The sequence below is a fragment of the Phyllostomus hastatus genome, unplaced genomic scaffold (genome assembly GCF_019186645.2).
Source record: "Phyllostomus hastatus isolate PE091 unplaced genomic scaffold, TTU_PhHast_1.1 phas_contig_40, whole genome shotgun sequence".
NCBI classification, from domain to species: Eukaryota; Metazoa; Chordata; class Mammalia; order Chiroptera; family Phyllostomidae; genus Phyllostomus; species Phyllostomus hastatus.
Genome location: NW_025333872.1, coordinates 49,915,302 through 50,203,659, shown reverse-complemented (window position 1 = coordinate 50,203,659; position 288,358 = coordinate 49,915,302). Strand labels below are relative to the sequence as shown.

Here is a 288,358-nt window from a genome sequence, read left to right as displayed (position 1 = left end):
ACGTAAGGAAGGGGCAGAACCTGGGAGAAAGTTCCCTCTGTGATGCAGAGTGGTAGAAAGCTAAAGAATAAAGAAGAAACACTGATTAAAAAAAAAAAAAAACGAACCAGTCCCCAATCTGGGCACAAAGAAGCAGCTGCCAAACACTGGAGGAATTTAAGCTTGTGGTACACTGAAGGAGAATATAGCCACAACAAAACCCAAACCCATCTCAACTCCAGACTAGAGTAATTCAACCCCATACTAACAGCATGACAGAATAGACGTGTCCACTTTTTGGCAAAATGCCATTTACTAGCGTAAATGCATGTTCATACACAATGTCTAGCAATCATACACCAAAACAAATATAAAATCAAGGAAAAACCATGTATTGTCAGAAACAAAGCAATCAACAGCACCAGACTCAAGGATGATCCCGATGTTGAAATACTTCCAAATAATAATAAATAATATGTTAAAGGCTCTAGTGGAAAAAGTGAACACATGCATAAAGAGATGGAAATTTTAGCAGACAGGTGAAAGCAATAAGAAAAAATCAAATGGGAAGGATAGAAATAAAAACATGGCATCCAAGATAAAAAAATACTCTTTAATAAACTAATCACCAAAAGAAACTAAGCAAACAACTAGAACAGGAACAGAACCACAGAAATGGAGATCACATGGTGGGTTAGCAACAGGGGAGTGGGAGGAGGAGAGGGGGGAAAAGGTACAGAGAATAAGTAGCATAGAATGTAGGTTAAAAATAGATAGGGGGAGGGCAAGAATAGTATGGGAAATGTAGAAGCTAAAGAACTCATAAGTATGACACATGGAATTGAACTAAAAGGGGGGATATGGGTGGGAGAGGGTGTACAGGGTGGAGGGGAGTGAAGGGGGGAAAATGGGACAACTGTAATAGCATAATCAATAAAATATATTTTTAAAAAAACTAATCACCAAACCAAACAGCTAAAGGAACAAAAGAATTGGTGAACTGAAATATAGAGTAATAGAAATTATTCAAACTGGAGAGAGAGAAAGAAGCAACAAAATACTGTGGGACAATATTAAATGCTCTGACATGTGTTACTGAGGATCACAAAAGGAGAAGAGAAAAAATAGGGAAGAAAAAATATGTGAGAAGATAATGACTGAAAGGGTAGCATGATGGATTTTCTATTTGGTGATGAAATAGTTCCATATCCTGATTGTAATGTCGATTACACAAATCTACATATGTCATTAAATGTCTTAGAAATATACATCAAAAAATGTTAAACTATCAGAATCCAAATAAAATCTGTAGCTTATTTAAGAGTATTACACTAATGTCAATTTCCTGGTTTTCATAGTACTGACTATTCAGGATGCTATCATTGGAGGAAGCTGTGTGACTGATATGTGGAAAAGCACCAATATTTTGCAACTCCTTGTGAGTCTAAAATTATTTCAAAATAAAAATTTCTTTAAATAGAATGGCCAAATTTTTCCAAAAATAATTAAAACAAATGGCCAATACAATAAACCCAGAGAACTTCAGACACAATGAATAACAACTACACTCACACACACCCCTAGATCCATCATAATCAAACTGCTGAAAACAAAAGATAGCTCTGGCCAGGTGGCTCATTTGGTTGGAGCATCATTCCATACACCAAAATGTTGCGGGTTTGATCCCCAGTCAGGACACATTGCTTATGTTGTAGGTTTGATCCCTGGTTGGGGCACATACCGGAGGCAACAGATCAATGTTTCTGTCTCATATGGATATTTCTCCTTCTTTCTCTCCCTTCCTTTGTTTAAAATTAATAAATATATCCTCTGGTGAGGATTAAAAATTTTTTAAAAAGATAAAAAGAAAAATATGTTCAACGAATAGAACAACAAATCAATGTTTCTCTCTCTCTCTTTGTCTCTCCCTCCCTCTCTCTCTAAAATCAATAAATTTAAAAAATTTAAATAAAGTAACATAAAAATAAGGACACCAAGTACTGACAAGAATGTTAAAGAACTAGAACACTCACACACTTTTGGTGGAAATACAAAATCATACAACCACTTTAGAAAATATTTTGATAAAGTTAAATATACACTTACCATATGACCCAATAACAATATGAATCCAAAATATGTACCTAAGATAAATAAAAACATACATTCACAGAAGCACCATATGCAAATTTCTATAGGAGCTTCATAACTGCCAAAACCTGGAAATAATCCAAATGTCTATCAACTACCTAATGGATAAATAAATTGTACTATATCCATGAAATAAAATACTTCTCAAAATTAATAATTAACTTCTGATACATGAGTGATTCTCAAAAGTATTATGTTAAATGAACAAAGCCAGGCTCAAAACATTTAACCCTATTTACGAGGCCTGTCCAGAAAAAGTCTAGCCATTGATAATATAATAACAGTTTGTGTGACATCTATGTAACCTGGAAGCCAAGAAGAGTGGGCTGGAATGAGCGTGCGTGAATAATTACAATGTCACTGTACTAGTCAGTGGGGGCATTAGACACCACTGAATGAGCATGTGTACTGTGTGGCCATCATACTCAAAATGACTAAGCAAGTAGAGCAACAAAACTACATCAAATTTTGCCTTAAGCTAGAACATTCCTCTGCGGAAACTATTCAGACAATTCAGAAGGCCAAAGTTATTGGCAACTGGTGACTGGCACCTTCGTTACAACAATGTGCCTGCTCATGTGTCATGCTCATGCAGAGTTCTTTAGTGAAACATCAAATCATCCAGATGACTCAGTCCCCCTACAGCCCATATTTGGTGCCCTGAGACTTCTGGCTTTTCCCAAAACTAAAATCACCTTTGAAAGAGAGGAGATTTCAGACCATCGATGAGATTCAGGAAAATACAATGGGGCAGTTGATGGTGACTGGGAGAACTGAGTGAGGTCCCCATGTGCCTACTTTGAAAGGAACTGAGGCACCATTGTCCTATGTACAATGTTTCATGTATCTCCTATCTTCTTCAATAAATGTCCTTATTTTTATTACATGGCTGGATACTTTCTGGACAGGCCTCATATGTAACATCCTTGAAAAAGCAAAATCACAGGACAGAGATCAGTTGCCAGAGCCCAGGGTGTATTGGAAGAGGACTGACTACAAAAAGGCACAAAGAAACTTTTAAGAATGATGGAAATATTCCATATTTTAAATACATTATATGACTGTTAAAACTCATCAAACTGTACATCTAAGGGTGAATTTTACTGTATTCTCCCTAAATTCATAGGTATGTTTACATTTCCATAACAAAAAAATGTAAATGAAATCAATATTTTGCAAATGCTTTTCAGCTTTTATTTGTAACAAGCCATTACTTAGATTGAAAAGGGAAGAAGACAATGCAAAACAAGGCACAGACTGGAAGCCAATGTCTGCAGAACACATTCTGATAAAGGACTTGTGCCAAAATATATGAAAAAGTTTACTATTCTACTATACTTATCAGGGTGATCACTTCATAAGTTATATAAATGGCAAATCACTATGTTGTGCAACTGAAACTAATACTATATGTTGACGGTAATTTAAAATTTTTTTTAATTTAATGCAACATCTGTGAAATGCAATAAAGTGCAATAAAATGAAAAAAACTTACCACTTAGTTATGACATCTTAATATATATATATATATATATATATATATATATGTTTTGTGTATATATGTGTGTGTGTGTGTGTGTGTGTGTGTGTGTGTGTGTGTGTGTGTTTGTGTGTGTGTGTATCTTGGATGTAGGAAAATTTTGCCCTACTGAAGTTTCATGGAGTAAGAAGTCTAGCAGAAAGCTTTTGCTATACTGAGAATATTTTAGTATCAATATCCTTCCCGCTAACAATGATTTATGATATCCCAAGTAATTTTAAGAGCTATTAGAAAGATAAACATTTTTTAATTTTATAAAATTTATTGGAATACCAAGGCATCTTGAATGATGGTGAACAATTAGGGAAATTTATGATACAAAGTTCATGAATTCCCATCTGCCCCCAACTTTCCACATCTAGTACAATTCTTTACATACAAGAGCTACTTGAGGATTACCTGAACTATTTTAAAAACATGAATATTATTTATAAAGAGAAAGTCTTAAGACAAATCTAAGAAATTAGACACTGTTATTCTTGTGCTTTAAAGAATGAAGTCTCTTTTTTTAAAATGCATCTATTGAGTGCCATTGGTTAATAAAATTAGATAAGTTTCAGGTATATAATTTTATAATACATCAACTGTACATTGTATTGTGTGTTTACCACCCCAAGTCAAGTCTCTTTCCATCACCATTTTATCTCTCATTTAGCCCCTTCTATATCCCCCAAACCCTTTCCTTCTGGTAATCACCATGCTGTTGTCTCTGTCTATGAGGGTGTTTTGTTTTGTTTTGTTTTTTACTTAATCCCTTCACCTTTTCACCTAGACCCTCAACCCCCTTCCCTTCTGACAGCTGTCCGTCTGTTCTCTGAGTCTGCTTCTATTTTATTTGTTAGTTTATTTTGTTCATTAGATTTCACATATGAGTGAAGTCATATGGTACTTGTCTTTCTCTAACTTATTTCACTTAGCATAATGCTCTCTGGGTCTATTCATGCTATTGCAAAGGGTGAGATTTCCTTCTTTTTTTATCACCAACTAGTATTTATTGTGTAAGGCATGCCTGCACCAAAAGGTGCCCACTTTCTTGAAGACTTGTAGTACCTGTAATGTTATCTCAGTGTGAAATCATATAACTGTTTCAGTATAAACAAAACCATGCCCTGTTGTAATCTTATTGAGTTGTCTGCAGGATTACCAGGGCCATCAGGTATGGTCCTATCTTCAACAAAGGCATGTAGCCCAGGTGGTTTGGATGTGCTTGGAAATCCAGCCCTCGCTCTGTGGCAAACCTTGTGTCATGGCTGATGGGAAGTGCCACCTTTTTTTCTAATGATTCTACTAAACAAGGACCTTCATGTAATTTGTGACCTCAGAGGTTGCACCTTTTTTTAACACACACAGTTAATCTGAATGCTACAAGTGGCCTGAAGTATAATTACCCCTTCTTTAAAAAACAATCTCAGAATAACCACCAATGTTAAGAATGAATTACTCCAAGTTTTTCTCCATTCTTTGAATATATCACATACAGTGTATCTCTGATAAATACAGGTAGAAGAGAAGTGGGGTCAGTGCTGACATGGCTGTCCCACCACCTGTTTGGGAATGGATTGTAACTCCCTCCTTATCTCCTTTCAGAAGCAGCTCCTTGTCCTATGATTGCTTCTTGGCCTTTTCTTTCTGCACGTACACACTGAGGTATTGTAGTTTAGAGTCACCCATAGAACATGTGCCTCTTTTGTCTGGGATCCCTTATAATGAGCCTCAGACAGGAGGAGGTACGGTCTCTCTTGCACCAACCTGCTGCCGCCATTGGTGCCCTCCCCTATAAGTGAGAAATAAACAGCATGTTAATATCGGCTAGTCCTCTGGGTGGCTTTTTTCCAGAATATCATGAACACTTAAACAGCTCCCTAGTTTTGAGCTCCTGCATAACAAGAGAATATTAACTTTGCATAAGAAACGGTTGACTTGATCTTTAAATTTCAATATAATCTGTATCATCCCCATCATTATTTAACAAACAAATAAAAACCTTTCCATATGCATACAAAATTCACTCCAGAGAAACCTGATGCAAGATTTTCCCATCATCCTGAAGGATGGTCAAGTTCTCATTGCTTTCACTGAGCTGTGAAAAGTAGCTCATCCTGTGTATATAGCAAAGAAATGTCTGAAAATTGTGGCAAAATGAGATTGTATAGAGAATTTGCAGTCAATTGTAACTGACAGTATACCAAGCTTACGAATACCAGATAAAAGCATCACAAGTGTATGCCACCACTCTCATCCTGCCTTCAGCAACCACAACAATAACTTCCAAAATCTTCTTTTCCTATTGCATCCATAAATAATTAACACCTCTTTGTTAAAGTCTAATTGCTCTGCTTACACAGCTGTGCCACTGCACAGCCCAAGAAAGAGGGCCCAAGTGTGAAGACAGTTATTAATAAAGTGATGCCATAACAAACTGAAAGGGCTTGGGGAGTTCAAGAAAAACCAGTCTCCCCCATAGCCTTTCTGAAAACCATACCATGGACTGTATTGCAAATGCGGATACTTGTACATATAAATTCATTTTGGGAGGCCCAAGTATATAGAGGTTGAGAACATGGCCTCTTGAGCTATACTGCATGGGTTTGAATTCCAGCTGTTCCACCAAAAGCTGGGCAACTGAGGAATGTTACCCAAACTCTCTATGATTCACGTTTCCTCATCTATAAAATAGGGCTAGTAAAAATTCATAGTTCTGTGAGAATTACACTTACAATGTTCTGAGGCTCAACACTTATAAAGAGCTTAGAAAAGTACCTTATATATATTAAATGCTCAGTATTAGAAAAACAATACGCATTGCTTATTTATTTTGTATACTTTTTTTTTACCAGTTTGTTCATTTTGTTTTTACAATTTTACCTCACACCTGTAATCTACCCACATCTTCAGTAGCTGGCAAAGCTGGGGAGTAGTATTCAACTCTGCACAAACTATCCACTAGAACTCCAACATCACTATGGCTAAAGCACCAAAAAAAAAGGAAAGAAAAGATTTTATTTTCTGGGAAATAGTTGCAAAGTGCTGGCAATATTCATTGAAAATTTCAAGTCATTTCTAAATCTTAGAGTTTTTCACTCTTCGAAGTGATACAATATAGAATGACAACATTCCTATCGCTTTCTACTTGAGAAACTCCAAAAACTGTTTGTCCCAGAAAGATCTTGACATGTTGGAAGTTTTCAGCTTCAGGAAATAAAATGTTCTTCAGGGGAAGAATGAGATATCTACAAATTTGACATGAAATTACTTCACTTCATATGCAAGAGAAATACCCTTCAAGAAAAAAAGCCTTAGGTAAAAGAGGCCCTATATATTTTAACCCAGATTTGGTCTCTATCTGGATGCCACACATACAACATATTTAGCAAATCCAGTAATCAACAATATGGTTTCCACACTGAATTGTTAAGCTACCTCTGTGTGCTAGTAATTGAATCCTTGAAAGACAGTGGATTAACAATAAACACATTTCATTTTTCACAAAAAGGGTGTGATTAGATGGCTTACTCCTTCCTCACTGTCTGTGATCCTCAGCAGGCATTTCTGACCTCATGGCCACAAAATGGCTGCCTCAGCTCCAAATTATGAACTCATAGCATATTCCAAACAAGGAGGGAAGGGAAAGAATCAAACTGGAAAACTCTTGATTAACCTTTAAGACACAGCAGATCTGTTATTCCCTTGGCAAACTCCCCTGGCCCGGCCCAAGGCAGTGTTGGGGTTCACGTTCCTAAGTGATCTGACATTTCTGTGTGCACATGCACATAAATGTGTCCCATTTTGCACTGCAATTGTCATTAATACTCGTCTCCCCACTACAGAGTGAACCTCTGAAATAGGAAACATACATCTTAACCACTATAACCCAAATGTCTATAGCAATACGGTTGGAAAAATCATTAGACCCAATTGTCTAAGCTATGATGATAAAACTATTCCCAGTTGATCACATATATTGTGCTAGATTAAACAGCCTATGAATCACCAAATAATTCTCTGAAAGAAATGAAGTACACTAGATGTAAGGGTAAATTAATTGTGTTGATGATCACCCAAGTAACTAGAGTCACTCTTTTTCAACAGTATTGTTTCTGGAATAACAGATGAAAGAGAACATCTAGCACCAGCCCTAACTCTACCACAGAAACAGGGTTCTCAGAACTTCAGGATGTGGCCCACATGACCTTCAGAATGCCTGGATACATAATACAAATTTCTGTCACTGATGTCTTGGAGAGGGAATACTAAACACCCCTAGAGCCCTAAAAACAATGATCAACCCAGTACCACAAAGAATCCAGATCCAGGGCAGGAAAAAAGCAAAGATGAGCCTGGGATCTCTTGGCCTACTAGATAGAACAGAAGCTACCAAAGATTACTAGGGTCTTGTCCGAAGAACTCAGGATCCAATTTGAAATGACTCACAGTCTAAAGATGGGTCAATTTCAACATCAATAAGAATAATAATTACAATGGATTGAAACATATCAAATGTGTTTAAAATCATAAATTCCTAATAATTATTTAAATAGGTTATCTGCTGGGGATACTAGGGTATCGCTTTATTATTGGGAAACTTGATTGGAAAAGAATCAAGCATTTATCCTGCCCTTCTTATAATAACTTCTTGACCACTGAGTACCAAATAGTAGATGAAGAGATGTTTCTTGTTATAGAAATATTCTAGTTAATTAGTAAAAAAGAACAGATAAGATTGGAACATTACCACTTTGCAATCCCGAATTAATTAATTGTCTAAGTATCAATCACCCGTAGCTGTTAACATTAAAAAAGGAAAAATTAAACATTAAGTGCATTCTAATGAAAGAACACCTCTATAAAGTAGTCTTGTCAAAAAGAAAAAAAAAGTGAAAATGAATCTGATCAAACCTCTAGATATATCTACAAAATTTACAAGAAATAATGGAAACAGACAAGATATTTAACACCTTAAAGATACAACCAGCAAAATACAGACCATGGGAAACTCTGTAGGAGAAACAGTTCAGGTTTTTTCAACCAATAAATTAAAGGAAGAAAAAGATTAAAGAGAAAACCTCTAGGTTAAAAATGAATTAAAAGATATATCTACAGGTTTTCTGGCTAAGATGGAGGCACAGTTGGATAAACTTTGCTTCCTTGCACAACCAAAAGAAAGATAACAACAAATTAAAAAATAAATAAATAACCGGAAGTGCCAGAAAATCTAACTGTATCAAAGTACAATAACCAAGGTGTTAAGGAAGACACTTCTGCCTCTCCTACTGGTAGTCATCCATACTGGTAGAGGGGCAGAAACGGGCAGCCAGGGCAGAGAAGACTCCTGGCCCAGCAGTAGCTGGAGGACCAGGGCAGGCAAGGCAGCAGTTGGCGGAGCAGGTGGTCCCAGACTTGTGTGCAGATAAACAGGGAGGAACAACTGGTGAGTGAGACAGGCCTCGCAACCCAGGGTTCCAGTGCAGGGAAATAAAGCCTTAAAACCTCAGACTAAAAAATCTGTGGGGGTTGAAGCAGCAGGAGAAACTCCCAGCATCACAGGAGAGTTTACTGGAGAAACCCACAAGGTCCTAGAACTTACACAAACCCACCCACCCAGGAATCAGCACCATAAGGGCCCAATTTGCTTTTGGGTAGCAGAGGAAGTAACTGAAAGATAGCCGAGAGGTGAGGAAGCAACATTGTTCCCTCTTGGACCCCTCCCCCACAGACAGTGTCACAGCAAAGCCCTGTGGGTTGCCCCACCCTGGTGAATAGCTAAGGCTCCTCCCCTTACTACCTAACAGTCACACCAAGAAAAAAAAATATGGCCCAAATGAAAGAACAGATGAAAGCTCCTGAAAAAATACAACTAAGTGATGAAGAGATAGCCAACCTATCAGATGCAGAGTTCAAAATACTGGTAATCAGGATGCTCACAGAAATGGTTGAGTACCGTCACAAAATAGAGGAAGAAGTGAAGGCTATGAAAAGTGAAATACAGAGAAATGTACAGGGAACCAACAGTGAAGGGAAGGGAACTGGGATTTAAATCAACAGTTTGGAGCAGAAGGAAGAAATAATCATTCAAACAGAACAGAATGAAGAAACAAGAATCCAAAAAAAATGAGGAGAGGCTTATGAACTTCCAGGACAACTTTAAATGTTCCAACGCCCGAATCATAGGGGTGCCAGAAGGAGAAGAGGAAGAGCAAGAAATGGAAAACTTATTTGAAAACATAATGAAGGAGAACTTCCCCAGTCTGGCAAAGGAAATAGACTTCCAGAAAGTCCAGGAAGGACAGAGAGTCCCAAAAAAGTTGGACCCGAAGAAGCACACATCAAAGCACATCATAATTACATTACCCAAGATTAAAGATAAGGAGAGAATCTTAAAAACAGGAAGAGAAAAGGAGAGAGTTACCTACAAAGGAGTTCCCATAAGATGGTCGGCTGATTTCTCAAAAGAAGCCTGTAGGCAAGAAGGGGCTGGAAAGAAGTATTCCACATCATGAAAGGCAAGGATCTACATCCAAGATTACTCTCTCCAGAAAAGCTTTCATTTAGAATAAAAGGGCAGATAAAGTGCTTCTCAGATAAGGTCAAGTTAAAGGAGTTCATCATCACCACACCCTTCTTATATGAAATGTTAAAGGGACTTATCTAAGAAAAAGAAGAACATCAAAAACTATGAACAATAAAATGACAACAAACACAACTTTCAACAGCTGAACCTAAAAAAAAACAAAAACAAAAATGAACTAAGCAAACAACTAGAACAGGAACAGATTCATGGAAATAGAGATCACATGGAGGGTTATCAGCAGGGAGGCTGAAGGTAGAGAATGGGGGAATAGGTACAGGGATAAGAAGCATAATTGGTAGGCATAAAATAGATAGGGGGAGGTTAAGAATAGTATGGGAAATTGAGAAGCCAAAGAATTTGTATGTACAACCCATGGACATGAACTAAGGTGGGGGAATGATGGTGGTAGGTGGTGTTCAGGGCAGAGGGGAATAAAGGGGAGAAAAAAATGGGAACTCTATAATTTAATAGCATAATCAATAAAATGTATTTTTTAAAAAGATACATGTACAAATTGCAATGTGTGGGTCTTATGTGGATGCTGGTTCAAAGAAATGAACTCTTCTTTAATGATTACATTTATGAGACAATTGAAATACATTTTAAATACTAACTAGATGTTTCTCGTATTGCAGAATTGTTTTTAAAATGTTAGCTGTTGATAATAGTATTTTTTTAAAGTTCTTGTCTTTCGTAGATACATACTGAGATGTCTGCTGATGAGGAGGTATCATGTTTGGGATTTGCTTTAGGGTGATCTGAGGAGGAGGGATGCATGGGTAGATGGAGCAGATTGGCTGTGATGTGTGGGTTGTTGGGGCTGAGTAGTGAACACAGAGGATTCATGATGTTAAAATAAAAAATGGAGACCAACCTTGAAAATTTCCTGAGCAGACAAAACCAGTTCAGTCATACAAAGCTTAATTTAGCTTATTTTATGAGATTAACTTGACCTGGGTCATTTCTTGCTTATGCCTCTGAAAATCATAAGCAAAACTGAACTGTTTCCAAGGTTGATATGAGGTAACCACTGAAAATGCTAATGTTATAAGCAATCGCTGTGAAGAATAAATAGTCACTGCTTTCTCACCAATATACCCCTGAGCCTCATTCCATGTTTTGGCTGAAGTGCTCCTTGCAAACTGTCTCTTTGGTGTATGCACAATAAACAGTTACTAATTGTTTCTGTTATTTCTGAATTTTTGACAGTTACAATGTTCTATCTTCTTTTGTATGTTTGAAATTTTCTACAATGAGACATTTTCTTTTTTATTGATTTGAGAGCGAGAGAGAGGAAGGGAAGGAGAGAGGGAAATAATTTGTTGTTCCACATAATTTACACACTCATTGGTTATTCTTGCATGTTAGCTGACTGGGGATCAAACCCACAGTCTTGGTAAACCAGGACAATGCTCTAACAAAATGAGCTACTCAGGGCTTAAATGTTTTGCTAACTCAAAATATCAGTAAACTGAAAAATAATTTAACTAGCTGCTTTAGTTCACCAAGGTAACAGGAATGAACAAAATTGGTTAGTCAAGGCGTTAAAATGGAATTTGGCCAACAGCTTATAAGGACATGACTCCTCTTTAAAGGTGGGAAAGAATCAATATAAGCTATTTGTTAAGGCTGCCACAGCAAAGTATCACAGACTGGATGGCTTAAACAACAGAAATGTATTTCATTATAGTACTAGGGGTAGGACTCCAAAGTCAAATTGTCAGCTAGTTTGACTTCTCCTGAGGCCTCTCCATGGCTCGCATGATGGCCCCCTTCTTGCTGTGTCCCAACATGGTCTTTCCTCTGCACACACATTCCCAGTGACCTTTCATGTGACCAAATCTCATCATTTTACAAGGACAACAGTCAGATTGAATTAAGGCCCACCCTAATGACTTCATTTTAACTTAATCACATCTTTGAAGACCCTATCTCCAAATACTGTCACAGTCTAAGATATCAGGGATTAGGACTTCAATGTTTGCATTTGAAGAGGACACAATTCAGCCCATAACAGCTGCCATACTTAGCAATCTGATGTTGTAAGCTATAACATTCTGGGAATTCAGACAAGTCAATCTCCCTCCACAAACCTGAAAAAAAAAAGCCAGGAAATAGGTCAAAGGTAGTTGGGGTGCATTATTTCATTTAGCTCCCAATGGATTCTAGGGTTCCAAGGAGTTAAAGCAGGCCTAAAAATTATTCTGCTTTGAAGAAAATAAGAATTTTATATAGAGAAAGATTTTAAAAAGTCTCACAGAGTGGAGTGTCCCATTTCCCATCTAAACCTATTGAGCCTGTCAAAGCTTAGATAACCAATGTCTTTCTGACTTTGCTTGAGGCACCTTATCCCATGCAGAGAATAGATGTGTGCAGAAAAAAACATCTCTTTGCCTGCACAAAGGCTGCAAAGAGTCGGCACGAACCCCTCTGTGTACCATCTGCATTAACAGGGAGAGACACAGGAAACACACTGCCATGAGCAACAACAGAGCTTACCCTCCAGCCCCTACAATCCCTCAAATGGTCCACCCACATGTTCTGTCTACCTGGATTCCCTGCCAACATCTTGTTCAAGGGTTCAGCCAGAACAAGCAGGGCATTCTCTTCACAGGTGGTTTGGTTTTTCCTGTTCCAAATTTTCCAGGCACCTAAACAAATCACAGCAATCTTTCCTCCCTTACCCTCTCTCTCCCATCAGTCTGCCAATGAGATACAAAATTGTGGTGGTTTAATTAGGCATTGTTTTTCCATCTTAAATGAGGTTACATTTCCAGCCATGCACAGCTCCCTCAACTGCCTCCCTTCCCCATCCTTGATGAAAGCTTCCTTTACTCCAAGGTCTTATTTAATCAAATGTGTTGGCTAAGCCAGCATCTCTGTCAACCCCACACCAACCACTGAAGCCTGTGAGACCCACCTGCACCGTGCTGTACATTCTCACATCCGCTGATGTGAGAAGGAAGATTACTTTCCAAAACAGCTGTGCACAAGTTTGTATATTTATGTAAGAACTTGAGCAATGTTGTGTGAACCCTGCTTTCAGATACACTAATTTCTAGATCTTATCATCACTTATTGATACAAAAGAGTCCTTAGTCCTTAACTGATCAGACATAATAAGTAACATAAGTTAGACATTCTCATTTTATAAGTCCACTGGCATTCCTGCAGCCAACAATCCTGTATTCCTGGGTTCCCCCAAATTTCTAGTCTAAAACAACCCCACCAAGTAATATGCACCAGAAAGGGGATATGGTAGGGTCTAATGAACCAAGCCACAGAAAAAGGGAAAAGAACTGAAGACTGCAGTATTGGAGAGAGCCACACATAGCCCAGTAGTAGCGATGGAGTGAGCAAAGGAAGGGATTGTACAGGCGAGACCGGGGGGTGGGGGGGTTGGGGGGGCAGTGAAAAGCCTGGGGACCCTCCCTAAATGTGTGGTATCAGAAGGTATCCTTGTCTCCACCTTTCCCAGCCATGCTCTGTGCTAGAGACCTTTCCTCTCATGCTGTCCAGATTGTGAGCATGAAATCTTAAAAATCAGTTATCTGGGCTTTGTTTGGGGCACCCATCAGCTACAGCAAAGGACACTGCGGGAGACCCTTATAAACTTTCCTGCTGCGTATAGCAAAAGGATGGGAAAAATCTGCATTCTGGGGTCAGGCAGGCTTGGTTTCCAACCCAGACTCTTCTATTTGCTATCTTTATAACTTTGGGCAAATTACCTAACTTTTCCAAACCTCCATGTTCTTAAATGTAAAATGTGATAATGCCATCAAAAAATTATTTAGAAGGTTATACAAGATATTGTAGGTAAAGTATCTGTCACTTTGTTTGGCTCAATAAATGTTTCTCCTTCCAGAACTCCTGAGAGCCAAGACGGAAGGGAACCAGGACCCGCACCTTTTCCGCTAACAACAGGAACTCATCAACAACTCAGAGACAAACTTTTCCTGAGATAAACAATCAGGCAAAATGGATTAAATTACAATGAAACATGGATTTTACATTTAGATCTTCCATCTGCCACATTCCAATGGAAAGATTTTCTGTAATTGTGGAATGTAACCAAAAGCTCCCCGTTTGGGGAAAATACAACCATTTACCTTGTGCAGCCCTGTTGAGATTCTAAATTGTGGCTCTGATCCATAGCTCCACACCCCACCCCAGATCAAATAAATCAGAATTTCTGGGCTTAGAACCTAAGCATTAGTCTATTTTAAATCTCCCTAGATAATTATAATGTGCTGCCAGACTTGAGACCGTCTGGTGTACAGTATCTGCAAAAAGGTGGTCCTGAGAGACAGACCCTGGAGAGCAAAGACTGGCAGTCTTCTTTGGGACTGAGAGTGTTACCAGGTTCACATCAGAAGTCTCCAGATGACCTGAGTGAGCAAAAGGAGATTTACTGTGAAGTCAACTTATCTGCAAAAATGCCTTCTTAGTTTAATAAGGCACTCTGTTTAATGCTAAAAGGCATAGCAATTTAGCTAGTGAGAAAGTGGAACAATCTAAACATCTTTCAGTAAAGAAATTGATAAATATATTGTGGTGTTCTATAGCATTTAAAAATGAATTAGATCTACATGTGGTAACATGGATAGACCTTGAAAATATATGCTGAGTTAAAAAAAATTAAATGATACATATAGTACAATACCACTTAACTAAAATTTTAAGCACAAAACAATATTTTATATTATTTTAGATATGTAACAAATGTAGCAAAAGCATAAAAATATAGATCTGACAGGTTTAAAAAAAGTAGGATAATGGTTGCTTATAGGTTGGAAAAAGAAAAGATAGATACAATAATTAATTGTAATGCATTAGTGGGAAAATTTTAATATGAACTAGAAATCAGATAATTTTATCAAGTTACTGTTAAGTTTTTAGAGATGTCATTACAATTTATGTAGAAAATAAACCATATCTTAGTTAAAAATAAACCTTATTCTTAGAGAAGACATACTAAAGTCTAATGATGTCTACAACTTACATTCAAATGGTAAAACAAAATATACCTGTTGTATGTAAACACACACACTCCAAACACATGAAATCACCCTAGAGCTGGGTAAACCAGAAAGAGTAGAGGAGTCCCTCAGTAGCACCTGAGATAACTACCATCATGGTTGTTTTCAGAACTGCAAGTGAAGGTTGATGTTTCCAAGCCCAAAATACTCAGCAGGAGAGTGAAAGCCAGAAACCCCAGGCTATTTCCTCTGGTCTAGCCTACGCATGGATGGTTTCTGCTACCTGCAGGACCAATCTGTCCTCTCAGTGCACTCTGCTGTCTGCCATAGCTCCAATTAACACAGAGAGCAATTTTCTGTGTATCTGTCTCCATCCTCACCAGTCCATGAGTTTCATAAGGACAGGAACTATGTATGCCCTTTTGCTGTTGCCCTTCCAGTGCCTAATCTAATACCTGACACAAAGCAGGTACTTAACAAATATTTGTTTAAATGATTGCCATGGCCATATTCCAAGAGGAAGACCACTCTCCTCTTCTCATCCACCCATCCACGCCACAAGACACAACAGACTCCCATAAACATGCCCCTTAGAGTTCATTTCTGATGAACATATTGTTTAAGTGCTGGGTACATTGAAGTCAGAGTTGAAGCTGCCGCAATCCCTGTGCCTGCCCAACAGTTACTTTATTTTTTTAAAGCTTTTATGTATTTGTTTGTAGAGAGAGGAGACGGTAGGGAGAAAGAGAGGGAGAGAAACACCGATGTGAGAGAAAAACATCAACGGGTTTCCTCTCACACGCACCCAGCCCACTGAGCCACACCAGCCAGGGCCCAAAAGTTATTTTAAAATGTGTTTGTTTGCAGCTATAGAAAAGATTTGCATGCTATGATTTGATTGACCTAAATATTCTTTACTTTCCTGCTCATGAAAAAGCATTTATTATCTCTCTGAAGCTCTAAGGACAATGCTAGGCAGATACACTCACCATCCTCTGTGCACTGGCACAGGTAAATTATTAACTAGAACTCTTTATTCCACAGTCAGATTCTTATCAATTTATTTTGTTGGAAATCCAGAACATCTGTAATTTCACTATTCCTTCTGAATTTGTTACCAAAATATCAAAATCTTCATCCCAGAAATCCTGAAATTTTATTTTGTTCACTTGGCATAAAGAAACTGATACTATTTAATTCATTTCTTAAACCACTAAATTGCAAACGAATCCTCTTAAAAGTTAGATATACATAATGTTTTTATTTAAAAATATAAATAATACTGCCCAGTTAACATAAATAGTAAATATAACCTATAATATCCAATAAATATTCATGGAAATACCTTTCCTGTATGTTTATTAGTATCATCTTCTGAAAATAGTCCTTTATTCCAAATGTTTTTAAATAGTATTATGTTCTACTTCCCTTAGAAAATAACTTTTAAAATATAAAAAGAACTATATCCCCTAGATTAAAACAAGAATGGATATTTTTTATTTTAAAATCAAGCTTTTGAGTATGAGCTACAACAGCAGTAACCTTTGTCAAAAAAAAAATCCTCATAAATATTAGCCTTCAGGAAAGTTCCTCTATAACAACCTGTGGCCTGCCCACAAACCTTAATTAGTTTGAGGATCATGATATAGAACCTCTTCAAACTGGATAGGAGTGGTTGCTCTCTGTGGAGAAATAGAGCAAGCTTTTGTACCAGGTAATTTAAGGAGCAGCAACAGGCTAATATGCAGACAAGAGAGGGTGTAGCATGTGGTGTGGTTCTCAGCGGAGCAGCAGGCCTCTAATGAGGCCCAGTAGTGGATAGCAGCTGGTAAACTTGGGGCTCAAAATAGGAGGCTCCGAGGGCCTTTATTTGCTAACAAAAGACTGCAAATTGCTCAAAGGCCTGAGTAGGCAATGAGAACATGTTCATATGGTGAGCCAGTACATAAATTTTCAAAACAAATATTACAATATATGAATTTACATTGCAATGAGAATCAGAAGAGTTCCATGATTGTAGGCATTTTGGTAAGAATAGGTATAAAAATTGATGATTAAATTTTGTGTAAGAAAATCACCACCTGCTCCTCTGTTTGCTCTGGAACACCCAGACTACACTGTGTACAGTGTGTATGGTAACTATTTGTGTGACCATGCTATACACTCTGTCTGCAACCCCAGACAAATGATGGCAAAAAGCATGATATGTTTTATAGCATATTACAAAATTAATAGAATTCATCATGATGGAATTAATGCCCAGTTACCCAATAATAAATTAATATCATAACAAATCATATAAACTGCAAGAAAAAGATCAAATCTCTTGTGATAAGAACCAGATCTTAAGGACTGACCCTAAAGAGTCTCTTGTATGTCATTTGCACCGTTTGTTTTTGAATAGCAATCGTTAATTTCAGTAGTTCCGCTGCCTAGGAGGATCCCCAAAGGAAAACCAGCTGTATGAATACTAAATATACTATTGGATTAAATACTGAACTTTTTCACTGATCATTTTCTGGCACTCTGAGAAATCCCAGAAGTTTGTTTCTACAATTCTCTATCTCTGGAGAAAACATTTTTAAATTACAAAGAAAAGCAACAGTTTACGTAATAATTATCTTGTGTGTGCTCTTTTAAATAAAAGGAGAATACTTCTCACATTCATTATAGATCCAAAGTTAAAAATAAACACTCAGACATAAAAACACATATTGCAAGACAAGTTTCTCCCCTTTTTTTAATAATCTGAATCACTATTTAATTGCCAAGAAATCACCTTACCAATTCCAAATACAGGTCCTAATTGAAAGAATGTATTATTCTGTTGACTTTTTTGAACCACTATAATTGTACCTCCATGATTTATAACTGGAGGTTATTTTTGACTCACATTTTTCCCACCCTCTGCACATCTAATTCTTCACTGCATTTTTCCTGCCCTTCATCTAAAACATGTATGGCTTTCAAAGCCATACTCCAGTATCTCATCTCTGTGTCAGTGCCGAGACAACAAGCTATACCCCACCTGGTGTACCCATTTTGTCAGTGTCTTTCAGTTCTCAAATGACTCAAACGGTGGGCTCTCTACTACGTCTCTCCTTGACTGAAAGCATGCAGTGTCTCCTCATTTCCTCATTTGCTGAAGGATCTGTCTAACGTTCAAGGCTTCCACCTACTGTCTGCAAGCTGGCACCTGCCATTTCCTGGCAAGCACTACTTCCCCTAACAACCATCTGCTTCCTTTGGTTCACCCCTACCTCATCCCATCTCCACACCCTGACTCATCCCATCTCCATGGGTCTTCTTATACATACGTCTTGGTCCTTATACTAGATTATATTTTTTTGCTGGTGCTCAAGTAATTTAACAATCAAGTGTGCTGTTAGCTCCCAGTTATCCAGATGTGCACATTTGAAATGCAAGTTACAACCCACATCCTATATCAAATATAATTTTTAAAGTTCCTTCCTCCCTTTGAGATGATGTAGGCCACATCCACTGACCAAACTGGCAGATTCTTTCACATCACACAATACACATGTATTTGTTCAATTGCTCTGTTTCCCTTCCCACTCAATTCTGCAATTACTAAACCTTATTCATTGTTCGAAATATTGCATGTAACAGCCTCATTGGAAACTGTCTCATCATTCATTGATGAATAGAGTAAGTATTCGTAAGTAGAAAATATAATAAATAATTAGCTTAGGGAAGAGAATAAAGACATGTAGTTCACCCTTTTCCTGCTCACACCCTACCCAGACTGAGACTGGCTCCATTTCAGACAGATCTCCATGCCCAGAACAGACCATGAGAAAGAGTCCTGAGATGCAAGGACAGTTTACTACTATAAGAGTAGACACAGCAAGCTGGTTTTTCCACCAAGGCATTTGTTCCTATTCTCATTCAGCATTGGTACTACAGACACAAATTTTTGTTCCTATTTCAAGCCATAGTGAACTGATAAGACCCCTTGTTTCTGATTTGCTTCAGCAAATGGCTGCAGAAGCCGAGCAGAGTAGCAAGCAAGCGTGTCCCCTGGCTGCCATCTCAGACCCAGGCCTCCACCCTCCCCTCTCTCTCACATAGTCCTCTTCAAAGCCTGATGAGCTGAGCCCATCAAAAGTCTCCAATGTATGGTGCTCATTCAGTTACAACGTCCTTTCAACGTTATTATAGATCATAATGAAAATACCTACCTCAGGCTAGAGGAGTGGTCCAGTTGGAAGTGAGAGAATAGGAGCCACTCAGCAGGGGCCAAGCAGAGCACCAGACAGCCAGGGTTGGTGGCCCTAAGGGTCAGTCATTTGTTACAAGCCACAGTCAGTGAGCTCCTGGTGACATTACCTAACCTCCTAGATGCCACACTGAAGCCCTGCTGACAGATGTAGCCTTTGGTTAAACTATTCCCAGACTTTTGGTAAAAAAGAGTTATATTTGGTTTTCAAATTAGCAACTTGCTTTAACCATAAAATGATCATTTCTAAGGCTGATTTTGATCAACAATAGTCTTCCTTTATATGCCAAATTTTACTAGGAAATCCCAACACTAATGAGTGTGACCACAGAGTTATTAGCTCTTACTCCAGTGGTAAGAGTCACACTCTTTACAGACTTCTTCTCTGGTGTGCATGAATGCTCAGACCACCATTCACATTTGATGAGCATTGTTGAGCATACTCTTAACTCATATACTAGTTAGAATTCCCCATTGTGCACAACACAGTTATAATTACTTTTTAAACTTCTTTCTTCCTTACTGGATAAGGAGCTTCAAGGGGGAAGGGGGATAAGAATCTTCTCTGTTTTATTCATCAACATATGCCCAGCCCCTAACAATGCCTATTCATGAAAAAGGATATTTGTTGAATGATGTATTTGTATAAATGACATAGTAATTTTGATCTTAATTGGTATCATCAGGATATCTATGTCCAGAGTTTGGATATGAGACAATGCCTTCCAGGTGTTCCTCAGCTTAGTATCTGGTATGACCAATTATCACCGAGAAATATACCCTCTTCAAATATAGAGTAGAGAAAATCAGGAAAAACACAAAAGAATGGAGAATCTCACCTATACCTCCTCAGCTTTCTGTGCTGGAACTTTTTTGAAGTTCCAGGATCATTTGACAGGATCATTTTCTTCCTTGCTACCCTTGCATAAATTGTTCATTGCTCTGGTCATCCTTCAGGAAGTCATCCAGCCTGAGTTGAGTTTCCTCTACTAGAAAAACTCACTCAATACCCTGACCTCTTCATCTACTTATTTTCTACTTGTCTTTTAAATCTCAGTTCAGTTCACTTCCTCCAGGAAGCCTTCTCTGATTGCTTTAGGCTGGGTATGACAACCCTTCCTGTACCTCCAACAGAATACTCTGCTATCTCCATAATCACACATCACATTATATTAAAATGTTTCTTTTTTTCTTTTTTCTTTTCTTTTTTTTTTTTTTTTGCTGGTGTCTCCTTAGATTTTTCACTCTGAGACTGCAGGAGTCATGCCTTATGCTTCTTTGTTTCTCTATCTCCTAACACAATGCTGGACAAAGAGTGAATGTTTGAGAAATGTGTAATAAGCAGATCAGAACCAACAGCCCTTGCTTGGAAAGGGACAGAGATGGTAAGGCAGGGGCACAGCCACAGACAGTCACGCACTGGAGAAGCAGCAGGGCATGAGGAACAGTGAAACTGTGGCGAGGCAGGGCAAGACCAGCAGGTCCTGCAGGCCCCACACAGGCAGTGAGATTCTGAAGAAGGCGGGGTAGAGAAACAGAGGAAAATGGCCTAACTCTCACCCACTGAAGGTATGAGTTTAGCACAGCATGTTAAGAAATTAAACAGACTGAAAATATAAACCAATTCAGAGAAATGCATGAATAATAAGAGGTTACTAAGGGACAAAGTTGTCACTCAGATTATGTAACGAACTGAACTTGTCAAAAAGCACATTTAGTCTTGCCCAGAAGGGTCGCTGGACTAGATGGACCACAACAAAGTACTGTGGGATCTGAATCCTGAAGCAGCTTTTTGTTACTAACTGGGTGACTTATCCTTTGAAAGGCCTGGCTTAGCAGAAGAGGTAGAGAATATCTCATTTGCAGCTTATCCACCAATAAATACCTTTATTTGCTGACATAGTCACATTCTTACTTCTGTCTAAGAGGGGCAGAAAAAATTTGAAAAGGGCTCAAAGCATTGAGCATCAAGATCTCTACTGAGACAACCTCAAAAGAAATAGTATAAAATTTACACTTCTCTTGAACCTCCACAACTATGAAATTCTTTTTACTGATTATTAGTACCGAGTACATGAGGTTCATCATAATAGTAGAGAGAAATTTCTTCTCAAAACGTATCCTAAAGTCATTTTTAAATGTCATGAAAAGAACTAGCCTAAATAAGAATTCCTCCCCCCCAACATGTATTCCTTTGAATATAAATTCCATAAGATGTTCATTAATAAGGGTGACTTATAAGATTGTGAAGTCAAAAAATTCAGAAATACTGAATAAAATACAGATGGGCTTATTGACTACAGGACTTCTTGGAGCCTTTATTATATAAATATGCATTCTAAATCTCTAAGAAGGTACTATCTTATGCAGCATATTTGAAAGCCCTTATTCCATGGCACATACCTGGGGAAGCCTCGGTTAAGTCTCTTGAAGGGTGACTGGATATTCCTGAATTAGCTGGTTACTAGCTAGCAGCTCATGACAGAAAAGGTAAGTCCTACTCCCTGAAACTGTAAGCGAGCTCCATAGCTATCCATCCCCTTACCATACACAATAACCCTGGACATGATCTGCTCCCAACCTCCCAGAAGCCCCACAAAGAAGAGGTAGATGCTAAAATGAATCAGTTATAAACAAACAACCTGCATACCTGGGCAGCAAAAATTGGAAATTAAGTAGTTCAAGTCAAACACTGATGTGTCAGAAAATGCCAAGGAAATCATAACAAATACCTATTATTTGGGCACCCATCTTTTGACAAGATTGAAGTCGCAAAAGAAAGCAAATTGCACCAGAATTTTAAATAGTTCATCTAGTCTTAATCCAAGCTGAATTAAATTGAAATTCTGAATCAAAAATGCCCTAAGGAGAACCTTCTGAAAATTATCGGCATAAAAATTAATATGGAAGAAAAGGAAAAATAAAGAAAAAGCAGCAGCACAATCTGTGGAAATCTGTGGAAAATCCAATCTGTGGAAAAATCACAACAAATTGCAGTGTAGTCTGAAAGTGGGCAGAGAGGAACTGAAAGTAAAAGTGTGAGAGACAAAAGACAGTGCACTCTCTGTGATGTTCCAGCTCCTGCCTCACACAGAGGTCCCCTGTAAGAAAAGCAGCTACTGGTGACTGATTGCTCAGAAGTAACTTCACACTACAGGGCAAGTGACCTACCACACAGGTCACAGCTAAATGGACTGGGGACAAAGCTAAACTCAAAGGAGCCTTCTATAGGTCAGACACAGTGAAGAGGCTTGTTCCCCTTGCATTCTCACCTTTCCAGTGGGAAATTCCACTTGCCTAGGGAAATGCCTCTGACTGTAAGAAGCTACAGGGGCTGTAAGAATGTAAGTGTGAATGTACAGAGATTTACCTACTTATTCTATTCCAGTCTATTTCTCTTCAAAGTCTAAAATTTTCAATCACATCTATTTATTTCCTCTATTCAAAACATTGGCAAAATTCAGGCAATGCTATTTTTAACCACTAAACTCCCAGTTATCCCATTTTCCCTAATGAGGGCTTAGTATCTTAAAAATGGGAGTTTTGTGGAAAGAGATACATTTAACAGCTACTTAACAGCTACTATTCATCAGGGAGGGGGACATTCTTACATCATATTATTTCTTATTTATTCTAAAAACAAATAAATTTTTCTACCTCAATTTTTTCAAAATTTCAGATCCAACCATCATTTTCAATCTCCCTCTATTTTTTACCTAGCTTAAAAGCAGAACCTGTTCTGCCCCGCCTTTGTTTAGGTGAAAAATGGGTAGACAAAAGGAATTGCAGCCATGGTAACCCAGAGTTATAGGTATCCTCTCCTTTTCCTAAAACTTGAATTGTTCTTGAAGCCATGCTCCAGGCTAATCTGACCACTGACACATGAGGTGAGATGGTTACAATACTGCATCAGTAGACGCCAAAATTAAACTCCACATAATTTAAAATAGAACATTGTTTGTAAGACATTAACCTATATGTTTTTTTACATTTCATCAGTAGTATGATAATATATAAGCCAATACTCATTTTGTTAAGTGCCTTTTCCAAATTTTTGAAACCATTTTCAAATCACATTTTTAACTAGGCCTTCATTTAAAAATCAGCCATTATCCTCAAGGAGACTTTGTCTTTATTGCTAATTTATTTCAAAAGACTACGTAAAAATGGATATATTACCCAAAAATACTGCAAAATATTGGCAATCTCGATGTATAAACAGCACACACTTGCAGTTCTACTATGCCTCCTCCTGTTCTGGCCGTGGACCTGTTTCTAGTGTTGGAAGTCAGCCCCAAGCAGCCTTTGTTTATTTGCTTGCATCTGCCAGAAGCAAGGCCAGTGGGCCTGGATATATAAAAGTATCTCACACTCAGAAGGAGGCCCTCAGGCCTTTGAGCTAGTAGATGTGCAAAGAAGCTTAAGTAAGTGTGGGAAAACAGCACCTGTGGATCAGAATTTGCCATAAGGCAAGACCTAACATGGTTTTTTTCTGGTTTGCCACAGACAGATGGAATAAGAGAATAAAAGGCTTGGGCAAAGGGTCTCCTGAGCTATTTTCCCCACTGTACACACACAACAGTGACAGTAATGACACAAAGAGACAGTACTTAGGGTGGAAGTGTACCCTTAAGAGCAAAGCCCTCTACTGTTATTATTTTCAACAAAGAAACGGGAAAGAGGATGGATAGAAAACACTCCTACGCTTCCTCTTCACAGATCAGTACATTTGTTTCTCAGGGTCAGACTTGCCGCACGGGTGTCAGACTTCACTCTTCCAGCAAAGACAGGCAGCTCGGGAGAGGGCGGCGGGAACGGTTGTAATGCCAGTGTCCTAGCTCAGCGCCACCTAAAGACCGAAATCACGCCCTTTGAAAAAGAGCTAGCTGCGAGCCGCTGGTCATCACCAAAGCAAAGGACAACCAAAAGGGCCACGGGAATCATTTCAGCCACACCCAGGCAGCTGTGCCATTATCTTTACAAGACACAAAACTGAACTGTCACCTGAAATAAATGAGAACAAGAAGGGCAGAAATGTTTCTAAATATTCTCTATCACTGCCTCACCAATCACATTATTTAAAACCGCTGTTAAATTGTGACTGGTGAACAATTAAAGAAAAAAAGACTGCATAGCAGAAAAAGGCGACTGTTCTCAAAATGATTTAAGTGAATGAATGTCATTATTGAAGCCAGGAGAGGGGTGCATGGGGCTTCATTATTCTATTCTGTCCAGTTTCTTGTATATGTTTGAAATTTTCTATAATAAAAAGTTTTGAATTACTTTATATCTGTACAATTTTTGGTGTTTCAAACAAAATATAGATTATATTATAAATAGTATAATGCTAATGGAAAATTTTTTATCTGAGACTAGGAATATGATCTCACCTTTAACAGGAACCTAAACAACAAAACAAACAAACAAGCAAAATATAACCAAAGACACTGAAATAGAGAACAGGCTGACAGTGACCAGAGGGGAGAGGGGAGGGAATTTCGGGGGAAAAGGGGAAGGGTTTGCAGGAATAAGTATAAAGGACACATGGACAAAAACAAGGCGGGGTGGAAACGGGAGGGAGGTGGGGAGGGCTGGGGGATGGACTGGAATGGGGGTAAAAGGCAGAAAACTGTACTTGAACAACTAAAAATTAAAAATAAAAACTTATTTAAAGTTAAAAAATATATAGCCTGATTAAAATAAGAATCTGCTCTCATAAAATAAGACGCCTGCAGACATGTAAGAGGGAATAATGTAACTATATTATCCTTTCAGAGAAGTTTAAAGGGGATTTTTTAAAAAATTTCCCAAACTTTTCTAAGTTCATCTAAGGAATATGACCTTGAATTGAAATTTGTGAAATGGAGACTAAAAATCACTATATGCTCCTCTCCCCTAAGAAGCTCTACCCAAAACCAAATGTCTCTTAAAAAGTCACCCTACTCTCTAGTGTCTACTAATGTACATTGATTAATACATTTATGCTGACACATTTCAGCATAATTTCAATCTGTGCTCAGCATATATTTAAGTTCAACAAGAGAAAACATATTTTATAACCTACCTCTTATGTACATAATGTGAGTATTGCATATGTGAAACTTCTTTGAAATTAAATTTTTTTCTAGCTTTATTGAGGTATAATTGACAAGAAATTTTCACATTTTTGCCCTGACCATGTGGCTCAGTTAGTTGAGCATCATCCTACAAAGTGAAATGTTGTCAGTTCCCGGTCAGGGAAGTTGCAGGTTCAGTCCCTGGTCGGGGCACATAAGAGAGGCAACTGATCAGTGTTCCTCTGTCACATCAACGTTTCTCTCCACCTCTTCTTCTCTCCCTTCCCCTCTCTCTAAAAACAAATAAATAAAATCTTTTAAAATTGCATTTTTATTGTATATGTCTTGGGTTTTTTTATCTGTATACACTATGATATAATCACAATCAAGCTCATTTTGAAGGTTATACAGCAGTAACATTTGAGCATGAAAGATCTATTTTAAAGACTTTGAGTGGGTTTTCAAACAGGTTCCATTTATGTTATTCAACAAAAGAAAAGTTTTATGATTTAATACTAACAACATATGGTAATGTCTTTGAGCCAAGAACCAAAATAACATGACTTAAACAGAACTAATGAGACAAGACTTCCAGTTAAGACTAAATTTGATATTTAGAAATAAATACTAATAGTTCAGAATAACAGCTGGATCACTTTTGTCTATGTAATTTAAGGTAATGAAATAAAATATTTTCAGGAGCTGACTATGGCAAATTTTATTACATCAACTTAAAACATAATTAAGAGATATCTAACAGTTCACTCTGTTAAGAAAAAGAGGTAAGCCCTAGCTGGTGTAGCTCAGTGAATTGAGTGCCAGACTGCAAGTCAAAGGGTTACCAGTTCGATTCCCAGTCAGGGCACATGCCTGGGTTGCAGGCCAGGTCCCCAGTAGGGGGCGAGTGAAAGGCAACCACACATTGATGTTTCTCTCCCTTTCTCCCTCACTTCCCCTCTCTCTAAAAATAAATAAGTAAAATCTTTTTTAAAAATAAGAGGAGGTGAAAGTAAAAACTGTTATTAGAAATCTCATCAAATACATTACAGAAAATGAAAACTGTTACTATTTACAATCATCAATACGGCAAACACAATGTGTCCAGCAGGGTGCTAGGTACCAAGTATACAGAAATCAGAAAGACACAATCCTTGTTCTCTGGGCAAGTACATTTGACAGTGAGTCATATGTAGACAGACATTAGTAATCAGTGCTCTTTTCATTCAAGATAAAAAGGTAGGAGAAGATTGGAATATAGTTTCCCTGACAAGCTCTCTATTCATTAATATTAATTCTTCTTGCATTTTTTGCTACAAAATTAATTCTCAACTTCTCTAGTTTAACTATAGATTATTAAAGTATAAATATGTATATTGTTTAATACAAAGGTTATTTTCATAAAATGAGCTTAATTTGATTTCTTAATTGCAATTGTATTTACACAGGACTAGGTTTTTATTCTTTTCCTGTAAAACCTAATATGACCACACAGTACTATTACCCAACATTTATTATTATTCTTTAAAGAAACATTCCAAACTGAAATGGGTGTTATATGGATCATTAATATTCCCTAAACTGTAAGAGATGTTCTGGAAAAAAATGGCTTCATGCCCCCCAAAATGGAAAATGCTGTTTTTCCAGCCTTCTTCTCAGAAAGTCAAATTTCAGTTAAGATATCTATTTAACTCTGCTTAATTCAATGTTTCCCAAAGTATGTGACCATGGAAACATTTTTTCAAATAATATCTCTTAATAACCCATGGAACCTTGGACAATCAGGGCTAAAACAACCCCTACCCTCCTTTACTAAACAACAAAGGTCATTCAGAACATCCAAATTAAGTTTGTGAGGCATAATTGAAGTCAAGTGCCATGAGTAAATGATTGAGTTACCAGAGCCAGGGGGGAAAAAAACTATAGACCTAACCCAAAATCTATAAACAAGGTCCAGGCACCCAGAGAAATCAGCGTAGCTACTGGATAGGCCGGTGAAGCACCGTGTCTAATTCTGAGAGGTAGAAGGTGATCTAGACCCCAAGTGACACTGTGAAAAGAGAAATGGACAGCTAACACCTCAGCGGAATCTTCTTGCACACGGGACAACAATAATTAGCTTAGGATACCAAGGAAGGATTAAGGCCTGAAGAACAACAGGACAAGGCAAAGAACAACAGGTTCCCTGTCACCAGGCTAAGGTTTAGGGCTGAGGTCCAGTTCTACAAGGAAAGCCATGACACTCATCAGAGAATATGACCAAAACTGGGTAGGAAACAACTTCATCTAAAAAAGGCAAAATTTGCTCTCAAAGGTTGTGCCTGAGACACCAAGTTCTTGGCAAGATTAGCTAAAGTAACTCTGGAATTGGTAAAGATGATCAGCAAAGTAGTCACAGAATCCAAAATCCAAGAAAGCAGCTAGATTCTAAGGTGCATGAAATGGCAGAGTCCACACTGTTGACAGACACTCCTTGTCTCTGAAAGAGCAGGTTCATGTGCTTAAGGCTCAGCATAAGAGCTTGAGGCATCAGTGATTCTATCTCTGAGAATAGCAAAAGGCAGAAGCAGGAAAAGTAAAGTAGAGGCTGACATTTTGATATTGCGAACATTTCTCAGAAAGAAATGGAAAAAAAAGTTGTTACGTTACAGGAAAGACTGGCAGCCTTTTTCATTTTTTCTTTCCAAGCCTTTTCAACTCTCCCATGTCTATTGTTCCCATTCTGCTTTTAAAAGACAATGAAAACAAGAGAATTAAAACATAGCCTTCTCCCAAATTATTTATACAAAGGAAGGGGACATCTAAAAAGCAGCCTGGTGCATGCCATCCCAGCAGAAAGCCCTCTTCTGTGGAATCACTGGCGTGTCGTGCTTAGCAGGCCACCTGCTTCTGCCATCCTTCATTTAATTTAGCATTCATTTATTGCCTGCCTACTCTGACCCCAGCACTGTAAAGGCACAAAAGGAGAACCAAAGCAAACGCATGGTTCCAGGAAACTTAAGAGTCTAGTTAAAGAGGCAAGAACTTACGAAAGAACTTAAAATTCTGGGGTATGGGCTGGGGGAGGTGGAGGAGGGAATAGAAGGGATAAATGGTGATGGACAGAGACTTGATTTGGCATGGTGAACAAAGAAAATGTTTTTTAATTTTTTTTAATTACAATTAAGTGCTAAATAGTTTCATCGGTATTAATTGTAAAGAGGTGAGGGACTCCTTCATAAGAAGTAAATATAGAAACCATAGCAATTACGGTAGAAATCCACTTATCCTCTGCAAGTACCTCTACTTTTATGAAAACATTGAAATGTTTCCCCATGTTCTATAATTCAGATTACAAATGTGGAAGAAATAAGAAAATGAAACAATCAGTTTAGGCCAGAACAGTAGGAAAGAGCTTCATGAAGATTAATATTGGAGGGTAATATTGCCTTGTAGGATGAGTAGGAGACATTCCAGGAGCAGGAGACCGAAAGAGCATGGTTATGGGCAAGGGACAGGCAGATATTAACAGATGTTTCATTTGTGGGATTATGGAGACAGCAACAGATGAAACCAAATCAGGGAGAACTGTACATAGAAGAATAGGGAGTTGGGGATTGAAAAATGACACGACTGTAAATTCTTAAGGATAAACTCACAGAACCATTGAATCAGAGAACCTCGGGGTTATAAAGGAACTCAGAAATTATCTAACACAATTTTCAACTCAGTGAAATAATAATAATATCCACATGTGGTCATACAGCCACTGCCAGAAAATTTCTGATGAGAAAGAGAAGTTGCCATCTCTCAAGAGAAAGAGAGTTCAAACTGTTAGAAACGTCTTCTTTGCAGAGTTACCATTGTCCTCCTAAATTGATCTATGGAGATATAGAAATATTTTTAAATGTGCCATTCCATTTCACATGTAAGTGCCAAGAAATAATAATAATAAGTGTGTGTTTTGGCACTGCTTAGCAAAATATATTACAATGGTGACTCTCAATTCAAAGAAAATCCTAACCCACAGCTCCAGATCCACTTCAGTCCAAAAGCCCCCTAGGGACTGAGTCTGTTCAAACAAGCTCTTTACTGTCATGAGATAAATTCATATCCAAACATCTCCAAATTGCTTGGTTTAAACTGGGTTTGTAATCATATGAGACTACATCATTAGGGTTTTCCCCAAATGGAGCCTAATCTCAAGAAGTGAAAGAAACAAGCTGCCTTTGGCCAAAACATTTCTGGTTACAATATTCATGGACCTTGAAATTTCTCTCTGCTAGTGAAAGAATGTGGTTCTGCTAAGGAATCTGCTGGTGACTCTGAAGCATGTCAGAGTTTAGCATATGGCTTCTATTATACTTCTTTACCAGTAGAGAAAAACAAATTTCTACTTTGATTAAAAGAAGGGTTTTTTTTCCCATTTTTATTTCTTATCTCTTGTCCATAAAAAGTCCCCATGACATGGCATAGAAAATTCACTCATTTGCAATTCCAATTTTCTTACTGAATCAGGTGTTCCCCAAACCATGTAAATAACTGACCGTTGAGGAGGAAGAGTACCAAATACGCCACAGCGGTCCCTTCATAATCATATAAAGCAGGGCTTCTCAACCTTGGCACTGATGACATTTGGGGCCAGATAATTCTTTATTGCAAAGGCTGTCCTGTACATTGTGGGATGTTTAGCAGCACCCCTGACCTCTACCTACTGGATGCCAATAGCAACTTCCTATCTAGTCATGAAAATCACAAATATCACCAGACATTTCTAATCCCGATTCCTGGTTGAGAACCACCTATATAAAGGTAGAGTCTTGGTTAAAACCCACTCTGGGCTCTGCATTCCAGGCGCATTTCTAAAGTGGTGATGGCTACCATTTCTGGCTTACACCCACATAAAACCTGCTGTTTAGTCCAATCTCTTCAGAGAAAAGTGGGAACACCCTATTTCTTGACAAATGACTTTGATTATTAGATTGTACCACAATATGCATCAAAGTACAAGGACAGAGCTTTAGCTCTGCTGTCAAGACAACCGCTGCCTTTTCAAGCAAAAGGAAAATCAAAGATTTGTAGGATTCCAGTTGAGTTGGAACCTTAAGCTAAAGGCAAGTGCTGTGGCCACGACTGAGCACCTGGCACTTCCCTGTGAGAGCTGGATACTCAAGAAAATTGAGACTTCAAATGAGCTTCCACCTAACAAGCTGCAATTTTGTTTCATTGGGGGTAGAGTAGGGGATGAGTTACAGGAAGAAACCAGAGGAAAATTCAGCATGACAATCTATTTGCTAATTCAGTGAGGAGAATTTCAAGACAGTCTTCAGAATGAGGCAAGACAAAGGCATCATTATCTATAATTACTGCTTACCAGTAGCACGGATTGATAACAAGCTTTCTCCGCCAATCTTACCCTGCCATTATGAGAAGAGGTGATTAAACTAATTAACAAATCAACTTTTCTGTGCAACATTGAATTCAATAGCAGAAAATAATGAGAAAAAGCTAGTTATTTGACAGGATGAAATGAAACAGAAATCTGAAGTTAACAACAATATGGGTAGGAAGCTAGAATAATCAACAAATGTATATACATTTTGACATAAGAATATCTGATTACACATTGACAAATACTGGGCTATTTGTTTAAAGCTACAGTTTAAATAGAAGTTGCTTTATTTCATTTATGAAAAGCATATACAAGTATAACAGGCATGCACAACCCTGTGTATGTGACACATACAAATATAAAATAATGCCTCATTATTGAGAAGTCAGACTATCAAAAACCTCAATGATCTCAGTAATGGATACTAACTCAACAGGAATCAGAAAATGTCCTTTGACCCATAAAGTCACATTCAATAGGAAAAAGCAAAGAATTACTCTCAAAACACTGCTGTATTTTGTATTTCTTTCAATTCCCCTACTTTGGGGCTGGGGACAGTGGGTCAGAGGAGAGCACCATATCTTTTTTTTTAAAGATTTTATTTATTTATTTTTAGAGAGGGAAGGGGGGGAGATAGAGACAGAGAGACAGAGAAACTTCAATGTGCGGTTGCTGGGGGTTATGGCCTGCAACCCAGGCATGTACCCTGGCTGGGAATCGAACCTGGGACACTTTGGTTCCCAGCCCGCGCTCAATCCACTGAGCTACGCCAGCCAGAGCTGAGAGCACCATATCTTAAAAGCTGCCTCTAACCTGGCACATTTCATTCATCACAGGTGCCCAGTGACCTCGAGTTCAGTGCCTCAGCACCCATGCAGTGCTGACGGCCACATGGGGTTATTGAGCATTTGGCTAGTGCAACTGAGGTACCAAATTTTCAATTTTATTTAATTATAACTAATTTTAATTTTAAAACTGATATTCAGTTGCTCATTGGGGAACTTTTAAGTATGTTTAGAACAACTTGCACATGTAAATCTACTCTTTCCACTGTAAATCTTATGAAATCTAAATAAAGAACAAGTATCTAATAAAATGTAGCAATGGAATTGAGATGTGCTAAGAGAGTAAAAGAAGAATACAATATTTCAAATACTTGGTATAAAATTAATGTAAAATATATCACAATATTTGTACATTGGTTACATGTTGAAATAATTTTGACATATTGGGTTAAATAAAATAAATCACTAAAGATCATTTCACCTGATTCTCTTTGTTGAATGTGACTACTAGAAAACTTTAAATAATGCATTTGATTATTAGGTCAAACTGGTCTATAAAGTGAATGAATGACTGCAACATACAGCAGCAAATCAGAAGCAACAAGAGAATACTGACAGCAACCAAAAATGGCATCTACAACTAAACTCAACAAAGCACAATAACCTGGAGACATTTAAAGTAGTGTGAATATACATGTCTACCTATTTCAGAGGTGTGAAGGGTATCATGGTTATTATGTATTATAACTCTTTACCAAAAAAAAGGGGGGGAATCTTTTCTGCCTACCCTGTTTAAGAAGATATGATGGTGAGTCTTAGGTTTTAATAGTTAATAATAAGTTCCATTCATTGAAATGTTTTGCTAATATTTAAAAATATTTAATTTCCACAACTATATAGATATAGATATTATTATCTATCACGGTTTTGAGGTAAAGAAACTCAGGCTTATAGAAGTTAAGTAATTTGTCAGGGCTACACATATTTACTACAGTATTCTATTACCTCTGTCAAAATTATTTTCCAATAGTCATATATATATGTGCTTGACTAAAGTGTTGCTCTCCTCCATTTTGGAATATTGTCCTTAATGGAGCTGTTGCCCTGGAGAGGTTAAGCCACATTAACCCTGGGGATGAAAGTTCTGTGAAATATCACGTAAAGAGCTCCATCACATTCTTGAACTTTAGTAAATAAAGTTCTGCTGGTGGAGGGTCTATGAAAAAGCTGGTTTATAAAGTCTCTCTCTTAATTTCTGGTTAAAAGTTGTTATAATGTCTAAAATTCTCTATGGTTCTGCAACATGGTGAATAATATCCTAGCAAGGACTTAATAATAATACATGAAACAGTGAACAAGACAATGTTTGCATGGCATTACACATGGTGATATACCAAGAGGAAAGGTAAATATTGTGATTTTTTTAGGTAAATAGAAATTATCCTTAATCTCTGTGGTTTCATTCAGTATGTAAAAGGTTTCATGCAAGGTCAGGATAGCAGTATAGGTAAACACAGCTTGCCTCCTTGCACAACCACATCAAAATTACAACTAAACTACAGAGCAGCCATCATTCAGAGCCATCATAAATTGAGCTGAATTGAAGTCATACAACTATGGAATTAAAGAAACTGAGACTACATTGAGACTGGTAGGAGGGGCGGAGATGTAAAACAGGCTGAAACCACACCCACATATGATAGATAAAAATTGGGAGGGATATCTCAAGATCAAAGAGTCCCTGTCCCACACCAGCCCCCCCCCCAGCCCAGGGTTCCAGTCACAGGAAAATAAGTTGCCATAACTTCTGGCTATAAACGCCAGTGCAGATTGAGACTGTAGAAGACAGAAGCTGCTGGACTCCCTAGCAGTGCCTCTTAAAAGGCCTGAACACAGACACTCAGACTTACTCCCTGAAAGCTCCAGCATGGGGGCAGCAGATTGAAAAGCACCAGAGCCATATGAGTAGGGAGTGAATTGTCTGGCACCAGGGCAAGAGCTGGGGCCAGCTTTCTCCCAGACAGAAGTGCAGCAGAGGCTGCTATTCTTTTTCTGAGCCCTCCCTCCACAGAGCCACAGAGTTAGCAGATGGGCACCGTATCTGAGATTCCATCAACCTGGCTCACACTGTTTGCTTCACCTTGGTGATTCCCTGAGGCCCCACCTCACCCAACTTTCAGGTCAGGCCCACCCAAGCTGTTTCCAGTGGCTTTTCCATACAAATGACTTGTCTTGGCCCATACTTCAGATTTTTCTAAATTATCTCAAATAAGCAACATCTGACTTCAGTGAGCCTCATACCTCTTGCTAAGTTGCCCCAAGCCAGGCATCAGTAGCAGCCAGCCTTGGTTCATAGCATGGCCTCACTTGGGCACCTCCAAGCCCAGTACAAGTAGCAGCCATCAGCAGATCACTTTGTAGCTTATGCTGTGTGACCCTGGAAAGAATACAGGCAGTAGCTGACCTTGGGTATGCCAATAGCAATCAAGGCTCAACTATAACAAGAGAGGTACAGAGCCACACAGTGGGCATACCTCAAGTACCCAGGTTGAGTGATAGGGGAGGTTGTGCCACTGGACCCTATAGGACACCTATTACATTAGGCCATGCTACCAAGTCTGAGAGATGTAAAAGTTCTATCTAATACATAGAAACAAACACAGGGCAGCTGACAAAATGAGCAGACAAATAAACATAACCCAAATGAAAGAACAGAACAGAACTCCAGGAAAAGAACTAAACAAAATGGACAAAGCCAGCTACTAACTTCAGAGTTCAAAACACTGATTATAAAGATGCTCAAGGAACTTAGTAAGAACCTCAACAGCATAAAAACAATCCAGTCAGAAACAAAGGATACACTAATTAAAATAAAGAACAATTTACAGGGAATCAACAGTAGAGTGGATGAAACTAAGAATCAAATCAGCAATTTGGAATATAAGTAACAAACAACCAATCAGAACAGCGAGAAAAAAAAAGAATTCAAAAACTCAAGGATAGTGTAAAGGAGCCTCTGGGACAACTTCAAGCATATCAACATTTGCATCATGGGGGTGCCAAAAAAAGAGAGAGAGCAAGAGATTGGAAACCTATTTTAAAAAATAATGACAGAAAACTTCCCTAACTTGGTGAAGAAATAGCCATACAAGTCCAGGAAGCACAGAGAGTCCCAAACAAGATGAACCTAAAGAGACCCACACCGAGACACGTAATAATTAAAATGCAAAAGGTTAAAGATAAAAAGAGAATCTTAAAAGTGGCAAAAGAAAACCAGTTAGTTACCTACAAGGGAGCTCGCATAAGACTTCCAGCTGATTTTTCTAAAGAAACTTTGCAAGCTAGAAGGGACTGACAAGAAATATTAAAAGTGATGAACAGCAAGGACCTAAAACCAAGACCACTCTACCCAGCAGAGCTATCATTTACAATAGAAGGACATATAAAGAGCTCCCCAGAAAAGAAAAAGCTAAAGGAGTTCATCACCACCAATTACATGAAATGTTAAAGGGTCTTCTTTAAGAAGAAGATGATAAAAAATATGAATAAATTTTATTTATTGCCAATAAAATGGCAATAAATACACACTATCAGCAAATGAATCTAAAAAAAAAAACAAAATAAACAAACAAGCAAAACAGAAAGAGAATCAAAGATACAAAGAACGTTTTGATGGTTGCCAGGTAGAAGGAGGGGCCAAAGAGATGGGTGAAAAAGTTAAAGGGATTAAGAAGTATAAGTTGGTAGTTACAGAATAGTCATGGGGATTTAAAGTACAACATAACAAATAGAGTAGCCAAAGAACATATATGCATAACCCATGGACATGGACAATGATGTAGGTAATGCCTGAGGGATAGGGAAGAAGGTCGGTTGGAGGAGGGGAAAGGGGGGAAAATTCAGACAACATAATAGCATAACCAATAAAATATAATTTTTTAAAAAACTAGTGTCACAGGTTCGATTCCCAGACAGGGCACATCCCTAAGTTGCAGGCCACGACCCCCAGCAACCACACATTGATGTTTTTCTCTCTCTCTCTTTCTCCCTCCCTTCCCTCTCTAAAAAAGAAAAGAAAAGAAAAGAAAAGAAAAACTGTGCCCACTACACAGTTCCAGAAAAAAAAAGAAAAAAAATAGGTTTCATGCAATGAAAGTTTAGGGAAAAGAATAAGTAAGGTGTGCTAGGATATTTAACAAAAGGTTGCAAATTAAGAAAGCTAAATAATAAAGCAAACAGTTTGAAGAGAGGTAAGGGATCAGAAGGCAAAAAGCTATAGAAAGATCAAAAGACTTAACCCCCATGTGAAATATAAGGGAAGTAAAATGAGCAGTTTAATAAGGAATTCATTGAGAGGAGTAATAGCTGCATGCATTTGAGAAAATGAGCCACTTTTTGAGTATAAACATTAACCAACATAACTTAATAGCACAGAATGTTTCATGTGCTATGTATCAAGCTATTCAAGTTTCTCTATTTTCTATTCATTGCCTTGTTTTTGTTTTTTTTTTACTTTTGGTGATTGTTTTCTCTTTCTAAACAAAAATTAATATATTCAGTCTAGGCATTATTATTTCAAGACATGGAAAATTAAGCATATAGAATTAAGATTCTTAGTTTTCTTAAAAGGAAAAATCAGAGCATTATCTATTATTCAACCATCAGTTTTTAACCTATTTGGTAATAGAAATGAGGATACTAAAAAGTTTTGTGAACTACAGAATGCCCAAGATGATGTAAAGATGACCACTGTTCTACCTTTTTCTGTGAGTGCCTTGGGAAACATCACCCTACATGCCTATAATTTTCTTCTGGTACCTTCAGGATCAGTTCTGCCTTGTCAGGAAGGAGAAAGGAATCAAGTTTTTCTTTAATCTCATTAGGGCTCCACTGTGCAGACAGACTATTTCATAAGGTGTGTAGTGATTTTTACTTGCTGCATTTTCTTCAAACAGGAGGTGCAAAGGAAAGAAGCACTGGTGGCCTGTCAATTCTGGACACTCCATGAAAAGACTTGGCTGTCATCACGAAGTTTACCCAACTTGCTTTGCAGGGCTCCTATCCTGACCACAGTCACTCAGTTACCAATTCCTGGGAACCTGGCAAACCTGGGCAAGAGTTGGTACAGTCAACAGCACATGTGGCCACTGGAGCCTTTAACAGAAAAGGCTGGAATCAGAAAGGATTACTTTATGGAAAATTTAACATAAAGAACATTTAAATCTTTAACAGAAATTTTCTTAACCTTGATATGGTATCTTCACAAGATTATTTTTATCACATAACTTTCACAAATCTCCTTATGCTTTAGTCCCTTGAGAAACAATGTGTACTGTGTCTCTATATTATTTTTAAAATCCATTGCATTTAAATCCTAAGAACAAGTTATTAAAAAGTCATGATAGCAACTGCCATTCAAAACAACCTTAACAAAAAGAATTCACATGTAGAGACATGTTTGTATTTATTTTTTAGTGTTTATAAATATTCTAACTCCTTTTCATCTTATTTCTTTTAAATAAGCTTTTGAGCCTTCGAAAAGAATATACATTTTTTTTGCATTCATTTGAATGTCTTTTCTGGTTTAGAACTTGTCTCAAGGGAAAACCTTGAAAGAAAATTAAAACTTCTTTTTAAAGCCCACAGCAATTTATTAATATTTTAAAGCTTTTCAATACAGTTGTACTGACAAATTGAATTTTCACTGTTTGATATAAAACAATTGTTTTATTCCTACTTCAAGTGCTTCACTGTTTTCAAGCTTGTTAATTAAATGTTTTATTTTTAAAAATACCGCCCAAGTTTCTCAAAACTTCATCTGCACCTGCTCCACAAATGAAAAGATGTCCTTGAAACAACTCCAGTTTATTCTGTGGAAAGCCATTTATTTCACATGAGAATTCAGTCTTTTACCTGTAAGCTTTAACATGAGTTATGATGCATTGTATTCTTTCACCTTTTATCTGCTGTCAATTAATACAAGCACTTTTAGTGTGCACAAGGGGAAAAAAGACGTTGTTTGGAATGTCACTTCCATTGTCTAATGCTCCCGTGTGTGTGTTCAACTGACATCTCTGTAAAGCTATTTGGTGGTTTTATCTTTCAGTCTAGACCTTTCAGTCTTTCCCCATCATCTGTTTCCCTACAAGTTTGTGTAGTGTGATCTGATGAGATATAGGGATTGTATGGAACAGTAAAACTACTACAACTTCTCAGAAATTTCCATAGCAACTTAGTAAAACACTTTCTGGCATGGAAATGAGACACACCAAATCTTTTTGGACCACAGAGACCTTATTCGTTCTTGCCAGAAGCATTTGAAATTAGTAAGATTAAACACCTGGGGACAGGTCTTCAGTAAATGAATTTTAGTCACAGATTAATTTAAGGTGTTCAAATATCAAAATGACAGTGCCCATTATCCTTACTTAGCTAACAAAGCTCATAACTTCTGCTAAAAGAACTTCTGAGACTCAAAATTGTCAATGGTATTTTAAGTTTTTCAAAAGCAGATTGCAAAATCATGTGAGGTACATTTTCATACATGTAAAAACCACATACTCCATATATAGACATGACAGAAGAGGGTCTGGAGGTGACAGACCAAGACATTAATGCTGTTTTTTACCAGGTAGGGGATACTGTGAACATATTTAAATTGTCTTCTTTCAGTTAGTTTGGAATTTCTGGGATTTTTGCAATAAATATGTACTTGTTTTCTGATTTAAAAAGATGAGTTTTATAAAATTATTTTCAAAAGATGTGTCGGGCTGCATTATATCAAATACAAGAAGTGACAGTAGACTTTAATCATCAACTGAATCACTGAAATAAATCAAAATTTCATTTGGGAAAGAGATGAAGTTATTTAATAACTTTAAAGATATTTTGAAAATTATAAGAAATTTTTTGTTGAAAAAACTATAAAATAAAATTGTCTATATAACCAGCTTTTACTGAACCATTCAGTAGGGTTAAGTATGTCCTCATTGTTATGCAATAGATCTCCAAGACTTTTCCATCTTGCAAAACAGAACTCTATAGAGAAACTCTCTGTTTTTTCTCCCCCCAGCCATTGGTAACCACCATTCATTCTACCTTTTCTTCCTGATTTTGATTATTTTACATAAGACACTTAAGTGGAATCATAAATAATTTTCCTTTTGTGACTGGCTTATTTTACTTAGCATATTGTCCTCAACATTCTTCCATGTTGTTGCACAGGACAGTACTCCCTTCCTTTGAAAAGTGAATAATACCCCATTATGTATACATACTGTATTTTGTTTATTCATTCATCAGAAAATCAACATTTATGTTGCTTCCATCTCTTTGGTATTATGAGTAAGATTGCTATAACCACGGGTTTGTAAATATCTATTTTAGACTCTGCTTTCTTTACTTTGAATGCACCTAGAATTTGGTTTACTAGGTCATATGACAGTTCTATTTTCAATTTTTTTGCAGAACTGCTACATGGATTTCCATAGCAGTTGCTCCATTACATAACCTCAGCAACAGTGCACAAGGGTTTGAATTTCTCCACGTCCCCACCCACAGTTACTTTCAGGGCAGGGAGTGGTAGTGGCTATCAGAATGTATGCAAGGTAATATCTCATTTTGGTTTTGATTTGCATTTCCCTGAAGATTAGTGATGTTGAGTATCTTTTCATATATTTGTTGGCCATTTGTATGCTACCTTTAGAAAAATACCTATTCAAGTCTTTGTTGATTTCCTGATCAAGTTATTTGTTTTTCTGTTGTTAAACTGTAGCAGTTACTCATATATTTTAGATATTAACATCTTGTCAGATAATATAATTTGCAAATGTTTTCCCCTATTTTGTAAGTTATCTTTTCACAACTGTTGATTGCATCCTTTGACACACAACAATGTTTATGTTTGATTTGTCCATTTTTATTTTTGTTGTCTATGCTTTTCATGTCATATCCAAGAAATCATTGTCAAATCCAAACTCAAGATTTTTTCACCTGTGTTTTCCTCAAGGAGTTTTATAGTTTGAGTCTTATTTTTAATATATTTTGAGAAAATTGTCATACATGCTGTAACATGTCTGATTTTTTCCCCTTTGTATGCAGATATCCAGTTGGCCTAATGCTATTTGTTGAAGAGACGGTCTGTCACTATTGAGAAGTTTTGATACTCCTGTTGAAAATCATTTGATCATATACATGATGGTTTATTTATGGGCTCTCTATTCTTCTCCATTAGTCTATACGTCTGTCTTTATGCCAGTACCACACTGTTTTGATTAGAATAATAATTTTTGTAGTAAATTTTGAAATCATGAAGTGGAATACCTCCAACTTTGTTCTTTTGTTTCCAAGGTTATTTTGAGTATTTAGGTGTCCCTTGAAATTCCTTATGAATTTTAGGAAGACTTTTCTATTTCTGAAAAAAGTGTATCATCAGGACTTCTTAAAACATTTTTTTAATGGTTTTCATCGATGTTTTCTAATTCTCAAAGCACAAATCTTTCACTTGCTTGATTAGGTTTATTTCTCTGTATTTTTATGATATTATAAAGACCATGTTAGTTTCCTTTATAAATTTTTTATTTAACCTAAGTTTTCTTAACTTAAGCTTTTATTTCTTTAAAAAGCTTTATTGTCTCATCAATTTGTAAAAGGCATTCTCATTTCAAATCCTCCTACTTCAGCGATAGTTCTGGAGGCTGGGAAGTCCAGGATTCTATCACCAGCAGATTGGGTGTTTGATAAGGGCCCTCTTCCTCATTCATAGATGGTACTTTCTCATATCTTTACATGGAAGAACAGAGAGAGAGATTTTAAGACACTTTTTATACTACCCCCAATTCCACTCTCCCTTTAGCCACAACTTACACCAACTCACTCTGGAACACTCTCTCCTCTTGTTAAGAGCAGAAGCAGAGCATACGTTTTGTGAATTAGTGGCATTCCACTTGGCAAGGATGGCAGAAAGTGAGGGGCCAGGATAATGTATCTCATGGCATTAATCCCACCACATTGCCTGTGGACTCCTATCCGAGAGATACCATGAGTAGTAGAGATGTATGGAAAGAAAGAAAAATGTCCATTTAAAGAAGCTCTCATTTTCATTCCCAGTGAAGTATTTTGAAATGACCAATTAACACTGATTTACCCAAATAGCAAAATATCTTTTCTTCAGATAGGATGAGGATGACTTCCTGGATGTAAAGCAAGGCATGTTGTGTCATTAAGTTGGTCATAATGACTGGTTATTGATCTAACCATAGACTGTACTAACCCTCAGAGACTGATATTGTTCTATAGTTGGTTTTAATATCATTCTTAAAATAATTTTTATTTAAATATTATTTAACAATTCTTTTTAATGTAATTCTTGAGATGTTTTTCACTGATCACATAGTAAAGTTCAATCTATAAACTGAAAGCATTTGCTTTATCTATTTTAAGATTTGCTTTCTCTAAATATAAAGATATAAAGATAGGTATTAATACATTATACAGAGATATAAAATATAGATATTACAGGCATGTAGATATTGCTAAACCATTTGAGAGTCAACTGCATACAACACTTCACCTCTAAACACTTTAGTATACATCTCCTAAGAAAAGGACATTCTCCTTTATAATCTTAATGCAATTAACACACTTAGATAATTAAACATTAATCTAACACTACTGTCTTATATATAATTCATATTCACATTTCCCTAATTGTCCCAATGATGTCCCTTAGAACTAGATTTGGGGGATTTTTGGTGTATGTGTGTTTGTTTCCAACTCAGGATCCAATCAAAGGTCACACATTGCATTTAATTGTTTAATCATTTAGTATTTTAATGCCCTTTAATCTAAAACAGTTCTTCAGCTTTTTAGTGCTTTTTAGTCCTTCATAACATTAACATTTGGGAAAAATTTAAACCAGTTGTTTTTGAAAAATGCCCATCAGTTTTAATTGGCCAGTTCCTCAAGATTAGATTCAGGTTAAATATTTTAGGCAGGAGTACTACATGGTTGCTATTAGGTCATTTTAAGTGCATTTCATCGAGGAACACAAGTCACTTTGTCCCATTACTGGCATCTTAAATTCGGTATGTAGGTTACCAGGTTTCTGATAGATTGGAGAGGGTACCTTAATAAGTAATCTGTGGTGCGAAACTAGGATTTTAATATTGCCAAGTTGTAAGAAACAACTTTGCTTCAAAGTTGTATAGTCTTGTGCAGAAATGGTTATTACTGTCACAACAGAAAGTCTCTCTCTGGCAGTCTACCTTCTCCCCACCCCATTCTGATCCTCTTCCTACAGCCTTTTTTCCACCCTTCCAATCCTATCTCACAGCTTATTCCTCTTCTGCCTGCTCACATCTCAGGCTTTCAGCCCACATTTCCTCATCAGCAAGTCCTCCTGCACCCTGAACCTGTCACAGACTGTTCCCTATACCTCTAGAGTTAACTGAAACTTAGGCTTCCCACCATTCCAGGGCCCAGCACCCTGAGTGCTCTCTTTTTTGAAGAAGTATCCCTTGGCACTTCCAAAGGATCTGGGGATGGCATTCTCCTACCCTCTCCAGCATCCAGACAGCTCCACTTCCACACAAGTCTTTGAAAGCCATGCCATGCCTCTGTACCACCATCTAAATATCCTTATAAGTGTCATCTGCCAACCTTCAGATCTTTCCTCCCCTAATATTGGCACCTAGTTACTTTCTTTCCTCTGCCTTGGCTCCTTTCGTCATTCTTTGGGACTTCAACACCATTTTTTAAAACTTTCCCAATAGTACCACATAACCTTAACATTTTAAACTCTAAAGATGTTACCTCCACTGTGCTTCACAAGTCCATATCCATGACTGTATCCTGGATCTTATCATCACCCATAAAAGTTTCACACCTAAAATCTCGAACTCCAAAATCCCCTCACCCTGCAAGCTTCACCCTACCTAAGTGCGCATGCCATCTTGGTTGCATCATGCTGAGAGACACCTCAGATCTTTTTTCTTCTCCAATTGCATAACCTCTAAGAACCCCTTTCCCATGCAAATCCTCAACTCCCTTTGCCAAGACTAAACTAGTAAGATCCACTCACTCATATTCTCTTAATCTTGTACGGTTGCTAAACCCTTCAGGAAAAAATCATAATCACTGAGAACACCTTCTTTCCTATTTTCCCCAGCTGCTTCTCCCCAAGCCTTGTCCATTTCAGTCACAGCACCAACCACCCTAGGTTGCACACTTAAAATCTAAAAGTTAACATTGATTCATCTTCTTCTTTCACCTTCAACATGAAATCCATCTGCACATGCTTTGACCCTGTTTCCAAAACATACGCCAACATCCAACTAGTTATCACCACCTTGTAGGGTAAACAGAGTCAGTCTGGCTCCCTCACCCAGATGTCTGGGGAACTAAGATAAGCTGTGTTCTTATAGCCTTGAGACTGGGTCTGATAAATGGTTCCCATAGTCTAGAGTGGGCCCACATGCACAGAAACCACTGTGTTATAACAGTGAATTCTGTTAAGGGTTAAGAGACACCCAGCCAGCTTTGTGCGCATGTAGTATAGTATATATAAAGGAGTTAGGACTTCCCACTGAGGGACAGGTGACATGTAGAGACACACAGGGACATGCAGTGCAACAAGCAGGGGGACAGGCAGCTTGCAGTGTGTATGCATCACCACCCTTGAATAAAAGCATGTCAAGCATCCCCATGGCTCCATGCATTTTCTTCTGTCTGCCTGCATCCTGGAACCTGTCTAGCCTTGAAACACACACAACCACTTCTAACACTAGAGGCAAAGCCAGCAGCATCTCTCCCTTGAAATGCTCCCATCACTTCCCAGATAGCCTTTCTGATTCCATTCTTGCCTCGCTCTGCAATACCTTCTCCACCCAGCAGCCAACAAGATCTTTTTAAATCACTGCCCTACCTAAAACATTCTAATGGCTTCCCACCACAGTCAGAACTAAAATTGCGTCCTTGTCTTGACTTATACAGCCCTAACTGACCTCACCTCTGCCTACATTAGGTGTCTCAGCTCCTCCCAGCCTTTCCTTCATCACACTGGCCTTTCTATCTGGAGAGCGCCAGACTCATTGCCGGCATAACACACTTGCATTAGTTTTGCCCTTTGCCCCAAAGGATTTTCCCTTGATATCCACTGTCTAGCTCCTCTGGTCATTCAGGGGATAAATGTTACTTCTTCAGAAAAGCCCCTCTGACCATCTGATACATAGAAGTTCCCCAGTCTCTCCAGGTCACATTGTCTAATTTTACCTGCATAGCACTTGGCCAGTATGTCTTGTTTATTTACTTATTTCTCCCTGTTTTTCTTCTGCCACTAGAATTTAACCTTCATGAGAATAAGGATTTTGTTCACCACTGTACTTACTAGCACCTAAAATGTTGCCTGGCAAAAAGTAGGCACTCAAAAACCATTTTGTGAATGAATGCCAACTGGAAACAAATATAAATTTATGACTTACAATTTTTTATCATCAGTAAAGTGGAGAATAATAATATTATCTAACTCATAGGATAATTATAAAGATAAAAGTAGTTAATATGTATTAAGGGCTTAGGGCAGCATCTGGCACACTGCTTGCTATATTATTATTATTATTATTATTATTATTATTATTATTATTATTTGTAAAATGAATGAAATAACAAAAACAAAATGGGTTGCTATCCAGTAGAAGAAAACCTTGCCAGCCCAATCATATACTGACTCATTAATTTCATTTCTTTTAAGATTTTTATTTTTATTTTTTGAGAAATGGGAAGGGAGGGAGAAAAGAACACAAACATTGATGTGTGAGAGAAACATTGATTAGTTGCCTCTCGCACATCCCCAAGTGAGGACCTGACCTGCAACCCAGGCATGTGCCCTGACCTAAGAATTGAATCAGCAAACTGTCCATTGCAGTCTGGTGTTCAATCCACTGAGCCATACCAGCCAGGGCTAATTTCATTTTTTAAATATGTATTAATTGTTTACTGTCTTCCTGTTACTATAAGTAGCACTATAGAGAGAAAAAAATGATATATAGTTTCAGTCCTAGCAAAACTCACATTTTAGTAAAGAGGACAGATTCATAAGCAAAGATTTAAGATGTGTTATAAATATGATAATATTACATATACAAAATGCCTTGAGAACAATTACTACTACTGCTAAAAAAATCCAGGAAGGCTTTGCCAAACATGTAACATTTGAGCTGGTCCTCTCCACCATACCAAGAGAAAAAAAGCATTCTAAACAGAGGTTACAGCATAGTAAACATCAGTCCATGCCTAGTTCTCCTGCACCCCCATCAGCCCTATTCATCTTCTCACCTTTAAATCCAGTCCTACCCCTGCTCCAGTGATGAGGTGGCTCAGTGACATCATAATGTGTTCAAGGTCACAAGAGACCAAGTGAAGCTAAGGCTCCTCTCTCTGAGTCACCTACTCATTTCATGCTGAATCAGATGTATAAGGTCTATCTAAAAAAAAAGTCCAACCACTATTAATATAAAAAGAACGGTTTGCACAATATCGATGTAACATGGCAGCCAAGGAGAGTGGACTGGAATGCACATGCATGAACAATGATGACTTCACTATACTAGTCAGTGGGGGTGATAGATGCCATTGAGTGAACATGTGTACGGTGTGGCCATGGCATTCAAAATGACTGAGAAGAGCAATAAATCTGCATCAAATTTTGTATTGAGCTTCAACATTCCTCTGCAGAAACTATTCAGATGATTCAGAAGGCCACAGTTATGGGCAACTTGTGACTGGCAGCTTCATCATGACAATGCACTTGCTAATACATCATGTCTCATGCAGAATTTTTTTGCAAAACATCAAATCACCCAGGTGACTCAGCCTCCCTACAGCCCAGATTTGGCACCCTGTGACATCTGGCTTTTCCTAAAACTAAAATCACCTTTGAAAGGGAAGAGATTTCAGGCCATTGATGAGATTCAGGAAAATCCAATGGGGCAGCTGACAGCCACTGAGAACTGTGAGGACCCAAAGTACCTACTTTGAAAGGGGCTGAGGCATCATTGTCCTATGTACAATGTTTCTTATATTTTATATCTTCCTCAATAAATGTCTCTTTTTCATAGTACATGGCCAATACCTCTGGACAGGTCTTGCAGGTGTGCCTATCCTGGCTCCCAAGCACTACACAAGCATGCTGAACTACTGAGATCCATCTGTCCTGCCATCTCACACATGTGGGGCAAATGAAAATCTCCCTCATCACTGAGTTGTAAATTGGTTACTCACTCCTTCTTTTGCACTTCAATGTGATTTTGAAATCCTTGTTTACCTGCCAGGGTCTTCTCCAAACTGTGTACCCCTTAACAACCCCAAGATAGCCTTTCTCATTCCTCTCTTGCCTTACTCCACAATACCTTCTCCACTCAGCAGCCAATGTAGTCTTTTGACCACCCATCTTTGTAGCTTTTATAACTGCACAGTGCCTGGTGCTCAACACATTTCACAAACAATTGAGTGAATGAACAAAAGAACGCACAAATGAATGAATGTAAGACTTCATATGTTCACATCCTTTGTATTATTATAAGTATTACTGCATATACATAAGCAAAAATATTGTAGTTTATATTATTCCACATATCAATATTTTTCATGTGAAAGGTTAGGAAATATTAGAAAGAATTTTATGGTATAATATATTTTTAACTTATCCATTTATTTATTTTTAGACAGAGGGAGAGGGAGAGAAACCTCAGTATGTGGTTGCCTCTCACATGTCCCCTACAGGGGACCTGGCCTGCAATCTAGTCATGTGCCCTGACTGGGAATCAAACCAGTGACCCTTTGATTCATAGGCCAGCACTCAATCCATTGAGCCACACCAGCCAGAGCCAGAATGAATTTTAAAAAGACACTATGGTATATGATACTTGTGCCTAATAAATATAAAAAACAAAATGGTAGCTATATGGCTATAGAAAGGAAATAAATTCTAAAAATAGAAAAGACCAAAAATTTATTTATAATTAAAAGAAAATTTATTCTATCATTGCTCTTGCCATGCATAAATAGCAGACATACAATCACTGACGCTATCACTAAAAAGGAAAAGAAAGCCGTTTTATTTTGTTCTCTTCATTTCCCTTCCTTTGTTGAAAAGATGGCTCATAAAAGAGGAAATAACTAATAAAGCCAAAGTTAATGGGAAAAAAACATACATGTTTATATATAGTATGTGTTATTATCTACCAATCAGAAGAGTTGCAGGTAATTAGAAACTGTTGGCTTAAAGTGACCATGTTTTCTGATCAAGAGCCACTTCTCCCTGTACTGGCAGATTTCCACTGGTTTGTCTGAATTCTGTTTGCTCGCACTGGGTCTGACAGGTGACGAAAACGGCCAGCTGGTTTCCAGAGCAATACTCTCCCTGGTCTGAGAAAGGCCTGTGAGACATGCCCTAAAACAGCTGCCTCTGTCTCCCCAACCAGCCAGAAATAAGCTGAGCAGAACAAAACCTTGAATTAAAAACCTCGACTTTTCATGCAAGGACAAAAGGTGGTTATTAGGCATACCAGGAAGGTTCTTTTATAGCTGGTAATTACATATAAATTGGGGACATATAATAAGAAAAAATCATTTCCCTCTTCATTTACTTAAAAATGTGATTTCCACAGTCATTATATAATTACTAGTATTTTTCAGTAACACTATTAGGAATAAATGGGCTACTGTTTCTGAAATTATCAAAGATAAAAATACTGAAACTTCCTTATTAGAATGGGCTGTTGAGTAGGTAGAAAGGGAAAAAGCCCCGTTTCTCTACAACGCCAAACTGAACTTTCTTCTATGGCCAAAGAGAGCGATCTGGCATTTTTTTTCACCTTTAAAAAAATGATTCCTCCCATTTCTCACATATTCTTTCAAACTCTCCATCATGCTTAAATTCCACTTCCCAACTTCTTGTTCTTTATTAATGCTGACCTGTTCGGAAAATTCCCCTAGAACCTACCTTCCCACTGTTTCAGGCTTCCCAGCCAACATGAGAGTAAAAGAAAAGAGTAGGAAACAGAGTCCTGTTTTCACTTTCTAGGCTACTTAGAGGGCTTAGTAGAGTCACCCTCAACAAAAGTACAAAACACTAATTTGCTTTCCAACCACTTTCAACATTTTTCTTCCTCTCAACAGCCTCCTCCACAGCCTTTATTCTTAGAGATCCCCACAGAAAAACCTGAACCAAGTCCCAGGTATGCACATCACCTGGACCCATGGAAATCTCCTTCCCTCATCCAAGCTAATAATCCTGTGTTCCATTCCCAGCTACCTGTTCCAGAGACAGCAATGAAGACAATGGGTGAGAAGCAGCTAACAATAATATAAAAACTCCTGCTAATATGTTCATTAATGTACTGGTTGGTCTTGGCTCCTCTCATTTTTGCACCCAGATAACATCATGTCTTAGCCTGGTTACAAGTCTCGAGTCTACATAAGGCCCTTAAGGGAGAATACCACTGTTAGGGTGTCAAACACTATAGCAGGAGAGGAGGAAAATATTCTCATCAGGCCGACATTTCAGCTCCCCTCAAATCATACCACACAAATATCAAAACTATACATAAAGCTGACACTGTTTATAATTGTCACTACCTCAAAAGTTTATGGCTTAGGAAGGAGAAATCTCCCTCTGAAATTCTGGTTCCAGGCTATTTCTCAAAGCAGCATCAGAATCAGAGCAGGCAAGTCACAGCAGTGCCAAGAATTTAGCCATAGCTCACTCCTAGGGAAAGTGTAAGTGAACTAAGCTAAGGCAACCATCTACAGAGACCTAATGTTTAAAAGGTAACAAAAGAAATAACAAATGCAAAGGAATGGCAGAATTTGAAAAAATACTATTTTCCACACCTAATGAAAGAATGGATCTAAACAAGTTTCATCAATAACTGCCAAAAAACACAGCTTGGCAAGATAATGACTATACCTGAATCCAATAATCAACCTTAACATAACTAAAAGTAGGGCATGCACACCTTACAAGCCTCCTGATGTGATACAATAAGAAGTACATAGCATCACCTATGTAGTATTCTTTTCCCCTCTCCCAAATAAAAACACTGAACCCTGATCTAATCAACTCTGTAGATATGATTACTAGTTTCCAGAAAACATGGCAGGGGATTAGAGGAAATGTGTTAAACAACACAATGGGAACACAATCAGGCAAAAGGCAGATTCAGAATGCAGGAAATTATAAAGAATAAATGACCTATTTTCAACAAATAAAAGTAATGAAGGGTGGAGAGGGTGGAAGAAGGAAAACCACTATAAATGTGAAAGGACTTTAGAAATACCTATCAAAGCATTGGGTGGACCTTGTTTAGATCCCAATTCAAACAAATTTAACTGTAAAAACATATTTTTAAGACAACTGGAGAAATTTCAAAATGGAATGGGCATTAGAGGATGTTAGAGAATAACTCTCTATTCTTTTGGGTGTAAAGTTTTAAGATGAGAATTAACACAATGCTTAAAACTTAAAATACTTAAGCAAAAGCAAATGACATAAGATTGGTAAAACATCAGGAGGCTCATTTTACCATTCTCTCTACTTTGGGGAATTTTAGAAAACTAAAACTACCATAGTAAACATTCTTTGATGATTTGGTTTGGTTTTTACAGAAGTTGCAAGACAGCCTTGATAACTTCATGAGGAAGTCATATCCCTCACCACCAATTTGTTTAAGGCCTGGTTTAATTGAGAAGATCCAGCTAACCAAAGGAAGAGACAGTTCTTTGCACAAATGGTAGAGAAGGGGAATTGGCAACTCTGTCAGGTGTTTAGGAGCTGGCAGCACCAAACAGAGTAGGGGGGGTTGTGTGAAATCTAGAGACCTTCCACAGCTGGCCTGACAAAGACAACGAGCCAAAGTCCCTCACCCAGAGCACAGACCTGCTGGCTGGTTTCCCACTCCTCCTTGCCAGCTGACTCCAAGGGTCTAAGAGCCTGTGCCCCCAGCTCTTCAGGAGCAGAGGGCAGGAGAAAAGAGGCAGCTCCACTTGCAGATGGAGCCAACCATCTCTGGGCCAGCTGTCCTCCTTCTCCTAGGGCTCCACGCAAGAGGCCCAGAGGGCTGACAGCACATCACATGCAGGCCAGCCTGGGAACATTCCCAGGCACGGCACCAGTTACTCTCCACCCAGCAATGAACAATCACACTGGACTGGGCAGATTTATCAAATTGTTTCATTTTTGAAAAGACCATGTAAATTGGGAAAATATAAATGTGGGGTGGGTGCTAGATACTAAGAAATTGTTAACTATGCATGATATAATTATGATACTATGGTTGTGGAGGAAAATATTCTTGATTTTAAACTATTAAGGGGTAACATGTCATGATAACTGTAATGTACTTTAAAATACTTCAGCAATGAAAATAGCAAAATGTTAGCAATTACTAAATAATGTCGGAATTAGACTTGCTTAATTAAAATTTTTTAAAAACAATGTAGTGCACATGAGAATATGCATAAGTCCTGCACAACTACTTCCATGTTTTGCATATGACCTTCTAGTCTTTATCTAAGTGAACACATATTCTTAAGAAACTGCAGTCGTAATGGATAATTATTTTTTTCAGCTGTTCTCATTTAATATTTTCATAAAGTGTTTTCTACTGTTTTATCTTAATAATACTTTATAATATACTATACTTTATAATAAACTTTATCTTATACCTTATAATACTTTATAATGTACCATAACATTGATGCTCCCTAAATAATAACCACAATTTTGATATTTAAGTTGCTTTTTTCCTTTTTCTTTTGCTATAGGATTTAATGCTGCAGTGAAAAACAATGTACTTATAGGTTTATGCTTTTGTTAAACTGCTAAATTGTTTCTCCAGAATAAATCCTCAGAAATATGACATCTGTGCACAGATATATCAATTTCAGAACATTACTAGCATTTTTCTAAATGTTTATCTAATTTTTATATTTAAGAGTATTTTAATGTTAAAATACCCTCTGGTTATATTTTGCTTGCTTGTTTGTTTTGTTGACTAGGTTCCACTTATTGGTGAGATCATATGGTAAATGTCTTTCACCGCCTAGCTTATTTCAATTGCCATAATGCTCTCCAGTTTCATCCATACTGTCGCAAAGGGTAGGAGCTCCTTCCTTCTTTCTGCTGTGTAGTATTCCATTGTGTAATTGTACCATAGTTTTTTTTATCTACTCATTTACTGGTAGGCACTTAGGTTGCTTCTAGTACTTGGCTATTGTAAATTGTGCTGCTATGAACATTGGGGTGCATAGGTTATTTTGAATTAGCATTTCAGGGTTCTTAGAACAAGATATAACCAGAGACACTGAAATAAAGAACAAACTGACAGTAACCAGAGGAAAGTGGGAAAGGGGATAACAGGGAAAAGAAGGGGAAGGGTTGTCAAGAAAAATTTATAAAGGACCTATAAACAAAGCCAAAGGGAGGAAGAATTGAGGGCGGGAGGTGAGGGTGGGTGGGGAAGGGAAAAGTGGTGGTGGGAAAATGGAGACAACTGTATTTGAACAACAACAAAAAATTAAAATTATAAAAAGAATATTTTAATATACATATCTTCCTTTTCTATGAAAAAGAACATGTTTGCACATCTTTGTTTACCAGCAAATTAAGTAATTCTTATTATTTACCATTTAATTACTGCAATCACAAAGCTTTTCTTTGATTTTAATAAGCTATCTGTATACTGCTCTTACTTTCTGCCATATGATTGTTATTTTTTAGTTTACCTGAGTTTTGTTCCTGGGAAGGGATAACATAGTTTTTGTTATGAATATGTTCAAATGCAACAGGGTTTTTTTTTTCCTTTTTTAGGCTGTATTTCTCAATGAAACAGAACACCTCTAAGAACATCTTGACTGAAAGTGCATTTGCAAATAACCCATGGACACAGTGTGATACTACTTAACACTTTGTAACCATCCTATCATTAATTCACTTGACTCCTTACTCTCAGTTACAAAATCCTATCAAAGTTACTTCACAGATATTTAACTCTATCCTCCCCTCTCCATCCCTATTATTACTGTCCCTCATCATCTTTCAACTGAAATGTTGAATGCAACTGCCTCCTAAGAGATCTCCCTGCCTCCAAAACTCAGTCCTCTGGCCAGGCAGACTGCCTAGCAATGCCAGCTTACACCTTCCAGAGGCCCCCCTCTTATGGCCCCTGCACAGCTTTCCAGTCCCTCAAAAACAATTAGCCAAGATGCTCTGTATGTTTGTGCTAAGCACTTTGCAAATATTACTTAAATTAATACCCATAAGAACCCTTTAAATACAATGCTATTGTTTCCATTTTGCAGATAAGGCGACTGAGATATATAGAGGTTAAGCTATTCGACCAAGTTCCTATAGCTAGGAAAAGGCAGAGCCAGGATGCAAACTTAGCTCTGCCTAACTCCAAAGCCCCCTTAACCACTGCATAACTCTTCCTCAGAGATGGACCCTCATCTCTCAGCAATACCTCCTGCCTACCACTCTGTCCCCCACCCCACCCTCAGCAAGGCTGCACTGCCTGGAATTTCTTACATCCATCCATATTGCTTCTCCACTCAGTCTCTTCACTCATATTATCCTGCCTCTTGGAAATGTCCTTTCATCTCTCTTTACCTTAGACCCAGGTGATTCCTACCTATTTTTTAATACTCAGCACAACTGTCACCTCCTCTGGGAAGTCTTTTTCTATTTAACTCCTTCCCCCCACACTCACTCTCTTCTCTCTCTGACTGAGCAGGTGCCCTTCTTCTATACTTATCCCCATCACTATTCCTAGCACACTGTGTTATCCATTTTGGTCCTCTGTTTGCCTTTTCCACTGGGCCATGAGTAGCTTGAGGCAATCTTAACCAACCTGTGTTCCCAGCCACCGCAGTGGCAGGCTCTTGGTGCTTCATCATAGATTTCAGAGGAATGGAAAACTCAAAGAGTGCTTAATTGATTGATTAATTCTGAAATACTTGTTGAATATCTATATCTAAAATATTATGCCAGGGATATTTTTTAAAGCTTGGACTAGGACACTCAGAGAAGGCTACAGAAAAGAGGGGAAATTTTAAATGGGGGTTGAAAGATGAATAAGGCTCAGAAATCTCAATGTTTGGGACTTCCAGCGAGATAGAGGCATAGATGGATGCACCGTACCTCCACGCACAACCAAGATTGGAACAACAACAATTTAGAAGCAGAATAACACCCAGAACTGATAGAGAATTTATCTGAATGGAAGTCGGACAGCCAAGAAGTTGAAGTAGACCCGTTCATCCAGACGGGTAGGAGGGGCGGAGACGAGCAGCCGGGCGCTTGGAGTACAGGGAGAACTGGGCACTTAAGGCAACCAGGAGTGTGTAAGCCATCCAGGGCATGCAAGATCGCAGCGGGTGCACCCTGAGTACACAAGTGGCAACTGGCGGACCCAGTGAGGCTGTGATTGTGAATCAGGGCAGAGCGCGAGGCCCAGGATCCCAGGGAAGGGACTGAGATCCCAGGAGAATGGAGCTACAACCATTGTTCCCTCCCACCCCTGCCCCCACATACAATGTCACAATCTAGCGACTGGGGTGCCCAGCCCAAGTGAACACCTAAGGCTCCGCCCCTCACCGTAACAGGAGCGACCAGACCAAAAACAAAAGAGAGAGACATGTCTCAAACAGAAAAACAGATCAATGCCCCAAGGCTCATCCTTTTGAGCGATCAAGAGATTGCCAATCTATCAGATGCACAGTTCAAAACACTGGTGATCAGGAAGCTCACAGAATTGGTGATTTGGGGCCCAAATTACATGAAAAAAAGCAGATTACCATAAAAGAGATGAAGGAAGATGCACGGAGAACCAATAGGGATGGAAAGGAAACTGAGACTCAAAACAATAGAGTGGACCAGAAGGAAGAAAAAAAAAACAAACAGGAAAGAATGAAGAAATAAGAATTCAAAAAAAATGAGGAGAAGCTTAGGAACCTCCAGGACACCTTTAAACATTCCAACATCTGAATTATAGGGATACCAGAAGGGGAAGAGGAAGAGCAACAGATTGAGCACGTATTTGAACAAATAATAAAGGAGAACTTCCCCACTCTGGCAAAGGAAATAGACTTCCAGGAAATCCAGGAAGATCAGAGAGCCCCAAAGAGGTTGGACCCAAGGAGAAGCACACCAAGGCACATCATAATTACATTAGCCAAGGTAAACATGAAGGAGAGAATCCTAGAAGCAGCAAGAGATAAGGGGACAGTCACCTACAAAGGAGTTCCCATCAGACTGTCAGCTGATTTCTCAAAAGACACCTTACAGGCAAGAAGGGGCTGGAAAGAAACATTCCAAGTCATGAAAGACAAGGACCTATATCCCAGATTGCCCTATCCAGCAAAGCTCTCATTTAGAATGGAAGGGCAGATAAAGTGCTTCTCAGATAAGGTCAAGTTAAAGGAGTTCATCATCACCAAGCCCTTATTTTATGAAATATTAAAGGGACTTATCTAAGAAAAGAAGATAAAGAAAAAATGTGTATAGTAAAAGGACAGCAAACTCACAATTATTAACAATCACACCTAAAGCAAAACCAAAAGAAACTAAGCAAACAACTAGAACAGGAACAGAACCACAGAAATGGAGATCACGTGGAGGGTTAGCAACAGGGGAGTGGGAGGAGGAGAGAGGGGGAAAAGGTACAGAGAATAAGTAGCATAGATTGTAGGTTGAAAATAGATAGGGGGAGGGTAAGAATAGTATGGGAAATGTAGAAGCTAAAGAGCTTATAAGTATGACACATGGACATGACTAAAGGGGGGATATGGGTGGGAGAGGGTGTACAGGATGGAGGGGAGTGAAGGAGGGAAAATGGGACAACTGTAATAGCATAATCAATAAAATATATTTTAAAAAAAGAAACCTCAATTTTTGAGCAAATATCTAGGCTGGGGACGGTGGCTAGCGATGAAAGGCAAAGTTGAGAAGTTAATCTCCTTCCTCATGATCCTGAGCTCTATCTGATCAGCTGTTTCCTTATCTGAGTTCAAGGTGCCAAATCCAAGTTTTATTCCAGGGCATTTAATCTTTCAGTGGAGCATCTTATCTTAACTCTCAGGCCATCTCTAGGGCAGAAAATCATGGAAATGCTTCTAAATCAGTTAAAAACCTACAGACTGTTAGATCATGAGATATACTAATAATGACAAAATGTCAGAAACATGTGCAGCCCCATGTAATGAATTCAACAACTCTCCTAAGGTCATAGAGGTCACCCCACAAAATACGTGTCATTCTGTTTACATCAAACACAGAAAACTCATTTACAAGTGAATGTCATTTTCATCTTTGTTCCATGGCCAAGTGCATCTCATTTGCATTCGTTTGTTCCCCTATTGGAGTGCTTGCCACTCTTCTACAGCTGGTATGGGTTATGCTCGGTACCTGCTATTCACCATAGGCCCACACTCCACTCATCCAGTTACAAGCTGAATCATAATCCCAAAGATAGATTTAGGTAGGTACTTTTAACACATCATAAGAAAATCAAAATTTGATGCTAGTGTTAATAGGAGAGAACTTTAAAAGTTCAAAAATCTACACATACAAACATATGTTTTCCATGTTAGGCTAACATTAGGATTTTCATGTTGCTTGGCCTGGAGAAGTACAGGTCTATAGCTAAGGTCTCGCATGGATTCTTCGCCAAATTCCCAAAAGAACAAAAAGAATGGGGTGGAGATTCCATTTCTGTCTTCCTATTGTAGAATATGTTCAAGAGCTAATGACTTGACTCTGAGACTTCTAGCCACAGAGAGAAAGAGCAGTTAGTCAATTTTCCATCTTTTAGAGGTTGGTCTGGTTCTGACACTATCGTGGCCAGTTTAGAGTTTTCACTAACCACCTTCCCACTATAATCAGAACAATGACACTTTTGAAAATATCTGCATCCCACCTACAAAATCACTTTGCACAAGTTACTCATTGCAATATTCTTTAGAGAAAACAACACAAATATCCACCAATAGAAAAATTGGTTAAATAATCTGTGAATGTCTGCACAGTAGAATATACTATGCAGCAGTACAAGAAAATAAAAATAAGGAAGCTCTCTTTGGACTGTTCGAATATTATATTACATATATAATCTCCATTCCTGGGTATTTATCCTTACAAAAAGAGACACAAGAAAATAAAACAAGTGGATACCAAGTACAGATGCAGATTTTGTAGGTTCTGACACTCACAAAATATGAGAAGACCATTTTAAGAAAAAGAAGGCAAAATTAGGTACAAGTCTTGGAACAAACTCATGCCAGTGAGCATAATAATAAATCTATCTCTGGTAATTACCTCTGGCTGGACTGGAGTGTACAAAAATGAGATTGAGTCAATACTCCTAAGTATAAACTTTATATAGTTATCTTTGAACATGTGATCATATTACCTACTTAAAAAGCAAAATTAACTTTTCTGAAAAATGCCAGGCTCTAGCTGTTCAAGATGTCTCCACCTCCTTTCGTTCTGTCCCAACTTTCTTGTTCTAGTTTGGTTTCATTCTGCTGCCTGGTATGTACTGGGATTCTGCCTCAGCCTGGCTCTTTCCACGTGATAATGTGCCTGGCATTCTGTTTTGATTTTGTTTCTGTATTTCTTTCATTCTTATCACCCTCAGCTCTATCATAAGCAGAGCAGCTTTAGGCCAACCCAGCCCCACCCCTGTACCTTGCCGGGGCCCAGGCTCCCAGGAATCCAGCCAGCTACATGTGGAAAAAAGTTTGAAAATTGACTGAAGACTGGGAAATTTTTTAGGTCCTAATTTGGGAATTTGAGGATTCTCTGTCAGGGCATAGTTAGTCTTGAAATTCTCAACAGAATCTTGCTATCATCCTTTTCTTTCTAGGATCATTAGGACCACAGGTGAGCCACTCTGTACTCACCCTTATACACACGTCTTTTGTTTATTAAGACCAAGCCAGGCTAGACTGAACTGGCCAACTTAGCCTTATAGGGATTTACCAGAATTCAAATAATTTCAAGTACATAACAAGCCAAGATGATCATTAATTTAAGTCTGGTTCAACTGAAAAAGCCTTGGAACCTATTGGTCTTTCAGCTCACCTTATCTTTATCCTTTAAAACAGTCACTGGATCTAGTTATAAAAGATGCAAACTAAATTTCTGAACATTTCTAACATTAGATGACAGTGTTTTAAAGAGGACATATAGCAGCATTTTGAGAGTGAGGCTGTGAAGTGGACAGGGCTAGGAATAAATCTTGGGGACGTTTCTAGCTGTTTGTGCAACGTAAACCTCATTTCCTTTACCTATAAAATAGGTTGTTATACAGACTGAACAGATAATAGAGATTTAATTAAATGAGTGCTGCCAAGAAAACCTCAAGGCAAAGCTATTTTTTTCTCACTTTATGAGAAGAATATTGGTCAATATGAGTATCATGAAGTCTAAAACTACCAATTTAAGACAATAATAATAAACAAATTGATTTTGGAAACAACATCAGTGCACAATATATGTACGAACACCTATCAATGGCAAGGCCAGTACTCTGAGATCACATATCAGCATGTTAGCCTTAAATAATTCAGAAAGTGTGTGTATGTATGCATATATGTGTGTATATATACATATATATATAATATCTTAATGTATTTTCTTTTCTCTACATCTTCTTGATTGCTAAGGCATTTATTTCTCCAGCCTTCTGAAAATTACAAATAGACTTATAAAACGTGACGCCCTACATAAATTCATTTCTCATTGAATTGACTTGTTGCATACCTGAAAGCATCTTTTTCCTCACAGATGTATTCTGCTACAGTTCAATGCACTCAAGTGAGCTTAAACCTGACCAGGTCACATCTCCATTTACCTTAAGGTGATAATTCAAAAATCAACTGCTCAGTGTCAAGTATAAAAGCTTATCTTTCTGCCGGTTGTCATGGATTTTTTTTAATGATTAAAACTGTCTTTGACCTTCACTATCTTCTTATGCAAAGCCATCTGTCATTGCATCTCTCTTCACTGTATCTCCTGTCATATTAGACATTTCCACCTATCGCTTTCTACAAAAATCACTGGAATTGAGTGCTTCCTGTTCAAATACAGCTTGTAATGGAACATTGTAATTTAAATCATTCTCTACTTAAAGTAGCTTCTGAGAGCATTACTATACTGCTAACATTAAGAACAGGAAATGGGTGTTTGCAGCCATTTCCCATGATACTGAATTATGCAAAAGCATATGTGGATAGGAGAAAAGTAGAGAATACTCATGAATTTGGATATCTAATATATTTTTTAATAAAGGTTCCTGATTCTACATGAAAACGACCCTGTTAATCCTTTTGTGACTACCAGAAATCTGTCTTTATACTATCACTTTTATATTCTTTAATAACTTGCACTTTTGTTTTTATCAACTTACATAAAAGCTTAAATTTAAACAATTAAAACAAATTGTACTTGAAATAAAATCATTGTCTCCAAAGGGTTCACACCCACATATACAAGTCCACCCAATCTCCATCCCTTTTTGAAGGGAATGGGGATAGTTTGCAAGCCAAAAGCATTAACAAGTTGTCTATCCCCAACCAGTTACACCCAATTTGAATTAAACTACAGTCGCAGATGACAGAAGCACTCCTTTCATCTTTTGTAGGAAGGTCACCCACCCCAGAGCGAGCGCCACGCTCCTTCTGGAACTAAATACCGTGGCCGCCGCCTTCTGTTGAGTACTCCCCTTCACAACTCACACCTGGGTGGCCAAGGGTCAAGTCTGACCCATCGATGGCGCCAGTGCCTCTGTCCCTTTCCCTTTGGGGAAACAGCAGATGGTGAGGGCGCTCTGCACTGGTGCCGCAGCTCCTCGCCAGAGCCCGGCAAAGGCACTTAAACAAGGACTAGCTGGGCGCGCTGCCGTAGGGGTTGGGGGGGCGGGGCGAGGAGTAGTTCCCGGTTTCCGGCTCCCGCCTTTCTGGGTCTCCTGACTGTACACCTAAACGTGGGGAGACTCCCAAATCTCTGCCCCAACCGGAACCCGAAAACTCTTGTTGCCAAGGAGAGCAAAGCTGTGAGCCACAACAGCGCTACACGCACTGGCTGACACTGTAGCACCTACCCAAGCGGCGACACCGCCACTGGGCTAGGGGTTCCCAGGAGGCAGTGCTTGTCCAGACCTTCGCGCTCCGCCAGCTCGCTATCACTCGCAACCCTAGGTCCAAAAGATGAGCAAATTAGCTCGCTCGGACTAAAGAATCTCGGCCAATCACCGCCCACTCTGGTCTGGAACCCCAGCATCAGCACCACGAATGCAACTGACTGGAGTCGCGTTTCTAACCTGGAGCTCCACCTCTACTCACCTCCTTGCCTTGGAGTCTATACAGTCAATAAACTTTCCCTAGAGTAGAACCTTGAGGAATTGCAGCACTAGCCATTTGCTCCTCTCTGTCAGTCTTAGGAGAGGAGATGTACCTCCGCTGCATTCTTCTGCTGAAATCTCACAGCAGACCATTCAAAAAATTAGTGGAAACAGACAAAGAGTATTCTTCCTATTCATTTAACCGCTGTGAACCATTCGAACCCGTGTCTGTCTTCAAAATAGGAAGATGGCTTGACAAGGGAGTCTGAAAAAGTTACTCTTTAGTGAAAATGTGAAAGAGCTTTATTTAATGGAACTTGAGCTTATTGGGGACTAAAAGGGAACCAAGAAGACAGGGATCCATCGAGTGCCCTTGTAAGAAGGTGCTAATGCTTATATAAAAGAGCAGCAGCCCTTAGCTGGTCCCTTGATGTCTTCAAGATGAAATCACAGAGTTGGTAGAGTTTTTTAAATACAGTTATGCAGGCATAAAGGGTTTCCGTGATTGACAGACTGCATATAGTGTTTGGCTTGTGGGTCTATAAGATTATAATGGATTATAATCAAAAAATTTGTTTAAATGTTGAAGGGGGGGGAAGGCTGGACCCTGCCAGATGTTGAATTAACTGCAAGCTCTGAGTGGTTTAAACAGGGAGGAAAGAAGCCAAAGAGACCACCCCTTATACACAAACACACACACACACCCAACTCCTGTACACAAACTCACTTCTCTTCCTTGCATTTCTCTTCTCTTCTCCTCTCTTCTCTTCTCTTCTCTTCTCTTCTCTTCTCTTCTTTCTCTTCCCTTCCCTTCCCTTCCCTTCCCTTCCTTTCCTTTCCTTTCCCTTCCCTCTCTTCTCCTCTCTCTCTCCTCCTCCCTCTTCATTTTATAAAGTTTATCTCTGAGTCTCTTTCTATCGCTGCTCTCTTTCTCACTTCTTCTCTTCCTTCCTTCTCTCCTTTTCCCCCTTCCTCCTCCTGCAGTCTACTCTCACAGCATTGTTTGAGAACTTAATATTCATCGTGTTTGATTCTAAGCAGGTAAACTGCTTAGAATCTTTACAACTTTACAATCTTTAAAACTACCTTGTTGTTTATTTCACCCTGTTTTACAGGTTAGGAACTTAAGGCAATGAAGAAATTGGCCTGAGATGTCAAATGAGTAAGTAATGGAGGCAAGCCTGTAACTCACCTCTATCTGGTTTATTTAGGTTAGCAAAGCATTTTAATATCCAAATTAGCTAGGCACAAACTATCTAGTGTCTTTCACTTCTAAAAGGCATGAATCCTCCTTTAAAAAAATCCTTTGGCACAAAATATTCAGTTAAAATCTCAGAAACTTCCAGTGGCTTTAGCACAACCCTCAAAGTTAGTTGTGGTCATCAGGATGAGAAGGATTGAGGGTTGAGAGTGAGGGTGGGGGAAAGAAGATAGGAGATTGAAAGAAATAATCTGAGAAACACTAATTCAACTGTTCATCTGAGCCACTTGAAATAAGTGATATTGTTGCTTATATCACTTGTATTGATTGTATATCACTGATTTGACTTTGCCATTGAAATAAATAATTGTATTAATTAAGTATGAGGATGTGCACATCGATGGACATGTACACGTTATATGATGCAACCTGTGGGGAACCACAAATGACCTGCAATTAAGAGTCTTTTAGATCTGTGTTCAATTTTCGTTTTTTATATCATACAGGTATCAATTTACAAAGAGGAAAACAGAAGACTGGGGGCTGTTGTTTTTGTTTGTTTTATAAAGTCTTTGTCAATTTTAAGTGTATTTCCTTTTACTAAACTATTTTTAACTTATTTCTTTAGAGTCTATTTTCACACAACAACAAGAGTTAGAGGACTTAGTGCTGAGTTAGGAAATGGGAGACAAAAATATGACTTTTAAAGCTGATAAAAACTTTCACTGTGCTCACTTCAGCAGTGCGTATACTGAAATTGGAACAGTACAGGGAAGATTAGCATGGCTTCTGCACAAGGATGACACACAAACTCATGAAGCATTAAAAAATAAAATAAAATATTTTAATTTTTCCCACGTTTCAAATGTGGACAGCCCTTCCTACTTTCCTTGTGTTTTACACTATCTGATTCCAGAAAAAGTTTTCCAATCTGTAAGAGTAGATTTGGTTTTAAGCAATAATTGCTTCAAATGGCAGAACCATGATACTAAGCAGTTAGTGAGGAGCCCTGGGCCCCTGGAGGCCAGGCTGAACTGGCAGATGCTTGGGTTCACTTCCAGTTCTGTGTGGCAAAGCTATCTGAACCTGATGGTGCAAGCCCACAATCATCTGTAGAGAAGAAAAGAATCGCAAATAGCATAAGGATCTGGAACAAAGTAGGTCCTGAATAAATGTATTATTAGCCCTGGCTCAGTGGATTGAGTGCTGGCCTGTGAAACAAAAGGTTGAGGGTTGGATTCCCAGTCAGGGCACATGAGTGGAATGCAGACCAGGTCCCCAGTTGGGAGTGTGTGAGAGGTAACCAACCAATGTTTCTCTCACGCATCAATTTTTCTCTCCCTTTCTCCCTCCCTCTCCCTCTCTCTAAAAATAAGTGAGGTCTTTAAAAATAAAAAATAAATGTAGTATTATTGTCACCATATGTACATGTTAATCCACATATTTTTAATTCTCTTTAGGCTTCCTTTTGCAAAGCAAAACATCTTCTGGTCAATTAACATTTAAAATAACTAAATATAAATAAGAAACCAATTATTCCCAGCAAAAGTTTTCTCATAGAAGAAATCATTTTACTGATCACCACTAAAACAGATGCCCTCCCTCCCAATCATGCCTCCTGCCATGATGAGTCAGAAAGACCCCTGCCAGCCACCCAGTGGTTGAGGCCATGTTCCCAACTGGGAGCCAGCATGGTGAAGATGGCTGCAGTGCTCAGAGAGTCCAAAAATACAGGGCATTTAACTGACGAAATCATCAGAAGCATATCCAGAACCTTCACTGACTTATTAGAATCTCCCCACCATCTTCTGGGAAGAGCCCTGGCTGCAGTGCTCTTACGGTACCTGTCCTTAGCTGAGGAAATGACTACTACTCCGCTTTCAGTAAAACTGCAGAGTAATCCTCCCCAGAGTGTGTGTGTGTGGGGGGGGGGTGAAGGTGGGGGGGGAGGGGAGAAAGGGGAAAGAGTACTTTCCAATTTTAACCCACAAAATTATATCTTCCATTAGCTAGCATTAATTTTAATATCCTTAGATAAAGTCACTGCTTCTAATATTGCTGTTCTAACTATGGGCCTTCCAGTGACCTTGAAGAGTATATTTATTTTCTTCTGTAAAATAGGACCCATACCACAGCATGAGGTTGTTCTTCCAAGAAGGAGAAAAAGCCTATGTAGAGTGAATAGATCAGCACCTCCAATAAAAATAGATCCTCATTTAGTATTTGTTGTATGAATGTTAAAAAGTGTGTATATCACAAAAGGTACTGAGCAAGTTTCCCTGGTTTTTCAGTTCTGTCAAACGGGCACATAACAAGAAATAGTGATTCTACAGTTCCATAATTCTTTTTGACAAGAAATGTGTGATTTTTCTTGAAGGTCATTAGCTTATTTCCAGAAACATGAAGACACTTAGTATGATTAACAATGGTTCCAGAAAATAATTTTCCTGCCTGCTATCTAGGAGCCCATGAAATGCACATATTGAAAATGGTATATTTCCTTATCACAACACTACTTAACATTTATTTTATGAAAAATCAAATAATTCAAGTGTCCTATGATTTATGGCATCTCCTCTCACATTGTGTTCATACTAAACTATTTCTGTAAAGAATCTGTTTAAATCATTAAGTAAACAAGTCTCATTTGTATCTTAATCTTTATTAAAGATTGCACAAACTGGAACCAAGACCAAAATACTGAATCCACTGTACATCATTATTATAAAACAGACATCACATTTGTACTCTACCAAATAGGACATTTTCTTTAAAATTATATATTGTGTGTTCTTAAATTCATGCTTTAGATATTTTACATTTGTCATTATTCTCTTATAAATAATTGCAACTTGACCAATTTGTACACCTGCTACCACTATATATTCAATGCGGCAAGGCGCAGTCTTTGAACAGATGAAACTGAGACAAGTGTGTGGATGCCACATCTATCCAATTGTGACTACTGTTTTGCCTACGCAGTGAAATGCTAATGTAAAAGACACCCACAAAACATCGTTTCAAAAGGCACAATTTCCTCCACAGAAAAGAACAATTTTAAAATACGTGACAGTTAAAGTGGACACCCTCCAGGGCGCCAGCAACGTTCACGTTAATGTGATCCTAACCTCGAGAGCAGACGGCCTGGGCGTTCGTGGGGAAGCCTATCCGCAGCGTCCTCGAGCGCGAGGACCCAGGCCCGCAGGCTCCCCGGGATGCCAGGTTTCTTTAAGCCACCTCTGAACCTTTGCTCTGCGTTTCAGCACCGGTCCCGGCACCTTTCACTGTCGCAAAGTCTGGCGCCCCGCCAAAATAAAAACGACTTTGTCAACAGGGTCCTTCTCACCACCAAGAGCTTCTCTACTTCCAGTACAGAACCCCCAGTTCTGTGTCCACGCGCCCCACACACACCCCTTCTCGGCAAGAATGGTTAGGAGACGCGCTCTCCTCCACCCCCGGCTTCAGGGCCGCTCTGGTCGTCGGTGAAGCAGACGTCCACGTCACTGTCGTTGTCGCTCTTGGGCTCCCCGGGGTCCCGGGGGTAGTCAGGCTCTGTGCCTGGACCGTTGCCTGCCTTGGCGAGCAGGTTCTGGCCTGGGTGGCGGGACTTAACGTGGCGCTCCAGGTCTCGGCGCCGCACCAGCACCTTGCCGCAGTACTCGCAGCGGTAGGGCGTGTTGCCCTCTGCGTGCAGCCGGATGTGCTTGTTGAGATTGCTGGGGTCGCCAAAGGGCCGCAGGCACACTTTGCACTTGAGCGGCTTGTAGCCCGTGTGCGTCCGCATGTGGATCTTGAGCCCGTACTTGCGTGAGTACAGCTTGCCGCAGTAGAGGCACAGGTGGCCGGTCTTGGGCTTGCCGGCGCTGCCGCCCCCGCTGCCGCCACTCCCCCCGCCACCCGAAGCCACGACGGCGGGTGGCAGTGTCCCTGCGTCCAGGCGGCCGCGGCCTTTCCCAGCCGCCATCTCGGAGAGCTGCTGAGTGTGCATGGCAATCTCCCGGTCGATGCTGGTCAGGGAGCCTAGCTCCACGGGGCTCAGCGTGGCCGCCGCCGCCGCAGCCGCCGCGGGCCCGCTGAAATAGGAGATGGACTCCGGATATTTAAGCAGCCCACCGAAGTGCAGTTTGAGCGGGTAATAGGCGGCGGCGGCCGTTGAGCCATACAGTAGCTCCCCGTTATAGACAGTAAAGGCCGGCATCACGGCGGGCAGGTGGCTGCACTCGCTACCCGGATAGGCTTTGAGCCCACTTGCGTCGAGGCCCGGCAGCGCGCATCGCTCGAGGTGCAGGCCAGTCGCCGGAGGGAGCTGTGCGAAACGCGCTCCAGGCGGTGTGGCAGCGGCGGGCGGGGCGCGTTCCACGTGCTTGAAGGCAGACGCCTCTTCCGGGGGGCCAGGGAGCAGAGGGAAGCCGCGCAGCGCCCCAGAGCAGGGCAAACCAGGCGGAGGAGGCAGAGGCGGATTCCCCGCGAGCAGGCACTTCGGGTGGTGGTGGTGGTGGTGGTGGTGGTGAGCGTGGTGGTGCTGGTGTTGGCCCGCGCCTCCCGCCGCCGCGTTCTCCCTGCTTCCGGGGCGCCCTCCCGCCCGACCCCCTCCCAGTAGGCCGGTCCCCGATTTGCCACCGCCCTCCTCCCGGTAGGCGTCGCCCTGCGCTGTCGCCGCCGTCCTAGCCAAACCCGCGGGCTTGAAAGCCGAGCGCACACCGGGATATAAGGCCAGGCCGCCTCCCCCTGCTGGGGAGCCACCTACGATGCCCAGAAAGTGGCCGTTTCCCCGGGCGGCCCCGCTCACGTCCAGGGCGCGGTCAAGATGTTCCTTGCTCTTCTTGGACAGCCCCCACTTGGAGAAGGGCGGCGAGGTGGCCGAGGGCGCAGAAGAGGCCTCGCGCTTGATGCTCTCCCTGGATCCGCAGGCCTGGACAGGCAGTGGGGCCTGCAGGTGGGGCCGCAGAGTGCCCGCCGGGGTGGCCGCGGCGAAGTCCGGCACCTGGGGTTTCGGAGAGAGGCCAAGGCCATCCGCGGCAGCGGCAGCGGCAGCGCCAGCGCCTTGGCGAGACCCGTGCTCTTGGTGCAGGTAGGCGCGCCCCGCGCCGCTGCTGAGCACGCAGTGGAAACGTAGATGCGCCTTAAGGCTGTTGGGGTATCTAAACGTCCTCCAGCAGTACCAGCAAATGTAGCGCTCCTCCCCTGAGCGAGAAAAGAGTAGAAAAGCGACCCCGTGAAAGGTGAACATGCAAGAAAGAAAGCGTCAGTGCCACTAAGGCAAAACACAGGTTTTGACCAGAGGTATGGGAAGAAGCAGTATTCTTGGTTCCCGGGAATAACTGAGTTCGGTAGCCTCACTATAGCAAGAACCCCGAGAAGTCCCCAAATGATCAACTTTATCACCATCTGCATCATCTGGGGTTACTTAGAAGCTAAGAGGGGTGATCTGGCCTTTCCAACGAAGACTTCCTCCGGGCCTTCGGGCCTTCGGAGCAGATCTTCGCTGGGAGAGCAGAGCTCAGGCAGGCTGGCCAGGGAAGAGACAGAGCAGAGAGCAGCTGTTGCTTTAAATCAAGTGTTGAGCCTGTGCTGGGCCTGGGCCCATCTGTTGGCGTTTGCAGAATAAGTGGCTGGCGTATGTCAAGGAGTTTGGATAAACTGAACAAAGGCCAATCTAATAGTCGTGAGCTCCTCATTACCCGGCGAGACAATATCCTGTATGTATGGGCCATATGTAATCATTCCTTTTCATAGAACAATGTCTTTTATGTCCACTATCCACCCTTCCCACCCCCTCCCAGCCTTGAACACTTTGCCTGAGTTTTTCCTGGACTGTGACCAACTGAAGGACCACATAGGGACTATGATTTGGTATTCTTCAAAATTATTTGTATCTTTATTTCCTCTTTAACCCTATTTAATTTGATGGGAGGAAATAAAAATGCCTGTGTCCTGATATTCTAAAAACTAAAGAATGATATTGCATTATGTTGTCAGTTTTTAATTAATTAATTCTTAGATAGCTACACAAATCCAACCTTAGTAAAGTCTTTGGGAAAGATATATAGTTTATTTTTATTACATGAATATATTGAAGTGATGTAGATATAGATAATCAACTTGTAATAAGTGAACAATTCTCTACCGGAATCTGTATAAGTATTGTGTGTGTCAAACATTTTTTGTTTGTGTGTAATATTATTAACATTAGTTGTTTCTCATTTTGCCAGGATCTGTGAACTCAATCAAAGAGAAATGTGTATGAAACAGTTTCACATTGTGGAAGTTAATATTCACTCAAAAAGGTTGTATTACAGAGAACAGCGATTTGCAATTGGGTGTTTTTTTTTAATGTTGTGGTTTGTTGATAATAGTGAAGGGAAGGATTTCTGTAAAAAAAAAGAAACCAAGTTAGTTGAGCCATAATGAAGTATTCAAAGTAAGTGTCAGTCTCATTAAATTTAATGGAGAAGCTAAATTTTCCCTCCATGCACACAAGCAGCTCAAACTTCTAAACACTACTACAGAGCAACAGTGGGGCAACAGAGCAAAATTGCAGCTCTTCCTCCCTTTGTGTATTCTACTTCTAGCTTTACATAAAGCAAGTAGTAGCCCCCAGGTAACTAAAGTGAAAATTCAAGTAGGAAGTAGTTTATTCCAGCTGAAGCCACAGGGAAAGCAGACAGAAAAAAAGGAGGGGAAGGTTTTGCCTATTAGGTCCCATCCTAATTGTTTATAGAAGACTTGGATAAAATTATTTCAATATTTTTGTTACCTTGTATTGAACATTTATGTAAAATAAATCTTAAAGAAAAGAGGGAAGAGGCCTGGATTCTCTTGGTGAGTATACTGATTTAATATTTTAAATAATAACCTCCCTTCTCCTAAGTTCAGTGCCCCTTCTCATCACCACTTTTTAAAAAAGAAGTTTTCAGAGGCTGCTCCAGAATGACTCAGCTCAGTGCAAAGCCAGGTAGGCTTTGTTCCTAAAACAATGGGTCAGCACTTTCTTCGGTCTCACTCTGGAATTGAAATCCACTGAAATTAGTGAATACTGGAAGAATAGCAGTCATCCCTACTTATTTCTTCTTCTTTTTAAGATTCAAGCAGATGTGTTTTCAGTTTCAATGTGTCTTTTTCAGTTTATCCTAACCAACTGACATGTTGTCTGGACTGAAATCCAACCAATGCCCAATGTCTCAAACACATGTCATAAGTGACCTCGCCTCCTTTCCTTCAAGTAACCCTAAGGTCGTCAAGATTTCAAGCATCTCAAATGTGGGAAAGTCAGGGTTCAAAATAACCCATATGTTCCACAAAAGGAAAATGGTGTCAATTTTGACATCTGTTACCATATGATGTTTTAAGTTCAGTTGACTGAAATGAAAACATGAAGGCTATCACTCAAACAAGTTGCCTGTATACTAGTTGAGAGTGCCTAAGTGAGAGTGTTCTGTGCGGAGATGACTGGCCCCTTAAAGGCCAGTAGTTCTAAGAATCGTTCTTCGCTATGGGGCTTTTGGCATGTTTCTCTTTTGCTAGAAAAAATTGACACAAGTATTTACTATAATGTAATGCAAGTAACAAATTACTTTAGGATACTTTTTATAAATACTGTGCATATAAATCTACCCAAAAAGTCAATAAAATTAATTTACAGAAGACAGTGGTACTTTGCAGTGATTCATTGTTCTAAATAAACTTATTCTGCCTTGTTCATGAAGTGTTTCTTAATTCCCACATTTGTATTACTTTCTTTAACCCTATTTGTAAAGCAATGAGACTGAGCAGGCAATTCAGGAGGAAAGCATACTAAAATATTTCACAGCACTTATAATATTGACTTTAAATATTAACTATCTTTAGGGGAAATTACAGATAAACAAACAATTGGCAAGGCAAAAAGTCATGGAGGCATTAAATGGGAGTCTGAGGATCTCAACTACTTTAGCACTTCCCAGCTTTATTCCACAGGAAGTGTTCTTCAGTGTTTTGGGAAGGTTTTGAAAATGTTTTTCTCTTTAGTTACTGCACCTTAATTTGCATAAATCCTCTCTTGGCTTTGGAAGGGATCAAATAAATCTGAGAAGAAACTGGGATACATACCAAATTCAATTTAAGTAGGGAAGAGGAAGTGCATAAATACCATTTAAATGGAAGGGACTCAGGACTTGCCAACTGACCAGCTGTAAGTACCGTAATGCTTCTAAAATGCTGTAGAAGTACATTACTCTCCTTCCAACCAGCTCAGAAGAGATGCCCCCCCCCCACACCTTCTGAAAGCATTCCAAGTTTGTTATGCTTCCTGGAGCTCATGATGTGATTACTCTAATAATAAGTCACGGCTTCTTTATTGATTCTTAATTGGATATGCAATAGGAAAGGATGACTCCCATGAAGTTCATAAAGAGTATTTTCCTCCTGCCATAGACAGCCTGATTATTATTGTTGCTGTTATCATTTACTGTTGACTTTAAGGAGGTAGTGGGTGACATCACCTCTCTGCCCACACAGACGGGAACAGTGAATTCAATTTTACACAGAGCAACAGAAAGGCTTTTTAAGTCTGGGGCCCTAAAAGAGTAGAGGTGAGCTGCAGGCTTGCCCACCCACTGTGGTCCAAAGGCCCTCTAAGTGGGGATACCTTTCTCGTCGTGCGTCGGAGTTGCAATTGTGGGGATGTCAAACCACTGAGCCAAGGAGTTGGAATACCACACAGTCAGCTCCTCCCCTGGCTGGACATCTCGCAGTGCTCGGTAGAAGATCTGGGACGCAAGAAACAGGACAGCTTGCTGTCATTCCCTGGGTAATTGATCAAAAAAAAAAAAAACTAAGAGGGAAAGTTTCGAATCCCTGCACTGATGCTGTGTGACCTTGGAAAACCTATTGGACTTCTCTGAGCCTCACTTCCCTCGTTATCCAGGCAGGGGAAATAATGATATGTACATTATAGGGTTGCTGGGACGTTTAAGTGAGAGTTGGAACTAAAGCGCTTTGCTTTTAGTATTGGTGGTCACCTCGGTGAAGGTCAGGTAGATGGAACTGGCAGCGGGAAACCCATAGTACCTGTCCTCCGGGTAAGTCTGCAATAGCTTCCAGAGTCTGTTCCTGGGGGTTCCTGGCTGCCCGGATTAACCCTATCCACTCCAGAGGGGAGCCCCCCGACTCGTCCACAAGCTCCCCTCTCACCATGCGCACCTGCAACACAAGCAGTGGTCGTTCTTCCCTGCGCCACAGCCAGGCCCACAACCCAGAGGAAATTACCCACCCCCCTCCCACCCGACCGACTCAAGAAAATGGTTGTGTTAGCTTAGACCAGACCGCTGCGGGCTGCTGGGAGCAGGGTAATTACTTGAAACCCTTTCTTGGGAGGGGAAGGAAGAGGAGAGGCTGTCTAACAAAACAGTACCCCAGCTCGCCCCACCTGGCAACAGGAGGGGTGGGGGCACCTCCCACCGCCCCCCCTCATCTGGGCGCACCTTGTACCAACACATCCCCTACCCCCACTCCAGTTCTCTCTCTTGCGGATCTGAGAGCAGCACAGTTACCAAGGTAGTGACGTTTTGAAGTCAGTGCCAGAACCCAAAGTGTCCCCCAACCCCTCTCGTGTCCCCCACCCCCAATCTCCCTACACCTCATGGAGGTGCTGAAGACCCCGGCAGCGAAAACGTTTGAACAAAGCGGCCGCAAGCTGACCATTTTAAAGCAATTAAAGCGCATTTAAAGGAGTAGTGCGCGGCGAACCCGGCTTTTAAACCGCAGATGAGATGACGCTTGCGTGAGCAGCCAGATGCCGATACTCCTGACTGAGCACCGGAACAATTTCTTACAAGAAAGGTCCAGCCAACGGCAAGCCAAAACTAGGGTCCTTTCCCAGCCTACACCCCCACACCACCTTCATTTCCCTGTGGCTGTTCGCCCAACTGTGCGAGTTGGGGAGCTTGAGGGCGGGCGGGAACCTTGAAAACCCTCTCGGGTCTGGTGTCACAAAGCTGTTTGGGTAGTCAGAGCTGGCGGGTTTGCCGCTGACGTCCCCCAGGTGCGACCCTGGGCACTCAGAGCCCTGCTGCAGGAGCCCGAATCCTCGCCCACGGAGCCCACGTCCAAGTCACTACCTATCTCACCACCCTCTATCCATTTACCCCAAACCCACAAGCAGACATCCGCGGAAAGAGAAATCTGGGAAGGTTCTAGGAACTGAGAGTTTCCCAAGGGTTATTTATTTCGGAGTTAATATTAAATTATGTTAAGGTAATTTAAGCCTCAAATTAGCATATTGAAAAATGGAAATAAGAAAAGCCCTCAACGGCTTGACCATTGTAAAACAGTGGAAAGCAGCCTTTGCAGAGGCCAGAGCCAGGCGCGCCTCTGCTGAGACCTCAGAGCTGCGGGGAGACCGCGAGTTCCGAGTGGTCACGGCACGCAAAGAGCCCCGTGCACCCCTACTGGGTGATGTCCCCTCTCAGCTGCGTCCTCTTCCCTCAGCCCGGTCCAGTTCAGCTCTCAATTAATGCTACTCGTGGGAAATAATCAGAGTCCCTTTCCACCTGGCACAGTCAGCAGGTAACGAAAGACTCAATCACACCTCTCCTATCTACCCTATCTAACCCTTTCCTGAGCCAGGTAACAGGGAGGCGAACGACCGGGGTCGAAGGTCGGGATGGCTAATACCTTTTTCTTGGGCCCGGGTTCCCTGCGGTCTGACAGGTACTTGCCCAGCCTGAAGGTTCCGGGCACCGGCCCGAGGCGCAGGCCTGCCGGGATGCAGCAATCGGCACTCACGCTGGTGGCCGGAGCTCGGGAGGCTCCATTCATTGCTGCCGCGGTGCCGGGCAGGCGCTTGGACGCGCAGGGTCCTCTGCAGGGCGCAAGCGACAGAGCTCTAGTCGCGCGCGAGCCAGGGAGCAGTGCCCCGACGTGCGTCCTCCGCCCGCGGAGTGACGCGGCCGGGCATGCAGTGCGCCTTTTCAATCCGGGCGGGCGCCTTTTGGCACCGCCAGCGCAAGGGCGCGGAGTTTGGTGAGAGAGTTGTGCTGCGAAGCAGCTGCAGAGTCCCACCCGAGAGGGTCACATGGAGTGGTTCCCTCAGCCCCCTGCATAATCGAGGCCTCTGAATGGCTGGCGCACAATGGTCCAGGCGACCTTCCCATTCCTAAAAATCCAATTTGTCAAGGGCGAAGAAAAGGCGCTGCTGAATCAAAGGTCCGGCGGGACCATTAATCCTCAGCATGGGGTATTGTCCTCGAGACAGTTACGATATTTTAAGTGACAAATCCACTGTATAATTTCTCCATAAATTTTACTTCCTTTTATTGTTAGCCGACAAACCAGTTTTGGGAAATAAGTGACTACTTTAAGTCTACTTGGCTGATTCCTTTGAGCTTTGGTCTACTTCAAAGATTTTTAATTCTCTCCCCTTGGCTTTATTGTAAAGGAGATTAAACAAAGAGATGGAGACTGTTTGGAGGACTTGTTAACTTCTATTGATTTCTGGCGTGTGCCATACAGAAATTAGGCAGGTACTTGATGGGAAAACACCAGAAAATACCTACACTTTTTAAATAACGACCATATTACCATTTCAGGGGATTGGGTTCAGGCCAGTCGTCTATTTAGTACAGCTTTATCGTTCCCTCTGTCCAGTTTCGCCCTGAAATATGAAGCATTCTGGACCACTTTTGGGAGACGAGGTCAGCTGTGTATAAGTGGTCTTGGATACTCCCAGGCCACACTACTCTGGAGAATGGGAAGCAGCTGCAGGTTCCCGGCTTTGCCGGGTATGCCACACCCTGACCACACCCAAGGGGGAAGAGGGGTTCTGCCCACTGGGTTTTTAATCAAGTCTCCCACACATGCCAACCAACTGCCCCTAACCCTGATTTGCGTTTAAGTTTAAAACGGTGAAGCAATCCTTGGGGCTAATTTCCTGAGAACCAATAAGCTAGCCTAAAAAAAAGGAAACAAACAAACAAAAAATCCTCAACAACAACAAAAACCCTTTACCAAAGATGGGGGAAATGAGGCCGAGGTGGGCATTGGAAACCCCTGCCTTTTAGCCCAGTTTACGAACTAGGAGATGGATACTTCAGAGTTAAATCAGAGTGCTTCTCGTTTTCTTTGGGGGAAGTCTCCAATTTGTGTAGGGACATTTATTTTCAAAATATATAGTCAAGTAATCTAGTTAATCAGATATGTGTGACAGTTCTGTTCACACCTGCCTTGCACTGCTAATCTCGGATACTGCTCCCCAAATCCTATGTATTTGGGCGCTAGCCCAAGGCGGAATTACAGGCGAGGCCTGAGTGACTCTGAGTTTCGGACCTGGTGTCTGTGGCCCAACCTCTGTATAAATGGGAGGAGGGCTCCCAGCAGCCCCCAAGTCGAGTTCTCCACTCGGCTCTGCTCTGCCCTAGGAAGGTGCTGTTCTTAGGCTACTGATAGGGTGACTCTGACTAACAACAGCGGCAGGACGCAAGGTGGCGACACCTTTAACTCAGCAGTTTGTCTCACAAGGCCCTCAAAATATTTCCGTGTGGCATGGCTGGATTGAGACCTGAGTTCGCCTTACTGGACACGGTCAGCAGACTCGGGGTCATTCAGTTTGTGCTGTCACTCAAGACTCAAAGGCCCTTCTGTGAATAGCTTCAGAGCCTCAGTCTCCAAACCCTTACACAGGGAATGATAATGCAGACACTTGGCTTCCACCCAACGGTTGCGAAGGTCACCGCAATGATCTATAGAATGAGTGGGTTTGAGGTGCTCCAAAACTCGTGGTTTGCTTACTGGGGCAATCCAAGCAGGTCTACATGATACATGGATGGCCGGCCTCTGTGCTAACTCTAACTCCAAGGTCTGTGCAGACGCGGCTGCTGGGGCAGAGAACAGAGGCGCTCGGAGCGTCTGAGCGGCCGCATGCTGCAGTTCCTCTGACCCTGCAGCCACGCCATGCCCAGGGCCACTTTCTGAAGGAGCTGCCACTGATTTTTCCCCTTATTCCTCCACATGCCCCTCCACGGGCCACGAAAGCTGCCCGCGACTGAGAGAAAGGAGACTTTGATCCGCTGGCCCATGAATGGCGAAAGCCCGGGGAGGGGAGGAGGAGAGGAAGCCATTCCGAAGAGTAGAGGGCAATAAATTTAAGCCATGAACATGTCCCTCTAACCTCTGGCCTGGAGACTCGGGGATGACACCCAGTTTAAATTACCAGGACTATGAGCGGGAAGGGGCGAGCGCGGGGCCTGGTTTCGGGGGCTCCTCCCTGGCCCTCCTTAATGAGTGAAAAAGCGTGAACGACACGCGAACAATTTTATCAATAGGACCATGTAAAGGCCGACTGTGAGGAAAGTTATTTATTAATATAGCCAATTGTGGCTGGTTCCCAGCCCCACGAGAAGAAAGGGACTGCGCCAGAGGCATTCACACCAGCTCGCTGAGTTTTATTCTGTCCTGTGGCTCAGAGTTGAAGTTCCCCAAGTGAAATAAATTGTCCACAAAGGAGGAAAGGAACACATTTTCTTTTATTTTTCCTCCCCTAAAAAGCAAGGGTGAAACCAATCTAATGTGCCCAGTGGAGCAAGATGGGCCGTGAAAAGCTGGGTGTTAAAAGTAAAAGCGGGCTATGCAGCAAATGGGATGGAAAATTAAATGAAATTAAATAGCTTGAACGGCCGTATTGTCCCTTATTAAAAAGACACATTAATTACATGGTCTCAGCCTTATTCAAAGACAATGTTGAGACTCAATCAAAACATTCCACTCGGCTTTTTTATGAACTTAAAATGGGCGTCCAGAGGCCGCATTAAAGCGTAATCCCTTCTGCATCGAGGTGCGGGGAGAGGCGGTTTCGGGCGGCCCCGCTCTCTGCCCACCAGGGACCGCGCGGGCAGGACTCCCGCCCCGTAACAGGTTGCCCCTAACGCAACGGGATTCCCGAAGCAGCAGCCAGCGGAGGGGCCTGCCGCCGGGACTGGCTCTCGCCGCAGCGTTTCCCCAGGCCGACAGCGTTGGGGGCGAACCCCGCCCGCGCAGGATTGCGTCCCAGCTCCGGGCTCCAAAAGCTGCGAGCGATGCGCCCGTGTAACTTACGGCGACTCCGCCACGAGGAAAAGAGCCCCCGCGCGACTTCGAGGCTGCGATCAGCGCCTCCTTTCGGAACACCCTCTTCCAGAGCTGCCGGCGTCCGGGACGCAAAGCTCCTGGGCTTCAGGTGCCGGGGGCCAGGGGCGGGCAGTTGGCTGCCCCCGGTGTCGCTAGATCTTAAGGACCGGGGTGTTGGGGAGTCACCAAAACCCTCCACCCCCACCACCCCGGCGGTGCGCAGAGTCCCGAACCCCGGGATGGAGGGAGCCGCTGGAGTCGGGGGCTGCAGGAGAAGCCGCGAGGGAAACGTGAAGACTCCTCGGAGTCGGGGTCTGAGGTGGCCCGAGCCGCGCCTCCCGAGGGTGTCCGCGCCCGCGAGGCCGCGGGGTCAGCACGGACCAGCTGCGCAGCCCCCGAGGCGCGGGTGGGACATTAAGGCCGGGCTTGAATAGGGCGGCGGCGACGGGCTCTGGGAACGCCAACAGATGACACGCCGGCAACGAGGCCATTTTCCCCTTAATTGCGAGGCCGGTGGGTGCACCGCGGCCGGGGAGGCTCCAATCGCGGGGCTAGGATGCAGCCCGGACGCCGCTGGTGGGTTTTGTGGTGCCTTTTATGTTGTTTTTTAAGTGCTTCATTGGAAGAGGCTCAATAAAAGTATTCAGAGTCCCTCTCAAGTTGCCTTTTAACCGGAGTTTCCCAACTTATTTCTTGGTTCTTTCGGTTGACATGGTGCAAAGAAAAGTCAGCGAGCATGTTGCTGAATTGCAATGTCTCGGGGCACCTCCACATTCAACGCTCCTCTGCCGGCCGCTGCCGAATGAGCCCGCACTCAATTCGATTTTCCTTGCTGTTGGGCACATTTAGGAGCGCCTCTATTTGTGAAGTTCATTTCTAGGCAAATGTATTCAAGAGCTGATGGGAATGAATAGGACCGTGTGTCAGCCGCCCCTAATTGGGATTAAAGCACTCAGGAGCATATGCGGAGAGTGACAAATTCTCAGGTTGCATTGTGTTTAGACTTCCACCCGTTTGAACACTCCTCCTCCAAGGGAAATTTATAAAGCTTGCAGGGAGAAACTGAAGGGGGGAAAAGCGAAACGGAAAAGAACAGGGCTAATGGCTCACGGTGGGGCTGCCGTTTAGCAAGTGGTGGTGACAGATTTAGAGAAAAGATGCTGGGGGATAATTGAACGCGGGCGGGGGAACGGGGCTGAACCCTTTAATCAGAAAGGCGGAGAGTTAAAAGGGGAAATAAAGATGTTCTTGAGATTCCCAGACGGTCTCCCCTCCTTCCCCTTGAAGAGCTGGCTTTCATTCTTTCTTTATCTCTGCCCCTCATCCCCAACCCCAAGAACGTACCCTGTGTTGGGGCAATAATAACAATTTGGAATTTGAATTAGGGTGGGGGAAGTCAAAAGAAACAATAGTATCTTCTTTTGTATGTTAAAGAGAACTTCACAACCAAGTAAGTCAATGAAAATATTTCTTGCTTTGTGTTTGTGTGTATGTGTAAAATATATTCACACTACGTTAAAACACAAGCATAAGGATAAGGATTCATATACATTCAGACTGTGTTTGTAAGATAGATAGTTCCTTGTAAATCTCCACCTCAACATGACAGGTGAAGGTGAGAAGGTCTTTTAAAAGCTGAAAAGTCAGCCTGAAGCTGAGGCTGGGACAGTTGTCTAAGCAGGGGGCAGTGACAGCTTCTTTTAGCCCCTGAGGAGCAGAGAAGCCAGAAATGACAGATGAACACTGAACAAAAGAACAGTGAGGGTGACAGCAGATAGTTCCAAAATTATCTGGATTTCCTTTCGTGTTTCTTAATTTGTTTAAATCCACCTGGAAACAGCCGTTCCCTGAAGGATAGGAGACCTGGCTGTCTAAGCTTGGGATAAGCCCCAGTGGTGAGCCAGGAGTCAAACGTTTTTTTTTATATTTTAATTCCTCATCAGACCTCAGACCCTCCTTTCTCCCCAGGCTGGCCCACATCGTAAAAGAAGTTGTAAATCTATGTTTAGAAGGCACAAAATTTTCCTTTAACCCATGATCCATTTTTCAACTCTTCAGAAAGTGGTGCCTCACAGGAGGAAACTGTCCTGGCAGGTACCTGTATGGCCCTTAGGACAATCTGTGAGTGGCACAGTTCATTAAGTGATAGCAATAGGGGAAAAAAAAACAATAAAAATGTTTAGCTTATGTCACAACTAAAAACTGAATTCAGGTTCATGACTAGCATCTCTGAATAACAAGGAGTAGGTTCACTAGTAGGATCCTGTATATTCTCCTAGTGACACTGCTAATTGTGTGTCTGTCTGTTTTAAAATGTAATGCCATCACTCATGTTATTCCTGTCCATGATCAAATGATGATCCACTTTAGCTTCCTGAAAGCATGTCTGAATCTCATGTATCTTTTATTTTACAGTAAGGATTCACATTCAGATAACCCTTCAAATATATATTTAATTCCAACACAAAAATTAGGTAAGGTTACAAAAGATGAATTCTTATGCCCATAGACAAAAATATTGCTGCTTGCTAAACAGCTTTATTGAGATATAATTCACATGCTATACATTTAAATGTACATACACGGTACATTTAAAGTGTACAATTCAATGTTTGTGGTGGTTATTTTCTTTAGTGTATGTTCAGGATTGTGTAATCATCACACAAGCGATTTTAGAATACTTGAATTTGCCCCTCCCAAAGAAAGCCCACACACATCACTATGACTCCCCATTCATTCCCAAACTCCCCATTTATAGGCAACTACCAATATATTTTCTGTCTACAAAGATTTGCTTATTCTTTATATTTCACATAAGTAGACCCATACAACATGTGGTCTTTTGTGACTGTATTTTTTTTACTTTGCGTAATTCCTCAAGTTTCATCCATGTTGTGGCATGTATTAGGATGTCATTCCTTTTTATGAATGGATAGTATTCCATTATACAGATATATCACATTTTATTTATCTATTCATTAGTTGATAGAGCTTTGGGTTCTTTGTACATTTTTGCTATTATATATAATGTCACTATGAACATTTGCACACAGGTTTTTGTTTGTATATACATGTTTTCATTTCTTTTGGATAAATGTATACCTATGAATGATTTGCTGGGTCTATATTTAACTCTTTGAATAATTTTCATGCTATTTGCATCATTATACATTTTCACAGCAGTGTAGGAAGATCCCAGTTTTTTCATACCCTCCAGTATTGGTTTTTATCTGTCTTTTTTATTATACTATCATAGATGTTAAATAGTATCTCATTGCATTTTCAATTTGCATCTCACGAATGACTAAAAAAACCTAACACTTAGGCATTTTTTATGTGCTTCTTGCATTTGTACATCTTCTTTGGGTAAATGTTTATTCAAATCCTTTTCCCATTTTTATTTGGGTTATTTGTCTTTTTATTATTGAGCATGCATACATTTTTATAATTTTTTAAAGGTCCAACGCAAGACAGCCTGTTAAGTTTAACCACCATAACAACACTGTGAGGCAGATTTCATTATCTTTTACCAATGAGAAAAGTTCAGAGGTAAGAAGATTGTCTAGGGTCACACAGTAAATAATAGAAACAGAATTCCTCCCACATCCTTTAAAGTTAAATGTTCAGGCTATTTTCAATTGACCACACACTTCCAGAAGGTTAATTGGCTTCACATATCTGCTTTTTTCTGTGAGGATCATTAAGTTATTATGTGATATCCTTGTGGTTGAGAGAGTGGACTCCAGGGTCAGGCTGACTGGATTCAAATCCTGCCTCTGCCAAGTACTAAACATGTGTTAGGATAATCTTTCTGTTCTTCAGTTTCTTCATTTGTGAAATATGAGTAATAAGATGAGATTATTTGTTGAGATTATGAGATGTTGATGGAAAGTGCTTAGCACAGCATTCAGGACATAGGATGTACTCAGAAATGTTGGTTATTCATATTTTAATTGCTTTTAGAGAGAGAGAAGAAGGGAGAGGGAGAGACACAGGAGAGAGGATTCACTTTGTTGTTCCACTTATTTGTTCATTCATTGGTTGTTTTTTGTATGTGCCCTGACCAGGGACAACCTTGGTTATGGGGATGGCATTTCAACCAGCTAAGCCAGCTGACCAGGACTCGTATCTTTATAACGATACCTACGCTTACCATTTGCTGAGCCCTATGCTAAGCTTCTGTACTGTTAGGCTGGAAATTGTACATGATAAAGTAAATGGAATAGGACTTCCAACACCAGGGCCCACTTAGGCAGTCATATAAGATGGTCATATATACTTCAGAGCAACAAACAATTGATGAAGGGAAGCCTTGCTTCGTAGACATATTCCAGATAATAGATGCAAAAGGAGTTTGAAAATTTAAGTATGAATGTTTTGGAACCCTTGGTGAAATAATGGGTACAGGAAATGATCATCAATGATAGCTAGCATCATAAAGAGCAAACCACTTATACCATATTTTGCCCCGTATAAAGCATTCTTTGTGCCAAAATTTTTCAGGGAAAAATGAGGATACATATTATACATGGGTAGTACCTGAAATACCTTGTATCTGCTCTTGTGTTTTGTAATTATTTGTTACAAAAATTTATTGTACCATAATATTGTCAAAAATAAATGCTAAAATTCCTTTAGAATACAAAAACCAAGTGTCTAAATATAAATAAATAAAAGTTGAATTTAAAAATTAAAATGAAAGGTTTTTTCCTGAAAGATTGGGCCAAAAATGTGGGTGCATATTATACATGGCAAAATACTGCCCTAGCTGGTGTGACTCAGTGGACTGAACACCAGCCTGCGAACCAAAGGGTCGCTGGTTCAATTCCCAGTCAGGGCACATGCCAGGGCATGACCAGGTTCCCCCATGTGGGGTGCACAAGAGGCAACCACACATTATTGTTTCTCTCTCTTTCTCTTCTCCCCCGCTCTGTCTAAAAATAAAAAATAAATAAAGTCTTTAAAAAAAAACAGAAAAAAAATCCCCAAGTAAAGAAACCATAGTACCTTTAAAAAAAATAAGTATGAGGCCCTGGCTGGTGTAGCTCAGTTGATTGAGCGCAGGCTGTGAACCAAGGCATCGCAGGTTCAATTCCCAGTCAGGGCACATGCCTGGGTTGCAGGCCACAGCCCCCAGCAACCGCACATTGATGTTTCTCTCCCTCTTTCTCCCTCCCTTCCCTCTCTAAAAATAAATAAATAAAATCTTTTTTAAAGGACATGTGAATTTTTAAAGATTTTATTTATTTATTTTTTAGAGAGGGAAGGGAGGGAGAAAGAGCGAGAGAGAGAAGTATCAATGTGTGGTTGCTGGGGGCCGTGGCCTGCAATCCAGGCATGTGCCTTGACTGGGAATCGAACCTGCAATACTTTGGTTCTCAGCCCGCGCTCAATCCACTGAGCTACGCCAGCCAGGGAAAAATCTTTAAAAAAATAAATATGAGTACACAGGGCTGGGAAAAAGTAGATTTATGGTACAGCAGGCAAGATCTGAGACAGGCAGTAGGTGTGTATATACTGCCAATATTTCATTGAAATATGTGAAAAATAGATTCTTTTGTTCTGTGCTTTTTTAACCAATTATACCAAGGAGATACAACTCAGAGGGAATGTACTGAGTTGCAGTCTGTGGTCTAAATGGCCATCTGGAATCCTTATAGTTACAGTGGTGCCCCATCAGGCCTCAGGAACCCACAGGCACAGTGTCCAAAGCTGTCACAATAAAAAATGCTAGACCTGTGGCATTGAACAAAATTCTTTCCTCTTCTCAGCTGAAACAGAAGCCACCAAATGTAGACCATGCTTAAGTCAACTATAAACAGCTTAAATTCAGTGAGTTTGTACAAAGACCTTTCCTTTTAAAAATCAGTAAATTTATTTTACATTATCCTTGACTTTTGGAACCCTGTTGTTTTGCTTTTTGAAACCAATAGGAAAGAGGGAAGGCAGTGGGGAGGAGGACAGTCTTCTGTATTATTACTGAGACTGGGGTTACTTTGTCCCTAATTTTGTGTCCCAAGGTGTAACTGCATCAGTGAGGGTCTTTACATATTGTTATGGGTTAAGTTGTGTCCCCCCCAAATTTATATATTAAAATCTTAACCCCTAGGACTTCAGAATGTAACCTTATTTGGAGATAGTGACTTCACAGAAGTAAGCAAATTACAATGAGGTAATTGGGTGGGATCCTAACCCAATATGGTGTCCTTCTAAGAAGGGACAATCTGAACACAAACATGAATGTAGGAAGACCATCATATGAACATGAAGATGGTCATCTACATGCCAAAAACTGAGGTTTGGAATAGACCCTTTTCTCACAGCCAGGGTAGTTCAGAAAGAACCAACTCTGCCAACACTTTGATTTTGGATTTCTGGCCTCAGTAACTGTGAGACAATAAATTTATGTTGTTTAATTCACATAGTTTGTGGTACTTTGCTACAGAAACCCTAGCAAACTAGCCAGATACAAAACATCAGAAATCCTTTCTTAATAGTTGAAGCAGAAACAGATATGATGTATGCAGTCTTAATTCTAAGCCAATGCCAGAAATCAGAGGCTACTTGGAGGCTACTCCCCCAGGAAAACTGCTCAAGTTAGATCACAGCATGACTCCAATGGACTCACCACAGCCACGGCCCAGGACATAGACCCACAAACTGAGCTGACAAATCTGAGCATGGACCTCTGCCACTAATGCCTCAGGAAGGGTGATGTCTCTGCTGCTACCCTCACAAAAATGGACTCCACACAGGTATTGCCCTTTTCACATTATCTCCAAACCAAGGCCCTGGGGGGTTAGCATCTGACTTAGATCCCAAGCTGCATTCCTATGCCCTAGAAACAAAAAGAAGGCTGAGAAAATGAGCTTTTGCCCTAATAAATAAGGGAAGGATGGAGATATCCACAAAGAGGATATTCCCAGTCATAATTGAAGTCTTCATAGATTCTGGCAGGGAAAAAAATGCACATTTTCACTACATTGCCTTAGTCATTATAGCAAAGTCTTTTTCCTCCCAAGTACCCATTTTCCCCATCATCCAAGAGAACCCTGATTGCACTGCATTACAGCTAAGTACATTGCTGTCTGGAACAAAGATTGTGTGTTCCCCAACCTCTTTGTAGCTAGATATCATTCTGTAAGCTCTGGTTAATGTGATGGAAGCAGAGAGTTGTCTGTGACTAAGAAGATGACTCAGACTCCTTTTGCCTTTTCTGATACCTGCATGCAGACACATGGCTAGGACTATAGAAGCCACCTTAGTTTATGAAATGACCCTGTGTATGGAAGCCATGTGTTGAGAATGCCCAAACAGAAGACAAAGGACGCAGGATCCCAGATGACTTAATGGAACCACCAACTCTGGATTACCTATGTGTAGATTCCTTTTGTATGAAAATGGCCCTGGCCAGTGTGGCTCGGTTAGCTGGGCATCCTCCCACAAACCTAAAGGTCACAGTTCACTGATTTGATTCCAGATCAGGCCACATGCCTGGGTTGCAGGCCTTGAGGCAGCTAACTGGATTCTCTCCCTCTATTTCTCCTTCCTTTTCCCTTTCTCTATAATCAGTAAAAATTGTTTTAATTAAAAAAATAGAGTTGACAAATTGAAGACAATTTTGGGGTTCTGTTTTAATAACGACTTTGGTTTTCACAACACAATGATGCTGGGTAAAATAAAACCAATAAACAGAAAGAAAACAATAGAGACTAAATTGAGATAAAGCTTGGTTGCTTTTGTACACTAAATAAAATATCTAGAAAGATATTTCATTTTTAATCCTGTACCTGATTCTGTTGTCTTCACCCAAACTTGAATTTAGTTTTGGATAATTAATGTATAATTTTTTAAATATATAATAAATCATACATAGCAGAGGTTTTATTCCATAAACTTGGTACTCTCATTTTTACATTTAGTTCAGTCACAGCTTATAGAAGTTGTACAGTATTCCCAAAAGAATGGCTCTTTGATTTTCATGATTCTTCCAGTGATTTTTCTTTTCTCTTCCATGGTTAATCTCTTGTGGTAAACTGTTACATAAGCATCCTCAGTGGCTCAGATGTTGTGGTATCTGTGCTCGTGTATAATGTCCTCTCACAAACACTCTGGGTTTGGCTGTGTGACTTGCTTTGCTCAATGTGACGCCAGCAGAAACTTGATCAATGTTTGTACATTGGGGCTTTTCTTTTAGTACACTGTTGATTACTGTGTGAAAAAACCTGATCTAGCCCTCGCTGGTGTGGTTCAATGGATTGAGTGCAGGCCTGCGAATGGAGAGGTCTAGGGTTTGGTTTGATTCCTGGTTTGGGCATATGCCTGAGTTGTGGCCCAGTCCCGGTGGGGACGCATGAGAGACAACCACGCATTGATGTTTTTCTCCCTCTTTTTCTCCCTTCTCTCTCTCTAATAATAAATAAAAGCTTAAAGAAAATAAATTTTTAAAAATTCATTTTTTAAAAGCCTGATCTAGTCTCCTTAAAAGTAAAAGATCATATGGAGAAAGAGAAACCTGGCCTCCAGCTGCCCACCAAATGACTACAACCCCTTGAATGAGTCCAGGTTATACCAGCAAAAGTTCCATCTAGGAAATTTTGGCCCAAATTGCAGAATTGTGAATAAGTACATAGTTTTTCTCTTTTTTTGTCTTTTAAAAATTTTATTGTATTTTTTTCATTTCCATTTAACCCCCTCATTACCCACCTGCACAATCACCACACTGTTGTCCACGTCCATGAGTCCTTTTTTCCTTTCTGCTCAATCCCTCCACCCTTAACCTCCCCTGCCCCTGTCCCATTGCAGTCATCCTGCTCTCTATCTATAAGTCTGTCTCTATTTTGCTTGTTAGTTCAATTGGTTCATTAGATTCCACATATGAGTGAAACATATAGTATTTGTCTTTCTCTGACTGCCTTATTTCACTCAGCATAACTGTCTCTAGGCCATCCACGCTGTCACAAGGGGTAAAATTTCTTTCTTTTTTACGGCCAAGTAGCTTTCTATTGTATAAGTGTCTCATAGTTGTTTTATTCACTCATCTACTGATGGACACTTGAGCTACCTCCATATCTCAGTGATTGTAAATATTGCTGCAATGAACATAGGGGTTCTTTTGTTCTTTTGAATTAGAGTTTTGGGTTCCTTTGGATATATTCCCAGAAGTAGGATTGCTGGGTCAAAAGGCCCTTTAACATTTCATAAAATAAGGGCTTGGTGATGATGAACTCCTTTAACTTGACCTTATCTGAGAAGCACTTTATCTGCCCTTCCATTCTAAATGAAAGCTTTGCTGGATAGAGCAATCTGGGATATAGGTCTTTGCCTCTCATACTTGGAATACTTCTTTCCAGCCCTTTGTTGCCTGCAAGGTTTCTTTTGAGAAATCAGCTGACAGTCCGATGGGAACTCCTTTGTAGGTGACTGTGCCCTTATCTCTTGCTGCTTCTAGGATTCTCTCCTTCATTTTTACCTTGGCTAATGTAATTATGATGTGCCTTGGTGTGTTCCTCCTTAGGTACAACTTCTTTGAGACTCTCTGAGCTTCCTGGACTTCGTGTAAGTCTATTTCCTTTGCCAGATTGGGAAAGTTCTCCTTTATTATTTGTTCAAATAACTTTTCCACTTTTTGCTCTTCCTCTTCCCCTTCTAGTACCCCTATAATTCAGATGTTGGAACGTTTAAAGATGTCCTGGAGGTTCCTAAGCTTCTCATTTTTTTGAATTCTTATTTCTCCATTCTTTTCTGTTTGGTTGTTCCTTTCTTCCTTCTGGTCCACTCTATTGTTTTGAGTCCCAGTGTCCTTTCCATCACTGTTGGTTCCTTGTGCATTTTCCTTCATTTCTCTTATCGTAGCCTTCATTTTTTCATCTAATTTGCGACCAAATTCAACCAACTCTGTGAGCATCCTGATCACCAGTGCTTTGAACTGTGCATCTAATAGGTTGGCTATCTCTTAGTCACTTAAAAGTATTGACTCTGAGGCTTTGATTTGTACCTCTGTTTGAGCCTTTTTTTTTTTATCTGGTCGCACCTGTTATGTATGAGGGGCAGAGCCTTAAGTGTTCTCCAGGGCAGGGCAACCCAGTTGCTGGGTTGTGATATTGTATGTGGGGGTGGGGTCTGAGAGGAAACAATGACACTTGCTCCTCTCTCTGTCGGATTTCAGTCCCTTCCCCCAAGCTAACTGGGCCTTTCTGGTGCTAATTCCTGTGTGGGTGGGCTTGTGTATGTCCTAGGACCCTGTGGGTCTCTCCAATGCACTTTCCTGTGAGGCTGGAAGTCTCTCCCTGTGCCTCAACTCCCACAGGTGTTTTCAATTAGTGTTTCAAGGTTCTATTTCCTGGTGCTGGGACCCTGGGTTGCATGATCTGTCTTACTGCCCAATTTCGCCTGCTTTATCTGCGAGTGAATGTGGCCCAGACAGCCAGGCACCTTGCTCGCAGTCCCTTGCTTCACAGTCGCCACCTCACAGAGTCTGCCAGCTTCCTGTGCGCCCAGGGTCCACCTGCTGTGGTCTTGCACTCGGGGAGCCTTACGTACTCAGGATGTGTTACACATCCAGTGCTTTTTATGCCATGACCCCTCTCCACCTGGCTGCCTGACTCCGCCCCTTCTACCCGTCTGGATGAATGTATCTATTTTAACTCCTTGGTTGTCTGACTTCCATACAGTCCAATTTTCTGTCAGATCTGGTTGTTATCTTGTTTCTAAATTGTTGCTGACCTTATTTTGGTTGTGTGAGGAGGCACAGTGTGTCTACCTATGCCTCCATCTTGGCCAGAAGTCTCTTTGCCCTCTCTTTTTCCCAATCTTAAAAAGAATGCTTGCAGTTTTTCCCTGTTGAGTATGATGCTGGCAGTGGATTTGTCATATATGGCCTTTATTATGTCTAGGTATGTTCCCCCTATTCCAACTTTGCTGAAAGATTTTTATCATAAATGGAAGCTGGATTTTATCAACTGCTTTTTCATGTGGTTCTTATCCTTCATTTTGTTTATGTGATGAATCACATTTATTGATTTGTGAATGTTATACCAACCTTGGATAAATCTCATTTGATCATGATGTATGAAATTGGTTTTCTATGTCACTAAGTTTCAAGGTTGTTAGGTATTCAGTATCAAATAATACATTTCTTATGAGTGAATACAGTTAAATACAAGAGAGATAAATGGGGAGACTGACTTGATTCAAATGATCAGCTGTAGAAATATGTGAGAGGACAACTTCTTTAGAAAAGAAGTGGCCAACAAAAGTGGGGCTTTGATTAATCATGAGTGTAGAAAACATTATTAAGATGTCTCCACTTCTTTCTTGCTAACATAACCTTTTTTATTTGTGTATGAAAGCAGTGAAGGACCTTGGCAGGGTGGCCCAGTTGGTTGGAGTGTGGTCCCATGCACCAAATGGTTGCGGGTAAAATTCTCAGTTTGGGCACATACAGGAGGCAACCTATCAATGTTTCTACCTCACATAGATCTCTTTTTCTCCACCTCCACACCTTTTTCTCTCTAAAATCAGTCAATATATCATCCAGGGAGGATTATTTTTAAAACTGAGGGTGAGCCCTGGCTGGTGTGGCTCAGTGGATTGAGCATAGTCTTCAAACCAAAGGGTTGCTGGTCCCATTCCCAGTGGGGGCACATGCCTGGGTTGTGGGCCAGGTCCCAGTAGGGGGAATGCTAGAGGCAATCACACATTGATGTTTCTATCTTTTTCCCCTTCCCTTCCCCTTTCTAAAAATAAATAAATAAAATATTTTTAAAAATAAAGTAAGAAAAAAACTTTATCAAGTTTTTAAAATTTCATTAAAAAAAAGTTGTGAAGGGTTTCAGAAAGAGTGCTAAATAACTCCAAATCCCAGAGAATAAATCTTGATTCATTTACATCAATTATGACAGTTCCCTTTCTCTTGCTTTTGAGTGGTTAGGAATTGGCAAGTGAGACAATTCTGGCCAAGAAAGACATAAGGAAATGTCTTCTGGAGATACATGGGAAAGGTTTATCCTGATATTAATAAGGATGTCCGGAGGATAGAGGTCCCATTACTTCTCTTTGAATGTGTGTGAGGATGAATGTTGTGTTTCCTAGAATAATAGCAATCAGTTGTGAGAGAAAAAACATGAGGGCAGAAACCAACATGCTAAGGAGGCCAGAGGCCTGTCATTGTGAGCCATTGAATTAGCCAATTCAATTAACCAATCTTAGAGCAGTTCTGCATTTAGATAATTAAGTAATATCTGAGATGATAAGTGATATGAAAAAGAATAAAGCAGGGTAAATGGTGAAAGACTGATGGAGGAAGGTGCTATTTTGTATGGATGGCTAGAAAAGGTCTCTCTGATAAGATGATGTTTGATACTCAAAGAAAGTAAGGGGGAAGGCTATGTAGGTAGAAGTGTGCCTAGTAAATTCCAGGTATATCAATAAGGCCAATGTGACTGGAACAGAGTATGTGAGGGGAAGAGTGGTAGGAAGTGAGATTAGAGAGAAAAATAACAGGGCCTATTGAAGTAGGGCTCTTTGAGTCATGTTAAAGACTGTGGATTTTATTCTGGTGATATGGGTAATCTTTATAAGGTTTTGAACAAGGGTGTAACACAATTGGAATTTTACTTTAGAAAGATCACACTGACTGCTACAGGACACACAGGTGAAAGCAGAGATTAACTAGGAGACTATAACAACATCCAGGGAAGAGGTGGTGGTGGCTTGGGCCAGGGTGGCAGTTGTGATAAGAAGAGACCAACTTCTGGATATGTTTCTAAGGCAGAGCCACCAAGACTTCCTGATGAATTGGGCTACAATGTTAATAAAAAAGAGGAATCAACTCTTCCCTGAAGCAGCCAGAGGTGATCTCTGAAAATTGTTTGCTATCCACTTGGCACAGAAAACCCCACAAACTCATGCAAATCAAGAGGTTCAAGTCTTTGTGTTCACTCTAAGAACACTCATGAAACTACCCAGGCCCTCAAGGGTATGCATATTAGAAAAGCCACCAAGTATCTGAAGGATGTCACTTTACAGAAGCAATGTGTGACATTCTGTTGTTACAATGGTGGAGTTGGTAGGTGTGCTCAGGCCAAACAGTGGAGCTGGATACAGCATTGGTAGCCCAAAAAGAGTGTTAAATTTTTGGTGCACATGCTTAAAAATGCTGACAGGAATGCTAGATATAAGGTTTTAGATGTAGGTTCTTTAGTCATTGAGCACAACCAAGTGAACAAAGCTCCCAAGATGTGGCATTTATAGAGCTCATGGGCAGATTAACCCATACATGAGCTCTCTGCAACATTGAGATGATCCTTCCTGAAAAAGAGCAGATTGTTCTTAAACCAGAAGAGGAGACTGCATAGAAGAAAAAGATAGCTCAGAAGAAATCGAAGAAACAAAAACTTACGACCCAGGAGTAAATAATTAAAAGTAAAAGCAAAAAAGAAAAGAAAAAAAATTAGGAATCAGAAGTGAATCCTAGGTTTTGACATATGCAAATTGTTAGTGTGAATTTGTTATTTACAAGGATGGAAAGGACTGAAGGAGCAGAAAATTTGACGAGAAACACAAGTTCATATTAAATGTGAGATGGCTATTATTATCAGAAGTAGTGAAGTAGGAAGTTGAAATGTATACATTTAGATTTTAGAGGAGTGTTCAGTCTAGAGATGTAAATTGGGAAGTCATCACTATAGAGTACATATTTAAAGTCATGATAATGGGTGAGATTATTAAAGGACTAAGTGCATACAGAGATAAAAAAAAATCTAAGGACTGAGACCTGGGGCACTTCAACTTTTAGAAGTAAGACAGGTGAGGAGGAACCAGCAGAGAAGACAGAAGGAGCAACCAGTGAAGTAGAACTAAAGGAGTTGTGTCCTTGAAGTGAAGTGAAGTTTATAAAAAACAATAAAAGAATGATGATCTCTGTTAAATGCTGCTGAAAAGTCAAGTAAAATGAAGATATTAGAAGTTAACCATTAGATGGGGCAACATAGCAATCAATACTGACTTTACCAAGAGAAGTTGCTATTGGATTGATGGGAAAAGAAGAAGCAGGGACAGTGACTATAAGCTACTTGGAGTTTTGCTATAAATGGAACCAGAGAAATAGAATATTAACTTGAGAAGGAAATGGGATCGCCCAAGTTCTTCTTAAAAACTGGTACATATTTACCAATAGACTTTTATGATGATAGTAATGATTCTCAAAAGAGGAAAATATTGATAGTGCATGAAAGGGGAGAGGACAACTGCTGAGTTAAGTGAGAGTTCAATCAGGAGGGCTGATAACATCTTTGCAAACTTCTAGTACATTGAGAGAGAGGCTCGATAGTTCAGTCCCTAATACTATTCCTCCTCCTTTCTCATCATATCACAAAACTAAAGACCTTAATGATAATCTAGTCCAAACCCCTTCCTTTTGTAAAAGGAAACTGAGGCATAGAAGGTAGTCACACTTGGCCAAAAGCCATAAAACCTATGAAGGGTGGAGCCTGCCCTTTCCACCTCACCATGTTTCCTCTAATGTAGTTTAAAGGGAAGAAGTGAAAAAAGCAATGTCTGCTTTTCATCTTGGTCCTTTTCTGCCTCCTCTTGGAAATCAGAGGGATTGACCCTGTCCTTTGTACTCTGCTACTACAGGCAGAAGGCTGACCTGCACCACCAGCACTGCCACCAGCTCTCCTGCAAGAAACTGTTGCCCAAGTCAATTGGGTGGCCAGGATCTAAACAAGCTTTTAGATCTGTTCATCTAAAGAGTTTTGATTCTGAAATCCAAGATAGTTTATAGTCTAGTTTAAATTGACTGTTTCCTCAGGGCAACCATTATTTCTTCTCGTAAGCCTGGCTGAACTCCTATCCTTTTACACAGACCTACTAAACACTACCATAGCTTAGTTACTAGGCAGCTCCAAAAAGCCATTTGTATTATACCTCATGGAGCCAAGTATTTCGGAACCAGTGGGACATCTAAAGGATCCAGGTCCCAAACTTCAGATAATTTTTAAAAATCCAACTATACATAGGTATAAGTCAAATAAAATAAATAGAACTCTTCCAGGTTGCTCAATTAAAATAAATCCCATGAGACATTTTAACTTGATTCTTACTGGAACAGGTGACCACCTGAGAGCTATAGGTTCTTAGTCCTGTACCCCTGTTTATTGCTCTACTGTACTTCCATTTGAGTTTCTTTGGCCTCAATATTTATGACAACAAAAGAGAGATAGTTCCTTCCTCATTATAACAGATAAATTAGGAAGAAACTCCCCACAAATTCACTGTAAAGTGATTAAAGAGCAGGCATAAGTTTGGGGCAGTTTATTCTTTCTAATAATGTCCCTCTGTAGAAACACCTCATGATTTTTATGTGATTAAGGGTAAAACAATTTAAAGACTTCACTTGAGAACAACTAAAATAGCTAAAAAGTTATGATAAGTGACAAAATGTTTATTTAGTAATGAGGATACTAAAGATAAGGACTTCATTTTCTTGAATTTTATTCCATTTTAAGGAAACATAGCTACTCAGTCAGGGCTAAATTGTCCATATATCCAATGAAGCAATTCCTAAAATGATTGATATTATTTAAATGCTGGGTAGCATTACCCTTAACATTCTAATTTTGATTATTTTAGGTATGATGATAATGACAATGGAGAAAAACTAGATTCCTCATATTTACAAGGAAAATAAATTCAGTATGTTTTGACCACTAAAACCATTCCTACTTTCTTCATATTGCCTATATAATAAAGAACAGATTTGCAAGGCTTCCTGTTATTAAATTGGGAAATCAAGGAAATAATATATGAGAAAGAAAAATAAATATTGTTTAATCTCAGGAAGAATATCATTCCCTGTTCCAAGTAGAAAAGAATTTGTGAATTAAGGATGGTTGTGATTTATTCAAAGCCATACCTACAGTTTTTCATTCTTGGTAACAAATGTCATAATAAGCATGTGAGAGAAATTAAAATAAGAATATCACCAAGTTTATTAATAAATGTGTTTATTACCATATAAATGTAAGATTCAAGATATTTATTAGATCTGGCTAGCTGAAATATTCATTTTAAAAGAAAATACTTGTATAGAAATGATGTTACCTAAAAGAGGAAAGAAGGCCTTTTATTCTCAACATCATATGTTCCAAAACACATATATTCCTTCCAAAACACATTCTTAATTAAGCAGTACTTTGTCATTTTCTTTGTAGGACTGTTCAATCTGAGGAGATCAAGCAAAAATTGACTTGTTTTTATTTATTTATGTATGTATGTATTTATTTATTAACGGTATTAGGGGTGATATTGGTTAATACAATTACATAGATTTCAGGCTTGAATCTATAAATTGGAAAAAACCAGTACTTCAACTATGAAAAATTCTGTCCTAAAGAAATTTTCTGCCCAACTCTTTAAGCCTAGGCAGACCTGCACATCAAAGAATAAAGAAATTTTGAGTGTTTGAAGAATTGGACAATATCTGTAATCTAAGTGTGAGATGTGGGTATTTGCTTTGCTTCTTTCTCTTGCAAATTGGGATTGAAATAAGGAAAAGAAAGTTACTGAGAGAGAATAAAAAATGGGGAGTTTTAAGTGTTTCAATGAATTTTTAGGTATTATTTTCCCTCCTGTGCTTGCTACTAATTAACATTACAACATTTGTTTGTTCTTTTAAAAACTGGTTACAAATTTGTAACATTTTTAGAAAATAAATTCGAGCAATCGGTTCTACATTCTGGAGATACCAACTATTACAATGAGCACTGAGATCTCCAAATGATTCCTCTTTCTGGAGCAATGCAATCAGCCGGTTTTTCCAATGATTAAATGGGTCATCTCAGACAAGAAAGGATTGTTCAGGGCAAACGTTTCACTCCACTCCAAATTGATGCTCAGGTGCAGAAAGTTCCACACAAAGAGCTCTTCGACAAAAACAGAAGTGAGACAGTATTGCAGTGTGAGACTCCACCAGGTTCCTCATTTGGTTCTTCAGGCCCGGTGGCAAAACTCTTCGACCTTGGGCTCGGAAGAAACGCAGATGCTGGGAAGCCCAGGCAAAGAGCGAACGCCAGGAATCTCTGCGGGTCCGGCCGAAGCCCCCGTCACCTGCTGCGGAAGAGGGACCCTGGGGACTGAGACTGCACGATACTCGGCTCCGGGACCCGCAGAGATTCCTCTGCAGGGAGGCAGAGTTCGGGAGCAGGCCTCCCCCCCGAAGCCCCGCGCCCCGAGAAAGAGGAGAGTTTGGGCCTCCTCTGGAACTTCAAAAGCACCGGGTGCGGGGGCCATTCTGCTCTGCTCCTGGGGTTGGACTCGAAGGCGATCAGACTGTTTTCCTGGGAAGGTGGAGGCCCCCGAGATCTCCGCGCGGACCTTTCTCTCTTCCCTGCGGCAGTCTCCCCGACGCCCCACGCCGCGCTAACGCCTTAAGTGGTTGGCTGGCGTCGGGGTGGCACTGGGACCACGCGCTCGCGGAAAACCGCGCGCTGTGTTCCAGTGCTCTCGGAAATAGGTGTCACAGTGCGTGCAAGGGCCGGTTTCAGGGGCGGCCCCCAGAGGGCGGGCGGAAACTAGCGGCTTCACTGTGCACCTCGCCTGCCCCCTGCCTCGGTCTACCACCTGGCACTTGCTCTCCACACCCTGCTTGGCTTTCCGCATCGCCAGACCCCCTACCTTACTTGCGAAGGCAAAGCGCAGGGAGGTGGGATGAGGGACAAGGCCTGCAGTGACTGTACCAAGCTGGTGTTGCACTCCCAAGACAGGAAGCCTTTTAAAGTAAGTTCATTAAATGCTTTCTACTGATAAAGACAAGCGATAACAAAAGAGAAGCAGGATCTCACATTTGTCGGTAAAATTTGAGTAATGGGCCACTTGCCGTAAGGCCCGCTACTATGTTAATTTACACATCATCGTGGTTTCCACGAACATGCAATGAGCACTTATTATGTAGCAGCTCTACTCGTGCTTGACAACCATCATCTTAGGCCTTCCCAGGCACTTCAGATGTGATCTTCCCCACGTTTTCAGAAGCACTGCAAGGCAACTATTACATAGTTTTCAAAAGATCTGGACAGCTTGGTGGCCCTTGTAAAGAAAGGTACGATGGCCCATGGGAAAGGTTGTCCAATTCACTTGCATGGTCCTAGGGTCAAATATGGGAGTCGAGCCCAGGTTTTGATGCTTGGGAGAAAACAGACCAACATCAAGACCAGGAAGATTCTCAAGCTGATTGTTATCATGATAATTTTTTACTTCATTTTTTTTAAAGGTTTGAATGTGTAAATCTATTCTACTTAGCCAAAGTTACAACTACAGCTGAATAAACCTATAGTCAATGTAAGTCTTCGTTTCCTAAGGAAAAACACAGAGAAGCGATGACTGTCTTTGTAAAAGGTAGTGACTGGTTTCCTGTGTCCATAGTGGGCTATTTAATTCTGTATATCATGAAATCAAAACGAGAAAACATGCTTATCGAGGAGGAGGACTTTATTTTTCTTCTAAATAGAAAACTTTGTACATGAAATGTTGATATTCTCAGTTGAAATATCCGGTGAAGTCTAACATTATTTTTAAATATAACACGAGTAACAGGCGAGCACAGCTGTGATGTTCCTCTGGGAGATTAATTCTTCCTCTGCTAGTCCTCCCTCCACCGCCGAGTTCACCACACAGCAGTGGCAGGGCTGACAGTGTTTGCGGATGTCAGGCTCTGTGCCTAAGTAAAAGATGGTTAGTATGGTCCCCGGGTGCCCGGTGGAGCAGGCCGGCAAGGTTGACTCCGGAAACAGAAACGAGGCGCACACATCGCCCTGCTTGTAGCTTTGGCTGCTGCTACTGCTGCTTCCCTCGCATCCCACGTCCCCAGCTTCAACGCGCAGCGACAGTCCTTCCTCTGGGTCTCTTGTACCTGCTTAGGGTTAAGAGAAGAGAGGAATTTCAAGGTAACTCTGGAATTGCACCCATGAGACTGGCTCCTGGACACGGTGGGTTTCTCCGGCTCCAGCTAAACCTGAAGCTTGGAGAGGTCCCACAGCCGCGATTTGACCCTGCCCGACCTAGGTGCAAGCACCTCGCCAAGGACGTGAGGACACTTGGAGCGAGCATGAGAGTGAAGAAGGGCAGGGCGGTGCTCAGCCGTTCTCTCAGCTGAGCTCCTCGCACTTCTCCGGGCTTCGAACCGAAGTCCACGCCTCAGCCGCAGAGCCGAGTGACTGAAATCCCTGGGAAGAATTATAAGGGCTTTGTTGTTGTTGTCCGTGGCTCCGCGGCTGTTTAAGCTCGCGGCCGGGTATGGGGTGGGGGTGGGGCACGTCGCTCCCAGGAGTCCAGCAGGCCTGAGTCTCAGCTGCGAGGACGAGGTCGACAGGTGTGTGCTGTCGAACTCGGAGCTCCAGGAGGCGTCTGGGAATGAGAGCGGAATGCCTGGGGCGAGTCCGCTGGGAGGAATCATCTGGCGTTCAAGCCGCTCCAGGGTCTGTTGCTGGAGCAGCAGATCCGTCCGCGCCGCAGGGGCCGGAGAAGCATCAACCCAGCCGGAATAGACCGGGCAGACCCGCCCCCCACCCAGCGCGCCTTGCGCTGGTCTCTGGCCCGAGCTCCCTCTGTTAGGCAGGGTACTTAACGCGGAAGTTTTAGCTCTCTAGAACTACAGGACGCGCCGTTTGGTTGTTACTTCCCTGTTTTCAGCTCACAGAGTGGTACCCAGCACAGAGCAGCTCTCAGAAAAGCAATGGTTCATTCGTTTAACGTGTTTGTTGAGCGTCCAGTATGTGCCGGGCACTGGCACAGTCGTGGACAACACAGAGAAGGCATCTGCCCTCAGCAAGTTTATATTTCCCATTAGTTAAATAAGTGAAAAAGACTCAGCTATCAAGAAAAGCTGTAGAAAACAAAGTGTCACCTCTAGGCCACCTTCCCATTAGTAACTTCCAAAAGGACAGGAAGGGGAAACAGCCGGAAAGATAGAATTAGAACCACCTTTGTCCTCTTCCATGTGTCTCTAGGGAGAGGGAATAAAGTAAAGGGTGGTTGGAGGGATCTGCTGTAGTATTAGCTCTGTCTTCTATGGGCATAAGAAAATATTACCTACTTTCCTTACCTACCTATGTTCAGTGTTATGGTCTGAATGTGTCCTCAAAATTTATGTTGAATCCTAATGCCCAATGAGAAAGTAATAGGAGGTGCAGCCTTTAGGAGGTGCTTAGGCCATAAGGGTAGAGTCCTCATGAATGGGGTTAGTGCTCTTACAAAAGAGACACCAGAGAGATCCCTTCTTTTGGAGGCTTGGGAGGGCTGCTATCGGTGAACCTGGAGTGAGCTATCTGCTGGGGGTCCTGATCTTACACTTCTCAGCCTCCAGAACTGGAAGAAATAAGTGTTTGTTGTTATTAAGTCACCTATTTTATGGGTTTTTTTTTACAGCAGCCTGAATGGACTAAGATATTACAGTGCATTTTATATGCTAGGGAAGGAGGTCTATCTTTAAGGTCTGTACATAACCTGCCCGTCTAGACTCATGGAAGAGCACCCAAAGAGAACAAAAGCTGAATAAGTAAGGTAAAAAAAAAAAATAAGAATCAGGAAGTACACAGGCAGTTTTACAATTAAAAACAAAAAATGATGGTGCCCATTTTCCCTTTTCACAAAGAAACATTGTGAGTATATCACAGCAACTCTTCACGGTTTTTAACTTAGATCAAGGATTGCCAATTAAAGAAATTGGAATCATAAAATGAGTACATCTTGACAACCTTGCCCTGAAGTAGAAATCTTGATACTAGTGACTCCACTTCCCCTTAAGCTACTTTGGCTTCTGGCTTTGAAAAGACCTAGCTGGGCCTGTATTCTGTGCCTGGGTCTTAATTTATAAAGGTGACTGAGTGAAAACACAGAAAGGTCAATGCCATTGAAAGAAATGTTTAATGATACAGCTCTCTAGAAACAATGCGAGAATCACCACAGAAGGACAAGGCTGGAACACTAGGTTTTGATAGGAAGCAAAGGCAAGAGCAAGCAATAGGTTTAGGCCAGAGTGCTGAGGCTTCTATAGGAAAGGTAAGACATAAAAGGGTGAACAGTTTAGGCTGGGCTATTATGAATTTCTTTGGATTTGGATATGGGGTGTTTCCTAGTTGCCTAGCATCTGGCCCTGTAATAATTAAGGCAGAAGAATATTGTCTCCTGGGATGTATGGGCCAGAGACAGGAGGTATGGCTCTGGATTGGTTAGTTTGCATATCAAAGACATGCGTTAGGCTGGGCCTTTTGTAATCTCTAAGAATTGTCTATCCCTGGAAAGGTCAGTCTCTCCCCAGCCAGAAACTTTTTTAAGAATCAAAACATCATAATATATAAATACTTAAAATATGATTAATAAAGCTTGGGGTAAGAAAAAGGGCCATAAGATTCCTGTGTTCTTTGAATACAATGCCCCGAGAGTCTAACCTCTGGACAGCATACTTTCTTTTCTTCAGCTATAGAAAATGATTTTGGAAATGAAGCTGATTAGTTTCGGTAGACGGGTGATGACATCAAATGAAGAAGTCAGAAAGGTTCAGAGAAGTAGAATCCAATAAAAGATTCCAGAGTTCTTAGCTAGATTTATGGTAAGATATTGAGATAGGTTTATATCATAATCAGGTCTGTGTGGAGGTTGAACTGGTTTTTGCAAAGGAGTTATCCCCTATCTAATGGGCTTCTTTGAATTTAGAATTTGAGATTGTAAAGCCTTTCATTTGTTCAACAGATCATATATTCATATATGGTCTCAAATTTGGGGAGCAGGCCCAGCAGGCATTGTTATTCTGATTTTAAAAAGAGCCTCAGGCCCTGACTGGTGTGGCTCAATTGCTTGGGTGCCATCCAGGTCAGCGGTTCAATCTCCCATCCTGATGAGGACACATGCCTGGGGTGCGGTCCCAGGACAGAACACACGAGAGGCAACAAATGCATTAGGCAACCCAACTGATGTTTCTCTCACAATGATGTTTCTCTTTCTCCCTTTAAAAAAATAAAATGAAGGCTTAGATAAGTAATTTGTCCAAAGCCACATGGTTAGTTAATAGAAGAGTCCCTGATAGTATCTGGGTTTTTTGCTTAGCTTGGCGCTCTGCCCACCATTCCTAAATAGTAGTTATATTTCAGCAAGGACATTTAAAATTTTTTTCATCAACAAGCATTTATTGAGGAACCACACTAATAACTAAGTGCTCAGGACTGTGAGAGAGCCTGTGGGAGTATATTTGCTACTCCTTAATATGTTTAATGTTCTCACATGGCTGGTTTGTTCTTCCTTGGCACCATGAGTAAAATATGAAGTTATACACACCCCAGACACATAGACTCTTACTGCATTTGGCTTCACCATACTACATATGTAACCTGGGCTCATTATTTAACCTTTGAGCCTAAGTCTTTTTATCCATAAAAGCATAATAATAATGTCTACTTATGAAACTGGAAAAGTTGTCATTTGTGCTTCCTGTCACTACCAGCCCAATAAGCAGAGACAGGGATTGAATCTTTAAGGGTGCTTTATTCAGATGGCTTGTGATCTGAAAAGATGGCAGGTTATATATGCTAACAAACTGTCTTATATTCCATTTTAATTCGACCCTTTTCATAAGAAGAAGAAAGTGTAGGTAAGGGGTTTGGAATTCAAGCAAAAAAGTTAATCAGATAAAGATAATCAGATGATCAGTTAAGCAGCATTCTTTCATCTGTTGACCGGTGATTCTTTATCTGTGTCCTCAGTGGTAGATAACCTCGCTCTGGAGTGTAATGGCTCAGATACCATCTTGATTGCATGCAGTCCTCTGGGGCACAAAGGTGGTGCTGCTTGTGGCCTTCTGGAGTCAGGGTGGATCATACCCTCAGTTTCTGAAATAATAGCTTTTTACATGCATTAGTTATTAAGCTTATTGACTATTGCCTAAAACTAAATTTCTCCTACTCTTGAATCCCCCATCACTTATTAGGCTTGTTAAAGACTAAATAAAATATGTACATGTAACTATTATTAACCATGGTTACATTTCAGGTAGCTAATAGATTTCACACATAAAGAAAATAGAAAACTGATTACCTGGTAGTTGAGTAAAGATTTCTGTATTCAATGACATGAATTAAAACAACTACTCATATTTTTTATAATTATATTTTACTGATTAGGCTATTACAGTTGTTCCAATTTCTCCCCCTTTGCCCCACTCCACCCAGAACCTCCACTCAGGAAATCCCTACACTATTGTTCATGTCCATGGGTCATGCATAGGTTCTTTGGCTACTCCATTTCATATACTGTACTTTACATTCCCATGGCTATTCTGTAGCTACCTGTTTGTACTTCTTTTTTTTTTTTTTTTAAGATTTTATTTATTGCGCTGGCTGGTGTTGTTCAGTGGATTGAGCGCCAGCCTGCAAACCAAAGGATCGCCAGTTTGGTTCCCAGTTAGGGCACATGCCTGGGTTGCAGGCCAGGTCCAGCCCCAGGTAGTGGGTGAGCAAGAGACAACCACACATTAATGATTCTCTCCCTCTTTCTCCTTTCCTTCCCCTCTCTCTAAAAGTAAATAAGTAAAATATTTTTAAAGATTTTATTTATTTATTTTTAGAGGGGAGGAAGGAAGAAAGAGAGGGAGAGAAACATCAATGTGTGGTTGCCTCTCAAGTGCCCACCTATGAGAGACTTGGCCTGAAACCCAGGCATATGCCCTGACTGGGAATCAAACCAACAACCCTTTGGTTTACAGGCCGGCACTCAATCCACTGAGCTACACCAACCTGGTCCCTATTTGTACTTCTTAATCCCCTCACCTCTTCACCCATTCCCCCATCTCCCACTGTATATCTGGCAACCATTACAATGCTCTGGCAACCATCAAAATGCTCTGGCAACCATCAAAATGCTCTCTATATTCATGATTCAATCTCTGTTCTTTCAGTTTGCTTAGTTTGTTTTTTAGATTTGATTGACATGCATTTATTGCCATTTTATTGTTCACAGTTTTGATCTTTTTTTTTCTTAAATAAGTCCCTTTATCATTTCATATAATAATGGGTTGGTGATGATGAGCACTTAGTTTTTTTCTTAAGTGGGAAGCTCTTTATCTGCCCTTCAATTCCAAATGATATCTTTGCTAGATGGAGCAATCTTGGCTGTACGTCCTTGCTTTTCATGACTTTGAATATTTCTTGCCAGCCCCTTCTAGCCTGCAGTTTCTTTTGAGAAATCAGCTGACAGTCTTATGGGATCTCTTTTGTAGGTAACCACCTACTTTTCTCTTGCTGCTTTTAAGCTTCTCTGTTTACCTTTAACCTTTGGCATTTTAATTATAATGTGTCTTGGTGTGGCCCTCTTTGCATCCATTGGTTTGGGACTCTCTATGCTTCCTGGACTTGAATGTCTAGTTCCTTCACCAAATTAGGAAAGATTTCTTTATTTTTTCAAGTAAGTTGCCAATTTCTTGCTCTTTCTCTTGTCCTTCTGGCACCCCTGTGCTGTATATGTTGGACTGCTTGAAGTTGTCTTAGAGGTTGCTTACACTATCCTCATTTTATTGGATTCTTTTTTTCTTCTTGTTGCTCTGATTAGTTGTTTTTTGCTTCCTTACATTCCAAATCATTGATTTGTTTCTTGGCTTCATCCACTCTACTGTTGTTTCCCTGTAAATTGTTTTTTTTTTCCTTCTGTTTTTTAAAATGATTTTATTTACTTTTAGAGAGAGGGGAAGGGAGGGAGGAAGAGAGGGAGAGAAACTTTGGACCTGGCCCACAAACCAGGCATGTGCCCTGACTGGGAATTGAACTGGCAACCTTTTAGTTCACAGGCTGGCACTCAATCCACTGAGCCACACCCACCAGTGGGTTTTTTGTTTTGTTTTTTTTTTTAATTTCAAGCAGTGTATCCTTCATTCCTGACTGGATCTTTTTTATGCTGTTGAGGTCCTCATTAAGTTCTCTGAGCATCCTTATAACCAGTGTTTTGAACTCTGATAGATTGCTTATTTCCATTTTGTTTAGTTCTTTTTCTGGAGTTTCAATCTGTTCTTTCATTTGGGCCATGTTTCTTTACTTCCTCATTCTGGCAGCCTCCTTGTGTTTGTTTCTAATTATTAGGTAGAGCTGCTATGATTCCCTGTCTTGGTAGCATGGCCTAATATAGTAGGTGTCCTGTAAGGTCCAGTGGCACAACCACCCCTATCACTCAAGGTGGGTACTCAAGGTGAACCCTTCATATGGGATGAGTACACCCTCCTGTTTTAGTTGAGCTTTGATTGCTGTTGGCGGGCCAATGGGAGGGACTTACCCAGGCCAGTCAACTGCAAGGATTGACTGTAGCCACTGACCACCAACCTCTACCTTCTGTGGAGGATGAGCTGTGGGAAAGCAGAGTGGTCGCACTCCAATGTGGTCTGTAGCTGTCCACTGAGTGTGCAGGCTCTGGAGTGTCCTGAGTGGTACAGGCCCAGGTCAATCCCTACCTGTGTTTTGCCCACGGCCATCCTGTCAGAGCTATAAAGCAATCTGAGATGGCTGCTACTTGTGCCGGGCTTAAGAGATTCCCAGGCAAAGCCAAGCTGTGAACCTAGGTTGGTTGCTGCTGGTGCTGGGCCTGGGGACTTTGCAAGAGGTTCAGAGGCTGGCTGTTGCTTATTAGAGAGGATTTAAGAAGTTGTGAAGCATGAGTCAAGGTCAGTCATTCATATGGAAAAGCAACTTAGGTAGGCCCAGAAGTTGGGTGGGCCAGAGTCTCTGGAGATCTCCAGGGCAGGGCAGTGTTAGCCAGGTTGATGGAGCCTCAGATATGGCACCAGCCTACCTGCTCTGTGGCTCTGTGGGGGGGAGGGTTCAGAAATGGCCTCTACCTACCTTTAGTCTGGGAGAAAGCTGTCCAACTCTCACCTTGATGTCAGACAGTTCAGTTCCTCCCTGTATGCCACTGGTGCCTTTCAAGCTGCTACCCCAGCGTTGGAGCTCAGAGTGAGTCTGATTAAGTCCATGTGTGGGTTCTGTAAAAGGCACTGCTTGGCACTCCAGAAGTTTCTTCTACCAACTGAATCCCTGCTGGTTTTTGCAGCCAGAAGTTATAGGGGGTTACTTTCCTGGCATTGGAACCCTGGGCTGGGAGTCTGGTATGAGGGTGAGACTCTTTGCTCCCAAGATATTCCTCCTGAATTTTAATCTACCACATGTGGATGTGGGACCAGCCCGTTCTGTGTCTCTGTCCCTCCTCCCAGTCCAGATGGATGTAGTTTCTTTAATTCTGTGGTCGTCTGACTTCCATTCCACTTGATTTCTGATGGTTCTGAGTGGTGGTGGTTATATATTTCAGCTGTAATTTTGATGTGGTTGTGCAGGAGACAAACTGTGTTTATCTGTTAAAGACTACTCATGTTAAATATTTTCTAATTATTAAATTTACTATGTGTAAGGAGAAATACGAGTAGAGTCAAATTAAGATAAAATCCTAGATAAAAGGTTGTGTCATTAGCTCATCAAATTCTGGTATTTTCTATAAGAACTTGACTGAACCATGACATTCAAATTAAAGAAAGCTTTTAAATCAACTTATCCAAGGCACTTTTCTTACTGGCCACTGGTGCCTGATTCTCTTGCCTCCAGTGTTACCACCAATCATCTCTTGTCAACTAGTTCCTATAAGCCCATCTAAAACCTTGCACTATGCTCTGTATTCCTTGGTTTCTCCCCTCCTATCATATCAGAGAGAAAAAAAGAAGAGAGAATATTCTCATTTACCCAGTTTTAACAGTCACATGAAAAATTATTTTCCAAGTGCAGTTCCAAAAACTTTTTTAAAGTTGTGGACTGAAAGAGATCATGCTATTTTTCCTTTCCAGCATTTTAAATGCCTTTGAACAGAAAAGTTTTAGAGTTTTTTCTCCAAGAATATATAAAAAGTATAACATATACTTTGTGAACTAGACTAACAAATTAAATCAGTGCAGTTTGATGTAATGGAAGTGTCCAGCTGAGCATCTCAACAGAAAATTACTGTGTGGGCATTCAAGAGCATGTGGGATTTCAGAGCTGGTAAGTCAGATGACAGAGTTAATTCAGTAATTTTAGACTCTACTCCATTACCATAGAAAAAATTCTAGCTTTCCTCCTTTGATGACTTATAACTTCTTTCTTGACAGTGAGAAACCTGGACTCACTATCTACAATCCATTTACTTATTTGTTCAGGCTCAGCATTCATGTAAAGCAGGTTCAGAATTGTTCATCTACACTCCTGTAAGGAGAAAATTTATAAACCACAGTGCAATGTTTATGCATATTTCTTTATGTCTTTAGCCTTAGAGGTTCCAGTGGAATACAATTTTTAATCAGAATGTTTATGTAGAAAGAGACCCCACAAAATTTTTTTCCCAAGGCCCCACACCCTAGCAGTTGCCCAGTTCAATCTAACTAATCCCATTATTACTTTAATGTCCTAATGCATATTTATCTACATTTTTTCCTTGCTCATACATAAACAAGAACACAGGCATATAAATATCTGTATATGTGTATTTGTTCTACAGAAGACATTTGGTCTGGGAGTAGAGTTTGTGAAACAGAATTTTGTAGAATCAACCCAAGTAATTCTAAAGTAGAGTCAAGATTAAGGACCATGACTCTAAGCCAATCATGTTAATTCTAATCAGAGCTGTGTTTAGGTGTGCAGAGTCCCAGACAAATATTTTGTATGTGTGATCCTGTCTACATAAAGAAAACAAGCAAACAAAAGAAATAAATAGAGAATATAGTACAATGGAAGTGAAACTGAAAGTTCACGGTGTACAGAAAAGCTGAAGAACATACAAATTAAATTAAACTAAGCAGACACTAAGAAGTAAACAGAGTATGGAGATAATATGAAGTAGATGGGGAAAAGAAAACAAGAGAAAACACAGAGAGAAATATGCCTCAATTCTGGACAGTTTTCTAGTTATAATTCTGGTGTTAATCCATGTTTCTTTTTATAGTGAATTGTACATTGCTGAAAGTTACTTAAGCACCAAAAGAGTCTAATTAAAATACAGGCTCAGAGATATTACCGGTTCAGTTCCAGATCACCAAAATAAAGTAGGTATTGCAATAAAGTGAGTCATGATGTTTTGCTGGTGGAGGGTTCTTGCCTTCTATTAGTAAAAACTGAAACACCTACCCTGACCAGTTTGGCTTGGTTTGTTAAACACTGTCCCTCAAGGCAAAAGGTTGCAGTTTGATCTCTGGTTAAGGCACATGCCTGGGCTCTGATTCAGTTCCCAGTTGGGGCACATACAAGTAGCCAACGATCAAGGTTTCTCTCTCACATCAACATTTCTTTCCCTCTCTTTCTCCCTCCCTCCCCCTCTTCCTAAAAATAAATTAATTAAATCTTTAGGAAAAAAAATCTGTGAAGTGCAATAAAAAGAGGTATCCCTGTGTTCAGAATTGAAGTAAAAATAAGAAAGAGAACTGGTCAATATGGATGTCATGGAAGAAATTAGGAGAGCATTCAGTCCATAGTCATATGGTGAAATCCATTCTTTTTCTGTTTCAAGAGAAAAGTATGTCCAAGTCAGCTTTTAGCCCTGACTGGTGTGGCTCAGTGAATTGAGCGCCAGACTGCAAAACAAAGGTTGCTAGTTTGATTCCCAGTCATGGCGCATGCCTGGGTTGCAGGCCAGGTCCCCGGCTGAGGGTGCACAAGAGGCAGCCACACATTAATGTTTCTCTACCCTTCTTTCTCCCTCCCTTCCTTTCTCTAAAAATATATACATAAAATCTTTTTTTAAAAAAGTCAGCTTTTAATCTTTTTAGAAGACCACTGAACAGATGGACTTCACCAGAATCCACATATCTTGTTTTCATTTTTGCAGCTTCAGAAACTTGAGCTGCCAGCTTACTGCGTCTGCACCATCTCTTAGGTCTAGACACACAATAATCAAGCTCACAGAAATTCGTATATTAAAAACCCAGTAGCCTTAGCTGGTGTAGCTCAGTGTATTGAGAGCTGGCCTGTAAACTAAAGGATCCACTGTCTGACTCACAGTTAGACCACATGCCTGGGTTGTGGGCCAGGTCCCAATTAGGGGGCATACAAGAGGCAACCCCACATTCATGTTTCTCTCCCTCTTTCTCCTTCCCTTCTACTCTTTCCTAAAAATAATAATAATAAAAAAAAATATAAATTAATTGATTGAACCCTAGCTTGTGTGGCTCAGTCACCCTGGCTGACTGAGCACCAGCCTGTGAACCAAAGGGTCACCAGTTCAATTTCCAGTCAGGGCACATGCCTGGGTTGCAGGTCAGGTCCCCAGTAGAGGGCGCACAAGAGGCAACCAAACATTGATGTTTCTCTCCCTTTCTTTCTCCCTCCCTTCCATTCTCTCTAAAAATAAATAAATAAAATATTTTTAAAAATAAAAAAATATTTTAAAAAATAATTCATTAATTAAAATAATAATAATGGCCACATTGATCAGATACTTTTATTCATTGCTCAGAGCATTGTATTTCTATAGGCAAATCCATGTGGAAAAATGAATTATTATTGGAAGATTTCTTGGTAAGTATACAATTTAGATCAAAAGCAGTTAGACAGACAGAAGAGCAAGCATCAGAATGATGCTATGTCATAGTCAGTTGGCCATTGTTGGCTTTTAAAATGAAAGGGGGCATGAGCTAAGGTGTGTAGGCAGCCTCTACAAGTTGGAAAAGGCAAGAAACACAGATTCTCCTTTAGATCCTTTAGGAAGGACCACCTTAATTTTTAGCCCAGTAAGACCTACCTGTTTAGGACTTCTGACCTCCAGGACTGCATAATAAATTGTGTTAAGACACTAAGTTTATGGTAATTTGTTACAGCAGCAATAGAAGCCTCATATAGACACCTTGCCAAATTTGACCTTTCTGACTTCCTTTTATGTACTCCATACATTTCCCTTCCTTAAATACCTTCTCTTTATTGCAAAATAATACAATAACTTGGTGTAAATTTTTAGTTGCAATCCAGACAGTCTTCCCAGCTGGATCACCTTGACTGGACTTAAAGTTTTTCCTAATTTTTTTACCTTTGTTGTTGTTGTTGTTGTTATAGGGAATCTTTTTGGGAATGGGACATTTCTTGGTCTTTGGAATCTTTAGACAATAATACTGGGCTTTAGCTCTGAAGTTTCTTATTGATACATTGTATTCTCTCAAAGGTCACTCCAGACTAACTGAAATCAGAAAGTGAATTCCAGAATCCCCCAAACTGGAGATTCCAGATCTAGAAGTGTACAGGGAAAAACAATACCCAATGGCATGAGTATAGTAGCACACTGTAAATCAATATATTTGATTATTGTTCCCTGTGGAGTACAAATGCATTGAAGTATCAAGAGCTAGTGCTAAGTGGTGGAGTGCATCTTTCTTTGTATCAAGGTGGCACTATTTTCCTTATCTGTGAAGACAGAACTCTTGTCCAGGTTGTAGAATCTAAACTTGTGAAAATAATGACTTCCACTCTTAAATAATGGAAGCTAAAATAAAGGAGTTATTGAACTCCTGCCATGTATCAGGTACTATTCTAACTTCATTTGAGGTTTATTTAAACCTCACCAGAACCCTGTGACTTAGGAACTATGATTATCCCTGTTTTACAGTTGAAGAAACTGAGGTTTAAAGTGGCTAAATAGTGCTTTACCGGAAGGTTTAGAGGTTTAGTCATCTTCAATAAACTTAAGTATCTAGGAAATGAAATAAAGGAGGCACAATAAATGGCTAGAAAGAGGAGAGGATATTTTCACAATAATGATTGCTAGTACCAAAGCGAAGTCACATGACAATTTAATTAAAAGTGAGGATATGATCTTCAATAATAGTGTTTGGGAGGAGAAACTTTTACCACAAACCTGGAATAATGAGTTTACAGTAGTTAGTTTTATTGAAGCTGTATAGTTGGGTGAAAATCTTATTGCATTGGGAATCAGAGGAATTGGATTCTAGCTGTTCTTGCCACTAACTAGCTAAGTGGGCTTGATAAAGCCACTAAATTTCCAGCCTTTAGTTTCTGAGAAATGGTATTCATGTTGCTGCGGAAAGCCTTGTAGGAATAGGGATAAATGCTTTTTTTGCCGCAAGAGAACCAACATTAGTAACAAGAATTTATTGATCACATCCCTATTTGAAAAGCACAAGGTAAACGGAAGATTAGAAGGGACAAGACTGATTCCATTAAGTTTAAATTAAATAGGTAGTGAAGACTGAGAAACAATATTCCTAGAACTACTTACTTATTTTTGAACAGTTGTTGTTTTCCTTAAGATTTTATTTATTTATTTTTTTAGAGAGAAGGGAAGGGAGAGAGAAAGAGAGGGAAAGAAACATCAATGTGTGGTTGCCTCTCATGCATCCCCTACGGCAGACCTGGCCTGCAACCCAGGCATGTGCCCTGACTGGGAATCAAACCAGCGACCCTTTGGCCCACAGGCCTGAGCTCAATCCACTGAGCTACACCAGCCAGGGAACAATATTCTTAGAACTATTTAAAGAAAGCTTAAAAAAAAAAAAAAACCCCTAGCAGCAATCTACATGGTCCATCATCTTTTGCATCCAGGTAAGCTGGGCTACCTAGCTTTCCTGGCTAGCCTAGCTTTCCATCTTAACAGCTTTTGTAAATTACTCTGTTCCATCAGATGTCTTCAAATGAAGTTAGCTTTCAGCTCACATCATTCAATTTAACCTACCTTTACAGAGCACCCTCAGAGATAATTTACTCTGGAATTAATGAAGCCTAAGCTTCAGGCCCCTCTTTCTTGGTCACTGGGAGCATGGGGAGCCCCTGGGCATTTGGAGTTCTGGATGAGAAGCAGAAACCGGGTTCGACACGAAAAGCATTTCTATGTAGTATTTCTGGTAAATTGCTTAGAAGAGTTCACAGAAGGGACCTAAATCTCCAAGACTCTAGTAATTTCTGATTTCTTTTTGCATTCTAAATACCTTTCAGCCTAATTTTTCATTCACAACATCATATTGCTCTTCTTTAAGCACTTTGCCCCACAAATACCAGTTCCTGCTATGCCTATGTGTTAAGGCCCTGAACTACTAGTAAAAAAAAGTTCAAGGAGTTCAGTTTTGTGGAAAGAAGAATGCAGAATTAAGTATGAAACAATGCTGGCCTAGTGGTAGAGTGTAGTGGGGGCACACAGAACAAAACATTTATCAATACCAGTTTATCACAGTATCTTTATCTTCAGGATATTGTCAAACTGGCAACCTCTGAGAGTTGAAGAAATTCCCAACCAATGTGAAATAGCCTTGGGCCTGGAATTTCTTAAGCTACTGCCTTTCAAACTTTTTTGACTATAATTTGCAGTGTAGCAGACAATAGTTCATCAAATATACTACAGACTCCCGAACATTTCTCAGCCCCTTTGCAGTTAAATTAGAAGCGTGTGTTTATTTTGGTCAATGGGAAGAGAGGAAGTGACAGTGTTGTTTCTGGTTCAAGTCTCTCACCACTGATTAAGAGCCTGTGAAAGTCCTGAGCACTGTACCTGGAAAGATTTGAAGCCTGGAGGCAAAGAACCAAGATGGAGTAGTTGAAAGATGAAAACATACTAGATTCTCAAAGACCTAGAGAACAACGATCAAGGAAAGCAACTTTATGGGACTTTATGGGAGTAACATGTGATATAAAATACTTTATGTAAGGCTACTACGATGCATTTCACATCCTTTTTGAAATTTAAGTTTTAGCTTTCAATTACAGTTTAATTCAATATTATTTTGTATTAGTTTCAGGTATACTGCACAATGATTAGACAATTATATAATTTACAAAGCATTCCCCTCTGTACCCACCTAGCACCACACAGTTATTACAATATTATTGACCGTAATTCCTATGTCGTACTATCTTAATCCCTTCACCTTTTTCACCCAACCCCCTTCACTGGCAACCATCCAACTGTTCTCTGTATCTAGGACTGTTCTATTGTTGGTTTGTTTATTTTGGTCTTTAGATTCCACATATAAGTGAAATCATATGGCATTTCAAATCTGGACATAATACATACATCCATGTATAACTGAATCAGATATTTTAAGTAACATCCTTATTATTTTTAATATACCTAATTTTTTAAAAAATTTCACTTAGCCCTGGCTGGTGTAGTTCAGTGGATTGAGCGTGGGCTGCAAACCAAAGTGTCGCAGGTTCGATTCCCAGTCAGGGTACGTGCCTGGGTTGCAAGCCATGACCCCCAGCAACCGCACATTGATGATTCTCTCTCTCTCTCCCCCTCCATTCCCTCTCTGAAAATAAATAAATAAAATCTTTAAAAAAATTTCACTTAGGAAAATGCTTTCTTTTTCTTTGGGGGGGGGGAATGCCTATTATACTCAGTTTCAACCACACCCTAACTGGTCTCCACCCACATTGTGAAAAATACTTCGTCAAACTACCTGAGAACACTGGTGAAGAACTTCCAATTGTGTCCCATTTCTGGAAAACTAATGAGAAGTTTTACAATAACTACAGTATCAATAATAGAAATGAAAACTACAGATTACTTCATCTTGTAAAATTAAAGTATTGCATTTTTGGCCATATGTTTCTATTTAGTACATATATGTGAAACTAGTGATTTGCTGGCATTAAAACAGTATCGCTCTAAATGTTTCCGCTTCACTGCAAAAGAACTCTATTTAGAAAGCGTACCGCTTGGTGCCAGTAGGTACTGGTAGGTAGGTCCTTGAGGCCAAAATCTCTATTTCTCTTCCCAATTTGCAGGAGAAAGAACCAAAGGCAGAAAACCTTTAATACAATCCCACCGCGCTGCTTCGGAGGCCTGTAAACTGTAGAATGGAATAACAAAACCCGGAGTGGCAACTCTACTCGGAGAATGATTACGGAAGCCACAAGACCAAGCAGTGCAGGCTTTACGCCCGAACTGGCAAGAAGCTCTCGCGAGAGGCCCTAGACCCCCGCGAGCACCAGTTCCCATTAACTATTTCTGTGCGTCCACAGCCTGTCTCCTCCCAGCCGGCTTCCTCCGCTAAAGCGGGGCGGGTCGGAACTTTTATCCATAGGAACTGGTTTACACAGTAGAGTGTTGCCGGCCGGCGTCAAAAAGAATAGGGTGCCATCCTCTTCCTCTTACCGTCGCCGCCGCGGAGCGGAGCCGGGTAGATCAGATAGAGGAGCGCGGTTACCAGGCGGGCTGGGTCTATGGTCGCTCCGAGAGCCGCTCCGCCGGCTGGTGCTTTTGTATCAGGGCAAGCTGTGTTCCATGGCAGGGAACTTTTGGCAGAGCTCCCATTAGTAAGTTACCTTCTGTCTTCTCTCAGGGCCTGACTCTAGGGGGGGCGATGAGAACGGGGCCTGCGACTCCCCTTGGCCTGGATCCTAGCCCCTGTCCCTGGATCCCAGCCCCTGTCCGGAACACCGTGGAGTCTCCCGCGTTGCGGCTGTGGCCGGAAGCGGGATGCGTCTTTCTCTGGCAACTCCCCTCTCCCCGCCCTTTGGCCGGTTTCGGGCTCGGGGGGAGGGAATGATAAGTGAGCGGGAAGCTTGGGGGAAGAGGAGTCAGTCTGCGAGGTCGGAAGGTTCCAGAGTTTAAAATTCTTGGATTAGCTAGGCCTGGAAGGAGGTTGGGGTGGGATGAGATGGGAAGGGCAAAGGTGTGGGAAGTGTGACAAGGTTCAGGACTGTGAAGCTGGCTATTCAGGACTGTTGTGGTTCACTTTTTGTTTAGGATCTCGTCAGTGGGTCGGTATCGTAGTGTTTTGTTTCTCACCTCCTGTCTTGAGTGGGTTTATATTCCGAGGAGAGGGGGGAGTCAGTCATGTTTCACTAACTGCTTCCTGCCACTACTTCACGTCTGCGTGGGGTTTTATGTTGGTAAGATTAGGGCAGGTGGTCTCAAAATTTATCCATTTCATTAGCCTGTGCCTTAAGTTTTAAGAGTGTATTTTTTCAATAACGTTGCTTATTTCTTTAACCTTTTTCATGATTAAGTTTTTGTTTCTGTCAGTGACCATGGAAGAGCCTGAGTAATATTAAAAACATTTTCCCCTGAATACATTTGTTTAAGCAGTCAGGAAGGTGGTTTGACTAGACTGCGCAGTTGAAAGATAAACACAGCCTGACAAAGGTTATATTTTAGTGTAAGTAATTTTTAATGCCGAGAGCGTTAGTAACTGTGATTTAAATTTTGATTCTGTGAAAAAGGTGGATTCCATTGTTCATTCTTTTTTTTGGCCCTTTGCAGGAAAAAAGAAACGGTGGTTTTCGAAACCTATTTTCAGAAATGCAGATTCTTTTCTTGCTGTGGAGTAATTCTGTGGAGATGAAATGCTATAGAAGTTTTACTTCTGATATTTTTATTTTACACTGTTTGACTCATTGAAATATTTGCTTGGGCAAAATTAAAATAGAGAAAATTTGGGTATTCTGATAAGTTTGAAGGAAGGTGAGAGAATTGACAGCTAGCTAAATGTTTGTCAGAATTTATAGACTTTTTCAACTTAAAGATTATGCCCCTCTTTTGATAAGCATTATGCCATAGTGAGAATGGTTATCAAAACAGGGGCAAGATCTCTTTTATAAAAACAATTGTTTTTTCACTTTTCAAATATAAAATTATTATAATAACATCAAATGTGTTTTTTGAAACTACCCTTGCCTCCCAGTTGAAATGGTCCTGGTAGAAGGGGCACACTTGGCTTTCCTCTGATTCCTTGAGAATCATGGAGTCCCTGATCTGCAAAAGGTAACAATTATGAAAGAGAAGACAGTTCTGAAAAGACACACAAAATAATTACGAAAACCATTGTTTTAGGTGATTTTGGTGAAAAGGAAAGTTGACATGAAATATGCTGTATTTCATGGCTTTAAAGTGCACATTTTAACATTTCAGGATAGCATTTTTTCTTCTTAGTACATGAAATAATGGTGAATCTTAAAAGCAATGTCATCTTAAATTTCATGAAATGTATTTATATCTTCTGAGTTTATACTATGTATTGTGAGGAAAAACTTAAATATTTGTGAAGTTTATTTTTTAAAGATAAAATGACTAGAGATGAAAATAATGATAATCCTGGAACAGCAAATTACAGCATTTTTTCAGAAAATTGTATTAGAACACATTCTTTGATCATGATGCAGTCATACTAGAAGGTCACTAAATACTGACTGGTAGGCTGAATGAATTAATGAACAGGTAATAAAAATTAAAAGGATAGCCCTGGTGTGGCTCAGTGGACTGAGTACCAGCCTGTGAGCCAAAGGGTCGCTGGTTGGATTCCAGTCAGAGCACATGCCTCAGTTGCAGTGCAGGTCCCCAGTAGGGAGCATTCGGGGGGCAACCACACATTGATGTTTCTCTCCCTTTCTCCTTCGTTTCCCCTTTCTAAAAAGAAATAAATTTTTTGAATTAAAAGTGTAAAACCAGCTCTGGATGCTTTATTGTATCAAAGGGGAAATTGAAAATTATGTAATAGTGAGGAAATAATGAGATCAATATATATCCATATATTGTAGCTAAAGCCAAATTTACAAGAAAAATCAATATCCTAAATAATTGAGAGAGAATACAAATAAAATATTCTCCGTAAGAATACTAAAAAGGAAATGCACTGCAGGAAACAAAAGAATGAAAGTACCACTCATACTGCCCAAGCTGATGTGACTCAGTGGATTGAATGCTGGCCTGTGAACCAAAGGGTTGCTGGTTCGATTCCCAGTCTGCGTTGTGGGCCAGGCCTTCAGTAGAGGGCACTCAAGAGGCAACTACACATTGATGTTTCTTCCTTTCTTCCTCCTTTCCCCTCTCTCTAACAGTAAATAAAATTTTTTTAAAAAAGAAAAAAAAACAACACTGATACTTATTAGAAGGAAAAAATAAATTGTTGGAAATTATAAGCATTGATTCTTTGGAAGGTAAAATGAAAACAGACTGAACTGGTGCTAGTTGAATCAAGGTAAAAGGATAATGCAATACTACAAAATTAGGAATAAGATAAGTAAATAAACTCAGATACACATTTGGGTTATCTCCCAAATGTATAAATGTATTTCCATGGTAGTAAATTTGAAAGCTAAAACAAATTTTAAAAGTTACCAAAGAACTCCTTAAAAAATGTTCCAGGCCCAAACTATTTTATGGCTAATTTTTTTCTCAATTTTCAAGAGAATCTGTTACTGAAATTATTTCTGTTCACACTCAAAGAAAGAAAGCTTTTTAGTTTTCTTTATGAAGCTGCAATAACAATGGTAAAATCTGGCAAAAAATAGCACTAAAAAGTCTCACTTTTGAGTATTGATGCAAGCATCATAGAGTATTAACAAATGGAGTCCAACATTACCTTAAAAATTTTTTAAATGACAGCATTTTTGTTATAGAATACAGTTAATATTAGGAAATCTGTTAAACAATGAAGGCATCAAAAAGATACCTAATAAAAGTTCAACACCTATTCTTGATTAATGCTCATACTAGAACAAATAGGATATTATGTCTTTTTAAAAATATATATTTATTTTTAGAGAGAAAGGGAGGGAGAAAAAGGGGGAGAGAAACATGAGTGGGTGGTTGCCTCTTGAGTACCCTCTACTGGGGACCTAGCCTGCAACCCAGGCATGTGCTCTGGGACTGGAACCAGAGACCCTCTGCTTTGCATGTTGGCACTCAGTCCACTGAGCCACACCAGTAAGGGCAGTTAGGATGTTTTCTTAACATGATAAAAACATATCAAAACATCACAAGAGATACTTAATAGTAAAACATTAGGAAAATTATTGTGCCTGTTTAACATTGTTCTGAATCTACTAAACGCAGTTGATAGAATGTGATCTAAAAAGAAGGATAAAATCAGTATGTGGAGATAAAATTAGAAAATTGAGTTAATTGAAAAATTAGAAATAACAAAGGTTTAATAACATCACCAGTTACAAATATAAACATAGAAAGCTTTCTATTAAATGAACAATAGAAATATGGTTTACAGTAGCAACAGAAAATACAAGATACTCAAAAATAAATTTAAGAAACGTACAGGACCTACACAGGAAGAAATTTTTAAAAAGATTTTATTTATTGTTAGAGAGGGGAATGGGAGGAAGAAAGACAGGGAGAAAAACATCAATGTGTAGTCTCTCGTGCACACCCAACTGGGAACTTGGCCTGCAACACCAGGCATGTGCTCTGGCTGGGAATCGAACCGGAGACCCTTTGGTTCGCAGGCCCACACTCAATCTTCTAAGCTACACAAGCCAGGGTAGGAAGGAAAAACTTTTTTAAAGATTTTAATATGTAGAGTTTGAATTCTCACATTGTAAAGGTATCATTTCTCCCTATATTGATCTTTAAATTTAATGCAAGTCCAGACAAAATTTTGAGTGGATTTCCTTTCTTGGGATTTGATATTCAGGTCTTAGAATAATAATTGTAGTAGAGTAGCCAGAAATTTTCTGAATAGTAGCAAGAAAGGGGGTATTTTCCATACTAGATTGTAATTATTTAATTTTATATGTTTTAAAATAGTATGGCATAGAAAAAATAAAAATTAAAAATGGGAAATTATAAAGAAGATTCAAAAACAGTGATAAAATTAAACATTAGGAAATACTTTGGTGACATTTGGATGACCATTTGAGAAACATTTAGCTGGAGCTCTGCACTATCTGTACCAAAATAAATTGTAGATGTATCACAAATTGAAAGAAAAAAGCCTTAAGGGTATTAGAAAATATAAGTAAATGTGTGTGTATACATATTAAAAATTTTGTGTCAGGGGAGGCCTTCTCATGCATGACAAGCATAAAGTCAATAAAATATGGGTAGATTTCGATATATAAGTGATTGAGATTTCTGTATTACATATAACTAAATACTGAGAGATCATGCTAAACTTGAGAAATGTTTGCAGCATATTTGAAAAATATTTATTATCCATAATATAGAAATTTGAGATCAGAAGAATCTCTTAAACACAAAAAATATGACTATCATTAGAAAAATGATCTAATATTAGAATTATAATGTACAAAAGAACTGTATTTGGCCAATAAAGGCATGGGAAATGTTTAACTTCAGATGTACACTTAAAAAATGATAAGATACTAATTTGTCTTTAAATTGTAAATTATTTAAAAGATTGGCAATAACCCATAGGGTTAAATATTTTAAGACATACCCATGTATTCTTAATAGAAATGGAAATTGGTATAACTTTTAATGGAACTTAAATGACCATTTATATCAAAGATACCAGCAAAATTGACCCATCTGATCTAGGAAATTATTCTAAATATGTTATTAATCAAATATATAAGGATAAATGAGAAAGATATTTGTTGAAGTATTACTTGTAATGGTAAAAAAAATAACCTACATACCTATCAATAGGGATTAGCTAAATAATTCATCCATAATGCTGTGCAGCAATTTAAAAGGATGCTGAATAATACATTCATTGACAAAAGAATTTCCATTACATACTGAGTGACAGAAGAAAGTTGCAGAGTAGTTTTTTGGAGGATCATGTCAATTTCATATCTTCGATTAAAAATAGTAGACAGGCAGGAGGAAGGAGGCTATCAGTGAATAAATTCTGAAGGAGCTTTTAAAGTGATTGGAATTGTGAGGTAGGGAAATTAAGTGCTTTAGTTACCCATGAACAACTGAGAAAGATATATCTCAAATTCAGGGCACCATTGATTGGTGCCAAATAATTTCACCGTTATTTTATATATCACTAAGCAAGAAAAAACATGCTGCCAGTTAAAAGGCTAAGGCATCACCGATTGTAAGATGCATGTTAATATCAGAATCTTAGAATCAATGAAATACAGTAAAGCTAGTGACAGACTGAGAATGAAGATAGAAATTATAGTAGATTTTTTTTTCAGGGCAACTTACACTTACTAGTGAGATATTTCTCAGTGTTGGAGTTTCAATAAATGTGGAAAATACTGTCTTTCAAGGTTATGTGTACTTTGTATTTCTCAGAATGTTAATAACTTGTTCAATATTAGAATGCTTTCTATAACTTTGTTATTTGATTTTCTATAACATGTTTTGACATCTTTGCTTCTTCCAGTTTGCAATGGATTTTGGATAAACAAGATCTGTTGAAGGAACGCCAAAAGGATTTAAAGTTTCTCTCAGAAGAAGAATATTGGAAATTACAAATATTTTTTACAAATGGTAAACTTTTTAAAAAATTGGTTGAAATGATACTGTTGATTAACTCTGAACTAAAATATTTTTGTTTGGTAATGTGTGATAAGCTGTTTTAGCCCCTACTTAACATTTTTATTTGTATTATTTTCTTTTAAATTCAAGAACTTTGTTTTAAAATAAACATTGAAGATCTCCTCCTTCCCCAACACCCTACAAAACTTTTGAATGTGAAATGTTCAAAAGCCTATCCATTTTACCTATTTAACATTTTTATTTACACATGTAGTCTTTTTACAACTCATATTCATTTAATCTTTTTAAGTGATCTAAAGTTATTTTTAAATCTTAATGTCAGAGACATTCAAGACAGTTTCAAAATAGTCATTAATATTTATAAGTATCATGCATTATTAAATTCAATTTAAGATTGGCTAAAGAAGATTACTTTGAGGATAAACGACTCTTTGGCTTGACATGCTATATTGAGCAGTGCTATCTTACAAGTTTGCTTTGAGGGAAAGGGGTTTAGAGGCAGAAGATCCTTGTCCTGCCACATGGTGGCTTTGTCACATGGTCTTTCTAACCTTCAGTTTACTCTTCTGCAAACCTACCTCTCTGTTGTTGTGAAAATTCATTAAGGATTTTTAAATAAACTTTATAAATCAGTCAAGTGAATTTGATAGGTGTTAAATATTTTCTTTTTATATTCTAAAGATAATGTGAAAGGCATTGAAAATTCTTAGAAGGTAGAGGAGAAATGCCTATCATTCACCCTCCTTAATACAACAGTAGTGTTTGTTGTGGGGCAATTTCTATTTTTTGTTGTTTATGCATATCTATATTTTAAAACAAATTTGTAAATTCTCGTATTAGTACTGTGATCCAACTAGAGGTCTCTAACATATGTAGGTTTTTCTCTGTGTTAAAAATGAATGTAATTATGATTTAGCCACATGGAACTTATTGTTCAGTGTTTATATTATAATGATACCAGGAGATACATTTAAAACTTTATTTTTCTTTTAGTTATCCAAGCATTAGGTGAACATCTTAAATTAAGACAACAAGTTATTGCCACTGCTACAGTCTATTTCAAGAGATTCTATGCCAGGTAGGACTGTTTTATTTTGGGCATGCTATACTTATTTGAAACTCTTATCTAATTTTGATGAACCTTAGTATAGTTGAATCATGTGCTTGCCATAGAGTTATCTTGATTTTTTTTTCCAGTGTGTGTTTTCTACATTTAACTTTGTTTTATTGTTTCTTAGGTATTCTCTGAAAAGTATAGATCCTGTATTAATGGCTCCTACATGTGTGTTTTTGGCATCCAAAGTAGAGGTATTCAATAATTTTCTGTTTTTCATTAAAGTATAGTCAATGTGAGTTGGCAAATTTGCCCCAGTTTTCAGATTACCTGTGTAAAAATAATAACAGATGGTGATTTATGCAAAATACTGAAATTTGCATGAAATTATTCACATATCTTTTATTCATTTAACAAACACACAGACCTTACTATGTATAAAGTGCTATTTTAAGTACTTTTACAACTATAACTGGCCCTGGCTGGTATGGCTCAGTGGATTGAGCCCTGGCCTGCAAACCAAAAGGTTGAGTCAATTCAATTCTCAGTCAGGGCACATGCCTGGGTTGCAAGCCAATGTTTATCTCCCTCTTTCTCCCTCCCTTCCCTTCTCTCTAAAAATAAATAAATAAAAAATCTTTAAAAAAAACTATAACTGACTTAATTTTCATAACAAAGAGACATATAGATATATAAATGAGGAAAGTGAGCCACAGAGGTTGAGAAACTTCCCTAAGATCATGGAGCTGGTAAGCATCAAATTCAGTATTTGAACCCTATGGGTCTAGCTCCTAATCCCATGCACTTAACTGCTTTGCTGTATTCCTTCTAAGATATTTATTATTTTGGCACTAAGTAGTAGTTTGTAACTGCTACAGATTTTTCCTGTAACTGGACAATGTCCCTCCTCCTCCATTTGCTTTCTATGTCCTATCTTCCCTCCCTACCTCCTGATGATTGGCTGCCTACCCAGCCATAGGGAAAGCAAGAGGGAAGTCAAGGATTGGGGGTGGCCCTACCTATGTAGATTCTAATGAGGAATCATTTTGGCAATAAGAATATAGAAATTAGGTGAGGGAGAGAGATGGCAATTTGCAGCTAAAACCAAATCTCTGTTCACCTTTACCTTTTCAGTATTTTTGAGAGGGCTCAGGTAAAATCCAGGCAATAGTAGCTATATTGACTGGGTTACATAATAATCCACGCAGCCCTGGCTGGTGTGGCTCAGCAGATTGAGCTCTGGCTGCAAACCAAAGTGTTGCTGGTTCAATTCCCAGTCAGGGTACATGCCTGGGTTGCAGGCCAGGTCCCCAGTAGGGGGCGAGTGAGAGGCAACCATACATTGGTGTTGCTCTGCCTCTTCTCCCTCCCTTCCCCTCTGTCTGAAAATAAATAAATAAAAATCTTTACAAAAAATAATCTATGCAGTTTTAGTATTATGATACTTATGTTTCTATTTTTAGCTTGTCTTTAGAATAGTAATTTGTATTCTTGAAAATTGAAGGTAATTTTAATCTAGTAAGTTTACATTCTTTTTGATACTCATTTTGAATTTTGTTTTAGCCATTATCTAGGATTATTTATAACATTTTTCTTACCTATTACCAAAAATAATGAGAGATGACTCTAGAAATTAAGACAAGCTTTCTAGAGGTTTTGGGGTTTTTAATTGTAAGTGATAGTTTAAGGAGGCAGAACCAGCTTTGCTGTTAAGTTCTTTAATAGAAAACAAAATGTTTGTAAAGGTCTTGTATTATGGAGGTGGTTTTTCCAAATATTACCATGTAATTTTATGTATCTGAAGCACAGCCAGTATGGGAACCTAGACAAAATTTTTATAAACTGTTTTAATTATTTATTGGGATGACATTTGGTTCATAGGGTCATATAGGTTTCAGGTGCACATTTCTATGATACATAATTTGTATATTGCATTCTGTGCTCACCACCCAAAGTCACATCATCTTCCATGACCATATAATTGGTTCCTTTTCCAGTTCATATACTTCTCTTACAGATTAACTTGGGGATTTTATTTTATTTTTTAGATTATTTATTTATCTATTTAATTTTAGAGAGAGGGGAAGGAAAGGAGAAGGAGAGGGAGGGAAACATCGATATGTGGTGACCTCTTGCACACTCCCTACTGGGAACTTGACCCACAGCCCAGGCATGTGCCCTGACTGGGAATCAGACGATTGCTTCATAGGCCCGTGCTCAGTCCACTGAGCTATACCAGCTAGGGCAAACTTGGGGATTTTAACTTGTCTAATTTTTTAGTATTTTTTTGTTGTATGATTTTCTAAGTAGAATCCTGTTTTACATTATCATTTATTGGGTGAAAGTTTTCACTTTAAGAATTTTGGATTAAAAATTCTTCCTAGAAAAAAATATATCTTTTCATAGTTGGTTATAGCGCTACTTTTTTATTAACTCTAACTATGACCAAATCTTTCCATTTTATCCAGTGGTGTAGGAATTACGTTTATGGAAATAGTACTATGTCTCAGGTGTTTACTTTTTTTTTTTTTAAGATTTTATTTATTTATTTTGGACAGAGGGCAAGGGAGGGAGAAAGAAAGGGAGAGAAACATCAATGTGTGGATGCCTCTCACACACCACCCGACTGGGGACCTGACCTGGCCTGCAACCCAGGCATGTGCCCTGATTGGGAATTGAACCAGCAACTCTTTGGTTCACAGGCCAGCACTTAATCCACCTGGTCACACCAGCTTGGGCATCAGGTGTTTACTTTTTAGTTTTAGTTTTTATAGTTTGAGGTTTAAATGTGAATATAGATATACAGGATCTGGCAGAACTAAGGCCTGTTTGAGTGTAGTTGGTAGGGTAATAATATGGCTGTAATAATTTATAGTTTTAATTTGAACATTTCACCTAAAATATCATATGGTGTGCTTGAGTGTAATGTTACCTTACAGAATTACATGCTTATGATTTTGTAATAAAAAGAGGGGTGTTATTTGTGCCGGGTCCTATGTATACACACATATGTGCCCCTGCCACCCCTTTCCCCAAGGATAAGGATATAGGTTGAAGGTATTGAGTAGATTATATTTAGCTTAGTTTCTTTTATGGAATAAGGAATGAATTCTTAATTTTTCTGTTTTAAAATGAAATGAAGGCTTTAGTAATCTTGGTAGGTTAATCAGATTAAAAGGAAATTTATGTAAGGTGGATCACCTCGTAAATTTTAGTCATTTTTACACTGGTGGCATATTAAGTTCAAAGAGGAAATGGGAACTGACATTGAAAATTTTATACTATTATATTCTTCTCTTCCTGTTCCGAGAAGAATAATTGTGCAGTATTTTTTAGTTCTTTTGCTGATATTAAAGTTTATCTTCTTTGGAAATTCAGTTGTTTTATTAAATGACATGAGTTATTTCTGTTAGTGTGGGTCCAATTGAACAGACAGCATACTTAATATTCTTGCAGTTAAGTGTAGAATCTAAAAAAATCTCCTTAGAAACTAATTTGAGTGCAGAAAACTATCATGTCACTTTAAGGCTTGGTTTCTAATTTGGTACCTGTCAGTGATGTTAAATTATAACATTATTTAAACACCTGTCTTAACTTGTAGCAGTTTTAAGGAAAAGTAATACATTTAGAGGTTTAAGTACATCATACCTCAAACAGGTAGAAGACTATATAATCACTGGGGGAAATTCAGGAAATTCTGTTTTGAATAGACCTCAGATACCTTTAGGTTCATTGGGTTTCTGTGTACCCGATCTTACCCACTTTTCTTCCTCTAGGAGTTTGGAGTAGTCTCAAATACAAGATTGATTTCTGCTGCTACTTCTGTATGTAAGTGCAAAAAGTGTATCCTACTTAACGGATGTAATTCGAAGGAAAACTCCATGCAGCACAAATGTTTTTCAGTTTAGAAGACCTGCGACAGATTAGTTGGGTTTATTAAATCTCCTGAGGTCAACAGAAGCATAAATACATGGAATAGACTGATAGCTGTTGGGTTGGGGGCTAGAACTGGATGAAAGAGGTTAAAGGGATTAACCAAAGAACATTTTTGCATGGCCCATGGATATGGACAACAACACAGGGATTGACTGAGGTAGGGGAGAGGTGGGAAAAGGGAGAAAAAGAGGGGAAAACTAATAGCGCAAGCAATAAGAAAATAGATAAAAAATAAATCTGAGGTCACATTTATGGCTATGAATTTGACTAAAAAATAAAATACAGAGTTTTTAAAACTACTTATAGTATTAAGACTAAGACTACTTTTAATGTTAAAAAATGGGTAGTGACTAATGGTCCAAAAACATTGACTCAGTGGTTCTTAATTTCATAAGATTAAATTAAAATTATTTCCCAATTTTATTGTATTTTATTGCTTCCTAACGACTAGCCTTTGTGTCATTCTTCTGGGTGGAGTAAACTATTTCTTTAGCTACTGTAATGTATGTCTTTGATGAGAATGATGTATTTTCCCTCCATATTCAAAAACATGGTGCAGGCAAAAAATGCTGACTTTAGTCAAGACAGCTAATTGTTCTGTCACTAAATAGCAGGTACATAACCTTGAACAAGTTGCTTTACATTTTGGCCTTAGTTCTTTTGTAAAAAGATGTGGTTTAGTTGCCTGTGAGTTATGACAATAAAGGAAATGACATTGTAAAGTAACAGTTGTAAAATATTATATACAAAGTCATTAACATTGTATTATGCCCCATCTTCATAGGTTAAACAAAAAGGCATCACTTACCAAAAGCAAATTAGATTATTTATTTATTTGTTTTTATTTCTGTGGTCTTACATAGAAGAGGCAGAAGAATGCTTTTGTGTTTTAAGTTTGTGAGCCAGGATAATTTTATATTTTGGGGCCATTACCCTTTCTGAGAAGAGTGTAAAATCTAATTTAATCTTTACTGTGCCATATCTTATTTTTTTTGAGGACGGAAGAGTAGTTTTGCCCCAGAGTGTAATATACTAATGCCCCAGAACGTAATATAGACATTGATGAAGCATTGAATTCCTCTGGAGAATCAAATTATTTTTTAAGGGCCTTATTTTCTTCTTACATTATTAGTCTCTGCTTTCCAACGTTTTTAGAAGTATGTAAGATACCTATTACCAAGATTTGTTTGTTTCTCATGCAAAAACTTAAAGATATATTCACAAGAGTGTTTGGTTTTCAATGAATAGAGATTTTTATAGTAAACTATTTTCTTTATTTCATAAATTTTATAGTGTATTATATAGGCCCTGACAACTTAGGTTTTAAATTTCAGCTCCAGTGCTATGTGACAAGTTGAGCAAAATATAATCTCTTTGTGTCCCAGTTTCCTCATCTTCCAGATGAGGATGTTAATAATATCTATGTCATAGGGCTTTTGAGAGGATCAAATGAGTGAATAATGATAAAGCTTTTCAAACAGTGCCTTGTTCAGTGAATTAATTTGCTGGGGCGACCATAACAAAATGTCAGAGACTGAGTGGTTTAAACAACAGAAATTTATTTACTCACAGTTCTGGACACTGGAAGTCCAAGATCAAGATATCAAAAAATCGGTTTCTCCTGAAGCCTCTCTCCCTGGCTTGCAGATGGCCACTTTCTTGCTGTGTTCTCACATGGCCCTTTTTCTGTGCACCTGTACCCGTAGTGTCTCTTCTCTTAAATGGACACCAGTACTATTGAATTAGGGCCTCAACCTTATGGCCTCACTTATGCTTAATTACCTCTTTAAAGGCCCTATCCAAATACAATCACATAGCGGGTTAGGGCTTCAATATATGGACTTGTGGGGAGGGGGGACATACAATTTAGCCCATAATACTCATTGAACTTTAGTGACTGCTGTATCATGAACAGCAGCATCATGGTCACTGGAAAATACCATACTGCATGCAGGGGTGGACACAAAGATAAATACCTGGAACTAGAAGGCAAGAGTAAGACATGCTATGTAAATATTAATACAGAAGAAAATAATTGGCACAAGAGACTTACAGAGAATTCAGTGAATGATTTGATTTTGAAAAGATCGTTTTTTAGATGAATCCAGAAAGGCTTAAGTAGAATTTAGTAAAGAAAGATAAAATTTGAACCTGGAAGAATACAGGGGAAAAACAATCTAGAGGCATTGAACAGTTTGGTCAAAAATAGAGAAAACTAATAATTTTCATTCAGTGAATGTTGAATAAGGAAGTAGTAGGGAATGCCTTATCTGGCTAATGCCAGGTAATGGAATACCTTGTTAAGGAATCTGCATTTCATTGTTAGCAGTGGTGGTACCTTTGAAAGCTTTATTTTCCACATGAGGGTGATTCTAGAATTGTGCATCAGGATTGTGAATCTGGCAGAATTATGTCAGATGAATTGAGGGAGAGCAAGAATTGAACTAGACACATAATTGAGGTTTTTCACATGTTACAATGTGGCTTAACTTTGTGGACATTATAAGAGAAATAAACTAATCACAAAAAGATAAATATTATATGAGTCCCCTTTTATTAGGTGCCTAGAATAATCAAATTAGTAGAGATAGAAAGTAGAAGGGTGGTTGCCAGGGGCCAGAGGGAGGGTAAAATGGCAGTAATTGTTTAATGAGTGTAGAGTTGCAGTGTTGCCAGATGAAAAGGGTTCTGGAGATGAACTGTGGTTATGGTTGCACAACAGTGTGAATGTACTTAATACTATTGAACTGTATACTTAAAAATGGTTAAAGATGGTAAATGCTATGTAAGATGCATTTTACCATGAATATATATAAAACTGCAAACTAGTGAATGCTGTCTCTGCCAGGTGCTATGAGAAATAAAAGCTAACAGTTTTAAGGTGGAAAAAGATTATTTTAAGTTATTGAAGTAATCCAGGTGAGCACTAATAAAGGCTTAAAATAACATTTTGACAGTCAGCAAGAACAAGCAAGCAAGATTTGAAGGATAGAGTCAGTACGACTTTTGAAAAGAAAGGATTTAAGAGCAGCAAGAGGAAAACAGAATTACCTACAAAGGAGTTCCCGTAAGACTGTCAGCTGATTTCTCAAAGGAAACTTTGCAGGCAAAAAGGGACTGGCAAGAAGTATTCAAAGTGATGAAAAGCAAGGACCTACAACCAAGATTACACTATCCAGCAGAACTATCATTTAGAATTGAAGGGCAGGCAGATGAAAGTGCTTCCCAGACAAGGTTAAGCTAGAGGAGTTCATCATCACCAAGCCATTATTACATGAAATGTTAAAGGGCCTTATTTAACAAAAAGGTCAAAACCATGAACATTAAAAAAGGCAACAAATTAACTATCAACAACTGAATCTAAAAAAATAAAATAAAAAAAAATAAACTAAGCAAGCAATCAGAACAGGAACAGAATTATAGGTATGGAGGTCATTAGGAGGGTTGGGAGAGGGAAGGGGAAGAATGGGGGAAAAGGTACAGGGATTAAGCAGCCTAAATGGTAGGTACAAAATAGACAGGGCGAGGTTAAGAATAGTGTAGGAAATGGAGAAGCCAAAGAACTTACACTCATGACCAATGGACAGGAACTAAGGGGAGTTCTTCTGGAGAGAAGGGGGGTAGTATGTGGAGGGGGGTGAAGGGGAAAGTGGGACAGCTGTAATAGCATAATCGATAAAATATACTTAAAAAAATAAGGAGGAATCAAAAATTATTTTTGAGGTTTCATGCCTGAGCATTGAGAAGGTAAAGGTAGTACCAGGAGAAGAGAATAAGTGGGTTCTGAAAAGAAGTAAATTTAATCTTAGACATATCAGGTGTAAATGTATCAGTACAATATACTCTTAGAAATGTGAAGCCAGTGATAGAAATTTAGGAGTTGATAAATTTTAAGAAAGAGATAGGGTTGCATAGTGTCTTGTGCTGCATAGATGTGTTCCAAAGAAAAAAGCCAGACCTTTGGATTTGTGATGTTCGAGGGAGAACATGATGTCATTAGACACTATGGGGTGGGGGTAGAAATCAGTTAACAAAGAATTAAGAGGTGAGTTGATTCTGAGAAAAGGAGAATCTAACTATATTATAAATATATGTAAGGACCTCAGTGAAGAGGGTTGGAGAGGGGAGTTGCTTACCTAACTTTGGAAATGAGTCTAGTCTGTAAGACTAAACGCAAAAAGGAAGTGTACATAAGCATTGTAACCTGTTAACAATTCTGATACTGCTACAAATGTATGGTGAAGTTAACAATTCCACTACATGGATATATTCATGGCAAATAGATAGCAGATGTTAAGAGCTAGGTTTCCCATTGCTAGAATGAGAATTTACAGATAAGCAAGGAGAGGAGACCAGAATGATCAATGTGGTCATCAGTTAGGGTTAGAGACATCAGTATGAACTGCATTTACCTTTACATAGATACTTGTAAAATGTATCGATACATAGATTTATGTGTTTGTGAATGAGTGTGTGTGGGGGGGGGGCTTTGTCAGTTAAGAGGTTCTATAAGCAATGAGTTTACCTGGTACTCCAATCTTTGTGTTTAATAACATTCTCTAATAAAAGGAGCTAGAGATCCTTGAAGAGATGGCTGATTCTAGGACTGAGGCAGGAAAAATACAAGATAGACCTAGAGTATCTTATAGTGCCAGTAAGTAAGGAAGTATTTAAAACCAAACTGAAAGCCTACATTAATTGGGATATGTTAAAGAGACACACAATCCAACTGAAAGAGCTCTCAGTGGCCAAAGCTGGAAGAATTTCAGCAACAAAATAAAAAAACTTAATATTGGATTATAACCCAAAGTGCAAAATAAATACCCGTGAGTTTGTACTGATACAAATGATTAAATAAATGGGGGAGAAGAGACAATTCCTCCCATGTAGAATTTAAAATACTTTATGTAGCTAAGTCCACCCTTAAGTATAGGAAGCATAAATATCCATTCCTTAGGTGTTGGCTGTGCATATAGTGACTTCCTTCTAATGCATACATTATGAAAAGTGGGCAGGGCAGGTAATTTTACAATGGAGAAACCTGACAGACACTACCCCAGCTGGATGATTAAAGTCAATATTAATAGTGATAAATCACATTAATGGTGTGTACATTTGATGTATTCTGATGAAATGGCACTTTACCTCTGTGGTCTTCCTTCCAAAAACCCAAAACCCCAGTCTAACCATTAGATAAACATCAGACAGATTCTAGTGGAGGGTAAACCTACAAAATACTTGACTAATATTCTAAAAACTATCAAAGTCATCAAAAACAAGGAAAGTCTGGAAAACTGTCACAGCCAAGTGGAATCTAAGGAGGTATGGAGGTATGGAATGTTGTGTTCTGGATGAGAGCCTGGAACAGAAAAAGGACAGTAGGTTAAAACTAAGAAGATCTGAATAAACTATGGACTTCAGTTAATAATAATGTATATATAGGTTCATTAATGATAACAAGTGTATCATTCTAATGTAAGATGTTAATAACTGGTGAAACTGGGTGATGGGGTGTCTTAGTCTACTTGAGCTGCTATAACAATATACCATAGACTATTTCTTACAGTTCTGGAGGCTGGAAAGTTCAAGATCAAAGTGCCTACCTTGGTCAGTTCTTTGTTCAGACATAATTTGTTTCTTGGCTTGCAGACAGCTACTTCCCATAGTGTTCTTACATGGCAGAGAGAGGAGAAAGCACTGATTTCTCTTCCTCTTCTTATGAGAAGAATCCCATCGTGGGAGTCCCCCCTCATGACCTCACCTCCAAATAACATCACATGGGGTTTAGGGCTTCACATTCCAACTTTTGGGGGACATAGACATTCATTCCTTAACAGGGAGTATATGAGAACTCGTATCTTCTGTTTTTTTTCTATAAATTTAAAACTGTTCTAAAAAAAACAAAGTCCACTTAAGAAAACCAACAGGAGTATAATTTGGTAGGGGTTTTATTTGTCTTTGTTTTTAAGGGAAATTTGAGCATATTTAGTAAGTGATGGGACAGATTTACTGGTGGAGAAATGGTTAGAGGTGCTAAAGGATAAAGGAAAGTAGTGACTATCAATTGAGTAGATAAAAGTAAATTCACAAATGGTATAGGTAGCAAAAGAGAGGAGGATACATTTTCCTCCAGGCTAGAAGAAAATCAAAAGCATCATGTAAATTTAATCTCAGTAAGTCAGGTGTCAAAGTCCAGGGGTGAGAGGTGTAAATTTGTTTTATTTATAGAGATCATTTTACCTCATCAATTAGGTACCACTATGTAAGTACTTGTTTTACTTGTACACTTTACATCTTATTTACATCAAAGAATTTGTAAAAGTCCGAAACCTTAATGGAGAAAGGGAGGAGAGGAAAGGAAAGATTAAGTATAACTTTCCTAGTGTCGAGTTCAAATGGTTTCGGTTTCAAATTTTGGCGGATGTTACCTATCTAAATTAGTGGTTAGGATACTCAATTTACAAAATACAGTACATAAAATAAATGAAAATTTTTTTTGTCTCAATGAGGTCACTTAAGCTGTACAAATGGAAGGGATCACAGAACATCCTCTAAAACCTGTGAATAAACTTGATTGAATAAAATGGTGTATCTGATGATTCGAGCACAGTTATGTCAAATAGTACTTAAAGGTATATACCCATAGCATTTCGAGGAGATGGAAGGTTAATAACTAATAGCTTTCTCATTTGTACTTAGTTATTAAGAATAGTAGTAACTGTGTATGGGTTTATGTGTGGTAAGAAAAAAGTCCTAGAGACCTTTGTACATTTATTCATGCTTTTGTTAAAATATGTCTTTTGATAAACACCTATTTATTATAAAAAGTTTAGAAAGTACAGATTAGTAAAACTCCCTAAATCACAGAGATAAACACTCAAACATTTTTTGGTTTTATTATCCTTTTAATTATATTTATATATATAGTTCACAAATATATGCATATATATGTATATACATATACATATATATTTGTGAACATATTCCTTCTAAGCTAAATTACCAGGTGCAAGTTATTGCTTTAAAAATTTTGTATAAAGAATTATTCCTAAAAAAAATTATATGTTTTATCTTTATGACCAACACTTTCTGTGTTTTGTCCAGTTGTGTGAGAATTGTATGGAAATTGCGATAAAGAAGAGACTGTTCTAGAACTGGGAAGATGTTAGAGATAATAAAACCCAGTGATTTTTTTTCCAATTCTTTTATTTTTTAAGTTGCAGAGTCTTAATATATTAAACATGTAATTAAGGCTCTGTATTGTATGTAAATGGGGGTCTGGGGTTCCAGCCACTCATTCTCCTCACCTGCAAACAAAATAATCTGGATTTCTAAGTATCTCCAGGCACCTTACTAAAAATAAAAATGATTTAGCACTACCTCTAATATTCTACACAGTATTAAAGAAATTTGGGGTTAATTCACTTTCTCATTTTCTCAGTTTAAGTTGTTTTTTGTTTTCTGCAGTAAAAACTAGATTTTCATATGCCTTTCCAAAGGAATTTCCTTATAGGATGAACCATGTAAGTATCTTGTATAAAGTAAAACTATTTGTGAAAGTTGCACATAGATTCGTTCTGTTTTATATTAAATTGAATAGTCTAGAAATGGCAGTTTTGAATACTACAATATAGACTTTAAAGAAATCACAGTTAATTGCTTCTCCTATTTTTAAAGATAAGTGGTTATATGACCTTGGGTGTTCATTAAATCACTTTTGGAACTTGATGATACCATGTCAGGACCTCTACAGACCAACTAAATGAGAATTTTTAGGCTTGAGGCCTGGAGACTGGTATTTTCTAAAAGCTCCCAGGTGATACTGATGTGCAGTTGAAGCTGCTATAATGGAATAGTATGAAAACCATATTTGAAATTTTATATTGTTTTAGAAGATCATCTCTATTGACATTTTATTTTTTAAAGGTTTTATTTATTGAGTTTTAGAGAGAGAAAGGGAGGGAGAAAGGGAGGGAGAGAAACATTAGTGTGTGCTTGCCTCTTGTGCACCCCCAGCTGGGGACCTGACCTGCAACCCAGGCCTGTGCCCTGACTGGGAATTGAACCAGCAACCTTTCAGTTCGCGGGCTAGCACTCGATCCACTGAGCCACACCAGCCAGGGCTCTATTGACTTTTTTTTCCGCCCCCTAAGATTTTTCTTCGCGGACAGTTTTGTTTTTGGGTGTTTTTTTTAAAGATTTTATTTATTTATTTTTATGGAGGGAAAGAGAGAGAGAGAGACATCAATGTGCGGTTGCTGGGGGTTATGGCCTGCAACCCAGGAAAGTACCCTGGCTGGGAATCGAACCTGGGACACTTTGGTTCCCAGCCCGCGCTCAATCCACTGAGCTACGCCAGCCTGGGCCCTCTGTTGACATTTTAATAGACATGTTCTTCCGCCTTGTAAGGGATTTCTTCATTCCATTTAACTTGTAATTTTTGGTTTCATTTTTTAGTATTTCTTTCCTTTTACTGATTTATAATAAGAATAACATTTAAGATAATTGCATTTTTGCGTTTGTTGAGTGGAAAGTATATTGGAAAATCTGAAGTTTATACAGGATGTTTTAAATAAAAATAAGTATGCTTTATATGAGCATTTTTATTGTGAGCAGCCTTATATATGAGCAGCCTTTAAAAAAGGCTGGCCTTTTTAAGGATTAAAATGCTTTATAATCACAGTTTCAATCATTATAGTAATAAAAAGTAATTTTATTGTATATGTTAATTCTGTTATAAATTACTGTTTTTATTTTCTTCATTTTAAAAAGTTTTTAGTAAAAATTTGTGATAAATTACTATGTCTATAAATTGTTAGACTAAATAGACTCATCTAATTTGGTTTCATATTGACATTTATAATCTTTTTAAACAGATATTAGAATGTGAATTCTATCTTTTAGAACTAATGGTAAGTATACGTCTTCTCTGTGATTAATAGAGTAAAACTTATTTTCAAATTTAGTGAAGTCAGAGTTTTTTAAAGAAATTATTTGTAGGGAGGTGCATTTTAAAACCATACAAGTGATACATGGTGGTGAAATCATAGTACCTAGTAGCATCATCATGTGTATCCTCTTGAAAGCCTGTAAAATAATTTGTATATCCTACTTAGGATGGAAATATTTTTCTGTTCTAGTAACTATAATAAAAGGATTACAAGCAAACTAGTCAGGGCATTGAACCACTGTCAATTATTTGCACAATTTGTGTATGTGTGTGGTGTTATTTAAAGGTAGATTATGTCTTTGGCAGAATTCTGCTCCTCCAGTTGGGAATTATGGATTTATAGGCTAATAAGAGGTTTCAGTGTGTTGCAGATGTGACACTTTGAGTCTCTAAGGGAATGGATGCTGACTGACTGCCAACCGATTTACCAAGGTATATTCCCGAGAGAGCAATGCCTTCACTATTATAGTAGAGTTTAGGGCTGCCATACTGCTTTCTTAAGAAAATAAGAGGGAAGCGAGCATGAGTTAGAGAAATACATATGAATATACAATTACAAATCAGTTGGGTAATGATGAGTTTTCTTTGTGTTGTAATAAATCTGTTTTTATACATACACATCTTTTAAACTGTTTCTAGGATTGTTGCTTGATAGTGTATCATCCCTATAGACCTTTGCTCCAGTATGTGCAGGACATGGGCCAAGAAGACATGTTGCTTCCCCTTGCATGGTAATTAGAACAGAAGTTATTCATAGTGTAACTTGTTATTAGCTAGGAAGATTGACAAGTAAATATTAAGTTTAGTATTTTTAAAGTAATTAAAGTAGTGTCCCAAGATATTTGATGTTGAACAAAATATCTACTTGTTGAATTTTAATAACTATATTGGTACAAATGCTAAAATGATAAGGATTTTTAAATTATCTATTTGATGAATATTCCCATTCAAGTTGATTATTATGAAAAACAGACTGTTTACATAAGGAGACAATTTATCTTTATCAGAATACTTTTTGGTGGTATTCAACATACATATTAATCCATTGTATGATTTCTGGTTTCCTATATAATTTTCTAATTTTTGACAAATTAGAAAAAATCTGTTTAAAATTTATGATGAGGTTTTAAATTTTAAAACATTTAGCTGTAATTTTATTCATTAAAATATGCTTATTTATTGAATCATTTATGTATCCATCTTTTTCCTTGATGTTTTCACCTTTATATCTGTGCCTCATTAATATAAGAGAAATGATATGTGCAAAGATGGGAAATACGGCCCTCTCTGGAGCAAAATGTACAATCAGATGAGGTAGTTCTGCTTTCAGTAATAATATGATTTACATTTCTATAGGAGGATAGTGAATGATACCTACAGAACGGACCTTTGCCTACTGTATCCTCCTTTCATGATAGCTTTAGGTATGTAAGTGTGAGTTATCTTTACTAGTGAAATTGTCATAAACCTGTTTAGGTCATCCTAAAAGGAATTTCACCCTGTTGTACTTTATGTTTTTATGTTTCATAAAGTAATAGACTAATCCCTGCATGTAAGCTTTCAATGATATGAGCTGCAACTGTCACAAATCAGAATTATCATACCTCTGTTCCCCTTTTTTGGTACGTTTTTAAAAATTTGTTTAAAATAATAAACACTCTCCAGAGCCTTGGAGAGTGTTTATCTAGAGGAAGAAGTTCAGAATTAAGCCTGCTAGTATTGTAACTTATATGAAATAACTGGGCCCTTCCTTCATGAGTCTAATAAAAGTCCTTAGAGGTTGAGTAAAGGAGCCTCTGAGGTCCTTATTGCCCTTTTTGGGGGAGAGGTTAGCTGCCATTTTTACCTGTGGAAAGCAGTACTATAATGGGTTAGAACACAGTCTTTGGAATCAGATGATCCAAGGTTTAAACTTTGCTTCCTTTATAATTGTGGGGAAGTTATCTAAACTTCCTGAATTTGTTTCCTTGATTCTAAAATGTGGGGGATACTAACAACTCCATACAGAATTGTTACAAAAATTACATGAGATACCTTATAGAGCACCAAATATTTTCTGCCATATATTAGGCACTTAATACTTTGGGGTGGAGGGGCACTTACTACTTTTCATTCCTGTTCTTTTTTTCTGTTGGTATCCATGATTCTATCCTCTTGATCCCTCTCCCCCATACTTTACCAGTCCAGACTTACAGTCTTCTCTTTTTTCAATTAGTCCTTAAATGTTAATATTTCTTATCCTTACATTAGGGGTGGTGCATGAGTTATATTTTTGTAGTACTGGAGGCTCCATGAAAGCACTATATTTGGAAGGATTCTAAAGTGGCATCTAGGTTCAGTGGGAAGGAAAGCTGGGATCTGCATGGATAGAAAAGAGGGAATATCAGGCCATGTGCCACATCTTTGCCATTTCTCCTGTCTTCATTCTTCCTGGGTAGTCTCACTGAGGCCTGTGGCTTCTATTTCTTAGGTTTTGAAACATTTAAATGTCTTCATTTAACCAAGATCTTGCTCCTGAGCAGTTCTATATGTCACTCTGCCTTGGCATCTCACTGGCACCTCAGACTCATGAACAGGACTGGGCACACTATTTTGCCCCCAAATGTGCTCCTTTTAATGTCTATACTAGCTTGGTGCATAGCAGTAGTTAGTTACTTTATTTGGAAACGGAGCAGTTAGCCTCTTTCATCTCCCTCAGTTCCTCCATCTAGTTAGTAACCAATACCTATTGTTGAGTATTGGTAACCAATACCTTTAGTAATCTCATAGCCATCATCCCGTTTCTGTTCAGGTTACCACCATAGTCTACTTCCTGACCAATAGGCCTCCAGTGTCCCTGTTCTTGGAGAGCCAACCTATCCTTTACATTTGAGCTAGGCTAGTGGTTCTCAAGTAGAGATAATTGTTCCTTGGGATATTTGGCAGTGGTTTTGGTTGTCAAAGCAATGGTGGATGCCACTGGCATCTAGTGGGTAGAAGCCAGGGATGCTACTAAGTATCCTATAGTATACTACCCAGTTTCAAAGAGTTGCCCAGCCCACAATGTCGGCAGTGCCAAGGTAGAGAGAAACTGTGATCCATGCATGATTTGTCCCCCAATTAAAACTTTTAAGTGCTTCTGTTAATTTTTGGATAAAGTCTGTAGCTTCTTTTTACCAGTTATGTGCCTACCACTCTCTGTTTCCACTTTTATTTTTTTAATCTTTTAAGACTTGGCTCAGATTTCACCTTTCTAGGAACAGCGTCACCTCAGCAAAACTCCCAATATCATCTCATGCTGGGTTTAGGATGTCTCTTCTATCTCTAATGTACCCTACATAACCCATTATCATGGTGTTTTCCACTGTGTTTTAATTACCTATTACTATAATTTCAGTCTTTTTGCCTCTAAATCCCTCCTGGACATAGGCTGTACTTTATAGCTTTGTTTGACTTGGGGCAGCCACTGTGTCAGTTCACATTTGAATCACTGTTTGCCTAGAATGTCATCCTAAGCAAAGTCATATATGTATGACCACATCAGGAAGCATAACTGAACAAGCTGGTGTGGGATCAGGATAGTCAAGCTGCTCAGTAGGAATTATATTGGGCAAAATTATGATGTAGATTATTGTCTTTGAACATTTTTACTATCTTTGTGAGTTGTATATAGTTAGTATTACATTTTTTAAGCTCTGTTATTACAACACAGTACTAGTGTGCCCAGTTTTCACCTAATTTGATATCCTAATAACTATTTTTTTAAAGATTTTATTTATTTATTTTTAGACAGAGGGGGAAGGGAGGGACAGAGGGAAACATCAATGTGTGGTTGCCTCTCGTGCACTCACTACTGGAGACCTGGCCCACAACCCAGGCATGTGCCCTGACTGGGAATCAAACTGGCGACCTTTTGGTTTGCAGGCTGGCACTCAGTGCAATGAGCCACACCAGCCAGGGTTGACATACTTTAAAAAGCAGAGGAAATTAACACTACTTTTAGTTGAAATATCAAAACATAGTCTGTGCTGTTGAAATTTATCAGTATATCGATTGGCTGGGGTTTTTGTTTTGTTTTTAGTTTTTCCCATTACACTGACTTCTGGTTACTTTTTTTTTTAATCCTTACCCAAGGACATTTTTTCATTGTTTTCAGAGAGAGAGAGAGACAGAGAGAGAGAGAGAGAAACATTGATTGGTTGTCTTCTCCTGTGGGCCCCCCCAACCCCTAACCAGGGATGGAACCCGCTACCTGGGTATGTGCTCTGACTGGGAATTGAACCTGTGACCTTTTGGTCTCTGGGACAATGCTCCAACCAACTGAGCCACACCAGCCAGGGCTCTGGTTATATTTTAACCACTATCTTGTATCACTGTTGAAAGATCACTTCTCAGCTTCCTTATCCTCATTGGATTTTACTTCTTCTCTAATGTGTCCTGATTCTCAAGGCAACTGCACTGTGCCTAGCACACAGTGAGGAGCTAGAGATGGAGATGTCAAAAATTTTAATATAATCTAGTAATTTTTTCTCTCTATATAAGATGGAATAGTCAGTGGTAACTATTATATGAACCTATGCAGTTTTTAAAAAGAATATTGGAAAATACACATGAAAATTTTCAGTGAAAATTTTATCTTTGGTTTGAGTCCACACATTAAATGTTTGTAATTAAATGTGGGCCTTTGTCTCTTTTCTTTCCAGCTTGCCTACATGTAGCCTGTGTTGTACAGCAGAAAGATGCCAGACAGTGGTTTGCTGAGCTTTCTGTGGATATGGAGAAGGTATTCTGTAAAATTCCCTTAGTGGAATATAAACGTGAACATTTAAAAGTTAATGCCATATATTATTTATCATGAGCCTAAAATCTTAAGATGTCTACCAGGCTAAAAAGATTTTTGGTAAAAAAAATAATAATAAAGAAATATGTTTGACAAGAAGAGTTGATGTTGGCTGTTTAGGTACTATTTCTCCTTTTGGTTTAGCTTAAACAGAATGGTAAAATTTTAGTGTGATCAGTTGAAGAGCAGCCTCTAATTTTCAGGGTTATTTTAACACATTGTTTGTGGGTAGTTTTTATCACGCACTCTACTACCAGTCAACGTAAAACGTATAAATACGTTTCCCTCATACAATGTGTTAAAAGCTACCTAGTGATCACTAAATACTACCATAAACTTCTGAGGCACAGCCTGTCTCCTGGCAAAGTGGTTTTTGCCCTTTTTTCTGTCTTTTCTGCTGAAATGTTCTTTTTTTTTTTTTTTAAGATTTTATTTATTTATTTTTGGAGAGGGAAGGGAGGGAGGGAGGGGGAGAGAGAGAGAGAGAGAAACATAAATGTGCTGTTGCTGGGGGTTATGGCCTGCAACCCAGGAATGTACCCTGTCTGGGAGTCGAACCTGCGACACTTTGGTTCACAAGCCCACGCTCAATCCACTGAGCTATGCCAGCCAGGGCCTGCTGAAATGTTCTTGATAGCATTAAAATCAATCCAAGGTTAGGTATATTCACAAGAGGAAGAAAGGGCTAATTTGGAAACTGGATATGACATTTGTAGCTGTAAATTTTTTAGCTCCTTAACCTGTTTACAGTAGTTACCAGAATTAAAACATCTTTTGTGTACTACCTCCCATTAAATTGTTTGAAACAATTGGTTTTAGACGCGCATACTGTATAGTGGTGAACTGCATGATTTAGACCTCTGTTTCTAGAACCTCATTATTTTGCTTTGGTTTAGCTATCAGCAGATAGAAGGAAACCAGCAGCAGAGAGATGAATAAGGATGGACAGGGCATACATGTTAACACAGGAGAGGCTAGAAGGAAAAGCCTAAATAGCAGTGTGGTGAAAATACTGCTTGCACATTTATCAGGATTGTCGAGCCTGAATACTTAAGGACAGAGACTCTGTCTTTTCACTGTTTTCTGAGGGATGCCTAATATATGATGTGTATCTTTGTATATTAAATGCTGCTTGATATTGCCATTGAGAACTTTTCACATATTTTCTTCTAGATTTTGGAAATAATCAGGGTTATTTTAAAACTATATGAACAGTGGAAGAATTTTGATGAGAGAAAAGAGATGGCAACTATTCTTAGTAAGATGCCGAAACCAAAACCTCCTCCAAACAGGTATTTTGTGGACTTTAATTTTCTATTCCATTTAATTATATGTCTCATATGCATTATCACATTTTTCATAGATTACATTATTTTGGGGTTTTTTTGCTTAAAATTTCTTCCAGAACCTCATAATACTTACTAACTTTCTTAAATTTGTGACTTGATAAATTGAAAATATCTCATTTAAAAAAATTAATTGGATTATCTGTATAGTAACTTCCTAATGCAGTGGCAGGTCTATTACAGGTATCCCTCAACATATGGCTATATAGTATACATAAATTTAAACAGAGCAGAATTAGGCCAGTTTATTGGAAATTCAGAGATAAAGAATTCTGTAGTATTCCTGTCACTTGGACTCTGCCATCTTCCAACCCTCACCCACTCCTGGCTATTATCCTGTTTTATAAATTCCAGTAGCAGTTTTCAAAAACTTAGATTATTCATTTGATATTGTAAGGATAAAGAATTTTGTCTTTTGAGTGACCCATATGGTCCATGGCACCCAATAATATAATTTTGCTAAATATGAATCACTTGTGCTTAGGGAGTTTTTGTTGTTTTAGTAGGATCTGTTCATATATAGTTCAGTGGTTAGCTTCCACTGTGCATCAGATCATTTCGGGTAGGGAAACAAGGTCAAAAGGAAAATAAAGAAATATGGCCTATCTTAATTAACTTTACCTTAAGTTATAAAACATTGAGATAGATTTGTAGATCTGATACATTAATGTCACTGTTAGAAAAAATAAATACTTACACAAGGAGCTGTTTTAAAGGAGTCATTCAAACAGCTACCTTGGATGCATTTTTTGCAGAAATTCCCTGAGTGATTCTCCACTAGTGGCAGGGCCTGAAGCTGCAAGATGATGATGGACAAGATAAGGCAATAATCCTATTGCCACAGTTACTGGTATTTTCAGTTTTAGTTACTTTTATTTTAAATATTCAGCATTTTCCAGGAAATTACCATATTTCTGATTTATAAAGATTTGCTATATTTACATAAGATTTTAGTATGCCTTCAAACAATAATTTTTTTTGGAAGAACACTTCTTGATTTTTATAACGGATTAATAGGAATACAATTTTATATGTAAGATTTAATTTTATAGGAAATTTGTTCAGAAGCTCTGATCTATATGTTGAGTGATACCTGTAATGACAATGAAATCCCATACCCTAATTTAAATTTTTTTAGTGTATATGGATACTAACTTTCAAAAAGCTTGTTATGTATGAGGATACTAAGTTACATAAGAATAAAAATATAAAACCAAATATTAGTCTTCTGGATTTTAATTTTTCCATATCTGTGTCTTAAAATTGTGAGTGTCTTTGTTTTGTAAATTTGTACCACAGAAAAACTAACTTTAAAAACTAGTAGGCTTATCAGGGTTTTGAAAATGAATCTTTTAATTGGTATAAAATCTTTTTCTTTCCCACTTACACAGTGAAGGAGAGCAGGGTCCAAATGGAAGTCAGAATTCTAGCTACAGCCAATCTTAAAACATTCCGAAGAATTCCGTAGTGGACCAGTTGGAAATAAACCATTGGACAGATTTCAGTAATGTCTTCAATGGAACACAAATGAAAACGAATAGCTTGTTTCTGTCAAGCATATTGGGAAGTGATTTTATTTTTGCAAAATAAGTTTTTCCTTACCTAATTTGATTCTAGTACATAATTGATTAAAGTATCTTGATTATAAAAGTTTGGAAAGGTTCTAAGGGGACCTATAGACATTTCAAAATTAATAGTTTTTGATTAGTGTCATTTTTCTTAATTTGGATAATAGAAATTGTAGCTTTTTATTAAGCCAGGAAACATGAAGCATAATTTGTTTAAAATTATCTTTGGTCATTGAAGGACCAAAAAAGGACATAAAAAGTGAAATATATGAGGGTTTTTTTTTCCCCTCCTTAAGTTAAACTTTAAAACTGTATTTAAGGAATCAAATCTTACAAAATCCTGGAAGATTTTGGTAATGATGTTGATAATTTCAGGGAAATTAATCAAGTACCTATTGATTTTAAAGTGTATTTTATTCAGTAGTTTTAGTATCTTGCCATGGAAGATACTAGCCCAGCCTAGCAGAAAAGTGCAATATGTATAGCATACTTTGACATTTAAAAAGTTATATTAATTCTGTAACCATTTTGAAATGCTGGGCAAATTTTTTTTAAAATCCTACATGAAGTCATTTGCATTTGATTCACAGTTAAATCAGGCATTTAGAAAGCTAATTGGATAAAACATAGTATGGTTGAAATTTGGTAACATTTTAATGTTAATTTTTACTCTACTGTGAAAAGTTTTTTATATGACATACACACACTAGTTTATTTTTGTGTCTTAGTGTGGATTTACAAATTTATTACAGGTATCCTGAGCCAGGAACACAATCAGGTTTCAGGCCAGTTTGATACTGGCTACTCTTAATTCTCATGAGCGTAGGACTTAAGACTAAATGTTATGTCAGTGGGACTGTGCTGTCTGTGGAACTTAATAAATTAATCATTTTCTTCATACTTGAAGGAGAGTGATAAATAAAATTTGGAGTCATAGGATATTGATGTACAATTTAAGGATTAAAAATTTTACAAGTTAATTGTGAACAATGAATTATAAAATTCAATGTTGATTTCCTAGTATAAAATTGCAAGAATAAAAGTACGTTCTCCAGCCATATTGACCAGTGTCTTGATTATTTATCTTATTAAATCTGCCTTATTTTTTTTGAGAGTCCATCTTCTTTTTGACTAGTATTAAAGCCTTCTATAGTTTGTCAAATGGGTAATTTCAAATGGTTCAAAAGCAGACTTAGAGATCTGCTACCTTGTGGAAAGCAGCAGAGAAACTGGGGAAGGAGATTATGTATAAATTCAGTACCAATGACAATTATTGGTCTCCTAGACTCACAGTGTCAGGATAAAAAATGAGAAAAAAACTTACCTCAGGTCTGAAGGAAGTAAGATTGGGCTTGGGCTGAAAGAACAGAGTAATTATATATCATAATCATTAACTTAACCCTAATTTTTCATTTAAGTTTACCTATATTGTTTTAAAACTTTTACTTTGGAAATTAATACATATGACTTAGAGTTTTATTTCCAGCCTCCTATAGAAATTTTAAATCAGCATATATAGAATAGATAAATGGTGTAATGAACCTCCACATACTGATTACCCAGCTCCAACAGTTATCATTCATGGCCAATTTTATTTCTTCTAAATTCTCACCCATTTCCCCTAACATGCATGTTATTTTGAAGCAAATCAAAGATACCATTTCATCCATACTTATTTCACTATGTATTCTTCAAAGATAATTGCTCTGTAAGAGAAAGCTATAAAAGTATTCTTGTACCTAAACAAGAAATAGTCATCATAATTTTATAATATCAAATACTTGGTGTTAAAGTTTTCTGCTATCTCTTATGAAATATTGTTAAATAATTCTAGTCAGGATCTAAATGAGGACCACACATTGTAATTCACTGATAAATCTTTTAAGTCTTTTAAAATTCATAGATTCCATCATCATCTCACTTTTAAAATTCTTTTAAGTCCTTTTTGGAGAATGTTAAAATTCAACATCATATTCTGAAGCTTTTTCTTTGGGATGGGTCCATTTTTTTTCTAGAGAGGAAGCTTCTAGCTTTCTGTCTGAGGGGGCTGTCAGTTCTTGGAGACAAGTGAAGCCAGGGGGCTAGGTATCATTGTTCAGTATTCAGTTTATCTTCTGTTTCCAGTAAAGGATCTCATTGTCATTCCTGCCCCCTGATGTTCAGCTGCAAGTTTCACCTGCCTTCCTTACCCATTAATGTTAAATGAATGCAAACAGCAACCCAAAATATCGTGTGCCTGTAAACAAGTATATTGTATGTATTCACACAGGAAACTATTATCCCCATCTGGATACACTTCAAGCAGATTCTGCCATTACCATTGTTTATTAAAATTTCTCTCTTTCCCCTTTCCCTTATTTTGCTCCTGGAGAATGTTGAAGCACAGAGAAGAGGTAGTAACAAAATCACCTTTTTTCACTAATAAACTGCTGCCCTTTTAGACAGTGAAAAGTAATTGTTACTAGATGGTAGAAGAAGCATTTAATTTTCCATTTGTCCTTAGTAATACAAATTTCTCACCAATTAGCTGTTGATCCTACCTCCATCCAGTATTTCTATGGTATATACATACTAAATAGCGAAAGGGTGCATTATCACAGAATCCAAGAGACCTCACTAAGATCATGAGGCTGGTAGGCAAGAAATGTAAATGAAGGAAACCCGAGACACTTCAGTTAATGCAGAACTCTTGAAGTTGTCCACTGTTGACACTTTTTCTATGTCACATTTCTAAAACTTTGATAATGCAAAGTTAATCAAAAGTGATATTCTCTCATCATTAAAACAAAACAGCCACTTAAATATGTTAAATAATATGCTATATTTTTTTATGTTTTGAGTTCTCTGATACCACAGACCTTAGTAGTGGTTTTTGCTCTTTAGTTTCATTGTAAAAGTCAGTGCAGTTTCAGATATATAATTTTTAAATTTTTATTTCAGAAAAAGTGACAACTAAAATTTTTTTACCAGTTTAATGTAGCAAATAAATTACTCTAATTAATTTATTAGCCCCTAGTTTTTAAAAAAGATAAGTACAATTATATTTAGGTATAGGAAACCCAAACAGGATACATTATTTATCATAATTTTTTTCTTTAAACAAATACCAGGAATCCAAAGGTATAATTGTACAAACTGGTATGTCTCAGAGTTGAGGATATGTTAACAATATTGGTAAAGCCTATGTTCTCTCTCCAAAGGAAGCCATTATGAATTTTGTATTTATTATTCTAGTAACTTGTTATGCATATATATCCATATGCACATACATATAAATAAATGGCATTTTGCTTGTTTTCAAACTCTTGTATATGTTTCTGAAATTTGCTTTACCTATGAGAGTCATCTATGTTAATATATAGATATCAGTTTTTTCATTTTTAACCCTCAGCTGTGGCTAATCTGTTAAACTTATCTACCATCTACTGGATTTTAAATTCTAGAATTTCTATTTGATACATTTTTATAGTTCCCATTTCTGTAATAAACTTTTCTGTTTTATCATAAGTTATTGAATATATAAACCAAAGTTAAAGTGGCTGTAAACTCCAGTATGTAGGTCTTTTGTGGATGTTTCTATTGTCTTTATTCCTTTATTTTTCAATCATGAGGTCCTATTTGCCGCTGTTTCTAGTAAGATTTGGTAGAATTCTGAACACCAATATGAAAAATTCTATGTATCATTTGTGGTTCTGGCTTAGGGGTGGGCCAAATCTCACCTGCCACTGGTTTGGGGCTGATCTTTGATCTAAGAATGTTTGCTCTATTTTTAATGGTTGAAAAATAAAAGAATATTTGGCAATACATGAAACTTATACAAAATTCAAACCTAAGTAACCATAAATAGTTTTATTGGGATAACAGCGACACTCTTGTTTATGTATGGCCCTATGGCTGCTTTTGTGCCACAGTAGCAGTTGGTTAATAGAGATTATATGGCAATTTAAGGTATTTACTGTTGCCAACTCCTGCTGTAGCTAGACAAATGGTATCTTTGTCCAAAAGAGGATTTACTTCTGGTAGGCCTGTAAGGGTATCAAGAAGATCACCTTAATCCATTCAGACATTTAGTTGATTCAAAGCTGGCCTTACCTTTTTTACAGGGGTTAGTCAGTTTCTGGTTCACCTCCACTCCTACAATAAGCTTTTCAGGGATTCCAACTAAACTATATAAAAGCCTGGTGTATTTAACCCAGATTCGTGTTCCTTGACAGGTTCAGTAATTCAACAGTGGCTCATTCTGTACAGCTTTCCTTCTTGGATCTGCCTTTATAGTTTAATACTAGAGCAAGTATACTAAGGCAGCGAGGACATGAAAAGGCACAATCTCACAGAGAAAGAGAGCTTTAGGGAGGGTGAAGCAACACTGAAGTGTGTGTGCACATTACATATATGGATTTCCCAGCTTTTGTAGTTCTTGTAGGGAGTTTGCTCTGCTAGAAACTTGATTGACATTATCAGAAATAGAAGCTCAATGTGATCACATCACATCCCTACTCCAGATTCTCCAGTGGCTAATATATATCATTTAGGACAAACCAAGTTCTCATAGTCACCGGCTAGGCCTTACAGGATCTGGATGACAAACAGATGGGTCCGAAGAGGTACAGATGGAAGAAAGCACAAATTTGTTTTACTACCCGGGCACTAGTGCACTAACAAGTGTAAGACATTCCAAAGGAATATACTCATGCTAGTGGTTAAGCTTTTTTTTCTGTTTTTTATTAATTTATATAATAGTAGAAAATACATTTTTAAGTGTCCACTTAAATGAGTTTTGATAAATGTTTAGATCTGTGAACCACAGGGCATTTCTATCACACTAGAAATATCCCTCCTTGCCTTTCTAGTTAATCTCCTTCCCTAAACAGAAGCAGTCGCTGTTCTGATTTTGATCCTTACAGATCATACTAATTTTTTTAAAGATCTTATTTATTTATTTTTAGAGAGGGAGAGAAACATCAATGTGTGATTACCCCTCATGCACCCCCAACTAGGGACCTGGTCTGCAACCCAGGCATGTGCCCTGACTGGGAATCAAACCAGCAACCCTTTGGTTCACAGGCCTGTACTCAATCCACAAAGCTACACCAGCCAGGGCCAGATCATAATTTTTAAATTGAAAGTTATATCACTACCATGCTGGTCACAACACTGCCATTAGTCTTTGGATGCTGTTAATGTATTTTCATTATTATTTCATCTACTTAGAAGGACCCCAGATTCTTGGTGTTTTAATGTCAAGTCTGTTTATTAATCTGGCCTAGAACTTATAGCCTCTAGTGGATAGAAGATATACTAACACAAATAGTCACACATGATTAGGACATATAAGTAACCTGGTCTTTTGGAATACTATTAAACTATACTAAATGGTTTAAAAATTAATTCCTGGAATCCCAACCCTTACATATCTATGGGAAGTCACTTACAGTGTCTTGACCTTCAATAGCCTTTACAAGTAAGCAGTTGTATTCTCAATTACAGCTAGGAAAAAGATTCGACAAATAATTGACTTATACAAAATCTTCCCATTAGCCAGTGGTGCCAGGGCTAGGGTTTTATTCTCTTGCTCATTCCATTGTGCTAGGCTGCACATACACAAGGAAAAAGTGAGCTTGAATTCCAAAATTCAGTTTCCTTGTGGCTTCTCTGAATATTCGTAGGATGCCCATTCCATCCATCCTCCAGCATAGTGTTTGGCACTGAAAACATACATCAAACAGTGCTGTAAACATTTTCTCCTGCTTTATAACACAAGGTTGATAGAAACTTTATGAACTTTAGAGATTTAGAGATGTAGTGGCTACTCACCATACTATTTAGAGATTTAAAGATTGTTAGGCTACTATTTAGCCTATTTAAAAGATTGTGTTACATTTGAGTAGTATGAAAAGATAGAGGCTCTTACTCTTACTATACTGCCATTACTAACAGTAATTATAAGTTCTTCAGTATTCCAGCAAAATTGTAGTACATATGAAACCTTGCAATATACATTCTTGAATCCATTTTTATGCTTCATCTATGTACCTGTTAAAGCCCAGAGATACTGCTGTGTCCAGAGCCTTCTTGCTTCTCACTCCCGCTAAACAAGAAAACACTAGACTATCGGATTTGGATGGCTTCACTTCATTATACTTCTCTTTGAAGTCTTCTGGGTGCATCTGTAGAGCTTCACCTACCTCACCCACTGGAAAAAAAAAAATGTAAAGACTCTCCATTAAATTTTATCTACAGTAAATTGGGTGAATCTATATATTTTTCTGTAATGAATCAGTTTAAAACACATACAACTTACATGGTATATTGACAGACCCAGGGATTTTTCCACACTCAATTTCCCATGTCTCTCTAACATCAATTAACATAATTTTTTTGGAATTCAAGAGGTTTTTAAGTTCCTTATAGGTGACATCTTTAAAAATGGCAGTACAAAAATTGTGGCAGTTTCCTTTTATTGAATTCAAACCTAGAAAGAATAAATAATAAAGGCACCTTCAAAATGGTATCACTATTAATATCTGCAAAGAAAAGGTTGAAGGAATGTTCCCCCGGTTCAAGTCAGCTAACTATACTTGTTCTTTCAACTTTACTAAACTGTAGTCTGTGTGTATATTTTGCACAGTCTGAACTGGAGGATGCAGCCCTATCTTCCCGTCCTGCTTGCTTAATGGCTGGCTTTGTGCCAGCTCTATATTCTACCCTCTCCAAGCCCCTTAATTGGAGTGAATTTGTAAATACACATAAAGCATTCATTGAGTGAACTGTGCAAATATGTAAATCTTATCATGATCTAAAGTTGCAATATTAAAAAAATTTTCGAACCAGGCATCACAGATTTGATTCCCAGTCAGGGCACATGCCTTGGTTGTAGGCCATGGCCCCGAGCAACTGCACATTGATGTTTCTCTCTCTCTCTCTCTCCTTCTCTTCCCTTTATAAAAATAAATAAATAAAATCTTAGAAAAAAGAGAAAATTTTAACTTCATTTCCCCTTACAAGCAAAGGTAATAAGCCATATGATATAAGGACCTTGCATTTGAAAGCACTTGTAAGTACTTAATGGTACTGTTTCTGTTAAATAATTGCTAACATAATATAGTAATGAGTAAATAACCATAAAATAAAATTAATCCATACGTCAATACTAAGGATATAATTGAATAAGTGAGTGGGGATTGTTCCAACTGATAAATGTAGAAGGAATGATGGAAATACCATCATCATTAGGTAAACACCACGGTAATAAGTGTTGCAGCAAGAGCCATTGATAGATGCTAGAGTTAGTAGATGAAAGTATGTTGAGAAATGGGATAGTATCCCCTAAGAGATACTAATTATACAAAAGGAGACACCTGAAAGATACCACTAACCAGTTATTCAAAGGTCACTAGTGATTTACAATATGTACCCTATATGATGCATTGAGGAGAGCACACCACTTCTTTTGTATTCTTGCCAAAAATGCATACCCTGAATCTAATCAGAAGAAAATCTGAAACCAACCCATAAAATAACTAGTACTCTTAAAAGTGTCAGTCATGCCATGGCAGGTGTGGCTCAGTGGGTTGAGTGCTGGCCTGTGAACCAAAAGGTTGCTGCTGGTTTGATTCCCAGTCTAGGGCACATGCCTGGGTTGCCAGCCAACTCCCCTGTAGGGGGCATGTGAGAGGCAAGCACACATTGATGTTTCTCTACCTTCCCCTCTCTAAAAATAAATAAAACCTTAAAAAAATAAAGTATATACAATGGAATATTAACTGTTCAAATACCTATGCTTCATAAATAAAGGCTAAAGGTAAATACACTAAAAGAAGTGTCAGTCATGAAAGACAAAGCCTGTGGAACTGGCATAGATTGAAGCAAAGGAGCTGTAACAACTTCATACAAATGTAGGATCTTGGATTGGGTCTGGGACTATAAGAGGCATCAGTGAGAAAGCTGGTGGGTTTTTTTTAAGATTTTATGTATTTTTTTAGACAGGGGTGGGGAAGAAAGAGAGGAAGAGAAACATCGATCGGTTGCCTCTCGCAGGCCCACAACCAGGGACCTGACCTACAACCCAGGCATGTGCCCTGACTGGAATCAAAATGGTGACCTTTTGTTTGCAGGCCAGTGCTCAATCTGCTGAGCCACACCAGCCAGGGCGGAAGACTGGTGGAATTTAAATTAGGTCTCTGGATTGGTTAATAGTATTATGTCAAAATTAATTTTGTTTCCATAATTGTACCAGGTAAGATGTTTATAGGAAGAAATTGGGCAAAAATATTTTACTTCTGTGACTTTTCTATAGGTCCAAAATTATATTTTAAAAAGTTAAAGGCTACACAATTTTTAATTAAAAGCAAAGTTAGTGTTCATATTTCACAACAAAATGACCACTAAGGTAAATAATGCTTCAAATGTTTGAAATATTAAATATAATGTGAACCTGTGTTAAGTAGTGTAAAACTGACATAAGGAGTTTCAAAGGTCTAAGTCCAGAAGCAGACCCACAGTGTACCATCTATGGTAATTCAGTATCTGATAACGGTAATATTTCAAATTTATGGGGAAATGATACAGTTATGTGTCACTTAACAGTGGGATATGTTCTAGGAAATGCATCACTAGGCGATTTCGTCTTTGTGTGAACATGACAGACTGCACTAAACACAAACCTAGATGGTAGTGCCCACTACACACCTAGGCTTCAGGTACAGACTGTTGCTCCCAGGCTGCAGACCTGCGCCTCACATTACCGTACTGAATGCTATTGGCAAGTGTAACACAATGGTGAATATTTGAGTATCTAAACCTAGAAATGGTACTATAAAATTATGGTATAAAAGATAGAACATGGTACACCTGTAGGGCACTTACCATGAATGGAGCTTGCAGGACTGGAAGTTGCTCGGAGTCAGTGAGTGAGGGGTGAGTGGATGTGAAGGCCTGGCACATCACTGTGTACTACTGTAGACTCCATAAACACTGCACACTTAGTCTACACTGAATTTATTTATCTATTTTCCTCCAATAATTAATTAACCTTAGGTTGCTGTATGTAACTTTTTACTTTATCAACTTTTTGATTTTTTACAACGTTTTGACTTTTTTGTAATAACAGCTTAAAACAAGCATTGCACAGCTGTACAAAAATATTTTCATGTCCTTATTGTATAAGCTTTATCTATTTAAAAATACTTTTTATTTTTTACTTATTTTTACTTTTAAAAATTTTTGTTGTTGTTGTTAAAAACTAAGACACGAATACACATTAACCTGGACCTACATAGGGTCAGGATCATCAATATCATTGTCTTCCAGCTTCTCATCTTGTCCTACTTGAAGGTCTTCAGGGACAATAACACGCAGGCAATTGTCATCTCCTGTGATAACAATGCCTTCTTCTGGAACACCTTCCAAAAGACCCACCTGAGGCTTTTCTTGAGGCATCATTTTTTTTTTTTCAGTAATATGCCCATGGTGATTTGCTTGGTGTACTTTTTTCATTGTAGATTTTTTTAAAGCAGATAATGCAATATGAACATTCTTCTCTGTTGATGAAAACCTTTTGGTGTTGGTGTCCATGTTTTCAGACTTTTTAAGGAGTTTGTTGAGGTCTGCAAAGCTTCTGCTAAATTCTTCACTGTGAATTTTTTGGGAGTGGCTATTTTTCTTCTCCTGCAGTCTCCTTTTTTTCTCTTGCCTCTTCAGCTATGCATTCATGTTCTAGTTCCAACAACTCATCAATCCATTCCTCAGCAACCACCTCTAGGAGATTCTCAATGTCATCCTCATCTACACCCAAGTTAAAGTTGTTTGCCATCTCAACCACAGCCTTGTTGGTTTTTGCAACCTTCTTATCCTTGGCAATTCCTTTGAAGTCAGGCACTGAACTGTCACTAGGAGACAGGAATTTTTCAGCTCCATTCTAATCTTATGGGACTCTCATATATGCATATATGCAGGTCTTCATTGACCCAAACATAGCTTGTTATGTAGCAGGGTGTGTACCCAAAAGAATCAAAAACAGGGATTTAGATAGATATTTATATACCAGTGCTCATAGCAGCATTATTTACAATAGCCGAAAGATGGATACAACCTAAGTGTTCATCAACAGATGAATGGATTTAAAAATGTGGCGTGTACCTACAATGGGATATTATTTAGCGATAAAAAGGAATAAAGTTCTGACACATACCACAAGATGAAACTACAACATTGAAAACATGCTGAGTGAAATAAACCAGACACAAAAGGGATAATATTTTGTGATTTCATTTATATGACAAAACTAGAACAGGTTAAATTCATAGAAAGAGAAAATAGGTTAGAAGTTACCAGAGCACTGGAGGGAAGATAGGAAGTTACTGCTTAATAGGTAACAGAGTTTCAGTTGGGGATGAAAATTTTTAGGCATAGTGGTGATGACTGATGACATTGTAAACATAAATAATGCTATTGAATTGTACACTCAAAAATGATCAAAACGATAAATTTTGTTATATTTTACCATAATAAGTACATTTTTAAAATAAAAATACAGACTTTCTCATCCTCTTCAGATTTTAAAAAGTTGGTTCATTTTTTTGTCAAGATTAGATCTTAAAATACATGGAATCAAACTCTTTCTTTCAATTAGCTGTTTTGTGGATTCTCAGAATATAAAGGGCCAGCAGGTTGAATTCACACTTGTTAACTATTCCTTACTATTAGGTACTAGAAAAGTATAGTAGTTTAATAAGTTACGTTAAACTCAAGATTGTGGCATTTAGCCACTGGGAAACATAATCACAGAATGTAGCCTGTGTAACTAAAGAAAAGATAGTTGTATTTTTCTTGTTAAAACTGACATTTAACTTTCTCTAATTCAGCTATACTGTTCTTCCCAGGGATGCTGGGAAGAACAGGGTGTGTAATTAGCAGAGATGATTTCCTTACCTTTCCGTACTGAGCCAAAGCCTGAAGCAAGCATGTTTCCTTAACGACTCCCAGCATCTCCAGGCCTCTCTTGGTATGAGCCTCTACTCCAAACTAATTCTTTCTTTAAAGCTATAGTGTGGTTTTTTGTTTTTGTACAACAAGGCCTCTAACTGTAAATCAACCACTTTATCTGGTACTTAACCAAAGAAACAGTGATCTGTTCCTATACTGAAGAAAAACTGATATTTGGGATTTACTCAAAGATCATGTGTAGTTCTCTTGAGGATTTCAAGAGTAATATACACTGTACCTGATTTTGACCTTTTTCAGCCTAATCTTTCAATAGACTCTAATTTTGCTTCTTCCACACCAGTAAATCTAACCATACCTGGGTTCTCCCTACAGCCTACATTACAGGACAGCCCACATTATATTAGAGTCCAAACTCCTTAGTACAGGATACAGTCCAAGCCTTTCAACACACCTTACCAGCACAATTTATCAAGCCTTACAATCTTCCTCATTCTTCCTCTCCCTCAATTACCCTACCCTCCAGCTACATCAAAAGTATGTTAAGTCCTGATTTCGGTGATTGCCACCAAGGGTACACCTCCAGACTGTATGGCTCTGGTGGCCAGTGGGGCTTACACTTTCAATCCCATAGGACTGTATACATTTGCACATTTTAAAAGCTGATGGTCTAGCATGCAGTCAGCCTGAGATCCACCCCTGTGGGACACTGACAGGCCTTGGCATATCCTCAACTACTGGGAGCTATTAAAGACATAATAGGTGGCTTGGGCAAGCACAAAGGTTTGAGAGACAACCAAGAGCTAAGGCAGTGTTTAATGACAAGGTTGAATGACAAAGCCACTCCTTCCAGCTTGAAGAGGGACTGTTTCATCTACTGTAGTCAGCACTTCCATTCTGAGTATTTATCCAAAGAAAACAAAGACACTAATTCAAAGATATATTCGCCTGCATTTCACTGCAGCAATACTTAAAATAGCCAAGAAGTGTCCATCAATATATAAATGAATAAAGAAATTGTGGTACATATATATAATGGAATATTACCCAGTCGTAAAAAAGGAATAAAATCTTGTCATTTGTGACAACATGGATAGACGCTGAGGGCATTATGCTAAGTGAAATAAGTCAGAAAGAGAAAAACAAATACTATATGATGACTCATATGTGAAATCTTTAAAAATGTATGTAAAAAACTCATAGATATGAAAAACAGATTGGTGTTTGCCAGATGTGGGTGGGGCTTCAACTACTGGGGGTAGGAGCAGGGGAGGAAAAAGAGTTGAACTATTTTTTAGTTTAAATAAACTGAATAAGCCCTGGCTGGCATAGCTCAGTGGATTGAGTGTGGGCTGCAAACCAAACTGTCGCAGGTTCGATTCCCAGTAGGGTATATGCCTGGGTTGCAGGCCATGACCCCCAGCAACTGCACATTGATGTTTCTCTCTCTCTCTCTTTCTCCCTCCCTTCCCTCTCTAAAAATAAATAAATAAAATCTTTTAAAAAACTTTAAAAAATAAATATATATGTAGATATATGTTTAAAAAAATAAATAAAACTGAATAAAATTTTTAAAAATAAGGGAATTGTCACCATTATATATATATATAAAAAGCACAAAATGGCCCTGGCTAGTATGGCTCAGTGGATTGAGTGCTGACGTATGACCCAAAGTGTTGCCAGTTTGATTCCCGGTCAAGGCGCATACTTGGTTGCTGGCCAGGTCCCCAATAGGGGGGCACGTGAGAGGCAACCACTCATTGATGTTTCTCTCCCTCTCTTTCTTCCTCCCTTCCCTTCTCTAAAAATACAATAAATAAAATCTATAAATAAATAAATAAATAAATAAAATCCTACCTCTGAGGCATCAGACCTGTTTTAACCACCAATATTCACCCTGATGTCCACTATGAAATAGCCATAGGTCAATGGAGACAGGGTTGGGGTGAGTGTATTGATCTGATGACCTGATCTTCATAGAAAAGACTCCTAATACCACCTTTGCTCTCTTAACTCATTGTTCTTGTTCTTCCAACTTCAGTCACCTTTGAATTTAAGTGGTTGTGAGGGACAGGAGGGTACCTGACCTTCCTGCATGTATCATAGTTAACTCTGGTATGTAGGTATTACTTGTGGACTTACTGGCTATGTGGTGAAATGAGTACTTCATGGAATGACTTTGAAAGTTCATAGGCCAAGAATCCTAACTTTAAAAACAGAGAAAAACGCAGTATTTTCTCCTTTCATTTATATAAGGAAGAGATGAACACAGAAGCCTTCTGTGAAGCACAATGCTTGAGCAAGGAGGGGACTGTAGTGCACATGTGGTGTTATGCCACTTGTCTAGCTATTTGAGCTGATGATTCTCAATCTCTTAAATTTGTTTTTCTTGAGCCTAAGTTCCTGATCTATAAAATAAATGTTATGCTATTTCCAAGATGCCATCCAAGTAGAATTTCTATAAATCTATAATTTTAAAACATTTTTTGCCAAGAAAGTGGTGAATATAAAACACCTTTACACCAAAACTTATTATTACCCAGATATTAATATTTATCAAACATAATTAATTACCTTGAAATATACCAAACATATTAAACAAACATGGGTTGTAGCACAGAAAAAAAAGACATGTGCCCTACCTACATTTTATAGTAGTAAGAGAAGGGATTTTACAGTCCAATAAACCAGCTTTAATTCCTGGCTTGTCCACTTAGCTCTGTAACCCTGGACAGATTACCATATTTTTAGGACTATAAGATGCACCAGACCATAAAATGCACCCCGGTTTTAGAGGAGGAAAATAGGGAAAAAAATTTTGAAGCAAAAACTGGTAAAATATTTAATAACCTGTGACCCGCTCCACTGCCACCCCCCCCCCCCCACAGCAAGCTTGGTAAGCTACATTCAGACTATGAGATGCACCCCCATTTTCCTCTCAAATTTGCTGGGGGGATGTGTCTTATGGTCCAAAAAATACAGTACTTACACTCTCTGGGACTTAGTTTATTTGTAAAATGGGAATAATCTTTTAGAGTTGCTGTGAGGTTTAAATAATTGACACAGTACATATTTTCACTTTTTCTTCATGACTTATGCACACTGTTTCTTCTGAAGGGAATAGCTTTCTCATTCATCTCTACTTGGTACACTTATTCCCTTCTTTAAGACCCAGTTAAATGCCACTTGTCACTACCACTTTGATCCAACAGCCTCACTTCTGGCTATCTAGTCTAGTAAAATACTTACACACATACATGAAGAGGCGGGTGCGATAACTGTTGAAGATCTTTTTATAATGGCAAAAAATTGGAAAGCAAAATGTTCATCATCAGGGGACTGAATAAATACACTGTGGTAATCCACACTATGGATACATGCAGTGGTTAAGAGTTACATGTGTTGTCATGGAAAGCTTCTGAATAACTGAGTGAGAAAAAATACAGGAAAAAATGCACTGTAGATCATAATGTAATATAAATAATATATATGAAATGTGACCTATAACAGATTTTATTATATATTATATATGTAGTATTTTATGTGTACATTTATGTATACTTATAGAAAAGTGTTTAGAAGGTTTGGTAACAAACCTGGGGAGGAGAGTAGGATGGTGTATAAAGGAGACTTACAGTATTCTATAGTTTATTTTCATATATAAAATGAAAAGGCACCTTTTCTCTAACTTTCTCCAACTCAGGCAGAGTCAGTTCTTTCCATTGCAGTCTCACTAGACGGTGCTGTGTGTGGTGACTGTTACTTGTGTCTATCTCCCCCCAAAACGGAAAAGAGAACTGCAGAGGCTGTATGCCCAGCAGGAGGCCTGGCCGGTGAGCCGCTCAATGAATGGTTGTTGAACAAAGGTAAAAACAAACAACAAAGCATCTGCACAGAAAAAAAGCACTACGCACTACAGAGGATGTACGGACAGTTAAAATGAACACCTGGGAGGGGAGGAGGGGAGACAGTGTTACGCCAGTCCCCTGGCCTTGAAGCCACAAATAACAGTTGTTGCTGAAAGAGAGGCGGCACGAAAGTAAAGAGAAAGGACTGGAAGCTTGCTCTGAGTTCTAGACCTAATGTCTCCACTGACTACCTTTGCCCCGTCTTCCCTTCGGTCATCTGTAAAATTCGCGGTGTTACTTTTACTGCTTTAACACGCTATAATCCTAGATGAGTGTCTCATCATGCTATAAGGGCTGCTTCCTAGTGGGTCACAAATGAAACTCGCGGGGCTGGGCTCCACATTACGTCCCTCCTGGGCAGGAGCTGGCCATCTGGTTGGGTTCCCAGAGTCGAATATTCACCTTCATTGCTCAATCAAGCACCAGTCCCTTTATAAATGCTTTCCTACGCGAGCTTCCCCGAGCAATGTTTACTCCGCTCCCGGCGTCCCCCAGAGCAGCCTAAGATTCCAATAATCCAGCAACTGCTGTAACAAGAACTGCAGGGCGCTACATCCCCAGGTACCGAGAGGAATGGGTTTGACTATTAACTGGAAGTCTGAAGAAGCCAGCGCCCCAACCCATCGCATCCCTTCCCTGGGGCCCGAAGTCAGGGCTCTTCCTCTCCCCAGGGACGGCCGAGCTCACCCCACAGCGCAGCCTCCGCGGACCCGAGGATCACGCGGCGCGCACTTCCAAACAGCAACTTCTGCAGCATCGTTACCAGCTCGCGCACTTCCAACTACTAACCACTTTCTCCCCGCAGTTTGTCAAAGCTCCTCCCGGTGCCCCTCTTCCTGCTCCTCCCCCTGCTCCAACTCTGGCTCCTCCTGTTCCTCCTCCTCCACCTGCTGCCGGGCGAGCTGTGTCGGACTCTTGGGCGCCCTCCAGCCGGGCGCCGGCCCAACTGAGTAGTTCCACAAGGCCTAATCGCTGACCAAAATGTGTCCTGCTTTAATGTTTAAAATCTTTTGGAAAGAAACTAAGGATTGGCTTGCTTCTTTTTTTTCTATTAAGGAGAGACAAAGTTTAAAAGTAGAACGTAGTAAATATACCAAAAGATAACATTTAAAGCTTTAAAGTAAGCCCATTTCTTCAATTTGCTTTTTACTAGGATTCTAATATATTGGATTAAAACAAACTACATGGATGCTCTTCTTAGAATTGCTCTGAACTCCAATAACTAGTTCAACTGGTGCCAGTATTAGGATAATCTCGTATTGTCATCTTTTCCACCGTTTGATGATAACTTTGTCAGGGTGAGGTGCAATTATTTTTTAAAATGTGGTAGTCACCAACTGCTACTCTAACACATTACCACAAGATTACTGGCTTAAAACAATACAAATTTATTATGCACAGTTCTGTAGGTCAGAAGTCTCATCTGGCTAAAATTAAGGTGTCATCAAGCCTATGTTTCTTCTGAAGGCTCTGGGAGAAAATTTTTTTAATTACCTTTCCCATCTACTAGAGGCTGCCCTCTTTCCTTGACTAGCAGTTCCCTTCCCCATCTTCAAAGCCAGCAGTTTAACTTCTTCAACTCTCTAACTTTGCTCTGCTTCTGATGTCACATCCCCCTTCTTCCCTCTGATCCTCTTGTCTCCCTTTTATAAAGAGCTTTGTGATTATACTGGGACCACTAGGATAATCCAGGATAATCTCCCATATCAAGATTCTTAATTTAGTCCTATCTGCTCAATCCTTTTGCCAAGTAAGGTAACATATTCATAGGTTTTGGGAATTGGAACACTTTGTGGTGGGCATTATTCAGCCTATTACATAAAGTTTCTTATTACCTTGTTTTTAATTCTCAACTTGGTTTCTAAGCACAATAAAAGCTATATTTAATTGTGAATTCACTCACAGTGGGAAATTTAAAAATTATTTTCTAAATAACATTATTAAAGTGTGTGTCCAGGGAATAATTTCATTAAGCATCCATTTTAAATTGTTCAGTTTTCAACAATTTAATATTTAATAAAACCACTTCAGATTTCTATACCAATGACATCACTTACAATTGTGTTTTTCCAAATAATTTTGTAATGGTAGAAAATTATAACAGTGGGAAATTATAACCCACCCCACTATTCTTTTGACATTGTTTCTGTATGTGCTGACTCTGACTACTATGTGGCTTGTAGCTAAATAGCATGTTTGTATAAGAATACTAGGAACTACTTTCAAAATATACAAACTCTGACCTTCAGGCATCCCAGCTACAGAAGATTTGCTGACTTTCGCCCATGGAGCCAGGATGGCGTGAAGCCAGGATGACTAAAAGAGGATGGTGCACACTGGACCATCACTTGCCGTATTGGAATAGACTGTGCTAGTCTGCATGTAGAGAACTTTGCAACCCTCTCCCTTAGTCTCTTTGTTTTGCTCCCCTCTTTCTTCATACAAAACACCTCTGCCTCCACTCAATGGGGAAGTGGACTTTGAGACATGAGTACCTCAACTTCAAGGTGGCCAGCACCTGAAGTTAAATCATTCTCCTTTACACCAGCAACTGCCTCTCCAGTATTGGCTTTTGTAGCAGCAGGCAGCTGGACCTGCATCTCAGTTACAATTTGAAGCTTAGTCATAGTCTCTGTGTAATCTATTTTGCAGATTAACTTTGAATCAAGATATCACTATATGTTGCAGATTCATGTACTTTTCATGGCATCCTGGAGCTATCCTGAATGTGTTATAAACCACAGGTTGTATGACACAGACATGCAAACAATGTTCACGGCCTCCATGAATCACATTTAATGATTTACGCTTTGGTGAGAACATGTGTTACTAAACAATATTTTCCAATGTTTATGACTCATTATTTGAGAAATATGTTTCTGTAAGACTTTTTTTGTCTGAAAAGGTGAATATATTGCCTCATACCTAGCACAATGCCAAACTTGGTTTATTTAAGTGTGGTTAGAGCAAAAAGATCTTGTCAAAAGAGATTGCTCCTCATATTAAGTGTACAAGTTCTTCCTTCAGAGAGAGTCAGCAAAGTTTTTAGTGGGATGAAAGGGAAAGAAATCATTTAACTTTCTGGGGGATTTAACTTTCTACTAATGCTAAGTTGACATGAATCAGTATTTTCAAATAAATACTTAATGCTTTTTGAAATATATAAACAGCTAATTTTATATAAATTTGCATTTTTATTTATGTTTTGTCATAATGTCTTTGCAGTAACATTGAAAATATATTTACTGGGTACTGGGTACTATTTAAAAAATATTTCCTTTCTTGGAGAAGTAAGTTTTACTTTCAATTAAGTAAAAAGATAACTAATTTGAAGAATATCAGAAATAAAAATAGTGTTAGACAATTTTCTCTAACTCATTCCAAGTTTTGGAATGATGATTGCAATCTGGAGATTTTGGTTATGTTAAGGTTGCATCTGCTGGAAATAAAAATAGCTTTGGAATTTTGTTATTTCTAAGAAAAATTTAAGTATTGTATGGTTGTTTGCATAATCCCTAAATTTGTTTTTATGAGTCTGAGAAGCTAAATTTCCATATTTTAATTCAACACCCCCCTTTTTAAGTGCAAATTTGATACCAATATATACTTTCCAAAAAAGCTCATACTGTAGTGCAATGTTATATGCAAATTATTTGGATTTGTTCAAGTTTGCATGTCTTTTTCCCCTCCTGTTCTGTTTCAATCTGATGTTAAAATAAATGAAAACTATTAATTTATGAAGTAGACAATTTAGACTTCAAATTACATTTATTGGGGGATATTTTCTTTTCCCTAGGGGGAGAAAATTCCTTACTGCAAAACATAGTTCTAATCTCTGTATCTAACACAGTGACTGGCATATGTATTTGGTTATATTTGTGGAATAAATGGCTCCCATACACAAAACATAAATATTTAGTAATCTCCTCAGTTAAGTTCTCTACATGGAAATAATTTTAACTACTGCATAAGGAATGAATTAGAGTTCTAAAGGAAAAAGTCACACATTTTTGGCTTATCTCTGGTATTATTTGACTTGTAAACCAAGGCACTATCTATAAGTCCAAACCTGACCCCTGCTGAAGAAGTTTGAAAGACTGCAAGACTTAAAGAGTTTACCCATAACTAGCGTTGATATTTATATGTCATTCTGATGTCTGAGGGCTCACAGGGAGGTCAAGGGAGGCCACAACCTAGTGACAGTGTCCAAAGTCTTGTCACCACGCAGGAAAAAAGATAGAGACAGATTCAGCAAAGCACAGCAAATTTATTAAGGTGACAGTACACACTCAAGAGGAGGGGAGCGCAGGAGAACTCAGGAAGTGAGTCCTACCAAGGGGTCTGGGTGGAGGTTTCTTTCTATCAGCTGTGGGCAAGGGGAGCGAGTGGGGGTGTGGCTCCTGGTCTCCAACGCTGGGGCGGTATTCGTTGTGCAGCCAGTCGCAGTCCCTCCTCTCTGGAGGGTGGCTGTCCGGAGCGCAGAGTGGCCTGAAAACTGTGATGCAGGACAACATGGCTGCTAACTCTGGCTGAGACTGGTTTTCTTTTGTATCGAATATTTCTTACCCCAGGAAATTGGGAGGCTGACAGTAAGGGGACAGGTGTGTACATCCGCCACAACCGCAGTGCCCTAACGTAGAAGGGCAGGGGAGGAATAGAACCTGGGGGGCCTCTGTTTCCTAAGCTAACTTTCCTGCCTCAGTTCAATTAAAATGTTTTCAAATCACCTACTTTTACTAAGCAGGTGCAATGTTCAGACCACCTGAAAGGATCACCAAAATTCTAAGAGGTATAGGTGTAGATCAGGAAATTTCCTGTCCAGCAAGGAAATGAGAAAGATAAGGCAATGATAATAAAAAAGCAAAGTGATGTATGGTGGCTGCCAGACGACTTGATCGTACGGAAGAGAGTGACGGAGGGAAGTCGGAGGCTCTCCTAGCTGGCACCGGGCAACAAGTGAGGCAATCCTGACTCCGGGAAGACCAGAGCTCTGCACTCCAGGCTATTATTGGAATCCAACTGGGAGTCCACCGCTATTATTTTAAGATTCCGGGGAGCCTACAGTGCTGCGCTTACCCGGCTCCGCCCACCTAAGAGGTGTAGCCCAGAGCACACCGGCCCGCCCAGTCCACGCCCCACTGCGGGCGCACCGCCCCCTGGAGGGGCAGTCCAGCCCGCCCAGAGGTCCCGGCTGTCACAAGAGGCCCCGCCCCTGCCGCCGGTCGGGAGGGCCGCGCAGGCGCAGTCTCTCCTGGTGTAGACGCGGAGGCTCGGCCCCTCGGGGTGAGTTGGGAGCTCGGTGCCGGGGTCGCACAGTTTCTCGGTCTTGGTTTTCGCGACCCCAGCCCCAAGTGGGGCGATGCGCCTGGGAGAGAGGCCCCCACGCCCTCCCGTGGGGGGCTCCCGATCCTTGGGGGCTCCAGGCGGTCACCCTGGGCCGCGTGATCCCGGTCGGCCCGGTGTCAGGGCAGCGGCTGGGGGAGCCCGGGAAGCAGCAGGGCGGCCGGGAGCGGCGGCGTCCCGGCTTCACCTCCGCTGAGGCGCGCGGGGCGGGTCACCTATCCGGCCTCCCTCCGGCGCTCTCTCCTCAGTAACGCATTTCCTCTGAGGGAACTTGGGATGTTTCTGTCGGTGACCGGAGGGCGCGTGTCTAACCACGGCTTCTGGCCGCACTGTGCAGCACTGGGAAGCCCCGGAGACAGGCAGTCCGGGGCCAGATCCCCACCCCCGCTTCCTGGCTCGGGGACGCTGGCGGGTCACTCAGCCCCTGCGTCTCAGGTTCTTCAACTGTAAAATGGGAAGATAACAGTAACCGATCTCGTAAGGTGGTTGTGAGGATTAAGTGGGTTTAGTATTTTTGAAGTGCTTAGAACCGAGTGTGATGCTCAGTAAAGCGATGTAAGTGTGTTCATCGTTTTGAGCCCAGTATCTAAGAGGAGAGCTGTGTCCCAATCCCCTCTCGCTCTCCTCGCCACTGAAAGTAATTGCCCATGAGTAGGAAAACAAAAAGGTTTTGTTTTGTTTTGTTTTTCGTTTTTTTGGGAATATGGGCTTTTGTGTGCATAAACTGCTTTTAAGAAATTAAATATTTTTCATCAACTTAGTTGTACATCCTACGTTACAGAAAAGACATGTTAGAGTAATGCTGAAGTTGAAACCTGAAAACTTTAGCTGGGAAACCCCAGGAGAAAAATGGTCAGAAACTCTTTGTGCTGAAAAGTGCATGGTAGGCCCGAGATTGCTATTTTTAAAAAGTCTGCTTGCAAGGTTAGCCCCTGTTTGGCATTTGGGAGCAGTATGGTTTGTGCTGAAGTTACCAGCTCCCTTAAAAATTGTGGGCCCAGGAGTCTATAACGGGCTTCCCTGGGCAAAAACATTGCGCAGAGGCATTGGTGGTCGATTTGACCCCTTCTGAGAGGGAGAGAATGTTGAGGAAGCCTGCAAATGTCAGGCTTCACCTGTGTCTTTCTCCATTATGATCAGGCTGTGTGTTCATACTACACTGCAGTGAAAAACGTTCCCTAATAGTACAGCTAACTATATGCTGAGGTGTTTTTTGTGGTTTTTTTTTTTGAGTCCTTGTAGTGAATCTCCAAATGTGAGGGTGGTCTTGGAACTCCCCAGACACTGTTGATGTTAGAAAATATTTGAAGATCTAGTAATTGGACTCGTTTCTTTTTGCTTTAAAGGGAAACTGAAAAAGAAACCTACACAGATCTGTGATTGCTTAACAGTGGGTTACTGTCCAAAATGATTCTGTATGTTTAGACATATTGTATATGTCAGAAAAACCACTGCAAATTGACTTGACATTGCCAAGTTAAGTTTGAGTCAATGTTTTTGAAAAAAGGCCCAGGTCTTTTATAGATTCTAGGTCAAATACCCATTTCTTCTTTTTTTTTTTAAAAAAATTCTGCAATCATTATCTATGTGTTAATGCTCTTGTTTATCAAGAGTTTACCGTGCAATTGGGAAAAAAATATGACCAGTTTCTTATGAGCCATTTTCACTGCTGGATTCTTTTAGTTACATCTGTCTCTTTTCAGGACTCAAGTTAAAATAGTTGGAGGTAAGTATGTAAGTTTGTGTGGAGGGAAGATCAGATTTGTCATCTGATTATGTCTCTTTCAGTAAAGTAGAAAACTAGATTGTATTTTAAGGAGTATGGATGTGGGGGAGTTGGAGGTTTGGGAGAGTGAAAAAGGTTTCAAATGGCTGTGTGAGGAGAAGGTAAGTTGACTGGGGATAGTAGATAATGGGATGACTTGATCCATTTGAGATTGTGTATGAATTTAGGGGACCTACCTCACGTTCTTACAAGACTTTCTCCAGCCTGTTTGGATACAGACATCAAGAAAGTGGTTAATTGGGTTCATAGGACTGGGGTTCTGTTAGAGGGGTGATATACTCATTCAGGCTGCACATACATATTCTGTTCCTCCTGCGTATACAATAAGGCTGCGCTCTTTGTACATACCCTAACACCCCTGCCCCATGTTTATTTGAAATTAGATGTGGCTGTATGACTTGTTTTGGCCACTGAAATATGAGCAGGCATGACAGGTGTCACTTCCAAATGAACCTTAAAGAATCAGCACTCCCATTTGCCATGCCCCTGTTTCCCTGCCGTGCTGTAGTGATCATGGAAACACTTGTTGAGATGGAGCCTCCTGTCAGCCTGGGCACTAATGATGAGTAGGGGTGGCTGGTGAAGCAAACTGGAAGAACTTGAGGTTGTGATCAGAGAATGGAAGACTTGAATTAGTGATTTTGCAAGATGGAACTGTAGGGCTAGGCAGATGCGGAAAGTTGGAAGGAGAAGGCATTCAGAAACAACATGGTGGTCAAGGAAACTTGAAGGCCTTGTGCATCTCTGTGACTCTGAAGGCCTTAATTTGTTGTGGCTGAGTTCAATGTGATGACCCTTTGATTTAAAGAAATGACTCATAAAATGGTAAATTCAGATGCTCCCTTACTTGGGACATGGTATGATTAAATCAAGATTCAGAATTTATTACTGAATTGAAAGATTCCTCCACCTTGATCAAAAAGAGCAAATAAATAAATAACCATGAAAATTATAGTGTAGCTTAGCTGTGGAGCAGAGTGATATTAGGTAGAATTTAGGCTAAGCTACTTTTATATTTATTTTTTAAAGAATTTACTTATTTATTTTTAGAGAGAGGGCAAGGGAGGGGAAAGAGAGGGAGAGAAACATTGATGTGTGAGAAATATATCAATCTGTTGCCTCTTGCACACCCGCAAGTGGAGACCTGGCCCACAACTCAGGCATGTGCCTTGACTGGGAATTGACCAGTCGACCTTTCAGTTCACAGGTTGGCACTCAGTCCACTGTACCACACCAGCCAGTGTGCTGAACTACTTTTATAGAGACTCCAAAGTCTCTGTAGTGATTTTTAAAAAAGCTTAACTCGTACCTAAAATCTTTAGAATTAACTGAGTTTGTAGAAATATAAGAGAAAGAGGTAAATAATGCCATGAAGGAAGAGTAAAATTCAGTATGGAATATTCTACAGATACTATACAGCCTTGCTACTGAAAGTGTGGTCTGTGGACCCTCAGCAATGTCTTCCCATTGAGATCTTGTTAGACAGGCGGAATCTCAGGTTTTGTACCAGCCTTGTTTACTCAAAAGCTACATTTTAGCAAAATCTCTAAGGTGACTCATGCACTGCCCCGGGTGAAAATGAATTTGACACCTCTGATACAAATTATTAATTTTCTTAGATGTGATAGTGATGTGATTATATAGAATATTATTATTCTTAAGAGACCCATACCGTCTGTAACTTTCAAATAGTTCAGCAAAAACAAACATACATATATGTATATATGTACATTGATATTTATATAAATATGTAAAATGTTCTAGATGTGGAATCTAGATAGTATATGCGTATTCATCATACTGTTCTTTTAAATTTTGTGGAAGTTTAAAATTTTTCATAATAAGCCCTGGCTGGCGTAGCTCAGTGGATTGAGCACAGGCTGTGAATGAAAGCATCGCAGGTTCGATTCCCAGCCAGGGCACATGCCTGGGTTGCAGGCCACGGCCCCCAGCAACCGCACATTGATGTTTCTCTTTCTCTCTTTTTCTCCCTCTCTTCCTTCTCTAAAAATAAATAAATCTTAAAAAAGTTTTTCATAATAAAAAAGTGGGAAAATACAATAGTTTTAAAAGATAGAAATTTATTTCTCAGAAGTCTAGCTCTAGATCATACAACAAAGATGGAGTGGCTCTGCTATGCTTGGCGTGTGGCTTTACCAGCTCTTACTCTCTTCTAGCTAGTGGGGCAGGAGAAAGGGAAGGGCAAGGGGAACACATGACCCAGCAGTGGCACTTGTTCCATTGATCAGAACTTTGTAGTTTTTCATTCGCCCAGACAGCATATATCTAGGGACTAGTTGGTAAAAGTCAAGTGTAAAGTGCCATTTGTATGTTGGCTTAATAAAAAATTTTTTGGTTCTAGCTGACTCTCCCCTGTTCTTCCTCTGTTGATTTAGTAGACCAATTACAACGGAAGTAATATCAATTTAATATCCATTAAGTTAAATACATAAAATTTTAATTTTGAGGATTCAACTGTCTTCCTTACCCCCCCCCCACCTTTTCAGTAAGTAACAGATGCGGGTGAAAGAGCCATCCAAAGTTGCAGCTGAGAAAGCCAAAAGAAGTAAAAGGCCTCTTGTACCTCACGATGAAGACTCTTCCGATGACATTGCTGGTAAACTGTGATATCTAGCATCCTAAAGAGTGCTGCATAAAAAAAATAACAATATGTTTTTTAATTTATTTTTTAATTACAGTTTACATTCAGTATTTTGTATTAGTTTCAGGTATACAGCATAGTGGTTAAACAATATGCTTGTAATTAATAAATTCTTTTCTCTTTATTTTTATCATTTTCTGTGTGAACTTTAAAAATCAGCTGTCTAGTTCTCCAAAAAAATGCTGTTAGTGTTTTTATTGAGATTGTATTTAGAATTTGCTTATTTTTGTTGTCCTGTTTCTCATGGACGTCAAGGATATTTTTTGCTTTCTTACCAGTTTGTTCATCTTTTCATTTAAAAAGATGTTTTTAATATACTTCAGTTTTTACATGGTTTTAACCTAGATAGTGTTTCAGGATCACTAGATTGCTGTATTGAAGGAAGTCTAAATTTTCTCTTTAAATATTCTATTCTGTTAATAAGATTTTCTTCAGGGATTCTGATTATCATGTTAACTCCCCACCTGTCTTCCATAATTAACATTTTTCCTAAAGTCCTCTAAAACTCCTATTTCCTTTTCATTTTGCTTGCTGTTTTTATTTTTATCCTTTGTTGTGTTTTCAGCAGTGTCTGTGTCACTTTATAGGCTTTAGTTTTGCCTTCATTTTTGTAGTTTTATTATTTGTCGTCCTCCTCTTTCCTGAACTCTGCCAGTCATCTCCTAGTGTTTTGCCACCTCATGCTAGAGTGTTTGCTTCTGTCTTTTGTTTTTATTTCATGGCAGTGATTGCTCTGCCATGATTTTCCATTTCCTTTCTTCTTTTATATTCTCTTACCATAGAATTTGCATCTGATTTTTCTTTGATTACTCATTCTTTGATGTAAGGTTGTATTTCTTGGGCCAGTAAGTTTTTATTATTATTTTAAATCCTCATCCAAGGATATGTTTATTGTTTGAGAGAGAGAAAAAGAGGGAGATATCGATGTGAGAAGGAAACATCGATTGATTGCCTCCCATATGCACCCCGTGACTGGGGAGAGAACCTGCAACCTAGGCATGTGCCCTGACTAGGGATCGAACCTGTAACGTTTTGGTGTATGGCACCACACTCCAACCAACTGAGCTATCTGGGCAGGGCTGTCTGTGCATCTTAATAGAAACAAAATATATTTAAAATGCTAGACACATTGTAGCTGCTCAATAAATAATTTCCTTTATTTTATTTATGTATTAAACTTTTATTTTTGAACTAATTTTAGAGTCACAGGAAGATACAAAGAAATATACAAGGGGATCCCATTTACCCTTCACCTAACCTTTCCTGGTTTAAAGTATTGTATTTCTATAGTACAGTATCGGAACCAGAAACCTGACATTGGGCCCATCCTTACAGCTTATTCGGATTTCACCAGATACACATGCATTCGTGTGTGCGCACACATGCATCCGTAGCTTTATGCAGTTTTATTGCATGTGTTGCTTTCTATAACCATCACAATGAAACTACTTGACTGCTGAAACACCCCCTGGAGTTTATGTCTGTCTATTGCCACAACTCTTTCTCCCTGTCTTCAGCCTTTGGCAATCACCAATCTGTTCTCCAACTCTGTAATTATGTTATTTCACAAATGTTCTATAAATGGAATCATGTCATATGTACCCTTTTTGAGTTATTTTGTTTTTCAAATCTCAGTGCTTTTCATTTACAGCATTTCAATGTCAGCGACTTTGCTTATTGATGGTAGCATTTTGGCTTAGCAAAGAAAATGCTCAAGTTTTGTTTTGTCTCATTCAGTAGGTTTCACGTGCCAACATGTAAGTCATGCTGTCAATGTGAATCATGTGAAAAAAGCAATAGCAGAGAATGTGTGGTCAGTTTGCTCAGAATGTTTGAAAGAAAGAAGATTCTATGATGGACAGCCCGTACTTCCTTCTGATATTTGGTTGTGCCTCAAGTGTGGTTTTCAGGTGAGAAAAATGTTTTTTTATGTGTGTTTGCCTTAAATATTTTCCTTAATGTTTATTTTTAGTTTGATTGTTAGTAATGTTTAGAACTTAAGGTAAATTTATTCTATGTTTTGGTAGAGCTCTCTAAGGCTGAGCTTAGAAGTGTTTAAAGTAAAGTAAAGGGTATGTTTTGTTCAGAAAGTGTGGTTTATAAAAACTTGAAAGGAAATCTAACCTACTAGCAATGGTTCTCATATCTAGACCTGTCTTGACCTATTTCTATTTGTAAGGTTTTTTTTTTTAAGTTTGAGTATATATTAAATTTTGATTAATTTGAAGCAAATGTATTTGTAAATCATACAAATCATATTCTGTTCATCTTTAGGGATGTGCTAAGAACTCAGAAAGCCAGCATTCACTGAAGCACTTCAAGAGTTGGAGAACAGAGCTTCATTGTATCATAATTAGTCTGAGCACGTGGATTATATGGTAAGTTTGATTTTGTACTTATGCCCACTATAAAAATATCCTTTTGTTTAGTTCCACAGGTAAAATAATTAAAGATATTATACCAGCTTATGTTTTTTAGCCTGAATACAACCTATGGAAAACATGAGTACAAATTTTAAATAAGAAAAAAGTTAGCCATCCCTCTACTTTTCTTTAACATTTTCTTTGTACAGTCAGGAAACATGCCTTCCAGTTTTTTTGTAATGAACTTCTAATATAGGACCCGACATTCTATAGGAGGAAGGTACTTGAATCAGTCAAGTGGTGTGGTGATTTTCTTCAAGGAAAAGGGAACTTCTTAGGCGATTCTGTTAATACTATGTAACTTCAGTTGGGAATCAAGTCCAGTTCCCTCACTTTATGTATGAGGATACTGGATACCATTTACCCTTTTGTGGTTACAAAACAAAAATCCAGGCACTAACACAAGTCTTTTGATTCCCTGTCTCTTCTCAGCACACCACATTGCTTCAGTGGTTAGGTGGACACTGTTGAAAAGTTTTCAGTGTATTTTACAACAAAAGTTTTCTATTGGAATTTATAGACACCTAGAGTTCCTTAAGTGAATTTTCAGGAGTCAAGTTTTGTTTAAGACAAAAATATTTTAACTTTGTGTTTTTATTTCAGGTTTCTAAAATCGGGATATTTTGGCCTGTAGGACAGATACCATCTTATAATTTAACTCAGCCACAGGGTTGGATGGTTGCTGCATTTGTGTTTTTGTTGTTGTTGGTCCCAATAATAGTATTGGGGAGAAGGAAGCAAGAACAAAGGGAAGTTAGTATGCACTGGAGCCAGCGCAGTGAGGGATGATGCCTCGTGTGGCAGATCAATAAACATTCCTCTGTAGTCTTAAAAGAAGCAACAGCCTCAAACTGTGGGGTGCCTCAAAATCACTGGAAGGGCTCATTAAAATACATTACTGGGTCCCAGGCCTATAGATTCTGATTTGGTAGTTTTAGGGTAGGGCCTGAGAAATTGCCTCTCTATGGTCTCCAAGTGTTGCCAGTCTTGCTGGTCTGGGGACCACAGTTTAAGGACCACTGAAATAGGAAAAAGTGGTGGGAGAACTGAGTGGTAGCTGATAGAATAGTCCCATCTCGAGTCAATCTGTATCAGAATTTATGTTGTAGCTCTAGGATCATAATTATGGTCTGATAATTTCATGACTTAATTTTAGCAAAAAAGCATTGCTAGTTATAATCTAATTGATTTTGTAATTTTGTTTTTATATTTAATTATATAATTTTGCTTTCAAAAGAAGAGTGATGATTTTATTGAGTTTTGTGAGTGATGTGTTAGAATTATATTATAATGAAAATAATTTAAATCACATTTGGGGGTATTTCAAGGGAATTCTCTTTTAGAAGAAGAAATTCAAGTTTGTTACTTGCATTGATATAGAATTTAAAGATCATGGCTATTTTCTTTTCCCTTTTATTTTTTTCTCTTTAAAAAAGTTTTAAAGTTTTTAAATTTCCCTCATCTAATTCTTAAATGTTACAAAGTTTAACAATTTCAATAGAAAACTTCACTAATTTGGATGAAAGAGAGGGCCAGCCTGAACTAAGAAAAAACCTGAGAAAAGAAAGGAATGTTACAGATTTGATTATTACATCTAACAAAATATTGCTAACTGTGGATTTGATACTGCTTTCACAGATATTAATTATTATTAGCACAGTTGTTTCTTACCTCTAACTTCAGTTAGAATCACACAGGTGGAATTTTAAAACCCAATAGGTGCCAGTGGTCCTCTATTAAGTTGGGGCTTCTGTATTTTTAAGTTCCATTGGTGATTCTCATGTCTAACCAAGGTTAAGGGTCACTGATTAACACTTCAAGTTAACATACAAGGTTTGTCTGGAAAAAGCCCAGCCATTACTAATATAATGAGAACGGTTCTGTGACATCCATGTGACCTGGCAGCCAAGGGAAGTGGACTGGGATGCACATGTGTGAACAATGATGACTTCACTGTACTAGTCAGTGGGGTGGTGATGTTGAGTGAGCATGTGTACTGTGTGGCCGTGGCATTCAAAATGACTGAGGAGAGCAACAAATCTGCATCAAATTTTCCATTAAGCTTAAACGTTCCTCCATAAAAACTATTCAGATGATTCAAAAGGCCACAGCTGTGGGTAACTGGTGATTGGCAGCTTCATCACAGCCATGCTCCTGTTCATGTATCACATCACATGCAGAGGTTTTTTTTTGGCAAAACATCAACTCACCCAGGTTACTGAGCCTCACTACAGCCCAGATTTGGAAGTTACAGCCCTGTAACTTCTTGCTTTCCCCAAAACTAAAATCACCTTTGAAAGGGAAGAGATTTCAGACTATCTATGAGATTCAGGAAAATACAATGAGGCAGCTGATGGCAATTGGGAGAACTATGTGAGATCCCTAGGTGCCTGTTTTAAGGGGACTGAGATGTCATTGTTCTGTGAACAATGTTTCTTGTATCTTGTATCTTCTTCAGTAAATGTCTGTTTTTCATAGTACATGGCTGGATACCTTCTGGACAGATCTCATATGAATAAATGCTTTAAAATGTTCCTCATCTGTAAAAAGAAAATATTATACTTCTATAAAGCTATTTATTTTGAAAATGATAATTTTTTTTTATTGTTGCGAGGAATTAAACCAGAAAATACATATAAATCACTAAGAACAGTGCCTGGCTTGTAGTGTATGCTTGATTAATTTTTTTGTTATTTCTAATGGAAACAAATAGAATTAACTTATTTTGAGCTGTCCTTTTTTTTGCCAAATCCACTGTCATTGTACAGTTTTTATTTATATTTTATTTCTGTACTCTTAATGTTACAATATATTTTATAACAAATAAATATTAAATTGTAATTGCAGTAAAAATTTCTTAATAATTCAATACTTTGAAAAGGAGCAATTATATTTTTAGTATTTTTGGCAATAATTACACCTATATATATTAAGCATGTATTATAATATAAACCTGGTAACTGTAATTTAAATTTTTTTAATTCCATCATAGCCTATGGAAAAGGTATTTTGGGAATGTTTTCTGTGACTCATTTCCTTCACAGATTTATCTATGTATCTATTTCTGTGTGCAAGTGATAGAGTAGACACTTAGTAAATGATTGGCTAGTTTACAATATTTGACTTAGTAAACATTTGACTTAGTTCACAGCCATTGATTCTAGGACCACTAAGAGTTATACATAAGAAGACTGTGAATATGTAAGTTAGTGTTGGTATAATACATTTATAAAACTTTCATTGCTTTCAAATGCGTGTTTTTATTTGATCATTGGGCCTCATGAAGATAAAGGAAACAGATAATGATAATATATAGAAGAAATCTTTATCAATATTATACGCACTAATGAGTAAACTTAGTGGAGGGTTGTTTTCGGAAAAGGTGTGTGTTTTTAGAAATTGTTCTCTAACCTCTTCTTCCCAAATAAGTCCCAAACAAAATAAAACACTAATCTCATCCAGTGCTCCCCACCTTGATAAGTGGATCCTCCATCACTTAAGTATTGAAGCCAGAGGCTGGCACTTATTTTCTTCCCATTTATTTTATTTTATTTTTTAACCTTTTAACAATAGTAGACAAATAGATAGTGATTTTCTCCATACCTATCACCCAGCTTTAAACATTACAACCCACAGCTAGTCTCATTTCCTTTAAACCAGGACTTCTCAATCTCAGTACTATTGTCATTTGGGCTGATAAATCTTTTTGTGAGCGGACTGCCCTATACATTACAGGATGTCTAGCAGCATCCTTGGCCTCCCTGCCCACTGGATGCCAGCAGCTGCTTCCCTAGTGTGACAACCGAAATAGTCTCAAAACATTGCCAGATGTCCCGTGGGAGACAAAATTGTTCCTGTTTGAGAATCACTGACATACCCTCACCCACTTCTCCCTTCTTGTGGCAGTTACTTTGACACTTTGCTCTCCCTTATCCCTTATCTTTTAAATCTCATTCATTCCTTTGATAACGGCAAATATCTAAGATAAATGTGTTCATTTTTCTCCAGATCCACTCTTTCTATCCTCATCTGCTAGTATTCCTGATGCCCTCCAATTTGACATTAATCAGTGATAGTTTTGAATTTAAATGGGATCATACTTGAATCCTGCTTGAAAATCCCTTAGGGCATTCCATTACACTTAGGGTGAACTACAAAGCTTTAATTTGAATACTGAGGCTTTATATGAACTGTCCACTGCTTATTTCTCTAGACTTTCCTGGTTCCTCACCACAATTTAAAGACCAAAGTAGATAAGCAACAACTTTATTACCTGATGTACAAAATTATTGAAAATACTTTCATAATATTTGCTTAAATTTTGTTTTCAGGTGTTACGAGTGTGATGAAAAATTATCAACGCATTGTAATAAGAAAGTTTTGGTTCAGATAGTTGATTTTCTCCAGAAACATGTTTCTAAAACGCAAACAAGTAAGTTAAGCAATTTCTAAGGAAATTTATATTCAACTGTAGTATTTTTTTTGTATAAAGAGTTCATAAATTCATAAAGAATGCCTTATATTTTAAGGTCACCTCTCAGTACACGTGCTCTATATTCTATGGCAGCTATCCTGTGTTGTATTTACATAACCAGTAATGAGAAGCTGGTGAGGGTGGTGGCTACATCATGGGTTTTGAGTCAGATAGTGCTGAGTTTGGATTTAGGCTACACCTGAGTTACTTATTGTCTATATGGCTTTTACTCCTTAGTTTCCTTATTAAAAAATTAGGATAACAATTCTTTCATATCCAGTTGTTGTAAGGCTGAGATGTTTTCTGAAGATTTAGAATGCCTGACACATATTTATGAAATGATATCTGTTATTTGTTATGTAATGGTAGTGCAGTTCTGACACTACTTGGAATTAGGCTAACCTGACAGAGTGAGGGTTCAGTGCCCCCACCAGATGCCCTCACTTCACACACCATCCTCAGGCTCAGGGGTTCCCAGGCCACCCACATTTCTGAACAACTGGCTACAAACTCAGGGGTTTCTACTACCCTTTTCGGTTCAATAATTTGCTACAATGATGCGGAGAACTCAGGAAAGTGCTAACCTATAATTATAGTTTTATTATAGCAAAAGAGATAGAGAGAGAGAGAGGGGGGGGGGATACACATCAAGACTAGCTAAAGAGAGAGAGACAGACAGACAGACAGACACACAGTCTGGGAAGGTCCCAAAAATGCAGCTTCTGTATCTTCTTCTTGTGGGGTCAAGATGTATCACCTTCCTAGCATGCTGATATGTAACAATGTACACAGTGTTATTAACCAGGGAAGCTCACTGGATCTTTGATGTCCTGCGTTTTTATTGGGGTTTCATTGCATAAGCATTGCCGCATGATTTAATTCCGTCTCCAGTACCCCAGCCCTCTAATCACACGGTTGGTCTTTATGGCATGCCTGGCTCCCATCCCGAGTCATTTCATTAGCATAAACTGTCTAGGCACCCACAATGAATATAAAAGACACTTTGTTAACTTTGTTAACATAAACTATCAAGTGTGGACCCAGGGACCCAACATGAATTGAAAGGATACTTCAGCTACTCTGAATATCCAAGGATTTAGTGAATACTTCTCAGGAATGTGGGATAAAGGGCAGCCAAGTTCTTTATTATAAAGTAGTAATGTATTATATATTAATTAGATACTTTGTTATCTATCTGATGTGTAAGCAATATATAATACATGTTAATACAAATTAAGAGTAATAGGGAAGAAATTTTTTCATTCAAAAATATTAAGTGCCTACCACATGCTAGGTTTTATATTTTATTTGATATGTAGTGGTAAAACAAAGACATTTTATCTGCCCTTTTGGGGTTTAGAGTATAGTGGGGGGGACAGACAAAAATAAGCAAATATGTAACTTTTGATAAGTGCTAAAAAGGAAAGGAACAGATTGCAGAGATAATTGATAACATATTGGTCACAGTGATCAAGAAAGACCAATATGGCTGGAGTGTGGTTTGCTGGGACAAAGTAGGATGAGGTGAAATTAAGAGGTGGGTAGGCAGATCATGAAGGATACTGCAAGGAATTCCTTGGTAAAGAATTTGTATTTTATTAGAAGTGTAATGAAAGCTATTATAGTATTTTAACCAAGGGAGTGACAGTTATTTCATCTTTTTTTAAAAAAATATTGTTTTAGCCCTGGCTGGTTTGGTTCAGTGGGTTGAGTGCTGGTCTGCAAACCAAAAGGTTGCCAGTTCGATTCCCAGTCAGGGCATATGCCTGGGCTGTGGGCCAGGTCCCCAATTGGGGACGTGTGAGAGACAGCTGATCGATGTCCCTCTCCCTCCCTTCTTTTCTCTCTAAAAATAAACAAATAAAATCTAAAAAAGAAATTTTAATAAATATATATTTATTATATATAATATTTTATTATATATATATTTTAGGGAAGAGAGGGAGAAAGAGAGGGAGAGAAACATCGATTGGTTGCTTCTCATATGCACCCCTACTGGGGACTGAACTCGCAACTTAGGCATGTGCCCTGACCTGTAATCGAGCCAGCGATCTTTCACTTGGCAGGGTGACAGCCAACCAACTGAACCACACTGGTCAGGGCAGTTATTTCATCTTTTTATAAAATTTATAAGATTACTCTGATCGCTAGATGGAGAAGAGACTGGTGGGGGTTAAGAGTGAAGGTGGGGCAGTCACTAAGGAGGTTAAAGGAGGTGGTAGGCCAAGGGAGACACTGGGGGAAGGTGGGTGGAGTAAAATGTGATGAGGGAGAGTGGGAGGAATGAAGTGCAAACCTCAGGATTCCAATTAACTAGGTGAAGGGAGTGAATGGACATGATAATTTTAAAATGCCTTTGGAGCAGAATTGAACTGCTTAGTACTTGACATCAGAAACCAAAAAAACTGTATCAAAATATAGTTGTCAGCCATAGTTTCTGTAGTCCAATATATGTTGTATTTGTTAGCTATGGCTTTGAGACAGTAATGGCGAAGAAATTGGAGGAGGAACTAGAGGAAGTAAACTCAGGTTCCTGGACAGTAGAAGAAATTATTAATTTTATCACGCTTATTCATTCAACAAACGTTTATTGAAATCTTACTCTGTTATACTAGTTATAGCTCTAATAGTATTCAAATCAGGAATCAGGAAAAATATGGTGGGGATAGATACTTATTACTTCAGGAATAGAGGTGTTGGTCTCGATGCTGTCTCCTGAAAACTGCACATTAAATATGTTGTCCACAATAAGATAGGCAGGGATATGATGCCAATGGTGGCAAAAGTGCAGTTGTAGAAATTATTTTCTCTATATTTTTCACCTCAGAGTTGCCTTGAGATTAAGAAAGCCAGTCGGATTTTGTTTAATTTCACAGATTTCTTCAGTATTTATTGTCATAAGGAATGTAAGGTAGGGAGAATGAGATAATATTGTCGAAAGAACAAGGGCTTTGAGTCTGGCATTCTGGTGTTAAAATTCAACTCTTTCTGTCAGTCACTAGCTATGTGACCTGGGGCAGATTACAGTTTGTCTGAGCCTCATTGTTGTCAGCACTTTTACCCTCTTTCCACTGGCTTCTGAAATAGAGATTGATAAAACAGTTCCTGCCCCAAAGAAGTTTAAGATCTAAGAGAAACTGTGAGATAAAAAAGTAATGATAATGTAAATAGAATTTGTATTTTGAGAGATGTTTAAACAAAGTCCTTTAGATAGTCAAAGAGGGATATAATGATCAGTTGAAAGGAATTCAGAAGGAATCCAGGATGAGTTGGCTTTCAGGCTGACCCCTAAAGGATGAATTTGGGATAAGTGGAGATTAGAGAGGAAATCATTTCAGGTGGTGGAAAGGACCTGTGTAAGCTTTATGTAAGCTTTAATTGTGTTTAGGGAGCTATGGGTAGCACCTGAAATGGTTGGAAATAGGTTCTTGAGGGAATTTGAGAATGTATAGAGCTTTCAAATCTAGAGAGAGAGACGTAGGTCTGAATTCAAGGTTTCCAGAAGTTCTAGGGCAGAATGTGGGCATCTTTGTTTTCCAAGCTACAGGATTTGTCAGGCAAGTTTGATTTAAAATAAGATCCCTTGGCATTCTAGAAGTATAAGATCCCTTGGCATTCTAGAAGTAAGTTTTGGGGGATAATAATTTGCCATATTCTTTCTTTTATGAGGCTTTAGTATATTTTTTATCATCAAATACTTGAAAAATCAAATGTAGAAGTTGCTATTGAGGTTTGTAAGAATGCTTGATATAAGTATGTAGCTGTATTTGGTAATTCAGAAAATATGAAACTGTATTGTATTTAGGTAGAAGAACAAGAATGATTTGAAAAGATTTTTTTTATATTTTGCACTAAGTAAAGATAACTCTACTGAGAGGAAAGCCTGCACCTCTACCTTAGACACGTTTTAAGTGACACAGTGCCCGAACTAATGTCCAGTATAGCTGCGTCCGCTTCTCTGCACAGAGAGTCCAGGCTGGTGCCCCATCCGTCTCTTAAAAACAACTAGCTCAGGGAACCTCAGCTTTTGGCTTAATAGTCCATTAGACTCTTAAAAATTTATTGAGGACTTGAAGAGCTTTGATTATGTAGGTTGTGTATCAATACTTATCATAACAATTTAAAACCAATAAAATTAAATTATTAATTTACTGAAAAATAGCAGTAATTTCATGATATGGTAACTCAACATTTTAAAGAAAGGACTATTTTTAAAAAATAACACAAACATAATAAGTGGCATTGTTTTACAAATCTCTTTAATGTGTGGCTTAATAGAAAAGAGCTGGATTCTCATACCTGCTTATGCACCCAATCTGTTGTGGTATCACCTGGCATGTAGCCTCTGGAAGCCTGCGTTGTGTAACTGAGAATGAATGAAAGTGAAAAAAGGAAACAACATTAGACTTATAAAGTACTTCTGACCTTAAGGACCTTGAAAGGGAGGTGTTTTCAGACGCACTTTCAAAAGTGCAGGCCTAGCACATTTTTGTCTCTTATTTTCTGTCTACAAGTCTGCAGACTTACTTGTTCTCAGGCTCAGCTCAAATCCTACTACAAGAACACTTGCCTAACCCTTTGTCTGAGCTCCTTTCTTCTGTGCAGCATACCTTAGAATGTAAGACCACAGGGTGTTGCACTGTTTAGCTTTCATGTGTTTATGTGTCTGATTTGTAAAACTGTATGTTCCTCGAAGATTGTACCCTGGCTTATATTCTTTTTTATTCCTATGTGGCTAAGCAGTAAATACTTGCTGAACTGAACAGAACTAGCATGTAACCAGGTTTTACTGGGGAAGTAGATAAGCTTTGCATTTTTGCCCTTCCAAAAGCCTGAGTATTAATATAAAAATTTTATTTATTCATTCAGTCTTTTAATTCATTTGCATTTGTAGCCAGATGCTGAGTTAGATACTGGAAATACAGTAGTGAATGGGACAGATCTATTTCTCAGTGCCTGCCATTATTGATCTTTTGGCCCAGTAGGGGATATTGATGAATCACAATTATAATTGCTTGTTTAAATAGTGCTGTGATGGTGTCAGTACAGGGGACTGTGAGAATACTTTGGTGTAGTCTCTAACCTAGACTGGAAGAGCCAGAAACATTTTATTTAGAGGAAGACCTTTTCAAGCCAAGAGCTGAAAGATATCTAGAAATCAGTTAGATGAAGAGGTTATGTGTTCCAAGCACAGGAAATAGCTCATTGATGAGGGAGCTTGATGCACTCAGGGAAATTTTATAGAGCTGCAAGGTTGAGTTTTGTGGTGCTGGGGAATGGTTACAGGTGAGACTCAAGAGGTATGTAGGAACAGACGTTAAAGGGCTTTTATAAATTCAGAGTTTATCCTGCAGGCAGTGAGTAATCATTACTTTTAAATGGAGATGTAGGTGATTAGTTTTGTATTTTAGAAAATTCTCTTGACTATTGTGTGGTCGATAGATAGGCATGTCTTTGTATGTGGCAATATGGGTTTATTACATGATCAAATAAAGATTTCTAAGGCTAATGGTTATCTAGGAGTTAATTGAGGAGTTAGTTAACATTGAGAATAAACAGGTGAGGTAATTATTATTTGGTTCCAAGGTAAAGGAGTCATGGGGCAGCAAGTTTTTCCTTTTTAAAAATTAAATTTCTTTTCAGCTGTAGAAATGGGCCAATTACATTAATACTACATGACTGGGTTAGGTAATTGCATTAAGCAGTCGAGGGAGCCCCGGTGTAGGTTCCCAGAAGAATGCTTACAGCTGTGTAGATTTTACATCTGATGCTGGGATTTGCTTAAAAAAAAAAATCCCTCCACATCCTATCCCTCAAACACATACCAGAAAACTTAAAAGAACCAATAAAATCCTGATATATAACACAAAGTTGAAAAAGAGCATGAAGACTTTCTTGTGAGACCCACCCAGAAGTACATATTATTAAAAAGTGGGTCGATATTCTCAGAAAGGCTCATTTGTCACTTGGATGGCCTCGTAAATGTCATGTAAGTTTTCTACAAATACTCAAAGAATACAGGCGTTCCTGGTGAAGTAATATTGTTGGATAGTGGTTTGATTTTTGTGACCTAAACAGATGATTGACATTCCCACATCTTTTTTCTAAAACAGTAAATTTTGCCTATAATTTTAATACTGGTGGGATACCATTTTCAAAGAGTTACAGAGAGAATATTCTGGTAAGTTCATTGTGCTTATGCTTTTGGTGTAAAAAGACATGATTTGTGTTGGTTCTTTTGGTTGAATTAACTATAAGTTTGCTCTTTTTTTGAAACAAGAAAGTAAGTGGTATGTTTGGGATCTGAAAAGTGTATCTGAAGGTAAATAATATTACCCTGACCAGTGTGACTCAGCTGGTTGGAGCGTCAACCAGTAAACCATTAGGTTTCAGGTTCAGTATGTGGTCAGGACATACACCCAGGTTGAATGTTTGATTCCTACTCAGATCACATACGGGAAAGCAACCAATTGATGTTCCTCTTCTACATTGATATTTCTCTCTCTCTCTCTCCCTTCCTCTCTCTCTCTCCTGTCCTCTCTCTAAAAGCAATGAAAATAAAATGTCCTTGGGTGAGGAAAAAAACAATAATATTGTGCCCATTTGCAGTAACCATTTGAATGTAATATAAAACTTTAACTTGTTTTTAAAGAGTAATACATTTTGTTTTGCTTAAAAGTGATAGTTGTTTGCCTAAGAAACAAGTGTTTTCAAAAGTAAGTACTAAAAAAGGTTATTTCCCTGTATAAAAGGGGTTAGGGACAAAAAATGTTGGACATTTAAAAAAACAACATGTTACATGTAGGGATTTTAATCTGGGATTCATCATTCAAGTACAAACACATAAAGTTATTTGAGTGACTATTTCCTCAGTTCCCCCAAAGATGACACCTAACTAGTAACCTCCTAGAAACATAGGGAGAAATTAATTGCATACTTGGGTGCCTTAGGCATTAGGGCTTAATTCATTTGAGGAACCTTTTGAGAAATGCTGCTATAAACTTTAATAAAGCTATAAATACACACGCCAAAGACATCCAGTACATCCTGCTTTGCTTGAGTAGTGGCCTTTTCATTCATACCATCACTAGCATTTCATTAGTGTCTTAAATTATTGCACTTATTAACCATATCAACTCCGTTATACAGATAGTAGATCATAATGTTTAAGTGTGTAGAGTCTGAAGCCAGACTGCCAAGTTTTGAATGTACTGTTACTAACTAGTTGATTTCATCATCTCTCTGCAATGGAGACAATTATCAGAGGAGATAACGCTCTCAATCTCTTTCTTTGAATAAGCAAACTACCAAATACGTTTACCTTCCCTATACCTATGGGAAACTCGGGATGCACCATTGTTCCCCTTCTGGTTTAACAAAAGTAATTTACAAATATTTATACCTTTGAGAAAGTAGACATTTGATATTACTTGGCAACACATCCACTATTGGTTGTTCTCAATTTCCTCCCATGATAAGAAAAGATGCATCGCTGTGTACTTGCTCTTTTATTTCTATAGGTTAAATTTTGGGGGGACTTTTGGCCAATTTATAAGCATATCTTAAATTTTAATTACTGGCGTTAAACTACCCTCCAGAAAGATTATACAAAGGTTATAGTTGACAGGAATACTCACTTTTTTATATTTAACTTTGTTTATAGTTTTTAGGGGTTTGGGGGTAATAATGGAGTTCTTAATGCCATTTTTGCCACACCCATCAATTTTGTGTGTGTGTGTGTGTGTGTGTGTGTGTGTTTGCCCGGTGCTTCAACCAATTTTCTGTCTTGCAAGACCTGAGTATGCACAAAATCTTATCAGGTTAGTCAGCAGCTCTTTGAGTACTCAGATTATAGGATTAAAGGTAAACTACAGAGATATAAAAGAGCTTTAAGCACTTTATCTAGAATGCCTGAATTTTTTCTTAATATTGTTTACCTTCTGGTGTCTATGTTACTTGATCACATGAGTGCAATAACTGATGACAGTGTTGGTAATATAAAGGTAAGACAGTAAATCCCTTTTAATAAAATAATCTTTCAACACTGAAATTCTTTCTAATTATAGGCATTTCATGGGTTCAGGTAAAACTTGAGGACAAGACAAATGATAATCAGAATTTTGTATAATTTGTCTTTTTTGTTATTGCTGTAGCAGCTTTGTTATTGCTGTAGCAGCTTTTAATTACACTGTACTTCAAAACATTCGGAAGTGTAGTCCCTGGTGCATTTGGCTCTTAAAGTGAGTAAGATCTAAAATCACTGCCAGAATGAGAAAGCTCTGTTATCTCTAAAAACAAAATGATCAGTAATTATTCTTTAATAGAAGTAATAAATTGCTTCTTATTAAAACATGTACCTGTTTTTATGTCAAATGATTGAGAGACTGATTCTGAGACACTCTTGTTTTAATCTAGAATCTTAAACTTGATTTCAGTTTCTTAGTGAGTAAATGTACATGTATGTTTGGTTTCTAAAGTTTTAGTAAGACATTATCATGAATTTAAGGCTCAATATCTCGGTGCTGTTCACTGTGTATCAATTCCTTATTCCATAGTCATAAATCATATGCAGTTGAGTATATATATAGGTAGTGGTTTAATGGACATTTGATAAATTGATTGAATTTGAACTGTCACATTTTATAAATGTGCTATTCAGTAAAATGAAAAACTTGCACTTTAATTAAACAAATAGTTCTTAGAAAATGTCATTTTATTTTCTTGTTAAATTATCTAAACTATTTAATATTCAAGTCCAATAGCATAATTAATTTTGAATCTGTTCTCACAGACTTACATGTAAAAGTCAACAAATAGATCCTTGCCACTTGTGTGAAGTGGCAATTTAACCATGAAATAAACTATTTTTATTGCTCTTGCCTATGGATATGTTCTTTCTGGCAGAGCTGTCCATATTTGGTGGCTCTGCTTGGAGAGCCAGGTGGTGCTGAAAAGCATCGCACAGTGAAGCGTGGATATGTGTAGGCTAGACATTTGTTATCCCTTACTGCTGAAGGGAAGAGTAAAATCTGTTTTTCCATATGTTTATGCTTTTTTTTTTTTGCCTGCAGTTTTGTCCAGATGGTCTTATGAACATTGTTTACTTTAGGATGCTGTCCCAGATGTTTTGAAAACTGATGGAAAATGTGGTACACAGATAAATAAATCATTTATGTGTTATGGTTTTAAAATGCTATTTGTTCTTACAAAATTAAAATATTTATTTCTGGAAGTATTTTCCCAAGTGAATAATAAATGTATATATGTAATATATTTTTATATAGCTAATATAATCTATATAGTTTAGTTCTCCCAGTCACTCTGTTTTCATGTTAATAAGCTAAAAAAATGTTATGGCAACATTTATTAAGAATGTTAACTGAAGAAAATACTTTTGAAGAGTCACATTTGTTTAAGATTGCATATACCCAAACCTGTAAGAATCTTACCCTACTTTCTTTAATGATTCTTCTCATTGTACATAAGTCATAGAAGAGAAATTATGTGGTAAAATAACAATGGATTTATAATTTAAAAGATTATCATTATGACCATCAGCAAATTACTTAACCTGATGGAGACTGAGTTTTGTAAATGTGAAATCAGAGTAAGAACCTGTGCTGAGAGGTAGAATAATGAGTGGATTTAATGACTGTTTCATCATAAATCTCTTACAAATCACTATGAAAACCATCTAGTGGCAATGGCTATAGTGAAACTTGCCAATTCTAGCCTTCAGTTGCAATCTCAGATATAATAATAAAGAGGTGGACAGCTCCCATTTGCAACCCCAGCCAGGATCACTATGGGGCTGCTTCTTGTTTGTGTAGTGCTTCTTAAACACTGACGGTTTTTTTGTCATGTGCTCGTACATTCACTTGCAAATTTGAATACTGTCTGGCTTTTTATTGCTCTCTCTTTTCTGCATGCCTGGTCTCTGCACTTTGGTGACCTTCTCCATTAATTGTACTAGTTTTTGCTCCAAAACTGTTGTATGGAGTTTAGTTCTTATCACTTATTGTAATACCTGGAGGACAGGAGAAGAGATCTTTCTTGTTCTTCACTGTGTTAACTTGGAATTCTAGAGTTGGGAGTTAAGAACAACTCTTCAATATGTGGACAACAGACATTCAATAACCTGTTTGCTTATTCTTTCCTTAAAGAATAAGCAACCAGGAATAAAGGGGAAAAGCAGGTAATAGGGTTTATGAAAAAATATTGTATCATAGGCTAAGAAAAAAGTTAAGACTTGAAAGAAAAATCTTTTCCATGCAATCAGTTTGCTTTAATGATAGAAACATTTTAGAAACCACCAACTCATTTTTCTCAATGAGATAAGATAGTTTCACATGTTAAAAAGAAAAGCCAAGAAATTTTGAAAACCAGTCAATATAAAAGGAAAAACTCACATTAGCAATTCAGAAAATCCAATTAGAAATAAGAAATAAACTTGAGAAAAAAAACCCCTCAGTACAGAAAATGATTAAACAGAAAAAAAGGAGCAGATAAGCAACGGACTAGCCCAGGCTAGTCCGGCTAGCCCATGAAGATACTGATTTTGGCACAAATAATGATTCCTGGTAGGCTCTCTGGACTGTTTTTCACACAAGTAGTGCTAACCATTGCAAATAGCATCTTGTTTAATCCTTATGGAAAGTCTATGAGCAAATGTGTTAATAGTCTCACTTAACTGATACTGGAGCCCTACCTCTAGATGCCTTTGTGGGGAGGGGCAAAAGTCAAAGATGCCAAGTCACGCTTTGTTTGAACCAATAGCATGTGCCTGACATCAGTCTGCCAGTACCCAAGTCTTTCTTTATGGTGTTTGTTTCTTGCTCCTGTCCTGAGACTAGAGCTACCTCCGCCCCTGGTCATCTCCCATAATACTGTTGTACAGAAGGGCGGGGTGGGGAGGGGCTGTCTTACCTTATTTCTTCTGAAGAGGTCATCGGAGACATGGAGGGCTATAAGTCTACCATATTTTCTGTTTAATCTTGTAGGTTTTCCTTGACATTGAATTTTTATAATGTATGTACTCCCAATATCATACCGTTGTTGAAGAAAAAGACAGTCAGGGACATTCCCTAATCTCCATTAATCTGACTGGAGGGGCAAACTGCCAAACATTTAGAAGTTAATTAGCAGTGCAAGGCAGCGTGTCAGTATTAGATGAATAAATTATTTAATGTAATTGTAAAGGACTACACAATCTGAGGTTGAAAGGGATTGAATTTAAAAGAACATTCAGTTAAAAACCAAAAAATTTGAGAACTTGGGAATTTCCTGTCCAACTTCAAATAATAATGATTCAGAAAGTAATCTGATGTTAAAATAGATATCATTAATCATGTTAGTTCATAAATGTTAGGAATTGGTCTTCATTTTCAGACTGATGTTAAATACGATACTATAATTTACAAATTTGCATTAATTATACAAGTTAGTAAACCCAAAACATGCACTTATGTACTATATGCTTAGGTATTTTACCTTTTATATTGTAATTTTATTACTTTTTTTAACTTTTTATTTGAAAATTTCAAATGCAGAAAAGTTGCAAGAATAATATTAAAAAACTGTCACTGTATGGTGATTTGCTTTTATTTAATTATCAATTCAATGTCACTTTCATTTTGTTCAGTGAATGGTAATCTATTTAGTGCCCTTCTTTATTTTGATATTCAAATTGCCCCACTTTGGAACAGTGGGAACCTGTTAAGAATGGCTCCTGTGTATTTTGATATACTCATCACTTTTTTTGTGAGCACTACCTTATTTTCAGGCACAATAATAATGTTATAGGCTCATTTTGCCTCTTGGCTGCCCCATGTTAAGAATCAGCCTCTTTTTCAAGAAGTCTACATTCCTTTTAGTAGGGAATGGTATTTAGAAACTGTGATTTGGATCTTTTGTGCTTTTGTTTTTAATTCACTCTTTTATATTTGATTTTTTAATTCATCTGGAGTTTATTCTGCAGTGTGGTATGAGGTGTAGATGCGTATATTAAAATGAATTAAAATTAATTGCTTTACTCAAGATGTTTATTTGTGTTTGTGTCCCAGCCCTTTAGGAATACTGATTCAGGAGAAACATCTTATTTAATTTCAAATAATGTATTTAAGTTATGTCAAATGATATATATTTAATTTTACATTTCATGTCAGTTATGTTTTTTTCTAACTTAGGTACCTTTCCCAAAATTATAAAACTTTGTGAAGAAAAATGTGAAACAGGTGAAAAAAAGAAGGGAAGAAAAGGCAGCTGTATAACATCTGTAAAGGGAATTACGAATTTAGGAAATACCTGTTTTTTTAATGCAGTTATGCAGGTAAGAGCCATCAGAAAGCTTTGTAAAATGTAAAAGATAATCTTAATTTATATTTGTTTGCATTCCTGTAGACTGTCAAATGACTGCTAAATGTTCATCTAGAAATTTCTATTGCTACATGTTCACCTAGAGATTTGTTTTCTTTTTGTTTGTTTTAGGCTCTTTTTAGCCATTGTCATACACACATATAAACCTTTTTCTACAGTGCGTCTTAAATGTCTTCTCTGTACTTTGTCATGGCTCTGTCAGTAATAGTGACATTTATTAAGTGTAAAATATATTCAATTACGTTTTTTAACTTAAAAATATTATGCTATGCTAGACCCAGTTTGAAACTTTGGGAGAGTAATTTATTCCATAAAATCAGAGACATAGTATACCTGAACCAGCAGACTTTACTTTTGTTTTCTTTTAGAACTTGGCACAGTCTTATATTCTTACTGAACTGATGAATGAGATAAAAGAAAATGGTACAAAGCTCAAGATTTTTCCTTCATCAGACTCTCAACTGGTAAGAAGGGCCGCTGATGTTGCTGAAATCTCTTTCCTGTTTCTCAGAACTCTCAACTGAGATGGTGGTCAGAGGGTTTGAAAAAAAAAATTCAGTAGTATTTCGTGAAAATTAACAATCAGATTTAAAACTTCCAGAATCATAACTTTAAGATACGTTTCAAACATATGGGTCAAACAACACAACAATATTGTGATAGCTTTCAAACAAACGGACTAGAAATAACAAGAAGAGTTTGACTTTTTTGATCATAACTAGGACTTCTATTTTGTAGTTACTGGTGGCATTTGCTTAAATACAGCATTTTTGTTCTTTAAAGATAGATCTGGTTTTAATAGTGAACATCTAAAGGTTTTTTGAAGCCTAATCTAATAATAGATTTTTAAGCTAATGAGGAGAAAAAAAGAGGCAGCCTCTGACATTCAGTGCCCACAGTTAGGCCACGTTATTCAAACAATCTCTTGGAATACCACCCCAGCTAGGTTACTCTAAGTCTGACAAAATGAGACAAAGCAAGCCCACTTTCATGATTTTATCTAAATACACACAAAAAGCAGGTTACCCTACCACTTAGAAAATCCCTAGTGCCCTGTCTCTTGGCCTAAATGATTGAGGGCTGTTTACTAGTTGTAGCTTTATCCTCATTCTTCCACCCCCACCCACAGATAAGGTTTATTGAGATACCTAATTATAGAATTACCCTCACTTTCTGACAGTATTCAAGTTTCCACTCCTCACTGAATCACCCAACTAGAGCCCAAGCCCTATAATGGTTCTTTCAAACATCCTGTTATTGAAACACCCCATGGTTCTCTGTGTTCTCCCTTAGTGCCATCCCACCTCGTTCAACTGCAGGCATATTCCTGGTGGTCTTTTCCTGGAGGGCATTGGGACTAGTAATACTGATTTTAGTTAGAAATTGATTTGTGTTTTAGAGGAAAAAAGAGTTTCTGTTTAGTTCATGATCTGTCTCTCAAAAACACTGAGCAAAGAAGAATTCTAAAAATTCTTAACCCAATGTAGTAATCTCAGATTTTTCTTCTAAGGAGGCAGTTTTGAAAGACAATATTGTATTTTTTTTGTTGTTGTCAAAAAAGCAGACCATAAAGTCATTGCCTGTTCAGTCCCTTATATTTTTCATGGTAGATCCCAATGCCATTTTCTAAAGTGATGTGAGATAGTGAAGACTATTTTACCGAGTGGAGGTTAATGCTTACTTGTTTGAAAAGGTTTCCCATGAAATGAAATTGAATGTTAAGTTTGACTATTCACATGTGGATCAGTGTCTCAAGATTACTATATGGCAATTACATATTAGAGCTGATCAATCTTAGGACTTAGTTTTTTTTTTAGTACAGAGTTGACCTGAGTTGCAGGACTATCAATGTAGAGAGAGTATGATCACTATTCTCTCAATAACCAATTTTACTTTGTCCTTTGTAATCTGTGTACCTTTGTTTCTTTTTTTTACCATATCATGCTGACTTGAATCAGCAGTAATATGTTGAATAGAAGTTATGAGAGCAGACATCCTTGCCTTAATCCCCAAACTAGGGTGGAAACATTCAGTTTTTCCTATAATTAAGAATGAAGTTAACTGTAGGTTTTTCATACATGTTCTTCATAAGGTTGAGAATATTCCCTTTCATTCCTAGTTTTCTGAGAGTTTTGTCATGAATGGATGATGAATTTGTCAGATACATTTTCTGCATCTGCTGAGGTTATCATATGGTTTTCCTTCCTTGTGTTAATGTGGCAAATTACATTGATTGATTCTCAAACCTATCTGGTATTCAGTCCTAGGACAAACCCCACTTAGTTATGATGTATCATTATTCTTATATGTTGTTGGGTTCAACTTGTTAATATTTGTATGCATCTTAGCAGTGTTCTTACTGTTAACAAACTTTTTATTAAAGTATTTATACAGAGAAGTATATACCATATTTGTATAGATGATGGATTTTCATAAAGTGAGCACACTGAACTAAAACTAACCAACACTTTGCTCAAGAAACAGAACATTTCCAGCAGCTGGAAGTCCCCTTCAGGTTACCTTCCATTCACTACCTCCTGACCTAACAGGGATAACCCCTGACCTGGTTGCTAACAGGACAGATTAGTTCTGCCTGTTTAAATATTATATGTAAATGAAATAATATAATATATACTGTTTTGCATTTAGCTTCTTCCTGTCAACATGTTTGTGAGATTTATTGTTGCATCATTGTATTCTCATCAGCAAACTTAGTTTTGTATTCAAAGTTAAAATGTGCTTTCATAACCAAGGTTATTTACTGACTTATTCTGAAAAAATTTTTTACTTTGTCTAAAAATGCTTTATTTGGGAGTGGAGGATAGTTTACCTTAGTGCTTGGGCTTTGAAACTGCCTTAGATTTTGCATTTGACTCTTGAGGTAACCTTCAATATACTTAACATGGAAGAAAGTGCTTCTGATATTCAAAAGTTATGGAAAATTATAACTTTCCATGGTTTTAGCCAGATGGTGGATTTTTAAGGTTAGTTAGTATGAAATATATATGTAACATGTGTTTCATGAATACATGAATGAGACAGTATATTTGATAGTTTTCCTAGAGGGTAACATACTCTAAGGTTTGAGGATTACATTTAGAATCTGCTTTTTGTTCATTGTCTATAAAGAGAGGGAGGTTGCTGGTGAAATTAATATTTTAGAAAACAAAACTTGGTGGGAAAAAAATTCTAAAATAAAGTGCATTGATTCTTCACACAGTTTAAGCTGCTTTTGTCTTTTTTCTTTAAAAGAGGGAGATGGTGTACAGATTTGGTGACATAATTTCCCAGTCCTTACTTAATAGTAGAATATTTGGGGAAAGGAAAGGTATGGAGTTTTGCTAATAAATATAATTTATGATTATTTGTAAAAGGGTACAAATATCAAGTAGATGCATAATTTTACTTTTAGGAGAGTACATTAAGGGACAGTTACAAGCAACTAAAGATTGATGATTTTATTCTTAAGCTGATAGTTTTATTAAGTAAAGGGCAGATGATATGATTATACCTGTGTTTTTCAAGTAATTCCATTTTTTAATTTTGATATATTTTATGTACAAGAGAATGAAGTTTCTTAATACAGTTGAAGCAATTGAGTTATCATTATTTAAATAAAATATAACTGTTTGATTATAAATAATAAACAACATATTTCTGACCTAGCATTGATCATGTTTTCAAAGGACCCATTAACGGTAGAACTTTCGAGCCCTGGCCCGCTGACCTCAGCCTTGATCCTGTTTCTTCACAGCATGAAGGAAACTGAAAAAGGACCGCTCTCTCCTAAAGCTCTTTTCAGCCAGCTGTGTCAGAAGTGGGTGCACCTACATGCTTCACATAAATAATCTTGAGTTACAAATACTGTTGCATTTATACTTAATGAGTCCTTTCACTCTATAACATTGCTATTTTGCCTAGACTACCAAGAGAAAGAGTTAACATTATTTAGTTGCAGCTCTGTGCTTTATGAAAATTATATCTTGTAATACTCTAAAGAGGTGATTATTTACCCCAATTTTCTCTGTAAGGAAACTGAGACTCATAGAAGTCAAGTGGCTTACCTCATTTCATAGTGACAAAGCCAGGGCACAAATAGAGGTCTGTCCTGATGCTGGAGCCCGTGGTGTGCTACACCAAAGTAAGAAAATTATAGAACTGTAAAATCTAAAAGCATCATCTAACCTAGTCTCTTTCTTTTAAAAGTTGAGCTTCAAGGCAGATAGAGTTTAACAGAATTTCTCAAGATATTACAGTATGTTAAAAACAAAATCTTTGAGTGCCTGAAAATAAACACATGCCATAAAGGTCCTCACTTAGCTTTAATGTATTTGTTTATTCCTTCATCTAGAAAATTGAGGGTTTACATTGTTGTCAGTACTTGCTACAGTCCAGGTACTCATCCCATAATGTATTAAAAATGGACCTTGTCATGGAGTTCATAAACTCCTCAGTCCACAATGAACTAAAATATGTAGAAACAAAATGCTTTAAATATAAACTGGCATTTTTGCATACCTACAACCTTTAATATTTCATTTTAATTAAACTTGTTATCTGTGGCATGGCATTGTATTGTTTTATTATGTTTTATCTTATAGTATTGCAACAACATTAATTTCTTCTTTTTTGATCTATTGTGGAAAGAATACAACATGAACTCTACCTCTTAAACAATTTTTAAATGTGTAATACATTATTGTTGACTGTAGATACACTGTCGTACAGCAGATCTCTGGAGCTTATTCACCTTTTTAAGACAAAATTTATTGATTGATCTTTTACAGAAAGAGAGGAAGAGATTGAGAGATAGAGATAGAGAAACATCAATTTGTTGTTCTACTCGTCTAGGCATTCATCAGTTGATTCTTGTATGTGCCCTGACTGGGGATCAAACCCATATCTTGGTGTATCAAGATAACACTCTAACCAACTGAGTACCCAGCCAGGGCTAGAGCTTATTCATAGTGCTTGACTGAAACTTTATGCCCACTGATTAGCAACTCCTCATTTTCACCTCTCTCCAGCCCCTCACAACCACCGTTCTACTCTTTGATTCCATGAATTTGGCTATTTCAGATTCCTCATATAAGTGGAATCATGCAGTATTTGTCTTTCTGTGACTGGCTTATTTCACTGAGCATAATGTGCCATGATAAAATATAGTAAAAAATGTAGTGTGTATATTGCATGTCTCATTTGCTTGGCAAATGCTGTTTTCTCAAAGCCTGAGGAACAACAACAACAACAAAAAATCCCTGAAAACTTTCAGAGACATGGGTACCTCAAAGAGTTAAAAATTTCTTAGGATATTAGGTATTTTAGAAATTTGTTTTTAGACTCTATGCAAAATAACTTTGTTTTATATCTTTTTTCCTGGTTTTATAAGGATTTATAAATTTTAAAAAATTATTAACTAGGTGCTCATAGATAACTCAAACTAATATTGTGTTTTTATTCTTTTTAAAAGTAATTTTGTATATACAAGCATATAAAAATTGTCTGCAACTTGTTTGTTTTGCTTAGTATATCTTGTACACCTTTCCATATAGCACATGTGAATGTAACTTACTTGATTTTACATATGTGTATAGAGGGTGGGAAAAAGTAGGTTTACAGTTGTGAGTATGCAAAACAGTTTATTCTTGTATTATTTATTAACTGTTGTATTCCATATGAACAACTATAAACCTACTGTTGTTCAATCCTGTATGTGTGAATGTGTGTATATACATCTTGTTGTACTTGTGAGAGTTCATTTGTAGGACAAATAGAATTACTGGGTGAAACATTATTTGAAAACATTAAAAAATTGCATTTTCTTTTGCTTTGTTGTGGGAGGAACTCTGGCCTGCAGAATCTTCCCATCCACGGTAGATGGTGAAGAAGTCGTCCAGGACACAATCTTACTGTTCTGGTGGGAAAAGGGGTGGCAATTCCCTCTAGTGGGGAATGCCCTGAACCCTTCTCCCAAACGGCTTTTATTGGGAATGGTATGTGTAGTGTATACAACATACATGCATAGCTCATCAATTGATGTCAAAAAGGCTACTGTCATACAAAACCAGGTATTATCTATAGATAACAATTGAAGGAACACAGATCTGTCGTATGTCAGGATCTGTTAGTCATCCTGACATCAGAGTTTACTCCTTATGCCTTGAACTTAAACATCCCGTTTATATCACCAGCACCATACAAAACAAAGCAGCAAACATCAAAGGATACACTGTATATTTTAGATATGATTCCCATGGGAACCCTGGTGTTAGAGTCGAGTCATGTCTGCCACCTGCGTTTTCACTTGGTTTTCCAGGGAGACTTTCTAGCCCCTTTCAGGGCTTGCTTTTGTGGGTCTACAGTCTCGGAAACCACACAGAGTGGTCCCCAACACTTCATTATGTTTATTTTAATAAGAGTTGCATATTAAGAAAAGTGACTTTTTAAAAAGTCCAGTGAAGATTTAAGTCAGATATGTCAGGTCTAGTTTTGAACTCTATTCTGTTACATGTATTTGTCCTTACCCCAGTACTGCAATGTCTTGATTGCTCTAGCTTCATATTAAGTCTTGGAATTGGTAGTGTGATTCCTCAAGCTTCTCTCGTTTTTTTTTTTTTTAAACTATTTTACGTCCTTTGCTCTTTTATATGGATTTTAGAATTAGTTTCTCATTTGGAGTTGCATTAAATGTACAGCTCAGTTTGGAGAGAAGTGACATCTTAATGTTGAGTCATCCAGTGCATGATTATGACACATCTTTTCAGTTATTTGGGTCTTCGATTTTTCTCATCAAAGTTTTGTGGTTTTCAGCATACAGATCTTGCACATACTATGCTAGATTTCTCTTAAGAATATTCTGTGGTGTGTCAGGTACCTTAAAGAGTACAACCAAATTCTCTAGATCAAATGAAAATACAGTATACTGTAGTATTTGGGTATGTTCTTAAGTATTATCTTCTAATTTACTAATTCACCCTTCAAATGTTTAACATTTATCCCATCTTTTGTACTCTTACTTGTGGTTTTATTGTCTTATTTCTAGTATTTTTAACTGGCTATCTTATTAATATCTATTGTACATGTTCTTAGTCCATTTTTCCAACTTTTCTTAATATGTAGGCTTTTATTGGCAGTTATACCTGTACATTTTTGGACATTCTCAACGTATTTATTATAACGTCTTTAGAGCAGTTCTATAAAATTTATTTCGAATGAAGTAAATTTATTTCAGCTGTTGACTTTTTAACATTATATTTTTTTATGTGTTTGATAATTTTGCATTGTAGGCTCCTTCAGAATAGATTTTTTTTGTTTGTAGTCCTCAACCACCTTAGCTCTGCCTGCTATCCCCCACTTCCTTTCCTTCTTGTTTTCCCACCACTCCCATCACCTCTTCAGCCTCATGCCTCCATCCTCACTGCCTAAAAATTTAAAATGTTAAGATAGCCTCACACCTGCCCCACAATCTGGCCTTGGAGATCCAGGTCTCTTAATGGTTCACAGTTACCTGGCTGCTACCTTGGTTTTAGGGATGTGAGAAGAGTCTGTGGAAGGCCTGAGTCAGCTACAGGTCCCTAGACTATGTTCTGTTGTGGCCTCAGGCAACCTTTGCCCAAAGGCTTCCTTTCAGGCTCTTGGAAAGATCAACCATCCTTAAACAGTGAGCCTGGGTCTGGCCCGTCTGCAGTGTGAGTACTTTAGAGTTTTCTTCACCCTTCATCTCTGAGCCTTTCCAGGCCCAGAGCCCATAAAGACTGTTCTGTTTTTTTTTCTTCCTTTTTAAGTTCTATTTTTGCTTTGTGGGTCTTTTTCTTTTTTTCACTGAATCTCACTTAAGCTCTTTTTTGTTTTATCTTTGTGTATTTGTTATGTTTGAGTTGAGAGAGTTTTGGGATTATGAATGGACTGATATGTCTTCTTTTTCTTGATAGTCTATTCCTGTTTTGTGAGTGTGTATACATTTTTCTCTAACAATTTGAAGGTTTTAGAAGTTCCCTCCTCTTTCCCACAGGAACACTTTTACTAAGGTACATTTCCTGTGACTGTGTAGAGTTTCTCTTATTTTGAATGGGTTGAATCTTTTCATATATTTGGTGATTTTTTTTTTAATCCTTTAAGCTTGAAGATCCCTTTTGGTATTGGTAACCCAGAATCTTCATTAGAGATTCCATAAGTCATCATATGATTCCCCCCCCCCCCCATCCTAGATAAAGGAAGAAAGAGAAGAATCCAGGCTTATTAAGTGTTCTTCAGTGGTTTAGCAAGTGATAAGTGCTTTGTGCCTGGTTGAGATGGAGCTATAGGCAGGGTCATGGTGGGGACAGCTCCTGCTCTGTTCAGGACTGATTTCCTTCCTGTGTGACTGCTTTGAAAGCCATAACTGGCTCCTCCTACTTGTACCCTGACTGGTGAGGAGCTCTGAGGGATTTCCCTGCTTCCCCCTCCAGCCTTCTTCCACTCCACTGACCTTTTCTAATACCTACAGCATAAATGTAGTGTTGTGCAATTTCTGCCTTGAGTGGATTCCAGCTGTGGAGGCCCAGATAGGGTTGGAATTTGTATCCATCTTGGTTTCTGTCCCTGCCTCTGATCTAGGAGGTGGACACCCCACCACATGCAGAAAGGGAAGCCCCTCTGGGGAGTAAATGAAAGTGTTCTCAACATCATGCTGCTATTTGCTGCTGCTTAGCAAGACTGAGCAGTGCTAACTGAAATGATGGTTCCTGTTACAGGCTGGAGTCACTGTGAGTTTAGAAAGTGTTTTAGCACCAGGGCCTCACATTAGTACATTACTGGGAGGACTGTTTATCCTGAGATAATGAGGAATAATGCTAAAGTACTGAACTCAAGAATCAGAAGGCCTGGATTTATGTCAGTGGCACTCAGCTTGTTTTTAGTTTTCTCAAGTGTAAAATGAAGTTTGTGTTAATTATGAATTCCTTAATAGCACTGTTATGTATATCAAATGAGGTATGTTATATGCTATACCATACTATAATGAGATCATTCTAAATCTGTCTTCTACTACATAAAATATTCTTAGTATTTTGTGTTATGTTAAAATTCTTTCTTCATCTTAGAGCAGACTTTCTAAATTTAGAACTTGTTTGCAGTTAGGCAAAAATGTTCATTTAGCCTTGGATCTTATTGCTAGAAATACTACTTTTTAAAGTTACTGAAATCAACTAAACATTTGTTGTGTTGATGTCTCTATGAATAGCACTTGATTTTTTAAGTTAATACACAGAAAACCTGTCAAATCTTCAAAATAAATAGATTCAAAGAAATACCAGTTTATAGTTTTTAATATAAACATCATTTGTTTTTCTTTTGGTTATTTTGAGGTAAGAATATAACAGTAGCTCAGGTTTGAATACCATTTTTTGCTTGTTCTGTCACCTTGCAAATTATTTAAATAATCCCCCTGAGCACTCATTTATAAACTGGATAAAATAGTGAATTCCACACTGTTTGAGGATTGTGTTACTTTTACATATGTAAAGCTTAATGTATGTGGTTGGCATGTAGTAGTTGCCTGATAAATGATAGTCATATTATTCTCAATACACCTAAGATCTCATCCTCATTGAAACAGTAATCACATTTTGTCTTTCAGCTTAGTAGAGAAAGAAGTAAATTTAATCTTTGACTACATGTTATTTCAAAGTGATTTTAAATATTAGTAATATATTGTGGATGAAATGATTGTTCCTTTTTTTCCCTTTCCTATTTTGTTTTTAAATCATAGAGCCCCTCGATTTAAAAGTTTTCAACAACAGGACAGTCAGGAGCTTCTGCATTATCTGCTGGATGCAGTGAGGACAGAAGAAACAAAGGTCAGGTTCCTTTTTTTTTTTTTAAGATTTTTATTTATTTTTAGAGAGAGGGGAAGGGAGTGAGAAAGAGAGGGAGAGAAACATTGATTGGTTGCCTCTCATATGCACCCAGACTGGCGAGTGAACCTGAAACCTAGTCATGTGCCCTGAGCAGGAATTGAACTGGGACGATGCCCAACCAACAGAGCCACACTGGCCAGGGCAAAGGTCAGGTTTTTTTATGTTTATCACATATATCCTTTAAAGAGAGGGTACAGAGCTGAAGGAATTAATTTCTATGGTAATTTTAATGTGTGGTGGAGAAGTCACTTGATTTTTTCTAATTATTCTGTTTATTCTTCCCTCTCCTTTTTTTTTTTGACTCTTCTATAAGATTATTTTCTTTCACTTTCTCACAACCCCTATTATCCTTTATTAGTTAATGCCCTTGGCTTTAAATAACAAATCAATTTGAACTAGCTTAAATAAAGAAAAGGGATCCAGTTGAAGGGGGATTTAGCTGGGAAAGGAAGGTTCTCAGGAATCCAGAAAGTATTCTTGTTTGCTTTGTTTTTCTGGCTCTGTAGGTTTTCTTTATCCATCTTTCTGCAGACTGAGTAGCTTTTCTGTTTCTCTGGTTGAGTGGTAGCACATGACCACCATAGTTTGCATGTTGCAGTTCCATATATGAAAACGAACCTGGCTATTCCTGAATCCCAATTCTAAACTCCCAAGGAAGAGAAACTTCATTATCCCATGTTGATTAGGATGCAGTCAGGGCTCAGGCACTCTCTGGCTGGGAGACTATGGTGCCTGCGTCCTGGATCAGGGAATGTTTCTGAGAAAAGAAGGAATGATTTATGGACGGGATGGATTCCTTAAACAGTGTTTATTGTAATCCAGTCCCTTAATTGATTGTTTGTTGACTTTAATATTAAACTAGTTAAATTCAGCTTTTTTGTGGGGTCCTGTACAAATAGGATACAGTTTTTTTCAGAGAAAATTCAAGATATTACAGATGTCAAATACACAGACCATACCCTTCATTTCTTCCCTTTCTTATAGCAGACATTGCTAATTATTCATAACAGTTCTGCTGAGTCTGGATTCAGCCTCAGCATCATTCTTAACAGCACTGTGGGCAGACCCTGTCAATCATAATTGTCATAATGTGTAAAATCCTATTTCCCTTCAAGGTGAATACATTTTTAATCTTTGTATTAATATGTAGTAAACCAACCATGTGAAAATCAATGTTTGTATGCTTGTGGTAGGTAATACTATGTTACTAGGCAGGGTGGACTCTATTTTTATCCTACTTTCTTTGAATTGTAGCCTTATAGTGTTTCTTTAGTCCTACTGACCAGTTTTCAGTGAAGAGTTAATTTCTTTGAAATTGTCTTAAAAATTAGTTGCTCCCTGATACCAAACAGTGCATAGTCATCCCTTTGTATCTGCAGAGAATAGGTTTCAGAACCCCCAAGGATGCTGGAATCTTTAGGTGCTCAAGTCCCTTAAATGAAAGTATTTGCATGTAATCTATGCACATTCTTCCACATACTCTAAATCATCTATAAAGGTTACTTATAATACCTAATAAAATGTAAGTGCTATGCATATAGTTGTTGTACTGTATTTAGGGAGTAACAACAGGGAAAAAGGTCTGTACATGTCAAATGCAGAGGCAACAGCAGTAGGCCTAACTACCACTGCTATTACACTGATGTTATTTGTCAGCAACAATATAACATGTTTCCTGCCCCCCCCCCACCAAATATTTTCTCACAGTCGTTTGAATCCATAGGTGTGGAATTCACAATATAAAGGGTTGAATGCATAGTAACAGTACCATTCTTAATTGGCTACTTAGTGACTTAAAGTCAACTTTTGAAGGTGTTACTCCCTTTCTACCATCTCTCTACTTTTATGTATTTTGATTTTGGAGCCCACCACCTTCTATTTAAATCTATGTCTTTCTCAGCTTAGATTGTGATCTCCTCAAGGAATGGTACTGTATCCCGTGTGCCTTGCACATAGTAGGTGCTCAGTAAATGTTTATTGACTGTGTGTCTGCTTAACTGTGCTTAAAGACACAGAAATACTGTGTCTTTACATTATGAATAGTAAATGTACTTTGATGTTTTGAGCCTATAGATAATATAAGAATTACATTAAGATTAATTCAGACTATTAGTTGGTAGAATAACTTTTCCCCTATGATTTACAGGAACATGTTTATCACATGTATAATTTTTGTCAAGAATTTGAATTGGTAAAAAAAAATCTCTTAAATAAGTTATACTAACTAATTTCTTGGAGATTTTGAATAGGTTATAATTTGAATAAGCTGTTAAATTGATGGGATAATATTGCTTATGTTTTACCTGTACTTTGTTTTTAAAAACAATCAGCTAAGTGACTTATAATTAGTTAAGTTTTAGGGACACCAGCACAGTTCCCTATGAGCTACTATTTCATCACATTTTCTTAGCAATAAAAACATACCAAGGATGGAGACTCAAACTTAAGTCTTTCCGATTACCAAATGATATTTCTAAATCCTATGCAATACTACTGATTAAATTTTAGTTTTGATGCTTGGTCTTCAGTAACCAATATAAATACTATTACTTTTTCAATTTTAAAATTTAATCATAATTATTTCACTATTTGAAACAGTATTAAGTCTAATTTAATAGCTCTACTATATTGATAATCTCATTGAGGACACCCATAAAAGGTAGCAAGGTGGAGAGAAATGCTATGTCTTTACATTATGAATAGTAAATGTATTTTGATGCTTTTGAGCCTATAGATGATATAAGAGTTACATTAAGGTTAATTCAGACTATCAGTTAGTAGAATAACTTTTCCCCTGTGATTTACAGGGAAATGTTTACCACATGGTGGTCACATGTCATTGACAACTTGAGTTAAACATTATCTCTTTACATTTTTTTTCTGTTGTTATTACAAGTAAAACAATAAAATCTATCCCTAGTTTTTTCTATTTCACTTCTATTACTTGATAGCATTCTTTGTGACAAATTAAATTATTGTTTTGTCATAATGGTACATTGGGATTCACAGTATCTTGAAAACTTGGGCAGTATATCTGAAAGCTCTTATCTTTCTTCCTGTCTTTGAGGGTTTTAGATGGCGTGGCAGAATTAAATGTCAAGTCCGTCTATCTATTCAGTCTCGTGAGCAAGGCCAGGCCGGCAGGTCAGTTACAGTGCTCGCCCAGGCAGGAGCTGCATTGTCTGGCCTGGGAACTCACAGCTGCCAGGCGTGCTGCTATTGCTGTAGTTCATTGCTGCCGTGTGCTTTTGCATTGAAGAAAGGCTACAGTGTTATGTCTGCCACCACAATATTTTAGTAATGATGAAAAACTACTGACCTCCTTTTGTTTGTTTCATTAAAGTCATTTTCTTATGACTCCAAAGTTCAGGACAATATCATGTTGTTACTGAATAGAACACAAAAGAGATCATTTGTGAATAAAATTATAAATGTTTTATGTGCAAATAAAATCAAATTTACTATAAGAACTTTTATAAGCAGTCTTTCATCTTACAAATATATTTGCTTCACTGTTTTTCCTTTTAATTTGAGCTGTCACTAAATTAATGATGTTACATTTTTATTTTCTTCTCAAAAACATATATCACTTTAATACATTATTCGATAGGATTTTTTTTTAAAGCACAATATCTCAGCTAACTTAAACTGTGAGTCTTTTGCATTCTTATTTTTGAAAGAAGTTTAAGATGGAAACATGAAATAGTTGAATGTTGATAGTGCCAGTTGATTAATGTGCTGCTGTTGTTAGCAGCTCCCTGACCAAAGTCTGTCTTCTTTTTTAATCTAAATGGTTCAAAGCACAACTCTTAACAATGAGAGGTGTAGATAGACCTAAACCCATTGATTTTATTCAACTTGATGAATTACCTAAAAGCCCAATAGTTTAAAAGTTAATAATTTAATCAACTTCATTGTTTTACTTCATTTTTCTTTGTTTTTACTTTTTTTAAAAAGTGTGATATCATAGCTTACATTTTAAAATGCAGTAAAGGTTCATTAAGTCATATTGAAAGTCATGTTTAAATTAACAAAATGTTCAGATTATAGAATAAATATACAGACTTCTAAATTGAGTTAGTTACTGGAGAGTCTTTTTACAGTTAAATATTTATAGATGAAAATTGGTATTTATTGGAATCTTTTATTTATGTCCATTAAATATTTCTCTTGCATGGAATTCACACCATTCTAATTTATTTTAGTTAAAGAAATTCTTTTTTCATGTGTAAGTCAACTTTAGCTTAGATAACATCAGAATTATATCAATTTTGAAATTTATTGAGTCTAATTGGAGAATATCTCAATATTTATCATATTTTGCCATGTATGATGCATAATTTTTGCTCAAATATTTTAGGAAAAAATAAGGATGTGCATTATACATGAGTATAATGGTTACGTACCATGGGTATAATAATCCCATGTATAACACACACAGCAAAATGTGGGTGTACATTATACATGGCAAAATACAGTAATGGCTTGTGGGACACATTTTATTACTTTGATTACCTTTGGATATAAATATATTTCAGAGTGACATAGTATGGATTACTATATGTTTACATTTATACCCTCCTTTGTATATATTTAAGTTTTTGAATTTTGCATTACTTTCAAAATACACTAGAAGAAAATAGTGAGCAGTTCTAGGAAATATGTGCTGGTCATAGGCCAGTAAATAAGTGAAACTCAGTTCTACAATTATTGGGGGAGGGTGTTAAAAACTTATGAAATAGCTTACGCATACAGAAGAATGTGTACAAATATACATACAGTTTAAAGCATAATATAAACACCAGCAGTACTCCTCACTGCCATCTCCAGAGTTCAAAAAATAGAAAGTTATTAGTACTATAGAAGCTGTTCCTTTTCCCCCCAAGCACTTTTTTCTCATTAAAGGTAACCACTGTTTTGACTTTTACAGAAATCATTGCATTTCTTTTTTTATGGTTTTGAGAACTAGTGATATATGTTTACGCAATATATTGTTTAGCTTTGCAAAACTGTAGCAAGCACAAACCTACTGGCATTATTGGGTGAAGCCTCTCCAAAGGAGATACGTTGAGAGCATCTCTAGAACATAAGGTGGCTTTGGCTCTGTAGAGTTTACAAGAACTCTTCCTGTAGAAGTCGGTGGGCAATCATGAATGTGCATCAAAGTCAAGGCAACTATCAGAGGTGCAGCAGAGACCAGGTGCAGTAGCTCTGTGGTGCAAAAAGGCCAGAGCTGCTCTGTGATTTCTGCTCCTGGCTCCTGGCTCTCAGAAATAGGTCAAAGAAGGATGATTCTGGAGGGTAATTATTCCCCTTACAGTCTGTCCTCAGATTAAAAGCATGGTACAGTGGCAGGGGGATCTTGGTGTTAGTAGTACGTCTTTCTCATAAGTCTCACTGTTCCAGTCTGGATTGGTTTCCTCCTACATTTGATGCATAGTCACCAATCTGAAATTTTTCCTAACTTGCTCCTGGCAATTCCCTTTGCCTCTCTTCTGAACTGGCCCTGATGTTGCAATGTTGTTGTCTTTCTTGGTTTGTGCTCTCATTTGGTGTTTTATATGTATATTTTTTCTTGTCTTTATTTAAAAGGTGGTATATACTGTATATTCATCTTTCTGTACTTGGTCTTTTTTCACTTGAGACACCATAGCAATCTCTCCTCCTCAGAAGATTGGAAGCTTCCCCCTTTTTTTTTTTTTAAGTTCAACATATTTAACCATACTTCTGGTCAAGATGGAGGCATAAGCAAATACACCTTGCCTCCCTGCACAGAACTATAGCAAAAAATACAGCTACACTACAAAACAAATATCACCCAGAATTGTCAGAAAATTGAGCTGTGTGGAAATCCCACAACCAAGAATTTAAAGAAGCTACGTTCACCTAGAAGGGAGGAGAGGTAGAGATGCAGAGAGTGGAGAGAGACATGGAGTGGCACAGAGAAATGCCAAGACAGTAACGGGCAGTCCCACATCTCTGTGTGGTATATAAAAAATGGGAGGCATACCTCAGGAATGAGGGACTACGCCCCAGGCCAGACCACCCAGCCCAGGGTCCCAGTGCCAGGAAGATGAGTCCCCATAACTTCTGGCTGTAAAAACCAGTGGGGCTTGGGGCAGCAGAAGAAACTGCATCCTCTTAAAGGACCTGAAACAGACTTAGGATTGATGCAGACCCCCTCTTGGATTCAGCACAAAGGCAACAACTTAGAAGGGCACCAGTGGCATATGGGGAAAAAGTGAAGTGTGAGTGGGGAGACAGCTTCCTCCCAGGTGAAACTCAAGAGGCCAGGCAGTGGCATTGTCTTCTCTGCAAGCCCTCCCCGACGCAGAGCAATAGAGTGGTAACATGGTTGCCCCACCCTGGTGATTACCTAAGGCTATACCCCATGTACCTAATACTAGAAACAAACACAGGGAGGCTGCCAAAATGAGGAGATGGAGAAATGTGGTCCAAATGAAAGAACAGAACAAAACTCCAGAAAAAGAACTAAATAAAATGGAGATAAGCAAACTATCAGATGCACAGTTCAAAACACCAGTTATCAGGATGCTCCAGGAACTCAGTGGGTACTTCGATCCCATGAAAAAGACTGAGGTAGATATGAAGGTTGCATTAAGCGAAATAAAGAAAAATCCATAGGGAACCAACAGTGGGGAGGATAAAGCCAAAAATTAAATCAACAATTTGGAACACAACAGAAGAAAATCATTCAATCAGAACAGCAGGAAGAAAAAAGAATTAAAAAAACAATGGTAAGCTTAGGAACCTTTGGGACATCTTTCAACATACCAAAATCTGAATCATAGGGATGCTAGAAGGAGGTGAGGAAGAGCAGGAAATTGAAAACTTATTTGAAAAAATAATGAAAGAAAATTTCCTTAATTTGTTAAAGGAAATAGACTTCAAGGAAGTCCAGGAAGCACAGAGTCCCAAACAAGATGGACCCAAAGAGGACCACACCAAGACACATCATAATTAAAATGCCAGAGGTTAAAGATAAAGAGATAATTTTAAAAGCAGGAAGAGAAAAGCAGACAATTACCTACAAAGGAGTTCCCATAAGACTGTTAGCTGATTTCTCAAAAGAAACTTTGCAGGCTAGAGGAGATTGGCAAGATCTTCAAAGTGATGTAAAGCAAGGACCTACAGCCAAAATTACTCTATCTAGCAAAACTATCACTTAGAATGGAAAGACAGATAAAATGCTTCTCAGAAAAGATAAAACTAAAGTTCATCACCAAGCCATTATTATATGAAATGCTAAAGGAAATTATATAAGAAAAAGATCAAAACAAATGTTAAAATGGCAGTAAATTCACAACTATCAATAATTGAATCCAAATAACAAACTAAGCAAACAAGCAGAACAGGAAGAGAATCATAGATCTGGAGATCATTTGGAGTGTTATCAGTTGGGACGGGGGTGGGGGAGAATGAGGGGAAAGGTGCTGGTATTAAGAAGCACAAATTGGTAGTTACAGAATACACAAGGGGATGTTAAGAACAGTATCGGAAATGGAGAAGCTAAAGAACTTACATGTGTGACCCATAGACATGAACTATGGGGAGGTGGATTGCTGGAAGGAATGGGGCTACTGGGCGGAGGAGGGCAAAGGGAAACAAACTGGGAAACTCGTAGCATAATCAATAAAGTGTATTTTTAAAAATATTTAATTTTTTATAGATTAACCCTTATATGTTTTTCCCAATGTTTTTGCCTTTATGAGCAATGCTATGGTGAGTGATGTGTTTATATTATTCTGTATATCCATGTAAGTATAGAAATGAGATTGCTGGATCAAATTGTCCTTCAAAGGCATACAGTTTTCACCTCTGTTAGCAACATACTGTATAAGGGAGTCTTCCTATAACCTCACCAAAAGACTGTTTTGTCGAACTTTTTAGTTTTTGCCAATCTGTTAGGTGGAAAATGGTATCTCAGGGTAGTTTTAGTGTATATTTCTCTCTTTTCAATGAGGCTCAGTATCTTTTCATCTCTCCCTATTTTTTAGCCCATTTTTCTACTGGGTTTTAAGTCTTTGCTGATTTCTAAAAGCTTTTTGTACTAGGAGAGAATATGTTTCCAAGTTTGTCATTTGTATTTTGATTATACTTATAATGTGGAAGCAGTTTTTTAATAAAGTTTAAAACTTTTGATTTTGAATTTAACAATTGTTTTATGGTGTTTGGATACTGAGAGTCATATTAAAAAAGGCAAAAAGACATTCCCACTCTAAGGTTATAAAAGAGTGTCCCTTGTTTTCTTTCTTTTTTGATAAGATTTTATTTATTTATTTTTAGAGAGAGGGGAAGGGAGGGAGAAAGAGAGGGAGAGAAACATCAATGTGTGGTTGCCTCTTGTGTATCCCCCACTGGGGACCTGGCCCACAACCCAGGTGTGTGCCCTGACTGGGAATTGAACTAGCAACCCTTTGGTTTGCAGGCCACTGCTCAATCCACTGAGCCACACTAGCCAGGGTCTAGTTATTTTATCTTTTTAGTTGCTATTATAAATGGGGTATATTTTCCATATCTTTAGGGTTTTGCTTGTGTGTGAAAGCTATATTTTATTATATTTTATCTTCTTTATAATTTTTATACCTCTGAGACTTATTTTTGTATTAAATACAATGATGAGAACTTTAATACATTGATAACTAATAGTAGTGAATAGAGAATATGAAGGTTTGAATTTTTTCTCCTACATCTACTAATATGATGTCTTATATTACCATATTGATATACTTCCTAGAATAAAAGCCTCTTGGTCAAACTGTACTATAGGATTCATTGCATTCCTTTATGAAATTGTTTGAGCCTGTAGCTTTTTGTAAAGTGCTCTTTAACAATGTTTTCTCCACCCACCATTCATTCCAATGGAACCTAGGAGATTTTCTGGCTTTTCTGGGATTAATTTCCTAAAAAATTATCTAGCTTTTCAAAAATTTTCAAAGGTAATTGCATGAGAGTTCAGCAAAGTGGTCTCTCCTGATTACTTCATATATCTCAAATTTTGTTGGTGGTTTCCCTTTTTGTTAGATGTGATGCTAAACTTTTTTTTTAAAACACCCCAAGCTGATGAAAAGTCAGTCACACACAAGATTGATTGATTGATTGATTGATTGAGATTATTTATTTATTTATTTATTTTTAGAGAGAGGGGAAGGGAGGGAGAAAGAGAGGGAGAGAAACATCAATGTGTGGTTGTCTCTCACATGGCCCCCGCTGGACACCTGGCCCATAACCCAGGCATGTGCCCCGAATGGGAATCAAAATTGTGACCCTTTGGTTCACAGCCTGCACTCAATCCACTGAGCCACACCAGCCAGGGCTGATGTTAGACTTTTTATCCTTATCTTGATTAAGATTAGCTAGTGGGTTTATTTTTCCCCCAATCACACAATCAGCTTACCTTTACTAACTCTCTTCTTGTACTTTTGTTCGGTGTTAGTATTTTTTTTCTAAACTTGTAAGTAGGCTACGTAATTTACTTGTTTGTATTCTTTTCAACTGACGTAAATATTTAAGGCTGTGACTTTTCTTCTGAAGAGTGGAAAGTATCATGGATTCTGATATGTAGTGTTTTCATTATTCTCTAGGAAGTCTGCAGTTTGAGTTTAGTTTCTCTTTAACATAATTTAACAAAATTATGTATTTTTACACCAGGAAGTCTAGATCAAACAGCAGTTTCACATTAAGACTTTACTTAAAAAAGTATTTTAATGAATAATTAACAAACATTCCTTTCACTCCACTGTTAAAAATGTGAATTAGAGATGATTAAATTGATCCATTACTTAGGGGCATAATTACTGAAAGATGACTAGCTTCAATAAGTTTTTATTTTTGTAATATGTAGTTTTAATTTATTCTAAAAGGTTTCTGTGAGGTTGGATCTTTCCTAAAACATATGGAAGACATGTGAAAACAAACCTTGTCATTTACTAACAGCTACTAAAGACTTTAATACATAATCATTATTGACAACTAAATTCAAATATTGGGATATTCTTGCTGTGGACATTAATTGATATTCCGGACTTTAGTTATGTATTTATGTAAACAAATACTCTATATGGAAGCCATAGTGGCCAGCTTAAGGGCTTTTTATATATTATGGTTTTCTTCATAGACAAGAAATTTCATATGGTCTATATGTGACTTTTTGTCCTGATTAAGGAATACATCATTTTAGGGACAGAGTGGGGGAGATGGGGTAGGGGGTAGGGAGTGAGGAGAGGAAGGCCAATGGAGAAAGAAGGGGAGAGGGGGGAGAAGAGGGAGAAGTTACTTTAAACCTGTAAGAACAGTGAGACTAGGCTGCCTTCCTAAACATAGGAACTTTGACTCTAATTTCAAATTCTCCCTCAAAGAAGAAACTTGTTCGTTTATGCAGTTTAAGGACTGGAAGAAAGCACATATTTAATTTTTAAAACATTCAGTCAATTTATTTTACTGACTAGGGAACTCACATCCAGTGTACTTTGCTGTTTGAAAGTCCTTCTATTATTAAGAGGATGAGGCTGGAGTTAACTGGTACTAAACCAGATTTATTCAAAGGAACACAAAATACTGCTTTGAAAGAATAGATTCTTAATAAGTTCTTATTAACTTTGTGTTATAGAGAATACAAGCTGGCATTCTAAAAGCATTTAACAACCCAACAACTAAAACTGCTGATGATGAAACTAGAAAACAAGTCAAAGGTATGTTGACTCTCTCACTGTTAAGACTTTCTTCTATAAGAAAATATCCAATGGTTCTTCTTAGGGGAAAAGAACTGAGCATTGTGTGAATGAATGCCCTAAAGCAGTTGCCTTAAAATCAAGGTATACTTATTTCAGTGGCTGTGAGATAGTCTAGTGGGTCATAAAAATAAAATGTTAGAACTTATACATATGAATTAAGAAAATAAAACTAATATCAAATATACAGATTTATACTTTTGCTCTTATATGAGGTATTCTAAGGGCAACTTGAAAGGTTACTAAAAGTAGCAGCCTTACTTGGGAGTTCACTTTTATCATATTGTATCATTTTGCAGTTAGGTGTGCTTGGTTGAGTGGACTTTCCAGCTGGACAAAATGCTTAAGTGCTCCAAAGATTCCTGCAATGGAACCATTTATTGAAGAGAGTACTAATAGGTCAAGCGTATATGCCTGTTTTACTCCTAGTGTTAACTCTTCATCAGCCAAAATCTGAGGCAAAAACAGTGACTACCTAATCAAAGCTGATCACTTAAAACATTTAAGTATGGGTTTATATTCCATTGTTATTAGTGATTTACCATGTCCTAAATGTATATTCTGCCTTGAGATATTAACTAATGGTGGTATAAAGTCATTTTGGGGAGACACTCAAAAATATTATTTGTATTTCATTTATTCTCTTTTGTAGCTTGTATTTTGTTGTAGTGCACACTGTAGTGTGCGCTTTTGTTGTATGTGCACATTATATGTCTATAATTTAGAAGCAAATATGCATTGTGATTATATATGCTGAAACCTTATATACAGTTACGGGTTCAAGGTTTTTTAAAATGTAGATTTTCAAGCATGCACTTTTGTTTTGAGATAGTGCCATCTAGTGTGTACTTAGAATAACTGCCCAGTTTTATTTTTCATTTCTTTCCAGTTTTGAAATCATTTTTTTATAGTTAATCCCTTGTGTAATTTTTCTTAATGAAGCATCTTAGTTTACCATAATTTCTCATAGTTATAGTTAATAAATGTTTATTGATATATCCAGGTATACTTGCTCTGTCATTCAGTGCTTCAAATAACATTTTTAAAAGGTAGAAAATACAATGTTTTAGAAGTTAGAGACCCCAAAAGATAGAAGTTCAAAACAGGAGTGAATAGATTGGTAATACATTTTCCCCCACTGTTTTACTGAGGAAAATGTCAAACCTGTATTAAAGTGGAGAGAATAGAATATGAAGCTCCATGTACCATGTACCCATCACCTCACTTACTACATGCAGTTCACGGTGTGTTAGGTTTCATCTGTTTTTTTCCCCCAACCCCAAATTATTTTGAAGCAAATCATAGGCATAACTTCCCTGGATCTACAAATATTTTTCAAAGAAACAGAAAAATTTGACACTTAAGCAGTTACGGATATAAGTGAGTTATTCATTGCCACATTACTTCTTTACGCTGTGCTGTGTCTACTTGTCTCTACTACCCTGTCATTTCCACAGTTGTAGTCCTGGCCTCTGCAGCCCTAAAGGCACACCTCCTTTTCCATCCCTCCACCTCTGGGTTAGGCACAGAAGCTGTGAAGGATTTTTTTTAAAATTTTTTTTAATGAGTGTTTTTTTAAAAGATTTATTTGTTTGTTTGTTTATTTATTTTTAGAGAGGGAAGGGAGGAAGAAAGAGAGAGAGAGAAACATCGATGTGCGGTTGCTGGTGGCCATGGCCTGCAACCCAGGCATGTGCCCTGACTGGGAATCGAACCTGCGACACTTTGGTTCACAGCCCATGCTTAATCCACTGAGCTACGCCAGCCAGGGCGCCGTGAAGGATTTAATGAAAGCAGTTGAGACGTAGTATGAATCACAGCTATTGCTCTACTTATTTTACCTTTTAAGAGCAGTTTGTTATTTCTTGAAAACTACTGTAGTTGGTAGTCACATTTTCTCTGATAGAGTTGTAAAGGAGAAAGATGTAATGTCACATGGTAAAATTCATTATTAAATGTGGTACTGGACATCTGTCTTGGATTTCTTTTGAATCAACAGAAAAAACCATGTTACATTGTAAGGTTGATGGTTGACATGCGTTTTTGTATTAAAAAGTATTATTTTTACAGCATATGGAAGAGAAGGTGTGAAAATGAATTTCATAGATCGGATCTTTATTGGTGAACTGACTAGCACAGTCATGTGTGAAGAATGTGCAAATGTAGGTACTTGGAAGTTCACTTCAACCTGGACTAGCTTACAGTCATGCTGTTTTATTTCTTTCACATATGCTTATCAGCAGTCATGTGTGTTTATTTGTGACAGATGACTACATAATGGTTTTTTAAAATCTTCTTAAAATATATCCTTTATTCCTAGAAAGTAAACATAATTCATAATTTAAAAAATAAATGGTATTTTATTTTTCTTCCTGAGAAACCCATGAAGTTCTCTTAGCTTATTTGAATGTGCTCGAATGTGTTCACTACCTGTTTGGATTGAAATAAAAGGGTCTGTGATGAGGATAACTGTTATGTAACTACAGGGTGGGGCAAAATAGGTTTGTAATTGGTCATATGAAGATAACATAATCATTATAATACAAGAACAAACTCTTTTGAATGCTCACAACTGTAAACTTACTTTTGCCCCACCCTGTGTGCATTGCCCTGAAATGTAATTCTAACAGGAATAATTCAGTGTAGTAACATAACCTAGGGTGATCTAACTTGTTGTTTTTTTTTTTAAATTGACTTGACTCATATTTGAATTTAGTGTTAATTTGATGGGGTGGAATGCTAACAGTTTAAAGATGTATAAGCTTTTATAGGCTTTCTACCACTTGATAAGGAATATTTCTGAAAGCATAAGACTTAGAGTATGATAGGTTTACACTTTCATCAGATTTTATTATGAAAGAGAGTCTTTATGCACATTCTCCTGACCCAGATTACAGAGTGCCTTTCTACCTTCTCTAGCCTCACACACTCAGAATTGTGTATTATATCTCCTTCTAGCCTGTCATGTGGGAGCACAGACTGTCAATGAGATATTTCTTCAATTTGTAGTATATTTGACATAGATATTGATTTCTCTCTCACAAGCTAGAGAGCATCTTTTAAAACAGAATTATCCTACAGAGTCTACAAAACATAGTCAAACTTTCTGCCTTTTTTCATGGCTTTTTTATAGTTTATTTATGTTATGGTACTAATTCCACCCCAAATATGTTTCTGTCTTCATTTAATCATTATTATTAAACATAGTTTATTTTGAAGTTACTTTAAATATTACTGACATTGTGATATTGACAACATTATAAAATTCAACAGGGTTGCATTTCTTGAAGTTTTGGGATATCTTGTTTTGATTATATATGTGCTATTATACCCCATTAAATGGCTATTGGTGCCAGGAAAATTTTTTTAACTTAAAATTTTAAGTGGCCTGGGAAGTCTGATTTGTTTAAGCCTTTATAAAACCACATTGTCTATGTTAGAACTCTACCTGAAGTTCTCAATATGTTTTCTTTTTAAGGTTTCCATGGTGAAAGATCCTTTTATTGATATTTCACTTCCTATAATAGAAGAAAGGGTAAGGAGAAAAAAACTTAATAAGACTTTTGTGAAGGGCATTTATTTATTCATATACTTAGACATTTGTTGAGTATATTATCAGATATCTGAGTCATTTTTTATATACATTAGTTGAGTTTGTACGGTATAATATTGGGGTTAGCATATGTATGCATAAAGTATGATAAAGTTATTCTCAAGGAATTTAAATCCTTATGCTTTATATCTTGAGAATTAATGTTAGGAAAATTATATTTCAAATGAGAAATTTTAAAAAGTAGGTTATATCCAGAATTTATTTCCTAAAGTTTTGTGTTATGTACATGGCATCCATATAGGTTTCAAAACCTGTACTTTTGGGAAGAATGAGTAAATATAGAAGTTTACAGAAGACAGATAATGGTCAGTACAGTGGTATTATTACTATAGGAAATATTCATCAGTGTAGCACTACCAGGAAGCATTCTTCATCTAAAGATAATGTAAGATTATATGTATTTGTGAGATATGTATAAGATTATATGTATTTGTATATGTATATAATATGTATTATATGTATATGTATTTTGCTTTTTAAAACTTTTCATTATGAAAAATTTCAAAACTATACAGAAGTAGATGAAATAGTACAATAAACTCCCATATACCTGTTTCTCAGCTTCATAGTTATCAGCTCTCGGCTGATCAATCCTGTTTTAACCTACATCTCACATTCTCCCTCTCCACACCCCAGATTATTTTGGAATAAATTCCAAGTACATCATATACTTTGATGTGTATCTCTAAAATATGCTCCTTAATTTTTTTAAATAATCCTCACCCATGGACACATTTTATTTATTTTTGTTTTAGAGAGAGAGGAAGGGGGTGGGAAGGGAGAGAGAAACATGGGTGTGAGAGAGATACATCCATTGGTTGCCTCCTGTATGCACCTGGCTGGGGATCCGTGTACAAGATGACACTCCAACCAACTGAACCACCTGGCCAGGGTAAAAAGATAAATACTCATTTAAAATACATAACTACAGTACCATTATCATACCTAAAAATATTATTAACTTTGTAATTGTGCCAATATTCAGTCATTATTTACATTTATACAGTTGTCTCATAAATACTTGCTTTTTGTTTTTGCTTCTTAAAGTGTATTTGAATTCATTATCTAAAAAAGAGCTATAGAATGTAGTTGATTGCCATGTCTCTTAAATCTCTTTTAACCTCCCCCTCCACCCCTGCTTTTTTCCTTTGCAATTTATTTGTTGAAGAAATCAGGTCTTTTTTTTTCAAATCAGTTTCTCACATTCTCACTTCCACAGTAATTCATTTTGCTGTTGCATTCACATGTTAACAGGTGCCTGTTTATCCCCTTGGTTTTGTCTGCAAGGCAGTCAGATAGAGAGGCCCAACTGGGTTCAGGTTTGATGATTTAATTTTTGACGAGAAAACTTTTAAGTGGCAGTGTATGCTTCTATCGAGGAGGTGCATGCCACGTTCGATGTCTCTTTCTGTGATGTCACCAGCCATTGATGTCTGTCGTATGTGCTCATTATTATTGTTCACTAGGGACATACCTGGTTGTTGAATTATCCCATATGAATTTAAAGAAATAAAATTGAATTTTCACTTTATTAAAAAACTTTTTTAGATACTATTATTTGTACTTACTTGGCAAATTGATATATGACCAGATCTAATTTACTATGTAGAAGGTTTTTTAAGTGGCAAGACTACAGAGATTATGCAAAGATTTGCACTTGAAATGCCTCCCTCACAGCTCTGTTCCACAAAAGTTCTGTTCTCCTCTCTGCAAATGGGTAACAACTGTTGTTGGTTTCTTGTGTAAAGGTTTATTTTTAAGTTAGTACTATTTGTTATATATCTTCTACTGGTTGTAGTTTATGTAGATTTAGGAAGTGGGTTTTAGAAGCACTAAAAATAGTATTTATTTAATAATTATAGAACATTTAAGTAAGACTTACTGGCATTTATTTTCAGTAAGTCCATAAGATTCTTTTCTCTAAAAACACTGTCAACTTACAGCATCAACTAATTCATGGCAGAAAACGTACAAGGAAATTGCCATCTGGAGAAGATAAAGCTGTTGTCATATACCGGAAAAACAGAAACTCTGAAGTGAACAGGGATTCTTCAGTGTTCGTGAGCATCATGAACACTGGGTCACCTCTGACTGAAAACCCTACTGACGGCAGTACAAAAGAAGCCAGCAATTCTGAAAGTAGTGTCGATGCTGACAGTGAGGCTTCGGAATCTGAAAGTGCTTCTAAGAAGACCCTGTTGCCAAGATCCAGTAGTGGCTGCTGGGTGCATACAAATGGGCATCACCATCCCTCAGTGTGCGAGACACCCCGCAAGGAGACCAACAGTGGTGATGAGGATGTGGCTGATGCTATTTCTGAACTTCATTTAAGCAGCACTGTAACTGGAGATAGAGATTTTGATGAGGAAAATCAGCCACTAAGTCTTGCAAATAATTTATATTTTTCAGAGGGGAGGCATATGATGTCTTCCAGCCCCCAAAATGCTTTTCAGACCCTTTCTCAGAGCTATGTAACTACTTCTAAAGAATGTTCAGTTCAGTCTTGTCTCTACCAGTTTACATCTTTGGAATTATTAATGGGGAATAACAAGCTTCTATGTGAGAACTGTACTGAAAAGAAACAGAAGTGCCAAAGGGAAACCAGTTCTGCAGGTAAGTATTTAGCTATTTTTTGTCTTCATGGATTATCTGATAATGACTAGTTGGCATTAGATCCCAAAGAGAAGAAGCTAAGCATCTTGTCTCTAAACTTGAGCTGCTTAGAGGTGGGGATTGCCTTCTTTGTATACCTGTTTGTGTAACTCAGCACTGAAGACACTGACTAGGCAAAATAAATGGTCAATAGAATTTTGTTGAAATTAATTGGAGAACAGGAAGTATCCATCTGTGCCCTGAAAATGCAAATCCACATAATTTTATCTCAGGGAACCAGCTATCTCAGATATTCTCAGAAGAAATTTTCCTAAAACTTAAAATGTTATCATTAGTGAGATTAATGATGAGATTAATGTGCTTCACAAATCTCATCAATCTAGTATTAAGTCATAATAAGATATACATTTGAAAGTTTTAAATAATTGTATATTATCAAGCTAGCAACATAATAAGTATGTATAATTGACTAGAAAAAATGGAAAAAAGGGGACTTGTCAAGTAGGAAATTTTCAGTGCACCTCTAGCCTTGATTAAATGGAGAGAATACTCAGATTCCTAGTGACTAGTTTTTCAAAATACAGATTTTATTATCATTCAGGGATGGTGAGGCCAACAGATCGGGGTACAGCTGCCACTGAAGATAGTTTGTTACTTATAGTTCCCAAAAAGAGGGGCATGTGGGGAGGCACCAGGGTTGATCAGGGGCAGAGGCAACCATGGGAGAAACTAGGACAAGAACCTTTACTGTGGTTTCCAAGGGAAGGGCTGGGCAAGGCAGGGCAAACAGGTTTCAGACTGACTAGTTTTGAATCATTTCAATGGCCTCTGGGCTATAGGGGCTGCCTGGTACCATGATTAACATGTGATTAGAGCAGGTGGGTAGTGGCCTAGAGTTTAAGACCTCAATAAAGAAGGTAGATGGGATATGGGTTTTGGATTGGTTGGTTTGCCTATGAAAGATGCGCTTAAGTTGTCAAAGCATCAGGACAAAGACATGATTAATAAACAAGTGATTAAGGAAGTGTCTAAATCAGAGGAGAAATACCAGTTTATATTAATCCAAGTTAAATATGTAATTGGTCACATTCAAATCCTATCATGTCCTTTCTAACAACCTCTTCCTGAAATCCTCCATGGTTTTCATGATACAAGCTCTCCCTTTACTGCAATAAATACTGAGCCAGTATCATCAACTACAGGTGTGTTCCTGGTGGTCTTTGGGTAGAGGGCATTGTCCTAAGTCACTACTAGTCCATCTCCTTTCTGGCTTCCAAAGTTGTGTAGCAAGTGTCACTGCACCAATCCTTTGTGTGTGTGTGTGTGTGTGTGTGTGCACCTTAAAAGAAATCTTTTAGTTTAATGGTTTTGTAAAGAATAGAGGTACCCTGTAACCAGAAGTCTAATTTCTTTTTTAAAAAATGTTTTATTTATTTATTTTTAGAGAGAGGGGAACAAGAAAGAGAGGGAGAGAAACAACAATGTGTGGTTGCCTCTAGCACGCCTCCTACTGGGGACCTGGTCCTCAACCCAGGCATGTGACCTGATTGGGAATCCAACCCATGACCCTTTGGTTCATAGGCCCACTCCCAATTCGCTGAGCTACATCAGCCAGGGCCAATTTCTTTTTTATTTCCTTTTTTATAAAATCTAGTTTATTGAATTTGCACATAATAGAATTCATATATAGTATATAATTTGTATTCTATAATATTCATGTGTACAGTTTGATAAGTTTTGATAACATATACAGTCCTGTAACTACCATCAAGATATAGAACATTTCCATTGCTCCAAAATGTTTCCTTGTGCCCCTTTGCAGTTAATCCCCTCTCCCATCGCCTAGTCCCTGCATTTACTAATCTGATTCTCTTCCCTATAGTTTTGTCTTCTCCAGCATATCATGTAAATGGAATCATATAATACATAGTCTTTTGTCTCTGGCTTCTTTGACACTTAGCATAATGTCTTCGGGTTCACTCATACTGTTACATATATCAATAGTTCATTCTAATTTCTTTTTTAATATTATAAAAATGTGACATGGTGCTTCTATATAAATGTTGACTATATTATATGGTAGATAAAATGTAACCTTACAAATAAATTCATTACATTTTATGCAGAAAAGAAAGCAGAGGGGATTTACACTAATGCCAGGAAGCAGTTGCTCATTTCTTCTGTTCCAGTTATCCTAATACTCCATCTTAAAAGATTCCATCAGGTAAAGGTCCCTTTAGTAACACTATTGTAGTTTTCATCAGATGTTTTGTAGAGCCCTAAGTCTTATAAAATACTGTCAAAGATTAGGCACTAATTTACTGAATTTAAAAATTTGTCATATGGAATTTACTACTTTTCAGCCATAATAGTTTACAAGACTTTTCTAGTTAAAATCATTTCATTCACAGTGTTTGAAGATTTGGATGGTAGGAACCCAAGGGGTGGGTGTTTGTTAGTGTGTGTCAATGGGAAATAAGAATTCTTAAGAACGCTTAACAAAAATAAAAGAATGCTTAGCAGTAGGGGAATAGCAAAGTGCACGTAGCTTTCTGGGCTCTCAGGATCCCAGCAGGGGCCTGTGAGGGCTGGGTGTGGTCGGCTCCGACTTGGTAGGAAAAGGACTGCAGGGCAGGCACCTCCCCTGTAGGACTCTGCAGTGGGAGGGGACTGAAATATTTGAAACACATCAGGTTTTTCTCTAATTTTTTTATATTTTTAATTCAGTGCATTATCTCACCTTTTTTACTTTGCATTTGATAAATTATTTTAACATTTCTCTGGAAGAATGAATAATTGAAAATATTAAAACATTTTTGCAAAAGTTATAAGGGAAATTTTTAGAATACCTGTTTTAAAATAAAACTATAATCAGTAAAACAGTGTGGTCAGAACTGTCAAATAACAGGAACAAATTTAAAGGACACATGGACAAAAACTAGGGGGAGGGTGGTAATGGGAGGGAAGTGGGGAGGGTTGGGTGGGTGGGCTGGAATGGGAGTAAAAGGGAGAAAACTGTACTTGAACAATGATTAAAATAAAAAAATAAAAAAGAACTGTCAAATAAAACATGAAGTATAATTTAAAGCTCTTTTGTTATGATAATGAAGTCATCTGAAATCAGTTGGGAAGGGGGCTGTATTATTCAATAAAGGACTTAGGGAAGAAAAATAACGGAGGAAATGAAAGTTTATAGCTACCCTCTGTACTATACCCCAATACTATTTTCAGATAAACTGTTTTAATTCTATGAAGCAAATTGTCAAAAACATACAAAGGCAACTAATCAATTTCTCTCTCACATCAATGTTTCTCTCCCTCTCCCCCTTACCCACTCTCTCTAAAATCAATAAGCATGTCTTCGGATGCAGATAAAAATAATAAAACTAAATAAAAATATATACTTAAAATTAATTCAAAAAAGAAAAGATAAAGAGATTTGTCTTCTATAAAAGCCCTTTACAAAGCCTCTCCTATTGTGGGGTAGTTTCTGAACCACTAAGTAATATCTGGGGAGAGGACACATCAGCCTGCGAGGTTCTCAGACAGTGCTGGTGTTGGGTGCTTATAGAGATCACCTGATGAGAAAAACAAGGAAAGCAAATTGAATACAGACTAAATAATTACCCCTAAGGTATGACCTCATAATTTCATGTCAGATATTATGTTAGGCCCTCTAAACATCACTTGAAGAAACAAATAAGTGGGTATATTTTGGTCAAAAATAAGCTTTTTTTTTTTCTTTAAAGAAAGGTAAGAACAAGGCAACAGATTCACATTAAAATTATGTCCTTGAAGTAAGTCGTGAAAGCTTTGCATGAAAGGTTACATCTATTAGTTTTTGTCTACTCAAATATTTCAGATTAAGGATCTTCTGATTCCAGTGGAGTTTCTATTTGTGGGTTTCCTACTCAATACATTTGGCAGTCTATCAGCTGGTTTTTAACTATTATTAAATAATGCAAAGTGTACATTTTTCAAGTTCTGCCCTTGGAAATTAAAAATAGAGAAAGAAGTAGAGCTTATTTAAGAATATGAAGGTTCATTTTTTAAAAAAGATTTTATTAATTTACTTTTGGAGGGAGGGGAAGGGAGGAAGGAAGGAAGCAAGGAAGCAAGGAAGGAAGGAAGGAAGGAGAAAGGAAGAAACATTGATATGCAAGAGAAACATCAATCAGTTGCCTCTTGCATGCCCCAGACCACCGGGGACCTGGCCCACCACCCAGGCATGTGTCCTGACCAGGAATTGAACCAGTGACCTTTCAGTTTGTGGGACAACACCCAACCCACTGAGCCATACCAGTCAGGACAAGGTTCATTTTTATTTATTTTTCGGACTATGAGACAACCCACCGCCCCCCAATTTGGGAGGAAAATGCAGCAGTGACCCTGCTCCTGTCTCCTATGACCCTGCTCCACCGCCCCCCTGCCCCCCACAGCAAGCCAGGTAAGCTACATCCAGATTATAAGAGGTACCCCATTTCCTCCCAAATTTGGGGGGAGTGCGTCTTGTAGTCCAAAAAATACAGTATATAATATATAATATTTACTTTTATTGATAAAATTATTTGAGTATTCAAATTCTGGCTTTTTGTTTTAATAAATAAATATTACTGAATTTTAGAGCTGAGAAGGATCTAATCTAATCCATTTATACCCATTTTCTTCCTTGATCTAGATGAGGTGCTATGTAGGCAATGGGTGTTGACCAGTCATCGAGTCAGGCCTAGGCCACCAGGCCCTGACTTCAGTTGAATATCTTTTTATGGTGGCATATGTATCAGCAACTTAGCTTTTACTACATTGAATTTATTTTTCCCTAAGTGTTGAAAACCACAGTGAAAGTCATTATTCCCATATTGTTTGTGGTAAAAATGCACATGTAAATAAATGATATTTGCTGAAACAGTTTATGGAACCTAATTAAAAACTTAGTCATATACCAGTTTTGGATTATTCATTAATCATGTTTTTATATCTATGAAAAAACCTAACTTCTAGGATTCATCTTTTAGTTTTAATTAACAAACAATGATTTAGATTGGGTTTGTTGGATTAAAATTTTTTTTTGGTCTTTCTTAGGCTGGATTGAGTCTTCGAAAGGTAAACAGACATGTAGATTTTCCACTGATACTTGATTTAGCACCATTCTGTTCTGCTACTTGTAAGGTATAGTATATTATCAAAATACTCAGTTGACTTGCAAATAATATACTTGCAGTACTCTATGATTGTTTGTTATGCCATGCTTTTCTTTGTGTAAAAAATAAGCTCCTCTGAATAGGAATTTTATAGTTAGTGAAGGGAAATCAGTAAAATGTGGAACATGTAACACACTGAGTACGACTTTTGTCTTTTGGGAGATAGATTAAGGGAAAGTCAAAAAAGATGCATAAAGCATGAGACCTAAGGGTCATGAAGATTAAAGCCACTTGTAAATACTGCTAGAAGCAGACCACTGCTGGGAAAAGTAAGCAGATTTTGTGTCCTCTTCTGCTCCTTGTGGACAATATGCTTACATGGCAGTAGTTTTCGCATTTGTGGAGTTATCTTTTGCAAATCAGTAAACTAATACATTGTTTTTTCATGCCATTTCAGGTACACTGTTGAGAATAGTGTACTTGTCAGATGAGTATGGTACTTTGAAATTATTAAAACTTTAAAAATTAGATATAGAAAGCAGACTGGAGCAATATAGAAAGCAATTATAAAAATTGCTTGTACTTACATATTGGAACTGTGCCGGTGAAATAGATGATTTTGACTTCCTCGAGGGAACCAAACAGTTCTAGGCAACACCTTGTCCTGTTCATGATTGCTGATTAGCAGTCCAGGCATTGTGGCATGTAGGAGAATGCTTACTGAATTTAATATTTTTAATATAGTGATCAATCAAAACAAAAATATCTTAAACGCAATTTTTTGGTGAATCTAGTTCATGTGTGGAATACAGCACTATCTGTCAATTATTAACATTAAGGTTCACAGAATTTGATAGGATGGTAAATAATATGAAACTTAACAAGTTCTATATTAAATTTATGAAAAATGGTTTAAAAGTACCTATTTTAGAGAATTTCCAACATGCACAAAAGTACACAGAACTGTACAATGAACCTCCAGCACCCACCACCTGGCCCTAAAACCTTAGATACATGGCCAGTCCTGCCCCATCCACATGCTCGTGTACCTACTCCTCCTATATTATTACTATTACTATCACTATCACTGTCATTGTCACCATCACTATCACTGTCACTGTCACTGTTTCAGTCCTCACCAGAGGATATGTTTATTGATCTTAGAAGAAGGGAGAAACAGGGATGTGAGAAAGAAATATCAGTCAGTTGCCTTCCTGTAGAAGCCCCCAACTCGGGGTCAAATGTGCAACCTAGGTATGTGTCCTGACCAGGAATCAAACCCGTAACCTTTTGGTGTACAAGGATGACGCTCCAACCAGCTGAGCCACCCTGCCAAAGCTGAAGCATCATTTTATTCATAATATTTCACTATGAATTTCTAAAAGATAAGAATCACTCCTCACATTTTTATATAACCACAATACTACTCTCACACTAAAACAAATAGACAATTTAAATATCATATCATTTAGTGTATTTATTTCTAATTATATCATAAATGAATTTGTATCCAAAGAAGAACTACACATTGTAATTGGATAATGTCTTTTACTCTCTTTTATTATACAGTTACCCTCTCCCTTCTCTCTCCCCTTCAATTCCCTCCTCACAAATTATTTGTTGAAGAAACTGGGCCATCTTTACAGTAGTTTCTCCTAATTTAGATTTTGATGATTATTCCTCTGTCCTCTTTATTTACTATAAATAGGTAGCTGGATAGTTGGATGTGGAAAGGCTTAAACAGATTTAGGTTTGATGTTCCTTATTTATCTTATAATTTTTTTTCTGGCAAGGCTATTTCATAGGAAGTGTTTAGTCAGGTGGCACAGAATGCCAGTTATCTTTTTATAATAGCAACCAATGATGCAATGTTATATTCAGGAGTTCATTAAGAATTACAGAATGGTGATATTCTAATTCTGTCATTCCTTCTTAATTTGTTAGCTAGAAAACTAGTATATAAAGAGATACTCTTTTCATCTGTTTAGTTATCTTATGGTATAGTTCCTACTGAAGAGAGAGGATAGCCCTGGCTGGTGTGGCTCAGTGGATTGAGTGCTGGCCTGTGAACCAAAAGGTTGCCAGGTCGATTCCCAGTTTGGGCACGTGCCTGGGTTGTGGGCCAGGTACGCAGTTGGGGGCATGCAAGAGACAACCAATCAATGTATCTCTTCCACATTGATGTTTCTCTCCCTCTCTTCCTCCCTTCCCCCATCTAAAAAAAAATTAATAAATAGCCCTGGCTGGCGTAGCTCAATAGATTGAGCTTGGGCTGCGAACCAAAGCATCACAGGTTCGATTCCCAGTCAGGGCCCATGCCTGGGTTGCGGGCCACGTGAGAGGCAACCACACATTAATATTTCTCTCTGTCTCTCTCTCTTTCTCCCTCCCTTCCCCCCTCTAAAAATAAATAAATAAATCTTTAAAAAAAGAAATATGCCCTGCTGGCATAGCTCAGTGGATTGAGCGTGGGCTGCGAACTAAAGTGTCACAGGTTCGATTCCCAGCCAGGGTACATGCCTGGGTTGCAGGCTATAACCCCCAGCAACTGCACATTGATGTTTCTCTCTCTCTATCTTCCTCTCTTCCCACTCTGAAAATAAATAAAGAAAATCTTAAAAAATATATATTAAACATTTTAAAATTAATAAATAGAAATAAACAAACAAATAAATAAATAAATAAAATTGAAAGAAAGAAAAGAGAGGGTAAATGCTCAATTCTTTTCCTACCCTCCCTTTAAACCAGTTTGCAGAATAATGAATTGGTTCACTAGCATCCTTGAACTGTGACTAATTAATTTATGATTATGAATTCATGGATTTAAACACATTACATATGTTTCAATTTACTACGCTCTTCTTTTTATTCACACACTGGTATATTTGTCTGATGGATCTATATTGTTGGCTACTGAAAGCCACTTAGGTTGGCTTCTGGGTTTTTTTTACCTGACTGACCTCTCTGAATGATTATGCCACCAATTGGACATATTCTTCAGTTGCTTAATTTTTTAATCTTTATTTTAGGGACTGTTTTTTAAATTTAAATTATTCAAATTTTGTTTAATAATTGTGTAAGTATTTACAAAGTTCCAAAGTCAAATGTATCAAATGTACAAAGCAAGTTTAATTCAAACAAGTGTAGCTTTTCTCCATGTTTGTTCACCCATTTCTTCCCTCCTTTTATAGATAAACATTGTTAAAAAAAATCATGGTTTATTCGTCTACTAGTTTTTTAAAAAATATAAACAGATAGGTATGTATATGGATATCCCCTCTTAAATAATCATAGCTTACAATATGTATCTTTTCTTCTTACCCTTTTCTTACCATTATATCCCCTGAAGATTATTCCAAAGCAGTATCTAGAGATAGCCTGCACTCCATTTTTCAAGCAGTATGATACTCTGTTGTATGGATGCATCACAGTTTATTCAACTAGTCTTCAATTTATGGACATTTGAGCCTATTCTAATTTTTTGATAGTATAAACAATTGTGCAATTAGTAGTGTGGTGCATATCTTTTTTCATTTTGCTAATGTACCTATGAGATAGAATCCTAGAAATAGTATTGATAAGTCTAAGAGTAATACATATATAATTTAGCTTGATAACATTAAATATTCCAGCATAGAGAATGCACCCCTTTTGCAATTTGTACCCCTTTGCATTCCCACCCATGGTGTGTGTGAATGCCTTTTTCCCACAGCCTATTAACAGAGGATGTTGTCAAGCATTTGCATTTTTCTAGGCTAATTAATATGTATGGAAAATTTTTAATAAGTTATTCTCTTATGTTAAGTAGAATGTGCATTTGACTTAATTTTCCTTACAATAATATTTCACTATGTATTACTTTTTTGTCTAAAGAATGTACATGTGGGAGAGGAAGTTCTCTATGGTCTGTATGGCATAGTGGAACATAGTGGCTCAATGAGAGGAGGTCACTACACTGCGTACGTGAAAGTGAGAACACCCTCCAGGAAATTATGGGAACATGTCACTGGAAAGAAAAGTGTACCTGGTATGTTATCCTAAGTTTATTTTATTCTTAAAAAACAAATGAATTTATTCTTCCTTTTCTGTTAGAGGTAAGCTATTTCGTGGATAACTGAAGTGCATTCACTTTGTTTATGTTAAGTGAATAATATGTTTAAGAGTACTAGATAATCTTAAACAATCTTAAATATAAGACTGTAGCCTGGTAGGTGACGTGAAGTGACACAGTTTTTCAGGGTGTTAAGTCATGTGTGGCAGTGCCAGTGGTATTTTATTTAACAAAAGTTTTTAAAGACATATCAGAAGCACTGGCTGGTGTAGCTCAATGGATTGAGCACAGGCCTTTGAACCAAAGCATTGCTGGTTTGATTCCCAGTTGGGGCACATACCTGGGTTGCAGGCCATGTCCCCAGTAGTGGGTGTGCAAGAGGCAACTACCCATTGATGTTTCATTTCCCTTCTTTCTCCCTCTCTTCCCCTCTCTGTAAAAATAAATAAATAAAATCTCTTAAAAAAAGACATATCAGGACCTCAGAATAGAGTTGAAATTGAAAGTTTGCTGACTTTGCTTACGGATCTGCAAACTAACTTTGTTTTTTGTTCTGTTTTAGTGAAAATGATTTTCCTCAAACAATACATTATTCACAAGGCTATCTAATATTTCACTAGACTTTTAAAGTAAAATGATAGTAATGTCAATGGTTTGAAAGTTAGTTCTTTTTAGAAGAAACAGGAAGAAACAGACTTATGTGGTAAGATTTAGCATTAGATAAATATAGTTTGTGGTGAATATGTTGTTGCTTATAACGCAGAGTAAGAACATAACTTATTGTAAAATGATGCTTTTGTTTTGTTTTGTTTTTTTAGGTTTGAAAGAACCGGATAGTGAATTGGCAGGCCAGTGGGTCCATGTCAGTGACACTTATGTGCAGGTGGTTCCAGAATCAAGAGCACTTAGTGCACAAGCATATCTTCTTTTTTATGAAAGAATATTTTAATTATTTGTTCATTGTTAAGGGTGATGATTATTTAGATCACTTTTATTTAAATGCTGCAATGATAACCATAATACGCAATGTGCCTTTGTAGTCTCTTCTCTTCTGTAGGAGTAGTATGTCCCTCAAATGCTCCTGAACATTTTTACCTTTTTGGTGAATCCGCTTAAAGTAAATTAAATTTAGTCAATGCTTCCAAATATATATTTTTAAAATAAATGTAAACACATGTTTAAAAAATTGTGTGTCTTGGAACAAAAGTAGAATTTCCAGTAGTAGAGGAAATGCCTTTATGATGTAGATTATTATTATAAGCATTCAGAAATGATGTTGGCTAAGTCAGATCCTTCCTTAAACAGTGTTACCCAGATGTGAGTCACATGCCACCTTTCTGATATATATGTATTTACCATGCCATTATTTACTTAAAATTTTTTACCTTATTTTTAGCTTTACTTTTTTTAACCATAGCCCTATTTTGAGCATATTCCACATTTTATGTGCTAGTTGTGTTTTTTATAATAAACCTTAAAGTAATATGTAACTATTAAAGAAAAATTGTTCATTCATGTAGTAGTTCACTTAAAATCATCTCAGGACTATCCGGTGGTATATGTATGCTGTTGCATGGGTAACATTGTTATCACATGTCCTTGCACAACTGACATGGTGACTTTGTCTTATTTTGTATAATTCAGCCATATAAAAAGGTATCAATATAACTTCAGTCATATGGATTTACAAATAATATATTGATTAGCTTAGCTTTGAAGTTTTGAGACATAGGAAAATACATGTAACCTATTCATGGTAGAGTTGAGGATAATTTGCAAATAATTAGCCAAGGTCAAACTATAATTATAGATAATTCTAACATGCAGAATTGATAAGTAGAAGTTGTTAATCCATATGAAACCATAGGATAACTTTGAAATATAAATTACCAAATTTGTCAATGATAGACAATTGTATTCTTCTTATATTTAACAAAGAAGTCTAATACATTTTTAGTGCTATAAATCAGTAAGTATTAACCATGGTTTTAGGGTTTTGCAACCCCTTGGTATTCAACAAGCATCATTAATAAGTTCAAGTGAGTTTAGCTTTTATTTTAATGGGGCATGAAGTTGGCATTTGTGATTTTCTTTTTAAATAAGTTATTGCAAAGGTATGATGGTTTAAAAAAAGATATGATGGTTTTTCCTCTAGAATACAAATTATTAAGCTGTTAAAGCTTGGCAGGAAAACATTACTATTACTTGGGCTTAAATTTTAAAAATAATTGCTACCTTGGTATCACTTTACTGAATCAAAGCATCCTAATCATTAATACCAGTGAAGATACTACATACAGGCAGGTGCTGGGTTAAGTACTTAGTTCTAGTTAACTCTTCACTTGGGAAGGAAGGATATGAATAGAGGCTGGAGATAATTGCGAAAATATTTAACCAAGACTCTGGTTATACATTACATTATCAAGGTTACTAGTGCTGCCTTTTGATACATGGATGAATGGAATTGTGATTATTGTTAAAGATGGTAATAATATACAAAATGAACAACTGAAAAGTATCATGGCACAAATTCTATTTTTAAGCTGTTGCAATTTCAATAGTAGTAATTTTCTTGATTTTTAACAGTGAGATGATGGAGAAATATAGATTAATCTGCAAACTCAGGTTGTTTGTCCTATAAAAGGTGGTTTAAACAGTGTTTAAATTAGTGTCTATGTTTAATTGTAATTCATTAACATTGAAGATTTCAGTTCCAGAGTAGTGAATTTTTTTTTTTTGAGAAATACTAAATGTCTTTATTCAAGTCAGACATCTTGGTAACAACAGTTACCATTCACTACCCCAAATGTAAATATTGTAACCTCATTTTTCTCCTAGAAAGGACACTATTAAGAGGCATGCATTTTTCATTGGATGGTCACCTCCTTCTTCTATCATTGATAGTAGAAAGAGAAAGAGGGAAGTAGAGAGGAAGAGAGAAAGGAAGGGAAACAAGAGCATTCTTTTCTGTTGCCTTTTGGCTTGTCCCTTACACAACTAAAGTCAGAGATGGTAAGTGATAAGTAAGGGCCAGAATCAATGAAAGTTCCTAGTTCCTCATTTTACTGACTGGATGCCAGGAAATGCACCAGTGCTGTGCTCATCAAACAGGAGATATTTAAAGCTTTATTCTGAGTGCCAGTCAAACTGCTTTTTCATTAAGTGAGTGATATATTGTCGCTTCAGAACATTACATCCGTACTGAAGTACTGCAGTAGTTTTTATGCTGTAACTTCACATTTACTCATTATGTATATCTGCTGTCGGACAGGCACTGTGCTGACATTATTTTAACACATTTTAAAATGGAGAGGCTTATGTAAGTGTTAGACATTACCCCATGAGTAACATACAAATAAAAATACTTTTTCATTTCCAAAATGTTAAATGAGATAATTCTAAAATCTTTTTTTTATGGCCTAGGATTTATGAATGCTTTTCCAGCTTTGTTGATAATGTAATAAATTTTTTTTTGAAACCTAAGAATTTTCTAATGATAGCTTTGTAAACGGAAAAAGTATGTTAAGTTACACATGGATCTGCATTTAAATTTTTGTTTGTATTTTGAATATTTCAAAGCACATTTGCAGGGGTACAAAATGGTGGAGCTACTATAATAACTGTAGTTTCCAGATAACCTCAGGAAACAGTACAAATAAGTGAGAATGTTTACAGATCCTCAAAACACTGACCATAATGTTTGGCCAAGTGAATTTAAAAAGTAAAGCAGAGGAGTTTCACTAGCTTTATTTCAAAACTGGATTAGAAAGTATGTCTAATCCCAGTTTCCCCTAGTTTTTCCATATTTAAAATGATAAAATTTTGATTATGTGCCAATTATGTAAATATTTTTGACATACTCAAGTATATGTCTATATTTACAATTTTGTCATTTAATGTTTTTAAACTTGATGTGAAGACCACATTTTTGGGTGGCCAAGGAGAGTGTTAGTTTGGTGTTGGTTCTCAGAGCAGTTATTTGATACCTGTTTTTTTATTTTAAATGTGCCAACAGAGCTATTTTGCAATATAATATTTAATAGCTCTTTGCTTGCATGTGATTTTACTCAGTGATTTTATACAATAGTTCAATAAAATTCCTTGAAGATTAAGTTGTGAAATATATCACCTTCTTCTAATTTTTGTAGTATATAATAACATGCTGCCTAGTTTTCTTAGATTTATATTCATAATTTATTTATCTGCATGTTACATGATAAATAAGCTTAAACCAAATATGTGCAGTAAAATTGAGCATTTATATATTACATAATGCATAGAGAAAGACTATATTTAGATATTTAAAATGTTTTGTTTATGTAAAATTCATCGATTCAAATCTGTTTAAAAGACAACTATATTTTTAATTTTGAGTAACATTGGATAATACATCATTCCTACTGTTTTATCTTTATTTTTTTTGTCAGTGTTTTTAGAAAATAGCTAATTAACTTATTGAGCATTATTTCAATATTCCTGTATAAACATGCATAATAAATATTAAATTCTCATTTACTTTGTTTTAAGATTGGTCCTGGAGTTTTTTTAGTGCACATTATTGACAGAATATTTTATCTATCAATGTTGTATTTACTTACTTAGCTATATTCCAAATATTCTTTATATTTTAGAACTACAGTGTTTTAGAATTAAATATCTTATAATGGGCCACTTTTACTCATATTTCAGTATGTACCATCGGTAGGTCTTCATCCTTTCATATGTTTCTCAAAATGTTTGAGTATTTAGTCAGAATAGTTCATTAGGTAATGTTTTGTCTGTGTATTTGTGTTTAACCTTTTTTGGCTCATGTTTGAGATTATGATGAAAGTTATAGCCTATCTTCAATTTGTTCAATAATTTAGTAAGTATTTATTGAATACCTGCTGTGTGACATGCATTTGGGATATAGAACTAAACACCGGAAACAGAACTCTCTCCAAGAAATAAGGAAATAAGCATTCCAAGAAGTGAAAAGTAAGGACCCCTGGCTGGGTGTCTCAGCTGGCTGGAGCACTGTTCTGTAAACCAAAAGGTTGTGGGTTTGATTCCTGGTCAGGGCACATGCCTAGGTTGCAGATTCAGTCTGCAGTTGGGATATGTACCAGAGGCAACTGATCAATGTTTCTCTCTCTCTCTCTCTCTCTCTCTCTCTCTCTCTCTCTCTCAATTAACTTCAAAAGATTTTTAAAAAGAGAAGAGTGAGGAAAAGGTGATCAAATGGCAAATGATGTGGAGGAAAGTCAAGCAACATTACCCACAGAGCCATATGGGAGTTAAGGTCCTACTAGTCCCAAAGGGAAGCTATCAGTTTTGGGGGAAGAGGAGGGTTTTAATTTTCAGGCCTTCTCCTGCTAATGGCAGTATAGAAGATGGGAATGAAAATTCTCAGAAAAACCTATGCACCAGATTTTTGTATGTAATTTCAGAGGTTCATGAATCCCCTGAAGACCATTTTCATATAATTTTAAAGTTGCACTCAAGCAGCAATATCCAAAATGTTTGCATTCCTGTTTGTATATAGATAAAGCTATGACACAGGAGCAAATAACTCCACATCCCAGTGGCTTAACACAACAAAAGTTTACTTCTTTCTTACCCAGAGTCCACTGCGAGTCTTGACTATCTGTACAGGCAACTAAATGTTTTCCAAATGATAACTCTTTAATCCAGGCTGATTGTCTTGTAGTTCTATCTTTTCAATACTAGGCCTCCCCACTATGGCAGGCAAAAGGAGCCTTAAAATGTCTTGCACCAGCAATTAAATTCTTCATATTGGATGTGTCATTCACAACCCATTGGCCAGAAGTGGTCACATGTCCCTGCCTAATTGCAAGTAGGGATGGGCAGGATGGGTAGGAAAGAGCATGTCTCCCGTGGGTTCAGAAAAAAAGAATGGGGTGTGTGAGTGCACCAGAAGTCTCTCACAAATCCACCTTCTAGTCACTAAGTACTCACCGCCCTGGCCAGGTAGGTCAGTTGGTTGGAATGTTGACCTGATATTCGAAGGTTACAGGTTTGATCACTGGTCAGGGCACGTACAAAGAAGCAACCAATGAATGCACAAATAAGTAAAACCAAAAAAATCCATGTATCTCTCTCAAATCAATAAGGTAAAAAAAATTAAACCACACACATTAAAAAAATGCTTGCTCACTCTTCTTTCTACAGATGGAATAAAATACAGTGACTTCTTCTTGAGGGATACAGCCCCAAAGTCCCACCCAGGCAGTTTTATTCCCCTAAAACCGCGCTCTTTAAGAGTACTAGGTCAGGTCTGGATGTTGCTTGCAGTGGTCTGGAGACCCAGGGACCAAAAGGATAGTTCCACCTCCTTACTGTACAGTGGTGGAATGGTAAAACCATAACCACAATAAATATTCAGAAGGGGAAGAAGAACAGAAATACTGTCAGGGTCTCTTACCATGAGCATGGGGAATATTTCTGGTTAGACCTTTTTTTCTGTTAACTAAGAATTCCTTCTCCCACATTCTCGCCACCTTCTAAAAGGATCTTATTTTTATTGTCTTCCTTGGCTACATCTGAATGGCACCTGAGGAACATGCCATCCTTGGGAATTGCACAGCTTTTTTTTTTTTTTTAGTCTGTTTCCTAGACAATTGGGGGCTGATGTTGTTTTGTTTTGTTTTTAAAGCTCAGAACAATCACTAATGCTTTTAGCCAAGGTTCGTAGTTTCTTTTTCAGTACAACTCTTAAAGTAGGCCTTTTATCTGCTTCCAGTCAGATTCGCATGCTAGTTACCATGCCATTTTTTTTAAGACAAGTAGTTATTGGGTTGCCTATATTTCTCCGATTTCCTACCTCCATACCTCTACTGACTTTTCAGCAAGTATATTCTGTCTATAAGTTGTGATGGGAGAGCAATCCACTTAACCATATTTTCATCTTCAGGCATTATTTTTCCCAAGTGAGGAGAAAAATTAAGGTTCCACACCCTTAATTAATCCATTGAAAAAAATTGCAAAATAAATATGAAGTCCATATTTGTAGTTATGATCTTCGCTGCAAGGCTGAGTTTTAATGATCCTTTGTCACTTAAGTCTTTCTCAAGTTTATCTTCTGCTTGGAGTTGAAAATACAACCATGCACAGCTCAGAATTTCTGGTTATCTCTGTTTCCGCATTTTAGGTTTACCAATTAACCATTCCTTTCTGAGCTCCATTCTTATAACCTTGCCAAATGCATCCAATAGCACCCAATATGCACTGTCTTATTTTTCAATCTTTTCACTTGTTGAAACCTCACTATCTACATTTTCTCCCTTCCCAGGTTATTGTTGGTTAGAGTTATATCAAATGTTTTACCACTGTATAATGTGAAGAGCTATGTTTCTAGCCTCTAATATTAGGTTTCTATGTATACTAACAAACCTCTAAGCTAATGCCACATATTTTTGGTTCTTTGAGCAGCACCCAACTCCCATGACCAATATCTGTATTTTTCAGGATAGGCTAGACTTAATGCTGTGTTAACAAATGACTTCAGAGTCTTAGCAGTTTATTCTGCAATCATGCAGCCTTTTGCTGATTTGGGACTCTTTCTGGCCTCTGTTTCCCATGAGGTAACTCAGTGATCCAGGCTCATAGGAGATATACCAAACTTAGCTGCATTATGTGAAACATGTAGCCTTCTTGGTTGATGTGACAGTGCATCAGGTCCAGAAATGACAGTCATCACTTAACCCACAACTTATTGGCCAGAACTAATTGACAAAGTCCTTCCTAACTTTGAGGAGGTTTAGAAAGATGCTGTCTTCTGTGTGTTACATATGTGGAGCATCAGATATTGGTGAACACTAATAATGTCTACAATATCATACAAATGAATTTAGTACAGAAACAGTACAACATTTTGAATAGCAAAAGATTTTAGGTAAGAATATGCCAGTCAGTGAACATGGTAGGTTGACCTTACTTTCTCCAATCTGGTCTAAATGGCCATTCCCTGTATAAAGCCCAGCTTGGTTCATTGTTAAATAACTGAAGTAATTATTATTTTATATCCTTCTCACACTTCTTTATGCCAAGTACTACTTTTTAGGAGGTCTTTAGTAACAATAGTACTTAAGAATTAAAAGAGTTATAATTTGTAATAATTTGTTTTTGTAGCATATTAGCTTTAAATACTTTTTGTCCTCTTATTTTTATTGTGGTAAAAAGTATATATAATAAAATGTACTATTTTAACCATTTAGGTGCACAATTCAATGACATTAAGTACACTCATAATGTTGTACAAGTATCACCATTCATTTTTAGAACCCTCTCCTAATTCCATATAGAAACTCTGTACCCAGTAAATAATAACTCTCCAATTCTTTTCCTTCAACCCCCAGCAATTGTTATGCTACTTTCTCTCTGAATTTGCCTGTCCTGGGTACCTCATGTAAGTGAAATCAAACAATGTGACCTTTTGTGTCTGTCTTGTTTCACTTAGCATAATCTTTTCAAGGTTCATCCATGGCTCAGTATGTATTAAAATTTTACTTCTTTTTAAAAGCTGATTGATACCCTGTGGCATATATATAACACAACTTTAAATATTTTTTATTCTTAAGTTTTAAGATGAATGCAATATGAAACTTAATAACATCGTAAAGGTTTACCTTTTGAGAAGCAGGAATTCCAAATTCTGAATCTTCAAAATCTCATTTATTTTTTTTTCCTTTTTACCTTGAGTATAACTTGTTTCCTTAATAATGCAAAGTACTAACTTGAACATATCCTCTTGAATTATCTACTTCAAGTACTCTGAAAACTGGAGAAGTTAAACTGAGTTTACAAAGTCTGCTAATTGTTAGTCACAAGACGGGTCCAGGGAGTGGTGGTGGGAAAATGTTGACAACTGCATTTGAACAACAATAAAGAGAAGGAGGGAGAAGAAGAGGGAGGGAGGGATGGAGGGAGGGAGAGAGAGAGAGAGAGAGAGAGATAGAGAGAGAGAGGAGAAGGTGGAGACTGGCAAGGTGACAAGGTGAAGCTGCTGAGCACTCTTTGGTCAAGGTACTCAGAGCCAGACTGCAGCAGATCATACACATGGCAGCTGCACAAACACTTGAACCCAAAAACATTCTAAGGAAGTTTATTATTGAAATATATGTATCTGATGTCTCCTTCAGATCATCACATTATGGGGCAACCTAGGTGATAGTGGTGAGGGAAAGGGAAATGGGGCTTTAAAATTCATTTCCTGGTCTGGAAAACAGTAATTGCTGAGTGTCTCATGAAACTGACACAAGGGACAAAATTTAGCATTGGGTTTCCAAAAGTATTGGCCCATGTTGGGGTCATTGTTCAAAATATTTATTCAATCATTCAACAAAAAATTTATTTGTTGAATTTTTATTTATATAATATGCTGGCCAGTTGAAAAGCAGAGATGAAAAAGTTTATCAGGAAATTGCTTCAACTTTACTAGGGAAAGAAGCAAACAATTGTGGGATGATTATAGGAAGCAGGAACATATGAAAGTTTCACTAGGGCAATCAGGTTTTACAGAGAAAGAACATTTCTCTGATTAGGGTGTTCCTCAGTAAAATAAACTTGAAAATCAGAGCCTATGCAGAAAACTTGGAAAATGAAGAAAATCACAGAGCAAAACGAGAGATCAATAAAGTGATTTTTAAAAAGCATATTGTACTGTGTGTAGTTGTGTGTGTGAGAGAGAGAAAAGTGGAAATTAGGGGTAAGGATCAAAGGAATGGAATTTCTCATTCAGTAGTATTTTCATGCACTCACAGCATTGTGTTGCCTGGTGTAATTAGTGAACTCTTCTACCAAGATGAAGTTTTATTTGGAGGGCCACTTGGATTTGGTCGGCAGATCTTCAGCTGTTGAGAAGTTCCTTCTAAATCTGATCCAGGACTACCTGGGCTTAAAGTGCTTTATTAAGAAAGACTGAATTTTATGCAGACGACGCCTATATTCTCATATCTACATTTACCTTCTTTTTAAAAAAAATTTTTAAAGATTTTATTTATTTATTTTAGAGGGGCAGGGAGGAAGAGAGGGAGAGAAACATCAATGTGTGGTTGCCTCTTGCACACCCCCTACTCAGGATTTGGCCTGCAACCCAGGCATGTACTCTAGACAGGGAATCACACCAGTGACCCTGTGGCTCACAGGCCATTACTCAATCCACACCAGCCAGGGTTATATTTACATTCTATTGGGTTGGCTAAAAAGTTCATTTGGTTTTTCCCTAAGATGGCTGTAGTAGCACTTAGTTGTCTTTAACCTTATTGGAAAGACTTTTGTTACATTGTTTTCTGACACCTGTCATATCAGCCTGAATTAAAACGAAAACTTACCAAAGTTGATGAATTTTTGTGTAGCTATTTTAACATTGAAGATGAAAAAAAATAGGTGACATTATTTACACATTATGCTTTACTATTTCTAGAACAGTAAAAACACAACTGAAACGTCAACAAATATTTGTGCAGTGTATGGAGAAGGTGCTGTGACTGATCAAATGTGTCAAAAGTGGTTTGGGAAGTTTTATTCTGGAGATTTCTCACTGGATGGTGCTCCACAGTCCGGTAGACCAGTTGAAGTTGATAGCGATCAAATGGAGACATTGAGAACAATCGCCATATCACCCAGGAGATAGCTGACATACTAAAAATATCCACATAAAATTATTGGTGAAAATGGAAAATGTGTTTTTTATTTTACAGAAAACACTAAATGGGTTTTTGGCCAACCCAATATAGCAATATAACTCTATTTGTACTCTTACTATATTATTTCTACTGTGATTTGCTATTCCTTTTGCACAATTCCCACTGAAACAATTTAGATACTTGGTGTACTTTCTCCAATCACACCAAAGTTTCATGTTACTACCCAGCAAGAAACTTTATAACTTGTAGATTGTAATCTGTCAACCGATACTTTTTATACTTGAACATTGTTTCATATTAAAACATTATGAAATCAAGTATTTTATTTGAAGACTGCATGGCATAAGTGAAGAATTGCATTTCGTAAGTCCTTTTAGGTGGCCATCTTGTAGTTGAGAGATGGAAACTGGACTTTACCATCACTTTTCCTTTAAAAGTCATGGGGGAAAGAACGAAATATCAGGACTTGCTGGGTGAGGTTCAGCTGAGCAAGTGTCCCCGGAAGGGGGCGCGATGTTTTGAGGTTAACAAAGAGTGACTGCTTCGGGGTCATGTAAGGTCCCCGCCATCGCTACCATTTAGACTGGCCACTTCGCTAATGTCCGGTCTCCCTGAGGCGGAGCCCTTGGCTGCGCTCTCTGAAACCGAAGACCAGAGCACTTCAGAAATTCGCACCAGACTGTGGCCAGCCTGAAATGCTACTCCAGGCGCACTAAGCAACCTGCCAGTTGTTCAGTTTGACCCTTTGGTCCCTCCGTAGTCTGAAATTAGCTCCACAAACTAAGCCCTCTTTTCCGAAGCTGGTGTTCCTAGTGAAGAACCTATCTCCTTTTGGAGGAGGATCGCTTTGTTAAAGTAAAAAAATTCAGGGCGCTCTGCACAGAACACTGAAATTCTTGACTTTCTGCCCAATTAAAGATGAAAATGGGTCGGGTATGGCACTGGCTACGTTAAGATTAATATGCAGGAATGTTCAGATACTTCCACGGTGGGTACTACAGAGTCCAGGTTGCACTGCCCCTAACAAAAATGGCGCAGAAACACGTTAACTGGGTACTGTTATGCGTTCAAACACCAGGATGCCGGGAACAAATGCCTTCAAATGACCAGCGGATGTTATTGTTTTTACTTCCGGGTGAGATTGCTCCGGCGCCATCTTGTCTTGTTCCTGAAGAAGTAGAAGCATCGAAAGGGTTGGGGGAGAGATATTACAGGAACGGTGGCAACAACGGTGTGCCGGAACCACAGTGGGTAAGTGGTGGAGAACGGTTACGCGTGGGAACTTGCCGGGCGGTTACAACCATTATGGTTTCTGTGGCGAAGGTAGCATAACTTAAAACACGTAAGCTGCGTACACTGTTTGGCGCGACCGCTGGAACCTCATTCCCCTAAAAGCCGCGGCGCCCGTCTGACTTTTGGTGAATCAAAACGGCCCTCTCGGTTAAAAGGAAATGTTCCCATGAAAGAGAGCGCTCACGACCCCCTCCTTTTAACTGTGGGAGTTTCTTCTCTGGTGAGAAGGGACCGATTCTTGGGTTCCTGACCCGCCGTTAAGCACTGCGCGTGCGCAGTGGGAACTCCTCGTGGGGAGGGAAATGCAACGGGGCGGAGGAGGCGGAGGGCCCGGATCTGGACCTTTTGCGCTGTGCAGCTCAGACTACGCAGGCGCAGCCAAGGGCAGCTACGTCCTGTTAACTATAATTGGGTTCCTTAGTTTGTATTTTTCTTTTTATCCGGAGATGGACGTTATCTGTTAAGCTTCACGAGGGAAAGAGGAAGTATCCAATATTTCAGTTGTACTAGCCTGTGGTTGATATTACTGTCATCTGAACATCTCGGGCACTTGACAAATTTTGATTGTCGGTGGTTACTTAATAGAAGATCAAAATAAACTTGGAATTTCTGATTGGAGAGCAGCAAGGCACAACCATAAAAACAAATCAGAACACTGTGAAGATTCTCTCGTTGGACTGCTTTGTAAAGAGTCCTGGAACTATAGGGAAAGTACATGTTTTTTTAAGGTGTTCTTAGGACTCTATATTTAATTTTTGTTTTACTAATAGACTTTGTTTTTTAGAACAGTTTTTGATTTACAGGAAAATTGAGCAGATCAGAATTCCCGTATAAACATCCCAAACCTCCATTACATCTAGTTTCTCTTGCTATTAACATACATTAGTATGATATATTCGTTGCATAGTTAATGGACACATTATTATTTATGGACACAATCTTGACACGTTATTATTAACTGAAGTGTGTGTTTATTCATATTTCCTAAGTTTTAACCCAGTGTTCTTTTTCTGTCCCAGAATCCCATCTAGGATACCATATGTCATGTGTCTTTAGTCTTCTTGGTTGTGACAATTTCTCAGGCTTTCCTTGTTTTCAGTGACTGTTTCAGGCTGAATTGTGTCCCTCCAAAATTCCTACGTTGAAGTTCTAAGTTCATTATCTCAGAATGTGACTTTATTTTGAGATAGTGTCTATAAAGAAGTGAAATAAGTTCATTAGGATAGGCCCTAATCCATTATGATTGGTATCCCTATAAGAAAAAGGTTAGGACACAGCAAGAAGACCATATAAAGACGTAGGGAGGAAGCATTCATCTACAAACCAAGGATAGATGCCTCAGAATGAAACTTACCCTGCTGGCATTTTGATCTTAGACTTCTAACCTCCAGAACTATGAGGAAATAAGTTTGTGTTATTTGAGCTTCCTGGTCTGTGGTACTTTGTTATGGCAGGCCTAGCAAATTAATACAATGACCTTGACAGTTTTGAAGAGCACTGGTCAAGTATATTGTAGGATGCCCTGCTATTGAAATTTGTCTGATATTTTTCACTTAAGACTGGTGTTAGGGCTTTTGGGGAGGAAGATCACAGAGGTATATCAAGGACATGTACTATAAAATGATTTGCCCCATTGAGATTGACCTTGATCACCTGCTTGAAGTAGTGTTTGTCAAGTTTCTACACTGTAAAGTTACTCTCCCATATCCACACCTTCCTTCCCTACTGTACTCACTGGGAGGAAATCTCTGTGTACAGTTTATGCTTAAGAAGTGGAGAGTTATGTTCTTCCTCCTTTAGGGTTGAGTATCTACATAATTTATTAGAATTCTGCATGGAGATTTGTCTCTTCCCTCTCATTTATTCATCATATATTTATATCTACATAGACTCAGGCATTTATGTCATATTTGTGTTATAACTCAGTACTATTTTATTTTTTGCTCAATTTTTTTTTAAGTTTTGGACTTTAGGAGTTCTTTTAGTTGTCCTCTGTGCCCCTTTGGCATGCCCTCATTCTGTCCTTTCCTCTCCTTTTCCTCTCTCTCTTCTTTCCCACTTTCTTTCTAGTACTATAAGATGCTCCAGGCTCATTTTGTATGCCCCAGTCCTAAGAATCAGCTCTTTTCCCTATAGATCCCTGATTCCTTTTATCGTAGAGTGGTATTACAACCAAGATACGTACTGGGGTGTTGTTACCTTAGGATCTCGTTCTCATTTGTTTTTCAGATGTCACTTTTATTGGTATCTATAAACAAAGTATCCAATTCTCCGATTTTGAAAAAATACCTCTGTTAAGTTGCAAAGTATCTCAATATATATACAAAATGCATGTCGCATTAAGTAGCTAAAAATTTTTTTACCACATTCCAAATGATTACAAGATTAACTTTACTGGTGACATTTCTACCTAACCTGAGTTAAACAAATGAATTTTTTATTTTGAGGCTAGTCATCTGGTGTGTAGAACTGAAAGGGCAGGGGAGAAGAGGATTATTACATTTCGTAGTTTCTAAACTTTGTATTTGATGTGAGAAATATTTGACAGTATGCATCAAAAGATAGATGTGCTTTTGTATCTTTTTGATTTTGCAGCCGAGAGGGGAAGGGAGAGAAAAAGAGAGGAAGAGAGAAACATTGATTTGTCTCCTCTCTCAGGAGTCCCAACCTGGGACTGAAGCTGCAACCCAGGCATGTGCCCTGAACTGGGAATCAAACTGGCAACCTTTCAGTTTGCTGGACAACACCCATTCCACTGAGCCACACCAGCCAGGGCAAGCTTAGCAGTTTTAAGAGTTCTATGTAATTTTGGAATTTTCTATATGAAATTGCATTCTTAAAAAGAAAAAAACCTTAAGTGATGTCATTATTCATGCCATATCACCTAAGTGTCCCCGCCCCCCCAGTACAATTTGTACATCAATATATTTCAACATATAAAAGTCTACTGGCCCTGGCTGGTGTGGCTCACTGGATTAAGTGCAGGCCTGCAAACAGAAAAGTCACTGGTTTGATTCCCAGTCAGGGCACACACCTGGGTATAGTCCAGGTCCCCAGTTGGGGGCATGCAAGAGGCAACTGATGAATGTATCTCTGGCATGTCAATGTTTCTCTCCCTTTCTTTCACCCTACCTTCCCCTTTCTCTAAAAATAAAAAAAAATAAAATAAAAAAAAAAAGTCTACCAGCCCAGGCTGGGCTGCCTGGTTGGTTGGAGGAGCATCAGCCCATACACCAAAAGGTTGTGGGTGCGATCCTCAGGGCATGTAGCTAGGTTGTGGGTTCTATTCCTGGCTGGGCATATAGAGGAGGCATCTATCTGATTGATGTTTCTCACATCGGTGTTTCTCTCTCTAAAATCAGTAAAAACATCTTTGGTTGAGGGTTTAAAAAAAAAAAGTCTACCATATTTTTTTGTATGGCTGAATAGGTGTCCGCTCTATGGTTCACTTTTATCTTTTGCCCTTTGGTTGAGAATATCACTAAAAAATGTTCAGTTACACTGCAGGTTTTTGAATGACATGGTATCTTCATCCATGGTTTAAGTCCTTGAAGTGGAACTGGTGGGTCACAATTTTGATAAAATACTATGATTCTGAATTACATTTTCTTCCCAAAAGACTAATCATTTGGTGCTTTACCAACATCCTTATTCGGCACTTATCCTCTGTAGCCAAATGAAGTCTCTCAACTGCAGATTTACTTGAAGAATTTTATGAAATAGCTCCTAACTTCTTACTTCCTTGACTCCTATTACCTTTGCATGTTTTTAGTCTGCTCTACTTCTCCGAGTTTCACCTCTCTTTCCGTATTTTTCTCAGCTTAAGTGAATCAAACATTGTATTTGAATAGTAGCTTTCATAAAATCTTTTAGGGGAGAAAAGCTTTGGAAAACCTAAAATAGAAGTGGTTGGTTTTAACAGAAAAATGGCTACAAGTAATACAAATGAAACTCTTGAAAATATACAAGTAAAAATCTCTGTGTAGGAAGTTTTTAAATTTTTTTTCTTTTTAAATAATGAAAACTTCAATCTGAAGAATAGGGACAGAAAGATTTCCCCCACCCAAAGATAAAATGAAATCTGGATAAGCTTTCCCCCTACTAGTTGTAAATTTGAGGAAAGCTATCAAAAATGATGCTAAGACAGTCTTGGTGGTGATATTAACCGCTGCTTATTGAAGCTTATGGTGCTGAGTTTTCATGCATTCTCATTTAATCCTCACAATTACCCCATGAGATAGACACTTACTATGTCCTCCATTTTATAGAAGAGAAAGCCAAGGATTACAGACAGAGTAGTTTATTCGCCCACATTCACACAACTAGTGAGTGGTAGAGGTAGGTATCATGAATCAGAACTTGTGCTCTGAAGTCTAGGTGACATGTGAGGACCAGAAAACTTAAAAAGAGAACTGAAAAAGTTGCCTATAAAAACTATTAAACACAAGTAAAAGAAACTTTGTTTAGAGTGATTTCTAGAAAAGTAAATCTATGTATTGGAAATGATGGTAGGGAGTCAATATACATCATATTCACCATTCAAGTGATTGTACTAAGCACATATCTACTTAGAACTCCAGCAGGCACTGTACAGTGCTAGTTACAATGCCTACATTGTGTGAGTTTACAACCTACAACAGGAAAATTACGTATTGAATTCTAATATGCCATTAGAACTTTGGAAAATACTGAGCTGTTCTTAATGCCAGATTCTTGGTTCTCATGAATGTAGGTCAACAGCTTCTCTGTCATTAACCTTTAAAAGTAAACAGAAAGGGGCTATAGACCGTTTATTTGGTGTTTAGTGACTACTATGTGGAGGAAGCTGACCTGTACCTTTTGAAATATAAACGGATGAGTAGATTGGTCTATTGGCTTTGAAAAGCTGTTGATCTAGTGGGAAGACAATGAATCTATGCGAGAGACAGGCTATTCTTTTCTTGCTGGTGTTAATTTTTAAACTTAGAATTCCATAGAAAATTTTAAATTAATGCATTTTATTATATTGCTTGTACCACTCGATAATACCAGGTGGATGAGATGTTCTTTTCAAATATTTCTTCCTTTCTCAGAATATACAACAATCCCTAAATTGTTTGACGCTGTTTTGTATTGTTAATGATTTTTTTTAAGTAAAAAAGATATTTTGAAAGAAAAAATGTTGAAAAGTATTGCCTTCTCATTTCTAATGTACCTGTTTTCCTTAACCTTATAATGGTAGATACTTTCTCATTATAGTTAGTGGAAGAAAAAGTTCCAAATTTAGACATGATCACATTTTCATGTTACATCTCTACAATTTATTTTTATTCTACTTTTTCATAATCTAAGAACAAACTTACACTTTTTTTTTTTCCAGGACATAAGTAATCTTGCTGCTATGCTTCCAAGCAGTAGTATGATTGAGTCTGAATTTTAAACAGAAGGTGAACCTCTGAGGTCAGTCAATATAGCAGTTGATATTTCTTCTGGGTTTGTTACGTTTTAATTAAAGTTATAATTGAAGTTACTTTTCAAGGGCTGTAATGAGTCATTTACTTTTTAAAGGATTTTAAAGGTATAGTTGGAAAGAGGTGTGGGGAAGAAGGGGAAGAACAGAAATCATCTGAAGAGAGATTAGAAAAAATATATTTAGCCCTGGCTGGTGTGATTCAGTGGATTGAATACTGGCCTGCAAACCCAAAGGTTGCTGGTTCCTTCCAAGGTCAGGGCAGATGCCTGGGTTGCAGCCCGGCCCCTGGTTAGGGATGTATGTACAAGAGGCAACAGATTGATGTATCTCTCATACATTGATATTTCTCTTTCCTTCCCTCCCCCTCCCTCTAAAAATAAATAAATCTTTAAAAAAGAAAAGAAAAAAAGTGTATTTAGCTTGGAATTAATGCCCAGTTCAGTTGTTGACCTCTACTGTGGTGCTATTTAGTGCCTATTTTGCTGTATTTTAAAAATGCCATTATAATAGACTACATTCATGCAACTAGAAGATAAGTGCACTTGACTCGTAAGTCAAGGTAACAAAGGAATGCATCTTCCCTAATTTGCAGTGTTCTTCAATTGAGAGATCAACATCTGTCATTGATAGAATTATAAAATATTCTGAAAATTCTGCAAAGACTGGAGTTGTAAACTCTAAGCACCTGAGTTATAATAGCCATTGCCCCATTGGAGTTGGTGCCTCTTGTTATCTGGCTTCTTTACTTTTTGTGATGCTGCAATACTAAGGCTTTTGTCTTATTTTTAGAGAAAAGGGTCAGTCTAGAAGGATTTATTTAATGAACATGTATTTAATGCCTACTTTATACTAAGCCCTGGGGTACAAAAATGAAGAAACATAATGCTGCTTTACCAGATGTGTCATTGGTTCTTGGACAAGGTTGTATATCAGTGTTGGATAAAGTACAAAGATATGGGATGTGTAGGAATTTAAAATTTTTGCTATGAGAGTTTTCAAACTAGTTTATGGAAAGGTAAACTAGTGTGATACCCCTCTTCCCCCATACCCATTATCTAGATTTAATAGTTACTAACATATGTTCTCTCCCCAAATCTTTTTCATATTAAAGGAACCTGGTCTTATAAACTATCTCACCTTCTGGGTTTATCTGATTGTTTCTTTTTATTAGTTAAGAAACCTGGTCTTGTAAACTATCCACCTGATGGATTTATTTGTTTCTTTTGATACGGTTTCTCTCATTCCTTTGTCCCCTTATAGTTCCTTCACACTAGAAGTGAGATTGAAAAGCTTGATTTGATTCAGTTAAACATTTTTGGTGAAAATATTTATAGTAATTCTGGGGACATAATATTGTATCTCATGGGGAGACACCATTACAGATTATTAAATTGTAGGATGATATTTTGACAACTTTTGAATTGTGATTTCCTATTACTTTTCTTCTAAGGTTGTCTGAATTGTTTTATTATGTTTGGCAATATGGGAGTTTTTAAAATATTCTACTTTAAGCCTTAATTAGCTGTAATTATTTATAAGGAATAGTTTTCCTTCATTAGCTAGGGCTATTTGGTTTTTCTCTTCAAGAAGGAGTATTGGTTGGGGGATGAAGTCACATTTTTGTATTATTTTCAAAATAATTATATTTAAAGAAATTTATAGTGGGGAGAAATTAGGTTTTTTCTCTTTTTGAGCTAAATTGATTTGATGCTTACCACCACATTCTGACATCAGTATTAACATGAAATTTTCTACTCTTGCTTGCCAGCCTAAAAATTCCAGTTGCCTCTGGCAACCTATTGACCAGAATTTTAGAGTTCTGATCACATAAATGTATCATCATGTAATAATTTCCATGTAAGCTTTTAAAATTAAAGAACTTTAAATCTCATTTTTAACTTGTGTTCATTTTGTTGAAGATAGAAAACCCAATATAGTTTTAAAGTCAGGATGTGGGATCAAGGAGGACAGCCTTGGCAGCAATGGCCCTTGAACCAACAACAGTGGATGCAGTCATTCCAGCACCAGCAGGATCCAAGTAAGGACACAAACTGAATTTGGAGGGTGGGCGCGGAAAAATATATGGAGATAAGTGGGAAATACTCAATGTGATTAAGGGACATGGAATTGGAATTGGCTTATTGGATCATGTTATAGTCAGTATTTAATCTTTAAAACTAGTTCTTTTTTTCTAAGGAAAGTGGAGTCTTTTTTCCCCTTTTAAAAAAAGTTTATTGAATTTATTGAGGTAACATTGGTTTAATAGGTTTATAGAGGTTTCAAGTATACATTCTATGATACATGATCACAAAGTCTTTCTTAAGATGTAATTTAAGTAAAGCATGCTTCTGTTAATTCTGAATCTTTCAATTCTGTGTAGATGATATTCAATTAATAGTATGTTAAATCATTTCTCTTTATTATGTAACATTTCAAGCATGGACAGATGTAGAAAGACAGTATAGGGAGCCCCCATTTATTAGTTAGCTTTAAGTCATGGTTAATTTTGTTTCATTGATATGACCTTCCATTTCCCTACCTTTATAGGCTTAATCTGAACCTATTTTTTAAATAACTACATAGTATTCTATTATAGCACCATACTGTAATTTAATTGATCTACTTTTGGGCAATTGATTGATTATAGTTTTTACTTTTAAAAATAATGCCATAATTTCATATGCATATCATGTCCAGTTATTTTCTTAGGAAAAATTTAAGAACTAGGTTTGTTAGATAACAGTTGCATATTTGGAAAGTTTTAGATAGACATTGCCAAGTTTAACTCCATATGGATTATGCCAATTTATGTTTCCATCAAACTGTATGAGAATATCTTTTTAATCTTTACTAAACTGAGATGTGAAAAACTATCTTATTTTACTTTATTTCCTTTATTAATAATACTAGATCTTAAAATGTTAAGTATAGATACTTGAGAAGGAAAGGAGGACCTTTAAATTAGTAGGGACAATGAATTTTGAGTAAAGAATGACTAATAAGTTGTTAGAAATATATTTTGACTAGAGAAGAGAGCCTTAACTAAAAAAGGTGACTGAGGAGGAACAGGAAGTATAGATTGCTATACTCATCCAAGGTCTGCAGGGTCCAGTGTAGGCCTGAAGGGGACTTGTTTGAGGAAGAATTTGTTTTTGTTTTTTAAAGAGTTTTAAAAACCTCAATAAACTAAAGTGCAAAGGATGCAATTTTTTATGAGTTAATAATATTAGAAATTAATTGGTTAAGAGTGTTTTTGTGGAGTCCCTTTACAGAAAGTCTCAAGTAGTTTATTTTACTTTGTACCCTGAATGTAGGTTCTTTTCTGAATGAGTGTCCTTTTGGTTATAACATTCAGTAATATCTAAAATCTCTGGTAAGGGATTACTGAGATGCTTGTTTTACTTAGAGGCACTATTCTTTTAGCTCCTATATTCTGAGTGCTAAATTTTGCTCTGTTAAATTGTTAGGCCAGATTGACTGGGCTGCATTGGCTCAAGCTTGGATTGCCCAAAGAGAAGCTTCAGGGCAGCAAAGCATGGTAGAACAACCACCAGGAATGATGCCAAATGGACAAGATATGTCTGCAATGGAATCTGGTCCAAACAATCATGGGAATTTTCAAGGGGATTCAAACTTTAACAGGATGTGGCAACCAGGTTTGTTTATGTTTTCCAAATTTTAGGACTTTTAAAAATAAAAAAAAAGAGTAAACTTAAATTGCTTAATTTGCTTATTAGCCTTGTGACTTCTTGATATTAAGGCTTAAAGAATAGGCGGTTTTAATTAGATTTGACCTTGAAATTTTGTGGTTAAAATTATTCTGTACTCAGTCTGCTAGCATTGTGGCACTCAGTTGATTCTTTTCTCGGTTCTTCATTCCTAGGCTGACAGGGGCTGGGAACACTGGAAACCTCACTTGGCATCTAGGGAAGAGAGCATTCTATGGTCTCTCTGTTGCAACCTCTGGCCTTTTCAGAAGCAGGACTGGCAGAGCAAAACATGTCTAGTCTCTAAAGAAAAATTGTGTCACTATGTGACAAATTAATTTGTCAAATATACTCTGCCCCTACCATCCACCCATATTTACTTCCCTTTTTTCACATAGTGAAGTTCTCCATAAGTTTCTATCTGTTTTGTTTGTTTGCTTGCTTGCTTTTTTACTTCACAGTATGATTTAGATTCCTTGATGCTAGTTCAGTTTTTCATTTCTTGTGCTATTATTTTTAATAGTCACTTCAATTTATTTATAGAGGAATCTTACATTTAAGTGTGCTGATTGGTGAAGTCATATCTCCCTTTCTCTATTAATACTTATTTTTGTTTCTCAATGTAAGAATGGAAAACTCAGAAAGTAATTCACCAACATCATTTTTAAAAGTATGACAAATATTTTAATATTCATTATTATGAGAGTAGTTCATTTCTAGTTTTCTTAAAACTATGCTAAATTTCCTCAAGTTTGAAAATGTTTTAGTTCCCATGTTCAAGTATATAAAGAACTCATCCTAGTATTTCCACTTCCCCAACTTTGCTCTACTGGTTTTCTTTGTGACCTTGGCAAGTGAATTCTTACTGTGTGCCTTAATTTCCCCTCCTGAAATTGGCAAAAATAATACCGATTTCTCCCTACCTCACAGGGATGTTGTGAGGATAAATGTGTTCATGGAAGGAAGAAGTTATATAAAATCCCCAAACAGTATTTTTATGGTGTTGTTACTGAACAGAAAAGTTCAAAAAAAAATTGCTTTGGATTTTGTTACATTTATTAAAGATAATTTTGGGCATTTGGTTTCCATTTGTTTAGGATATGAATTAAGTGGAGTTAGTTCATTTGAATTATTTCTTAGATAAATTCATTGCTTATTTTTAAGATATACAAAAGGAATTTGACCAAGAAGTCATAATTTGTATATTCATTTATTTACTGAGCTTTCTTGAGAGTTAAAAAATTTATGTTGATTTTGTTATAACTCCCTGTTGAATGTTTTTATGCCTAAATCCTAAATAGAATGGGGAATGCATCAGCAACCCCCACATCCCCCTCCAGATCAGCCATGGATGCCACCAACACCAGGCCCAATGGACATTGTTCCTCCTTCTGAAGACAGCAACAGTCAGGACAGTGGGGAATTTGCCCCTGACAACAGGCATATTTTTAACCAGAACAATCACAACTTTGGTGGACCACCCGATAATTTTGCAGTGGGCCCAGTGAACCAGTTTGACTATCAGGTGAAAGATATTTTGTTGCTTTAATATTATAGATGTGCACATAATCCATTCTTTGGAATTTTGTCTCACCAAGAAAGAGTACCTGAGATATGTGTTTCACTTTTCAGTCTTACACAGATAAGTGCATATTATGTCTCAGAAAAGTTACCAGTTTTTGAATATTAAAATCATTTAGATTTTTTGTGTGTGTGTGATTTGCTTAGAAAAGTGGTATAAAGGATCATTAGGGGAAAATTTGGATAAAATGAAGATCTGTAAGTGCAAGAGCTATATTATGTTTTATTTTCTAATTTATAAGTTCAAAATGGTATATTTAAATGTTCAATAAAGTTTAGAAAATGCACAGTAATTGAATACATTATTTATAATAAAATTATGGTGAAGACATGAAATTATAGATGATTTTCTAAATTCAGTACCTTCTGCTGTGTAAAGTTACTACTTTTTCTAGTGTTGTCTTTTTTTTTCCATTCTAACGTAACATGTTTGTTAATGGAATTGTACATAATTTCCTTTGGGGCATCTGATTCATTCCTAGGGACATAGAACTCTATGGAGAATAGTGTCGTTATTTTCTCAGACCACTCTGCCAGGCTCTACCCTTAAATTGTAATGCTAGGTGTCATTTTGAAATTGTAATTGTTACCTTATAATTAAGCTATCATAATTTAAAATTTTGAAAAATAAAACCGTACATTATTTTACTAATTATATGAGTAATGAACATAAATATAAACAATAGTCGCCTTGAGACAATAATCATCTTATTCATACATATTCAGATACTTGTTGCATATTCATACTTGATATACGGATATGGTAGTTTTTGTGGCAGAGAGCTTCTACTTGTACCATATTTGCTTGGTACATCCCCTTGCTTAAAAGACAACTCTGTTGGCAACTGGCTTAGAAATCCTCTGAAAATGGTAAAATTAAAGAATGTATTTAATACAATGATGCATTAACTTTGATCTTTGCTTAAAATAGCTATTTCTTGAAAGATTATAGAAATAACCTAAATTCGCAAGCACTGGAAAGTTGAAATTGGTTTACAAATTTTTTTCCTGTATTATCTAGTTACAGAAAAATTGACATTTTGATTTTTTGGTAGTAAAAGGATTAGTTAATAAATGGATAGAGAATGAAAAAGCTCATATATATCTTTTTCTTTGCTTCTTGAAAATAGTGTATCCCCTGGATTTTGATGGCTCTTACATTTTTGTAGGCAGAAAATATTTTTCTTAAGAAAAGTTAGCCTAGGTTCTTGGGGTTACAGAAATATTGGTGGGTATTAGGACCGTGGAATTCTTGGATTTGCTGCACACATGGATTTCTACTGTCCCAGTTCATAACACACGTGTGTCCCAGAGTGTATATTGTATTAATGTGAAGAAAAATAAACTGCAATACTCTTTCAGCATGGGGCTGCTTTTGGTCCACCGCAAGGTGGATTTCATCCTCCTTATTGGCAACCAGGACCTCCAGGACCTCCGGCACCTCCCCAAAATCGAAGAGAAAGGCCATCATCATTCAGGGATCGGCAGCGTTCACCTATTACACTTCCTGTGAAGCAGGAGCCTCCACAAATTGGTAGCTATTTAAGTTTAGTGAACCACAATTGGCATGATTTCTTGATCACATAAAGAGGGTGTCTTATTTTCTTAAATTGTTCGAATATCTCTGGTATGTTAGGAATTGATACTTTAAAACCCTTTATTTTACAGTCATAAACCTTAAAATTTTAAAGAAGAGATTTGTTTAAAATATTAAAAGCTTAATTTTTTAAAAAATAAATCTTTACCTTTAAACATAGATTTGGTGATAAGATATAATTTTATCATGGCCATAGCATTTTAATTTCTATTGTAATTTCCACTGTTCAGTGACATTATGCCAATGTCTGAGTATTTCCCCCATTAAAACCACCTACTTTTTCTCTCTGGTTTCTTTCTATTATCAGTTTATCGGATACACTGCTGCCAGATTAATTTTCTTTTTGTTATTTCACTTTCCATAAGTATTTTATAGAAATTTTCACTTTTTAAAAATTATTTGTTGATTTTTAGAGAGAGGAAGGGAAAGAGAAACATCGATTTGTTGTTCCACTTAATTATGCATTCATTTATTGATTCTTGTGTGTGCTCTGACCAGGGATTGAACCCGCAACCTTGGCGTATTGTGACGACGCTCTAACCAACTGAACTATCCGGCCAGGGAGAAAATTTCATTTCTTAAGTAACATATTAGAACTAACTGATAATAATAATTTCCGATGATAAATTATATATTTATGCTACTATACATCTGGAAATCCAAATGTAGCAGTTAATGGACCAGAACATTTAAGTCTTTCCTTATCACAAAGTAGACATTTTAGGGAGATTATTGCTTCTTTTGTAATTTAATGGAATAAATTAAAAAGTATTCCAATGGAATACTTGTTTAAGTGAATTTTCAGTGTGAAAATGGACTTGTGTTTGACTCTCTTCTGTCTTGACATTTTAGAAAGCAGTGTAGTGTAAGTTTTGCTCTGAAATATCACTACTCACTGGTTTGGTAACCTTGAGCACATCTCTTAATCTTTTTGGGTCTCAGTTTTCTCATTTGCAAAAGAGATCAAGTAATGGTAGTGGTTATATATGGCTTCCTTTTACAGTTGAGATGATGGTTTAATGTGCTTTCTAGTGCCTTGGCATATTGTAAACATTAATACAGTGTTTATGCTGCTATTAAAAGTCTTGATTTGAAAGAAAAGCATGATGTTTAATGGGCTGTTTTTGTTACTACTGTTTTGCTGGACAATGATAATGATAGTATTTGTTAAAAGCACTCAGGTGGCACCAGCATTCTTTCGCTAAAAAATTTATTCACAAGTTTGTAGAAATTCAGGAATAAGGATATACATTTGATTTTTACTTAATTGACTTAGAGATTTTCTTTTTCCCCATGTGAAACAGATGCTGTAAAACGTAGGACTCTTCCAGCCTGGATTCGAGAAGGTCTTGAAAAAATGGAACGTGAAAAGCAAAAGAAGTTGGAGAAAGAAAGAATGGAACAACAACGTTCACAGTTGTCCAAAAAAGAAAAGAAGACTACAGAAGATACTGAAGGAGGTGATGGCCCTCGTTTACCTCAGAGAAGTAAATTTGTAAGTAGAATCCCTGGACCTGAAACTCCATTTGATACTTATATGAAAAGGTTATTGAAATGTTTTAGTCCATAGAAAAATATTAATTTTCCTAAGATTACTTTCTGCAACTATATTGGGGATTATGTTTTTATATCATGTATATGTTATTGAGTGTAGAGTAAGAAGAAAGGGGACATTGAGTTTATGAAACATTTCATTCAGAGAGGAATTATTCAGTGGGATGCATGATAGATTTTACTTTGATAGATATCTGTATTCTTGGTTTATTGGGAAAATGCTTTAATCATCTGAGCTACCAGGCTAGGGCAACATCTATATTCTTTTGTTTTGGTGCAGTTAACTCCCTAATGGTGGTTTCTAAAACAAAGCTACATTAAAATGGCACTAGAGAATAAATCTGCCCTTTTGAACATTTAAATAAATACTTACACTGTGCCCTGGCTGGTGTGGCTCAGTGGATTGCGCACTGGCCTGCGAACCAAAGGGTCACTGGTTCAATTCCCAGTCTAGGGCACATGCCGAGGTTGCAGGCCAGGTTCCCAGTAGGGGTGGTCACTTGAGAAGCAATCACACATTGATGTTTCCCTCACTCTTCTCCCTCCCTTCTCCTCTGTCTAAAAAATAAATAAATAAAATCTTTAAATAAATTAATAATTATACTGGAGGATGTAATAGCCTTTATAGTTTTTGACATAAACACTGAAATTAACATAAAGTTTTAAATATTTAAACCTTCATCAGTTAGATGGCAAGAGTGGCTTAGGAATTTTTTAATTTAGCAGTAATGTGCTTCTAGCTGGTAGGATAGTCACAGCACTGGCTTATATCCCACTTAGGAGATGGGTCTTGCTCCCAAGGCCATTTTCTGCTTCAAAAATAAATCTCAAGGACAGCAAGGTAACTAGATTTAAGAAAACGTTGATTTTGCTTAAATTCCATAAATGCTATAAATTACTTTTATTCTTACAAAGGACCTTGCCAAAGATGTATTCTTTGTTCTGGGTATTACAAAATAAATTACAGACTACCACTATTAAAGTTTACCTTAAAAATTAAAAAAAATCTTTACTTGAAATAGTTGATTTCCAGAATTGGGTTGTTTGTTTGTTTGTTTGTTTGTTTGTTTGTTTGTTTTAAGGTAAAAAGAACTGGAGATTTTCCTCCTCCTGGATGCCTTTGGGCTTGTGTTACATGAATTCTTCTCCTGGTTTAAATGGTCTTGCCATAGTAGTATTTAGGTGGTCACCTAACTTAATTAATACGATTGCTAAATGTGACTCTGGAATACTTCTTTACATAAAGCAGAGTCCCCTCTTTAAGGTACATTGTTTGGATTACTGAAAACCTAACACATACAGAGTCAGACAAACTGCTGGCTTTTCTTCCATCTGAAGTAGACCCCATTTCTAATCTATCTGTCCATTATATAGCTAGAAAGAAGTAAATTTCACAGAGTTTTAGAGCCAGCTGAGATCTGGAAACTGACTACAGATTTTTCATTTTAAGTCACATGATTTTAAGTAAATGGCTTACACTTACAGCTGTAAAAGTAACACTGAATAATATGATTGTGGTTCATTTACCCAAAGTTCTCAAACCATTTATTTCAGCCATCATATAAAATGTATATTAATTAAGTCAGTCTCTGGGCATGATGAGTTTCTGGTTATTTATAAAATAAGCTCAAAATTGACTAAGGAAAAATTAATTGAAAAAATAATTAAAATAATTGAATCTCATAAGCCATCTTATAATCTTACTTTCAGGTAGCACTTTACCAAATGAAATCTGTTGTATAAAAATATAATTTAGAGAGAAGTTTTATTTTTATATATGTTTCATAAACTTTTTAACTTGGGTTTTAAAGTAGAATGGGCAAGATAGTGATTTTTACATTATAAGTGTGAATTTGAGGTACACATAATACTACTTTTTTTAGGATAGTGATGAGGAAGATGAAGATGCTGAAAATGTTGAGGCTGCAAGCAGTGGAAAAGTCACCAGAAGTCCATCTCCAGTTCCTCAAGAAGAGCATAGTGAACCAGAGATGACTGAAGAAGAGAAAGAGTATCAAATGGTAAAAATGTAAATTTCTTTTTTAAAATTATTTTTTGAGGTATAGTTGACATAAAACATTATATTACAGGATTTACTTTGTTTATAATTTGTTAAAACTATTGGTCAGTATCTTGAACATTTAAACTGAGAGCTTGTGAAACAGTTACATTAATCTATAGATATACTGGGCAATAGTGTCTGCAAGATCCAGGTAACACTTATAATGTGAAATCACAGCTTATAAGACAGTTATTAAGCACATTTCCTAATACCAATGTTGTAATTAAACAATATTTTACTATTTGAGACCCAAGAGAACATAGCTATTATTTTCTAAACTGTGTTTTTTGAATACTGGCAATGATTAAAAGACTTCATATAAAATAAGTTTAGGAAGCATTGGGTGGGAACATAGGTAAACATTTCTTCATTGGAAGACTTCTCAAACCCTTAATATCTGAAATGTGTTTTGTCATTTTTGTGAGATTGGGAATAAAAAAATGCTGCATTTCTCATATTGAAAGACAAGTGCTCGTTGGAATGTATTTAGCAGATGCTGATTCAGCATACTCTCATTTAATAGATAAGTACTATGATGTGGAGCCCAGAGAGGCTAGGGGACTAACCATAGTCTACATTTGAAACAGCTGTTGTAGCCAAACCCGTGTTAGAATCCAGCTCTATTTCAAGTCTGTTGTAGTACTCTATTATCACAGCACTCAAGAAAAAAGGGACTTTATGTGATGAAATGAAATGATTGCCTTTTCCTTAATTATTTCCCCTCAAATTTTACTTCTGAGCCAAGGGTTAATGTGAATTCCTAAGCGAGTTAAGAAACTAGTGTTGAACTGCTTACTAGTAATATTAAATGAAAGAATACTTTCAACTTAAAACACCCGTGGAAATTTTTTATTAATAGGGACTTCTAAAATGCTTCATCTCCCTTGTTAGAATTCAGTGTCTCTTATACAGATAAACTCATTTTTTTTCCTTTAATCCATATGATTTTGAAAGTTTTAAAAAGTTTTAGTATTAAAACAATTTTCAAGATACTCTATTCCTTGGAATGGCTGATGTGATCTCATCTCTAAAAATGTTTTATAAAATGGGTTTGCCTTTTATTTTTTTTTTAAATGTCAAACTGTATTAGTAAGTATAATAATAAATTAGAATCAATGTGTATTCCTTAGATGTTACTGACAAAAATGCTTCTGACTGAAATTCTACTGGATGTCACAGATGAAGAAATTTATTATATAGCCAAAGATGCCCACCGGAAAGCAACTAAAGGTATATTGTGGGTGTTCTTGGCTTTGTTTTTCTGGGGGTGTTTTGGTTTTGGTGGCTATTTTGGACTTTTTTTTTTGTTGTTGTCCTTGTTGAAATAACTAGCTGATATTTGAAATTCTCTTCTTGCATGTTTTACTCTTTGGGAAAGTTTAGATTTATAGGCACCATATTACAACTACACAAGTCTTTTTGTTTTATGCAGTCTATCTGAGCACAAATTACTAATTATGCTGTTGTTCTATAAAATGTATTGTGGAAGTTTCTTGATGTTCAATTTATTTCACCTGATTTTTTTTATAGATACCATGGCATTGGTGTATGACTTCTAATGCAGTTTAGTTTTACTAATGAATTGAATTATGAACCTTTAGTGTTTTCACAGTTTATTACTTATAATTCCTGCAGAAGCTAGTGATTCTCCCACCCAGCCTCACATTTTTAGTGACACTTAAAAAATACATTGAAAGCAAAATTTAAATTATGGGCCATACCTCAAAAATAAAAATAACAATATGCTGTCAACATATTTTCTAATTATAAACCAATTTCAGCTCACATCAGAATTATATTTTCAAGGCCAGACATGCTACTGGTTTAAAATGAATGTTATGTTTTTAATGTTTCTTCTCTCCCCAAGAAGCAGCAATAGTAGTAGATTTAACAATACCATAGACTCTCATGACTATGAAATCGTGGCTATTTGTGTTAACATGTTGTTCCTGTTGTTGATGTGATACAAAGCTCCTGCAAAACAGCTGGCACAGTCCAGTGCACTGGCTTCCCTCACTGGACTCGGTAAGTGTTCTCCTTATTTGTGAGAGGGCCTTAGAGGGAAAAATCATACTTACCTTGTCTCTCTACATGTTCTGTTTTGAAACTTTACTGTTCCTACTTAGTTTATATGACCTAGGTCTTAGGGTTATATCCATTTCTAAACGTTTGCCTATTTTTTTCCTTTGACTTTAGCAGTCACAGTGAGATTATTATAAATGTGACATTCATAGTTTATTGAGGCAAGTTATAATTTAGTCATGGTAGTATTTAAGCTCACTTTCAAAATTATTGCATACATGCCTTAGAGAAAAGCTATCTAGTAATGCTTTTAAGGACCTTTATTTAGATTGTGTTACAGCAAGTCAGGTTTACCATAGAGGAAAGGGTTTATCTCATATTAGAAGAGGAATGATGTGTTCGTAATTTGTTATTTGCATGATGTATTATCAGGTATATCGAAACTTGAATTTGCCTTTCCCATATCTTCATTTCAAATTAATCTTTGTGAGGATCAACAGAAATGGTTAGAACCAAATGCCCATGTGATTTTGTTATTACTATTTAGATCATTTCAGGGTGGGGAGTAGTTTTAGCCTTGTATCACTTCTGTACAGTCAGAATTACAGTATTCTAATTTTTTTTAGAGAAAAAAATACTTAGCATAATACCTGGGATTTCTAAGCTTGGAACAACAAAAAACTAAATTGTAAAACTGTTTTCAGGATCATCATAAATTTTAAGGTAGTCGAATTGATTGTGCTTTAGTGAGGCTTTGTTACTGCCCTATTAAATGGTTTTATTGGTTAGTTATGGACATTAAAACAAAACCATTATCGTGATTCCTTTATGGTGACAAATATATAAAATATTCCAGAAAGAATAAGATACCAAGTATCAATTTTCATGAAGGGATCTATGAACTCCTTAAGCATTGGAATTTATACTTCTCCCCACCCCGAATAAACATAGTCTTCCAACAAAGTGCAATGAAAAAAAGAAATGAGCTTTCTTCTCGAACCTTAAAAAGTTTTTAGTGCACAGAATGATTTTTCCATGTGATAGACTGGGCTTTATGCACACAGGTGGACTGGGTGGTTATGGATCAGGAGACAGTGAAGATGAAAGGAGTGATAGAGGCTCTGAGTCATCTGACACTGATGATGAAGAATTACGGCACCGAATCCGGCAAAAACAGGAAGCTTTTTGGAGAAAAGAAAAAGAACAGCAGCTGTTACATGATAAACAGATGGAAGGTATGTCTTTTAGATTAACTTAATTTTTGTCCAGTTTTGTTTGTTTGTATTTTCATTTTTCAACCAACCTAAAATATCAAAAGATGTAATTGAGGATAAATAATATGGGATGTAATTGAAACTGAGGTTATTTGCTCATTTTCAATCTTTATTAAATATAAAATTAAAATTAATTGTATTCAAAATACATAGTTAAGGTAAGGGAAACTTGGGAGGGATTAACTTCAGGGGCTGTAAATTAAGTATTTCAGTGTATTTTAATTGCTTGTTAAAGTTCTTAAAATGAAAAGACTTTTGAGATGGGATAAATATGTTTGTAAAACTAATGAAAATTAATTTGTGGCTAGGGTAATTAAAGATATGTAAAATACTGTAATAAGTACTGTTCTTAACAGTTTATAGGAACAATGAAAGAATATTTATTTAGAATTTCTTTTTTGAAAATTCTTATCTGGACAGTTTGAAAGGTAATTATTAAGAGTTTGCAGCCAAAAAATTCCTATAAATTATTTACTACCTGTAAGTTGCCTTATTGGACAAGAGGGAAATGGTTTTTTTTTCTTTTTTTTTATTTTATTTATCTATTTTTAGAAGGTAAGGGAAGGAGAAAAAGAGGGAGAGAAATATCTATGTGCGGTTGTCTCTTGTGTGTCCCCCACCAGGGACTTGGCCTACAACCCAGGCATGTGCCCTGACTGGGAATTGAACCTGTGACCCTTTGGTTCACAGGCCAACGCTCATTCCACTGAATCACACCAGCCAGGGCAGAATTTTTTTTCTTACTTGCTTCCCATGTACCTCTCTCTATACCTTGATACTCTGTGGCTATACTTTCCAGGAGATTAGCTAACTACGTGTAGCTGTTGAGCTTTTGAAATATAGCTAACCCAAATTGAAATGTTCTGTAGATTTAATGTATACGCTAAGTTTCAAAGACTTTATGTGAAATAAAGATTTTTCGGTATTCTTTTTAATTGATTACCTGTTGAAGTAATTTTTTTATATGGGTTCATAAAATTAATTTTACCTGTTTTTACTTTTTTAATGTACCTACTAGAAAATTTGACATTGCTTATGTGACTTGCTTTATTGTTATAGTTTGGTAGTATGGGAGTTTTTCATTGTACATTTGACTTTTATTATATTTGTTTTTTTCTATTTCAGAAGAAAAACAACAAAATGAAAGAGTTACAAAAGAGATGAATGAATTTATCCATAAAGAGCAAAATAGTTTATCATTACTAGAAGCAAGAGAAACAGATGGTGATATGGTTAATGAAAAGAAAAGAACTCCAAATGAAACTGCGTCAGTTTTAGAACCAAAAAAAGATCATAAAGAAAAAGAGAAACAAGGAAGAAGTAGATCAGGAAGTTCTAGTAGTGGTAGTTCCAGTAGCAATAGCAGAACTAGTAGTACTAGTAGTTCTGTCTCTAGCTCTTCATACAGTTCTAGCTCAGGTAGTAGTCGCACATCTTCTCGATCTTCTTCTCCTAAAAGGAAAAAGAGACATAGTAGGAGTAGATCTCCAACAGTTAAAAGTAGACGTAGTCGGAGTAGAAGTTACTCTCGGAGAATTAAAATAGACAGCAATAGGGCTAGAATAAAGATTAGAGATAGGAGAAGATCTAATAGAAATAGCATTGAAAGAGAAAGACGGAGAAATCGGAGTCCTTCCCGAGAGAGACGTAGAAGTAGAAGTCGTTCAAGGGATAGGCGAACCAATCGGTCCAGTCGCAGTAGGAGTCGAGATAGGCGTAAAATTGATGATCAACGTGGAAATCTTAGTGGAAGCAGTCATAAACATAAAGGTGAGGCTAAAGAACAAGAGAGGAAAAAAGAGAGGAGTCGAAGTATAGATAAAGATAGGAAAAAGAAAGACAAAGAAAGAGAGCGTGAGCAGGATAAAAGAAAAGAGAAACAAAAAAGGGAAGAAAAAGATTTTAAGTTCAGTAGTCAGGATGATAGGTTAAAAAGGAAACGAGAAAGTGAAAGAACATTCTCTAGGAGTGGTTCTATCTCTGTTAAAATCATCAGACATGATTCTAGACAAGATAGTAAGAAAAGTACTACCAAAGATAGTAAAAAACATTCAGGCTCTGATTCTAGTGGAAGGAGCAGTTCTGAATCTCCAGGAAGTAGCAAAGAAAAGAAGGCTAAGAAGCCTAAACATAGTCGATCGCGATCCATGGAGAAATCTCAAAGGTCTGGTAAGAAGGCAAGCCGCAAACACAAGTCTAAGTCCCGATCAAGGTAGTATACTTTTTAAAGTATTTTGTCTGATTTTTAAAAAATTTGACTGAATTTATTCAAAGTTGAAAGTGTCCTTTCTCTCTCTCTTTAATAAACTCAGTTTGGTACTTGATAAATGATCATAGTCTTAAGTAATTTTAGAAATCCTATATAATATTATTTATTTAAAAATTGCATTCTTTAGTTAAAAATACATTTTTATTTTTAAATTTTGTCTTTTCCCTGTTTTGTTTTGTTTTTTGCAGATCAGCAACCCCTCCCCGTCGTAAACGCTGAGGAATGATGTGGCAAGAATGCCATGATGTTTAAAAAATTCCATGAGTTTTAAGGGCTTGTCTCATTATAGAGGCACATTGTGGCTGTGTAGGTGAAACCAGAATTTTCTTTTTATCTGTATATAGGTATACTTTTTCCAAATGCTGCTTCAAGTTAATAGGATTTCTTTGTATTCCTTTTTTTTTTTTTTTTTCCAAAAAATAGTGCACAATAAGACTATAAACATGCCATTCTCTTTCAGCTGTAATGTTCTTAAAATTATTCTCGAATGTACTGTGATGTCAATAAAGCTCTTTAGTTCATTTTTGTTAACCTCTTGCACCTTAATTTTATGATTTTATTCTAAGGAACGTACTTTTACAAAAAGGCAGCTGGAACTTTGTATAACAAGTTTTAAAGGTACTTCCTCCCATTTGCCCCAATGAAAATGGTTTATCTCAATAGTTTGTCAAAGCTTGTAAATTGTACCCATGGATTTTTGTCAAATTCCAATTTTAAGGGTATGGAAGAGGGCCAGAAACAGATCTTTACTTTTCATTTGGAATCACTTGACAGCTTTCTAAACTTTTGCTATTTGGGGGATTTTCAAGTAATATATTCTCTGTATAAAGTATGGTTCACTCCTGTAAAATGAAATTGCTGGATTCATTCGAGCCAGTGTACCAATCAAAGTTACTTATAAGGAATGATTGTGTTTGACACTAATAGTCAAGTCTGGAAATACATTCTGCAGTCACCCACTTCTGTTTTAGAAGCATATTTTAAACACTTTGGGGTTTATTATAGAAATAAGACTCACAGTTCAATATATTTATTTATATTTTTAAAGTATAATATGACCTCAGCTCAGTGGCGGAATGCTGTTTTATGCAGGCTTTGTGTCAGTTTGATAACATTGAAATGGTTTGGTTTTGTCAGTTTCTTAAAATTAGGCTCAATGAGTGGTTTAGCCATTTAAGGCAATCATAACTTACGAATAAAATGAAGGCTCCACAGGCATTCTAATGTTCAGCTGCTTTCAGGGTTTGTTTTTATGTGATTATTCACTTATGCCACAATAGTCTCTGAAAAATCTCTGAAAACAAATGCTTTTAAATCTTAAAGAGAAAAGAGCAGGTACAGGTCACAGAAATGTTTTAAAGTATGCCTTTTTACCAGCAATAATTTATTTAAAATAAGCCAGATTTTTGCCAAGATCAGTGTTTTCTCAAAACAAAGGTAGAAAATAGATTTGTATAGTGTGCTCTTGTACCTCTACATAAGTTCTTGAATAATTTTGAACAGCTTATGCATTTATCTAGAGGAAATAAATCAACTGTGAATAAATGCATGTTTACCAAAATGGTTGTTTTTACAGTGCATTTAGTTCTGATATTTATAAAGTCAACATTTCACAGAATAACTTTTAAATAGTTTAGAATTCTATATAGTTTAGACATCAGTAAAGACAAAATAAAGTGTGCAATATTTTTTATGTAGGTGAGGTAACACGGTATACCTAATTGTAGAAGTATTCAATTAATTTGTAATAGATAAGTTGTATAACATTTTCATATCTTAAAATGTTTTTTAGATCAATCTTCAAGTGAAATAATATTTTCAAAATAAAATTCTACAGAAAAGTTCTGCTGGCTATGATATGCACATTTTTGGGCAAGATATGAACTAGAGCCAAAAATAGTATTTGACAATTTAGTTTACTCTGCTGTAATACACAAGCTTCTTATCATTTAAATCTATAGATACTTTTAAGAACACAGTCATGGTGTGTGTGATTATTAGTAGACATATTAGTGTTTATAATTAAATATTTGGGTTTTTCAGATTTTTATGGATAATTCAGAAAATTCATTATTTCATTGACATGTAATGAAGTATGTTTACCTTGAGTGGTAAGACTATAAGATAGGGCTTCCACGGTTTGGGATGTGAGTGCTAAAACTTACACATAAGTTAATTAAATAATATAATTTGATTATGAAGTCTTCTAAAATGACACCACCAGAATATTAATAGATTCAGTTTTTGAGACAATCATTGATCTGGATTGATTAATAAAAACGGTCTAAGAGGTTCTTTAAAAAATATTTCTAGTGTATTAGTCATACTTGTTTTTGTGGAATGGGGTAAACCACACCATTAAGAGAATAAAATGTAATTTGGAAGAGGTAATTATAAGTTTGTTTCAGGCCCCAAAATACAAATAAAGATTGGTGTGGAATCTTAGTGTATATGTTTTCTGCCATTGTAAAATGCCTTTTTTTAAGCATCTGTTTCTAATGGTATATACACAACAGGTGAATTTCCCAAACATAATCATTTTTTTTAGTATTGGAATTACTCTGTTTCTTCAAAGAATCACATGGTGTATAATTAATTATAAGTGAGATTTCTAATTTTATGTGGGAATATTTACATAGGAATTAAGTAAGTTCCAAAGTCCCTATAATAATTGTCTTATGGAAATCTTTTCATTTAAACTGAGTGCTTTTCTCTCTCACACACACACATATATATATACTATATGTATACATATATATATAAAAATCTATTTTAATTTAGTGAAGTTTCTAAAATGGTACTAAGCATGGTCTAATGGAAATAGTGATGTTTTGGATTGTCCTGGCTCTGCTATTTGATGTATTTTGGGCAAATAACTAATCATTATGGGCCTTAATTTCTTCAACTGTATAAGGGTAGAATTAGATTATTTCCAAAATTTTGACACTTAAAAGCCCTAAGTTCTTCAATAGAAAGTAGAATTTGATTGTAAAGCCTAAACCTGAATGAGAAAATGGTCTTTTTATTAGTCGTAAAATAACTCATGTATGATGAGTTACATTTATACCATAAAGGCTTATCAGATACAGAGTTCTATAAACACACATAGGTTAAATCTGCCACAATTTGATTATGGTAAGTTAAGATAAAATTATCCTAACAATTCTAGTTACCAATTTTTGTGTAATTTTGTAAATGTGAAAACTTACCACTTAAACTCTGAGTGAATATAGTAGTGTATCATTTTAAAGGGATAAAACTGTTCTAAGGGAGCACGTTACCCTTAAATGAAAAATGTTTATATAAAATTGAATTTCAAAATACTAAGTAGATTTTTAGTTTTAATAGTGAAATGTAGACTAGTTGATAACACATTTATGGGTGATACTAAAGTGTTCGTGTAGGGAATAATGGCTCCAACAATGGCTATATACCACGTAACAACTGCTAGTTCTTCCAACACAACTCAGGTTTAAGTGTCATTGGAAAAACCTTTTAATATTTGTAGAGAAAAATAGTATGAACTAGTTTTGCCTGAGTCACACTAGTAGGTATTCAAGAAGCTTTTGTTTTCTGTTAGTAGAAACAAATTACTGATTGTTTTTGTTGTTGAATTGAAAATGTGAGAAAGATCTGAAGCCCAGTGAGGTGGTGCGTTAAAAAAAGAGTACATTTAAATAAAGCTCTTAGAACTTTATTTGATTATACTTGGACTTTGCTTTTTTTCCTTGGATCTGTCACCCCAACAAATACATATTACTCATGCTAAACGATATTTTGTGGAGAGCTTTCTGCTGTCTTGAGAAAGGAGCTCTGAAGAGATGACTCAAGTACCCAGCCACTCTTAGGAGGAGGTCAATATTTTACTAAGAAGCCATAAATGAAAGACCATTACTGAGCTATGTAAATTGTAATAATTCAAACAACATTTCACCAATTTGACACTTCCTGTTGAAAATGTACAATCATATTTTTACCTTTAATATTGGAAATTAATTGTTCTTACCAAAGGAAAGGCTTTTATGCATTTAGAGGTAAAATGTTACATAATCATCGTTCTTACTCTAAATGAAGTTTGTCTAACCTGAATAATTAACAGTCTCCTGTATAATGTGTGTTCAGAATATTTTCAGATCACTTGCAGAAAATACTCAATTAGACTTCTGGCCCTCTGACATTTGAATACCTTAAAAATGGACACATTTCTACCTTTAGAGAAGTGCTTACATGCTTTTACGATGCTAAAAGTGTATTACAGGAATATAAATGCCCTAGGAGACATCTTTTATATATGAAGTAGAGCTACAAGGGTATAAAAGAAAAGCTAGGTCACACAGACCAAAGCAGTACCATGATTGAAGACTATTTCGGCCATGAGGTTTGAGGAGGTCGGTCAAAGAATAGGCATAATAGAAGGATCTTGAATTCGTTTATGATAGGAACATTCTATAGATTAAATGCATGCACAATCTGACATGTTGAGGGTGAGAAATAACTAGTCCATATAAATATAACAACCACTAATAACGCAACCATGATTTGATTGACTCCTGGCTGCGCGAGAGTGCATCTCGGAACCTTTCTGTTGGGGATCTTTTGCAGGAGGGACCGGAAAAGAGGTTGGTCCTCTACGCGCGATGTGGGGAACCCGCAAGCTAAGCTCCTCCGGGGGTCTTTTTTTAGGAGTGTTTAAGTCGGGGTGTCAGGGTACACAAGCTGACTGTTCTCGCTTAACCACGTCGGCGGGTAAGTAAGTGTGGAGGTTTCCCGCACACAGTCCGCCGCGCGTAACAGCTACTGTGCGCAGGCGCGGGAGAGAGGAGGGCTGTCGCTGGCCTCCCTGCGGGATCCTTAAAAGACCCTTGATTACTTTCGGTCCGGCTCTCACTGTCCCTTAAATGGCCCTTCTGGGCTGTCGCTTTTCTCTTCCCAGAGGCTGGGAAAAATAGCCTAGAATTTGTGCTGGCCGGGGAGAGCGCAGCCCGCGGGCCGCCGCCATAGATCCTCTGACTTTTGTCTCATCTTGGTTGAGTTCCTTAGGAGCTGGCGAGTACGCTGTGCCCGGCGGAATGTCAAGGTCGTAGGCTTTCTTCCTCTGCCACATCGGGAAGGGACACCAGCTGTTGTCTTATAGTTACTAATTACGTTGTCTTTGTGTATTGTTTGTACTTGCCTCTTTTCAGAAAGAATTTAAAGCAATTATTCTACGTTTTGATTAATAGGTTAATTCAACGGAGCATATTGGCAAAGGTTAAGAAAATAACGTATTGAACCTGATGCTTGTGGAAGACAGTTTGATTTTTTTGTTCCCAGTGTTAACTAGAAAGTTAAGTTCATCCTTTACACGGAACTCATTTAATAAATACTGTATGTCAGACACTGGGAATTTTAAAATGAAAGATAGCTCAAGGGTCTCTTTAAAAAATGTTAGGATACAACTATGCTTTATATAATAAGAAAGAAAGAAACGTAAAGGCAGGCCCTCCAATAGAGTTAAGTTGGTATTCTCATACAGTGAAAAAGTGTAGCCAATAAAAAGGATGATTTAAATCAATGTGTATCCACTTAGAAAAATGATTAGGGTATAGTGTTAAGAAAGTGTTACAAATCAGTGTGTATTATGAATTAGAGATATATAGATGAAGATACAGAGAGGGGCTAGAGATACATAAAAATTTTAGCAGTGATTACCTGTGGTGGAGTTGGTGATCTCTCATTTTATCATTCGTTATATACTTTTTGCAGTTTTTTAAAGTAAAGATGTTTTTTATAATCAGAAATTTAGAAAAAATACAATATAAATATTTCCAAATTATGGAAGTGCACATAGAAGGAGCACCTAATACATATTTGGGGGCCCTCTTAAACAGATATTTAGGGAGCTGTCTTGAAGGAGTTGGCCAGTTTTAGAAGCAGGAATGGCCAAAGGTACTAGCTTGAATATCTTTGAGGAGGTTTCTGGAAAACAGCAAAGTGTTCCTTGAAAAGTGGTGTGGGTTGGAGGCTGGAGATGAGGGCAGAGAGTGGCAAGGGATGAGACAGTAGACTTTTTAGGCCATGACAAGTCCATGAAAGGCCAGGTATACCTCTTGTGATTGACTTTGAGGACAGTAGGAAATTACAGAAGGAGCAACATAATCAGATTTGTGTTTAAGAAATAACACTTAGCATTTGTGTAGAAAGTAGCACTGAGGCAAGCAAGACTAAGCTCAATGAAGCCTTGGTAATCCAGATAATAAATGATGATTGCTGTTAGGTATTGGCAGGTTAGGGTCTTTATTTAATGATAGGAGCTAAATAAATGACTTTTGAAGTAAATGAAATCTCTCCCCATTCTTTTAAAATCTCAAATACCAGAATGATCACAGATTCAACGTAGAGAAGGAATTGGTAGCATCCTATTTGTTAATAAAAACTGAATTAGTTTCTCTCAGTTGTGCAGATGCAGTTTTTTAAGCTCTTGGTTATTCTGGCAATATTGATGACTAAGGGACTAATTTGCCAAATATGGGAGAGGTGAGGAGAAGATGGGGTCATCACTGAGCAGGGAGCAGGAATAGTGCTAAAATCTCTAAGGCTCAGCTTCATAATAATACTTTAGATATATATCCTTACCTGTGTATTACAGTTTACATTTTTCTCTAATAATATCTCCTTTACCTACCTAAAGGCATAAAGTAGGTGGTATTTGAACTGGGTTTTAAAAGGTAGTACAGCCCTGGCTGGTGTGTCTCAGTGGATTGAGTGCTGGCCTGAGAAGTACAGAGTGCATGCCTGGGTTACAGGCCAGGTCCTGAGAGGAAACCACACATTGATGTTTCTCTTCCTCTCTTTCTCCCTCCTGTCCCCTCTAAAAAGAAATAAAGATCTTTAACAAAATAAAAATAAAAGGTAGTACAGATACTTCAGATAAAACACAAGACATGAAATATAAATACAAATAACCTTTTGTCTTAGTCCATGGGAACTGCTGTAACAAAATACCTCAGACCTGTTGGCTTATTAGCTATAGAAATGTATTTCTTATAACTCTGAAGACTGGGAATCCCACAATTCTGGGTCTGGTGAGAGTCCACTGCCTGGTTCATAGATGGAGCTTTCTTGCTCTGTCCTCTTGAGATCTCTTTTATAAGGGCACTATACCAATCATGAGGACTCTACCCTTGTGATCTAATCACCTCACAAAGGCCCATCCAATACCTTCAACTTGGGGGCTAGGATAAGTATTTGAAAGGTTCTGACCAAGATGGAGGCATAGACAGAAACATTTCACTTCCTCACACAACCAAAAGAAGGATAACAACCAATTTAAAAACTAACCATAACTGCCAGAAAAACTTGCATGGAAGTCTAACAACCAAGGAGTTAAAGAAATATTCATCCAGATGGTAGGAGGGGTGGAAATGGGCAGAGAGGACAAGAAGCAAGGTGGCAGCTGCTGGCAGACCAGGGCAGGCAATCCCACTTTCAAGTTCAGACAAGCCCAGGGGAACAATGAGGGGGTGAGACAGACCTTGAACCCCAGGTTGTCAGTGCTGGGAAACTGAAGACTCAAAACCACAGGCATTACAAAATCTGTGGGGACTGTGGCAGCAGAAGAAACTCCCAACCTGACAGGAAAGTTCATTGGAAAGACTCACAGGGTACTAAAACATGCACAAACCCACCTACCTGCGAATCAGCATCTGAAAGGGTACAAACCGCTTGTGGGAAACTAGGGAAATCATAGAAAGTGGGACAAGAGCACCATTGTTCCCTCTCAGACCCCTCCCCCACAAACAGCGCCACAATGCAGCAAAGAGGGTTGCCCAGCCCTGGTGAATACCTTAGGATCCACCCCCTTACATGTAACAGAGGCCCCTAGACAGAGAAATATGGCCCAAATGAAAGAACAAATAAAAACTCCAGAAATAGAACTAAGTGATGAGGAGGCAGCCAATCTGTCTGATGCCGAGTTCAAAACACTGGTAATTAGGATGTTCATAGAATTGATTGAGCTCAGCTGCAAAGTGAAAAAATGAAGGCTACACAATGTGAAACAAAGCAAAATATATACGGAACCAACAGTGAAATTAAGGAAACCAGGACTCAATGATTTGGAACAAAAGGAAGAAATAAACATCCAACCAGAACAGAATGAAGAAACAAGAATGCTAAAAAATGAGGAGAGGCTTAGGAGCCTATGGAACAACTTTAAGCATCCCAACATCCGAATCATGGGAGTGTCAGAAGGAGAAGAACAAGAGCAAGATATTGAAAACTTACTTGAACAAATAATGAAGTAAAACTTCCCTAATCTGGCAAAGGAAATAGACTTCCAGGAAGACCAGAGAGTCCCAAAGAAATTGGACTCAATGAGGAGCACACCAAGGCACATCATAATTAAATTACCCAATATTAAAGATAAGGAGAGAATCTGAAAAGCAAGAGAAAAGGAGAGTTACCTACAAAGGAGTGCCCATAACACTATCAGCTGATTTCTCAAAAGGAACCATACAGGCAAGAAGGGGCTGGAAAGAAGTATTCCAAGTCATGAAAGGTAAGGACCTATAACCAAGATTACTCTATCCAGCAAAGCTATCAGTTAGAATGGAAGGGCAGATAAAGTGCTTCCCAGGTAAGATTAAGTTAAAGGAGTTCATCAAAGGTAAGGACCTATAACCAAGATTACTCTATCCAGCAAAGCTATCATTTAGAATGGAAGGGCAGATAAAGTACTTCCCAGGTAAGGTCAAGTTAAATGAGTTCATCATCACCCAGCCCTTATTATGTGAAATGTTAAAGGGACTTATATAGGAAATAGAAGATCAAAACTATGAACCGTAAAATGACAACAAACTCACAACTATCAACAACTTAACCTAAAAAACAAAAAGTAAGCAAACAACTGGAACAGGAACAGAATCACAGAAGTGGAGATCACAAGGAGGGTTATCAGTGGGGAGAGGGAGTGGGAGAGTGGGGGGAAAAGGTACAGGGAATAAGAACCAGAATAGGTAGGCACAAAATAGGCAGGGGGAGGTTAAGAATAGTGTAGGAAATGTAGAAGCCAAGGACTTATATGTATAAACCATGGACATGAACTGTGGTGGGGGAGGAAGCTGGAAGGTGAGGGGGTGGCACAGGGAGGAGGGGGATAAAGGGGAGGAAAAAATCAGTACAATTATAATAGCATAATTAATAAAATATACTTAAAAGAATTGGGGGGGATAGGGACACAAACATTCAAACCAACATAACATTAAACTTTTTATTTAACTTTATGGGTTGATTTTTTAAATTTATTTTTCTATTTTTGTATTTTATGGTTGTTCAAGTACAGTTGTCTGCCTTTTCCTCCCACCACTCCCCACCACCCCAGCTATCCCCTCCCCTGACTCCACCCCTCCCCCTTGGTTTTGTCCATGTGTCCATGTGTTCCTGAAAACCCTTCACCCTTTCCCCCCCATTATCCTCTCATCTCCCCTCTGGTTACTGTCTGTTTGTTGTTAATTTCAACATCTCGGGTTATATTTTGCTTCCTTGTTTGTTTTGTTGATTAGGTTCCACTTAAAGGTGAAATCATATGGTATTTGTCTTTCACTGCCTGGCTTATTTCACTTAGCATAATGCTCTCCAGTTCCATCCATGCTGTTGCAAAGGCAGGAGCTCCTTCTTTCTTCCTGCTGTTAGTATTCCACTGTGTAAATGTACCATAGTTTTTTGGTCCATTCATTTACTGATGGGCACTTAGGTTACTTTCAGCACTTAGCTATTGTAAATTGTGCTGCTATTAACATTGGAATGCATAGGTTCTTTTGGATTGGTGTTTCAGGGTTCTGAGTATATAATCCTAGCAGTGGAATTGCCAGGTCAAAAGGTAGTTCCATGTTTAGTTTTCTGAGGAAACTCCATACTGTTTTCCACAGTGGGCTGAACCAGTCTGCAATCCCACCAACAGTGCACTAGGGTTCCCTTTTCTCCACATCCTCTCCAACACTTGTTTTTTGCCTTGTTTATGATGGCCATTCTCTCCAGTGTGAAGTGTCAAATCAACATACCATCAAACTTAAGAGAAGACACTTAACCTCGTGGTAAATTGGAACTACACTGAGATAACATTTTCACCTATTAGACTAGCAAAGATAAAAATATTTGATAATACATTACATGGGTGACTCTCAAATGTGTTATCACTGTGGGGAAACCAGCACTAGAAATACTCATATATTACCCATGGAATTAAACATCTGTCAGTGGCAATTATACATTTATAAATGCGTCTGCCATTTGACACAACAATTCCTGGGATTTTATCTACAGGTACTCTCAAACTATAGATATATATCATATGTAACTCATATGTAATTGTGTATGTAATTCAGTCTTATGTTTTTGAAATAGCAAAAAAATTAGAAATAACCTAAATAAATATCCATTAATAGGGAGGCTATTTAGTAAGTTATGAGATAGGCATGCAGCCCTATAAAAGGAAGCTCCTTATGTTCTGTTATGAAAAAATCTTTTAAGATGCATTGGTAAGCCCTGGCTGGTGTAGCTCAGTGGAATCAGCACAGGCTGTGAACCAAAGCATTGCAGGTTCGATTCCCAGTCAGGGCAGACGCCTGGGATGCAGGCCACGGCCCCCAGCGACCACACATTGATGTTTCTCACTCTCTTTCTCCATCCCTTCCCTCTCTAAAAATAAATAAATAAAATATTTTTTTAAAAAAGATGCATTGGTGAAAAACTTAAGGTACAGAAGAATGTATACTGTGCTACATTTTGAAGAAGATAGGAGAGAAACTGATATACAAAAGAGGCATATGTATAAAATATCTCTAGAAGCTTACATACAAATCTAGTAACACTGGTTGCCTCCAAAGAGGAAAACTGGATGACTAGAGTCAGGAGTCAGAGAGCTTTGTAGTGAGCCCCTTGTACTTTTTAATTAATTAAATTTTTTTCATAATTTAAGATAAGTTGCAAAAATAGTACAGAGAATTTCCATATGCCCTTCACCAATTCCTTAGTGATAACATCTTATTAACCGTACATAGTACATTGTCAAAACCAGGAAATTGACAGTAGTATAATAAATACTATTAACTAAACTACAGACCTAGTTTGGATTTTACCACCATTACATGCACTCTGTACATGTGTGTGTGACCACATGTAGAGGTTTGTATAACAACTACTACAATCAGGATATGGAACTTCTCCATAATCACGGAGAAATTACCAGGTACTACTTTTCTACGGTCAGATCCTAACCCCAGCCTTAACCCTTGGCAGTCACTGATCTGTTCTTCATTAATAGAACATTGCCATTTCAACATGGAATCAACCATGATACAGTATGTACCTTCTGAAATTGTTTTTGTTCCCCACTCAGCATAAATACGCTTGAAATTTATCCAAACTGTGTGTAGCAATACTTCATTCCTTTTTATTTCTGTGTTGTATTTCACAATGCAGATATACCACAATGGTTTCTTTAACCCGTCACCTATTATAGTGTATTTTAGGTGTTTCCAGTTTTTGACTATTATGAATAAACTTACTATGACCATTTTTATACAGATTTCTGTCTGGACATAGCTTTTACTTCTCTGGGATAAGTGCCTAGTGTTGCAAATGCTGGGTTGTGTGATAAATGTATGTTTAACCTTACGAAAAATTACTAAACTGATTTCCATGGTGTCTATACCATTTACATTTCCACCAGCAATATATAAAAGATATACTTGCCTCATTACCTGGTTCACACTTGGTAATATCAGGGTGGTTAAATTTTAGCCATTGTAATAGGTATATAGAAGCTTTCCTTTGTATTCCTCTAATGGCTATTGATATGTAACATTGCTTCATGTGCTTATTTGCATTTGTATATCCTCTTTGATGAAATGTATGTTCATGTCCATTTATAATTGGATTGCTTTTTTAAAAACATGGGAGTTGTGTTTTGCTTCATACTGTTGAGTTCAAAGAATAACCTCACCTATTCCAGATAGAAGTCCTTTGTGGGACATGTGTTCTGGAAATATTTCCTGCCAGTCTGTTACTTTTCTTTTTCTTAATAGGGTCTTTTTCAGAGCAAAAATTTTTATTTTTGATTAAGTTTAATTTAATCACTTTTTATAAAAGGATTGTGCTTTTGGTGTGAGATGTAAAAACCCTAGCCTAACCCTAAGTCTCGAAGATCTTCTATATTTTCATCTAAAAGCTTTATAGGTTTGCATTCAGGTCAATTATCCATTTCAAGTTCATTTTTGTATAAGATATGAAATTTAGGTTGAAGTTTTCTTTGTCCAATTGTTTCAACATCATTTATTGAGAAGACTGTTTCTCCTGCATTTAACTGTTTTTGCACCATTGTTGAAAAAAAACAGTTGAGTGAATTTTTTTCTTTCTTTACCTCTGGACTCTCTTCTGCTACATTGAACTGTGTTTGTCCCCCTCCAGTAGCACACTGTCTTCATTACTGTAGTTCTATGGTCAGTCTTAAAATTGGGTGCTGTGATTCCTGCAATTTTATAATTCTTTAATATTGTTTTAGCTATTGTATTTCTTCTGCCATTTCATACAAATTTTAGAATTAGCTTGTTTATGTCTACAAAAAAGAGGCTATTGGGATTTTGTTAAAGTGGTTTTCGATTTCTTTTATCAGTGTTTTATGTCAATTTTCAGCATATAGACCCTGTACTTGTTTTGTTAGATTTATACAACAATGAAAGTAATTCATTCTTTTCTGGACTGATTTTAAATGGTATAGCATTTTCAGTTTTACTTTCCAATTGTTTATTGTTAGTAGTAGATAGGAAAAAATTGACTTTTTTGTGTGTTGATCTTATAATCTGACCTTGCTGAACTCACATAATAGTTCCGAGAGCTTTTATTTTATTTTTAAATGAGGACAGTTTAATTTCTCCCTTTCTATTCTGTATGCCTTTTATTTCCTTTTTTTCTTTATTGTACTTGCTAAGATTTTTAGTACTGTGTTGGACAGGAATCAAGAGAATGGGCATCTTGTCCTGGTGCTGATGTTAGGGGTAGAGCACTTAGTCTCTCACTGTTTTGAAAGTACTAAGTGAGCAATAGGATTTTTATGGATGCCCTAAAGATTGAAGAATTTCCCTTCTGTTCTTAATTTGCTGAGAATTTTTCATCATAAATGAGTGTGGTTTTGTCAAATGTTTTGTCCACACCAGTTAATAAAATCATGTTATTTTTCTTCTTTTGATTATTAATATGTAAGTTACATTGATTTTCTAATATGGAACTAGCGTAGCATAGCTGGAGTAAGTCCCACGTGGTTGTACTATAGTGTTTTTTATATGTTTCTGGATTATATTTATTGATTGCTGAGAATTTTTATGTCTGTTCATGAGAGAAATTGATCTGCAGTTTTCTTTGCTGTCTCATCTTTGTCTGTTTTTTTTTGTGTCAGAGTAATGCTGGCTTAATAAAATGAGCTGGAAGGTGTTCCTCACTCTTTTATTTCTTGGAAGAAATTGGGTAAAATTGGTTGTATTTTCTTCTCTAAGTGTTTGGTAGAAAGAATTCACCAGTGAAGCAATCTGAGCCTGGAGATGTATTTTTCAGGAGGTTTTAGCTATGAATTCAATTTCTTTGCTAGTTATAGGACTATTCAGGCTACCTATTTCATCTTGTATGGGTTTTGATAGTTTGTGGTTTTCATGGAATTAGTCCATTTTGTCTAAATTGCAGAAAATTCTGTGTAGAGTTGTTAGTATTCCCTTATCATCCTGTTTATGTCTCTTGGGTTCATAGTGCTATCCCCTCTTTAATACCTGACATTGGTAATATAGGTCTTCTCTTCTTTATCAGCCTTGCTAGAACCTTATTAAGTTTATTGATCTTTGAGAGGAATTAACTTTTGGCTTGATTTATTTGATCTATTCTGTTTTATTTTAAATATTATTCATTTCTGCTTTTATTATTATTTTCTTTTATCTGATTGCTTTGGGTTTATTTCACTTTTCTTCTAGTTTGTTAAGACAATAACTTATGGTAGATTGTTGACTTGAGACCTTTCTTCTTTTCTAATATGCATATTTAGTGCTGTAAGTTTCCCTCTACTGCTTAAATTATGTCCACAGACTTTTTATATTGTGTATTTTAATTTATTTCAGTTTTGTTTCCCTGAGACATGCCTTGACCCATGGATTGTTTAGAATTGTGTTAATTTCTGAGTGTTTCTTCTTTTCATGTTTGTGTTATTTATTTCTAGTTTGATTCCACTACAGTTAGAGAACATAGTCTATATCAGGGTTGTCAAACTCATTTTCACCAGGGGCCACATCAGCCTTGCAGTTGCTTTCAAAGGGCTGAATGTAATTTTAGGACTGTATAAATGTAACTACCCCTTAACAGTTAAGTGAGAGCTTGGTGCTGCCACCAGGTAGAAACAAGGTGATGGGCCGGGTAAAACAAAGTGGAGGGCCGGATTCAGCCTGCAGGCCTTGTGTTTGCCACCTGTGGTCCATATGATTTCACTTATCTTGTAGTTGTGAAGGTTTGTTCAATATCCCAGGATATGGTCTATCATTATGAATGGTCCATGCGTACTCAAAAGAATGTACATTTTGTTTTTGTTTGGATGGAATGTTTTATAAATTTCAATGAGATCTTATTGGTTGATTGTGTTACTCAGTTTTTTTGTATTCTGGCTGATTTTCTGTCTAGTGGTACTGTCAATCACTGAGAAAAGATATTGAAGTTTCCAGCTATGGTTGTAGATTTATTTTTTCTCTCAATTCCATTTTTGCTTCATGTGTTTTGAAAGTCTGTTGTCTACCACATACACACTTAGTATTGCTTTATCTTCTTGGTGGATTGTCCTTTTTATCATAATGGAATGATCATGATGATTTTCTTTGCTCTAAGGTTTACTTTGTTTAAATTGAATGACTGAATGTTCTGCAGCAGAGTAAATAGTTCGTAAAGCAGGTCGCTGTGTAAGTTTGAACATACAGACTGGATGAGTGTTATTTCAAGATTTTTATGAGTTTTTTTTTGTGAAGGGTGTTGAACATACATATAAGTCCATTTCATGTAGCTAAATGGAAGTGACAGAATTTGAACTAGTTTTGATAAATAATCTCATAACCAATATTACCCTAGTTTGAAAGTTAATATAGTTTTTTAATTTGAATATCATTTTTAATAATTTTATGCAGCATAATGTGGAAGGAAAAATTAATGGCATGTAAAACTTTTACAGATGCATTACTTATTTTTACTAGTTACAGTTTCAGAAATGTCTGATTAGAATTAGATGATTCTAATATGCAAGATATTTTACAATTTAGAATAAAATCCAAAATTAGGAATAAACCCTTTTATTTATCATTGTAATATAAGATTGCCATATAAAATAGTTTCTTCAAGTACAAGTATATTAGGAATTCATACTGTGCTTTCTCTAGACATTTAATTTTTTTTTTCAGTTTATTTACCAAATCAGTTCAGTTGGACTCTACAAATGAAACCATGGGTTTTCAGTGAATACAGAATTATGTGGTTCAAATCCTATAGAACGAATTTTGCCTGCTTGAATACAATGAAAAGTTACAGGTAAGTTTATTCATTACTGTGGTGAATATTTACATAATTATGTGAATAATAGTTTGATATTGGTTGTGTTTAATAAATACTGTCAGTATTTAATAGCTCATGTGATTTGATTAAGGTACTTTTTATCTAAATATTTTTATTTCTCCAGCAACTTTTGAATTTGGAATATTTCAAACCCACAGGAAAATTGTAATACTGTGTAGAAAAATTGTAATACTCTGTGTAGAGTATACCCTTTATCCATATTTAAGGGCAGCTTTTATTTTTAATATAAGACTCTGTGATTTGGAGAAGTACTTTTTACTTCCTCATGTTATCTTTATGAGAGGACAGAAATAATACAGTGCTTAAAATTATCAATGATTTGGGTGCCACATAAATAAAATAGTATGATAAATAAGATGGATAAGTAAGTGTACAAGGTAGCAAGATAGAGTCAAAGTAATTTCGTTCTGTATTCTTATTATAAATTTATAATCTTGTAAAAAATATTCCATGGGGTTAAAGTATGAGTGCATGTTTTTACTTGTAAATGAGCTAGCTCTTTTAAGATTGGGTGTGTGTGAAATCATAATTATAGTCAACTGAGCAACCATCTTCTGTTACCTATTGTAAGTTAGTCCTTGATTACTCAGCCTTTGCATGAAACATGTAAAAGGAGGGTAATATTCAAAAGATAATATTAAAGAGTGACATTTAATTCTTAAAAGGATAATAAATAATCCCAGTAGAACGTAGCTAAGAAAAACAGTAAAAATGTGAACGGCACTACCTATTTTAACGTAACAACCTTATTCTCTTTTACCCAAGAACCTGTGGAGGATTTTCCTATCGTGTACTTTGATCTGGAACTTGGTATAGTTGTCTGTCTGATCCCTGTTTAGTCCCCGTTTGATCCCATCTGATTAAAAAACTTTTTTTTAATTGAATTATATACTTTTCTGGGCCTCCTCCCTCAGATTAGTCAATTGACAAATGTTTCCTGAGCACCAGCTGTGTTCCAGGAAATGTTCCAGGTATAAAGTGGTGAGCAAGACAGTCCATGCCTTTCTCTCAGAGTGCTTATGTGAAGTGGGGAGACAGGATCAAATAATCACACAGCCCCATGAAAAAGTATGAAGTTGTATGGGACTTAAATTAGGGGAATATGACCCAGTTTGGAGAATCAGGGAAGACTTCTTAGATGATGTTCCATTCAATCTAAGAGCTAAAAGTTGAGAAGGAATTAGTGTGTACAAGGGGGGTGGAGTAATGTGAGAGTACTGTTCCAGGGAGAGGCAACAACATATTCAAAGTACCTGAGGAAGGGGCAAACGTGGTCAGTTCAGAGGCCATGTTTGAACTGGTTGTGGAGAGCAGATTGGAGGAGGGTGAGGTAGGAAGCAGGCAAACTAATCAGAAGGCTAGGATAATGATTCAAACCAGAGATGATGGGAGCTTGGACTAGGGTGATGGCAGTAGACATGAGGAGGAGAAGATGGGGCACCTGGGTTCAAATCCTGGCTCTGCCACTTAATCTCTCTGAGCTTCCCTTTTCTTATCTATGTAATAGAGTTAGTAGTAGTAGCACATACCTACCTTATAAAAAGTTGCCAGGAAGAGTAAATGAGATGACATATGTTGAGCTCTTAAACAGTAATGGCATCTAATAAATGCTCAATAAATGGTTACTGCTACTGCTGCTACTACTGCTACTATTAAATGTGACTCAGAAGGCCAAGTTTTATAGTTTCATTTTCATTGTAACTTAACTTTGAAAGCAAATTAATTTTGTTTCATCTGTGAATAAAGGTGTATTTATAAGCAGTGTGATTATAAGGAAACTTGGTTTTGAAGCATCAAAAATGAGCAATACATGTAACTTAGAATGTAATAAATTGTAAATTAGAATGTCTTTCTATATAATATATTCATGTTACATTTGTAAAAACACCAGTTTTTGCCTGTTTCTTTATTTTGACCTCTTAGATACCCTTGGACAAGACCATATAGTACTTCTCGAACCACTGTAGATAGCAGTGAGGTAAAAACCTTCCTGGCCCTGGCTCACAAATGGTGGGATGAGCAAGGAGTATATGCACCTCTTCATTCTATGAATGACCTGAGGGTGCCATTTATTAGGTAATACTACACAAATTCTAAGTCTTTTAAAATGCAAGTCTTTTTAATAATTGATTTTTTCCATTCATTTTTCTCTTGGTTTATACCTAAGTTCAAAATGCCATGCTTAAGTTCACTTTAAAAAAATTAGAGATTCTCTCAAATGTCCATTGTTTGAAACCATTAATTTTTAAATAACATCATCCAACTTTTAGGCTGCTTTTATAAATTAACTTGAAGCAGTTTTGGACATCTAATCTGGTAATTAGAATTAAATCCTTATGAAAAGGAATTAGGACCCTATGGCATTAATGTCATTTTATAGCAACTTTGATTTTTAAGCAGTCCTGATAAAGGAACTACTATGGAGATAGCTCAATTCAACAAATACTCATTGGCAAATATTTATCGAGAACTTACCTTGTACAGAACTTGGGGCGAAACACTGTAGAAGCTACTGAGACATTCATCATTCAAAACATAGTCATGTACTTCAGGAACTTATAGTTTACTGTCAGAGGTACAGGCAAGAAGGGTTCATTAGATTCCCTTTTTCAAGAAATTGTTCATTCATTCTTACGTTTGTTCATTTATTTGATCATGAAACATTTGTAAGCAACTGACATGGGCACAGCACTGTAATAGACACAGAATATCAAGGAACCTCCTGATTGGATTTTAATGACTCAGAGAAATTAGCACCTTTTATTACCACTGAATTTGTGGATCGCTGAAAGACCAAGAGAAAGTGAAATGTCGGTTTTTAGATTAGATAGTGGTTTTCAAGGTGTAGGCCCTGGACTGACAACATCAGTACCACTTGGGAACTTGTTAGAAATACGGAATTCTCAGGTCTCACTCTGGACCTATTGCTTTGTGGGGTTGCAGACTATGTGGGATTTTAGAAAACCTTCCATATAATTCTAGTATCCTTCCAGCTTGAAATCCGCTCTGTTCAAACTACTGGGACACCATCTCTTACAGACCACTGTAAAAAAGATCAGCCAGGCAGTACGAGTTATGTTTGAAAGTGTAGACTTAATTCTTAGTATAATTGGAAGCCGTCGAAGATGAGTGATATTATCTACATTATTATATAAAGGAGTCGTTTTGGCTGAAATGGGTCCTTTCTATGTGTTACAACATTGCGAAGTTATCTACTTAACCACTATCTAGGTTATTCTTAGAAGTTAATAATTTTAATAACAATAAAGATATCCTAAGATATCCTTATTGTATATAACATTTATGTTAATAAGTATAATGAGAATTCATATGCAGTCCAACTTAAAAGTTTAATTCACAATACTGTGTGTATGTGCACTTATGTTTGCCCATGTAGTAAAGCATTGCTATGATTATCTTAGAATTAAGTTCACCTGATTTGGATGCCTGTTTACATGGTCCTGATAATACCACTAATTTAGAAGATTAAAAGAAACTCAATTTAGAAGGGAATACAGGCAAATTCTGAAAATACAGATCTCCAATCTGCTTCTTCTAAGCCCTGTGAAGTACCCTGTTTGTCGCAGACATGAAATGGGTGTAGCAGTACCGACAGTGTAGTTAGTAGGTGACGTGATATCTCAGGCAAATAGATTAGGTTAATGTAAACGAGATTACTTGAAAAGTTTTTCTTTAGATTAACTAAAATAATTAGGTCATAATTATTGCTAGATTACTTCAAGAGTTTTACTTTAAACCTCCTGCTTTTGGTTATTAAAAATATCTTGTCCTGCTCGGGTGCTCAGCTGGTTAGAGTGTTGTCCTGATACACCAAGACTGTGGGTTCAGTCCCCGGTTAGGTGGGAAAACAAATTGATGCTTCTCTTGCTCTGTCATGTTCTCTCCTGCTCTTTCTCTCTCTCTCTCAAGTCAATAAATTAAAAATATCCTATAAACATAGCTATTTAATGCTGAAAATAAAAGACCTGTTTACCCCCAAATCATTAATCGGTTTAAAATGAGTTAAATATTTTATTGAAAATTGTACATTTTAAGACTTAATTGATATAATTTTTATATGTTTTGAATTTTTTAAAAAGAGACAATCTTTTAAAAACAATTGCTAATCACCAGCCAGGAAAACCTTTGTCTGGGATGAAGATTCTTGATGTTGGCTGTGGTGGTGGATTGTTAACTGAAGTAAGTGATTTACAATTCTCCTGCCATTTTTAACGGGGAAAAAAAGTTTAAGAAGGGGGCTTATGCCTCATTTATCCTTTTAACAAATAATATTGTTTATTAAAATGCCTAATGTTTTAAAAATATTTATGATTATAAAAGTAATATATTTTTTAAATATAAAAATTTCAGAAAATTATAGCGAGGGTTTTTTTTTCTACACAAAAATGAGGCACTACTCATTTGAATAATGACTTTGGCAATTTTGTTGTCTCTTCTACCCCAAGAGATTAGGCAATTTCCACTGGTTTAGATGCAATGACAAGCTGTTCTTTTCCCTTTTGGTTAATATCAAAACCTAACAGTTTTGCCTGCTTATGGAACTTTTCCCTTCTCAGGTGCTTTAGAGTGCTTGGAAGAATGCCCATTCTCTCTGTGAAGATTTGCTTTAGCTTATAGTAAATTTATGCTCTGCAGCTTTATTTTGCATTCTTCTATCAACACAGTAACTTTTTGTTTCAATGCTGCACCATAATCTGATCTTTGAAAGGTACTTGAAGCCGCAGTGTAGGATATAAGTGTAAGTGGGGGCTCAGCGGGGTGTGGTGCTGTTGAGGTCCATGAGAGCACGTTGTGAGGCTGCCAGAGGCGTTTGATGCATAGCTAAGTGTCCACATGCACGAAAAGCATGTTCTTTATATGGCAGTGGGCTGGTTTCTCTGATATCAATGATAACATTTCAGGAAATATGAAATATGTGAAAATACATTTCTTAGAATCAAGAATAGGTGATGTATCAAATTATGAATAAGATTTTGTTGTATGTGTTATGTGTTCTACAATCTTTTCAGTGTATTATTGCAAATCTTATGTCTCTGAAGTTAAAATAGTTTAACTAAAGAGTTGTAAAATAAATGCTATGTGAGTTTTGATAAATATTAAAACCGTGTTTAAAAACTTGGGCATTTCATGGGAAGTGGTTGAATATAAAAGTTGAAAGAAGGCTTAGCTGTGAAGAATCAATCATTCCTAGTCGGTTGCTGAAAAAGCTATCAAGAAAATTTGACAATTTGAATATCAGAAAATCAGCTGTTTTTATAATGTTACACTTATTATACTTTAAACATGTCAATACTATGTGCATAATAAATGTACCTGGAGAATATAAATCATTTTTTTTACAACTCTCAAGTAGTTCTTGATGAATTTTCTGTTGTTGTGATTATTGCTCTCACTTTTCAGCTTTTTATCATGGAAATTTTCATATGTGTACAAACTAGAGAAGATGCTTTATCAAATTTCCTTGTACCCATAAACGATCTCCAGTAATTATCCCCTCGTGGTTAATCTTGTTGCCTTTTGATAAGCTTTTTATTGCTAACACACATTCTATTTTCTTCCTGAGGGTAACAGTTTTTTTACACCATTAGCCTCTAGGGCGGCTTGGGGCTTCAGTTATTGGAATTGATCCTGTGGATGAGAACATTGAGACAGCACAGCACCATAAGTCATTTGATCCAGTTCTGGATAAGAGGGTAGAGTACAGAGCGTGTTCCCTAGAAGAGATTGTGGAAGAGACTGCAGAAACGTTTGATGCTGTTGTAGCTTCTGAAGTTGTAGAGCATGTGGTTGATCTGGAAACTTTTATACAGTGCTGCTGTCAAGTGTTAAAAGTAAGACTTATGGAGTTTACTTGTTTGATTTTTCTTTTCAGTGTATATATGTAGCCATAGCAATGTTTCATAATACTTGAAACCAGGAAGCCATGAATAGGGAACAGCATCTCTGCTGGGGATTACATCTGCCTCTCAGGTTGCCTTTAGTACTGGGGTTTTCCATATCTGGTGTCTTGATGTTCAGGGAGCTTGAAAAATGTTGGTGCTGAACATTGTAATACATCCAAAAGATTTATAGTGGTATTTTCCTGTTGGCATAGCCTAGATTAAATATCTAATAGACATTGAATGACAATAACTAGGAAAAATTCATTTGGATTAATATTTTAAAATCAATAAAAATCATTATTAGCATAAATTGACTTAGATAGCATTTGTCAAGTACTCTGTAGGTGATATGTATAACAGTTTTCAGCTTGTAAAAGAATACTTCCTGCATATGATCTCATCTGGTCTGACCTACAACCAGGTTAGGAAGGTAAGGCCAACATTATGATGACTTCCTTTGACCAGTGAAGATCAGAATTTGGGAGATGTCAAAAGTCACTTGTTTTTTAAGTTAAAGGTCACTAGATACCGCAGTGGGGTTTAAAGCTACATCTTTTGATTCCAAATATTGTTTTTCCCATTATTATCCTTATATAATTTGCCACAGATTTAGTCTTCTGAAAATGATTCCAAATTTTCTTCTAATAAATATCCCTAAAGTATTATTGCTGTTATTACTCTATAACTCTGTTGTTTTTATATTTAAGAGGTAACACCCTAAGGTCAAGAGCTAAAAGAATACAATGCTTAGTCCTTACCTAAAGAGAATTTTTTAAAATGGTTTTTCTTTTGAATAATTTTAGATTTATAAAAAAACAGCAAAAAATTGTAGAGTGTTTGCATATATGCTTCACCTAGTTTCCCCTACTTTTAACAATTTTTTTCCTAGCTCTATTGAGATATAATTGACTCATAAGTGATTTTTAAGAAGATATTTTAGAGTACTGGAGTTTTGTAGAGAAAAGTTACGATGTGTGATGAAATCGTGTTTGATATTCCAGTGTTTAGTTTAAGTATGCTTGGCAATATTTCAGGGCCTCCCCTTTCCTAGTTTTGGTTTGGGGTGGTATCTGAGATGTATTCTTTCTCTCTGTCCTATATATGCACATACACGGTGGGACCAAAGTAGCTTGACAGTTGTGAGTATGCAAAACACAGAGTTTATTCCTGTATTATTGTTATTTACTAATTACTGTAGTATTTTCCATACAAACAACTATAAATCTACTTTTGCCCACCCTGTATGTAGTAATATGATTATTTTGCAGAGTCTCTTTGGCATTTTACCCTCACTAGACTAATGAGAATGTGTAAAAGAGGGAGGAGGTGCTAATGCCCTTGCTATTTGTGGGAATAAATATAGGAAATACTAAATATAGTCACTAAAAAATGGCAGACTGAACAGCTGCATAAATGGTTTGTAGTCATTTAAAATGATTATCTTGATCTCTTTATATTCTTTCTACCTTTTTATCTCATGGCAAACATAAACTAATTACTAATATTCTGCAGCACAACAAAAAATATAACTTTTGCCAATCTGACAAAAAATCAGAATAATTTTGATTTATTCACACCAGGTGGCTATTGTTGTGTTGGTTATTGTTATTTTTTTATTTGACAATCTGAGGGAAAAGAGGTCAGTGCCCCAGACTAAATAGCCAGGTATTGCATGGTTTAAAAATCCTTGAGGCACACCAGTTGAAAATCCCTGCTTTATACTAATGAAATCAAAACATTTTCAAACCTTAATATTAGTGTTTTTGTCTAAGAACAGCTACTGGTGTCGCCCACCTGCATGTGTAGCTGTATGCTGTACCAAAGAAGTGAGACAGCCTCAGCACCTAAGAGAAAACAGCATGGACACATATTAAATCATAAATGTGGATACAAGGAAGAGCAGCCTGATCCCATTTCTATACTTTTATTATAAAGCATTTGATCTGTACAAAGCAATGCATATACTATAAATATAAGTCATAGTAATGTATGATTTTAAGAGTTGTAAGCACTGTTGCATAAACTCAGCGAGTGTATCAGTAGTGGATTGACTTTAGTAATGAATTTCCCAAGAGAAAAAAAATGCTGTTTTGGTAAATTTTATTTTATTCATACTTATGTATCTTAACTACACTTAAATTATTCAGAAAGAAGGAGGAGGGTGGGGGAAGCCAAGCCTTTACCTAACTGATGCTCTTGACATTTAAAATTTTGCTTCTATACATGTGTGTTTTAGCCTGGCGGTTCTTTATTCATCACTACAATCAACAAAACACAGCTGTCCTATGCCTTGGGAATTGTTTTTTCAGAGCAGATTGCAGGCATTGTACCAAAAGGTACTCATACCTGGGAGAAGTTTGTTTCACCCGAAAATCTAGAGAGCATTCTGGAATCAAGTGAGTATTAAGAATTTTTCCAATTTTCAAGGCCTACCTGAACTTTCAATGCACTTATAATTATTAATCACACAACATAGCATTTAATTAAAGAGGCCACAGTTCTTTGGATGTTTGTTTCATCTCCTCAACTGGATCTTAAACTCCTTGACCTGAGGGTTAAATATTAGAAACCGCCTCTCTCTCACCTTGGCACCTAGCCCAGGGCCAAGCAAATCATAGGTGACCCATGCATACCTTTTGGCTGTTTAGCTCTCACTTATTTAAGGATGATGCAAATGTGGATTACTTACATGCCCTGAGTCTGTCCCGTTGAGCCCTCCTTGTGTCAGCTTCACTCATGTATTGTTTTTTTGGATCCCCCCCATACTCAGATATATTTTGAATTTCCTTGTCAAGTTTTATGTATTTTATGCTACTTAAAGCATGCCTCATACAATGGTTAATTTGGTGTCTTCAAGCCCCTTCCTGGCCTGTAAGGTTCTTGAAGTCAAACTATGTCTCTTCATTGTACGCCTTGTGATGCCTAGCTCGGCTGCACTCACTGTTAACATTGGATTTATGTGTTGAATTCCTGTCAAGCAATAACATTTATCAGTTTATTTATTTGGCATTTGGTATTCCTGTTAAGTACTTAGGCTCATGTATGTCTCATGGTTTTTGTTCATAAAACTGTATATCAGTAAACATGATTTTACTTGGAATATTATCAGCCCAATGCAGTAGTAAGTTCTAAAGACTTCTGCAAGTCACCTTGTTGAAAATAGAGTTAAAAAATGTTTTGAAGATGCTTCATAGGAACCATTACTTGTTGGCAAGTATTTTCTAAACACAGCTAATGCTTATTGAGTACTTACCAAATTCCAAGTGCTGTGCTACTTTATACATATATCTCATGTAATTCTAATAACTCCAGGATAAATATTCTGTCCATGTGAGAAAACTGAAATTCAGAATGGTGAAGCAACTTGCCCAGGGTCACCTAATAGGTTCCAGAGCTGGGATTTGAACCCAAGCAGGTGGCTTTAGAGTTTATGTCCTATGCTTCAGTAAAGAATGATCAGCACATGCTTACAAAGTATTTCTTGCCCATTGAATTAGGAATGTTTTTTTAATATGGAGAATTGCATGAGACTTTTGGCATTTGGGAGGCAAATATTTTTTAAATCTACTCTTTGTGATATGTTTTCAGATGGTCTGTCAGTTCAAACTGTGGTGGGAATGATCTACAACCCCTTCTCAGGTTATTGGCATTGGAGTGAAAATACCAGCCTTAACTATGCAGCTCATGCCGTGAAACAGGAGCACCCAGTGCCTGCTGGGTTTGTTGTAAAGGGGGAAACAGAAGACCGCCAAGCTGACACCTCCACCAGCCCAGCTGTGCATGACGAGCTGAAGAAATGAATCGTTGCAAAAGGCTGTTGCGATATGGTTTGAAAGCCTGATGTTTACAAATACAAAAAATACACAATTTGATTTTTGAGAAAGGATTATGCAGAAAAGAAAGTCAATAAAAAGGGCCAAAAACCTTGGATAAAAGTTTTTGTTGTTTCATCTAATAGCTACTTGTAGGTGATTATTTTATGGATAAAAAAGTTTTGTCCAGGGATTGTGTGATTTAGGAGCTTATGTTCCTCAGCCTTTGTTATATATATAGGGTGTGCCTATTTTGCTTATTTTACAGATTATGTACATATATTTTCCATCATATATGCCCATCCATATATGCTATATCATATGGTTTTAACTTAAAGGAATCTGTTATCTGTGTTCTTTTATCTGGTTTTGGTTAAAGGCAGTTATGCTTCTGACTGATGAAAACCAAAAAGTTTTATACCACTTATATTTGCAAAGATAAAATATATTTTTCCTTTATTTAATGAATTAATTAATTTATTTTAATCCTCATCTGGAGATATGCTTATTAATTTCAAAAAGAGAAAAAGGGGAGAGAGGTGGAGATACAGAGAAAGGGATAGATAGAGACAGACAGACATCAGTGTGAGAGGTAACATTGACCGGTTGCCTCCCGTACATGCACAGACCTGGGATTGAACTCGCAACCTTTCAGTGTTTGAGATGATGCTCCAACCAACTGAGCCATCTGGTCAGGGCTATTTTTTCCTTTACATTTTAGTTTGCTGGAAAGCAAATGAATTGTTAAATATGTGCTGGATTTGGATTTAAACATTAAAATCAAGAAATTCAGATTATGCTGGACATACTTCTCTATATAGTTCCATAACTGTTTTTATGGTGCCTTTTTTTTTAAGTAGAAAGGATTTTTAAAAACTCAGTTTAAAAATTTTGTTATGGAAATTTCCTTTTTCAACTAATTTTTATAATTAGATGATGCAGACACCAGCCTCCAGTGTCCAAATCATTATGGATGAAATGAGACATTCACACAGACTACCAAGTCCTGTAGAGGAAAGGGGACAGCATGGCTTTTCTCTCAAGGGGAGCAAAAGCCGAGGCCTCCACCACAATTGGCCTTATTGGGTTTCTCCGCCCATTACATGATGGTCCTCATTCACTATGCACAGGTTCAATTTAGGTGGTTACCTTTTACAGAAAACAAAGGAGCCAATGCTGCTAATCACATCACAGAAGAGGGATATTTGCAAATGAAAAGGCAAAAGTTGTTGAACTGGTTATACTCATCCTTGGAAGGTTTAGCATGGATTTTAAGAAGTTACTTTGCAGTAAATGTCCTCAATTCAGGGTGAGGGAGTTTTAGCAAAAAGCGAGACTCATAGCGGCCTAGGTATATTGCAGGCCTGATTCCTCACAGGAGAACCTATCTGTGGGCATGGGTCCTGTGCATCTCTGAGTGGGAGCTGGGCCCATGCCACGCAGAATGGCCTCCTACAATTAGAGGGGTTGACTTGAAATATATTTTTTGCCTCTTGAGTTATGTGAGTCTCTGGCTCTTTCTGAAGTCCATTGCTGTGTAAGGACATTTGTTGAAAGTGTATTAGGGCACTAAAAATTAGGAGCTCTGACCTAGCTGGTGTGGTTAGGTGGATTGAGTGCCAGCTTGCAAACCAAAGGACTGCTGATTCAGTTCCCAGTCAGGGCACATGCCTGGGTTGTGGGCCAGGTAGGGGGTGCTTTAGAGGCAACCACACATTGATATTTCTCTTCCTTTCTTTCTCCCTCCCTTCTCTCTAAAAATAAATAAAATATTTAAAAAAAATTAGAAGCTCCCATTGGTCTGCATTTAAAAGTTTGATTCTTAGTCTGAATTTTGAAAGTTTTATTATCAAAACAAAGCTTTCTCATTCTATCTGTTAGGAAGAAAAAGTTGGCATTAAAGATTAATCTAAGAAACATGTAATGGAACTGATTAAAAAACAATTCCTCAAACAAAGTGCATTTATTTTAAAACAAAAGCTGTAACTTTCAGTTATTGAAAGTGTACATTAAGTGCTGAAAATCTATCAGTAATCACTAGATTACTTCAGTAATGGCTACTTCTGTGTTTCACTTGACTGCCTATGCAATGAACATATGAAAATTGTGTGCCTCTGTGTATAATCTAATTTCATTTTTCAGGCCAATTTTAATCAAATTCCAGGGGAAATAGTCTCAAAAAGACACTGCACATTTTTTTAAAAAAAAAGATTTGGTTTATTTTTAGAGAGAAGGGAAGGGAGGGAGAAAGAGGAGAGAAACATCGGTATGTGAGAGAAAGATCCATGGGCTGCCTCTGGCATGCCCCCAGTGGGGGACCTGGGCCACAACACAGGCACGTGCCTGACCGGGAATGGGACCTTTCCTTTTGCCAGACAAGGCTCGGCCAACAGAGCCACACTGGTCAGAGTGACACCACACATTTTAAAAAATGCATCTGTAGAGTGGGGATTGCCCAGGTGGAAAATGTTAATTTTGAGAACTACCTGCTTTTGAAAAGTAGTAATCTAACAATTAGGGCTATGGTCAGGAGTTTAATCTGCAAACTTTCCCTCAGGACCTGGGGTTCATGAGAGTCCCTTGCAAGAATTAATGATGGAAACTTTATGGCTGATAGTCCAGCAAAAGAGATTGCACACTTGTTTTAAAAGGGACAAGAACAAGGCTGGAGAGAGCAAGAAAGTGAATTTGCCCGGGATCTTGTTTTGGGCTGAAAGGAGCAGCTGTGGGAAGCTGGGCAATGACCTGGTCCACCTAGTGCTGTGGGGGAGTCAGATTGCCCTGTGTAGCTATAATTATAAAAACTGCCAACACTGGGTTTGAAAGTTGGCCCAAAGGACTATGAGTGTTAGGAGTGCAGAGCTCTCAGCACTGAGAAGTAGCAGCAAATGATGGCAGGAAGGGTCACACAGCAGGCAAGTGGTGGCAAGAGAGAAGCAAGTGGTCTCGTTTTTCCCAAAACTCCCATAAGGAACAATAGGACCCAGCACACAAATGCAAAACTCCCATTGAACCGGAGGAACCTTCTGGAAACAGAATTCTAGAAACTAGCCTGGTTAGGAGACTAGAATCGAAAATAATTGTTGTTACTGAAGCTTTGATTTTTCCCTAAATTGCTATATTCTTAGGAAAATAAGTGTTATGCAGGTATGTAAAACGTTGCTATATTTGTATCTTTATATTTTTCCTGAAGACAAAACATCACAAAATATGCTCTTTAATTCTTTTATTTATGTCTAGAAGTTTGTATGAGGTGCTAGAAATGTTGTCACATTGTTTATCCCATACATCATGCCTGAGTGCCCTCAAATGGAAATGACAATACTTCGTAGTGGTGATCTTAGGCAACTTTCTACATTTTGAAGATCATGTTTGGATTTGGAAAGCAGGTGCCATTTGGATAGTGAGGCTTAACATGTTGTTTGATTTGATTATGATTTGTTAACAGTCATTTTGTAGATAAGCTTAAGACTCTACAAAGAATCATTCTTTGGAATGGCGTTGCCTTAGAGGTTTGTTAAAGGAGTCCCTGTTGTTACAGTGGATTCCACAGTGGAAGATTGGAAGGCTTATGGAGTGAAGTATCCTATCTTTCCCTCCCCAACACAGCTGAATATATCAAAAGAATTGTCCCCATTTTTCTCACTTTCTCACTTCTCAGTGCACTTTAGTCTGCCTTTCTCTATCGTTGCTTTGTTGAAACAGTTCTTGCCAAAGTCACAAATTGACCGTGTGACTATATCCAGTTTTCAGCTCTTATTTTTCTCATTTGACATTGTTAAGCACCCCTGTCCCTTCAACATTCTCCTCCATTTGCATGACTTCACCCTCTGACTAACTGCTCTGTGTCAGTCGAAATCTCCTTTTCTTCTACCCACTCACCTGTTGGCTTTAGTTGGATGGTTCTTTCTGCCCGTACTTTTATAGACTCATGTAAATAAATCTCAAATTTTGATGGTCCCATCTGTTTCCTGCTGGGACCCTCCATGATAAACGGGCCCACACCCAACCTCTTTCTTCTTAAAACCCTTTAGGGTTTCTCATTGCCCCTACGACGAGAGTCCCAAACTCCTCAGCATGGCTGCCAGATCCCTGCAAAGTCTGCTTCTCCCTACTTCTCAAACCTCACTATTTGGTTTTTGACATGTATGCTGAATTTTAATAACAGAACAGTTTTTTACACGTATCTTTATTTTAAACTTTGCTTTTTAACATAATTGTAAAATAATTTCAGACTTACAAAAAAACTTCCAGAAGTAATCCAGAGGGTCCCCATACACCCTTCACTCCCCTTCCCCAAATGTTAACATCTTCACCACAATACAGTGATAAAAATCAGAAAGTTAACTTTGATCCAGCATGCTCATCTAATCTGCAAACATTATTTGACTGTGTTAATTGTCCTACTAGTGTCTTTTTTTTTCTTTTCTGGAAATAAGATCCCACATTGCATTAAATTGCCATGTCTTCTTAGTCTCCTTTAATTTGGGACAGTTCTTCCATCTATCTATGTTGTTTATGACTTTGACACTTGAACCTAAGTAAATACAGCATTTCTTGAAGTTCTGAAAAGTATTTAATCTGTCTTTATTCAGCTATCTCCTTCTTCCCCTCATCTTTTTCCAACAAGGTGGCCTGGATTCGCACCCTGGCGGTCTGACTCCCAGCCCCGTGCACTTCACTGCTTTCATGCTTGGACCTAGTGTCCGTGTCTCCGTGTGGTCACAGGAGTAGCATAACCAACATGACGAGATTGCTATTGCACACCTGAATTGTCTGCTTCCACGGCAGCACCTCCACAAGCAAATCAAACAAAGCTTCATGAAGTCTAGAGTCTGGGCTGTTGGCTGCAGCTCTAAGAACTTTATCACCTTTCCGTGTTTATAACAACTAGTTGCTACTTATTGCAACTGAGTGCTTTAAATACCCTGAAAAAAATTGTAATCTTACTTTCTATGTTATAATTTATACTTTTGTATTAGTGGTAAATTAAAGAAAAGTATTGAGTTAAAATACGACACATCAAGAATATTTCAGTCAAGCAAAACAGTCAAAATTTTGGACAGTATTTGAAATGTCTTTCTGATGTGTGCTAGGGACACTCACAAGGGCTTCTGAGCCACTTTTCATCTGGAACACACACCACACTGAGAGGCATCAAGTAGAGATTTAGAGATTTAGAGATACTGCTCAGTAACCAGGGGAAGCTGTGTTTATGGGAAATATTGTTTAAACCTGACTGGTGAGTTCCCTGCAATTCCATGAAATATTTGCATCATTATAGGCTTACAGAAATAGGTCCCAAAATATAGGAATCCTAAGGAAATGTCGATGTAGAAATAATGATGGAAACAAGACAAAATAAAAGAAAGTGTTAGTATAGTCACACACAATTGTTTTTATTAACTTGCAACGCACCTTTATTAGGAATATTTTATTTGAATTTTTTATTACATGTGTTGGGTGACACTAATTCTCATTTGATGCAAATTAAATGAAAGCCTTTTCTGTGTCAACAAAATTAAAATCCTGACACTGATGGTTTGCACAAAATTCAAGCGAAAGAATTTATTGTGAGATCAATAAACTTCTTGTATCTCAGCAAGAAAAGGATGCAATCCATATAAATGAACCACTGTTTAGAAGCTAAAAGGCACCACTTGGAACCAAAGAAAAGGATATGTTCTCAAGATGATGTGGGCAGAGCTGAGAATCGGGGGTGGAGAGTTACATGATGAATGTGGACGCCAGATGTTTCCACTTCCCTGGATTTGAATCCTTGTTGTTGACAGACGGGACCTTATGGACGTAGAACTCACTAACAACACATGCGATCTCCACTGGTCTTTCCTGACTCTAAAGCAGGCTGTGCATCTGGGGTGCGCAGAAAAGCTTCCGAGGTTCCAGGAACCTCCTTCCCACCCCAGAAATAGGGAGCAAAGCTGTGTGTATTTTTCTGCTGAGGATGTCCCATAGCTTTCATCAGAGTTTCAAAGGGTTCATGACCACCACCACCCCCCAAAAAAGGCTGAAAATTACTGCACTAAAATACTGCTGTAGGGAAATACAGTCTTTTTTTTTCTATTTTTTAAAAATTTTAATCATTGTTCAAGTACAGTTTTCTCCCTTTTACTCCCATTCCAGCCCACCCACCCAACCCTCCCAACTTCCCTCGCATTACCACAGTCCCCCTAGTTTTTGCCCATGTGTCCTTTAAATTTGTTCCTGTAAACCCTTCCCGTTCTCTCCTGAAATTCCCTCTTCTCTCCCCTCTGGTCACTGTCAGCCTGTCCTCTATTTCAGTGTCTTTGACTATATTTTGCTTGTTTCTTTGTTTTGTTGTTTAGATTCCTGTTAAAGGTGAGATCATATGGTATTTGTCTTTCACTGCCTGGCTTATTTCTCTTAGCATAATGCTTTCCAGCTCCATCTATGCTGTTGCAAAGGGTAGGAGCTCCTTCTTTCTTTCTGCTGCATAGAATTGCATTGTGTAAATGTACCATAGTTTTTTGATCCATTCATTTACTGATGGACATCTAGGTTGCTTCCACCACTTGGCTATTGTAAATTGTGCTACTGTGAACATCGGGGTGCAAAGGTTCTTTTGTATTGGTGTTTTAGTATTCTTAGGATATAGTCCCAGCAGTGGAATTGCAGAGTCAAAAAGGCAGATCCATTTTTAGTTTTCTGAGGAAGTTCCATACTGCTTTCCATAGTGGTTGTACCAGTCTGCAGTCCCACCAACAGTGCACTAGGGTCCCCTTTTCTCCACATCCTCTCCAACACTTGTTGTTTGTTGCTTTGTTTATGATGGCCATTCTGACTGGTGTGAAGTGGTATCTCACTGTGGTTTTAATTTGCATCTCTCTGATAGCTAGTGATATTGAACATCATTTCATATGTCTTTGGATCTTCTGTATGTCCTTCTTGGAGAAGTGTCTGTTCAAGTCCTTTTCCCATTTTTTAATTGGGTTGCTTGTCTTCTTAGAGTGTAGTCGTGTAAGTTCTTTATATATTTTGGAGATTAAACCCTTGTCTGAGGTGTCATTGGCAAATATGTTTTCCCATACGGTTGGTTCTCTTTTATTTTGATACTGTTTTCTTTAGCTGTGCAAAAGCTTTTTATTTTGATGAGGTCCCATTTGTCTATTCTTTCCTTTATGTCCCTTGCTCTAGGAGACATGTCAGTAAAAAAGTTTCTGCATGAAATATCTGAGATTTTCCTACCTACATTCTCTTCTAGGACTTTAATGGTATCGCGGTTTATATTTAAGTCTTTTATCCACCTTGAATTTACTTTTGTATAAGGTGTAAGTTGGTGCTCGAGTTTCATTTTTTGCAGGTAGCTGTCCAGTTCTCCCAACACCATTTGTTGAAGAGGCTACTTTTATTCCATTTTATGTTGCTGCTTCCTTTGTCAAATATTAATTGACTGTAGAGACTTGGGTTTATTTCTGGGCTCTCTGTTCTGTTCCATTGGTCCATGTGCCTGTTTTTATGCCAGTACCAGGCTGTGGAAATACAGTCTTTACTTGACAAGACAATGTCAGGAAAAGAAAAATATGGTCACTCTATCGTCTGCCTACATTTTGTAAAAGTTAACATTAAGTTAACTTTGGCAAAGTTAAAAGTTAAAAGTTCATGAGTCTGTTAAAACTCATGAAAGGCAAACAAAAACTGGGGCATGGTTTAAATTGCTTCTTCTTGGTCATTCTTCTGATATTGAATTGGAGACACTTTCTGGGGTTCTGTTTTGAGACTTGGTTTTGTCAGGATGGGATGCTGGGAGGCCTGTCTGGATTAACAATCATATTCATGCAATATTTAAGGAATCTGAACTCATAGAAAAAGAATACTGGTTTTTTTTTCTCTGTCATAAATGATTTTGAATTACTATGTTATGTCACAGTAAAATACACTTTAAAGAGCTGAATGAGACACGGGGCATAATAGTCTAGAAAATAGAAGACATTAGTAAAGATTGTTGTGTTTTTAATTTCCTTTATGTAAAAGTAAGTTGGCAGGGTCTGAGTATGGGATTTCACTGCTTTAGGTGCTGAGATAATTGAGCCTCAGTCTTGAGGTGTCTCCTTCTTTCTGTCCTTAGTTGCAGGACTTCTGTTCAGCTAGTCTTCAGATGCTTTTCCAGGTTGATGGTTCTGTAATTTAGCTGTAGTTTTGATATGGTCATGGGAGGAGGCAAGCACAGTGCTTACCTACTGGAACTCCTGCTGATTTTAAATAGAGGTAAACAGATTAATGGGTAGATGGCTGGGTGAAGGGATGGAGGGTTGCATGGTGATGAAGAATATTAATTCAACAACATTACCAAAGAGCCTCTGGCACTGCTGGAACTGCCTTAGTGCAGAGATGTCTGAGCAGCTGCTCTCCTCACTTCCACCACCCCCACCCTCACCCCACACCATCAGGTGGTGTCCAGACCCACCACACAGTGACCAGACCTTTGTCCCCTCAGACCTCTGCTGTCTGCCTGAGTGCCCACAGACCTGGCAGTTATGCACCCTGTCCTTTCCCTGAGAACCAGGCAACTCTCTATGTTCCTGAGATAACATCTTCCTCTGACACCAGTCAGTTCAGGCCCTTACAACAGGCAATCCAGGGACCCACTGGGGCCAAATGCTCATGACATTTTTGCAGCCTGATGAGGGTCCCTGCTATCCCTAGTCATTGCCCAGGATTTAGACACCCCATGCCCATTCTGTCCTATAATCTCTTCCTGAGGCTCTTTCTTGAATTTGCCTTCCATGACTCCATCTCCCACTGTTCCTTCTCTGACATTTTCCTGCTGTAACCTCTGTTAAATCCCATTTCATGATTTACTAATTACTTCTCAAGTCTTCACTGAAGTTTACTTCCTACCTTAACTGAAACCTGGCTCTCCTCTGAGGATATAGTGTCATCTGGAGCCACTTTGAGAGGAGGTTTCACATGTTCTGTGAACCTCAGAGTTGGGCGATGGGGTTTGTGTCTTCTTCACTCACCGCCATTTCTCTTCCATAAAGGCTCTCCTGTCTCAACACCTCAAGTCCCATTCTCCTGTCCTCTACTCATCCCTTATTGCCAACCCCCACTTCTGGTTGTTCCCCTCAGTTGCAGGTCTTTTTGTTCTTCTTCCCCTCCCTAAGTTCTCCCACCTTCCTGAGTAACTCCAATGTCTATGTGGATGCTTCGTGCCCGACCTCATCAGCAACAGGACATCGTCTCAGAGACATCTACCTTCGCAGTCAGGCCCACCATGTGAGGCCACCTGAGAGCATCTGCCGTCGTGGCTTGTTGGAACATTCCACATGGAGGAAAAGGCCTCTCCAAAGCTATGAGAGAAAAACCAAGAAAAACCTAGAAGAAAAAATTAAAAAAATAAAAAGCTGGGGGAAATATTTGTAAATCAGTTCACAGACAAAGAGGTTTTTTTCTCCATTAGGAGCTCATATAAATCTAATAACCCAATTAAAAAAGGAATAGTTCACAGAAAAGTCAATATAAATGCATCTTTCAACCAATGTACTCAGTCTCACACATACGAGAAACACAAATTTGAAACTACAATGAGATACTACTTTCTTACTTATCATATTAAGAAAGATCAAAACATTTAAGAATATGGGTGGTGAGGGTCTGAATGAGGAAACAGTCACTTTCCAAACTGTGGAAAGTGTGAATTGCCCTCTGTGGAGGGCAATCTGGCGGTGTCTACCACAGGTACAACGCATGGCTCCTCTGACCTGGACATTCCACTTGTAGAAAGGTATGCGTATGTATGCAGATTTATTTATTTATGCTATATTCTTCAGTTATAAGAAAAAGAATCAGGAAGCTTGAAAGTTCTATGTTTAAGATAAAAAAGTAAGGTATGGGATAGGCAGTTAGATGCAACAATTTGTGTAAAAATAATTTAAAACTATATATGCATACACACATACATATAGGCAGGCACATGTATATATAGAAAGTTCTTTTATAATGCATAGAATATCTCTGGGAATAAACACGGAATCTGATGACTGTATTTTTCTCTGGGGAGGGGAACTGGGGACCAGATTAAGAGGGAGACTGTGTCCCTTATTGTCCCAGCAGGAAGCTGAAGGCATGCCCAAAGTGGGCGTTTTGAGGGGGGATGTAATAAAAGGACTATGTATTTGCTAAAGTGCAGAGCCCCAGGGCTGGCAACGGCAGGACACCATTAGCACCCCTCTTGCAGAAGGAGGAATGTGCAGACTTAATTCCTGAACCCCACAGAGGGCAGCAATGTGGAGAGAGTGGCCTGAGAGGAGCTGTGGCCTAGGGTGACTGCAGGAAAAGATACCAAGGGTTAAACATGCCTTCCTTACTCTCCTCCTGTCTTCCCGTCTCCATCTAAGGCGAACTCCATGAGGGAAGTCCAGTGCATGCAACCGGAAGCCACAGTGCCAGAAAGCCCTTGATGTCCTTCATGCAGGCCTGCCTCCGGGGGGGGGGGGGGGGGGGGGGGTGGGGGAGCAGGGCAAAGAGTCAGAGCACACCTGGAGGCAGGGGGAGAAGAGCTGGCATAGAGATGTACTTTGCATTGCCCTCTTCTTTGTAGCTTTTGGATTAAGTACTGTGTTTATGTATTGATATTAAAAATGAAATCAATCTCTTTTAAGACAATGAAAAATATTTATTTTAAAGATTTATTTATTTATTTTTAGAGAGAGGGGAAAGGAGGGAGAAAGAGAGGGATAGAAACACTGATTGGCTGCCTCTCACACACCCCCAACTGGGGACCTGCCCCCAACCCAGGCATTGTGCCCTGCCTGGGCAGGAATTTAGCTGGCAACTTTGTTTCGGTCCACAGGCTGGCGCTCTGTCCACTGAGCCACACCAGCCAGGGTGAAAAAAATACCTATTTCTCTCTCTTATTGCTGTCACTTTTGCTTTCCTCCTTCACAGCCAAATTGGCAGCAGGTGTTACTTGCACTTACACCCTGCCCTTCTCTCAAGCCTAGCTTCTGCCCCTGGACATTTGAGTGTGCCCAGCCACCAAGGTCAGCAATGTCCCTCCTGCTGGCTAAATTTGCTTTACTTGACTGTAGGGGAACACATGGCACTGTTGATACCACCTCACCGTTTCTTCAAACCCTATTTCCTTTGGCCTCTGCCACCCCAGCACCTGTCTAGCCTCCCTCCTGGCCCTTTCTCTCTCAGTCCCCTGGGTGAGCCTCCCTTCCTTTGGCCATACTCTAAATGTGGTATCATCAGGGTTCTGTCCTGGGCCTTTGTCTCACTTCACATAGCATTCACCCTCACATTCTTATGTCTACCCCCTTGCTTTCAATGACTCCAGCCATCTCAATCCCAAGCCCAGATGTCTTATCCAAACTCACACACTCAGTGGCTACTGGGCACCTCCACCTGGCATTGTAGGGGCTGTCTGTTATGGGCCAAACTAGGTCCCTCTAAAATGCATATTTTGAAGTTTAACTCCCAGTTCCTCAAAATGTTACTTTACTTGGAGATAGAGCCATCAAAGAGGTAAGTAACTAATGTAAAAATGAGGTCATTAGGGTGGCCCTAAACCAATATGATTAGTGTCCTTATAAAAAGAAGAGATTAGGGCATAGACATACAAAGGAAATACCCTGTGAAGCCACAGGGCAAAGATGGCCATCAACAAGCCAAGAAGGGAGGCCTCAGAAGACATCAGCTCTGCCAACACCTTGATCTTAGATTTCTAACCTCCAGATCTGTGAGGGAATTTCTGTTGTTTAACTCACTGCTCTAACAATGCACTACAGACTGCCCAATCTGTAGTGCATTGTTAGAGCAGCCCTAGAAGACAAATTCACTGCATTAGCTCAAAATGTTCCAGCTGCTGGTCATGACTCACCTTCTCTATTGCCCCTCACTCACCTGAGCCTGGTTATTCTTTGCATACTTTTTCTTAGCATCAAGTCAATCTCACAGGGAGTGTTTACTGGTTATATAATGATTTATAAAATACCCAAGCCCAGTGAACCAGAAACTAGATAGGCAAAGTCACCATATGGAGTCATAAATAGGATTCAGGATACTTCAGTAAGGAAATAGTAGATCTCTTCTCCACAAGCCAAGCCAAGAAAGCAGATCTTAGCAATATTTTAAAAATATTGTTTATTTTAAATGTAATATTGAGATATTTAATAAAATGGCATCATAAATTTCATTATGTAAAACCAGCAACAGTGCCAACATCACATCCACTTATTACTACAGCAGCAAGGTCTTAACTCTCTTAAGCTACATTTTGAAACATGAAATACATTCTTGTTGAAAAAAAATTTCCAGGATCAATGAAATTTATAAAGCATTGTGTTTATTTATGTTCTTTGTGTTGGCACCTGAAAAAGGTGCTGTGATATCACTAACCTCCAGGAGTCTGCATCCTCTCATTCTCCTCTCCTCTGCCCACCCCCCCTCCTCCTGCCCAGTGGCTTCCTCCCTCAGCTCCTATCACTAGGGCTAGGGCCTCTCAGAAGGGTATGCATTACTATCTGTTCTAATTGCTTTTCTTGGATCTTGGTGCATTTTCTTTCCATGTCTGATTCTACTTCAGAACCAGCCCTTTTGTCTGTACCTCTGGTGTGTAAACTCATCAAGAACAATGACTTCATCATGTTGATTAAGGGCCATCCAACATGTGGGGTCCCTTGGGGTAGAGTCTTTGATCCTCCTCAGAAGCCAGTGGTCTAGACCATTGTTAACCAAAGTGTGGTCTGGTCTCATCTGGAAGCTTGTCAGAAATGTAGAAACTCAAACCACACTCCAGAACTATGGAGCCAGAATTTGCATGGTGAAAAGATCCCCATTGATTCACAGGCACAGTGATGTGTGACAGGCACTGATCTAGTTGTCCATTATTTGCTCATTGTGGCGGAGGCCTCCTACTTTTTAAAGTTTGGGAAACACTGATTTAGTTGTTTTGGCGTCATGTCATCTTGGCCAGGCTGCAGAGTCACGTGGTACAGTCCTAGCAATATTTGTATCAAGAACTTTCTGAATCTACCTTTCTCAAAAGGGGACAATGTGACTAGTAGGCCTTTGAGTCTTTGTAGCCATTGAATTCAGACGCAGTTCAGAATTAAATGGTGTGCAGAAAGAATACCATGGACAGCGCCCCAGGGCAGGTACCTGATGTGAGAACTGTCTTAGATGGTCAAAGGCTGGAGTGGCTGGTAACGTGAGGCACTTGGGCTTTGAATGCTGGTCTGTCATCACGTAGCTCTCTGGGAAGTAAACTTGTTAAGTTACCTCTCTGAGCCTCAGCTTCCTCACTTGTAAAATGGCGATGGCAATACCTATTTAACACATGTTGTTTTGAAAAGTTACTGAAAAAAATCACTACACATG

At 37.6% G+C, this 288,358-nt stretch overlaps 6 protein-coding genes, 1 non-coding gene and 1 pseudogene across 20 annotated transcripts; 6 read left to right on the top strand and 2 right to left on the bottom strand.

The window, feature by feature from the left end:
- The first annotated feature begins 60,992 nt into the window (after window positions 1-60,992).
- LOC123822378 lies at window positions 60,993-61,099 on the top strand. The gene has a single exon (XR_006786329.1). It is a non-coding gene; the product is annotated as a U6 spliceosomal RNA (small nuclear RNA).
- A 1,926-nt stretch (window positions 61,100-63,025) lies between these two features.
- On the bottom strand, window positions 63,026-71,062 carry PRDM13 (PR/SET domain 13). Its single transcript, XM_045843821.1, has 4 exons — window positions 70,919-71,062; window positions 69,314-69,445; window positions 68,892-69,012; window positions 63,026-65,449 (listed from the first exon to the last, which is right to left on the bottom strand). The coding sequence occupies exons 1-4, from the start codon at window positions 71,060-71,062 to the stop codon at window positions 63,696-63,698; spliced, it is 2,151 nt and encodes a 716-aa protein (XP_045699777.1). The 3' UTR covers window positions 63,026-63,695.
- Window positions 71,063-87,217: 16,155 nt separating this feature from the next.
- On the top strand, window positions 87,218-87,759 carry LOC123822028 (annotated as a pseudogene).
- A 20,656-nt stretch (window positions 87,760-108,415) lies between these two features.
- CCNC (cyclin C) lies at window positions 108,416-137,277 on the top strand. 3 transcript variants are annotated; one of them, XM_045842770.1, is made up of 12 exons: window positions 108,416-108,645; window positions 114,429-114,535; window positions 115,538-115,622; window positions 115,783-115,852; window positions 119,375-119,426; window positions 127,002-127,057; window positions 128,411-128,446; window positions 129,124-129,215; window positions 129,841-129,908; window positions 133,167-133,246; window positions 134,477-134,595; window positions 136,041-137,277. In XM_045842770.1, exons 1-12 carry the CDS (start codon window positions 108,614-108,616, stop codon window positions 136,093-136,095), a joined length of 852 nt encoding a protein of 283 aa, XP_045698726.1. In that variant the 5' UTR covers window positions 108,416-108,613; the 3' UTR covers window positions 136,096-137,277. The 3 variants fall into 3 exon arrangements, with proteins under 3 accessions (XP_045698726.1, XP_045698724.1, XP_045698725.1); XM_045842768.1 differs by lacking the exon at window positions 108,416-108,645 and adding an exon at window positions 108,794-108,921; XM_045842769.1 differs by lacking the exon at window positions 108,416-108,645 and adding an exon at window positions 109,024-109,490.
- TSTD3 (thiosulfate sulfurtransferase like domain containing 3) lies at window positions 122,888-151,924 on the bottom strand. Of its 4 annotated transcripts, none has more exons than XM_045842773.1 (5): window positions 151,754-151,920; window positions 142,519-142,689; window positions 142,251-142,410; window positions 137,542-137,574; window positions 122,888-124,893 (listed from the first exon to the last, which is right to left on the bottom strand). In XM_045842773.1, exons 1-5 carry the CDS (start codon window positions 151,821-151,823, stop codon window positions 124,785-124,787), a joined length of 543 nt encoding a protein of 180 aa, XP_045698729.1. In that variant the 5' UTR covers window positions 151,824-151,920; the 3' UTR covers window positions 122,888-124,784. The 4 variants fall into 4 exon arrangements, with proteins under 4 accessions (XP_045698729.1, XP_045698731.1, XP_045698728.1 ...); XM_045842772.1 differs by lacking the exon at window positions 122,888-124,893 and adding an exon at window positions 124,987-125,204 and having other exon boundaries at window positions 151,754-151,921; XM_045842775.1 differs by lacking the exons at window positions 122,888-124,893; window positions 142,519-142,689 and adding an exon at window positions 124,923-125,204 and having other exon boundaries at window positions 151,754-151,924.
- Window positions 151,925-155,361: 3,437 nt separating this feature from the next.
- On the top strand, window positions 155,362-220,709 carry USP45 (ubiquitin specific peptidase 45). 6 transcript variants are annotated; one of them, XM_045843337.1, is made up of 17 exons: window positions 155,362-155,388; window positions 160,703-160,812; window positions 162,595-162,767; window positions 163,132-163,235; window positions 167,612-167,712; window positions 179,940-180,082; window positions 180,498-180,593; window positions 183,816-183,946; window positions 189,878-189,965; window positions 200,656-200,737; window positions 202,847-202,938; window positions 204,255-204,311; window positions 206,333-207,002; window positions 209,129-209,226; window positions 212,085-212,171; window positions 216,017-216,170; window positions 217,013-220,709. In XM_045843337.1, the coding sequence occupies exons 2-17, from the start codon at window positions 160,713-160,715 to the stop codon at window positions 217,141-217,143; spliced, it is 2,307 nt and encodes a 768-aa protein (XP_045699293.1). In that variant the 5' UTR covers window positions 155,362-155,388; window positions 160,703-160,712; the 3' UTR covers window positions 217,144-220,709. The 6 variants fall into 6 exon arrangements, 4 of the variants coding, with proteins under 4 accessions (XP_045699293.1, XP_045699295.1, XP_045699292.1 ...); XM_045843339.1 differs by lacking the exon at window positions 155,362-155,388 and adding an exon at window positions 156,310-156,349 and having other exon boundaries at window positions 162,598-162,767; XM_045843336.1 differs by lacking the exon at window positions 155,362-155,388 and adding an exon at window positions 156,310-156,349.
- A 7,275-nt stretch (window positions 220,710-227,984) lies between these two features.
- PNISR (PNN interacting serine and arginine rich protein) lies at window positions 227,985-253,348 on the top strand. 3 transcript variants are annotated; one of them, XM_045842683.1, is made up of 13 exons: window positions 227,985-228,091; window positions 233,493-233,572; window positions 235,505-235,623; window positions 237,053-237,241; window positions 238,594-238,817; window positions 240,236-240,407; window positions 241,775-241,965; window positions 243,908-244,045; window positions 245,217-245,316; window positions 246,058-246,111; window positions 247,173-247,343; window positions 248,508-249,594; window positions 249,840-253,348. In XM_045842683.1, exons 3-13 carry the CDS (start codon window positions 235,536-235,538, stop codon window positions 249,868-249,870), a joined length of 2,445 nt encoding a protein of 814 aa, XP_045698639.1. In that variant the 5' UTR covers window positions 227,985-228,091; window positions 233,493-233,572; window positions 235,505-235,535; the 3' UTR covers window positions 249,871-253,348. The 3 variants fall into 3 exon arrangements, with proteins under 3 accessions (XP_045698639.1, XP_045698640.1, XP_045698641.1); XM_045842684.1 differs by having other exon boundaries at window positions 228,009-228,091; window positions 235,509-235,623; XM_045842685.1 differs by lacking the exons at window positions 238,594-238,817; window positions 240,236-240,407; window positions 241,775-241,965; ... (4 more) ...; window positions 248,508-249,594; window positions 249,840-253,348 and adding an exon at window positions 237,469-238,587 and having other exon boundaries at window positions 228,010-228,091.
- Window positions 253,349-254,265: 917 nt separating this feature from the next.
- COQ3 (coenzyme Q3, methyltransferase) lies at window positions 254,266-275,111 on the top strand. 2 transcript variants are annotated; one of them, XM_045843344.1, is made up of 7 exons: window positions 254,266-254,397; window positions 265,107-265,233; window positions 267,202-267,354; window positions 269,379-269,478; window positions 270,888-271,130; window positions 273,418-273,577; window positions 274,770-275,111. In XM_045843344.1, the coding sequence occupies exons 1-7, from the start codon at window positions 254,289-254,291 to the stop codon at window positions 274,979-274,981; spliced, it is 1,104 nt and encodes a 367-aa protein (XP_045699300.1). In that variant the 5' UTR covers window positions 254,266-254,288; the 3' UTR covers window positions 274,982-275,111. The 2 variants fall into 2 exon arrangements, with proteins under 2 accessions (XP_045699300.1, XP_045699301.1); XM_045843345.1 differs by lacking the exon at window positions 267,202-267,354.
- The last annotated feature ends 13,247 nt before the right edge of the window (window positions 275,112-288,358 follow it).

Excerpts from the sequence above, each read along its gene's own strand:
- PRDM13 (XM_045843821.1), bottom strand. The coding sequence starts at position 71,062 with ATGAATGGAGCCTCCCGAGCTCCGGCCACCAGCGTGAGTGCCGATTGC. Across the intron at positions 69,446-70,918 it reads AACCCGGGCCCAAGAAAAAG|GTGCGCATGGTGAGAGGGGA; the intron begins GTATTAGCCATC and ends CTTGTGTTGCAG. Across the intron at positions 69,013-69,313 it reads CAGACTTACCCGGAGGACAG|ATCTTCTACCGAGCACTGCG; the intron begins GTACTATGGGTT and ends CTTGCGTCCCAG.
- CCNC (XM_045842768.1), top strand. The coding sequence starts at position 108,809 with ATGCGTCTTTCTCTGGCAACTCCCCTCTCCCCGCCCTTTGGCCGGTTT. Across the intron at positions 115,853-119,374 it reads TTTTGGCATCCAAAGTAGAG|GAGTTTGGAGTAGTCTCAAA; the intron begins GTATTCAATAAT and ends TTCTTCCTCTAG. Across the intron at positions 128,447-129,123 it reads TCTATCTTTTAGAACTAATG|GATTGTTGCTTGATAGTGTA; the intron begins GTAAGTATACGT and ends AACTGTTTCTAG.
- TSTD3 (XM_045842772.1), bottom strand. The coding sequence starts at position 151,823 with ATGCTGCAGAAGTTGCTGTTTGGAAGTGCGCGCCGCGTGATCCTCGGG. Across the intron at positions 137,575-142,250 it reads GTATCTCTGGGCTTTAACAG|CCCAAGCCCAATCTTACTTC; the intron begins GTACATAGATGA and ends CTGTTCTTTCAG. Across the intron at positions 125,205-137,541 it reads TTACTTCCTTCAGACCTGAG|AACACTATGGGAAGTAGCTG; the intron begins GTAAGTTTTTTT and ends CTGCCATGTAAG.
- USP45 (XM_045843337.1), top strand. The coding sequence starts at position 160,713 with ATGCGGGTGAAAGAGCCATCCAAAGTTGCAGCTGAGAAAGCCAAAAGA. Across the intron at positions 180,594-183,815 it reads CTTCATCAGACTCTCAACTG|GACCCATTAACGGTAGAACT; the intron begins GTAAGAAGGGCC and ends ATGTTTTCAAAG. Across the intron at positions 183,947-189,877 it reads TTCAGCCAGCTGTGTCAGAA|AGCCCCTCGATTTAAAAGTT; the intron begins GTGGGTGCACCT and ends TTTAAATCATAG.
- PNISR (XM_045842683.1), top strand. The coding sequence starts at position 235,536 with ATGTGGGATCAAGGAGGACAGCCTTGGCAGCAATGGCCCTTGAACCAA. Across the intron at positions 235,624-237,052 it reads CCAGCACCAGCAGGATCCAA|GCCAGATTGACTGGGCTGCA; the intron begins GTAAGGACACAA and ends TTAAATTGTTAG. Across the intron at positions 249,595-249,839 it reads AAGTCTAAGTCCCGATCAAG|ATCAGCAACCCCTCCCCGTC; the intron begins GTAGTATACTTT and ends TGTTTTTTGCAG.
- COQ3 (XM_045843344.1), top strand. The coding sequence starts at position 254,289 with ATGTGGGGAACCCGCAAGCTAAGCTCCTCCGGGGGTCTTTTTTTAGGA. Across the intron at positions 267,355-269,378 it reads CTGAGGGTGCCATTTATTAG|AGACAATCTTTTAAAAACAA; the intron begins GTAATACTACAC and ends TTTTTTAAAAAG. Across the intron at positions 271,131-273,417 it reads GCTGCTGTCAAGTGTTAAAA|CCTGGCGGTTCTTTATTCAT; the intron begins GTAAGACTTATG and ends TGTGTGTTTTAG.